Here is a 288,358-nt window from a genome sequence, read left to right as displayed (position 1 = left end):
GGTACCCATAGCAGCAAGATGGCAGACAATAATGTCAGTTTCCTCTGGATGAGGATCATATGTTATGTCAAATAAATGCACATTTCTTGTCCCTCAAACATTAAAAAAAGGCAATTTTTATCATTTTATTTCGGCCTATTTTGTAAATTAAAATTAATATTTTTCCCAATTAATGAAGTTCATTTTACCACAAGAAGGCGCTAAATATTACACACTGTCCTTGTAAATTATAGCAATTTAGAACACTCTTAAACTGCTGGGTCAAAAATGATTTGGGATGATGTATTGATTAAAAACTGAAAATTCAAGGGGCTTATTTGTTTTAAAATAAAACAATTTACAAAAGAATAAGATAAGCCTTATTATTAATAGTTTAAAAAAAAAAAAGAAAAATAAAAAAGTAAAAATGTGTAAATAATTACACACATTTTTTTCTCTTTTGTGGGTTATTACTTTCAAGTGTGTCAGGATTAATAAATGAATCACCCAAAATGTGTTGGCGCATTTTATTGTGTAGTCTTTATGTTGTCAAGGTTTTTTTTGTACTTGACTATATATAAAATGTGTAAAATTGTCAGGTTGATTTTTTTCCTATAGAATAGAAATTGCAGAGCACAGCAGAGTGTTAATTGCTATTTATTTGCTGACATGTGCTGAAATATTCTACTGTTAGCTTTCAAGAACAAAACACAGAGCTGTTGTTTGCAAATCCTCCAGGGCTATATGAAGAGCCAGGCATAGTCAAGGAAATGTGCTCATAATTAGCTTCTTGTTGAGCTTTTTTATTGATCTTCTGCAAAGAGAGCGAAGGCTATTTGTTTGCGACGCCTCATCAAATAGGTCACGAGCAAATGGGAATATATGAAGAATAAGCCAGCTCCAGTTTTCAATCATTTGTTGGAAATGTGGATAACTGAGCAATACTAAAACAGTAAGGATTTAAAGTCGATTTTTTTTTTTTTTATAAAAGCATATTTTTTCCAGACATTCACCCAAGCTTTGGCACAAATCCCCCATCCTAATTTTGATCCTCCACATCGCTATAATCATAATCCAGCATCTATGAGTGCTCCACTATTTATGTTTTACTGGAGAGATTGCGTCATTATTCATGTTCTTCAGGGACATCACTGCGGGGAAGTGTTTTTATGCTTACCTCTGTAGGTATTCTCAGCCAATAAAAATGACTGCTGTTTTATTGGAGGACATTTATATTACAGGAGCCTTGCATGAAATAGCGTTAAATTTACATCAAAGTCGTAGGTGAAAGCATTGACGGATATCTGATGTATGAGGCATTAGTGTAGTCAGTGTCAAGCCTCAGTTATATGAAAGATGTGTCGTGAATTGCTGCGGACCTTTATTTTTACTTAAAGGGACAGTGAGTAATAATTATTCATTCAGTAAATGAAATATTAAATTTGAGTATCAGGCAAAATATATAAACTATCATACTAATGTCATTTTTTATGAAAAAAATCATAGGTCGAGAAATGTGTTTCTTTTAGTGGAATCCCTACCTAGAAGTCACTGCCATGTTTGTCTGTCATCTTACTGCTACGCTGTTCTTTGTGGCACCGGTTTTCATTCACACTACAAAATAAGGTGCACTATAGTGGTCAAATATTACACACTGGGGCTTTGAGAATCAATGTTTTCCATGGTGCTATCAATAGTCCTTGGGCACATTTGGGCCACCAGAATATTGAGCCTAACCCAGTTTACTTTACTGGGATTGGTTGCTTATCAATCATAGAAAATAAAAATACATTCTTTCACTCACAATGGGCGACTATTTTCTATTTGACGAGGGACATGGACAAATTAATTCTGAGGGATCTTATTTTTTCATTTAATAAAAACATTTCATTTAATTTTGGCATAAATGGGTGTAGAGTAGGTGTAGTATTAGGACTATAAATGTCCTTATGTCATTGATAACAAAATATCAGGTACAAAATTCCTAAATAAGTCAAGAAATACAGTATGAATTCCCATTTTTCTTTACAGAGACAGGATCAATATTTTTTTACAGTCTTGTGCGATTATTTAGGGTGGTGATGACCCTGGGTAAGAAAGTGTCTCTTAGCCAGTTAGTCCTTGGTTAAAGGCACCTGTAGCACCTGCAAGGGGGCAGCAGGTATGGAAGTGGTGGCCTTGGTGTGAGGAGTCCTTTATTATATTGTTAGCTCTAAAGCAGAGAGCATTGCAAGTCTGCATTGTCCTCCAGACTAGACACTTGACAGCAAATGATTTTCTGGGGTGTGTTGATGAGTTTCCTTATGTTTTTTTTTTGTCTCCTGGGATGTCACCAGATTATGTTTAGTTATTTGAGCCAAGTTATAATGAAAAAAAAAAGGAATTCAGATTAAAAGAGAATGCAGTCACTACATGTATCACACTCCCTCTCACACAGGCGAATGATTGTCAAATGCAGTTCAAAATTACTTGATTACGTTGTCCCAGGTTATTTGATCATGTACACAAAAGCAATAGCAAGATCAAAGGTAAGGTAACGCGATCAATTAGCTAGAACAGTTTAGCTTTGCGAACAACTACTAAAAAGAAAAAAAAATAGACTCAGATTAAACTTTTATAATATTTTCTCCCAAAACGCAAACAAACAATTTCTACCAGCCGAGGAAAAATAATCAAAAGTGACTGTGAGTCCCATTTATCGGGAAGCATGAAACTAAAAACATGGCTAGCAGTCGGAAAACAATGCTTTAAACATGAGTTGAAAAAAAACAAAATGGCATCATGTTTTCTTCAGAACACAAGCACACAATGCGCTTACCGATGCGGCGACTCAAAGCTTTGAGTGAGGACCCAAAATACTTCTTCGTGGTAGTATCTCCATCTTGCAGACGAAACAGGAGCTTCGCCAAACTAATCGCTTTGAGTGCTCGTAGCAGTGAGACTCGAGACAAACATGGCAGCGACTTTTAGACAGGGATATCACAAACTAAAAGAAATTGTTTTTGATTCTTCTAAAATCGTGTTCACCTAGAAATACTCATGGTCACAAGTTTGGATGGAAAATAAGGCAATTTGATGAAGTGTGGGCGGCAAATTTGACCACAAGAGAGAGTATGTCGCCCGTGCATGGTAATGAAGTTAGGCCACAGCACCATGAGTACAACTGTAATGGAAAATAAACTTGAAAAGTACTTAGTACCCGTGGCAAGGTGAGGCAAGGCGAGGAGAGCTGGAACCATGTAGTGGGAAAGAGGCTTTAGTGAGCTCCCAAAGCCGGAACATGTGTCTAATCAGTTTATAAAGGAGAGGTGCCATGGTCTTGACTGACTATGAAGCCGTAACATCTTAGATCTACGGTCTGTAGCAAAAATACTCGTTTTCGGGCCCACTTTCCTAGCCATTGTTGAGGGAAATGGGATGCCAACTTATTTTTTTCACCGGGGCTTCCTTCATTCTGTAGTCTGATTGGCAGTTGGGTCTGAAACCACACGCAACCTTTGAGCTGGGGGTGAGGCTCGGGTAGGGCTTGCACTTAAGGCACTCGCATAAGTCCTGAAAGACAACGACAGCAACAACTATAGACTCTAACGATCTTTCGAGTCTCTTCTAAAGAAAGGCAACCCCGGAGCATGAAGATGCCACCACCATGTTTGACGCTGGGAGTGGTGTTCTCAGGGTAATGTGCAGAGTTACTCTTACACCAAAGGTCAAGCTTTGCCTTCAGTCCAAAAATATCAATTTTGGTCTCCTTTGAACAGAATGTTATTTATGTCTCCCACTTGGCTTCTTGCAAATGCTAACCAAACCTTTTATGGTATTCATTCAGAAAGGTCTTTCTTCTTGCCACTCTTCTAGGGTACGATTTTTAGTTGTCTTAGGCACAGATGGTCCCACCCAGCTGTGTTAGCCTGCTGATCAGCCGATGTGATTATGGGTCTCTTGGTTGCTTCTATGATTAGTGTACTTCTTGTTTGGGCCAAAAGTTTAGAGGGACAAGCAGGTGTTGCAAGTTTCACAGTGTGTCCTTTTTAGCTCTTTCCATTTTGATATTATTGCTTGCACAGTTCTCTGGGAATGTGTGAATGTTGCGAAATCTTCTTGCATCCCATTCCTGCTTTAAACTTTTCAATAACTTCATCCCGGTCCTGCCTGGTGTGTTCTTTGGTCTTCACAATGCTCTCTGTTCTCTAATGTCACACTTAATTGTCATTTTCTGGGGGTTAATTTGTGTTCTGTGCTTCTCTTTTTTTCCTGCAGTGCGTGTTACTTTTTGGGCAGAATGGCAAAAAAGAGCTGTTAGGCCTGACAAGAATGTTCTTTGCTGTCCCCCGCCTACAGCAATATGCCAGTCGGAATAATGAGAAGGTTTCCTATCCACGATGCAGAGCCTGCAAAATGCAAACTACAGAGTGGCAAACGGATTGGAGAAACTGCACCAGCTACTGTGTCAAGTATTGCAACACCTGTTAGTTGCTGTCAAAGTTCAAAAATGTAACCCCTGTGCTGGAAATTATTTCAATATTGTCAAAATAAATGCAATGCACAATCTGGTGGTCGATTCTCCAGTATGAAACACTGATTGCAAAGAGAGGCCTTTTAAATACATAGAGCAATAACAGAGGATAACGAGTCCCCTGTGTTTAATACTCATCTTGTTGCAGTAGTGAAAAATGGCCGCTCCAACAAATAACCTACCGACCAATGGCAGGTATAGTAAGGAGAGGATTGCTTAGTTAAAAAGCCGCATGGTTTTCTCCCTCACGGCAAAAAGGATAAGTGGCACAGAAAATTGCTTTTCTCCTGTCTGCTATTAAGGTCAGGGTTGTTAACTCATCGATTTGACAAAATGCTAATGTTTGATATTAGGCAGGTTTGTGTTCTCGCTGAAGGTTTGCCAGATTTATGCACCGCTGAGTAGGTGAAGGTAGTGATGATTGCAGGCCAACCACAAAGCCGTTGACATTTACGGAAAATATGTTTTGTCAAATTACCCTCCTGGCTGTTTGGGAATAAGACAAGGTTGCTGAAGTTAGTGTAAACATCAGCGGGGGTTTTAATTGGTTGCCTTAATTGCTTTCTTTTTCTTATGCATTAGGGTTGCATGCGTGCCATTATACCGTTTGAATACTGTAAAAAACCTGCTGAAAATCAGTTTCTTTTTTATAGCTTATGAACCATGTAGTTTATACAATGATGCAGTAATGTATGGCTCAAGTAAGGCATTCACTTTTTTATATTAAATTTAAAGAACCTCAATAAAAAAATAAATTAAATATGTATATAATCTATCAATCCATTCTCTGCACTGCTTATCCTCAGTACGGTCGCGGGGGTGCTGGAGCCCATCCCAGTCAACAGGCAGTGAACACCTTGAAGTGGCTGGCAGCCAGTTGCAGAGCACACAGAGATGGATAACTTACTCATTCATTCACACCTCGGGACAATTTGGATCAGCCAATTAACCTGACATGCATGTTTTTGGGAATATGGGAGGAAACCGGAGTGCCCAGAGGGGCTGGGGTTTGGGGGTTGCGCTCTTTAAAAGAAAAGCCAAAACAGGACATAAAGAATTGAAAACTTAAGTGAGTGGCATACATTTATTTATATAAAGATATTGAATCAAGAAGAAAAACATAAAAGATTAAACAAGACAGTCATATATGTATTCGAAATTATGTTTTTAAGCATTAACTTTTAAATAAAGAAATACTTTCCTGCTTTGAATTATATAGTGAAAGAAGGACAAGTCAATTTATGTTACAGTGCCTTGCAAAAGTATTAACCTGCAGATCATCCAATGTGATCATGTTTTTTTTTGGTTGCTTCTCTGATTAGTTTGCTCCCTGTTTTGGGCAAAAATTTTAGAGGGACAACCAAGTCTTGGTAGGTTTTCAGTAGTTTTGTTCTCTCTCCTATTTGCGCGCACAGTGTGTCAGGAAATATGTAAATGTTGTGAAATATTTTTTTAGCCAATTCCTGCTTTGAAGTCAAGTGACATTTAGTTGTATAGCCCTTAATCACAAAACGTCCCAAAGGACTGCACAGGTAACAGTTACACCATCCACTGATCTTAAACCAAGATGCGGCCAAGGAAAAACTCAAAAACGTCAGCAGGAGGAAAATAAGAAACCTTGAGAAGGGGCATCACAAGTGGTAATCCCTCTTCCATGATGACAGGATGCAATAGATGAAGCGTTGGGTAACATTCAAAATACATGGCTAAGATCAATAAAAAACATAGGTAACAGGTAGAACTTTGTTCAGAAAGTGCATGACAGCAACAACGCCTCAAGTATGTAAAATTGTCCAAACATTTTACATACCTTCATCTTGGACCTGCCTGGTGTGTAATTTGGTCTTCATAATGCTGTCTGTTCTCCAGTGTCCACTTTCTCAGACCTCTGAGACCATCAAAGAGCAGGTTTCATTTAAACTGAGACGTAATGCAATGTCGTTGTAAGTCATTTAGGTCAGCATTGGAGCCTATTGGCTGAGCTGAGATAACAGGGGCCACTATCTTTGCAACACTTTTCAATTTCTTCATTGTAAGTATCAGATAAAATGTTGAAATAATTTGGTTTCTACTTCAAGATTATGACTCACATGTTGTTGTCAGTTTTTCTGGCTTTTAGTTTGAAGCCTCAAACGTGTCAAAATGACAAAACGTCCTTGGGGAGACAATTTTTTTGCTAAGCACTGTATTGAAATCTTGAATACTTCTTGTGTATATTGTCTTTCCTTGTAACTATCTAATGCTACATCATGGGCACCTATATCATATGGTCAGGCATTGTTGATGTATGTACATTTCGGTTTTCCTTGACACAATGAACTTATGATAAGGTGTGCCTTGTAGTTTGAATTTTGAGGTACGTGTCAGGACTTTGCCCGAGAGAAATGATGGATGATGTGGGATTGCTCCGTTAATAAAAGCCAACCAAGCAAAGTTAAGTGTAGACTTAGGAAAAGGCTAAGTCCAGACCCAAGGGACAAGGGTGCTCAGACTAAAACTTGCCCCCAATCCCGAGAACAGCGTGCAGTCACTGTCACGCTGCACAGTCGTCTGTGATTTACGGCGTAATTGCTGAATAATTTGCCAGCTGCTCCGTGGTTGACTTGATGAATGATGTTTCCCAACTCGGGAAATGAGATTTGAATGAATTTCACGCAATTGTCGGGACACGCACGCTTCCGCTCATAAAATGTACGGTCTCCAGAAGCTTCCAACCGAAACTTTATATTAGCAAAAGTGCAACTGGGAGCAAGTCCAGCATCCCTGATAAGACCAAAGTCATGAATTAGTGACGTGGCAAGAAAGAATGCTATAAATGCGGCATGGATGTGCACTGTGACTGTATCTACATCGGCACAGGCCTTGTAAACACGAAAGACGAATTCGATTGATGATGAGGCGATAAAAGTCAGAAACAAAGTTCTCAGCAACGAGCAGGAAAGCAGTCAAGAAAATGTGACAGGTTTTTGGAGGGAAGCAGACAGGAGGGACACTCAAGCGGATTTGTGTGTGTGTTTGCCTTGGAGCAGGAATGATTGCAGCCAAGACGATAACGGCGCAATCCAAAGCCCAAAAGCTGCCATTTAACATGCTCTTTGCAGAATCAATCAGTGTGTCTCATGTCACCACACTCCACACCCCACGTATCTTTTCCCAAACACCTTGCCTCCCCTGATGTCACACTTGGCATCACTTCTGTAGCCCTCCGTGTTATGGAAAATCTCCTTTGCAAGCTACCATTCTTGAGTCCCTCTTAGGCCCATCTGTTGCCTTTATGCAACATCTGCGAGAAGAAGAGATGAGGGTGGTTTGCTCTCAGCCACAAACTGATACCATGACATTGATAATGTATTTGACTCTGCAAGATTTTGCTCCACATAACTTTGCATGGATACTAAACTTAGTTTCCACAATCTCTAAATTGTCTGTTGGAGGAACGGATGAACGGATGGATGCTTGATGATGGTGAGAATAGGGAAGATGACATCATGCCCTTGGACCATCAGCACCTATTTATTCAGGAAAGTGCTGCTATTCAGTTGTGAAATTCACGAACTACATGACAGGGGAGGGTCTCAACTCAGGAAACAATAAGATCCAATGCAAGAATGAGATACACCAGCTCTCAATCTGGTTTGCTACAAAAAAACCTAGTTGTCATGGACTTCAAGCTATCCAGAAAGCCTGACCAAGCCATCCTCCCTCTGGATAAAGGAGTGCTGGAGCAAGTGATCAACATCAAAGTCCTGGGCCTCCACATTACAGCATACTTCCCCTGGTGTACCAACACTTGCCGCCTGGTGAAGGATCTCCGGCAAAGAATCTTCTCCCTTGGGACACTTAAACGAGCTGATTTCCCCTCTTGACTGCTAGTTAACGTTTACAGAAAAAAAAAAAAAATCAAGAGCAGCCTCTGCCTCAACGTGACCGTGTGATATGGCAGCTGCATGGCTGCGGAGAGGGAATAACTAGCATTGGTGGTTAGAACTGTATGGGGCATCATGTTTCGCCCCTCCCCTTACTTGGATGAAAAGATGATATGGGTAGATGGATGTGCAAATAATTGTTTGAATAATTTGGAGTGATGGAATGGATGGGAGGATGGAAGAATCGATGGAGAGATGGACGAATAGAGTGAAAAATGGATGGATGGAGGATAGATTGATGGATATATAAATGGATTTATGGATTTATGGTTGGGCAGCACGGCGGTTAGCGCTTGTGCGGCACAGTTCATGTCATGGGAACCTGTCGTGGGTTCAAATCCAGCTCCAGACTTCCTGTGCAGAGTTTGTATGTTCTCCCCGTGCCTGCGTGGGTTTCCTCCGGGCACTCCGGTTTCCTCCCACGTTCCAAAAACATGCATTTCAGGTGAATTGGCCGGTCCAAATTGTCCCTAGGTGTGAATGAGCGAATGAGTTGTCTGTCCCTGTGTGCCCTGCGATTGGCTGGCAACCAGTTCAGGGTGTCCCCTGCCTACTGCCCGGAGATGGCTGGGATGGGCTCCAGCCCCCCCGCGACCCTAATGAGGATAAGCGGTACGGCTAATGAGATGAGATGGATTTATGGTTGGCATATTGATGGAAGGTCAAGTCAAGTCAAGTCATTTTTGTTTGTATAGCCCTTAATCACAAAGAATCTCAAGGGACTGCACAGGTTATTGCACAGACTATTATTTCAGACTAATATTACACCATCCCCTGATCTGAAACCAACATGAGGGCAAGGAAAAACTCAAAAACCTCAACATAAGGAAAATGAAGAAACCTTGAGAAGGGACTGCACATGTGGTAATCCCCCTTTCAGGATGACAAGGCTGAAACAAAGGGAAGAGCATTCCACAGCACCAGTGCCCGGATGGAGAACGCTCTTGAACCTGTGGAACTCTTCTTGGCTCCTGGGATCACCAGTAGACCAGCGCTTTCAAAACAAACAACCCCGGACCGGAACATAGGGGGAGCAAGTCCATGTATGATTTTTTTTATAATACCAAGAGAACCTTGAAATCACATCTTAAGCTAACAGGGAGCCGATGCAGGTTGACTAAAATCGTAATCGTAAAGCGTAATGTGATCAGACTTTTTTGTCTTGGTTAAAAGCCTTGCTGCAGCATTTTGTACTAGCTGAAGACTCTTAATTTTGGACTTCGGGAGACCGGAGAGTAGTGCATTACAGTAGTCGAGACGGGAAGGTGAACACATGAATATAGAAATGCCAATATTTAAACATAATAAAAATACGGATGTACTATATAATGTGCCACTTTTTCAGATAAATATTGATCCCAGCACTGAACTGTGTTCATGCCATTTTTTTTAAAGGGACAGTGTGTAATATCTAGTTTCCCTAGTGGTACAAAAAAGTGTCATACCGTGAAACAAAAAACATTAATCTAAATATTAGGAAAAAACACATGAACTATCATACCATTTTAATTTTTATATAAAGAATCATGCTTAAAAAAAATATCCGACATCTTGCTGCAATACTGTGCTCTGTGACGCAGTTTTTTTTTGTATGCATTGGACAACAGCGCCATTTAATGGTCCAATATTACACACTGGGTCTTTAATGCATGACCATTTCTCCAAAATAAGAACCTACATGGATGTTCCATCATGGTTGATGTCCAAACCAGATCCTGAGGGTCATTTAAAGCCTCCTTAACATTGCCCACGTGTCTCGCATTTTCTGATTAATTTTTGTGGATTCAGTTTTCATTGCTTTCCCAACAGTCGATGTTATTGCAATCTCTATGTCATAGAACCTGAACCTGGTTTCCTTCGTTTGTTTATATGTTTCCCTCAGAGGATGATGTAGCAAACGTTCTCATTATTTTATGAAATGTGGATGCATTTTCTCATCATCCACCCTTTTTTTTTAAATCAAAAAAACATACTGCATGTTGTACTGAGACAATTGAATGGATTAAAAAAAATCTTGATGGGCATCTGTCAGCCATACATTCCCTCAGTATGATTGTTAATACCAGTATGAAGAGCGTTGAGAGAACCAGTTATTCAGACACTTACACCTTCTACTGGAACTCAATGTTTCGGTGTTCTGAACGACTACATATGACAAAATGTAGCACTAAACGGAATTTTCTTAGATGCCTTCGATTTTCAAAGCAGTTGCTATCAAGTGATATCACATTTGGTTCAACGACTCCGGACAAAACGTAGTATTAGTATGTTAGACAAAGATGCAGCAATGACCAAGATCTGTATTGAAAGGCAAGATGGATAGAACGAGTCATGCTGCAATGATCCAGCATTAAAAGTCATGCCGTTGCTCCTCTGGGTAATGAATAGTGAAATTCATTTCCGAGATAGAGCAATAAATGTCCTTTGCTTTTGCAGCTTCGGAGCCGCCTACCTATATTTCATAGTTCATCATTCGGTATAAAATGTGCTCCTTGTACCACAATTTTCAATATGCATGAGATGTACAGTTAAGAATGATCTGAAATTGACATTTATCTTTTCGAACTGGTCTTTGCAAATGGTGGACAAACTTTAAGGAACAGGGTGTATGTTTTGGCCACTAGATGTCACTGTATTATGTTGTGCAATCGAAAACATAAAATGCACGAAATAGAATAGATACTGCATAATGCAAAATGGAGGAAAATTATGTCAGCTCCCTTTCAATGAGGCTGATGACAAGTGATTCTGATTGTCAATTTTATTGTCAAAGAACAATAAAGGCAAGTTTCTCGACCACCTAGTACTTTTAAAAACGCATGTTTATAGGATCTGTCATGATTCCTGATTCGGGGCACCTGCGGCTGCTCCAGTGGCGCCAACAGCGCTGGTCGCTGATTGGCTCCTTGCCACTTTTTAAACCCCCCGGCTCTCCTTCTTCGACACCGCTATCGCTCGCCAGCGATCCCGAGCGACCTGCTCCCCACAATTAATGATCACTGGATCGTGGGTGCCAGCTTACGTCTCTTTTCAAATAAAACCAAGAAACTAACGCAATTGGGTTCCCGTCTCCGTTCCTGGTTCCTGACAGGATCATGTATCTTTGCTGATTGGTTAAATCAATTTTGTCTTTTTAATCATTAATTAACCTATTTTACCACTATGAAGCACTCAATAATATACACTGTCCATTTATGGTTATGTAACATGTAAAAATAAAAATAGTCACAATAAAATTAAAAAACAAACAAACATTAAAATGTCATTAAAATTAATGACAAAATTCAATATATTAAAAAATATTCAAAAAATGTACATTGTAAAAACTAATTTATACAATATATATATATATATATATATATATATATATATATATATATATATATACATATATATATATATATATATATATATATATATATATATATATATATATATATATATATATATATATATATATATATATATATATATATATATATATATATATATATATATATATATATATATATATATATATATACATATATATATATATATAAAGGCTTTGGCCGTTTTTGAAGACTGGCACAAAATTATGTTCCATCTGCAAATCAGGTTATTCATCAAATTGTATGCCTTATTTTTTATCCTTTACAAGAAAATACGTTTTTTAATAAAAATGATAATTTATATATGTTCATTTGAATTATTATTATAATTATTATTATTATTTGTAACACAATAAGAAGATTTTTCTGCCATAATTGCTTTTAGCTGGTTACAACTTAAAATTGTTTTTATTGTAAATTATAACAGCATAGTAAACATTGTTTATTAGATTAGACTTGGTACTCCAGGATAATAATGTGAAAAAACAAACAAACAAACAAACAAAAAACAACCCAAAAACATGATAACTGTTTAAAAAATGAAAAAAAGGGAAAAAGCATGTAAGGATGAATAGGCAACAAAACAGAATTTACAAAGTAGTTCTTGGACACAGGCCTGATAGCCGAGTACAGAACAACAGTGCAATAAAGATTGCAATGACATTTAACAGCAACATAATTCCAAAATACAGACGCTCCCCTACTTACGACCATTCGACTTACATAAAACGGTAGATTTGATAATAATTCACTGTTTTTCACCAACTTTACTCAGCTAGCTGTATTTTGTTTCGATTATTTGACTTAATCTATAACAAGAAATACAGCAAACAGTATTTCTTCGAATAAAGGCACAGTAAACATGTTTATCTCTGCCCTGCAGTTATACGGTTGTGCAGTACGGATGATTTACCCCCACTTACTTGTTTTTTCTCCAGTTTTTTTCACAGCATTCATCAGTTTATGTTATCTGAGAATGTATGAATCTTTTCCAGCTTTCTGTATAGAAGCTAAACTCATTCAATGTCATAACATATTGACATGTTTTCAGAAACATTGCCCCTGAGTTCCAAAAGATTAAAAATATGTTTTTAATGTTTTATTTTAACTCTCTATCGTTCATGTGAAATTCACCTCAAATCCCAAACCAAAATGTACAAAACAAGTCAAGTCACATTTATTTGTAAAGCCCTAAATCACAAGATGTCTCAAAGCACTGCACAGGACTTCAATTACACCATCGCCTGAACTAAAACCAACATGTGGGCAAGGAAAAACTCAAAACCTCAACATGAGGAAAAAAACAGCATTGAGAAGGGGCCTAACAAGTGGTAATCCCCCTTCCATGATTATAAGGGTGCAATCGATTTAGGATTGGGTAACAGTACACTAAACATTGTATTTGACACATTTTTCTAATGGTAGGTCTACCCGTTTCCAAAAGTGGCCATTCGGAGAAGACCAGTTCACAGTCCTTAAAACTTGCGTATTTGCTTATTTTACTCCGGTCAAAATACAGTCATTGTGAAATAGTTGTAAACGTTTGACTTTTTTTCTATATTTGAATCCATGATTGTACACACGTAATAATGGTGCATAAAAATGAACCACTACTGGTTTTGCTTGCAATTGGCCAATAGTTGTGTCAATCAAAAGGTCAGAGGCTAGCAGAAGTATTGAAAATCATCTGACGAGTCTTTTTATTTTTAAAGGGGAGTAATGAAGCCTAACAGACATGTACAACAAAGATCATGAAACGATGCAGGAATGCTTTCAAGCTGATTTATTTTTTCTATCCGTCTGCATTATTGTCTCTTTTGGAGTCAATATTTTACACGGCTGGATTCACTGGACTGTAGTGAATTTAACTGCATATTTGCCACATATTTGCAGGGAATCGTATCATGAGCTGACTCCCATTAGATGTTATAGGTGAGCTGATGTTTCCGTGATCAGTTCATTATCAAATGGTCAGCAAATCTTGAATCCCAACAGTTTAAGCTTTCCAGTGATACGTGCCATGACATATTTCAGTGACTGGTGACATTGTGATGACACAACTTTGTTTATGAAACGTTAAGGGGTTAAAAAACTACTTTAAAACGATTGTCACCATTATATAAAAGAAGTGGTTTTGGTCAGATTCTTTTTCCACACATCGAGGAAGCCACGACTTTCCAGTGTTGGACCGGCCAATTAACCTGACATGCATAAATGTGGGAGTGCTAGGAGGAACCCCACAAAAGCATGGGGAGAACATGCAAACTCTGCACAGGAAGGCTGGTAGCGAGATTTGATTCTGTGACCTCAAAACTGTTCCGCGGATGCGCTAACCACTCAGCCGTGCCGCAGGCGCGGACTCATTGGCAAAATAATTTAAAAAAAAGAATAAAAACAGCGGGTCAATTACACTGCTTATCAGTAGATAGAGATAATGCCCTGCTTGGTCCCTTCTTCCTGTTAAGTGAATTAAAACCATTTCGATTGTGTTTGAGAGGGACCGCATCTTGTTTTAGTTAGATTATGTTAGTTTTATTTCCTTTTTCTACCCATAAAAATGGGACCTAAGAAAGTTAATGATAATGGTAAATAAATGGTTTGAAAATGTAATATTTTCAGATTTTTACCATGATATGAATCTTTATTTATTTAGGTACACATATTATTGATTTTTTTTTAATTTATTTGAGTAAGTGGCTGTTTTAAAGCAGTTTCATTGGGTTGCTCATAACAACGTCGGCTTGTATGCCAGTATATAACGTACTTGACATTGTTTTAGTTTTACTGGTCATTTTGTTTTTTGAAACAGAGGTAAATATATTCTACTATATCTGATTTAGAGGGCAGACTCTTTTCATTTGATTAATTGGAGAAGTGTAATTTATTTCTTGATTTGGCACACAATTTGTCAGACCAGTTGAGAAACAATGGTTTAGATCTTAAAGGTCTCACAAATTTAAAAAAAACACCCAAGTAAAGGTTCTGCTTTGAATGCATCCTTTCACAAAATGCTTTTAGTTTTCTTGGAAAAAAGTATTTTCAATAAACAATGCTCAACTGGGGGTAACAAGGTGCTGGGTGGTTAGCACGCAGCCCCAGCCCCAGCGAATGTTTTTACGCAGCCCCACGGTGCAGAAGTTCACGGTTAAAGTCCAGCCACCGCAGCCTCCCCGTGTGGAGTTTGCATGTTCTCCCCAGGGTTAACATCCTCGTGTCTGCGTGGGTTTCCTTCGGGCACTCCGGTTTCCTCCTTCAATAGAAAAAAAACCCGGCACGTCAATGTAATTAGCCGGTTAATTGGTCGGTCCAAATTGTCCCTAGATGTAACTGAGCGAGTGAGTTGTCTGTCCTTGTACTGCGACTGGCTGGTAACCAGTTCAGGGTGTCCCCTGCCCACTGCCTGAGGACAGCTGGAATGGGCTCCAGCACCCCCGTGACCCTACTGAGGATAAGCGGTGCGGAAAATGGATCGATGTTCAGCTGTTGTTTATTAAGCATTGGTAAAAACTAAAAACCTTTTTTTAAATAAAAGAAGAAAGTACAACATTTCTTTGCATATTTCATGTTCCTATATAGATACAGAACTCAAAATTGGCAGCACTACCAATTTGAGAAAAATGCCTGGAATTGAATGAGTTAAACTTTACAAATACATTCAGATTCAGTAATCTGCTCCTCATCAAAATAGTTGGTGTTTTAAAAGCAAAACAGCCGTGATTTGAATATTTCAAAATCTCCTAAAGTGCAACCCAAAACGGCAATAATGCTTCAATGACGTCATGCAGGAATAAACGTTAGCTACTAACATTGGCCCAGATGGAGCTTTTTATCTACATGAAGCTTTTATTGTGAAGAATAGCCTGAAGGCTTTTAGCAGCATTAATAAACACAGCATTATACTTGCATATGAAACCAAGGACACACTGTAGTGCACAGCAACGTAGTGAATTTTAATATCCTCAGGAAATGTACATTATACCCGTAACGCTAGTTGCTTTTCCTGGGGAACTTTGGAGAGAGTGATGTGAGACCAAAAACCAACCGCACTGCAGATATCCTTCATCTGTTTACGATATTTAACAAGTTGGAAGCAGACGATGGCTTTGATTTAAAGCAGGGGTGGGCAAACTATGGCCCGTTGGAAACATGCGCCCCAGAAAAGGCTTTTTTCCTTTGGCCCGCGGGAATGGTCATTATATGATGACGATATATATTACAGTGAATAAAGTATTATTGATAAGATATGTGTTGTTTTCTTTTGTGCCAGTTTTGTCCCCATCGTCCCTGTGTCTACAACAAAATACCACTTCATAAATACTACAAAAATAGAACGAAATTGATACAAAACTAAATAACAGATATCGTGCTTAAAAAAGGGACTTAATCTACTATTTTGCATTCATTCAGAAAATAAAAGAAATGCCTCAGTAATACGATGAAAATACTACTAACATAATCCTTCAATAGAAAACTACTGCTGCAAAAACATTAAAACAAGAATGCTACAGAATGCCCTCAGAGCGCGGAAAGAATCACTATCTTACTGTCCTGTACTCGGAAAAAGGGGCACACAATACAAAATCTAAATTACAGCAATGTCCGGATATTTCTTGTCATCCTGAAATTTGTTTTAGTACCTACCGTTTTTCGTAAGTCAAATGGTTGTAAGTAGGGGAGCGTCTGTAATCTTCAATGATATTTTTGGGAGACAGATACTATCATGGGTTTCATTCAAGTACCATATTTGCCTCACGATAAGGCGCACCAGGTTATAAGGCGCACCCCAAAAAAATAGTCTTTTGTCATCTATTTTTTACACTAAAGGTGCATTGGACTGTAAGGGGCTATTGTGGGAATGTCATCAAAACAGTCAAATAAGTCAGTCAAACTTTCTCAACGGTGCTGTTGGACTGTTGAGAAGCAAATATGTCTCTCAGACACATACAGACACGTTGTCTGTACAATGTCACCAGTCACTGAAATAATTCATGTCATTGGATAGTTTGAACTCTTGGGATTCAAGAAATGATGCCCATTCCAAAATATACTCGTCACAGAAACATCAGAATCAGTCTGAAACAACATACCGGAAAACTATAAAGCTGGGGTAGCTCACCAAATACGTCGTCTGGTAGCCATCACATTCGATGATAATACACAACCATGGTCACCTTAGATCCGCGAGTGTAGCGAATCCAACCGTGTGAAATATTTATGTGAACCAAAACACGCGGTACTGCCGACGAATTTTTAAAAAATCCCTCAAGAGACATTTCTGTATCGATGGCCGCTGCCTGTTACTAGCTGTCTGTTTAGCCCCATAATTACCGTTTACAAATAAACGTACTAGTCAAATGATTATTTTAACTAACCTAACCCGTGATTCACATCTTTCTAGGCCTTCTGAAGGCTTTGTTTTACCCCGCTGTAGCCTATAGGAGCTTGTAAATGCTAAAGAGGACCCGGCTCCTTAACCTCCAGATAAATTTTGCCAATAGTGACCAATTCAAATGACTATTGACACATTGGTTAGGAAATGAAACGCTGGTTTATATTTCACAGCGTGCACCACACTCTACTTCTACGGGGGATAATTGAGTTGGTGGCTGCTTACCGTAGCTGCGAGACCTTTTGATATCGATACATAAGTAAGGCAATTCATTTATATACAGAATAGAAAGTCTTCAATATGATACCTCGGCAAGAAAATTGGTAACATAATCCAATCAATTTTTTTCTCATTTGCATTTACCTTCACAAATTATATTCTATTGTCACACTTCCACCCATTGGTTTGAAACACACATAATTATTTTCATTTACAAATAATAAAATGTAATCAAGAGTAATAACAAAATAATATCTCCCTTTTAAAGCACTAAATTTGGTTACTTGCAGTGAAAAACACAATGCAATAGGGTTACTTATGTTTCTCTCAGCATCGTCTCGCCGGCCGGATTCAATCTGTTGATGGGCCTGATGCAGCCCGCGACCAGAGTGTGGTGACCCTTAATTTAACTGCACAAAAAAAAACAGACTTCTTACTCTGACCCCTAAGGGGCCGGTCACACAGCCGTTTGCGGCTGAATCACGGCTAAAATTTTGCGTTGTTTTTTTTTGCCCGTGGTTGCCCGCGATGGAAAATGCGCAAAATTGGCCAACCCGCTGTTCATCGGTGGTATGCCCGCAAAACAGACGCCGGCGACTGTTCCGCTTCCTCATCGCGTCATTTACACGTCATTTTCTCGTGTGGACCACGGGTATAAAAGCTCCCGAGCCGGTGTTGTGCCCAAAACCGACTCCTACGCAAACTTCCCCAAGACGAAGTGGTTTTGGTTATATGTTTGCCATTACATTTCCTAAAAGTGATATAAAAGTGAGATAAAACGAGGTAAAAGTGGTTGTAGTAGCGAGGGGATGCAAATCTCGGCAGGGATGTTTTTCTCGGCATAACACCGGGCTGTAGAAATCATAACCGCTCAAGACACAGTCTCGTAAAGATCAAGATTTCAAGCTATGGCACCGAAGAAGCCAATATGTTATTATTGTAATAGTTTTTCATTTTGATTTTATTATCTGAAAAGAAATGTCAAGAAATAAAAATGGATTAAGACGAGGTCACTACGGTGACGGGGATCCATGTTCACCCCTTGACGTCTCGAGCACAACTGACGTGTGCTCGGCAAATCGCGCTGTATATACGCGGAGAAAGGCGTTTGACCGTCACACGCGTAACACGCTGATTTCATGTAATAACACCGCGATACAGGCGCAGAACATGCTATTACCATGCTCCACCCACGATTACCCGCTGAAATTTCCCGTCCTACCCATGTGTAACCACGCCCTGGCCGCGGCCAGAGCACGTCGTTCCGGGTCATTTCCGCTTCATTACCTCGTGTGCCTCCCGCGGGTAACACGTGCTCAAAGTTTTGAGCAGCTCAAAACTTTTTCGCGCGGCCAACCGCGTGTGAATTTCCGACCGCGAGTAAAGCACTGCTGTATCTCGTCTATATGGCGGTCTCAAAGCGTCCAACAGCGCCCGGCAGCGTCTGCTTCACGGTCAGAATTTTCTAGCCGTGGTTCAGCCTCGATACGCCCGTGAAAGGCTGTGTACCCGCGCTCTAAAGAATTAAGCAGTGCAAAGCTTTTTCGCGCTGCCACCCGCGCGCGAAATTCTGACCGCGTGTTAAGCACTGCTGTATCTCGTCTGTATGGCGTTCTCAAAGCGTCCAACAGCGTCCGCCTCACAGGCAGAAATTTCTGGCCGTGATTCAGCCGCAAACGGCTGTGTGACCGGGCCCTAAGATTCACCATCTCATGCAAATGCACTATACTGCCACCTTCTGCCAACACTTAAAAATCCAATGACGGATTGTTTTGCCCTAAAATTCAACCTCCAGAAAAACACAATGCACTTTAGTTTGAAAGTTGTGAAGTAAATATTTGTTTAATTTTGTCACTTTTGGCTGAACAAGCAAAAATGGAATTTAAAACTTTAAGGCAATTATTTCTCCAATTTATTTAATTATCAGCAATAATGTATCCAATTATTCTTACCCGCGGGCAAAGCGAGGGTGGTGATAATGTTTTCGTTTGGGATCTAAGAATGTATATCTGTTTGTGTGTTTCTTTGTGTTTCTGTCCACCCAAGAAGGAGTTCAGATGTGACCACCATTTTTCACAGGCAGTCAGGTAGGTTACTCAATATGTGAAAAATCCCCCAAAATATGACTTAACACTTGGTTTCGATAAATCAACATGTTTCAAAGAAAAACATTCCACTCTCACAGGGCAGAAAGACATTGACTATCAACACCATCTTTTACAAGCAGCCAGATAGCTTACCCCAGATGTGAAAACTACCCAAAAAGCTGACTTGGCATTTAGGTTTTGCTGACTCAGGAGCTTTCCCCGAAATACATTTAAGTCAAGTTAGGAATTTTTTATTTGTATAGCCCTTAATCACAGGGAGTCTATAAGGGCTGCGCAGACCATAGACTACTGCAAACTACATACTTTTATTACACCATCCAGTTTTGCCAGGATCATGATCTTTCACAAGCAATTAGGTAGGTCATGCTTGATGTGAAAGGGCCCCCCAAAAAAGAAATTGACTCGCCCTTTTGTTTTTGCACTCAGCAGTTTTTCCAGAAATACATTCACTTCTTCAAAGCGAGAACAACATTCAATTTCAACACAATCGCTTGCAGAAAGTTAGAAGGGTTGACTTGTATATCAAAAACATGCCCCCAAAAGATGAGCACTGCTGGTTTTGCTGACTTTCATTTTTTCCAGAAAGACATCCCACTCTCCTAGGCCAGAACAACATTAGATATTAACACAATCTTTTACAGGCAGTATGGGAGGTTACCCCGAATGTGAAAACTGCCCAAAAATCTGATATGGCATTTATTGTTTTGCCGACCCAGCAGCTTTCTCAGAATGACATCCTTCTCTCCCAGGCCAGAAAATGCAATTGCCACCCAAAAATTGTTTAGCGTCTCCACGTGGGCGATGGTCTAATGGCACTGAGCCATTCTAGTTTGATTCTATGATCACTTTTCGCAGGTGACTTTCATCATTTATTACCGACATGTGACTGAAGAATCACTGTCTAAAATTATCCTCGCGATGAGGATTTTCTCATAATAGGAGCCAAATATCAAATACATTTTTTTTCTTCACCCTCATTAATATAAATTGCCACAGCGTGAATACAGAATGGTCACGTGACGTCTGGCCAGCCGCTGTTCAAATGCCCGAACCATATGTGCCTTATGACCGGGGCACGGATAAAACGGCAGGATTTTGCAGTATTAAACTCTTTTTTATCTCAGCTTGGCTGAGAGATTATGCCTCACAGAAGAAAGCCGCCATCTGTCCACCGGGCCAGAAAATAGAGGACACTTCGCTACCTTTTTATGGAGCTGGGGATCTATGTTGCAGAACAACTGCAGATCAAACAGCAAAACACTCTGCATGGGTCAGTAGGTGCTGCACGCTTCCAAATAGCTACTCTGGGCTTTTATGTGCCTGGGAAATTCACACTTACTCCGGGGATTCAAACAGTTCTGAGAAGCTGGATCCTGGTAAAATCAAAGCTTCTTCACAACAAAATTGAAGAAATGAATTATAAATAAATAGTAATAGTATAATAATGATAACAGAAGAATGCCTTTTCCTTACGCCTCGTGTTGGTTTACATCCAGGTTGTGCATACATGCCGAGTGGTAGATTGTTTACGTGCTAAACCCAATCAATCTTCAGAATTGAAAAAAGAAAAAACATGCACTTCTTTAACCCCTTAATGTTTCACCGTCAGACTGTTAAGAAGCAAATACGTGTCTTCACAAAGTCACCAGTCACTGAAATACGTCATGCCACATATCATTGGAAAGCTTGAAATTAGGTTCAATAAATGATGACAATATCAAAATTTACTAATCACAGAAACATCACGATCAGTCTGAAACACGACACCAAAAAACTATAAAGCCAGTAAAACTCACCAAAAACGTGCCCTAGTATTCCACTCATAAAACGATTCTTCACAAGTATAATCATGTTACATTCATGAGAGTCCAGTTAATCCAAATATGTAAAATTTTTACTCCACGATAACGCTGACAGATGAAAAAAAAACAGCCTTAAGGCATGTTTTTGTAATGTATGACGAACCTTATTGGATTCGTTTGTTTCGGCCCATAATTCCATTTAAAAAATACAAGTCAAGAGATAGCCTATGAGGGACAGTATTGAAAAAAATTGACAGGCATAACTTTAGCTTTAATTATATGCCGTCATTGGTGACTAATTCAAATGATGATTGAGACATTGGTTGGTCAATAAAATTCCTAAAATAAGTGTATGCATATTTACGATGTGTATTCAAGTCAGAGCCAGAAATAAATGTGCGTAATGCTATTCGGGATCCATTTTTACGTGCAATTATCACACGCAAGTGTGTACTATCAGTGACTTATTTCTGAAAAGAGAAGTTAATCATTTAAAAGTCTTTCTCAATGTCTTAAAATTGGGCAAAGTAAATTACACCGTTGCAGAGGTTTTAGAGCTGTAAACTGCTTGTCTACAGTTTTGGAAACGCCTTGACATACCTTTAGAAAAATGTGTAAAATTCGATATTTTGTTTTTTCAGATTGTGATAAATTTAGACTTGGGACGAACTTAGATTACTCAAGGTTATTAGCACTTGAAGTGATTATTTCAGTTTGTACCAAAACTTCAGAGTGTTTCCTTTCAAAAGAGACACAAAACTGTCCATACTCTTTGGTACGTCTTTGATGGGGATTTTAGGTGAATTTACAGGATTGTTAAGAGGTTAAAACCATAATTGGAAAAAAACTACCAAAATCTAATGGGATCGTTGGAGTGGTTTATTCATGCACAAATACTTAGTCTTACTTCAAAATAAAGCAGACATAGAGCAGAATACTAGTCTCGAGTAAGGCTGAAACTCAAGATTGATTCAATAATGAATGTGTTGATTATTTTTTTCAATTAATCAATGAAGCATATTTAAGAAAAAACACATTTTTATATCCTTCTCTTTCTTCAAATATTGAAGTTGAAGAATATTGAACAGATATAAAAAAAACACAAAACAATAAAATATTATATCATATAAAACAATAAAAAAATCTAAGCTTTCGTCAAATAGCTTAACAATAAAAGAAATACATACAAATTCATACTATACACCTGCAAATATGTATTGCAAAAAAGCAGAGGCACCATCGGAGGACAATGCGACCACTTAGTCGGATCAAGTGAAACTTGCACATCTCTGCCAGACCACAGTGGTACTACAAGCATGCCCCCTCAACGGCACAATGAAATTCAATGCACTCCTATTTACATTGAGGTAATGTCTGAAGTGGCACATCACACAACAAAGCCAAGCTGACACTTTTAATAATTGATGATAATCAATTATATCGATTTGTTGTTGCAGCCCTGGTTCAAGTCAACATTTTTAGTTGTTGAAAAAGGGGTAAAATTGGCATGAGAAAAAAGGGGAATTGTAATGCTTAAAGTGGTAGTGTAGGTTAGTATGGTTGTGAGAGAGAAATAGGTTGTTTCACAAAATGCCCAGATAAAATGTCTGACAATCACATTCCTACAAGGAAGACAGGCTTTGACAAGACACAACTTTAAAGGTAGTAGAATAATGCATAACTTCCCTATATCTAGATGGGGTCTGGCAAGTACTGATAAAACCGAAGGACAAATTCTTGATAATTCATCCGTCAAAAATACAATGGAAATTTTACATTAAAATGTATCTGTCTTAATGTTTTATAAGAAGGTAAGCTGTATTTTTTATATTGCAGTCTGGTTTAACTATATGCACTTCATTGTGTGTAATAGTGACATGCGGTGAGGCTCATGATTGGTAAGGCACAGTCAGTTTTAAAATTAATTGATCTATTCTATATTTCTATGAGAGGTGAGGCACAGCCGACCCTGCCTCCCCTAAGTACACGTCACTTGTGGATATGAAAGTTTGTTTTCAATGATCTGTATCTATATTATGAAGCAAGGAGTATGAATAGGTTTGATTGTTTTCACTCAGAACTTTAATCAATCAATCGATTTTAATGATGGTGCCCTTGAAAATCAATTAAGTCATTTTAATTTTTATGAAGAAATACTTCATATACTTTTCCACATTGTATCAACAAAACTATTTTAAGAAGACTGTTTTGAATTTCAGCGCTGCAAGTGCATCTGTTTGCTACAGTGTAGCTTTGACTCAACCTTGGATGCCCTTTTTTCACACTAACAGGTTACTTCAGAAATGAGCTTTATTGAGACACATCTGAAGCCATTCGTGGTTGAATTACACAAATTGCTAGATGTTAATTTTGGTTGTTATTGTATTTTATTTTGTACAAATAAGGGCAGCTAATGCAGCTCAAACTACGCTAAATGCATTTACAGTATATGGGTTTTTGCATTCATGTATTTTGAAATTTGTAATGTACTATGTTTTCTTTTTTTGATGTTTAATTTTTATATATATCAAATTTATTCAGTTTATAAAACAACTACCTAAAAACAAGAAAAGCAAACCTTGTGTCAATAGTTTTAATTTATGTTGGCTGGCTAACTTAATATGAACAAATGTTATCACAATGCAAATTTATTTTCCCAAGGAGTAAGTCAACTTGTTTGAGTTGTTATTCATACTTGGCTGGATTTCCCGCATTCATTTAAATACAGGGTACTCGAATATATATATATATATATATATATATCCAAAAGCTTTCCAGCACCCATTTTTTCTGACTGCCTATTTTGTTGAGGATCATGCATAGCTTTGGGCTGTCCCAGCTGACTTTGGCGAAACGACAGACTGTGACCTGAACTTGTCATGAGTCAGTCCTAGGGGTCCAAATAGGGGCACATGCACACCAGCACTGTGTGGTAGTCACACCACCCAATCTGTACATTTTGGACACTTTACAGGAAAAGCAAGAAGAGGTGTGGCAGTTTGACCATTTAATTTTGAAAATTGGTTGTACGTGATAAATAAAATTGGACCTTAATAGAAATAAAGTAGTTTCCTTCCTAACGCACTTATGTTTCTGTGTTATAGAAAGGCCATAATGCATCTAACCCCAACCCTAACATGTAACCCTAACACCTAACCCTCACCCTAACCCTAACCCCCTAATGCCTAACCCTAACCCTAATCTTAACCCGAACCCGTAACCCCTAACCCCAACACTAACCCTAATTCTTAACCATAATCAAATGTTTGATTCACCACGTTGTTATCAATGACAATTAAGACAATTCCATTTATTTTTCATAAATGGTGGAATTTTTTTGTCAACAGCTGTTGACCTAAAAGGTGTTCAATTTAAAAACCCTGCCTGTAGAAAATGTTGTATAGGATTTTATATGTACCATATGCTGGATATACAATCATACATATCCTCAGTGTGATTTTCTTATTTCATGAGAAAAACAAGTTTAACTAAATAGGGTTTAAAATGAGCAGTTTCTGGCAACGAACCAACAAAGGCTTGATTATCGGCAAACATGGGACTATATATTGAAACCCACCTCCTCTTACTACTGTACCTAAGCATTGTTCAACACATCCTTCTGTACTGCTCTACATGCTTTTTACCATGTTCTTTGTCATGAACCGGACCAGTCATTCTTTTTATTTTGTATCTTATTTTATATTCTAATTATTTTATATTTTATTTTGTATTTGTATGGTTTTTTAATGCAACATCCATTGCAGCCTGGTCATCCTGGAAGGGGGATTACCTCATGTGCAGTCCTTTTTCAAGGTTTCTTCATTGTCCTCATGCTGAGCTTTTTAAGTTGTTTTTTTTAGTTTATCCTTGCCCTCTTGTAGGTTTTAGATCAGGGGATGGTGTAATAATAGTCTGTAGTTTGCAACAGTCTGTCGTCCGCGCAGCCCTTTGACACTCCATGTGATTAAGGGCTATACAAATAAACATGACTGACTTGACTTGACCAAAATCACACGTATCACACACAAAGCAGCTAGAAATCACCATCCTACCCACACCAAACCTCACAGAACTAAATGACAGATCCATCATCCGACTGGCAAACACAAGAGTCCCGGATGTCACTCACCCACTACACAAGGGGTGTCAAACTCAATTGCGCAGAGGGCCAAAACTCAAACCAAAGCTTTGGTCGTGGGCTGAACAGGATAAATATATATTGAACAGACTAAAACTGCATTTTAAAAAAAACAACAACAAGATTATGAAATAAAATTTTATTATGAAATTTGTGCTTTACACAAAAAGATGTGCTTTCCAACATTAATACAATTTTAAAACAATCAAGAATGTTATTCCAGAATAAACAAACTTAAACATTAAATACCGTATTTTCCGCACTATAAGGCGCACCGGGTTATAGGTCGCACCCCCAAAAAATAGTTTTTGGTCCTGTATTTTCCATACATAAGGCGCACCGGATTATAAGGCGCTACAATGGGAACGTCGAAAAAACAGTCAGATAGCTCAGTCAAACTTATTACCCCCTTAACATTCCGAAAGCTTGCAAAGAAGCAAATACGTGTCTCAGACATGTACGGAAACAGTGTCTGTACGATGTCACCAATCACTCAAATGCATCGTTCCAAATATCATTCGTAAGGTTAAAGTCTTGCGATTCAAGAAATGCCAAACATTTCTTAGTTTCCATTTTATTTTTTGCTGGCAACTGTGTGGACAGCAAAGTAAGAATTTTATAACAATAAACACCTTGAATTGAATTTAGTTTAAAAATAGACTCATCACAGAAACATCAAAATTGTTCTAAAATAAGATACCGGGAAAATATAAAGCCGCATAGCTCACCTAAGTTCTCTTGCAGCCATCACGTTCAATAATGATACGTAACCGTGGTCTTCTTACAACCGTGAGTGTAGTAAATCCAGGAGAGTAAAATATTTACAAATACAGAATAGTAAAAAATGTTTTCTCTATGCCCTATTGCAACCCAACGTGTGATTCACATTCATCTTTTTTGGCCAATTGCAGGCTTTATTTCGCCTTTTTAGCCTATACGAGCCTTTAAATGATAAAAATGATCCGCCCCCTTTACCTCCGAATAACTTTAGCCAATAGTGACTGATTCAAATGATGATTGACACATTGGTTAGGAAATGAAACGCCGGTATAAATCCAAGCATACACCGCAGACTACTTCGCCTTCAGGGGAAAATCTAGTCGGCGGCTGCTTGCCTTATTTGCAAGACTTTGCGACTTAATATTGATCCATATATAAGGCGCACCGTATTATAAGGCGCATGGTCAGCTTTTGAAAAAAATAAAGGCTTTTAGGTGCGCCTTAAAGTGCGCAAAATACGGTAACTTAAACTTTGTCTCCATTAAAACATCTCCTGTCAAAACTATACCAATTCAAAATGTGGAAAAAAAGGAAACATAAATAAAATTGGTGCTTTTCCTTGGGATCTTGTGTATCCTTGTATTCTTCTTTAAGTCAAGTCATTTTTATTTGTATAGGCCTTAATCACAAAGAGTCTCAAAGGGCTGCACAGGTTATTACACAGACTATTTTTCAGACTATTATTACATCATCCCCTGATCTGGAACCAACACAAGAGCAAAGGAAAAACTCAAAAACCTCAACAGGAGGAAAATGAAAAAACCTTGAGAAGGGACCGCACATGTGGCATCCCCCTTACAGGATTACCAGACAGCAAAGGATGTTGCAATCACAAATAATAAAGAGATATTGTCCACGAAAAGTATAGGTTATTCATATGCTATAGAGTAGAAGTGTGTTTTAAGCTCAGATTTAAACATTTCCACTGAGGTTGCAGATCGGATCTCAGGAAGGAGAGCATTCCACAGCACCGGTGCCCGGATTGAGAACGCTTTCAACTTTCTGTATCTTCTGCTCTGCATTCAGGTTTGTCAGCTAAATTTGATGTTTTGTCTTGTCGTGCCATTTTACATTGTATTCCTTGATTATGTCCATTCTAGCTCCACAAAGAAGACACACAGGTTTACTGGCAATATGTTAACAAATATTGAGCTTATCTTCAGTTTTGAACGGTTCCCTTTTCCGAATCAACTTTTTGCTTGGCCATTGTGAGGGTTTAACATCCGCGTACTCCACAATAACAGAAACGTCACCCTGTTTTTCTCCGTTTAGCCTTCAGCTACATTGTAATAGGTAGAAGTTCGTCCCCGGACGTCACATCTCCACTTCCCGACACTAAAGACCCACTTTTGCACCTGTCAGTCTTGTTTTTCAACTGGCCGACATGTTGTTTGTCTGTAGATAGTTTTAAAAGCGGCTGGACTCGTCAAGCTACAGGTAACCCGATTAATGCGGGAACACTTTCGGGAAGTCTTGCGGCGGCAGCAAAAGTGCTGCATTGTGGGATCTGTAGTTTGAGATCGTTTCATTGAGCCATTATAGTAGATAGATATAAAAGGATTTCAGGGGGCGGATATAATTGCACGCCAGGCCGAATGTGGCCCGCGGGCTGTGAGGTTTACACCTATGTACCAACACCAACACTCCATCCCAATACCATAAGGACGGAGATACAAGTCAAGTCATTTTTATTTGTATAGCCCTTAATCACAAAGAGTCTCAAAGGGCTTCACAGGTTATTACACAGACTATATTACACAGACTATATTACACGGACTATTTTTCAGACTGTTATTACACCATCCCCTGCTCTGGAACCAACATGAGGGCAAGGAAAAACTCAAAAAACCTCAACATGAGGAAAATGAAGAAACCTTGAGAAGGGACCCCACATGTTGTATCCCCCTTCCAGGATTACCAGACAGCAAAGGATGTTGCAATTCCAAATAATACAGAGATATTTTCCACGAAAAGTATAGGTTATTCATGTGCTATAGAGTTGAAGTGTGTTTTAAGCTCAGATTTAAACATTTCCACTGAGGTTGCAGATCGGATCTCAGGGGGAAGAGCATTCCACAGCACCGGTGTCCGGATGGAGAACGCTCTCGAACCAGCGGAACACTTCTTGGCTCTTGGGATCTCCAGAAGACCGGCGCTCTCAGAACGAAGGCTTCGGACCGGAACATAGGGGGAAATTAGATCTGAAAGATATGAGGGAGCAAGTCCATGTATGATTATGTATAATACTAAGTGAACCTTGAAATCACATCTTAGGCTAATAGGGAGCCAATGCAGGTTAGCCAAAATCGGGGTGATGTGATCGGACTTTTTTGTCCTAGTTAAAAGCCTGGCTGCGGCATTTTGTACCAAGACAATGAGGTTCATGACGGCCACCTGATGGAAGCCTGATCCCGGCTGCCATCACCCTTCCAAACGACAAGCCCCACTGACCCTTTTCAATCAGTCTATCCTGATTGTCTCACGCTGCCATATAGGTTTGTCTTTTTGCTGCCATTTGGTACAGTAGGTTGGAATTAATTTCCCTAAGGGGACCAATGAAGAAAATATAAATGTAAATGTATTTTCTGGGAATGTTTAGATGACACGGGACAAGGGATGCGGCACACATACCTGTCAATAAATACGATTTTTTTGTTTGTATATGATGTTTTACTAAAATAATCCATATGATCATATTCTGAAATGAACACGATTTTTATTTAACCTTAGATTTGTGCCTAACTTTAGTGAATTGTACTTAGATTAAAGCTCAATCAGTTAGTCATTGTTTCGCAAATTTCACTTGTGCAAGCAGATTGGTCACTTTCCATGATTACTGGCGCTGGATTTTGACATTGTGTAGAATTTGCAGCTAAAATAAAAGGAAAATGGTAGAACTACATTTTGCAAAACTGAAGCGATAAGTAGTGTGAAAAGTGTCTTACAGTCCTAAAAAATGGTCAATGTGAATACAGTGGGACCTCGGTTATCGCGGTTAGTGGGGACCAAAACCACCCGCGAAAAGTGCAAATCTGCGAAGTAGCGACGCCCCTTCAAAAATGCTTAAAAAAAAAAAAATATATATATATATATATATTTTTTTTTTTATTATTTTATCCTATTATTATTATTTTTGGGACCTGCGAAGCTCTGAACGCGTGAACGTGGAACCACGAAGTAGCGACGCCCCTTTAAAAAATGCTTTACATTTTTTTTTTTAAATGTTTTATATATATATATATATATATATATATATATATATATATATATATATATATATATATATATATATATACTGTATATATTATTTTATTTCATTATTATTTTTTTTTAGGCCGCGAAGCTATGAATCCGTGAACGTCGAGGCGCGAAGTAGCGAGCTTCCACTGTAATGGAATTGGATTTGAGAAGTGGATTTTATTTTCTTGATATGAGTCGCAGCTTGTTATTAGAATGGGATAGTTTGTTCCCGAGTCAGACCAGTTGAGAACCAGTGGTATGTATCACAGATGGATAGTCAGAAGTGTTATAAGTTTAACTATGCATGTTTCTCTTTCATTCCCTCTTTCTATGGAACTCTCTAGTTAAGAAGCCTGGTCCTTTGAAACATGCAAATGAGCTTTCCCTCCCCGGCGCAATCTGATAAACATCCTCACTGAATACCAAAGGCCTCGATGCAATTTCTGCAGGAAATGATTGCGCTGATGAGCAGGAGATACCATACGTCACAGGCGTAGTGGATGAATGCCGCTCTGGCATCGCCTGTCTCCTTCTAATTCTTTCTGAAAGACATCCACGTTGCGCCTCTGTTGTGGAATGGTGGACGACCGTTTCTCGCATCTAATTATGAAAATTTTGTGACCCAGATATGATCGACCGGATCTGAGCACAAGAGACGTGAACTCGCAGGCGGCTTGTCTCCGATGGGGAAATTTAGGACGGTGTGGGTTGGGGGGGTGCTATGTTATCTTGGAGAGAAGCAAGTCCCTGCAGAGGCGACCTACAAATCAGCTTTCTCTCTCCCCTTATGGATCATAAAACCAAAGTGCGCTCAAATCCAAGCGTCGACGTCCTCTGAAGCACACGAGCAGGAATTAAAAATCTAAAATTAGATTTGAGCTAAACACTTGACAAAGGGGAGGCGGATGGAGGAAGTCACATCATATTTATCTGTAGGCTGGATCTTTGGGTGACGGTTGACAGATAACCGTACATCCGGATTATAAGAGGTATCGAAAAAAAATAATCAACCAAAAACTTAAATGTGCGCTTCATAATACGGAACGCCTTCTATGCAGACAACATTGGAAATATGTTAAAATAATTGTGCAATTGATCGGTCGATAAATTCTATCGCTGACTAAGAAATTCATAACAATTGCGGTTACTGACATGTACCAAATCCTGACTACCAGGTCACTGGGGACATGAACGGTTATTCCCAGTTGCATAACACTGGATGCAACAGGAATTAAACCCTTGATCAAGCACTAGATTATATCCATAAAACTGCTAACAATACAGACAACTCATGAAAAGACATTAGGTCTTATAACATTATCATCTTTTTTTTTTGTCACGGTACCCGATATGTTAGAGCAATTAGAAAACGTTTTTCTCAGCTCAAACTAAGCATTGTAAGTGACAAACGTTTTTCATATGTCCGATCATACTTTTATCTATATCTTTCATGACAACTGAATTACCTTCCATCACGCCTATCTCTTCATTAAGTTCAGAATTGTTAAGACTTTGTGAGTTGGTGATACAATACGTTATTTAAATAGTGCCCAACCTTTTTTGTACCACGGACCCGTCAAATGTATTAGAATATTCTCGTTGCCAAATTATAGCATCTTCAATTTGGCACTATGACTAACAATAGTGCGATGAAGTGATAAAACCTAATGCCTTTTTATGTGTCTATTTGATTAGTGGATAGGAACTGGCATCCTTCCCATCATGATTGGGTTTCGATTCCTGTTGCATTCAGTGTTATACAATTGTGATCAGTGATAAAACAATGCACAATTATAGTACTTTTTGTATTAGTTGTGCAACCCTGATTATAGTTTTAATTCCATGCTCCTTAGAGTCCGCTGTTTTTTAGATATATAAAAGAAAAGAAAATACCCCAAAACCATTTTTTAGGGGGCTGCGCCTTATAATCTGTTGCGCCTTATGGTGTGGAAAATACGATACTCTGATCATGTTGATTCCGCCTGAATACAAACTGTTTTGGTTGATTCGGACCACTACCGGTGTGACTATGAGCTTTTACTGTTCTCAGGACAATCTGGCCTTGGTGAGGATTTGGACAAAGTGGGAAAATATGAGAGAGACAGAGCTGGAGTTAGGGGCCTGCAGCGGTAAATGATTCAGCTGTCTGAACACTTTCAAATGCTGCTGTCATTAATCATTCGACATGGTCTCTGAGTTTTCCCCTTATTTGAACTTTGTTATTAATTGATGAAGCAAGCGCACGGAGGAGTAGAGAAGTTCATGTTTACTGCAATGCAGAAAATAAATTAAACTGAATCCTCCCTAGCAGGATTTGAAAAGTATCTCCGGTATTCATTCAGAGGAGTGGTGACTACCAATTTACATAACTGAAACATGAAATCAGCTTTTTTTAGTCCTTTCCAGAATATGTCTTCTCGGTAATTGGAAAATATTATCACAGTTACAGAGATTTTTGAAATGGGAGTAACGAATCCTCAGAACCAACCTTTTAAGCCTTGAAAGATTAAATAAATGAGTAGGCAGGAAATGGCATAATTTAACTGTGCTAAACTGTAGTTTTCCACCTTACTTGGAAATTATTTGAGTCAGTCGGCATAGTATATGATGTTCTCCACCTAATTTTCAGAGGATAGTCCAGTGGCACTGCTGCCAATGCTCTCACACAAGCCGCCATCTTTCATCTTCACCACATAGATCATTTTCAATTAAAAAGAATATATTAATATAAAGATTAATTAGGATTAGCATAGCAAATCAAGATAGAATTTTGTGTAGATCCAATATTTATACTATAAGCATTTCATTGACAAGTTCAACTCATAATATAATACTGTAATCATATCAGGCAATAGAATAGTCTCTTTGTATTTTTCCAAGATTAATTAGGAAACAGTATTACCAGCATTAACAGCAGCATGTCAGGATCAGAACGGAAACAGGATCCAATTGCGTTACGTTTCTCACAAGTTTTATTAAAGAAAAGAGGAAGGGCTGCGCCCACGATCCGTGGTTCGCTAGGCGCGGGAAGCAAGTCGCTTTCGTACTCTGATTGTGATCCGAACACGGAAGTGGATCTTCCATAACGACCGATGGTGGTGTCAAGGACAGTAAACAGGTCGATAGCCGGGACAGGAGAGCAAAAACTTGGTCGGGTTCGGAAACGAGTCGTAAGCCAGAACGAGGGAGTAAACGTAGCCGGGAACAAAAAGGGGTCGTAAGTCGGGACGGGAGAGCAGATGTGGTCAGGATCAAAACGGGTCGTAGCCGGAGACAAATGGGAGCAAAAACGGCACGGGCGGGAGTCAGGGGTTGAAAAACAGGGGATTAAAAGTTCAAATAGTGACAGGGAGCCAATCAGAACCCGCGGCGGTTGGCATCAAATGAGCGCGCACAGGTGCTTCGCATCAGTAATCATGACACAGCATGTTGTTTGTATGGTTGGAATGTCAAATACTACATTCTTCTTTAGGCAGTAATCCCAGTGTTGAGTGGAGTTCCCAATATTGTATTTTGCGTTGTTAATGCATGGAAATGACCGAAATTGGCTAATCACTCAATGTCCGCCACAGTGGAGCCACAGTCACAAATGTCAATTTTAGGAAGGGCCTGATCTGACATACTGGATAGGTATTGATAGAATATTGAAATGTGCCACTGTATATGGAGTCATGAGTGTATGAGTTTCCCTCTCATTTTTAAAACCTTTTCATTTATTTTATCATCACATCATTATTTCAAACACTATTTACTTATATACTTCCTTTTGTGTTCACTCGTTGTCTCAATGAAATTATTCATTCTGTTGTTATCCAGTCTCAAATGATATCTGGTTAGCTGTCCCTTGAGTGGATCTTGTCAGGCCATCTGCAAAATCAAACAAGATCCAGTCCGACTGCTGTGAAGACAAGGTTTCGGGGGATTTTCAACACACTCCCTCAAGGTTTCGTAGTTTTCAAACCATGCTCATTTCCTGTGAAAACAATCATAACCTATTTGGACGACACACACACAGCTCGGTTCTGTATTCACAAGCCAATAATGTATTTTGTATTATTGTAATAAAAGCCTCTATGTAACTGGTTCACTCCAGCAATTGTTTTACCCATCTAGTCGTGCGACCCTTATGTTGATTTGGACATGCAGAGGTTAAAAATGTCATCCTCCTTCAGTATCAAGTCAGATCTAGGCCAATCTTACTTTTTTCAATATAAAAATGAAATACGATCCAGTATGTTAAAGAAAACTACTCCATATATTTGAAGTTCACTATGTTTTCACAACCCGAAAAAAGCCATTGTACCACTTGACAAGGTATTAGTTGCCTGATAATTAGATAATGAATTTCAATTGAACAAAAATTACATGATGAGGATTTTAACACTATTTGTCTGCACATACAAGGATTAAAATGAGAACTGTCTATTTTCATTCCAAAATTAGATTAGACGTGACACTCTTGTAAAACAGTGAAAATACAAATGGGCGAATATTTACAACGTAGTTCTCTTAGACCTGGAGTAAGTTGTATATCTCTTAAAGTGACAAAACAAAAACATTTGAAATATCAAATATCATGGAGCTACATTAGCTGGAGTACAACATTCCTTTCTAATTGGTAGAAAAAAATAATGAAAATGTTTTCCATCAAATAACCTTGTGCTGGGTAAACAGACATTTTTGGGAATTTGAATAAACAAACAGACTCCAACATTTAGGGTTCTGCCATTTCCATTCTGACAAGATTTTTTTTTCAGTTAAAAAACAATGAAGCCTTAAAGAATTGTGTGAGAATAAATTTCTGTCAATTATAACGCCTTCTTAAGAGAGACCCTTAATACATTTGTTCTTACGGATTGAGAAGCCGCACAGGGCAGAAAAGACAATGCTGCATGTAGGGATAAATGTATTTAATCTATTCAACAGGAATATGAATGGTATTGGGTAAAAAACTCATTAATTAGGAAGTCCATCTCTATTATTCAAAGATTATGTGCCGCTAACATTGAACTCTGAGCTTTCCATATATCCAACTATTATCCTGAGTTTGATGACAGACAATTTCTGAGGCAGGCGACCTTATGATTATTTAATTGAGTGATGTCGTCTCTGAAGCACGAGCACTTCAATTTTACAAACCATTCACTTAGGCTAATTGGTCTTACATTATTAGTTTAATGTGAGTTTCTTCATGACTTCCATTAAATGTTTTTTTCCAGGGTATCCTCATGTGGGTGTGTCATTTTGTGAATGATAATGGGTGCACTAAAAGGCAATTATATAAATACATTTAAATGACAAATGCCAGGCAGAAAAAACAGGCTCAAATATACACTGAAAAAAGTGTCACTCCATTGGCAGAAATATTTGTGTATGCTAGTGTAATTGTTCTAATATACGGTAAATATATTTTAAATGTTTTTCTTGTAAAAAGACACAATGGCTATATAAAATAGGCATATTTGTCCATTATGGAAGCTGGTAAATTGATTTTTTTTCTAATCAAGTAGAACTTTTTTTAATTAGGTAAATAGTCTGCCATCTTCTAGTTAAGCTGATTTTTCTAACTTACTTGGGAAGACCCCATAGCATATCTCGAAATAACAAATATATCCTTAAATTGAGCAAAATATTCTGTCAATAAGGCAATTTGTATTGTTTTTATTTTTGCGATGTAATAAAAAGAATAAAAGACCCGTAAGGCAAAAATATTAGGGACACCAGCCTCATGATCTAAAAGTAATGAAAAAGCTTTCCGGCAAAAAACTTTACTGATTCTAAAAATTATTTTTACAATAATTTTAAGTATTTTCACTTAAATAAAAAAGTGCACTAAGTATGAGTACAATTGTCTACCTCTGCTTTATCAGATTTTTTAAATTTATTTTTTCCTATCTATCTATCTATCTATCTATCTATCTATCTATCTATCTATCTATCTATCTATCTATCTATCTATCTATCTATCTATCTATCTATCTATCTATCTATCTATCTATCTATCTATCTATCTATCTATCTATCTATCTATCTATCTATCTATCTATCTATCTATCTATCTATCTATCTATCTATCTATCTATCTATCTATCTATCTATCTATCTATCTACCCTGGTGATATCCCTCAAGAGGGGTGACCGACAGCAAGACAAACACATACACAAAAACAAATAAAAGAAAAAAGGTAGGAAAAAAAAAAAAAGAAAAATGTGACAATGGTCAACCCAAATGCCCAAACACCTATTTATATGATAGTTTTTTTATTTTATAGAATTGTTCAAGCATCCATTGTCTTCCGCTTATCCGGGGTCGGATCGAGGGGGCAGCAGCCTTAAAAGGGAAAGCTAGATGTCCCTATCCCCAGCCACCTCCTCCAGCTCATCTGACAGATCCCGAGGCGTCCCAGGCCAGCCTAGAGACATAGTCTCTCCAGCGTGTCCTGGATCGCCCCCGGGGCCTCCTGCCGGTGGGACGTGCCCGGAACACCTCCCGAGGGAGGCGTCCAGGAGGCATCCTTATCAAATGCCCGAGCCACCTCAACTGGCTCCTCTCAATGCGGAGGAGCAGTGGCTCTACATAGAGTCCCTCCCGGATGACTGAGCTTCTCACCTTATCTCCAAGGGAGAACCCAGACACCCTGTGGAGGAAACTCAAACATATTTTTACTAAGTAAAAGGAAAACATCACTTCAACTATCTACCTTCACTTTACCGGATACATTACTCATTTTAACTATTATTTTTTTATGAGGAAAACAATATGTTAAAATGTACCTATATTCGAAAAAGCAATCTAAATAAATGAGCAAAATAAGCAAGGAGGGGTGGCTTTGTGTACTGCTGTTATTTAATTGTGAATTGAATGTTTTATACAGCACTTAAAGTTGCATGTTGGTGTCTGAAAAGTGCCATATAAATAAATTTGGGTTTGGGTAAATAATATATCACCTGTTTTTTGCAGTGTAGTGGTATTTCATGGGTTATTCATAATCAAAACAGCAGCAAACTACAACAATTCCAGTAAACTGCTCAAATTTACAAATACAATTTTGCTAGAATAAATCCAAGGCAATAATATCTTACTCTTTAGTCATACGCATGCTCTCCACCCTCAGTTATGGCAGCCACACAGAATTAGTTTACTTAACTGCTCCATATTGGCAAAATAATCTCAAATCTTCAATGCAAAGATGGAATGCGGAAGGTAAAACGGGTGCTCTATTTTACAGGCTAGTTTCAGTTTGGTACTTTGGTTGTAGGATAATGCCCATTTGGACATTTTTTTCTGAAATGAGATAAAGAAAGCATAGCGAATAATCTTTGACAAACATTTCAAAGGAGAAAAAATATACATATGTGGTTTTAAGCACAGCTACTCTGAATTCACACTCATGCAGTGGAAAATGATTGCAATATTCCAAAAGGAGCATAACCAACAGTCATTTTGCATCCCATCTGGATGTTCGACTTCAGCATGATCCCCCCAGAAGCACATCAGGACTGCTTGCCTCGCCTGGTAGAATCACGGCCTGAAGGAGTCGTTGCTTGCTTCTGGTTTAAGAAAACCAATGCGTGCTGCATGTCCCAAAAAATCTCAGTGAGACATTTGAAATATTTCACTTTTTAAAGCAGTATCATGGGGATCTTCCCATTTCCTTTCCAGAGTCTAAAATATCTGCCCACGGAGGACTTTTTTTTGGCATTGAGGGTGTAGACACAGTTTGTAACTAGAGATATAGTGACCCCTCTATATGAGATTAATTTGTGCCCAGATAAAGCTTGTATCTAAACGTTTCTTGTATCTCAAACAAATGTCCCCGTAAAAAAAATAACTGAAAATTAATAAATCCATTCCCAGGCTTTCAAAATAATCAATCAAGTTAACCCTAAATACCTATAATCACTTACACACATTCAAATTTTTATTGAACATAAACATTTACTAAATAAGATGATATTATCAAAATAAAATGGAAGTTCATTGTTTGCACTTACCATGGAAGAAGTCGGAGGTTGTTCACGGAGGTGTATGCGTGAAGGTGGAGAAGTGAGTAGGAGGGACTGTTGATGATTCATAAGCAATGTGATTAAGAAAACACAATACAAGAGCTTGAGATCAAGTCTGTATGGCGGTAAACTGGGACAAGCTGATGCAGGTGATGAGCAGTCTTGGATTTCCTCTTGTATTTACGCTTGAAAAACATCTCAGATCACAAATTTCTCGTAACTGCAGTACTTCGTATGTTCAGGGGCCACTGTTCTATCCTTACAAGTTCGATAGCTGGGACTGAAAACACCATAGGCTGGCAATGTTGCTTTAACTTTCTATGACCCCAACTTCTTCTGCACATGTAAGTCTTCATGAATTAAAAACTGATATTTCCTGATTTATCCTTGAAAAAAATGATTGGAATTGCCACAATTATTATTTATTTATTAGTAGTGGTGACATTTGTGCAAATTTAGCTTTTTCATGATGTTTTTCATTTCTTGAATAAAACTCTGTGTTAATATAAGAATTCCGGTTTCAAAATAATGTGTTTACTTGACTAGTGTGACAAGTTACTCCCGTTTGATGACATTTGTTAACAACCTGGATGACATCATTATGCTAAGAGACATATCCACATATAATTGGTTTACGTTAAATATAAACACTGACCCCAACAAATGAATTAATGTGGTTGTTTCCTCCTCACCCCAAAACTACCATTGTTGGCGGTGTCGTGTATTTTTCCAAAATGTGCTAGTAGGTTGCATGTCAGGAGCATGGACATACACAATAAATATAGAAAATATGTTGCATTTTTAACCCATAGAAAGAAAATAACGTGAAAAAATAGTTTGTTTATAGAGTTACCCGGAGTTAATCTTTATAATTAGCTTCTGTACTACAAGTCCAAAGTTCGATGCGGCACCAACGAAGAAGAAAAGACATCAGAAGAAGGAGTCGAGTATGCCCATAAGGCATTGGACAACTTAACTGGGTTTGCATGAAAATAACTCAGTTTATGAATGCAGTAACTCAACCGTCCTAACCGGATTATGAGAAGCTGGACTATGATCATAATCGGTTTAAGCAAGTGTTTACATAGCCTTTAAAGAATATTGGCATGCATTTCAATATTAGGTGGATAGTGGACTATTGGTCTACCAAGAACTTGTTGTTATATTGCCACATTTCAGGCTTCAAACATAGAGCTAAAAAAATGAAGCTTTTTAAATCAAATCAAATCAAAAACATGTTGGACACAATCGTGAAGTTGAACCAAATTACTGTCTTTAAACAATTTATATGATATTTACTACCAAAAAAAAAGAAAAGTAGGTTTTGTTCTCTCAGCTTAGCCAACTGACTCCAAAAGTTCCCTAATGACTTCTGAATGATCAAACATCTTAAATGACTTACGATTGCAAACAGCGTGCACCAGTGTGTCATTAAGTGACAGTTTAAATAGATCTGTTCTGTGATGGGCTCAGAGGTCTGTTAGAGGAGAACAGAAAGCGTTATTGAAGACCAGAAGAAAAGTATAAGGCAGAAATGGGACACAAAAAGATTTTGCAACATTTACACATCTCCTGGAACATTGTGCTAGCAACAATATCAAAATGTCGAGAGCATAAAACCACTGCAAACCTATTGAAATCTGTCGGACCCTCTAAACTCTAGGCCCAAACATGGAGAAAACTAATCAGAGAAGCAACCAAGAGAAACCCAGAATCACATTGGATTACATGAAGGCATAAACAGTTAAGATGTCATGATTACCGATGTGAATCACCTGTTCCCACTCATTTGGCGCCAACCGCTGCGGCCTCTGATTGGCTCCCTGTCTCTATTTGAACCCAGTCCTGTCAATCCCCTGTTGTCAGTCCGTCTGCGAACCTCTGTTTATACAAGGAAAGCCTTTTTCGACCCTGACTCCAGCCTGTCTCGTTTTTGCTCCAGTTTGTTTCCGGCTACGACCTGTTTTGATCCACGTCATCTCTCACGTCCAGGCTTACGACCCGTTTCTGACCACGTTTTTGCTCTCCTGTCACGGCTGTCAATCTGTTTTTCCGTCCCTGACATTGCCATCGCCTGCCACAGAAGATCCACATCTGTATTTGAATCGCAATCCGGTTGCGAGAGCGACTTGCTTCCCGTGCCCAGCGAGCACCGGATCGTGGGCGCAGCCCTTCCTCTTTCTATTCAATAAAACCTGTGAGAAAGGTTACGCAATTGGGTCCTGTTTCCGTTCTGGTCCTGACATAAGATGCTACAATATGTGCATAAGACAACTATTAGTCATACTTTATGGAAGATAGCAGGAAGAAAGCCCTTTCTGGAATACTACCAGAAAAAGGCCCATTTGGCGTTTGCAAGAAGTCACATGGGAGACACAAATATCATGTGGAACAAAGTCAGATGAGAACAAAATTGAATTTATTGGGCTGAACAGAAAGCATTTTACCATTTTAATTTATAGGGAAATTATATGAAGATGAAAAACCATATACCTATTAACAGTATCGGTCATCAATCAAAATTGCATTTGCCTTTATGCTAAACTTTTAGAACTCTTATGAATTAGGTTCACTTCACACATTCTGAGTAGGTTACTTAAAACATCCAAATCAACCTAAACAAAGCACTGTCTATAGACAGGAGAAGTTCCCTTTTAGTGTACATTAGGATCAAGACAGTTGGCTTCTTAGCCTGGTTTTCAACACATTGTAAAGCAGAGAAGCTCCACTCACGTGCAACCTGAGTATAGGAAAGGGTCAACAGGAACTTATATGCCAGCCCGATGACGTGGTGGGCAGCTGTGAGGAAGTGATATTGTGAGAGGAGCTGCTTTTTTATTTATTTTTCTCTTTTTATCCCCAAATCTTTCTATTTTTTTTCTAATAGTTTTCCTCTCTGTCTTTTTTTTTATGCTTTTCTGTCCCTTTTCTCCCTTTTCTTGAGTTTTTTTTTTAGTCTAGCCTTTTCCTTTCTTTTTCTTCCTTTATTATTGTTTCTTCAGTCTATTCTCTCTATTGTTTGTTTTTACTTTATTTTTTTTCCTTTTGTAGATGTATTTGTCCCCCCAAAGTAATTTGGTGCATACTGTTACCTGTTTTAATATATGGATAGAAGCAACAAAAACAATCTGAAGAAGCTTTTGGGAGCTGAAAGAGTCGGCTCTTTTTAGTTAGCCAAACCTAAAGCCGCTTCTCGAAAAAGACATGGAATTCTCATCACTACGAGCTTATTTGAGTCCGAGGAGCTTCCCCGTCGGAGGTATTTAACTGCTAAATTCTGCAAAGACCTAGCACAGCTCAAAACTGGAAATACAGTTGACAAAAAACTGCAAGTGAAATAGATGATAACAGTATTTCTTTTAACGTGTTTCCTCTTCTTTTCCTGTCTTTTTCATCTCCACCTATCACCTTTCTGCCCTCCATCGTACGGGTGGCCATTTTACTGTTAAAGAAGAGTGGTGGTGGGCCCAACTAACTTCAAATTTGGGAGGGGAGAATTCCCTCAGACAGTAAAACTAACCTCATCTGTTGCGCCGAATCTGGCCAAACAGCTGATTAGTGAATGAATGCACGAGTAAGTTGGTGCAAGCGACAGATACATGTTTTATATATATATTTTTAACCTGCCCAGCCCAAACTCCACCTTGACATGAACCTGCCCTTTGGGAAATCTCCAGTTCTTTTAGATTAGCCACTCCGGCATTGGAGACCCACCAAAAAGACTTGGCTATGATTGCAGGAAAATGAGGTTGTTTAAAGTATTGACTCAAAGGGGGGGGCAATATTTTTGCAATGCCTATTTTTCAGTTTTTGTATCTGTTGGCACAATTTAAAATGTTAAATAAATTTGGTTTATCATCAAGACTTTTTCTCTCATGTTGTTGATACTCATAAAACATATTTTGAAACGTTTATAAGTTTTAAACGTGATATAGGTTTATATGTCAAACAATTCTTGTAAAAAATGACCATAGGAAACATTATTATCTTATTTGGTCTTCTAATTAGGGCAGCATGGCAGAGCAGTGGTCAGCGCGTCTGCGGCACAGTTTTGAGGTCATGAGATCGAACCTTCCTGTGAGGAGTTTGCATGTTCTCCCCGTGCTTGCGTAGGTTTCCTCCCACATTCCAAAAACATGCATTTCAGGTTAATTGGTCAGTCCAAATTGTCCGTAGGTGTGAATGAGCGAGTGAGTTGTCTGTCTCTGTGTGCCCTGTGACTGGCTGGCATCCAGTTCAGGGTGTCCCCTGCCCACTGCCTGAAGACAGCTGGGATGGGCTCCAGCACCCCAGCGACCCTACTGAGGATAACGATGGATGGATGGATGGATGGGATATCTAATTGATTTTTCAGTTGCTCCCCTCACAAAAGGAATTGTGGTCTACATCATGTTTATCTGATGCCTTTTGCAGATGCTCAATTTCTTCTTTGGCTTTTTTATCTTTGTCACGTTTTCTCCAGTGGAGAACCCTAAATGCGGAAACAATATCCATATGCAGAATGACGTCCGTCGGGCTTCACTTATTCCAATCAGGTTATTCCCAAAGACCACAAATTCTTAAAATAAACTGAATATTCCTCTGATGTAAACACTGTCAATTTCTTACCATTAGCTGGTTTATTTTAATGGTGAGCATTGTGATGAGTGACAACCCTCCCAGCTCTCACACAGGAGCAATATTTATTCATTTTAACAATCCCGCTGCCGGTATGCCAGTTTGAACATGTCATCTTTATTTTTCCGAGCAGTGGGATAATGACTACGTTACACAGCAGGGACACTGTGTTGTTTGTTGCATACTGTTTGTTCAATTCCGTTTACGGCGTTCCCTGCCTCGAGTGTGTTATGGTAAAGGCACAAAGCAACGCTACTGTACGTACATCGCCGCTTTATGAATAAATAAAAGGTTGTGCTGGACCGCATACTGATTTGCTTTAACAGGCTGCACGCAGTGTTGACTTGGCGCCACTGAGGTTTGAATTCAATCACTCACATTTATGCTCAGCCTTCTCTATTATGCTATCTTAACACTAAGCACTAGGGGTGGGAGGATTGATCCAAATATTGATACTATCCATACTGATCAATACATCGATACCATTTTCCTGGGATCGAAAGATCTTTTCTATTATCTTTTTAGAGGACTACGGACCCATGTGGGTGGAGGCAGGAACTGAATGCAGGGGTGCTCGAAAAAGTATTGGTATTTATTGACAAGAGAAGGTACCAAGTAGGGCCCTCTGGTGGAAGGAAGCTTACTGGACCCCCAAAAAAGGTTTGTAAATTCTTGGGTTGATGTAATCGATCCCTAAACAGAAAACTTCTTAAGTTGGCGTGGGTGGACCCAAATGTGCTCAACAAAGGATGGTATTTGACAGAGACCTCTCGCTACTTCGCACTTTGGTAATCGCTGGTTCACTCTTTCGTGGATTTTTGATTAAATTGTCTTTATTGTCATTGATATCAGTGTATCATGAATTGTGTTTCTAGTGAACAGCAGACAGCACGGAACAGATTAGGGAGGGCACTCTGTGTTGGGAGGCTGTGACTGTCTGTGTGGGCGACTGTGATAGGCAGCTGTATGTTGTCAGTGAAACAGATGAGGCATGTGCAGTCAACCTCTCCGAATCAAAACACCTGCTTTTATACCAATCTCTCCACATTTTTGTCCACCTCCGCAAAAAGAAATACCCGACCATCAAAGGACCCATGGGGAAGCTTCTGGTTCCTGTCGAAGCGGTGAGGGGAAAGCCCCTTGCTTTGGCTGCTTTTGGTCCTTGTCTCGGCAGCGAGAAAAGAGCCCCTTGGTTGCTTTTGGTTCCTTTTTTTCGAATCGGCGAAAAACTCCCCATTGCAGCCACTGTTCTGACTTCCCTGCTTTTGGGTCCACCCTCAAAACGTGATAAAACGTGCATAACCCTGAATTTAAAATTGTATATTTTCTAATTGGCTAATTTGCGTAAAATTGACATGCCCTCTTTAATTTGTAGTCTGATTCATCATTTATTTAAGCTCTGGAACCAGAGCGGCACAAAATTATTGATCTTCCCATCAATAATATAGATTGAATTACCTATTTGACCTTGCCATCATAGTCATCTGTTATCCTTCAAAAGATGCTGAGCCGCAAAACCCATTTTTCAACTGACACAGTCGTTTTTTTCATCCTCGTATTTATTCCTCTAGCTATGATGCGCTCAACCTCGCCGCCCACATGCTCTCAAAATCTCACTGCTGGGTGACTGCATCGCCAGTTTCGGAGGATTTTAGTTCAACTGGGCCTGTTTCCAGAGACGCTTGTGCATCATAACTCAGCAAACCATTCTGACTCTTGGGGGATTAGTGGTGAGATTGTGGCTATATTGAATCAACTTTTAATTCATACATGCATAATTCTTCATCTGTTGTCATCTACTCTGGGAGCATTGGGCAGCTCATTCAGTTGAGCTTTAGTGGCTTTTGTTGGAGTTGTTCAGGGGTTGTTTTGAATAAAAATAAACAGTGCTTTTATCCATTTTGTTCTAGTTTTTGGGACATTTAGTGCAGTATAATCTGCCAGTCCAGTATTATTTAGTGCAACTGTTCACAGTTGGTCATTCAATGCAAGATGTTTCTCTCAAATGGGAAGTGCTGGTGCTAGCCAATTTTTGCCATTTGAATGGAAAAGAATAGAATAGAATAGAATAGAATAGAATAGAATAGAATAGAATAGAATAGAATAGAACAGAATAGAGGATGGCACGGAAGCTGAGTGGTTAGCGTGTCTGCAGCACATTTTTGAGGTCATGAATCCAGCAACCAGCCTTGCTGTGCAGAGTTTGTATGTTCTCCTTGTGCTTGCAAGGGTTTCCTCCGGGCACTTCCGGTTTCCTCCGACATTCCAAAAACATGCTTGTCATGTTAATTGGCCGGTCCAAATTGTCCTTAGGTGTGAATGAGCGAGTGAGTTTTCTGTCTCTGTGTGTTAAGGTGTCCCCTGCCACTGCCTGTAGATAGCTGTGATGGGCTCAAGCACCCTTTGTGGCACTAGTGAGGATAAGCGTTGCAGATAATGGATGGATGGATACAGAATAGAATAGAATAGAATATATAGGCATCGGAGATATTAAAAGAAAGCATGGACCCTCATCTGTCATTAGAAAAAAAATGCATGTTTCTTGCTTTTACCAAAAGTCGAACACTGCTAAGTTTCTTGAAAATACTTGTTTCCAAGAAAACTTCTGAGAAAACAGCTTTTTGTGATGCATTTCAAGCAGAACTTTCACGTTGGTGGGTTTGTTTTTGCATTTATGAAACCTCCAATATCTAAACAAACACAAGAGCACTTTCCTCACAGAATAACATGTTTTTCCAAGAATCCAGAATTTGTGCATGAACAATGCATGAACTTTGCGAAAACTTTCAGCGTCCGATATTTCTGGTCATGTGACCATACCATTTCAGTGACTCCAGGGCCACTTATACACAATCAATCACTGGATGTAGGAAGCAAAGCAACACCAAGAAGTGTGGGCTCCTCGATGTGTCAACAAAGATTTGATCAACCCCATTCCTGCCATTTAGTGGTGATCAATACTCATCATTCCCTGAGGCTTGATAATTACCTTTTCAAATTTTTTTAAATTAACGAAACATACACATTTTTACATTTTGTCACTCAGGGAAAATTCTTCTAAAAAACATATTTATTAGTTATGGTACTGAATGAATTAACCGCCAGGGTTGTCGGAATACCTGTGGTGTTGCTTAGGTAAGTACAGCCGAGCAGCCTAGTGGCGCCCATCCTTCTCCAGGCGTTGTATTTAATGGTGTGGGTTTTATTTTATTTTTTACCCCAAAAAAAATGCGCTAAACAATGCGAAATTGCGTTTTAAGCATTTTTTTAAAATAATAAATAGGTGTGAAGACTTAATTGGGTTTCCATTAAAAAGCATGGTATAATAATGTTCCTAAAATCCTATTCATTCCCTCGCTAAATTATGCAATACAACTTGTAACTGTCACTATTTGTTATGCTGGATCAAGTAAATGATTCCAGCCCATCTGCTGTGCACATCAATAAACCTCAAAGCTGTCAAATGAGGACATATTTGTGACTAATCCTGCGGATGTCGTTTTGGACTTACTGTGATGGAAAAGTTGTGAATTTTCTCAATAAATTATTTCATCAGAGAAGATGATGGGTAAGCGCATCCAAGGTCAATACGGATCATGATTTTCAAAACTTTGGGTCCAAGCATAATTCTTTTTTATATTACTTTAATCAAGGGTCAGGAACCTATGGCTTGTGAGCCATATATGGCTCTTTTCATGAGTTTATATGGGTCAGAGATAAAATGAGGGAATATATATTTTTTTCGGAAACAATCCTATTTTACTAGTTGCTAAGACGTAACACCACTGATGGTCCGGAATATATATGGCATTGAGAGCCGGTTTCACAGTTTATTTGAATGTTGTCCTAAATATATGATGTGGCTCTCTCTCTGTAAAAAAATAAAAATATTTAGCTTTTAGGGCTCTTTGGGTCAAAAAGGTTCTCGACACCGGCTTTAACCTTTTGTGGGAACCAGAACACCCTGCAAGAGTCGACTGGTGATAATGGATCTCAGCCGCATGGGTGCTGTTTGTTTTAGGCAGAAAGGACAGAAAAAGGAGCCATCAGGCATGACAATAATTTGTTCTCTTATCCCCCTGTTTTTGGCAATAGTTGGCTGATGATAATAGATTGCTGCAGAGCAGTGCAGTTCATTTTAGGTGGACCACAATGGCGTGCTTCAGCGGCCCGAACCCCTCTTAAAAAATCTAAATGCTCTGCCAGCGCCTACTCTCAGAAATAGTCAACTGAAAATAATGGATCGCGGCCACACGCAGGTGTTCTTCATTTTAGGCGGAAGACCTGATCAAAAAATAACTGTCCGCCGGGCATGACGCAAATTTGTTCCCTCGGCCCCCTGCTGTCAACAATAGTCGACTGATGATAATGGATTGCAGCCAAAAAAGCTGCAGTTAATTTTAGGTGGACCACAGTGGCAGTCTTCACCAGCCTGAACCGGAAAAAATGCCCTCTGCGATCAGCAATTGCTCACCGGTAATAACGGATTGCAGCTTCACCTGTACTCTTCATTTTAGGCAGAAAAATTGGGAAATAAATGTCGCCACACATGACAGAAATTTGCTCTCTCAGCCCCTACTGTCAGCAATAGTCGACTAGGGATAATATGCGCTCTGCCCTTGCTATCATTACCTCATTCAGGGCAAAAATGAAAGAACACGTTTGTTTTGTTTAATTGAAAAAAAGATTATAAGGACTTTGGTGCTGTTAATCAGTAAGTCCGTCACGGTTGCCATGGCGCCCAGTTGGTCCCAACCGGGTGGCGCCGGATTCTGTCGCGGTTGCCACGGCGCCGAATTGGCCCCGCCCACGGACACCGGCTGAGACGCATTGACTGATTGCTCCTTCCCAGTACTTAAACGCGCTCTTTTGAGCCGTTAGTTGTCTGAGCGTTTGTTAAACTTCTGTGATACTTCTGTGAAACTTCTGCAAAACTCCTATTTAACTCTGGGAAATGTCAATAAATTTGCATGCGTTTGATCCTGTTTTGTTTTTTTGGCCTGATCTGTTTGATTTTTACCACGTTTTTGTTTGGATTTCAATCCACTTCTGCCACCATCGATCCCCGGATCGAGCGCGCCCTCCTCCTCTCCCCAATAAATTGTGAGTACGTTACGCTATTGGGTTTTTTTCCTGTCTCCTGCCCTGGTCCGTGACAAAGTCAAGTCATGTTTATTTGTATAGCCCTTAATCACAAGTGTCTCAAAGGGCTGCACAGACCACCGATTATTGCAAACCACAGAATATTATGAAACCATCCCCTGATCTAAAACCTACATGAGTATCAAGCCTCTTGGAATGGTTTTAGTAAATAAATCACCACTAGATGGTTTTTGTCTGATCTTTGTCCACAAATTGAGAGCCCCCAATCCAGCGATTAAAATTGTGTGGGCAGCCCCCGAGTGACCAAAATCATCTGATCATGTCACCGAAAACTTTGGACGTTGAAAAGTTCTTGCAAAATCCATCTATAAGTACAGTGCTCTTGTAATAAAATGTTATTTAACAAGCAAAGTGTCGTTGTGATTATGGAAGTGACAAATCCAAAAAAACAGAGGGAAAAGTTCTGCCTTAAATGCATCCTTTCACATTTTCCTCAGATGTTTTCTTGTAAACAAGTATTTTCAAGAAACTTGTTGTTCTACTGTTATTTACTAAGCAATGATGAAAGCTCTAATGCAGGGGTCCCCAACGTGGTGCCTTTAAGGATAACGGTGGTGTCCGTTGACATGTTCTGAAAATAACTGACCAGTGCTGGTTCATTGTTATTTTATCATAAAGTGTATTGTTAATTTTTTGACTGTCCAATTATTAACCTTGCATGCTGGCATCTCTTTCAAAAGCTTTTGTATGTGAATGTTTGTTATTTGGAGTTTAACACAAAATACCTGCCAAATTAAATGCCATGTGCCTTTTTGAATCGGAATTACAGCTTCCCTAGTAATGTTTTAAAAACCAACACCTTATATTAAGTATGATGCCTATTGTTTCGTGAAAAAAAATGAGCGAGATGACGCTTTACACAGAGAAAAAAAAACAACGACCATATAACGAAGGTTCTGTATCTGAGTCCGATCAGGAGACTTCTCCAAAAAATCCCCTACCCAAAAAACGAACGGGAGAGGGATGTGCACCCCCAGGCTCTACCTGCCTCAGACACACCATAGGAAGGGGTACCCAACGACCCTATTGATTAAGGGATTCGTGAACCATGAAGAACGTAGTAACAAGATCAGCTTTATTTTAGAAATTAAAGTAGGTGCCCTTTGCGCTGATGAGTAACAAAAAGTAGCTCTCACCTTTGAAAAGAGATAAGGGTTTAATTTTTCTTTTGATCTGTCCTATGTCTATATAGCTACAGAACAAAAGTTTCAGTAGGCCTTCAAAAATTAGTCAAATTGGCAAAAATTGGCTGGCACCGGCCCTTGGGCATTTAATGAGTTAATATCTGACTGTGGATAATGGTTTTGGTGTATAATTTTTGGCAGGCCTTTTGTCCTTGCTGGCAGCAATATTTATTGGATTTCAGTGGAGGTAATGGATCATATCCACACGAGTATAGTTAATTTTAGGCCGGAATACTGGCAAAAAAAATGAGCCGAAAGGCCTGACAAAAGCTTGGTCTGGCAGTCAAAGGTCGAAGCAATAGGCAACCAGAGATAACAGATTGCGGACGCCTCAGTGCAGCTCACTTTTTGGTGGGCAGAATAACAGAAAAAACTGCCAGGCATGACATATCTGTTATTTTGGCCTCCAACTGTAAACAACAGTTTACTGTAGATAATGAATCACGGGCAAAATAGTGTAGTCAATTTTTGGCGCACCAAAATGGCACGCTTAAGTGGCCTGTATCCGAAAAATGGGACATTCTGGCTGCTGTTCTCATTAACCGCCGACCAGGGGTAATGGGTCTTGGCCATACTTTTACATTTGATTGTACGGAACATGAGGTTGGGTGAAATCGATCACACCTGCCCGATTGCAGTTCATTTAAAAAAAAAAAAAAATAGACTAACAGGAAAAAATGAGCCGGCCCTAACAAAAATGTCCCCCTAGGGTCAGTGCTTCGGCAATATGCGATCAGATCCCAGCTGCCATATTGCAGCGCACTTTTTGGTGGGCAAAAAAGAGACACAAGGCCCGACACCTATGCTTTCTGCCAGCCCCACGCTCCTGGAAAGTCTGGGGATAATGGATCAGAGAATGTTTCTCAACCCGCAGTGCACTGAGGCTTTGAAAACTCTAACCACTTTGTTTCAGTCCAATAGCAAATATCTGCATGCCCTGAAGGCATACATTATAGAGAGTACACAGAATCGCACCTAAACGTTGTTTTCATCACAAAAAAACATAAACACACATCAGCGGTAGACCGTAAATTGCACATAATCCCACACAGCTTCACGTGTTACTGGCAAATGAAACGTGCATACTTCAACCCCCATTAATAATGCAGTGCAAGAAAACAGTGTGAACGTCACGCTGTGTGATTAACCGCATTGTCTGGGGACAAAAGGGGTAGATTATGCAAATTTGCATAATTGGTAGAGTAATGTTCTTGTCTTGATTTGGGTCGATACCCATATCCAATACATTTATACATACATGAGAATTACTGTTATTACAACAGGTGAATCAGGCCACGCCATGCATGCCCAAATGATGCATTGTTTGCTAAAAAATTGTTTACGTACGTATATATATCCGTCCTGAATCCAAAACAAAGACCCATATGGTTTGGGCTTGCCAGAATCATTAGAAGGGGCTTAGAAGTGCAGCGCTTGTTTGAATGTGTAAAGAGGAGTAAGAATAAGAATGTCAAATATACTGGACTGTCTCAGAAAATTAGAATATTGTGATAAAGTTCTTTATTTTCTGTAATGCAATTAAAAAAACAAAAATGTCATACATTCTGGATTCATTACACATCAACTGAACTATTTCAGGCCTTTTATTATTTGAATATTGCTGAATTTGGCTTACAGCTTAAGAAAACTCAAAAATCCTATCTCAAAATATTAGAATATCATGAAAAAGTATACAAGTAGGCTATTCAACTAATCACCTGAATCATCTAATTAACTCAAAACACCTTGCGAGGGTTTCCTGAGCCTTAAAAACACTCAGCTTGGTTCAGTAAACTAAATCACTGCTGATCTGACTGCTGTCCAGAGGACCATCATTGACACCCTCCATCAGGAGGGTAAGACACAAAAAGAAATTTCTCAAAGAGCAGGCTGTTCACAGAGTGCAGTTTCAAAGCATATCCACAAAAAGTCTGTTGGAAGGGAAAAATGTGGCCGGAAACGCTGCACAACCAAGAGAGATGACCGCAGCCTTAACAAAATTGTGAAGAAGAGCCGCTTCCAGAATTTGAGGGAGCTTCAAAGACAGTGGGCTGAAGCTGGAGTCCAGGTATCAAAAGCCACAGTTCACAGACGTGTCCGGGAAATGGGCTACAATAGCCGTATTCCCATGGTCAAGCCACTTCTGAACTCAAGACAACGGAAGAAGCGTCTGACTTGGGCAATGGAGAAGAAGCACTGGACAGTTGCAGAGTGGTCCAAAGTCCTCTTTTCAGACGAAAGCAAGTTTTGCATTTCATTTGGAAGTCAAGGCGCCAGAGTCTGGAGAAAGGCTGGAGAAGAGCAAAATCCAAGTTGCTTGAAATCCAGTGTGAAGTTCCCACAGTCAGCAATGGTTTGGGGAGCCATGTCAGCTGCTGGTGTTGGTCCACTGTGTTTCATCAAGTCCAGAGTAAATGCAACTGTGTACCAAGAGATTTTAGAGCACTACATGCTTCCATCTGCTGAAAAGCTCTATGGAGATGAGTATTTCATTTTCCAGCATGATCTGGCACCTGCCCACAGTGCCAAAACCACCAGTAACTGGTGCACTGACCATGGCATCACTGTCCTCGATTGGCCTGCTAATTCCCCTGACCTGAACCCCATAGAGAATTTGTGGGGTATAGTTAAGAAGAAGATGAAAGACACCAGACCTACAAATGCAAATGAGCTGAAGGCCGCTATCGAAGCATCCTGGGCATCAATAACACCTCAGCAATGCCACAGGCTGATTGCCTCCATGCCACGCCGGATTGATGCAGTAATCCGTGCAAAAGGATTCCCAACCAAGTACTGAGTGCATCAATGGACATTTTCAAATGTTTGATTTAGTTTTGCTGTTATAAAATTATTTTTTTTACTTGGTCTGAGGAAGTATTCTAATATTTTGAGATAGGATTTTTGAGTTTTTTTCAGCTGTAAGCCAAAATCAGCAATATTCAAATAATAAAAGGCTTGAAATAGTTCAGTTGATGTGTAATGAATCCAGAATGTATGACATTTTTGTTTTTTTAATTGCATTACAGAAAATAAAGAACTTTATCACAATATTCTAATTTTCTGAGACAGTCCAGTATATATATTTTCTGTTATATACTTAGATAGATAGATAGATAGATAGATAGATAGATAGATAGATAGATAGATAGATAGATAGATAGATAGATAGATAGATAGATAGATAGATAGATAGATAGATAGATAGATAGATAGATAGATAGATAGATAGATAGATAGATAGATAGATAGATAGATAGATAGATAGATAGATAGATAGATAGATAGATAGATAGATAGATGGATATATGGATAGATGGGTAGGTAGATATGAATTATCATAATAATAATAATAATAGATATACAAAATAAAACACAATTTCGCATGACTATCTATTAGCAAAAATCACCCTAAAATAACTTTATACTAAAAACAAAAAAGCACTAATGGCAAGAATTAACCATTCAATTATGATGTGGAGATTTATTTAAAAGTGAAACTGTTTTGTAATTTCCTTTTTTCTTTTGGAATGATCCAAAAATAATTCTGAATACTGAATAATAATAACCGCAATAATAATCATGGGAAAAGCATTAGGAAATAATTGTGGGTGTTTTATGTTCTTTTACTTTTAACATGTGTCCCGACGGATCACCACCTTATCGTGGTGGGGCACTTTGCGCGTCTCCATGACCCCTAGAGCTATGTCGGCGGGAGTCTCGTACTCCTGGTAAGGTTACCCAAGCCGAACAGGTCGAAGGGTAGAGTCCAGACTAAGAGTGATCCCAAAAGCTGGTGGCGGCACGCTTTGAGGCGGTTTCCTACAGACCTGGATCCCGTTAGCCGCCTGCAGTTGTGGAAAGATGCCGGTCGTCTAGGGTCTCCCTTGCCACTGGAACCATCTTCTTTACAATCAAGATAGTGGCGTTGGTGAAAGCGCACCCCTTACGCCACTTTAAAAACCCTCATTGCACAGGTATCCTCTTTTACCTGAGTCTCCGACCACAATCCAGGATCAGACTGTTCAAACATCAGCAGACTCACAAATAAAAGAAGATGGTCATCATCTAATCGATGGACAACCCCAACGAACGAACGAACTTTTAACATTTTAAAAAATGGCTCAATAAAAAGAAAATATGAAATCAATGGTAAAATGAAAGTAAATGATTTTGGGAGTAATAGTTTTTTTCTTAGTTGAAATATTCAAATGCAAATTTATGTCACGGTTGCCCATAGCGCCCAATTGGCCCCGCCCATGTGGCACCAGCTGAGGCTCGTTGACAGATTGGCTTCCCTTCTATTTAAGCTCAGTGCTCTCACTCACCCTTTGTCAGTCCGTCAACGAACCCCTGCACCCGCAAGACGTGGGTTTTGACTCTGTCCGGTTTCCTGCTTGTGTTTCCTGTCCAGTATTGTTCCCGTCTATTTTGTCCTGTTTAATTTCAATCTCCAGTGTCTGGTATTGTTTCCGTCTATCTCGTCCTGCTTGTTTTTGGACTCCAGTCTCCAGTGCCTGATATCTATCCATCCGTCCTGTCCTGTTCGGTATCGACCCCATCTGTCCGATATCTGCTTGTGCAATTGGTATCGATCTCGTCGGCCTCTGGCTTCCTGTCATTCCACGCCAGACTTCTGACTTACGTCTTCCGCCCAACGATCGGCGAATCACTGGAGTTTGGGTTAACATGCACGACTGCAGAAGACGGCAACTGCCCAATTTCCCGTAAAATAAAGCTTGTGAGAGAGACGTCGGGCATCTGGGTCCTTATCCTGTTCCGGTTCTTGACAATTTATCTGAAATCTATATTGGATAATTTTGGTCATTTAATGGGATCTTTTATAGTACCAAAAAGCAAGGCAAATGTATAGTAAAAAATAAATGCTTTAAAGATGAAAACAATATTTACAAGTCAAACAACATTGTTTGGGGACTTGTACAAATCAAGGGGAGAAAACTTCAAAAAAGTGAATGTTAGCTGGTTGGCTGGAATCAGGAAACCAGTCTGACAGGAACCGAATCTGAGGAGATGAGGAGCAACGAGTAAGTATTCACTTACCGAGCGAAACGCTTGTGTTCAGCTTTGGTCAAAGGCAGAGATAAAAGGTACCAGGCAGAGATCTGCTGCGGGAACCAAGCCTATACTGACCCTTTGCTCGTGACTTCACGTTGCCTTCTTTGGCAGAATAGGATCCATGACGGAAGGCAAGAGGCACTTGAGTGCACAGCAGTTGAATAGATAGTTGAGTTAAAACAAATACCAATTACCAGAACAGAATAACACAACCACCAATTTTTACCATGGTGATTAAATCCCGCGTGGTGGGCAAGTTTCTAAGCCCAATTAGGAATTGTATTTCTTTGGATTAAGATTGAAGACGGCAATGTGTATCTGCAGTCAAACGGAGGGACTAATATTGTGCCAAGTCACAAAACTTGCAGCACTCGAGTATCCCAGGATTTGCAGCAAACATTTTTTACAGGCAATTTAATGTTAAGTAGGTACGAGTCATGGGCAGCACGGCGGCGCAGTGGCTAGCGCGTGTGTGGCACAGTTCTAAGGTCTCGGGAACCTCCTGTGTGGGTTCAAATCCAGCTACCGGACTTACTGTGCGGAGTTTGTATGTTCTCCCCATGCTTGCGTGGGTTTCCTCCGGGCACTCCGGTTTCCTCCCACATTCCAAAGACATGCATTTCAGGTGGATTGGCCGGTCCAAATTGTCCCTAGGTGTGCATGAGCGAGCGAGTTGTCTGTCCCTGTGTGCCCTGCAATTGGCTGGCAACCAGTTCAGGGTGTCCCCTGCCCACTGCCCGATGATTGCTGGGATGGGCTCCAGCACCCCCGCGACCCTACTGAGGATAAGCGGTGCAGCTAATGAGATAAGATAATGAGGTACGAGTCATGTCAAAGACACTCAAAACAATAAATTAGCTAGTGCTAACTAGCTACTTTAGTGGCTTATCGTTGCCATTTCTTACTTCATAAATGAGTTGCTTTTATTGTGATAAACCAGGGATTCAAACAGTAATCTTCCAAGTTTCACATTTAATGAAAATTGTTATGTGCCCTACCCATAAGTACATTACGCCAAAATGTACTGCCAAATTACCAATGGATAAAATGAGAGACGGACGATAAGAAAAAAAGCCTTTATTTCGTCAAAAGATATATTCTCAAGATGCTCTACAGTGATTTCTATACGAGGTGCAAATGCCCTGAGCTTTAGATACAAAGTCGTTTTAGTAAGGTTTCTGCAAGAGGAACATTTCACGCCCTGCATTTGTTGGCAAATCAAAGCACAGTAACACATACCACCTACGGAGAACTGGTTAGCATCCAGACTTTTAGAAGCTTTTATATCAGCACCGGTGTATGGGGATACTTCATTAACAATATAGTCGTTCAGATCGTGTTGACTGAAGTCAGGCAGACAAATCAATTTGGTTAGATTTGTGAATACGTCATGAGGAAAAAGGTATGGGTCGGTAGCTAGCCCTGCTATCCTCAGTTTCTATAAATACCGCTCTTGCTACTTTCCAACGAGATGAGCCACCTCATCCGACCGCTGCACAATATTCTATTGACTAATAAGTGCCAATAATGTCGAATAGTATATCTGTTTTTGTTGTCTACAGTTTACTGGTCTTATCCACTGTTTACTTCAGGTTACTACCTTCCGTCATTGTGTCTTCATGCGATTCGGTCCTGTGTGTGCAACACTCTGTTGATGAGCTGATTATAGGTAGTTGTGTTTTTTCATAACAGCAGCCAGCCACTCCCCCTGCCACAAATTACCTGCAGGAGGCCAGAGAGAGAAGCACAGAACATGAACTAAACCCAAGAACATATGTGTTCGTAGAATCGAATTGCTAAAATTTACTATGTCTGTGTTGATATTGAAGTAAAAAAAAAAATCCGTAACAGTACGTTTAAAAACATGTTAATTAGGAAAAACTGTGTAGAATATTGCTAAATGGAGGAATGCCAAGACAACAAACTGCAGTTGAGAGTAATTAGGATTCGTTGCTGAATCACAGCCCTTTCTATATGGCCTGGAGTAGGAAATTTCCGTGTAGGAGTCGCGTGTCTGAGTTGCTTATTAGTCTGTCTCGTGCAGCAACGACTTCATCATAGGATGCAGTTATTGGGAGTAAATGCTTTCTAGCCCGCTGCATTTTGTTGCTGCTGTCACCGACAGCTGTTCTTTGGACAGCTAGGCCCGATGTTGGATCCCTTCCGAGCTGTTCAGATACGTCAGTCACATTTAGAAACAATAACTAGACTTAAAACAGGTTTTTAACGGGGGGACACAATGGTAGTATGGCATTTTTTTTCTTTTACATTTTTTATAGCAACTTCAGTCCACCATATGAAGTCAACACCAAAATAGATCCCTGTATATTCTGTCCACGTTAGTCTTTATTCTCATTCTGTTTAGGATTATTTTTGTAGTATATGAATTAGCAAACGTGTTTTTCTTCAATGCAATTTTCAAAATAGCCGCATCATTAGGTAAAGTTTTTGTTTTTTTCTTTTTCTTTTTTCCCCGAATGTAACCCAAAATTTTGATTTAATCCACTTGTTTTAATGCCAGAAAACGTATATTTCTTATTTTATTTTCTACACTCTTATAGATATCCATATACAGTATATCCAACTCTACTGTATATCTTCTGCGACATTTGTAGCTTAACTCCATTTGGACATATTTCTGAAACTATTATTGAGTTTTTATTCAACTCGAAACTTGCTAAAATGTAATCAGTTGGCTATAATGTCCTTCTGTTAGCTTCTTTTGACAATAAAATCATACGCTCGCTTAAAGAGGGAGGCAAGATGCTCACGGGATTGGAGCGTGTTCGTGACGCGGAAGTGGATCTCCCGGAGCGGGAGGTCGTAGCGTGGTTAAACGGGAAAAATGTGTCGATAGCCGGTGCGGGGGATCAGACCGTGGTCGGTGGTCAAAAATGGGTCGTTAGCCGGGACGGGAGATCAGAATGTGGTCGGCAGTCAATAAGGAGTCGTAGCGGGAGACATACGGGGAATCAGGAAAATACGACTGGTATACGGATGAAAAAACGGGACCGACTGGAGTCAAAGTGCTTGCCTTGCGTAAGCAGAGGTTCGCTGACGGACTGACCAGGAGTGACTGAAGTACTGGGAATAAATAGAAGGGGAATCAATCAGGCAACTAGGAGTAGCTGGCGCCAAAAGAGCAGGTTCAGGTGAGTGCAATGAGTAATCATGACAATTATATGTTATGTGTGTATTTATATAGAACTATTTATTCTAAGTATTTATTTGGGAATTTATTTATTAATTTATTTATGTAAATATAAATCAGTATTTTTCATTTTTACGAACCACAAAGTCCTTTACCACAAAAGTAAAGGACATAATGTCAATGCCACATATAATAGCCGCATGTGATGCACTGCGTATTGTTCAATATGGTACTCCAATTTTCAGAATAAAATAGTTTTCCTAAGTAATTTAGGATCTAGTTACAGTCTTGTCAACCAGTGCTGCTTGTCAATGCAGAGGTCCGGCTCATCTCTAAGGACCGGGATGACGCTTTACATCGAAAAATTTGATGAAGGTGCTGTATCTGCGTCAGATCACGAGGCTTCTTCTGCTACTGGTCACTACGGAAACCTGTACTATTTGTTTAATGTGTGGAAGCAAACCCCTACCTGGAGAGTGAAGGGTGCCGGCAGGCGGTACTTGCCCAAGACACACCACAGAAGGTAGTGCCTCATTGACCCTGGCAGTTTAGGGATCCGTGAACCATGAACATCATTTGTAACTGCCTTTCTGTTTATCTATCAACAGTTAATGGAATTTACACTCAGTCATTATATAGACAAAAGTGGCATGTTTTCTGACGGTATCCATTGATACGAATATGTGTGAAAGAAAACTTTTTAAAAAAATTAAATAATTGTACAAAACAATATTTCTGATTTTGACCATCAAAACTACGCTTAGATTAGTAGTATTTTAAAAATACTTATTTAACAGCTTATGTAAAAGCTTGCCGAGAGTAAACCAGGCCCGAGATGAGAAATTTGAATTATGTGCTGCAGAGAGCATATTAAGAGAATTTCTCTGTTGGTCACCATGGTGACGGGACCAGTGAAGTTAACAGGTTTTTAATGTCAAACCTGGACTTTGTACTCTTCCTCCCTCCTGACACCAAAAGCGTTTTGATGTTACTGTGGGCTCTTATCCTCCATATCAAAGTAAGCAATAATTTAAAAAGTATGTGTGTGCATCACACAGTATGTCACAAAAGTGAGTACACCCCTGACATTTCTGCAGAGATTTCATTATAATGTTTAATGGAACATCACTGAAGAAAGATCACTTTGACACAATGAAGGCCAGGGCTTACGGGAAGGATATCCCCTGGTCTGATGAGACATATATTTTTTCATAAGCATGTCGTGGCAGCAACCAGGTACAAACATGTTTTGTGTCGTGCCTAAAGTCAAGCATGGTGTTTGGAATGTCATGGTTTGGGGCTGCATGAGTGTGACTGGTGTTGGGGAGTTGTATTTCATTGAGTAAAACATGAACTCTCGCATGAACTGTAAAATACTGGGTCGCAGGCCAATCTTTCAGCCTGACAATGACCCCAAATACACCAAGATGACGAAGGTTTTTATAGGTGCTAAATGCAAAGGGGATGGACTTGCAAAGCATGTCTCCAGATCTAAACCCAGTAGAACAACATTGGGGCATCTTTAAGGCGAAAGTTGAGATGCACAAGATCTCCAATATCCCCCAGCTCCGTCATGTTGTCATGGAGGAGTGAGGCTCTGGTGAAATCCATAACCAGTAGGATTAAAGCTGTTCTGCAAAATCATGGTGGCCACATCAAATATTGAACTTTAGGAACTTTTACTTAAGAGTGTACTCCCTTTTGTTACGAGGGGTTTAGCTACTGAGGCTGATTTAGATTTTTTTTAGGGGAAAAAAAAATTGCACTGCTATAGAAGCTTTACACATTTTGGGGATGCAAGTTACTGTTATTGAAAAATTAAATCTGAAATTTACTACTACTCTGCTGCTCAGGAGAAGAAAAAAATCTAATTCTGTTTGATTATAAATTTACATTATAATGACATAATTGACTTTATATTTGTTGCATTCATTCAACCATTCCGGCCGAAATGGCTTCATGAATTTCAATTAGTTTTATCCATCCATCTATCCGTTATCTGCACCGCGGGGTGTGCTGGAGCCCATCCCAGCTATCTTCGGGCAGTGGGCAGGGGACACCCTGAACTGGTTGCCAGCCAGTCGCAGGGCACACAGAGACAGACAACTCTCTCGCTCTTCCTCACCTAGGGACAAATCGAACCGGCCAATTAACCTGACATGCATGTTTTTGGAATGTGGGAGGAAACCGGAGTGCCCGGAGGAAACCCACCCAAGAACGGGGAGAACATGCAAACTCCACACAGGAGACTCGATCTCATGACCTCAGAACTGTGCCGCACGCGCGCTAACCACTGCATCGCCGTGCCGCCCAATTAGTTTTATATGTAATCAATTTTCTTATAAATATTTAGCTGCTTAGTTACCTATGAATTAAAGGAAATACATACATTTTGTTGGTTAGTTGGTTGGTTGGTTGGTTGGTTGGTTGGATCCTTTAACCACACAGGTCGTAGGGGCACCATTTCCTGTGGTGTGTCTTGGGCAAATACAGCGTGGTGGCGCCCATCCTTCTCAGGACAAAATATGTTTTGTGCTTTTACAAAATAAGAAAAAATAAGAAATAACTAATTTTGGATTATTTTTATTATGTAAAGCCCCAGTGTGTAATATTTGACCACTAGATGGCACTGTATTGGAGAATCTTAAGAGAATGCAAAGAGCATAATATAGCAGCAAGATGCCAGACAAATATGGAAGTGACTTCTAAGTAGGGATTCCTATACATAAAAGAAATACAAATGTTTTTAGAAAAATTAACATTCGTTTGATAGTTCATGTATTTTTGTCTATTTAAATCAATGGTTGTTTTTACTAAATGAATGTTTTTGTATCACTAGGAGGCACTAAATATTACACACCTTCCCTTTAAAATATTGATAACTGATTTGTTACAATAAAACAGGATTGCAAACTTAAAATTCAAAATGTTTTTTTCTTTCCTATAAACGATCCTGCCTTCATTGGTCCATTTAACTGCAGTAATTTAATATTTCACCTGTATCTGCCATTTAATAGAAGCACATTTCATTTTTTTGCTTGTCAAAATACGGTACATATGAATGAATAAAAAATAGAATTGAGTAATCACCATCCGTATATTTCCCGGAAAATGTGCACGTTTTCGTCCTACCTATCATATGTGCTTTTGAAAGCGGTAATACATTCAGTTGAAAGTTGTGAATTTTACAATTTTCGTTTTTATTTAGTCTTGTTTGACTCCGATTTTGGAATGTCATGGTTTGGGGCAGCATGAGTGTGACTGGTGTTGGGGAGTTGTATTTCATTGAGTAAAACATGAACTCTCGCATGAACTGCACATACTGGGACCCCAAATACACCAAGATGACGAAGGTTTTTATAGGTGCTAAAGGCAAAGGGGATGGACTTGCAAAGCAAAAGCATGTCTCCAGATCTAAACCCAGTAAAACAACGTTGGGGCATCTTTAAGGCGAAAGTTGAGATGCACAAGATCTCCAATATCCCCCAGCTCCGTCATGTTGTCATGGAGGAGTGAGGCTCTGGTGAAATCTATAACCAGTAGGATAAAAGCTGTTCTGCAAAATCATGGTGGCCACATAAAATATTGAACTTTAGGAACTTTTACTTAAGAGTGTACTCCCTTTTGTTACGAGGGGTTTAGCTACTGAGGCTGATTTAGGAGCCAAAGCTAACCTGCAAAGCTAACTAGCAGCCAAAGCTAACCTGCATTGGCTCCTAGTTAGCTTAAGATGTGATTTTAAGGTTCTGTTGGTATTATACAAAATCATGCATGGACTTGCTCCCTCATATCTTTCAGATTTAATTTCCCCCTATGTTCCAGTCCGGAGCCTTCACTCCGAAAACGCTGGTCTACTAGTGATCCCAAGAGCCAAGAAGAGATCCGCAGGTTCGAGAGCCTTCTTCATCCGGGCCCCGGTGCTGTGAAATACTCTTCCCCCTGAGATTCGGTCTGCAACCTCAGTGGAAATGTTTAATCTAAGCTTAAAACACACTTCTACTCTATAGCATATGAATAACCTATATTTTATGTGGATATTATGTCTCTTATTTGCCCTCATGTAGGTTTTAAATGTGATTAAGGGCTTTACAAATAAACATGAATTGCCTTGACTTGAAAATACGTTTTGGCAAATACGGCTGTCTGATCAGCCAATGGTAGGATGTCTCGAGAGGGTAGGACATTTCAGCAGAACAGTAGATCTGGCAAGTACTGATAAAACTTAATTCCTTCTCCTAAATGCAAAATAACATCACCTCTTGAAACAATGTAGTCTGAATAACAACTGAATGGATGGATACATCAAACAGTCAAGTCTACTAAGACCTAAATAACTACGCTAAAATAAACAAAATATCATGAGGTCCTAAATTACAACTAAGTGAATTAGTTACAAATCAATAAAATGATGAAAATTTTATGAAAGAAGAACTCGTACTATTAGGACTATACATAAAGTTCCACATTTAAATATTCCAACAGGAATATCCTGGAGCAAGAGCAATTGCATTTAATATGATGTTGTTTCCGCATTTAACTTAAATTAAATGAACTATGATTTTGTTTGTATCACTCACCATGGTCATAAGAGTACCATTATTTTGTTGTTTTATTCGCTTTGTTGCTCCACCTCGTGTCTTTACAATCGGTGCTGGTACATTAATAACGCAAGTATTAAAGCCTGACCTGGCCCAAGCCGACCAATTAACTTGATTTCGGGGACTGAGTATGATGAAACATGAATTTTCATATTTTATTTGAGAGGACTTGAGAGAAGGAAGAGGATGAGTGTGCCGTCAAGCGTATCCTTGCACATGTCCACCACAAAGAAAAAGAAACAAACACGAATGATGGGAGGATGATTTAATAAAATAAGATAAAATAGTCAGCGAGAGAGAAGCCCTGTCCAAACCCGAACCTAATCATCAACAATATAGACCCTGAATTTTGGGTCAGTTTGGGCTCGGGCTTAATAATTTAGCTACAGTATAAATACAACCGAGGTTTTGTCACCATAGTGAGGGCTAATTAACTAATTAGTTAGAAAAATAGTTATATATTCATCCACTCATATCCGTACGACAAGCCCAAAGTTTTTTTCAGCACCAATAAAGCAAAAAATATCCTAAGAAATCGAGCATGTGCATGAGGCTTCAGATGAGCCGAAAAGGTTAATATCAATGAATAATCTGACTAGGATTGGATTTACCGAATTCCTGACTATTCTGACTATTAGCAGTCTGAATAAGAACATATATGGATTACTGTGTGTGCTAGATTTACCAAAAAATTGTGAATACTTTTTTGATCCCAATCTGACTATTCTATGCCTGTAACGGTACTGATTGATTGGTGTTCTCTGCATGATCTGTTGACATGAAATCTTCAAAATTTGAGAAGAGGAGGTCACTTTCCATTCTGGTTTTCCACCCACAGCAAGATTTAATCTCATTTTCTCAGGTGTGGCTGTAGATCAGCCATTCCCCTGTCAGGAGGAAAACGGAGGCTAGTGAATCCACACTATCCATCAATCCCAGCCACTGTCTATACAGGAAGGTCACCAGGCAACTGACTTACCTCCAAGTAATGATACAGCCCAAGGCTGTGGACATGGTAATGGAACGTCCAGCTGCCAGTGTATCAGTTTAATGCTCTTTATAGCCACCTCCAACAAGCTTGTGTTATCCATCGGTGGCAGCCGGTGTTTTAGTGGAGGTGCATGCGTCATGCGTCACCATAAAGAAGTCAAACGGGAAATTGCGTCACGAAACAAAATATATTCTTTCCTAAAAATAAAAACATTCTTATTTATTGGTATGTGTGTCACGAGTTGGTGGGTGGATCCAAATGCAGGAAATAAGGACAGGACGCAGGGGTGCTGATAAGATTGTTTTTAGTCAAAATATCAAAAAAGTACAAAAAAAGTAACAAATGAACATGTGGTCAAAAAACAATTGACGAACTATTCAAACTTAAAAAAATAAAGACCAAAACTGACGTGGAAGCGGAAGAGAAAATGGGAATTACAATTGAAGTAAAAGACAATAAAGGGAAAGACAATGACCTGACCCCCAAAGGGCCCGGCAGGAACCTTCCACATTCCTTTTCTGCCAAGGAGAAGAGGGTCCTGGTCCCGGCAATTAGAAGGCCCCTTTGCTGCTTCTGTCCCCCGTTCCAGCAGGGAGGGTCAATATTCCCTGGCCGCACCTATTCCCTATTCCAACAGCGAAACTCTGTCACACGCGCTCTTCATCCATATGGCAAGTAAAATGTCCCTTGGCTTTTTCTGGTCCATTTTCCGGCGGCAAGAAGCTTCCTGTTCTGGCGACAAGGAGAAGTTCCCCAGGCCGCTTCAGGTCCCCTTCTTGGCAGCGAGGAGAAGGTGCCACAGTTGCCTCTGGTCCCTGTTCCAGCAGGGAAGGACAAGGACCCTCAGCCACCTCGATTCCAATGAAGAACAACAGCTTCAGTGATTGTTTTTTTTTTATTGTCTTTTGGGCTATCTGGCAAGAGACCCTGGAATTGTGGGGGGTTCAGGATCTGGTGTGCCACCATCTTCCAGGGGGCACCAACTGGAGGGTGTGGAACTGGGCACATTTGCAACAAACCTCCCAACACCACCTGTCTCGTTATCCCTGATCTTCATAAAGACTCTTAGAACAGCACACTGGGTCAGGTCGTTTAGATGTGTGTTACTTTTTTACTTTGTGCCGGGATATTGTACTTGAACTGGGTGGAATTGAACTTAAAACTGTAACAGTCAACATGACAACAGAAAAATCTTCCATTGCAAAAAGTTACGGAAATGAAGTGAAGTGTAAATAAGTAAACATTTTTTTTAAAACCTCGAACAGTACAAGAATAAATGAGGTAAAGAACTTTTCTGCAATAAGATCATTTTCCAGGAAATAAAATATTTCTTTTTTATAAGTGTTTTGGAATTATGACAGGAGCATCTGAAGTAAGACTGTGTATAACAGGGATATTGCGCTTAAAAACTGTAAACAATAAATTTGATAACTAAAAAATCTTTCTTTGCACAAAGTTACAGGAATAAAGTTAAGTGTAAATAAGCAAAACATGTAAAACATTTAATAATTCAGAAATAAATGAGGTAAAGAACTTGTTTGCAATAAGATACTTCTTCTGTAATAAAACCAGGTGCAGTATCGCTTTTGAGATTCCCATTTTTGTTTCTCACAACTCCTTGTCAGGAAACACAAATGCAGTGACATCTCGCCAAACTGTTCTTCAAATGTTCATAGTGATTTACAGTATATCATCAAGTCAAGTCAAGTCATGTTTATTTGTCTAGCCCTTAATCACAAAGAGTCTCAAAGGGCTGCACAGACAACAGATTATTGCAAACTACAGACTATTATTACACCATCCCCTGATCTAAAACCTACATGAGGGCAAGAAAAAAACTAAAAAACTTCAACATGAGGAAAATGAAAAAACCTTGAGAAGGGACCGCACATGAGGTAATCCCCTTCCGGGATAACCAGGCTGCAATAGATGTTGCAATAACAAATAATACACAGATATTGTCAACTTGAAATATAGGTCATTCATAAACCATAGAATAGAAGTGTGTTTTAAGCTTATATTTAAACAGTTCCACCGAGGTTGCAGATCGAATCTCAGGGGGAAGTGCATTCCACAGCACCGGGGCCCGAATGGAGAACACTGCGGATCTCTTCTTGGCTCTTGGGAACACTAGTAGACCAGCATTTTCAGAGTAAAGGCTCGGGGGAAATTGAATCTGAAAGATATGAGGGAGCAAGTCCATGCATGATTTTGTATAATACCAACATAATATCAACCATATAAGCGAACATGATTAAAATGAGCAAAAAAGAAAAACTAATATATATATATATATATATATATATATATATATATATATATATATATATATATATATATATATATATATATATATATATATATATATATATATATATATATATATATATATATATATATATATATATATAAAAACAAAGCAAGTTAATAGTGTTTGATTAAACACCAACTACGAGCACCACTTGTAAAGACACGAGACGGCGCAACAAAGCAAATAAAAATACGAAGTAACAACTATTTTTTTAAGATGATTGATCTTGTTAAATGTTTTAAATAAGAAAATACATTTTGGGTACCAGATGCTAGAGTTGTTTTAAGGGAACTAATCATACATGGATTATAAATTGTTTAATGGTAAATGTATTAAATGTTTAAAATGAGAAAATTGATTTACCATCTTCTGGATGAGATCATTTTATTCATTTTTCGGATGATTTATTTTATTTTTTTCCACGAACAATATATTTGAAACATTAAAAAAAAATTGTAAATGTTTAAAAAAAACATAATTTCCTGCCAACTGAGTAAAAAAAAAATATGTTGCTGTGTATAGGCAACCGTATTCTTATTCCTTTGATTATGTTATTTTATGCGTGATTTTTTAAAGGTTTTTCAAGAAGCTGAGAAAATGATATACAGTCCATCCGGAAAGTATTCACAGCGCTTCACTTTTTCCACATTTTGTTATGTTACAGCCTCATTCCAAATTGTATTAATTTAATCTCTTATATCAAAATTCTGCACAAAATACTCCATTATGACAATGTGAAAACGTTTTTTTTTACTTTTTTTTTAATTTATTAAAAATAGAAAACTAAGAAATTACATTTAAATAAGTATTCACAGCCTTTGCCATAAAGCTCAAAATTGGGCTCAGGTGCATCTTTTTTCCACTGATCATCCTTGAGATCTTTCTACAGCTTAATTGGATTCCACCTGCAGTAAATTCAGTTGATTGGACATGATTTGGAAAGGCACACACCTGTCTATATAAGGTCCCACAGTTGAGTGTGTATGTCAGAGCACAAACACCAAGCATGAAGTCAAAAGAACTGTCTGTAGACCTGCGAGATAGGAGTGTCTTGAGGCACAAATCTGGGGAAGGATACAGAAAAATTTCTGCTGCTCTGAAGGTCCCAATGAGCACAGTGGCCTCTATTATTCGTAAATGGAAGACATTTGGAACCACCAGGACTCTTCCTAGAGCTGGCCGGCCTTCTAAACTGAGCGATCGGGGAAGAAGGGCCTTAGTCAGGGAGGTGACCAAGAACCCAATGGTCACTCTGTCAGAGCTCCAGCGTTCCTCTGTGGAGAGAGGAGAGCCTTCCAGAAGGACAACCATCTCTGCAGCAATCCACCAAACAGGCCTGTATGGTAGAGTGGCCAAACAAAAGCCACTCCTTAGTAAAAGGAACATGGAAGCCCGTCTACAATTTACCAAAAAGCACCTGAATGACTCTCAGACCATGAGAAACAAAATTCTCTGGTCTGATGAGACAAAGATTGAACTCTTTGGTGTGAATGCCAGGCACCATGTTTGGAGGAAACCAGGCACCGCTCATCACCAGGCCAATACCATCCCTACAGTGAAGCATGGTGGTGGCAGCATCATGCTGTGGGGATGTTTTTCAGCAGCAGGAACTGGCAGACTAGTCAGGATAGAAGGAAAAATGAATGCAGCAATATATAGAGATATCCTGGATGAAAACCTGCTCCAGAGCGCTCTTGACCTCAGGCTGGGGCGAAGGTTCATTTTTCAGCAGGACAACGACCCAAAGCACACATCCAAGATCTCAAAAGATTGGCTTCAGAACCACTCCGTGAATGTCCTGGAGTGGCCCAGCCAGAGTCCAGACTTGAATCCGATCGAACATCTCTGGAGAGATCTGAAAATGGCTGTGCACCATCCAACCTGATTGAGCTTGAGACTTATTGCAAAGAAGAATAGGCAAAACTGCCTAAAGATAGGTGTGCTAAACTTGTGGGATCATATTCAAAAAGACTCGAGGCTGTATTTGCTGCCAAAGGTGGATCAACAAAGTATTAAGCAAAGGCTGTGAATACTTATGTAAATGTGATTTCTTAGTTTTCTATTTTTAATAAATTCAAAAAAAGTTAAAAAAAACCTTTTTCGCATTGTCATAATGGAGTATTTTGTGTAGAATTTTGAGATAAGAGATTAAATTAAAACAATTTGGAATGAGGCTGTAACATAACAAAATGTGGAAAAAGTGAAGTGCTGTGAATACTTTCCGGATGCACTGTATAAGGTCTAAATGGAGGGAATTGGCATGTCTGGCAGGAGGCAAACATATTACTGCTAAGGGCACCACGAAGCCCATGCCAAAATCCTAAACATCTTTTTCCCTCAGCAATGAAGCCCTCATGTTACATACGCAAATGATCATAGATTTTAATATCAAACATCCGCATGACACTTTTTTTGACCAAAGCCCAAAATACTGTTGACACTTTGCAGGGAAATATTACAGGTAGGTGCTGGTTCATCTGAGAGCTTTTCTTGTTGCCTCAAATTTCATCATCACACAGCCTCATGACTTTATTTTGTGTGATGGTTATTTCCATGAATAATTTGCCTTATATGGAAACACTGTCCGTTAGTAAGAAAATAACTTGCTGCCCCTTAACTGTAATCCCAAACATGTGTATATACTTTTTTAAATTAAGAACAGAATGTGTAATGTTCCTCCCCACAATTATGCAAATCACGGTTCGCGGATCCCTTAACCACATGGGTCGTAGGGGAACCACTACTTGTGGCATTTCTTGGGTAAGTGCAGCCTCTCCAGGGTGTTTTTTAGGTAGGGGTTTGCTCCCCCTCATAAAACAAATAGTACTGGTGTCCATGTTTACAATTACTGAACTTAAAACTTATCATTTTGGTCCTTTGAAGAAAGGCTGCAATATGCCTGAAGAGTTTGGTCAAGGTCCAGATAACATAGACCTAAAAATAAACATACTCCAACAAATTCTAGGACAATTCCTATTTTATTTCTCAGCTTTGCGTTAAATGCAAACCACTTACGATTGTATGCATCATGGAAGTTCACTGATTTGGAACCAGGGCACACGTTTTTTAATTTAAATTTCCAGCCACACGTAAGAGATTCTAGTTTAGTTGACACTCAACATAAGGAGAGAAGACATCAATGGATTCTAAACTTACAGGTAAAATAGGGGGATATGTTGCAAAATATCCCAAGCGCCGGGGGACTTGAGAACCTTATACTCGAAGTTAACCTGAGTGACTTATTTCCTTTAGAGCAGTGACGACATTGAAGGAACACAACACTTTGAAAATGGCGAATCCCGTTAAGACAACATGTGAGGCAGCTTCGAAAAAGTCAGAAATTGTACTGAACAGTGATTGCATACGGCAATTTCTGCTTGGAGGAATTGGAACTTTGCTTACCATGTTGCTGGGGGCCTTGTTTTGTTGGAGTTGCGTGCTTCGAACTCTAAAATCTGTGTGGAGTCAGTTTACCTTCTACCGTTACAGCGTGTGTTCTTTGTTTGCCGTCCTTTAGGTAGGCAGTTGTGGCTTTTCGTTTGTGTTCGTTGCCGCTGTTTCGCAGTTGGTTTAATTATCAGGCATGAAAATAAGTCGGTGGTTAAAAAGGTAAGAAGGGTGTGGAGGAGATATGTTTTATTACACTGTATAACCCGACAAAATATTGAGCTTTGTCAACCCATACAGTGTTTCATTGATCTTCAGTGAGGTTTTTGACAATGGTATATAGAATATTTAGGTACAATTCCCATTCATCTGTTCCCCAAAGACAGAGAAGTGTATTCTTTATGAAGGGTCAATGAAATAAAACGAAAGATTTAAAAAAAAAAATGGCAAATGTACTGCTTTAGCCAACATTCGGTGGCAAGACTACTTTATTTTTGCGAGCATATAGTGCACATACAAGTCTCAGATTTCTTTCAAATTGTATATTGCGCCATACCGTGCTCTGCCATTGATGTAAAGTAGCGGATGTAAACCAGCTTCGTGGCCTTAGGGTTGGGTGCCCGCCGCAAGACTGAAATCCGATGTTTCTGTGAGATTATTTACGTTTTCAACTAAATGAGATTTCTATGCAATCCCCTGTGACTTCTGTACATCTCCTGTGTCCCACTTGTGCAGAAGAGGACACGTGACGTCACACTCAATTTTCGAAAGTACTCATGCATGCTAACGCCATAGCGTATCTAACATTTTGGTATTATTGTCTTGGGGCTTTCGTTTTATAAAACGGTGTCAAGACTACTTTGGCGCAGAAACCTCCAGCGGATTATAATGAAAATAATGGATTGTCGACGCTTGGGCTAACATGTCTGGTAGGACTTTTGTTCGCCGGCATCATTTTAAAGGAGCTGCACAGGACGGAAACAAAGATTTCGGAATGTTTGTCTGATATGATTACTGGTGAAATATATGAGTTGTGCAGCAGTTCTTTTCTTAAAATGTTGTTTCATTCATGTGTTTAACTTTGTAATTGATACTTAAATAAAACAAAAAAACTTAGTTCGCTCCCATTGTATTTTGAAATACACACACTTGTTTGCTTGTCTGTTGTTGTAACGCTGTCGTAGCAGAGTGCTCCCGCCTCCTATCGTGTGTTGTACCCTGTGTAGTGTTAGATACACAAATAGAACCAGCTACGAAGACTGCCGCTTTTAAAACGGTGCGCCCTACGGTTGAGAAAAAAATAGTAGTTCAAGTTGCACTTATTTAGTCTGGATTTCTTTATTCCACTTCTGTGCAACACCTCCCTTGGCAATTCAGCGCCAATTCCCAACAATACAAAATAGTTGCTAGCGTAATGTTGTCACGAAGGTACATGCGCAGAGAAATTAAAAACACAAACTCACCAAATTATTCAACAAACTGGTTTGGCATGTTTCCATGTAAGAATTCCATGAACTGCAATGATCAATCTTAGCATTTTGCATCCTACTAGGTTGTTTATAATCTAATCTATGTATCATGTGCCATTCTCCAGCCTGATTGGCTGGAAACAAAATAATTGGGTTTGATACATCCTTTGCTGTATCTTCCGTTGGAGGTGATTCTTGATTGTAGCATAAAAGTTGCATGGGCCAACAGGCAACTACCCCTTCCCACGTGAACTACACTGATTTTAATTCAAAACCTCAATCTTCTGGTTCACTCTCTGCAATATCTCATGAACCCCTCGAAACATTTTCTCCTTTGATCTACACAATTCACATAGGTCACCCTTTTCGACTCTAAAACGGTAAATTTATCTAAAACATGAGAGATTTTTATGCCTGGATTTTGTCTGGCAAGCTCCCCGCGTCGGGACTGCCAAGGTTTTTCCTGTTTTCTTTGCTCCGGGTTGGCGCTCGTTGGCTGCCCACCATGCGTTCTTCGGCCGGCTAGCATGGTGTTTGCCTTGTCCCTTGTACCATTACTGCATCCACCTGCAACACAACACCTAGGCATGCTTCACAAAAACTACCAAAACTTTGCACAAATAACAAAATGGCAACTGGCTTGCTAGGGTGCTGGTGTTCCTGATATGACGTCACAGCTCAGGAAGTCAAAGACAAGACAGGCCGTCTTCAAAAACCATTATTTGAATATATTGATAAAATATATCCATCGATTTTATGCAAAAAAACATATCCTTTTTATTTACATTTTTTATATTTGGGAATACCTTTAACACTCTGCAGCGGAATGTTGCAGGTAGGCATTGAATCGAGTTTTCTTGTTGCCTCCAATTTCATCATCACACAGCTTAGTAACTTTTTTTTGTGTCGGTTATTTCCGTGAATAATTTCCTTTTATAGAGAAAATGTCCATTTGTAAAAATGAATTATCTGTACCTTAAATCTTGAGATACTCTGTGCGAGTCTTTCCTTTTTGACAAATGCTGCACTCTGTGCTCGCCTCAGCCTTATTTTCCCCTGTGCAGCTTCCAAAGCTGGTAATGTGCCGCCACCTTTATGTTCCAATCCCCGAGCCGGCAGCGAAGCCAAGTCTGCCATGTGAGCTCAGAGGATACGTGTCGGCCAAGATGATGCCTTTGACCCTCCTACCAGACGCTGTCTCACCTTCGCCACTGACGGGTTCTTTATTCAGTGACGCCTGAAATGAGATGTTTTATGGGATGGAATTGTCCTGGGTTTGCCATTCTCGTCCCTCCATCTCTGTGAATCAATGAAGACTGAGAAATAAAAAAGACACTTTGGGAAATGTAATTTATTTGTGCTTTTCCTCAAATCGATTAGGTTACTTTGAATATTAAAAAAAACCTTTGAACCACGGTTTGGGAAACGGTATGACTCAAATATCCATGAAAGCGAGGGATGGATGGATGGATGGATATATGGATGCATGGATGGATGGATGCTTGATGTCATTGACATTTTGAAGATATTGAAATGAAAGCTATAAATTAGGATTGCATCAAGACAAAAATTTACAATATTTAAAAAAAAAAAAATTCCTTACAGTTCAGTAATACCAAACATTTACAAAATCCATGTTGTATACTACTTGTTTTTAGCCTGATACCAATATGAGCGCTCAAATCCTGAGTTATTTCCAACACCAATACCAAGCTGATGTAATTGTTTCCATTACATTTTTTTCTTTACTTTTTTGATTGAATCATACGTGTAGTGCTACCCCCAGAAAATAAATAAAAGAAAAACATGCTGGGCACAGTCAGATCAGTATTGGAATATTTCTGCTAATATGTTCAGTACTATTTAAATGTGCACAGAAATAGGAATACACCCTTATTTAGACTGCAATTAGTTAGACTAAGAGAGTTGAGTTTCTGTTTCCTACGTGAAAAAGTGTGTTTGCTTCATTGGAAAAATGTAGAAAGTCATACTTTACTTCAATAAATAACTGAATAACATTTTTGAATACAGTTTTTAAATGACATATTTTGCAGGAGGGCAGATGGGCTCTAGTACCACACAGTGTCAACTGTCATGATTACCTCCCATGCCTGCCTGTTCGACTTCCTTGCCTGCCTGTCCGACTCCCCTGCCTGCCAGTCCGACTTCGACTCTCCGGCCAGCCTGTTCGACTCTCCGGCCTGCCTGTTCGACTCTCCGGCCTGCCTGTTCGACTCTCCGCGGCCTGCCTGTTCGACTCTCCGCGGCCTGCCAGTTCGACTCTCCGCGGCCTGCCAGTCCGACTCCGACTCCGCTGCCTGCCAGTCCGACTTCGACTCTCCGGTCTGCCACTCCGACTCCCCTGCCTGCCAGACCGACTCCGCTGCCTGCCAGTCCTGATTCCGACTCTCCTGATTCTGCCTGTCCTGTTTGCCGGTTCTGAGTCGACTCTCCTGTCTTGCCGGTTCTGATTCTGCCTTTCCTGTTTGCCGGTTCTGAGTCGACTCTCCTGTTTGCCGGTTCTGAGTCGACTCTCCTGTCTTGCCGGTTCTGATTCTGCCTGTCCTGTTTTTGCCGGTTCTGATTCTGCCTGTCCTGTCTGATTCTGCCTGTCCTGAGTTGACTCTCCTGATTTACCTGTGTTTCCTTGTGACGTGTCTTGGGTTTATTTTTTTTTCCTGGGGGACTTCTGGAGCCGTCCCTTGAGGGGGGGGGTTCTGTCATGATTACCCAAGTGGAGCCACCTGGGGTAATCATCTGGCGCGCTGGAATGCGCTACCTGATTGGTTGATGTTCCCTTTGTAAGCACGCTACGCCGAGACCCCTTCGTGTGAGGATTACTTCTGTACCCCGTATGACTCTCCCGATTACCTGTGCCTTCTTGTTTACCTGATTCTGCCTGCCTGCCTCCGATCCGACCTGCTTCCATCCCACGCTACGATCTTCTCTCCAGTCCCGGTAAACTCGACCTGCTTCCGTCCCACGCTACGATTGGCTACGTGTTCCGAAGTTGTCTTCACGGCGTGCTGCTGACGTTCGACGGTCATCGCACCTCCCGCTAACCCTGTACGCTTCCCCAAATAAAAGACTTGTAACGAACGCTCTGGGGTCTCCTGCTCTGTTCTGGTCCTCCTGACAGTCAACCATTGTATGTGACTTATTTTGTAGAAAAAAATAGATTAGAAAAATGCAAAAAATGGTTGAATTGTCATCATTTTCATTCCAAATGAAATTCAATATAAAAATATATCAGTTAGAACAACAATACAACTTACAAAATTAAAGGTACCAACATTTTGATGCATGCAAAAATAATATAAAGTAACTAATTTTGATCTTAAGTCGTATTGTTAATATTGAGAATTTGGTGATTTTTTAAAGGGTCAGTGTGTAATATTTCGTGCCTCCTAGTGGTACAAAAACATTCATTCAGTAAAACAAACATTGATTTGAATATGAAGCAAAAATACATGAACGATCATACCATTGTTCATTTTTATTTAAAAAAATAATTATAGGTCGAGAAATTTGTATTTCTTTTACAAAGTGGAATCACTACTTAAGCTGCCGCCATGTTTTTCTGCTATCTTGTTGCTTGTTGTGGAATGCAATGGTTTGTGTTCGCATTGGACAACAGTGCCACCTGGTGTTCAAATATTACACACTGGGACTTTAAGCCTAAAAATGATAAACTGATTCAGAAAGCGAGTAGCAAATTCCAGAAATTGCTCAAAATGAAAATTGGACCCAAGCTCTAGCCAATGTTTTTAAGTCTCATTTATTTTTTATGGTTCTACCCAGGTTGTAGTTTTGGCATGAACGGAGGGTGTGTCTCTCCCAACCAATTTGAGCTGCCATAGTTGTGTCCCCGCCAAAATTATGTGATCACTTAAAAATGTCCTACATGCCATCCAATGCCAAGAGCAAATCTATCCCTTGGTTATACTATTATACACGACCGTTTAACAAAATAAAGAGAATCAACTACGGGATTGCAAAATGTTTTGGAGAGTGCTTGAAATTCTGCAGGTGCAGTGCATGCATTGGCCCTTTGCATCCCGCCCAATCCCGAAGGCGCGCCCGTGCACGTGCAGATGTGCAACCACTCGAGCATGACACGATGCTTTATGTATTACACAACGTCCCCTTTGTCCAGAATAAACGCAACCTATTGCCAAAATACTTATATTATTTTATTGCAAGCAAGAAACTCTCTTTAATACAACTCGGATCTGAAAGGAAGACATTGAGGGGGTGCTCCAACAGGAAGTCACCACTGACAGAAGATATGTTTTTCATGTCAACGTGTTTTAATCCGACTGCTTTTTGGACGTTGCATCAGCCCTCAAAGCGACAAGCCACCCTATCCTGAAGGTTTAATGGTACACGCCGTTAGGAAGCCCATCTCTAGAAGGGGAGGAGGAGAGAGGGGTGGTCTCAGTCGCAGCTAAGAGGCTACTTTAGTCGCCCCCTCTTCCCCTCCTTTAGCATAAGCACATTCACATATGCCTTTGCACGCGCAGAGCCGCCTCATCCGTCTCGACAGAGCGCTCCAGCCAGCCAGCAGAGAGGCGCAAGGGGACAAAAGCAGAAGGGAGGGAGGAATAGAACAGAAAGCCATTGAATAAAAAACACCACACGTTTTGAGTTTAAAGATAGAAACACATCTCCGTCACGAGGATGAGAGGAGAACAGAAAAGGATGCTTTGACTGCCGGAAGGAGAGGAAGAAGAAGAGGGGACCCAAAACCCAGCGGGGACAAAACCTGGAATCCTGGAATGAATGGGAGTCCTGCTCGCCTTCTGCACGCACGCGCTGGGAATAGCAGGCGCGCACTGAAGTCGTTCAAAAGGTAAAGACACAAAAAAAGCTTTAATTTGTCTTCCTGTTTTCTCCCCTCCTATCCGGTCCCGCTTGAAAGGATGCAAAGCAGCTTTGACAGACATGAGGCAATTTCCATGCTGATCAGGCGCAAAGAGGGGGGGGGGGGGGGTGCCATCTTTGTCCCCTCGGTTGCCGTTGTGCAGGATGTGAAGGGGGGCTGCTTTCACCTAGAGGGTTGCATGATGTGAGGGTGCTTGCTTCTGGAAGTGCGAGAAGGGTCTTGATGAAAAAGGGATGCGGCGATAATCCTCAGGATGTGCATGCAGAAGTTTTTGTGCTCCTTGTGCTCATCGACGGGAGTTTTGTCAAGACCCAAACCTTGACAGACCCACTTTCGCTTGTGACCCAAGGGAGCAGCTGCGCTCCCGTTTACTCGCCTAACAACTCCTCTGGAGAAGAAAACAAAAAGAGGAGCGGAAAAGGGGAAGCCTCCACAATTGTTTTTTTTTTTCCGACCTTGACCGTTTGTGATAAAATTCACATTGAGACGTCTAAGACGTCCAGACAAATTTAAAATGCAATCTTATGAGTGCAAACATAATATAGGGCATATTTTCCATGCCAAAACTGTCAACAACTTTTTCCATAATAAAAAAATAACTGCTAGGCAACACTAAAGCTTTACCTGTCAGACTACTGCTGCCCCCCCACCTGTACATTTTCAATCTACCACTTTTTCAATGTAAACAAAAAACTATTCTGACTTTGTTTGAAGAGATTCTACAGTCTTAGTGCTTGAATAAACCACACCAGTGATCACATTAGATTTGCATTTTAGTAAAGGTTTGCGACTACTGGTTTTAAACAAACACATATTTGTTTGTTTTTAATATTCTGCAGACGGTAAAAGGAGAGTGTGTGATAAAAGCTACTGCTTTTTTTTATCAAAAGGTTGGCATGTAGGCTAGAGGAACATAAACGCATTTTGCGCGACATTTTGATTTACCAACAGTCTCCACAAAACATCATCCGAAATAAAAAAGTGAAAGTGTCAGGAATTAGTGCATATTGGCAGCAAGATTATTTTTGAAATTATAATTTGATAGTACAGAAGTTATTTAAACAGAAACATATTTAATGTACAGTACCTTTATTTGTTAAACAACGCTTGAGACTGTTCTTTGGTTTCAATGTATAATACAGTCTTTAAAAAATAAATAACTGACTATCGTGGGTCCTTTTCGGAACGCAATCCTTGCGAAAAACGAGGGATTACTGTACTATCCATTGAAATCCGAAAAGAGTATTTTAAATAATCAAAGGATTTTTAGTATTTTCTTTTAGTGATCAACAACACTGAGCTCTTGATTGGTCACTCATACCAATACCAATCACTTATACTACTGCTACTAATAATACTTACAAAATATCCAACATAACAATGACATAATTTTACAGAAATACCATTTTATCACAATATGAGGTTTTTCAATGACCAGTACCTTGAACTCGGGCCCAGAATCAACCCCATACCATTGCCTTCTCAAAAGCATCCTGAGAAGTGCATATGCCAGTACACCTATGACCCTGTAATGGTCAAGCTATTGATTGCATGGATAGGTGGATTCCTATTGTAATATAAATTACTAAAGATTTATTTTCAAAGAATACTATTTTTTTGTCTCTCCAAACCCATCATACATCCTCGTGTAATTCTGACTCTATTCTATCGCTGCCAGCCCAAGAAAAACTTTGACGTCTATGCCTGACATTGGCAGCGAGTGAGTATAGGTAGTAAAGCCCAATATTTATTTACCTGCGTCATAATGTGTATTTTTGCAGTGAGCTCAGGCGCTTAACGCCGTAGGAAAAGCTTGCACGGTGAGACTGCGCTGCCAAAGGTCTGAACTCCACTTTGAAATCCTTAGTCATATGTCAGCATGCATCAGTCCAACCGCCCGGAAGTTCTGACTGGTCTGGTTGCGGGCTGCTGACACCCTGCATGACATCAGGGTAAAATATCTTGTGATCCACCCCTTTTTTTCACCACAGAGACCGTACTCCTTATTAATACAACTCAAAACACCCATACTACTTAATAGAAGTGGGTTAATCTCATTTTGGAAATAATTATACATATCTGTGGGCTGTAACTTATAGGGTGGATTTACCGTATTTTCCGTCTATAAGACGCACCAAAAGACCCTATTTTGGCCGGAAATTTGAAAGTGCGCCTTCCAATCCAGCGCCCTTTACATGCCGTCAAAACTGGAAATGCCTAACCATAATTGTTAATAATTATTTATCAGGCAATACATTTACCCATGACCAAAAATGCATAACAACAGTGGCAACGGGGTTTGAACTGGATAGCAACGGTAAGAGCACCGTATCCTTAACCACTGAGCTGCTAGGGACATGGATGATTGTTTACGATGGCACAACAGTGGCTGCAATGAATATCAAACTGGGATAGCGACAGGGTGCAAGTCAGATTCTAACTACGAGACCAGTGTTTCTAAATGAGTGTGCCAGGACCCAAAAGTGGGACTATTTTCAGTGGGTCACAGGCCTTTGCCTTGGCGAAATAGTGCTAACAAGAAAAAAAAAACAGGGGGTCAATTACACTCCTCATCAGTAGGTGGTGATAATGCTCTTCTATCCGTTCAGTCAATCGGTGCGTTAGTGAGGAAGAATACCCCATTTTATTGTGATTTTCTTCTTCTGCCCATAGTACACTGCACAATTCTACTATTGGATACATTTGAGAAGTGGACTTTTTGATTTACTTCAACCCAAGCAGCTTGTCATTGTCGATTGTTGGGTCCTGAAGTCAGACCAGTTGAGAACCAGTGCACTAGACCACTAAGGATACAGACAATACATGAAAATGCATACGGCTCATCTTATTAGCACACAATTTTTAGTTACAGTACCAGATATCTAAAAGAAAAGAGAAAACACAAAGTGATTAAAATTGGTATAAAATTTTGTTTCAATTTTTTTCAACTCAAACTAAGTACATTTTAAATACATGCAGCCATGTGTTTATTTCTACGGTTCAGGACAAACAAATTACTTCACCCAGTGTCTTTTTCTTTATTCAGTTCAGCACAACCGACCTACTTTTATAAAATGCCTTTACTTTCAGTTCTGAATCTTGTGTGCTTTTTAAATTTCTTACGACTTGGTGATACAATACTGTACCATTGATCGTTTTAATGTCCGACAACATTCCTGTGTCTCTGCCCAAAATTAACAGGAAAAATGTGGTTCTGTTACGAAAAATAATGTGATGATGAGATCAAAACGAATGCCTTTTCATGTGTCGTATGTTTCCCTAGTAGTCTACTGGATAGGATCCGGTACGCCCCCCGCCGTGATACGGGTTTGATTCCCATTGCATTCAATGTTATTTGTGACCAGTGATATATTCTGACTGTTCAATCATTGCACAAGTATGCTACTTTTTATTTTTATGCAACCCAAGCCATTTCCTGTTGCTTGAATTCCCTGCGCCTTTTAATCTTGTGCGCTTTATATATAAAGGAAATATTACCCAAAACTATTTTTGCGGCTTATCATCCGGTGCACCTTATATTCCAGGAAATAAGGTAATTCATCACGATTTAAGACATGTCAATGAAAAACTATTTTTACATAAGCGGCTAATCTGACTGTCACTGTTTTAATCTGGTTCCCGTTTGTCTGCTGCAGGGGAGCGCAAAAATATCTTGGCCAGTCTCTGAATTCTATAGCTTACGTGCTGTGAAAGAGTGTGCATACTGAATATGCTGTACAGTATGCGCGTGTGCATTGCCCCCAGCTGTTTGCAACACTGGTGTCGACGTGCTCCCGTGCAACAGCACTCTTTGACCGCGCATATATTTAGTTTCTATGCGGCTTGCCAATGTCAGCAAACAGCAGTCACGTTCGATTTATGGGAGCAGACACCTTGTCCTGTCGTCTGCATTTGTGCTTGAAGGGGATAAAGAACATGAGGCTGCAGTTATTGTACAGTATATATTAAATTAGAACTGACCTGTTGATAAATTAAAGGGTTCATACTTATTTTTATGGCCACATTTAAGCACTTTCTAAGGACCTTCAAAGCCAATTTCCAATTTCTCTAGTACCATTAAGATAAGGAATCTGGTGTGAATAATGAATTTTGCAGAGTCACAAACGTTTCTCTCCCCATGAAGGAAGTGCTTCCCATTACAATTCACCATTGGGAAGCGCTGCCCATAATTAATGTACATAATTGATAGGTAATCCTCACACTAATACGGATTTTATAGTGCCCTGTTTAGGTTTGGCATGCACCTATCCACATGGGCGCAACCCATAGGGAGAGATAATGCTCCATAGGACAATGCCATAAAAACAAATGAGGGAAGAAGAAATTCAATGGCAAAGCAAAGCAGCCAGAAAGCATTGTTTGTGTCATTTTTAAGCAGGCTTGTTTGGAAACAGCAAAAATTTCAAGAACTTACAATTACTTCACCAAGAACTTAATCACTTTTCCAACATTGTAAACATGACAAAGAAATTTCCTCCCACTTTCCAAAAACATGCATGTCAGGTTAATTGGCCAGTTCAAAATGTCCATAGGTGTAAGTGAGTGAAAGGTAGTCTGTCTCTGTATGCCCTGCGAATGGCTGGCAACCAGTTCAGGGTGTCCCCTGCCCACTGACCAAAGGTAGCTGGGATAGGCTCCAGTACCCCCGTGACCCTACTGAGGATAAGTGGTGCAGATAATGGATGGATGGATGGATAAAGTAGTCACGACTAGGGATGGGACATCCTTACAATTATCAGTACCCCCGAAGTAATAGCAGTGCTGTTTTACACCATTTTTCAGTATTTTAATTATATTAGATCTTAATGCATTTAAAAAGGAAAAACAAACACCCAAGATATTAGTCGAAAATATGTTTTGTTTAGTTGTCAATTTAGTTTAAAAAGAGGGCTCACAGGTAGAAGCCAAGACTTATGACAAAATAAGAACCACACAATAAATGGAAAATAAATTAGTCAGAGAAGGTGGCATAAAAATGATTAACCAAATACTTATCATTATTGTTTTAACACAGTATCTTATATTTAACCTGACGTGATTATTTAATTCATTAGTTAGTCAATTGATGAACTACTTTAACATTTTGATTACTTGGAGTATTTTTTAAGATTTCAGTATTCACTTCAAAAGGGCTGCATATGCGAGATTGACTATCAGTAATTCTGACAAAGACAAATCAAAATTTTCTGAGATTTTAAAAGTTTCAGTAAAATGTAGGGAGCTATTGTACTTTGATTAAACATTTTAGGATTAGAACAAATACAAAATACACAATGATATTTAGGACTTCAAGAAAACTCAATGTAGCTATTTTATTCTTAATCAACTTTAAGAGAGGCCAATCATACAGCAAAGTCCCTTATTTTTAAATCTGAATTATTTTTAATTATTTATTGAAATCCGATCTATGCCTAAAAATGGTCGATAATCATGTTCATATTTTGAAGATAATGTGCTGTTTAAATATATATTTTAACAATATATATATTTTAGTGAAAATGAAATCTTCAAAATTGATTAATAATCTTTCCTGGTATCTTCCTAAAAAAAAAATCCAGTATTTCTCATTATTTTCAAATACAGAACACATTGAAAAACAAAGGACAGGATATATTGTACATCATTGTACCTAATTAATATTAATTTAAGATATCAAAAGTCATAATTGTAGCCAGTGCTAAATGCAGCTTACTAGTAGCCCAACGTGCCACAGAGAGCTTTTGGGGGTACATTTTTGCTTTTTTGGGTGTGTCACACCGCTGCAAGTGATATAGAGAGGAAAGAACAAGTAGTTTCTTGGGTCCTTTGTGAACATGAAACAAGATTAACATTTATACTACATTCATATTCTTCAGAACCTGATTCTGAATATAATATTACTAGCTTAACTTTGTGTCAGATGTTGTTTGGTTTCTTCTTCTAACCTGAAGCAAATACTGATAAGGTAAAATCTGAGAAAATTGCTCCCCCCTATTAATGATTGCAATTCCTCTTAATAAGCGACAATAAACCTTACAAACCACACACGGCATCCACTCACAGCAAGGCAGACCATGTAGAATAAAAACATACAACATACAACAAAGATAATTTCTGAAGGTTAATTTATTTACCAAATAAACACACAATCATTACAGCATTTTTCTTAGTTCTTTACCAACTTGCAGTAAATTCAGTGTTGCTTATTAAATGTAGCGGTATAATAAAAATAAATAAAGTCTGGTACAAAAATTACAAAAATACGGTGTACACAATTTGAAACAATTAAAATACAGGGAAACTGTATAGGTTGACATTTATACATAACTAAAAAGCACATATTCTCTTGAGAATTACATTCACCCTTCTTAACTTGTTCAAAGCCATTACTTCTTGAAATTGAGCTGGCGAATAATAGCCGTGAAATATAGACGAGAAATATTGATGGAATCTAAATCAATAGGGTTCATGTTTAGCGCTTAACATTAAATCGTTTGACTTTATAAATTGCTTTTTCACTCTTGTTCCGCGCAATGCTTTTGAAAACGTCACACAAATGACAAAAAGTGGAAAACAATTAATACCAAAGACAAACGTTTTAGATGAGTGGCCTTGACAAATAAAGGTAAAGTTTAAACCTTGAATCCTAGATTAGCAAAACGTTCAAATCTATCTGAAAGAAAAGCATCGACATTGAAGATAATTCTCAGAAACATTGTTTAGACAGTTTCTACCCATCACCGTCTTCCATCTCACATGTTTTTACAAGTTCTGCCCTTGACTTCCCTCAAAGTTCTAAAACAGTTAAATGTTATGACTGTAAAATGTGGTGGGAGTAAAAATCTGTCAATCTTCATGTCTCTGCACTGACCATCATCTGTTGGCTATCATTCAAAATCCATTGCGGGTTGTATGACTTGACAGAATAATTTCAGCATGTTACAAACAAGACACAATCTGACATATAGAGTAAATCCTGCATCTTGTTTTCAAATGCCATCGTTATCATTTTGCTCAAGTCTGTTTGTACAAGAAAATGACATCAATTATAGACTGAATCAAGCAGCGCAGGTGTTCTGCAGTAATTCCTCAGTACACACGAATACACAACTCATCAATGATAACTTGGCTGCATTTCACACGCCGTTGCACATTGTAATGACATGTATGAAGCCTGACAAGAAGGTAGGATTAAGCCCAATGCAAATGTTTGGGAAGGTAATGATAATTCTGCGCGATTTTGGAACACAAGGTGACATCGGGCTGTAATCTCGTCCCAACTGTACTGAAAGAAGAAAGAAAATGAGGCAGAAGGTGTTGCAGAGCTATATAATGCAAGCGGTGGGTGCTGGGAATCTCTAAATATAAAATAGATCCTCCTCTGCACAGAGGTGGTAGTTACTTTTGGGGAGAACAATTGCTTGTTTTATGTCGATGCTGCAAATGTGCATTGTATTGTGTGAACTGTCAACAATTGTAAATATAAACCTAAACTAAAATATCACCTAGCTCAATAAAATAATAAAATAACTAAAGAAAAACAGCGACAGTACATGTCTCTAATACTGACAATTAGCAAAGGTGGTAAAAGAAGGAAAGAAAGAACGAAAGAAAGAAACAAAGAAATAAAGAAATTAAGAAAAATAAAACTTTGATGTTTTTTTTCATATATTTGTAAAATCCCAATTTTGTTTTACCCTTTTTAAAATCTTAATACTCTTAAAATGTAGAACTGACGAAAATTATATCGTAAAACAAGCAAACTATAGATAATATTAGCATATATTTAATCCCAATGGAACAAGAACGTTTTTATCGAAACGATTCGTTCTTTCTTCTTTTTTTGTATATTTTTCTTAATTTATAATATCTTTTTTTATTATTTGCAGCATGACATTTTGAAAAAAATGTATACATACTATGTACAAAGTCATCAGCTGTCAGGGCGGACCAGAACAGAGCAGGAGACCCCAGAGCGTTCGTTACAAGTCTTTTATTTGGGGAAGCGTACAGGGTTAGCGGGAGACGCGATGACTGTCGAACGTCAGCAGCAACGCCGTGAAGACAACTTCGGGACACGTAGCCAATCGTAGCGTGGGACGGAAGCAGGTCGAGTTTACCGGGACTGGAGAGAAGATCGTAGCGTGGAACGGAAGCACGTCGGATCGGAGGCAGGCAGAATCAGGTAAACAAGTCAAAAATACACAGCAAAATCAGGCGAGTCAAACGGGGTAAAAAGTAATCCTCCGACCAAGAGTTCTCCGCGTAACGCGTTTAAAAAGGGAGCATTAACCAATCAGGAAGCACATTCCAGCGCGCCACATGATTACCCCAGGTGGCTCCACTTGGGTAATCATGACATCAGCAGAAAGAAGAATAGAATTTTTACTATTTTTATTATGTTTCTATGATTTAAAAAAAAAAAAAAAAAACAAAACAATTCATGACTTAGGTTTTTTTGAAGCTTAACAATATCATAGCCTGCACACTTGGACCCAATATATAGTTATGGTAAAGGTCAATGCAAATATGGAATCAAGGGTGTCTCTTTCACAATTTTTTGTACTATATTTTCATGACAATAAGGCACACATAAAGGTTTTGAATTTTCTTCAAATTGTGCGGCTCACTATCACTGCAGAGCTTAAGGCTCAATTCTGATTTTTGATTGAAATCTGATGTTTTTGTGATTAAACCCAACCAAAACGTTATGATGGACATTTTAGGCCCGTCCTGGGCTTAATTTTGTGTCAGGCTTGGGTTTAAGATCTTACTATCTTACGATCTTTCTATTTTATTCTATTCTACTCTATTCTATGTTATTCTATTCTATTCACAAAACCTCACCATAAACAGATGATTACAATCACTTTGGAAGCCCATGACCAAGTATTGTTACCATACCGTTAGAGTTTGGATTTTCAATGTATTATCGAGGTTTACTACTGATATCAAAACAACTTTTGGATGAGATTGGCACTGACCTCCCTCTGTCAGCTTAGCTTCCTTTGGGCTTGATTGCCTTGAGTGCATACCACAACTCTGAGTATTTTCTCAAAATATTGCAGCCGATGAATTCACCAGGCATTGTTTCGGCTATTTGACAAAGGTTTCCATCAAAGGTGGTAGACATGACAGGAAGGGCGAAGAGCTTGAGACGAGGAAGACGAGTCACTCTCGACAAGAGCACAATCACAGAGTTGAGGTGACACTGGTCGGATGGAAGTGAGATACTCTTCCTCGCTCTGCTGTTTCCAGCAAGATGATAAATAATGCAAGGCAAAGTGGGAATTCATTTTCACCTCTGACAAGTGTGAATAGAAAGTGGCTACAATGCCACGCTTTCATTTACTGCTAGTTGGATACTAGTAATTTTTGGGGAGTAACTTTAACTTTTGAACTCTTAAGTAGTCATCTATAACAGATACTAATTCTACTAGTACATAACCATAATCACATTAGTTTTTTCTTAAACTGCATATTAGGAATTGCTGGTTAAAACTTTATCCCCTAATGATAAACAATTTATATAAGCCTCCCTCACTTTAATGATTGTTTTAAGCATAATCTCATTATCGGTATTTGTACTAGGCTATGGACCCTCAGGCAAGTGCTGCTTTCTGGGAAATATGAGGTTGTATTAGGGACAGCTGGCGGTGCAGTGTCACTTGTGTTCACATTCATCAGGCCTGCCAGAGATTAGTAGGACAGTGGCTGGATGCTACTCCAGGCGCAGTCACATGGCGTATTCATATAAAGGCGCCTACCCCCTCAAACACCCCCACAATGACACATATTCTACCATGCTTTGGGGCTGAACAGAAAAAAAAAACAATGAACAAAGCTCCTGGAGCGCTCTTTTGCTCATGCAAACACACACACAGTGAATGAAAAACAGGAGAGATGACAACCCGCCCTTCAACACCACCATCACCTCTCCCTAGATTGATTCAATTATATACAATAAGAAGGAAAAGGAGCTTAGCCTACAGTCAGTGCGGCCTGGTGATGGTGCCGCATGCACACAGTACTGTAGGCACAATATACTATATATAAGCTACTGTATGTACACCAGACGGAGACAAAGCAGGACTTCATGACAGAGGTCAACTAACACTAATATTGTTTTTTTGTGTTTTGTAGAGACGGACCCGAGCACAGACACATTAACCAAATGACAAGAGAGTTTTGGGGGGCAAAGGGATTTAACAAAAGGTACTCAGCACATAGGAGAAGGGAGAACACCAGTGACAACAAAAGAGAAAATACACACTGCTGGCAAAGTTAAGACAAGTCAAGTTATGTTTATGTGTATAGCCCTTAATCAAAAAAAGTTTTGAAGGGCTACTCAGATCGACATTACAACATCACCTGATCTGAAACCTATATAAAAGCAAGGGAACACTCAAAAACCTCAGCATGAGGAAAGTTAAGAAACCTTAAGAAGGGACAGCACATGAGGCAATACCCCTTCTTCAAGTTAATGAAGTCCAGAAAAGATGGAGAACTTTTATACGCAGGCTAGGTATTCGGAACATTAAGGGAAAACCCAAATCCAGCAGCAATTGATCTCTACACAGTTCTCTGATCAGAGTCAAGTGCGGGTTGCATGCAACAGGTCTGGTGTCGTAGAGTTCATCTGCCATCTGACCGTGGCGTGTCGCATCCTAACAATCGTGCTCTCATCTGACCTCTTTGTTAACGACTGATAAGTCTAAATAATAATAATTTCACATGTGATGTTGCCTCAGAAACTAGTCTTGGCGTGTACGCTAAAAACAAGGTCTTCTTCTAAGCTGGAAACCAGAGTCTCTGTCTTTGCTGAAAAGTAGTTTCATCATTTTCTAAAGCTGGGGTCTCCAATGTGGTGGCCGCGAGCTACCAGGGTGCCCCCTAAGGACAGCTGAGGTGCCGCGGTCATGTTCTGAAAATAGCTTACCAATGCAGGGTAATGTGGTTTTCGATTTAAATTACTTTGAGTTGGTTGATCCCATAATTAATCAGGTAATAACATAGTAGCAACATAGTAATACCATGATTTTAAAGTTTTTATTTTCTAAATGCGTATGAACCTGGGTGCCTCTTGCACAAATAAGTAAAAGATAAAAACATAAATAACTAAAAAAAAAAAAAAATAAGTACCTCTGCTTGAAAAAAGTTGGAGACTCCTGATCCATAACTTCTTCTTTTATGCCAAAAACTAGCATCATGTTCTACGCCAGAAATTTGCGCTGTAAATCAGCATTGTGTTTTCCTGTTCCAAACTGAAGCCTAGTCATGGAATATTTACACTCACCTTTTTAGATCCTTCTTTGTTACTGATTGCTGCCAAGACCTGGGACCCCACCTTGTATAAGCAGAATATAATGCATTGAAATGAAATGAAATGTTTATTGAAGGTATTGTTGGATACATTAATCAAAACATGACACAAAGAAAAAAACTAATGCTGAGAGTGAACATGGCCAAATATGGTCACCTTACGCCCCTAAGGAAATTTGACAGATCTGTTTCTGCCAACCTTTGCTTAAAGGTTTGCACCGTATTTGCACTAATAACCCGGTCAGGCAAAAAATTCCAAATTTTTGGCATCCTGAAAGAAATAAAGTTTCCATGCAAGTTGCTGGTAGGTCTAGGCACCCGTAACTTATATCTGTGACCACGTAAACCATCAACACGACAGAACTCAAAATATTGATCAAAAGGCACATCGATCATTCCATGCAGTACTTTGAACACAAAAATTAAATCAAATCGAATTCTACGGAGCTCCAAAAAGTCCAAGTTCAGTCTTTGTAGTCTTTCCGGATATGACAAGTTGTGCATCCCAGGTATCCGCTTCGTATACCGTCGTTGAACTCCTTCCAGTAGGTTAATGTCCTTGAGTAAGTAAGGGTTCCACACAACGCTGTTATATTCTAACGGGTCTAACATAAACGCAAAACATTCGAACTAAGAATGCTGGGTTCTTGTTGTAAAAGTGTCTGTAAATGTTTGATGCTATGTTATTGGCTTTGTTGGTAATTTTGGCGATATGCGTGATAAACTTTAGGTTTGAAGTAAGAGTTATATATTGTATAGAGAGTATTGAAAAACAACAGTTATAACATTAATACTATACTATACTATACTATACTATACTATACTATACTATACTATACTATACTATACTATGTTATTATTCGGTTGCAAATATTTGGTTTTAGTTAAGTATTTTTGTTTTACTTTGGTTGAAAAAATTACTTTAAAATGAGCAGAATCATCGACCATCTGCTTAATAAGATAATTTAACTTTTTTTAAACTTCTGTATCATGTTTTGATACAACCATATGGGTCTGACTGATCCTATCACCTGCCAGGATAATCAAATGTGATAAATAATGAATGTGGTTCTACTGCAATGCATTTAATTGTTGCAATTAACTTTGGATCCCTTGTGTTATTTCATCGTTCGCATAATGATAACAATGATGCAGATCAGATTCATTGGCAGGAAACAGATTAATTGTTATTCATAAAACTTTCTAGATGAGAAACCGTATTATTTTTGTCATAAGCGTCATAGGATGGCCTGCAGCCAATGATCCGATCGGTACATATCATGTGTAAGCCACAAATTTCAAGTGATACTTTGCAAATCTTCATTGGAGCAAGAACTCGATTGATTTCAAATCGTCAGCTTCAGACCTACTGCAATAGTTGTTACGTCTAATCAGTCAGTGTTTTTTTTTTTTTAAAGAGAAGCAGTTTCTGTGTAATCGACCAAAAGAAAAACTCCTTAATTTTCAAACTAGTTTGCACTGAATATATAAAGATTTATAACCAGGACAGACTACAAAAGATTGTCTATAAATTATTTTAACATATGGCTCAGATGAATCAGAAGAAAATAAAACAAACTAAAACAAGAATAATGACATGAGTTTTTTTTTTTTGTTGTAGCTTACTCAATTTGTATTGTTTTTTTACAGAGTGAACTTTGTTTTTGTCTTCTTTTTTAAATAATCAGGATGACATTTTAAAGGGGAAGAGAGTGTTATTTAGCGCCTCCAATTGGTTGATTAAAAAATAAGCAAAAATACACGATCTATTACATAAACATGAAGGAAAAAAAAGAAAAAAAGCATGCATTGTGGTCGCCTTCAGACTCTGTAGTTTGAATTCTTCCTTGAGTTTTTTTAGCACTCGTTTTTAGTTGCACTACACTGTACAGCAGACATCTAGTGGTAAAGTAATGGATGTTGTCCATTGAAGTTATCATTCTCATTTTAACGCTATTCAACTTAAATCTTCAGGAAAACAAGAAAAGAATAACGAAAAAAAGTATCTGGTATAGTAGATGGAATGAGAATTATTTGTAATCTATTTTAAGATTGCTTTAAGATTGCTTAAAGGGAGGTCTTAATATATATCTTTTTAATGCGTTCGATTTTTCATTTCACAATTTTTTTCACATTTATTTTCAAATTTGTTTTTCCTTTTTTGTTTCTTATGTAAAATAGAAAATAAAATATCAGTTAAAATGGGCCAATTTTAAGAATCATTTTTTATTTATTTGTAAAATAATTTGTTATAAACTCTCTTTTTGTCACTATGCCTTAGTTTCGTACTACATGCACAGACGCTACCCTACTTACGACCATTTGACTTACGAAAAACGCTAGATACGAACATTTTTTTCGGGATGTCGAAAAATATCCAGACATTGCTGTAAGTCACATTTTGTATTGTGTGGGCCTTTTTCAGAGTACAGGACAATACTGTAGTGCTTCTTTCCGGCGCTACCGGCCTGTGGTGGCGCTGTGAGAGGTCACCCAGCATCCTACCCGAAGAAGATATCCGGCTTCTACTTCCTAGTAGTAAGCATTCAGTACTACGCGTATTGTATCTCGAGCGCGCTAGGAACTTTGACGTTTTTATTGTTTAATATCTCGTGAATCCATAATATGGTTGGTGTAAAGTGTAAAGAGGAAGCGAGACGTTTTTTTTAAATGAAAGTAGAATAAGAAAGCTTGATGCGGTTGAGAAAATTTTCAGAAGGCTTTTTTTCGGCCACTTTTTACCACGGAGGAGGAAGTTGCCTAATTCATGAAGCGCATCTTCCAAAAGCAAGTTAAATTCAACTTCATTCATCTTTAAAGAGCATATTATTTTATGAAATGTTTATTTTTTTAGTACGAAACAATACAGGTTACTTATACAAGCCTTTAAACATACTTATATATCACATTAAACATCCAAAATATAGCACTGAAGCAACTCACAAACAAATTCAACTTACGATCACCCAGAACCTTTCTCGTTCATAAGTAGGGCAGCGTCTGTACATTCAGAAAGTGAGTTAGGTAAAAAAAACTGTCCCAGTTTTTGCAACAGGAAAAAAAAATATCAATGCTTCAAATCAAATTAAACACGCAGAGAAAAATCATCTACTGTTTTCTTCCTCCACCAACATGCAAACCCTCCCCACATTCAGAATGGGATAATCACACATTACAAGCGAGTTTTAATGTGGCCTAATCTTTTTTACCGATTTACAAGATGCTAGATCAGTCGACGTTCCTAATCTACGGCGTGAAAACACTATTAAAAGCATGACAGGCTTTTTATTCATCGATGCTGAATGAGCAGTACTTGTATTTTGCTGCGGCGCAATCATCTCTGCTAAACACTGTGAAATAGGATTGGGCATAAAAGCTTCGTCTGATGCTGCTCCGAGAGTAAAATTAATAAAGGTAATGTCGGCTTACGGAATTTTCTGAGCCGGACACGCAGAAAAACAGGTTCACTGTAGGAAAAGTGATTGAACTCCGGAAAAAAATGTAGCAGAACAAATCTTCAAGTGTATGTTAGTTTGCACAATTGACCTATGGCTAAGCGCAACCCCCTTTACTCACTCGGACAAACATTTAACATTCTGTGAAGAGTGCTATGGCAAGTAGGAGACATTTTGCAGGAGACAATTGATGCTTTTCGGGGCCAGAAAGATCATGTATCTTCTCAAAGTCACCAAAAGGGTCTGAACCATGCATTAATGATTTCATTGTTGAGAAGGTCGATGAAAAGCTTCACCTAGTCTGAGACAAAGCTGCATATTCACCCAGGACAAGCCGTTATACCATCTGTAGGCTACTAGGAGTTCCTCTCAGTTAGTTTAGTGCTACAGTATTTATCTCAGTTGATTACAAGTAAGTTAAAGAAGCTAACCTCGAAAAGTTGATTTCTATGACTAGATCTACAGCTAACAAAAATATATGATTACAATGTACAAAAACTATACCATAACAGGCCAATGAACACAACTGTGCAAAGCAGCCAAGAGTTAAGGTTAGGTAGCATCAGCCAGACGTTGGTCACGTTAACATTATAAATAAATGTATGTTTCTCTCCAGCAAAATGACAAAATGTTGCCTCGAATATCATTACGACTTACCTGGAGCCCATCCCAGCCATCTCCGGGCAGTGGGCAGGGGACACCCTGAACTGGTTGCCAGCCAATCGCAGGGCACACGGGGACAGACAACTCATTCGCTCATTCACACCTACGGACAATTTGAACAGGCCAATTCACCTGAAATGCATGTTTTTGGAATGTGGGAGGAAACCGGAGTGCCTGGAGGAAACCCACGCAAGCACGGGGAGAACATACAAACTCCGCACAGGAAGTCCGGAGCTGGATTTGAACCCACGACAGGTTCCCATGACATGAACTGTGCCGCACAAGCGCTAACCACTGCGCCGCCGTGCTGCCTTTATATATATATATATATATATATATATATATATATATATATATATATATATATATATATATATATATATATATATATATATATATATATATATATATATATATATATATATATATATATATATATATATATATATATATATATATATATATATATATATATATATATATATATATATATATATATATATATATATATATATATATATATATATATATATATATATATATATATATATATATATATATATGGCCAGTCCAAATTCCGCCGTGCTGCCTTTATATATATATATATATATATATATATATATATATATATATATATATATATATATATATATATATATATATATATATATATATATATATATATATATATATATATATATATATATATATATATATATGGCCAGTCCAAATTCTCCCTGGGTGTGAGTGAGCGAGCGAATTGTTTGTCCCTGTGTGCCCTGCAACTGGCTGGCAACCAGTTCAGGGTGTCCCCTGCCCACTGCCCGAAGACAGCTGGGATGGGCTCCAGCACCCCCGCAACCCTACTGAGGATAAGTGGTGCAGATAATGAATGATTGAATGAATGAATATGTTCAGGGATGGTTGACATGGTAGCCTACCAAGCATGTTTGTTAAAATTGAATGATACTGTTAACTGTTCTGAAATAGTTTGTATATATTAAAAAAACAAACGGCAGTGTAGACATTCTTTAAAAACAGATTGAGGTTGGTTCTGAATATGAATAATAGATTGTGAACAGTAATATCAGGAAGTGTAACTGTAAATTGTTCTCGTTTGAGATTGGAGCAAGAATTGATTGTGAAAAAAAAATGTTAAATTAATTTTAATTGAAGTTTCGCAAAGAATGACAATTCTTGCAAAGTGGCACAAATGGTTGAACCTTTTTTCTATTGGTTGTTTGGGACAAAGACATTTGATAGCATTCTTTGTATAATAACAATTTTCTGAAATATGTCTATCTTTTACTATTATTTTTAAAGTATTTTCTTTTTAAATACAATCCCCTCTGGAGTCCCTTTACCTACTCCCCCCTGAAAGTGTTCCATATTTTGATAAGACTTGAATGAATCATTAGTTGGATGCATGGAATGGGTAGGGACTTTAAAACCTCAGCTCCATCTTACTCCCTTTGAGCACATGGTTATGTATAATATTGTTGTTTAAGTCAGCTTCTTATTTTTTGTTTTGTGTTTTGTGCAAATATTTAGTTGTTCCCTTCTGTTAATAAGTAGTCGATGCTGTTCTTTTGTGCTGTGCTTAAGTAAACTTCATATATTCATTATAAACATACTCTAATTCATGGAATTTGTAATTAATTTTAGATTAAGGTGTTATCCTACAAAAGAGTAGTCCCGTCCAACTTCGTCATTTTTATCGTAAGCTAATATAGCTATGTATATCATGTGTTGCGTTCATTATAAGGCAGGGTATAAGGCTTTTAATTTTATGCAGCTCCAGACAAACATTTTTGGTCCGATATGGCCTTTTTCCGCATTTTGGGTTGCCGACCCAGGATCCAGAGGAAGCTGACAATATTGTCAGCTAGCTTGTTACCCCAAAAAACAAAAACCTTGTGAAAGTCTGGGTGAAAAATGAGAATAAATAAACTTGCGTTTTTGTTCACTTTAAGTCATCATAGCTTGTATTCTTCCCTGTGCTTTTAAGCACCTGTTTTCGGTTGCTCTACACGATACAGTGACATCTAGTGGTCAAATACTACAAACTGTACCTTTAAAGGTAGCAAAACATACTTTTTGAAAATAAAATATGTCTGTATGCATGAGATCTGAAAATAAAATGATCTTTGTCTTGTTTACACGACAACATATTTATGCCTGCTGAACTGAAAAATGTCGGTATTCCTGAGCAGCCAGTGTCAGCATGATTGTTTTTGATATCACTTGCATGTCTTTTTCCTACGGGCGAGTCACCAATTACTTCACACGCTCCCGTGTCGGATCCGTGAGTCACACAAAAACGTACGTGTCACCCGTTCTCTCCGAGAACACCAACAGCTCTGCCAAATACATCATTAAAACGTGGACAGAAAATGGCCTCGCTTGTTCCCCCTGTTGATGTGGAAAATCTCATTTGACAAACTCCCGCTGAAAAATACTTGTTTGGTAGTTGTTCATTCTGGAGCAGGTCACGTATACGTTCTTTCTCGGAGTTCAGAAAGAGGACAAGGTGACACGGTTGACGCGGGGCTTCACAAACACGGTTTGTCTCAGTCGGTTTCAGACATCGCTGGGTAAAAAGTCATAGCAAAGCGAAACAAACCAATCCGTCAGACTCGTTTTTTGGCACGAAAAAAATGTCATGAAACGGCAATATCTCATTAAAAAGGGCTGAAGCATTCTCTGATTTGTTTCCAATGAAAAAGGAATGACAAAGAAGCTTTGACTATCTCATTTTCAGTTCTGTTATCACATCATGCAGAGGTGGACCAACTAGGAGGGGAATATCAAATCACCCAATATCTCGGTAATACATGAGGAAATAATTTTTCTCGAGTATATGACTGAAGTATCATTTACACAGTGGGGGAAATGTGTAATTAGTCAAACACCAATTGTGAAAGTTGTACTTGAAAAGATTAAAGAGGCTTGTATTTGTCAACATAGGTAAACATCAACCATGAGAAACAGAATGTGGAAAAAGCACAAAATCTCATAGTTTGGTTTTAAAGAGTATATGTCCAAATTATGGTAGTAAAGGCATCCAGAGTTAGCTTTTGGATAATTTAGTGACAATAGGAGAATAATCAGGGGAGTGGATCATCTTAAAAGACAAACTATTCAATGTGAGACATGTTCTATTGGGATTCAACGTCACCAATAAACTAAAATCCATGTCACAGTTTGTAAACAAGTCAAATGATGGCCTTTCCGTAGTCACAATAGTGGGTAGGCTTTTGCAATCAAGTAGGTTGACACATAATATACAAGGTTTGAATTTGAATCTGTGTGTTCATTATGGCAGTATTTGTAAGTTGGCCACACTGCCTCAGCGCAGCCCATAGATGAAGCTCGACTTGGGGCAATGGCAATGTGGGTATTTTTAGGACTTGTGATCATCATTTGGGTGTTCTGGTGACGCATGTTTGTCATTTGGTGGTGTATGAAGTGCTGCACAGAGATCAAAGTGGCTCAGAATTTGGCAACGACAATATTTGCTGCTCAGCCTTAGGGGCATTAGTTTGTGTGTGTGTGTTTTCCATCTATAATCTGCAGTCCTGATGTGACACGCCGGAGCGGTTATCGTGGTGCAATCAAGCACGATTGTGATCATATGTATTGTTTATTCCATTACACAGGCTCGGGCAATGAATATTAGTTAGAGGAGACAGTAGGAAGAGGCACTTAGAAACATTGAATATCTCATTACTTGCTCCTGCTTGAGCAGCAGAGTATTGATTAAAGTTAGTTATTTGTCTCTATGAAGGGAGCAGAAAACACATTTATCATCAGACGTGTTTTACTTCCCAAGGTAATCAAGTAAAATAATTTGTTACTCTATTTTAGTCATTGTATTCCATAAATGGTTATAAAAAATAAAGGGGCATCCTAGCTAGGCTATCGTAAAATACTTATTTCATAATTTGCTATTAATGGCAGGACCTGAACGGAAACAGGACCCAATTGTTTAACGCTTAAAGTTTTATCGAAGGAAAGCGGAAGGGCTGCGCCCACAATTCGCTGTTCGCGCTACGCGGGAAGCAAGTCGCTCTCGTACTCGGATTGTGATCCGAACACGGAAATGGATCTTCCGTAGAGAGCGATGGCCGTGTCAGGGACGGGAGAACTGGTCGATAGCCGGGAATGGGAGAGCAAGGCGTGGTCGGGGTCGGAAACGAATCGTAAGCCAGAACGGGACAGTAGACGTGGTCGGGAACAAAAATGGGTCGTACGCCGGGACGGGAGAGCAGACGTGGTCAGGATCAAAACAGGTCGTAGCCGGAGACAAACGGGAGCTAAAACGGGACAGGTGAAAAAGGCTTGCCTTGTATACACAGAGGTTCGCAGACAGACTGACAACAGGGGATTGACAGGACTAGCTTTAACTAGGGACAGGTAACCAATCAGAACCCACAGCGGTTGGCGCCAAATGAGCGGGCACAGGCGATTCACATCGGTAATCATGACAATAAACAGGCGTAATAAACTACAGATGATTTGTAGCATTAGTACACTGTACTAGAACACAACTAAATCCAATTCATAAATGAATACTATGAGATTAATCTTCAAGCTCAAGTTCATTCTCCTCGATTTTTATTCTGATGTGATTGCAGTCATTTTTTATTTCAAATTGGTAATATTATCGACATTCTTAGAGCCATTTTCTGTGGCAAGAAGAAATTAGCGCAATTTTTAAATGGCCAACTTAAAAGACCAGAAGTTCAACATAGTTCAACATGAACTCATATGTCCATAAGAAGCACTTTACATCTACATTTAATAATATTTTTGCGGTTGACAATAACGAATAAAACTGGATCAGTATTGTTAGATTTAATCCCCCTCAGTGTTAGTATCCGTATTATATGGCTGTTGTGGTGTTGAGCCATTGTTAACATTGAGTATTATTTTGTTCATATTAACTATATGTTTCACTATATTTAATAGCCAAATATAACTGATAGTGCTGAGAAAATATTTTTAAATTAAATTTAAACATAAGATATATTTAAAATTCTCCAAAAAATCTGCTTGTGGAAAAAATAAATATAGACTTTTTAGTGGAAAAAAGAAACTTCATTCATTAAAAACAACTGTATTGATTTAAATAATAAAGAGACACACTATGCAATGTTTAACCTTGCATTTTTTAAATACAAATGAAGAAATGTATGTTTATTTTACATAAAATGAGGCAACCCAAAGGAAGCTCACATGATTGTCTGCCATCTTACTGCTTCGGGTATCCCATGGGCAGAAATCAAAGTAAAATGGTCCGGTATGGTCATATTAAGTGTGCATCGTTCTCTTTCTTGTGATGTGTACCACTTGTTTTCTGTTGCACCTCACAATACAGCAACATCTAGTGGTCAAATATCACACAGTGTATTTTGAAGTAAAAAAGTGAGTACGATAAACGGCAGTGGAAGTTATCTTTCAAAAACACTTTTCTTTCTTCATTTACGCCATTGTCAGGCCGCAGAGGTTTCCAACCACCAATGACAACAACACAAAAAGACAAGGCTGTGTTGCTATCTGGCGTCTAGAAATAAAGGGCTTACATTTTACGCGTCGCAGCCCAAATTTGCGTTGTCCTTTGCAGAAGCAGTTTATATTTGCTCTTATTTGTAGTCGCCATCTTGATCACATGATCCAAAAACAGGTGAAGTAAACAACTCGGAAGAGAACAGAAAAGTAAACTGCATCTGGTGTGCGGGGTCACGGCGCTGTTGGCGATCTGCAGCCAAAAGCGTCAAATTCGGTTGACGCCAGGAGGTGTGTCCCAGGCTTGAAATGCGATAAAATTACATGAACTACTTAATATTTCTGGCTGGTGCGGCTTGAAGACAAAATTGAGCATGCAGATTTCAATGAGGTGCACTCTATAGTCTGAAATTGTTGGTACTTTTTCCAGTATTCAAACTTCGACACCCTAAACGTCTCACAGAAGCTGTGCTAGCATAGTCGGAACTGACGCCAATATTTTCAGTCCATTGACGTTCAACGGAGCATGCGGCCTCGCAAGATAACAGTGGAGGTTGCACGCTAACGCGAAGCGAGTTGCGGACTCGGAACAAATGCCCTTGTGTCATTGATTACACACTACAAGCTAATGAGATAAACAGAGGCTGAATTGATTCAGCAGGGGAGGAATCACACTAGAGGGCCGAGCATTTACGTGCACCCAATTCCATGACGGGATGAGAATCAACAAGATGCACTTTTGGCCAGAATATAACTGTTTAGCAATTACAGCGAGAGCCGCATCTTCAATCAAATCGGGCTGAAGACGTCTTGGAGGTAGGCGCTCCAACAAGTGATCTCGATGAAAGCACTCGCGTTGATGACGCTGATCAATGATGGGCCCCTGAGATTTGGGATCACTGCCAACATAGCTTTTTGTCTTTATCGTTCCAACTAAATGTTGATTTCTATTACTAATCTGTAAGAAGTATTAATCAATGACTTGTTTTTATATGATGTACAATTAGAATTAGAATCATTTTATTGTCATTGAGAACAATGATGTGGACATTGTTACAGGTAATGGCTGGTTGTTTGGTTGGTTGTTTGGTTGGTTGTTTGGTTGGTTGGTTGGTTGGTTGGTTGGTTGGTTGGTTGGTCGGTCGGTCGGTCGGTCGGTCGGTCGGTTGGTTGGTTGGTTGGTCGGTTGGTTGGTCGGTTGGTTGAATCCCTTAACCACTAGGGTCATAGAGGCACCATTTCCTGTGGTGTGTCTTAGGCAATAACTTCCTGGTGGTGCCCATCCCTTATGATAAAAGACTTAAAAGAGAAAAAGGAACAATCTTAACATAAATAGGCATACATTTTCAGCATGTAGTGCTTCGAGATTGTTCTAGGATGTAGCTGCTTCAGATAAATAGTTCAAAGACCTAATTCCAAAATCCATCCGTCCATTATCTGCACCGCTTATCCTCAGTAGGGTCGTGGGGGTGCTGGAGCCAATCCCAGCCATCTTCGGGCAGTGTGATGGGGACTCCCTGAACTGTTTGCCAGCAAGTACAAAATAAGTTAACAAAATAACATATAAATACCAATTTTTTTGTACACGGGCAATATATATTTTTCCATTATCTTGTGTGCTTGTTAAAGGTGTTGACGGCCCTGGGAAGAAATTGTCTCTGAGCCTGTTTGTCCTTGTTTTAGCGGACATGTAGTGTCTACCAGAGGTGACAGGTTTATAAATAGTAGACACTCAAACTAATCTCCTACGTTAAAAACAGATCCACTTCAAATGATGTGGTGATCAAAGAACAGCAACATGATTGGTCAATAGTGACATTGATGTAAACAGTGCATAAGAGTCAAAACAACAAAAAACAGTGAGGTCTAAACAACGAATGTGCAGGTGTCCAATATTAAAGCGGTATCGCAAGCCAGCAATGTCCTTTAAAAGGGGCAGAAAGAAGCCAATGCTTTTCTGGGCTCTGTTGATAACTCTGCAAAGTTTTTCCATCTAAAAGCCCATGCAACTAAGCAAGTTGTACTTATCCAGCACGCACTAATGCAGGGGTTTTTCCCAACTATGCCCCAGGGGCTATTTGTGGCCTGCTGGTATGTTTCTAGTGGCCTTAAATAACCTTTGTCCTGAAAAACTTGGGATTCACATCTGTGAAAGTAACATCAATTTTTCAAAAATTATATTAAAAAAAAAAACTGAATTTGTTTTGATTGGTAATTTACAAGAAAATGTCCCATTGTTTTGTTCTGCATTTGGCCCTCGTCGTAAAAAGGTTGGACACGTTCGCTAAAAAAAGACAACTGTGTTTTACGCTCCATTTTTTTTGTATTACTACCAAACATAACTTTTAAAATACATGTGTTAATTGATCTGGTGGATCAAAAGAATACAATAGTTGACATTGTCATGTTATTGCAGTGCTGCAACATTGACAATGACAAAGTAACTAACTTACCGTATTTTCCGCACTATAAGGCGCACCTAAAAGTCTTTTTTTTTTTCAAAAGCTGACCATGCGCCTTATACTACAGTGCGTCTTATTTATGGATCAACATTAAATCACAAGGTCTCGCAACTTACGCAACAGCCGCCGACTCGATTTTCCCCCGAACGTGGAGTAGTCCACGGTGTATGCTGGGATTTATATACCGGCGTTTCATTGGCTAACCAATGTGTCAATCATCATTTGAATCGATCACTATTGGCTAAAGTTATTTGGAGCCTCGGATAGGCTAGAGGGCCAAAACAAACCCTGCAATTGGCCGAAAAAGATGTGTCAATCATCCGTTAAATCGATCACTATTGGCTGAAGTTATTCGGAGCCTCAGGTTGGCTAGAGCGCCAAAACAAACCCTGCAATTGGCCGAAAAAGATGTATCAATCATCCGTTGAATCGATCGCTATTGGCTGAAGTTATTCAGAGCCTCGGATTGGCTAGAGGGCCAAAATAAACCCTGTAATTGGCCGAAAAAGATGTGTCAATCATCCGTTAAATCGATCGCTATTGGCTGAAGTTATTCGGAGCCTCGGATTGGCTAGATGGCCAAAACAAACCCTGCAATTGGCCGAGTTTAGCAATGGCGTAGCAAGCTTAGCAAGCTTGCTAAAGTACACCATAAAGAAACATGTTTTATTAGTCTGTATTTGCAAATAATTTACTCTCCTGGATTTACTTCACTCACGGTTGTAAGAAGACCATGATTGCGTATCATTATTGAACGTGAGAACTTAGGTGAGCTATGCGGCTTTATATTTTCCCGGTATCTTGTTTTAGAACGATCTTGATGTTGCTGTGATGAGTTGAGTGAATTAAACTCAATTCCAAGTGTTTATTGTCATATGCACAGTAAAGTTGCGAGCGAAAAAGAAAATAGAAACTAAGAAATGTTTGTCATTTCTTGAATCCCAAGACTTTAACCTTCCGAATGATATTTGAAATGATGCATTTGAGTGACATCGTACGGACACCGCATCCACACGTGTCTACGACACGTATTTGCTTCTTTGCAATCTTTGGGAATGTTAAGGGGGTAATCAGTTGGACTGAATCATCTGACTGTTTTGTCGACGTTCCCATTGTAGCGCCTTATAATCCGGTGCGCCTTATCTATGGAAGATATAGGACCAAAAACTATTTTTTGGGGGTGCGCCCTATAACCCGGTGCGCCCTATAGTGCGGAAAATACGGTACTTAATTTTATATTTGAGTTTTCAAGTAACTAAGGCTCCTCATTACCGATACTTTATTCCTGTGTTAACTCAATAGTTAGAACCTCAAAGCTACTTTAAGGCTTGAGTTAAATCTTTAATGGTGCCCCATTTGAGGTTTGCTCAAAAAGTTGAAAGCAGAATATTTTCTCTATTAAGTACATGTCTTAGAATGCACAACTGAGTTGACTTATTGTTGTTGCGAGAAGCGCAACACAATAAGTAGGAGGAAAGCAGAGAGGAGAGTCATAGTGACTTAATGCTTGTCATCGCAGTTTCTTGTCAGTGTAACTTGAAGACAGTAGAAGTAAGAAAGAGGCCTTTTCCAAATATAGTCCAAACACTAACTCAAATTTAGCGTTTATTCGAGTGCTTCAAATAAATGCACACTCTTAATGAATGCATTGACTGAGGCTCCTTTCATTAATTTAGGCCAGGAGATGGCGACAGAGAGTAACAGAGTTTTGAATTCTGGAAAGAACCTTTAAGGGTTTAACTCTTGAGTTAAAGCTTTAAGATTTATACAAATGTAAAATATAAAGGAGGTGGAAAGTACTAACATGAGGGGCTTGATCGTAGTTATTAAATAGGCCAGATGTGGCAGTCACGAGTAAAATGTTTCACTTGGTTGTGCTCTATTGCATTTGAAATAGAATTATTGTAAATTACCGCTGGTCACGTTTAATTTTAGATCATTTATGTTCTAATAGCATATAAAATACACAACACACAATCGTCATTCAATTTGTCAGGTGCAAAATAAAAGTAAAAAAGCAAAAAAAAAAAAAAAAATTTCATATTTTCCATTATAGATGATTACGTCAGTCAGGAAGAAAAAATCAAACAAAATTAAAAATGGATACTTAGTGGGGCAGCATGGCGGCGCAGTGGTTAGCGCGTGTGCGGCACAGTTCTAAGGTCTTGGGAACCTCCTGTGTGGGTTCAAATCCAGCTACTAGACTTCCTGTGCGGAGTTTGTATGTTCTCCCCGTCCTTGCGTGGGTTTCCTCCAGGTACTCTGGTTTCCTCCCACATTCCAAAGACATGCATTTCAGGTGGATCGGCCGGTCCAAATTGTCCCTAGGTGTGAATGAGCGAGCGAGTTGTCTGTCCTTGTGTGCCCTGCGATTGGCTGGCAACAAGTTCAGGGTGTCCCCTGCTCACTGCCCGATGATTGCTGGGATGGGCTCTAGCACCCCTGCGACCCTACTGAGGATAAGCGGTTCAGCTAATGAGATGAGATGAGTAATGGGATACTAAGTGAGAATTTTAAAACAGTTTTTTTTTATATTGTGTGTATTGTTTATTCCTCTTTATCTGTTATTTTAGTTAACTTCTACAATGTATCAATTTTGATTTAAAAAATGATCCAAGTAAAGTAAATCCAACAGTTTAATCATGGCAGACATCGATTTCCGTTCAATCAACTCTTTTGCGGCAGTGATTGGGCAATGTTCATCTTGAGTCCCGGAAAATTGATTAAACTGTATCTCTGCCTTTTTTTTTTGTGCTTTTTTTATGTGCAAATTTAACTAATGCGATTTAAACATTATCAATTTAAATTCATAATTAAAACAGTCTCTCCAGTACAGCTTGGAAAATGCGTTCAAAGACGGTTGTTTTGTAATGCGTTTAACATGATCCCCTCGTAATCCTGTGGTTCTGGGTTTGAATCTCAAATTTAACGCTGAGTGTCTCAGAAATAATAATGGGAAGAGTTCCATATTATATGGATGATCCAGTGAGGTGCATTTAGTGGAGCCAGGGCAGCCACAGAGGAAAAATATGATTAAAAATGTATAAAATGGTTTTATTTTTCCATTGTTAAACTTCTTTCTCCGTAAACTTCACAATTTTTGCATTTTCTTTTTCAAAATAGACCGATGTTCACATTGTAAATATGAATAATTCTGATGGATTATATAAAATGTATGTGTGAATGGATCAGTTACTGTCATGATTACCTAACTGGAGCCACCTGAGGTAATCAGCTGGTGTGCTGGAACGCGATTTCCTGATTGGTGGAAGCTTTCTACATAAGCTGCCAGCGTCCAGAGATGGACGTTCGAGTGTACTCCTCGTTTCCCTGAGTGAGCCTCCAACATTCAAGGTACCACGATCCCTTTGTGTATTCCAAGTCTGATTCTCGTTGCCTGACCCTTGTCTGTTAAAAGTTTACGATCCACTCTTCCGTCCCGGCCACCGACTTACCTGCTACGTTACTCGTCACGCGTTTTCACCACGGAGTTGCCATATCGTCCAAAGAGGCTATCTGCTACCAAGAGACGACGTCCCAAGCCTGCTCCACCGAACCTTGTCCAAATAAATCCTTTAACTGACGCTATTGGATCCGAGTGCTTGTTCTGGTCCCTGACAGAACACTCGAACCAAAAAATGGATCCAGCGTCATTTTTTCCCACCTCCGAGAAATGCGGAAATGCCGAGCAGGAATCCGCGCTACAGCGCCTACTACATACCGAAGGCGCGGTACAACAGATCGCCCATGACGTATCCACACTGGTCCGGCAAGTACAACGTCACCAACAATTTTTTGAGCAACAGTGCGAAGCTTCCCCGGCAACACGACCACAAGATCCGGTTCCGCCTCTTTCTGATCAGGTCGGCAGTGTTGAACCACGAGTAGGTTCGCCAGAGAGATTCAGTGGAGAGCCCGCCCAGATCCGCCCCTTTCTCATAAATTGCCGATTAATTTTTGATCTACAACCGCGAGCCTTTGTGAACGAAAAGACGAAGGTGGCCTATGTAATAAATCATTTGACTGGCAGAGCCCGCCTTTGGGGAACGGCAGAATACGAACGAGGGGCGACAGCATGCACCTCTTTTAATTTGCTAAGCCAGGAAATGATTAAAGTATTTGATTCTGGTTCCTCATCAGTCGATGCTGCTCGTTCCATCTTGAACATCCGCCAGGGGAGACGCTCCATTGCCGACTATGCCATTGACTTCCGCACTCTAGCAGCCCAGAGTCACTGGAACGAAGAGGCGCTGGTCGACGCCTACCTCCATAGCTTGTCCGGTTATCTCAAAGACGAATTGGTATCCCACGCTCCTCCGGTAACTCTTGACAACGCTATCGAACTGACCGCCCGGATCGACCGTAGGGTCCAGGCAAGACGCCGAGAGAGAGAAGATCCCAGCCAATCCATCACCAGGCAAAGTCAAGACATGAGTAGGATACCGAACCCCCCAACCACTTCTACCGCACCTCATGAGATGATGGAGGTGGACCGCACCTTTCTCTCCGTCGAAGAGCGCCAGCGAAGGCGTTCCGAACGGTTATGTTTTTACTGCGGCGGCCAGGGACATAGGGTGGTCAATTGCCCGTTAAAAGCCAACGCTCGTCGGATATAGGGGACGTCCGATTGAGCTCGGCTTTAGTATCGTCCCCCAAGACTGATAGACCTGTTCTCCGGGCAAATCTCATTATTTCCGGTTCATCTCAGCCCTTCCATGCCCTGATCGATTCTGGCGCCGAAACAAATATCCTGGATTTGTCACTTGCACACAAGATGGGGATACCTGTTAAAACCCTTCCTAACCCGGTATCAGCTCGGGCTTTGGATGGTCACCTATTAGGCACCGTATCCCAAATAACTGAACCCATAGAACTACAGTTGTCTGGAAATCACAGAGAGAAGATCCGATTTCATTTACTTCACTCCCCTAACCAACCCCTTGTTCTGGGTCATCCTTGGTTGGTGCAACACAACCCCCATTTCGACTGGCGCACTGGGTCGATACTTGAATGGGGCATGGACTGTCACCAAACCTGTCTGCGAGCCGCTCCTTACCCAAATCATCCTGTTTCCACGAGGGCCCCACCCAATCTGTCCAAGGTCCCAGCCTGTTACCACCACCTACGGGAGGTCTTCAGTAAAGCTAAGGCCTCTTCCTTGCCCCCTCATAGACCTTATGACTGCGCGATTGATCTCCTGCCTGGTTCCGCTCCTCCTCGGGGCCGCCTCTACTCCCTGTCCATTCCCGAGAGGAAGGCCATGGAGGAGTACATTTCCGATGCCTTGGCGGCTGGTATCATTCGACCCTCCTCTTCTCCTGCAGGGGCGGGGTTCTTTTTTGTGGGAAAGAAGGACGGGTCACTCCGGCCCTGTATAGATTATCGGGGCCTTAATGAAATCACGGTTAAAAATCGCTATCCCTTGCCTCTGCTTGCCTCTGCATTTGAGCTTCTACAGGGGGCCACGATCTTCACTAAACTTGATCTGCGCAACGCCTACCACTTAGTCCGTATCCGGGAGGGTGATGAGTGGAAGACAGCATTCAACACACCCACCGGTCACTACGAGTACCTGGTAATGCCGTTCGGATTAACCAATGCTCCAGCCGTTTTCCAATCCTTGATAAATGACATTTTACGAGATGTGCTTAATCGTTTTGTTTTTGTGTATCTGGACGATATCTTAATTTTCTCAAAGTCCCTCGATGAACACCGAAAACATGTCCAGCTGGTTCTCCGTCGTCTCCTAGAGAACTCTTTATTTGTCAAAGCAGAGAAGTGCGAGTTTCACGCCAAGACAGTCTCGTTCCTGGGCTACATCGTGGCGGAGGGGACCCTTCAGATGGATCCTGCGAAGGTATCAGCAGTCACCTCTTGGCCTGTCCCTGAGTCTCGGAAAAAACTCCAACAATTCCTTGGTTTTGCCAATTTCTACCGGAGGTTCATCAGGAACTACAGTTCGGTGGCAGCTCCTCTAACGCTTCTTACCAGCCCTAAAGAGCCATTTCGGTGGTCTTCCGAGGCTAATGCAGCTTTCAACCGTCTAAAAACTCATTTCTCTACGGCCCCCATACTCCAGGTGCCTGACCCTGCGCGCCAACTGGTGGTGGAGGTGGACGCCTCAGATGTGGGAGTGGGTGCTGTCCTGTCCCAGCGGTCTGACAAGGACCAGAAGATGCACCCGTGCGCCTTCTTTTCCCGGCGGTTGTCCCCGGCCGAACGCAACTACGACGTGGGGGATCGTGAGTTGTTGGCCGTCAAGCTAGCCCTGGAGGAATGGCGACATTGGTTGGAGGGGGTAATGGTGCCGTTCATAGTTTGGACTGACCACAAGAACTTAGAATATATTAGATCGGCCAAGCGGCTCAACCCTCGCCAGTCACGTTGGGCCCTGTTTTTCACTCGCTTTAACTTTACTCTGTCCTACAGACCCGGATCTCGTAATGTGAAGCCCGACGCGCTCTCCCGGCAATTCCAGAATTCCAATGAAACACCTCAGGATCCCGCAACGGTCCTTCCAGCTTCCCGTATGGTGGCAGCAGTTTCCTGGGATATCGAGTCCCGAGTCAGAGAGGCGTTACCCGATCAGGCGGGTCCCAGCTCCTGTCCCGAGGGTCGACTATTCGTCTCCGAACCCTTACGGTCCGAGGTCCTCCAATGGGGGCACAATTCTCACTTTTCTTGCCATCCGGGGTCGGCTCGGACTCACAGTTTCTTGTCCCGACGCTTCTGGTGGCCTACCATGGCCAAGGACGTTAGGGAATATGTCTCCGCCTGTCAAGTGTGCGCCCAGAACAAAGCATCCCACCAACGTCCGGCCGGTCTGTTACATCCACTTCCGGTTCCCCGCCGCCCATGGTCCCACATCTCCTTGGACTTTGTGACGGGGTTGCCAGTATCCGAGGGGATGACGACTGTACTAACTATCGTGGACCGGTTCAGTAAGATGGTCCATTTCGTGGCACTACCAAAGCTCCCCTCCGCCAAGGAAACTGCATTGATAGTCCAGCAACATGTGTTCCGCCTCCATGGCATCCCTCTGGACATTGTTTCTGACCGGGGTCCCCAATTCTCATCCGTGTTTTGGAAGGAGTTCTGTCGTCTGTTGGGTGCCTCAGTCAGCCTCTCATCGGGGTTCCACCCTCAATCCAATGGTCAGTCTGAGCGAGTGAACCAAGATTTGGAAACGGCACTTCGCTGTATGGTCTCTAGTGAACCGTTGTCTTGGGCTCGGCAATTGGCATGGGTGGAGTATGCTCACAATTCCTTGGTTAGCTCCTCCACTGGAATGTCCCCCTTCCAGTGCGTATATGGGTACCAACCCCCTATGTTCCCTAGTCAAGAAGAGGAAGTAAACTGCCCGTCAGCTACGGCGAACGCACGCCGTTGTCGGCGAACTTGGGCTCGTGCTCGGGCCACACTCCTTCGGGCAAGCAAAGCTCATTCCGTCGGGGCTAATCGACGGAGGAGTCCTGCTCCGAATTACCAGGTGGGCCAGAAGGTGTGGCTTGCATCAGCTGATCTTCCACTGAAGGCTGAGTCGAGGAAACTGGCTCCTCGGTATCTTGGTCCGTTTCCTATAGTAAGAATTATCAACTCCTCAGCAGTCCGTCTCCGTCTACCAAGATCTATGAGAGTGCACCCCACGTTTCATGTCTCCCGAATCAAACCCGTCAGCCAGAGCCCGTTGGCACCCATTCCACCTCCTCCCCCGGCTCCACGCTCCTTGGACGGGGAGCCTATCTATACAGTGCGCCGCCTGCTCCGCTCCCGACGCAGGGGTCGGGGCTTCCAGTACTTGGTCGATTGGGAGGGATATGGTCCAGAGGAGAGATCATGGATTCCCAGCAGGCAGATCCTGGACCGATCTCTTGTGGCAGAATTCCATCGACTGCATCCTGACCAACCAGCGCCACGCCGTGGTCGTCGTCGTAGGTCCGGCGCTGCTACCCTTCCACCGGCGGACCCACCCGCTACCGCCCCTTCAGATGCGGACGAAGGGGTGTCTATTCACTCGGAAGAATTCTGAGGTACTGTGCTGTTTGTTCTCAGTTTACCTGTGGATATTTTTTTTTGTTGTTTGTTTTGTGCGCTGCAAACGGATTTATTATCCGTCCCCGGGGATCGCTGGTGTGATGGTGACCTTCTGGGGTTCGTCGGACGACTTCTGGGCCCCCCATTTTGGATTATTGGTGATGTATTTTGGATTATTCGTAACTGGCCTGTGACTTTTGTTCCTTGGATTACCGGTGTTTCCATGTGACGTGTTTGGATTATTATTTTTTTTTTCCCTGGGGGACTTCTGGAGCCGTCCCTTGAGGGGGGGGTTCTGTCATGATTACCTAACTGGAGCCACCTGAGGTAATCAGCTGGTGTGCTGGAACGCGATTTCCTGATTGGTGGAAGCTTTCTACATAAGCTGTCAGCGTCCAGAGATGGACGTTCGAGTGTACTCCTCGTTTCCCTGAGTGAGCCTCCAACATTCAAGGTACCACGATCCCTTTGTGTATTCCAAGTCTGATTCTCGTTGCCTGACCCTTGTCTGTTAAAAGTTTACGATCCACTCTTCCGTCCCGGCCACCGACTTACCTGCTACGTTACTCGTCACGCGTTTTCACCACGGAGTTGCCATATCGTCCAAAGAGGCTATCTGCTACCAAGAGACGACGTCCCAAGCCTGCTCCACCGAACCTTGTCCAAATAAATCCTTTAACTGACGCTATTGGATCCGAGTGCTTGTTCTGGTCCCTGACAGTTACTGTATGACGTAAACTTGAAAATGTAAACAATGTTTGCACTTTGGCCTTTACAAATGATTATTTGTTTTTTTCATACATCTTGTGTTTTCTTTTATTAATATATTATATATATTTTTACTGTCATGTGAAAAAAAGTATCTCCATTTTTTTGAGGTTTTTGGAGTGAGCTGTAGTCAGGGCAGGCAGGCTGAGAAACAACTACAGCTGTCATCATAGAAGTATAAAAACAAAAGTGTATTTAAAGCATAGTTTATTCAGTGTTAGTTTTTTTATTAATCTTAACAATTATATAATGAATATTATTGATGCAATCGTGATGCAGAGTGAGGCACACAATTCTCTTGCTTCATGGCAAAGGGCGATAGTGAGACCAAGGATACTGATTTAGCGCAGACCTAAGCCCCAAACAACATAATTTGTTATAATATTAGCAAGCTAACAGTAAATCAAGCCATCCAGTTTTATTTTTCTGGTTGCATTTTTTTTTTTTTTTCATATTGGAGGATTACATATCCAGTGATGCTTTTATTATGAAAAATCAGTGCATAGACAGTGCATACTATGGTAAGACAATTTTCTTATGCTACTGTTTGCTTTCCTACTCCGCCAATCAAATGATGAATAAGATGTAGGTTAATCTATTTATAAATCAGAATTTTTCCTTACCAGACACAAACCTCACCGCATATTACTAAACTAATCTCATATGGAAATTAAAAAAATGAAATCAACCAGCGGTTGACAATTGACACAGATTGTCTTCACGTTTGAGGTTTTGTTCTTTCAAACCACAATAAATCTTAACAAGACAGATATTGACAGCTTGTGTCATTTTTATGTGATGAGGTTGGCCCACAGCCGCAGATAATGGCTTTTTTGAACATGCAGGAGTCAAATGCAAAATGGTGAAAAGGTTTATTGCAGGATGTCAAAAAGAGAAGGGGGTGGCGGTGGGTCGGGTTAGTAATGGGATAAAAATCAATCCAGGTCTAACCATGGCACAGTTCAAATGAAAAGCATGCATGCCACGATAATGGCTATGGATTGGAGGCTGCGTGGCTTGACATGAATTGCCTCAAACAACCTCAGCTTTTCGGTTTTGAGCTGAAAAAAATGGTTTTGTGACTTCGTTAGCACGATTGGAGCATTCCCATGATTCACATAATCAAATTAATTGTTCAAAGCCACTGAAATACTGCATCTCACACCCAAATTAGATCTTCCTCGCTGCAGCAATCACTAATTTCAGGGCTCGTACGGGTGCTTGTGATCCTTCAAAATGCTTAAATTTCAATGTGTTTTCAAGGCTTGGGAAGTCCTTGAATTGTGGGTGAAATGCTTGTAAACTCTTAAATTGGTTTCTATGTTTCACAACAAGTCTGCTTAAAAATGTCGCTGACACAGTTCTCTGGTGGTTTCACTTTGCCATCGCATTTCTTCTTCCCTGTGATTAACTGCGGCTAGCATTACATTGTATGGCATTGTAATGGCCCCCAACGGGTCCCGACCAAGTGGACAGGTGCATGCTCCACCCAAACAGAGCAAGATTACGTATAAATTATTGACATTTAATCCAAGCCATGCAAAAAAATAAATGAGCCTCTCCCAGTGGTAAATTGAACTTCCTGCAACTGAAAATGTAAGCTACCAATTACCGTCATTTTACCTACCACCTATATGGGGAGAGATATGGCTGAAAAATATTTACACAGGTATTATTTGGATCCACAAATACATTCACGATTTACCCAAGATCAAAAAAAATATATGATTTCACATATGAAAATCGCAGATATATTTGTTGAACTGCAAAATACATAATTCACATTGGATTTCTTCTTTTAGTGGTACTGGAGAAATTAATAAACTGGTTTTGAAAGTCCATAGAAAGTGCTTGAATTTGGCTGTGACAAAGGTGGATGAACCCTGTGTTTTAAATCCTCACTTAAAAATAAATATATTTTTTCTCATTTTGCAGCAGTCCTTGCACTGCTTCCGTTATTGAATACTTCCCCGGGTTATTTGCTCTTTTTTCCCTGCCTACAATAGGAAAAGATTGGCTGTAACACTGAGTGGAAATAAAGGATGGACTCAAAGCCCTGCAGACAATTCAATTTTTTTCTTCTTTTTCATGCCTCCCTCATTTACAATACAATAAACAGCAGGGCTTGCCTGTGCCTCCCTGTCAACTATTTATCTTCGTATCTTCAATGCTCAGTTAAAAAAAACACAAACAAAATCGATCCTCATAGGGGCTAAGTACAAAACAGTTTATTCAACTTCCATGAGAATTACCCTGAGAAAGACATAGCACATTGTACTAGATGGCCAAAGAAAAATAACAAGTTAATTGGCATCAGTCAAAACCTCATTAGAATTCCAATATTTGAATTGTCTTTACTGACATTGATAACAGGGCAGTGAACATTGTTTACAGCAAGATTAGAGACTCCGAGATGCACATGTACTAAAGACAAATGAGAAAAGCATGATAAAAAAGAATGTTTGGATAAAAAGGCAAAAACATTAACATGGTATTTTTTGGCAACTGGCCTAAGTTTAAAGTTTATCAGAACAATCGTGCAATCAACTCAAGCCCAAAAATGATGTAGTTGTATAGCTCAATGCAGTCTTAAATTGTCTCTTTTATGAAAAATCTATTGACTCAATATTTGCCTACAGTCATTTTCAGCTGCACCAAACCCTTTGTAAAAAAAATTAACTAAACAGAAAATAAATATCATTAAAAACTACTAAACCAAAATGTTCAGAGCAATAATTATTTGAAACCTCCCCCTAGGATAAGCAAATACAAAAATAGAAATAAAAACTTGTGTAATAGTAAAACAAAACTAGTCATTTTGTCTGCAAACTCCTTGAGGGGAAAACAAAACAAAACATCCTTTCAGAAAATATTGGAAATACATACATAGTATTATTCCCAGCAATGTCCCAACCCCCAAAAAATAAGGTCGGATTCAAAGTGAAAAGGATACTTTTTGTCATGAACCGGAACAGGATCAGGACCCAAACGCTTGACGTTTCTCATACAAGCCTTTTATTTTACGGGAAATGTGGAGTAATGCACGTTAGGCAGCAGTCTGGCGTGAAATGATAGGAAGCCAGAGCCCGACGAGATTGATACCAATTGCCCGAGTAGATATCGGACAGATGGGGTCGATACGGACAGGACTTGACAGACAGGATTAATAATGAAACAGGATATCGAAATAAAACAGGACAAACTACACGGGAATAAAAACTGGAGAGAATAACAAACATGACCAAAATAGACGGGAACAATACTGGACAGGAAATGCCAACAGGAAACAGGATCGAGTCTAAACCCACGTTTTGCGGGACAGAGGTTTGTTGACGGACTGACAAAGGAAAGTGAGAGTACTGAGCTTAAATAGCAGGGAAGCCAATCTGTCGACGAGACGCAGCTGGCGCCACATGGGCGGGCCAATTGGGCGCCATGGCAACCGTGACACTTTTGCAAATTCGACGACTATGAAACAATCTTTAAAGAAATGTTTAAATATCTTCCTGGCTCATCAAACAATCGTATAAACAAGTTGAAAATCATTTTAAAACTGTTTGTAATGTTTTCCGTTAGTGAATAAATTCAAACAAAGATGAGCAATTATGAACTAACAACAACAAAACTCTCGGTTAGCGTTTGGTTCTGCAATCATTGCCTAAGGAGAGACTGTGCAATATCTGACCACTAGATGTCGCTGTATTTTGTAATGCAACAGAAAAAGAATGCTACGATGCACAACCAAGAATACATACTACAAAGACAAGTGACCAAACCACACCTATTTTTCTTCTCATTTTTTTTTCGCAGCTTTTCATGAGGTTTTGGGAGTTTTGGGGGACAATCATGTCAGCTGTAGGTGAGCCTCATGTCATGTAAAATAAATAAACATGGCTCAACATTTATGTTCTAGTTCATGTATGTTTGTTTAATATTCAAATGAATTTTGTTGTTTTAATTATTGAATTTGTTAGGAAATTGTAAATTATACAAAATGTCCCTGTCATTAACCGGAATTGGAGGAGAACCCAAATGCATGACGTTTCTCACACAAGCTTTTATTTTACGGGAAATGGGGCAGTCATGCACGTTAACCCAAACGCCAGTGATTCGGCGATCGTTGGGCGGAAGACGTAAGGCAGCAGTCTGTCGTGGAATGACAGGAAGCCAGAGGCCGACGCTATCGATACCAATAGTTCAAGCAGATATCGGACAGATGGAGCGATACCGGACAGTACGGGACGGACAGGATTGATATCAAAACTGGATATCGAAATTAAACAGGACAAACTAGAAAAGAACGAAACTGGAGATCGATATTAAACAGGACAAAATAGACGGGAAACAATACAGGACAGGAAACACAGGCAGGGAACCGGACAGAGTCAAAACCCACGTCTTGAGGGGCAGAGGTTCGTTGACGGACTGACAAAGGGTGAATGAGAGCACTGAGCCTAAACAGAAGGGAAGCCAATCTGTCAACGAGCCAATTGGGCACCATGGCAACCGTGACAGTCCTTTTAAAAAATAACAAAGTGATAGGTTTATTTTGTTTTGGATATTGGACGGATATAAAATAAATTTGAAAGAATGTCAGTTCCTTATTTTGACTATTGTTCATTTCCTGCAATATGTGTTTTTCAGAGAACTGCTATTGGTTATCCGATAAAACCACATTAATTTCAATTCTCGAATATTGCACGTATATGTTGTTCAATACTGTTCTGAAACTGTTCAAGAAACGGCAAACAGTCCTAGACGGTAAGGTCTGCCAACGACGTAATTGTTTGCTCGCGGCATTTTTTCTATGTGGGAAAAAAAGATTGAAAATCAATGCACTCTTTATCAAGCAAATGCAGACATGTAATTGCAAACCTTAAGACGCTTTATATTCTGCCTCCATCTGCACTCATGTCATTTCCGCCTGAAGGTGTTGCACTTGGATGGGGGACGCAGCTGTTACCTTTCCTGCACCACCGCACCACCAGTTCCAAGTGGTGTGTTAACATGCAGGTGCTTTTTCACCTTGTCACAGGGAGGATGTTGCATGATTGTTGTTAATTGAAGTGTTGTCGGAGGGGTTTTGCAGAAGACAGCAATAGCCAGGGTGAAGAAAATCCTTGAAAATGCTACAATTTCAATGCTGTGGAAACCCACTGAGGCACGAGGAGAACATGCAAACCCCGCACAGGAAGGCCGGTAGCTGGATTTGATCCCACGACCTAGGAATTATATGATTTGATAAATCCACACGCAAGATTAAAAATATACCTCAAATTGTAAGTTACATCTTACTTTACTCAGGAACTACATGGGGAGAGTTTTGTCCCAAAAATATTTATACGAGTGTTCAGACCCACAAATATATTTATGTTTTACTTAAAATTTTAAAATCATATGTATTGATAAATGCACATCCAAGATTAAAAATCTCATATGTAAATTTCAGATATACTTTATCTGTGGACCTGAAAAACACATGCCAATATTGCAGATACATTGAGAACTTTAAAAGCAAATAAATAGTGGATATATTTGTGGATCAGCAAAATACATAATTCACACGGGATTTCCTCTTGTAATGGTACAGGAGAAATTGGTAAATTAGCTTTGAAAGTCTTTAAAAGGTGCTTGCATTTGTCCATTAAAAAGGTGTTCGAGCCCTCAATAGCATCCAGAACCTCCCCTGATAGTATGGCTTATCTGGAGAATAATCCTTGCCTCTAGGTGAATTCAATGTCACACAACTTCGATGGTTAGCGTCGATTTCCCTGCCTTGTCAGGGAGAGTACAAGATGTTATCTAATGTCACTGCAGGTGAAATTCACATTTAATAAGATGCATGAAGTTTAAAATTGAGTTTCATCCGGGCAAATCCTCTCCGACGAAAGTTTAGGAATAACTCGCTAAGAGGGAGGAAATATATTGTCACCTTCGATCTGCCAAGTAAATATTTTGATTCAAATTCAAAATAGTTGACATGCCTAACTGTTACTTAATTCCCGAAATATTTTTTTTTGCTTCTGATTCTAAATAGTGCTAATAAGTAAACATTTCAAAGTTTTATTTCTGCTTTAACACAATAGTTAAAGCATCAATACTACTTTAAAGTTTGAGTTAAATCGTAAAATGTTTTAATCTTTAATTAAAGCTTAAACAGGACTGAACTTGCTTTGACTTTTACACCATTTTTAAATGAAAATGAGATGGAAAGTACTGCCATTATGCGATTGATTTTAGTTACAAGTTAGGCCAGATGTGGCAATCACCGGTCAAAAAGTCGACTTGAAGGTGTTCTATTGTATTTGAAAAATAATTATGATAAATATCACAGCTGAAATCTGTGAACTTTAATTAACTTATGAAGAACTAAATACACAAGGTAGCACGGCGGCGCAGTGGTTAGCGCGTGTGCGGCACAGTTCTGAAGTCATGAGATTGAACCTTTGCATGTTCTCCCCGTGTTTGTGTGGGTTTCCTCCAGGCACTTCGGTTTCCTCCCACATTCCAAAAACATGGATGTCAGGTTAATTGGCCGGTTCAAATTGTCCCTCAGTGTGAATGAGCAAGCGAATTGTCTGTCCCTGTGTGCCCTGCGACTGGCTGGCAACCTGTTCAGGGTGTCCCCTGCCCACTGCCTGAAGACAGCCGGGATGGGCTCCAGCACCCCCGGGACCCTACTGAGGATAAGCGGTAAAGATAATGGATGGATAGATACACCAGACGCAATTTTTGTTACATTGTTTTGATGAATAGACAAATTAGATAGGTTGAAACAAATTGTGCTTTTTTTCATATGTCTATCTATCTATCTACCCTGGTAATATCCCTCGAAATGGGTGAACGACAGCAAGACAAACACATACACAAAAACAAAGAAAAGAAAAAAAAGAAAAGGTAGCAAGAAACACCAAAAATTTTGGACCATGGCCAACCCAAATGCCCAAACACCCAAACAAGTTCGGCACCTAAGTTGGTCATGCTTTCGTCCCTCCAGATGAAACGGGACACAAGAAAGCGGCCATGTCACTCGGATAAGCGGTGACACGACACACTCTTCTGTTCAACAGCAGGGCCCGACAGATTCCACTGGTTTACCCCTGCCGCATCATACAGGTGCCCTGCCCATCCCTTCGATTGCGTCCAAACATCCTACTATCCTTTCACAGCACCTCTCCACTCATTCCTATCACCAACAAAACTCGAGCTTCCACAATATTTAGACCTCTTTCCTCCAGTGCACTCATAACACCAACCATTTTTCATATGTAAATATAAATTAACACGTTAGTCAGGAATGCAGATCTAAACTAAATTGAAAAAGAAAAGTTTTGCTTAGGTAATGAATGGGTGTACTACTAACTTTTGTTTTATTGAAATTCCTGCTGAAATATGCTGTATAGTTTCTTATACATTTCTTTAGACTTAAAACTGTGTCTTTAGTATTAGTATTCAAACGTTTGTTATACAGTGTTTTTTTTTAATCATCTTTATCGATTAATTTCAGTTAACTTCTACAATGTATCGATTTTACTAAAAGTAACCGAGAAAATTAAATCCAACATTTTAAACATGGCAGACATCCATTTCAATTCAATCAACTGCAGGGACTGTACACTGTTCAGCTTGAGACCCCAAAATTACATTAAACTAAATTTAAACTGAACTTTTTTTTAAAATTATGAATTCAATTATGACATTCTAACTTCATCAATTCAAAGTCTTAATTAAAACAGTCTCTCAATTCAGCTTGTAAGATGTATTCAAATATTGTTGTTTTTCAATGCCTGGCGGCTCGGTGCCAAATGATTAACATAATCGCCTTGTAATCCTGTGGTTCTGGGTTTGTATCTCTAGTTTTAAGCTAACATCCAAAGAAATGAGTTGCTTGTGAGTAAGAAATAATAAAGGAATGCATTCCAAAGTATATGACTGAACCTTTACATTCAGTCCGGGGAGGCAGGTGAGGCTGTGCCTCACCAGTTATCATTGAAATACTGTATTTTAAAATGAAATTGTTTCTCATTTAACTACACAATTTCTGGATTTTCTTTTCCAAATTTTTCACATTATGTTATGAATATTACTAATATGATTAGTATTTCATGCTGATCCTGTGATCTTGCCTTGAGAAAAAATTGTAAAGTCATGCCAATTTTAGAGGAACACATATTCAAAGTTGAGGACAGAACCCTCAGGAGGAATTTTAAAAAATAAAACGTTCTGAAAGGCGTAATCATCACATGGCTTCTAGTTCAAAATGGTCTAAAAGCACATCTGGAGCATACTCTGCTAATTTATTTTTCTGAAGGTACAAATCAGTCCGAATGATAATTTCAACATTTGATTTTTGGTTAAAAAAACTGAACATGCTACAATGTATAGCATGCACCTCTATTTTTCAATCAAATAATATGTTGAAAATTGTCTTTCGTTTTATCCTTTTTTACTTAGCGTTGTTAATGACAAACATAGTGGGATATATGCGACCTTAATACAAACATTTAATGACAACATAAACTATTCACACAATACTGAAATAAAATAACAATATTTACAGTAAGTGGGCAGCACGGCGGCGCAGTGGTTAGCGCTTGTGCGGCACAGTTCATGTCATGGGAACCTGTCGTGGGTTCAAATCCAGCTCCAGACTTCCAGTGCGGAGTTTGTATGTTCTCCCCGTGCTTGCGTGGGTTTCCTCCGGGCACTCCGGTTTCCTTCCACGTTCTAAAAACATGCATTTCAGGTGAATTGGCCGGTCCAAATTGTCCCTAGGTGTGAATGAGCGAATGAGTTGTCTGTCCCTGTGTGCCCTGCGATTGGCTGGCAACCAGTTCAGGGTGTCCCCTGCCCACTGCCCGGAGATGGCTGGGATGGGCTCCAGCCCCCCCGCGACCCTAATGAGGATAAGCGGTACGGCTAATGAGATGAGATGAGATGAGAATATTTACAGTAAGTCACGTTTCAAATGAATAAGCAAGACTCATCTAAGGAAACGATTATTAATAATAAAATACAATTTGCCAAAGCATATGATGAGAATTCTCGGCACCATCTGTCAAAGTCTACTGACGATGCAGTTGATTTGGGCTACCGTTTCTGTTAGAGGGAGTTTGAAACCCTTTGTCCAATGGTATGCCCCAGCGGCAGTATTGTAGTGTATGACGTCATGTCTGTATTTCAATACAGTTGACTTGAGCATACGCTCTGGTTCTCACCTGCATTAATATTATTCCAGCTCATACACACACAAACTATTCCCTTTGTCACGCCTCGCCTCTGCGCATGAGCCCTTAGAATTATTCAATTTTGACACAAGTAATCTAAATATTTTTACTAAAAGTCGACAGTAGATGTCTTCTGGGTCATGAAGTGTAATTACGTTCGAATGTAATTAGTGATATCTTCGACTGATAAATGATTGAGCAAATAATATATGCATAGAAGTGTATCATACCGGCTCTTGTTAATAACACACACCCAAACTTTGAGTTTATTTTAGGTAAAAAAGTTTATGCTGAAAAAAATACGGTATGTAAAGTTTTTAGTATTGATTTTGTTTTAAACATGTCCAAAGTCTGGCCTGTACTCTGATGGTATTTTTCTTGATATTTTCTGTATCCCCTGAAAAAAACTTTCTGCAGATCAATAACTGTCATCATTGTATGTTCCACATGGCTAACAATGCTCTCATTAACATGAGCTGCTTGGTCTGGTGACCAACGTGATTTTTGGCGAAACGTAATAAATAACCCTCTGGAGAATATTAAAAATGTTGAAAGTCAAAGGCAATTTTACTCCAAAATTATAACACATTAAGTGCTACTGAAAGCTACAGATACGGATTAAAATCACGACAAGAAACAATGTTAATCCTGAATGGCTTCTGATTGACTGTACGTAAATTTCCACCGGCTACTGCTCATTTACCATGTTGAATACCCTGACTAATGATCCAGGCATCCTATTACTTAGTAATCCCTTGCTGTATAGCGGTTTACTTATCTCAGTTTCAGTACTTTTCAGATTTTCATTGTGCACTGCATTCAGATTGGCTAAACAGAGGAAGATGCTTTCTATCGCTAACAAAGTTGGACTTCTCGAGCTGCTAAATTTGGTCAGGAGCCACATGCGGGTCTTTGGCACTCCTTAGTGGGTCCCTGGTGCTTTTTCAAAAAGGTTTGATACAAATATATATGGTTTCTGTAGGACAAATCCAGAAGGTAAATGCAATTTTCTATTACGTCCACATGATTTCAGCAATGCATCATATAAAGAAAAGTGGATCATGTCCTTAATCCATACAATTGAGCAATAAAATGGCAAGATTATTTCTAAAATTGTAACTTGACAGTACAGAAGTTATTTGTAAAAATAAACAGTATGTGCGGTAAATTGTATTTGTTAAGAGCCTGTAAAATGGGGTTTGTTCTTGAGTAATAAGAAGTATTTAAACAAATAGATAAATAACGTTTTGTATTTCATGGTTTTTGATGATCACGGGACATTTTGGGAACGTAACCCCCGGAAAAAACGAGCGATTACTGTAATGTCCTTATCAGCGGCCAACTTTGGCCTAAGCCCAACACAATTTAGGAAAATCATGATGATTATCTTCGGTCAGTGCAGCCAAGGGTGCACAATCCTAGGAAATTACTTTTAAAATGTGAAAGTTGCACCAGGAGCAAAACTTTAAATCTAACACATATTTATCATTTACATCGTTTATCCTTCATAATAAAGCATAAATACATGGTGTTTTATATTTACTGTTGAACTGATTTTTTTTTCAGACGTCCTACTCTTTATAAAAAGATACATTTTATAAACATCCGGGGATTCATTTTATTAATATTGTATTAATATTGATTAGTTGTTGCACCTATGATTTCAAAGATATTGTGCCAGTTATAGGATTGTCAAGCGCATTGCACCCCTTGCCAGCAACAATGTTAATATTGCAATACAGTACCTTTTTCTAAAGTGACCACAGTTCCTATGGCAACAACACCAACACTCCTCACTTTTGCACAATGTGGCACGAAAGGAAGCTCTTACCTTTAGTTCTTGATAAGTTTATTATGTTTGTTTCTGTTTTTGATATTGGACATCTGCAAAGAAGAATGCATGGGATGCCAGCGTAGTTCTTTATTTTGACTAGTATTTCCTACTAATCTATGTTTTTTTTGACTAAAACGCACTGTTGGCAAAAAGTGTTGCTGTTCTCTGATTACCACTCCTTTGGGCTCTGTCTTTTTAATCTAGGACTCATGTGTCTAACTCATGCCTCGCGGGCCAAATGTGGCTCACCATATCATTGTATGTGGCCCGCAAGAAAATGTTGAGAGAAGCACAAGAGAGACACTTCTAAACATGTCCACTGGATGCCGCAAAAGCCAGGCGCCATTCTCAAAACACCCAATGAGGTTATATTTGCTGACTACTGTTAATCAACCAGAGAGCACTGAGGAAACCCATCCTGTTGTTATAATACTTAAAGAAAAGTCACAGAAGTGCTGTTTGAGGCAATAGGAATAATACATAATTAAAAAAGAGCACCTGGGTGTCTTTCCAGAAGTTTAAAGAAGCTCCTTTCTGTAATAGATAATATATTTAACAGCAAAGTTCCCTATTCAGGAAACATGTTCATTAAATAAAACGCAGAAGACTTTTAAATTAGTGTTTTTATGCTATTTTTGTTAAGTTTTTTGGAGGATGATGGACCCATTTGGGGAAGGCAGGAACTCGATGCAGGGGTGCTCAAAATAAATTTGGTATTTAATAAAAGCAGGATCAAAATAGTAACAAAAAGTCGGGACAAAACAACTAACAAAATGTCAGAAACAAAAACCAAACCTGACAAAGTTCAAACTAGAAACAACAAAACCGTTAATGCCATAACACAGGGAACGAAGAAACCAGAAACAAACAATCTAACGGGACATAAAGGTGGATATGAAAACCAAAATGACAATGGCACACTAAATGAAAAATGGGAATGACCCAACGATTGTGTGGAGATCAAAATGTCCTTTTTAAAGGGCACAGGATAGTGGGCACAGGTTTGTGGTGATTGGACACACCAGTGCTCGGTTCAAACATCAGTTGGGGCCCTCTAGTCATAGGAGGTGTGTCGGATCCTCAAAATTTTTGTCAGTTTCCAGTCTGCATGAGTTTCCCCGAGTTAAATTAACTGTTGTGGAAGTTGTTTAAATTGTTGTTTTCCTTCTTTTTTTTAAAAAAAATATACAGTTGATGAACACTACAATACAATAAATCTTCAATAATTTTTTTATAATAAAATCTCACTTCCCTAAAACATAATTCATTGTGAGCCCCCCAAAAAATATACAGCCTTCCAGCTAAGGCACACTTTTTATGCCATAATTTACTAGTAAGACCCCTTGAGAATGGTTTTACTACCATACGCTAACCCTAACCCAAGCTAAATCAGTTTGACACCCCTGACCAAGGACATTTAATTAAAAGAAAGGGCTAAGGGGAAAACATTTAGAACAAACTGAAAATGTATCACCAGAGAGTTGTTTCTACCGTCTTCTCCTGTTCAAAACGCTTTGATTGCGTACTAAACTTTAAACTTTATTAATTTTATATAACATTACCAATTCTAAAAAGGAACAGACGTGTCAAGCCATGTAGGAACCCCGCTCTAGATGTTGTGCCCCATCCAGCAACAGTCACTGGACTTTAGCTGCTAAACATGTACAGTAACTGATGGATAGCCGTGTAAGAACCGTAGCAGCATTCTCCATTCATCAAGACCAGACAAGCTCTTCAGGCCTGGTGGCCTCCCTGACAAATGAACGTCGCAAGCGCCTCTTGGGCTGAAAAAAAAAGTCAGCAACAGGTTCCAGCTCGCCCATAAAAAGGACAGAGACCTCTCGAAAGTGACCGTAGTTGCCCGACCGGACACTTATTACTCCCAAAGTCCATAAAATACCCCTGAACTTTTTTGTCTCCGGCGACGGATTGCATGACAAACGGCTTCAAAGCGGGTACAATAACCACCTCAAATTGGCACTCAAAGGTGTGCACTGGAACTGGAATGGATGTGGCACAGAGAGCTACATAAATCACTTCTTTTAATGCATTTGGAACGAAGGAGGCAGCAGACCTGAAAGAAAAGGGCTTTGTTAGAAGTGGGATGAAACGGGGGGACGAGGAGGGTAAGAAAAAAATCGGGACACGCTACAGAATGGAACGATAAAGCAAAGAAATAATACCGATGCCTTACAAAACCCTGGGCTAGCACCGTGAATAACGATTACTTTTTCAAATGTGCCAATCGTGTGGGAGCAATGCCACCAAGCTTATTTTTAAAGCCTTGCTCCAAAACCGTCTTTTTATATAGTCCAAAATTATGTGGTCTCAAATGAATGAGCCCTAAAACGCTCTATTTGAGCATTTTTCAAGCTTAAACATCTTTGCTTTTTTTTTTTACTGCTGGTCACTAATGCTCAAGTCTTTGACAGACATTTCGCTCTAGCAGTATTGCCCCGGCTTGGCATGCCCGACCACCGGCTCTGCAAGCAATATATCTACAGAAATGTTGGTGTGCTAAGTACACTATCAAATAAATATAAATGGCTGTTTTTGCACATTCACTTATAAAAGTGTATATTTAGATATAGAAATAGATTTTTTTTATGGTACTTTGAGTTTGAATGAAGTTTTTCAACATTTTACACACCAGGTTTACAACAGGTCAAAAAAACATTAATTACTAAGTGATAAGCATATAGTTTAGTGTCACGACCAGAACAGAATCAGGATCCAAATGCGTAGCGTTAACCACAAGTTGATTAATAGAAAGGGATGGGTGAAAACAAAAGAAAGCTTCGCTGAAAGCTGTTCAGAAAAGACAGCATGGTGGCTTGTGAATTTTTTGGGTCACACAATCTTAAATTATATCCAATCTTTTCCCCCCTCTTTACATATATGTTTTTTTAATTGTTTACCTTTGATTCAAACCAATGAAATGCACAAAAAGGAGAGACATTCTGCATATCGGCTGGTGGTCCAGCTTAATCAATAAAAATAATGATGATGATACTGATAATGGTAATAAGAATAATTGAGGATGGGTGAGTGCTAATCAATCGTATGAGTGCTGATACTAGCCTTTTTTAAGGTGTTGGTACTCACTTGGCTGATTACAGTTTCAGTATTACAGTATTCATATATAAATCAGGAAATTTGATTTACTGTATTAAACTAATATTAAATTGTCTTTAACTAAAGAAAATATTATGTTCAAATGATGAAGTATTTATTTGAAGATAAGAGTAAATTTTTGCAACAGGAATGGAAATGTATGTACTAGCGGTACCGGTTTTGATGAGTTGATCACTGGTATCAGAATCAATCTGAAAATTGAACATGACTAATAACAATAACACTTTCCAAAAGCAAACTGGTAATATTACAGTTTTTTAGACACTCCAAAAAAAATGAGAGATTATATTGAATTTTGAACTTACAAGGAGAACAGGAGAGGACACTAAAAAAACCTCACAATGCCCAATTCCAATCTTTTGGGAAAGCCTTGTCCTGAGCCTTTTTTCATTTTATTAAATCTCCTAGGTTACAAAAGCAGATCTGCTAAAATGGGTTTGAAAACAAAGAACAGCAACCTTTTGCATTATAGTCAAAATAATGAACTGGCATCCTTTGCAATCTCCTTCCACAGGTGTCTTATTGAAAAAAAACAGAATAAACTTGTCATGGACCATTTTTGAAAGAGTGCAAAATGGCAGGTGCTTTTGACCCAACACCCCCCCCCCCCCCCATTGTCTTTGTGTGCACAACACTGCTTACAACTTTGACAAAGGACAGCGACTGTTTTTAAAAAGAAGCAAAAGCAGTGACTAGTATTATTATGTTGTTTTGGTGAGTCAGTAGATGAATGATGCACAGAGGAACAGTATTTCATAGTGTGAGGAAAACACTTAATCATGTTGGACTTTGTGTTCCATATTTTATTTAAGGGCACCTTGTCTGTGATTGATGAGCAGGGCGACGCGTTTATTCGTCACTATTACTGCTCCAGCCGCCGTGATGACGATCATCAGTCATTCTTTGGATCCACTCGCCTTTTGCTTTGTGAAAAGATGCATATTCAAAGTCTCTATTGAAATGAGGCGTTGTTGTGATGTGTGACCTAATTCTATTCCCTAGTTCCTTTTCCATTTGTTAATAAATCTTACGTTTAAAGCAGTTCTTCTCGAATAGTCTGACTCTAGGACCCACCATTTCACTCGCCGCGACCCACATCAACAACATTTTTTTTTTTAGAGAGAAATAATTACAGTGGTATCAGCAATTTGAAATTTTGCTACTCTCTAGCGCCATCTCCTGGCTTGGAGTCATGATCGCAGCCTCATTCAGCTCATTCCTCAAATACTAATAAACTCCTCTTTTTAGGGGTTTGGATTGGTGTTCGGACTATATTTGAAACAGGCCTTTTCTTACTTTTACCATTTTTGAACTACAATAACGAAAAACCCAGAGACTTGCATGAAATCACTCATCACCCCTCCATCCTCTCTTTACTGCTTCCTAATGAGTGGAGAGCCCTAGAACAGCAGTGCTTAAAGTAGTTAGAAACAGATAGGTGTAGTGAAAAGAAAATTACGAAGGCTCTTTGAACTCAGATGGGCATTCATAGCAGATACTTGATAGAGAAAATAGTTAACTTTTAGATTTATTTGCACACACCTGACGACGCTACAGCAGACAACAGTAAACAGTACTGTACTCCATGTGGGTGAGGCCCGTAAACAGTTGACAACAACAACAACCACAACAAAAAGCTATACTTCTGCCAGCCAATTTTTTCCATTTTGACTCATATTTGAAGGCCCTCTGAAAATTTTGTTCTGTACATTTACAGGCATAGGACAAGTCAAAAGAAAGCCTTAACCTCCATCTTTCATTAGGCAAAACAGTATGTTTCTAGCTTTTACTATCGTCTAGTAAACAACAGGTTAACATTTCTAAGTTTCTTGAAAATACTTCCATTAAAACTTCTGAGAAAAGGACATTTTTTGGTGATGCATTTCAAGCAGAACTTTGACTTCTGTACTCAAATTTTATGTTCGTAATACTTCCACAATAAACAAGGGCATGCAAAACAATATCTCATTGCAAGAACACTAAACTGATGCATGAACGTTGCATTAACTTTCCGTCACCACGCTGATACCATTCCCTTGGGGCACCTTGGTCCCGGGGATGTGCAAGAAACATCATCCCTCTCAGACCAGACGATGACGATGGGACGTTGCCATCTTTTTTTCAAAGGAATAAGCTCTGTTGAAGAGTAAACTGCCAATTACCTCCTGTCCATATCCCGCGACTCTCACCACACAGCTTCACTACGCCTACTCGCCATATTGGGCCGCCTATACATACTCATTCGCCAGATGCATGACGCATCACTAAGAAGTTGAAATTTCTTGAGGTGTGGACAAAGATCTAATTAAAGCCACCCCTGCCATCGAATGGTGATTTGTTATACTGAAATAATTCCCAAAAGCGTGATACTTACTGATGAGAAGCGACAAACCCTGTACATATAATATTATTTTAAAAGTAAAACAAGAAAAACAACATTTTACGTTTGGGCACTTAGGGACGATGCTTCTGAAAATTTATTTAAACGTTATGTCATCAAATGAGTTAAGGACACCTAAAACGACGCACCCCACCTCTAAGTCCTTGTTTTCGTCTGCCTTCCCACGCTGTCTGTTATTCACTGTCAAAGACCCATCTCTCTTGGCTCATAAAGGACACACATTCAAGGACACGCATGTATACACATTCTACGCGCACACACTTAATTACGAACTGACTTTGACTGTGACTTTCATTTGCAGCTTAAACCAAGTGTGGCCCGATCGGAGAAGAATCCATAAAAGTCGTCCTGGGATCATTTCGCTGGCATGTCTCATATCTTGTTTGGATTTAATGTTTGCTCATGTTATGGATTTTTACTGTCTGCTCCCGGTGGCAAATAATCACAGAGATCCCCTAGCTTTGAAGCAACTTTGGCTTTATTTACTGAGCCGGATGCTTTAATTGCGAGTGCAGCCTTCTATAGAAAAGAAGCTACCAGCTTTGATTTAATTGGCTTCTTGGCTCTGAGTTCTCTGTAATATATTGTATTTTGCAGTATTTGTGGTACAGTGTTTTTCATTCAATCCAAAACAGCGTACAAGTGCAGTGGTTTATTGTATTGTTAATGTAGTGATCTCTAATGAGAATTTTCCAGTTACACACACACAAACACACACACACACACTCACAAGCACACACACTGATGCATGCACACCTACACACGAGCCCATGGTCTACAGTTGTCAGATTCACGTAACAATGATTCCCAATTATCGTGCCTATTGGCCCGCAAGGTTGTCTTAGTTTCATTTGTGTTGTCATGCATCTTCACACTAATTGTGTGTCATCCCATGTTGTGTCTGTTTCATCGGACTCGAGACATTTTTTGTGAGAGTTTGTTACTAGAGTGGACCAATGCAATTTGGAAGGGAATAACCATCTCAGATCAGTATATATACGGGTAATTTCCAAAAATTGTCACTAATTTGGTAGTACATTGAAAGTGTATCGTTTGATGAAGGTGCTGTATATTTGATTTTTTATTTTAACACGATGGTTATTTTAATTTCATTTACACCTCCATTTGTTTTTTTGGTTCTTGTTTTTTTTTCTTGTTTCATGTTTTATAAAACCAACGTTTGTCACTTTGTATCTCCTTATTATTGAATGTGATCCCTCATTTTGAGCACGTCTGCCTCAAGTCCTGCCCCACCGCCCCCCACCCAACCCCCCACATGGGTCCATCCCACATAATAGATTTCCGATCTTTTGAATACCAGATGTCGGCCTTTACACAGCAGATAGGTGAGAAAACGGAGGAAGACTTCAGATGACGGATTTCCTTTTCATTTGGTCCTCTTCTGATCCGACCTGGCGGTTGACGCCATCCCGGGGGTTGGAAATCAGTTGAGTCGCAGGTGCCCTCCCTCAAATCAAGAGCTGAAAGGTGTTTATCCGTTCACGCACCTGCGTGTTGTTGCAACAACCAAACATGCTATTTGAATTTGAAAAAGAGATACAAATCGACGCTCTGGTTACACAGCTGTGTGTCACAAAACGCCAGCGGGGAACGCTTAACGATGACTTTATCCAAAACGCAGGTTACACCGATTCCGACAAGAACATCCATGTTCTTCTTAATGCCTGCCTTCACTCTATAAGATTACTTAAGCCCCCCTGCTTCATGGGCAGCAGAGCCCGTCAATTCCCCCAAGCCAAGATAATTACGTAGTTTCCGAGTGTGGCTTATATGATCTTGGGCAGAGGTGTATCACCCTGTTCCAAGGAAGACACCTCAGGGAGCATTGTTTAATTGCACACGATTCATTTGGAGTTTGTGGATGGCATATTTTTTCTCATGTATGTTAGTTGTTACGTGTATTGCATTTCTCAACATTACGTCACATGTATTTGGCTGTTCTCGCTACAGCGCAACTATCAATTTTTTTAATAACAGATTAATCGGTCAATTATTTTTTTTCGTCTATTCGAGTAAACACGTTTTTAAAAAAGCACATTACAAATTATAAACTATAAATTACAAACCGCACCCAGTACATTTGAATAGGAAAAAAAATGTGTACATACATAGGCCGCACCTTACTATAAGTCGCATGTGCCCAAATTGAAACATAAGACATTTACATCGAAAGGCGATACACAGAAAAAAAATTAACAGTATACGGTACCTTGACCCCATAATGTTAGTGTAAGGGTTATGCCCGCCTGTGGCCTGCAGGACTTTTGATAAACAGATACGTGTGTGTGCGATGTCAGCAGTCACCAAAATATGGCATGCCACATATCATTGGAAAGCTTAAACGGTTTGGCATTTAAGAAATGATGACCATACCTATCAAAGAAACATCATGATTAGCCTAAAACAAGATACCCGAAAACTATAAAGCCGGCATAACTCACCAGTATGTCCCATTGCCCGTCCTTAACGGTTTTGAATGTCCGCGGAAATAGCTTTGTCATGATTACTGATGTGACTCAGCCCGCTCATTTGGCGCCACCCGCCCCGGGTTCTGATTGGCTCCCTGTCACTATTTGACTCAGTCCTGTCAATCCCCTGGTGTCAGTCCGTCTGCGAACCTCAGTGAATACTAGTCAAGCCTTTTCGACCCTGACTCCCACCTGTCTCGTTTTTGCTCCCGCCTGTCTCCGGCTACGACCTGTTTTGCTCCTGACCACGTCTGTTCTCTCGTCCCGGCTTACGACCTCTTCTTGTCTCCCGACTACGGCCACTCTCCTGTTCTGGCCTACGACTCGCTTCTGACCCCGACAACACCTTTTTCTCCCAGTCCCGGCTACTACCCGTTTTTCCGCCCCTGACACCGCCCCTGACACCGCCATTGCTTGCCGTTCGGCGCACAATAAAAGTATGAAACCAACCTTCTTCCCGCGTCCAGCGAACACCGGATCGTGGGCGCAGCCCTTTCTCTTTCCCCCAATAAAACTTGTGAGAAATGTAATGCAATTGGGTCCAGTTTCCGTCCTAGTCCTGACAAGCTTTGTTACATCAAGGATAATCCATAAAATCTAACCATGTAAAAAATGTACTCAAAAACTCATGATAATGCCGACAGATAAATAGGAATCAGCCTTAAACAATTCTGCTTTGTTGGGCGTTGCTTCTAGTAATACGTTCGTTTCACCACATTATTTTTGTTCACAAAGAAACAGACTCGTAACATTATACCCAATATGGTAGTTAGCCCTCCCCTCTTTCGATTGACACCTTTTCCATGATGAGGTTCTGTTCATGCTGTTTTTAATCATGCACAAAGCACAAAGTTGCATTAAACATTTTTCTCTCCAAATATATTCCACGTCTCTCACTCTTACCATTACTGCTCAGGCCATACAATTTGGAGTTAAGTCTGAAACTTTTATGTGTGAAAATCTGTAGCTTAATTGTTAAAATCTTCTGACATGTTGATAACAATTAATTGTTTTATCCTGTTAGTTATTTCTTATGCCATTTAGAAAAAAGATAAGACAAAGACACACCACTCTTTTTATTTATTTTCAGTTGGTTTCATTGTCAGGGCGGCACAGCTGGCTGGTTAGCATGGTGCAGAGGTCCACGATTGAAGTCCAGCTCCCGCAGCCTCCCCGTGTGGAGTTTGTATGTTCTTTCTGTTCCTGCGAGGGTTTTCTCCCACATTCAAAAGCATGCATGTCAGGTGAATTGGCTGGTTGAATTGTCCCTAGGTGTGAATGAATTGTCTGTCTATGTGTGCCCTACGACTGGTTATCAACCAGTTCAGGGTGTCCCCTCCCCACTGCCCGAAATTGGCTGGAATGGGCTGCAGCAGCCACGCAACCCCAGTGAGGATATGCGGAAATGGAAGGATCAATGGCTCCGTTGTGGACTTTCCTAGAAAATCACAATAACTCTTTACTGATGAGCTGTTTTCATAACTGGTCTGCAGGCTACCACAGTGTTCTTTGGGGAGTTACTGGTGCCTGCTGGCACAACATTAATGACAGCTGAGGTATCCTGAATTCTTAAAACTGGTTTGCATTGGGGCTATTCTTGGACTTGGTGAATTTTGGCAGTAACCATGACTAAATAAATCATTGCAGTGTCACTATAGTGCTCACAAAAGCAGCACGGCTGACAAAAAGTCCTACAATGATTCAGCACTAACAGCCTGCCGAAATAATTTGTCAATGAAATTACCATTTATGTGTACTCAACTGTTGTAATGGACTTTTGAAAAATGTCTGTTGAAGGAAAATTGTTTTGCTTTGGGGACTGGTAAAATACAGTTTATTATACTTATTTTCTGCTGATTAAAATGATTGAGTCAAAGCACAAGAATGACTTTTGAAATTTGACCACTTTCTTATTAAATACCGTAATTTTTGAACTACTAGTCACAGTTTTTTGGGGGTTTGGGGATGCGACGTACACTCCGGGGAGACTTGTGAAATTGTGAAATTATCAAAGATATTATCATATGATTGAGTTTTAAACTTGTATTACCGGTACTGTATACCACATGACATGTTATTTTCCGCAAGAAGACCTCTAAGCTTGTGTTGATAATTTCAACCTTGTTCTGTTGTGGGAGGTGACATTTTTCAAGGTGGAAAATGGAAGCAAGGCGGCATATCGTCTCCCTCCTGATTTGTAAGAGTTGTGTATTGGTAAAGTGACACAGAGGTTGAAAACTTCATTTGATTTTGCGCTTTGCACATACGTGTAATGTTAGTATACTGTGTTCTCTATTATAATGTTATTTTAAATTGCCTTTCAAGATGGTGTGTATGTTTTTGGTGTTGGCTTTTATCAAATACATTTCCAGCAAAAATGTGACTTATACTAAGAGTTTGACGTACACATGTGGTGGTGCCACTTATACTACGGAGAGACATATATTAAGGGCAATACAGTACACCAAAATTCAACCTTGGATAAGCTTTGCTGGAAATGCCCTTGGATTTGAATTTTGCCAGTATGGTTCAGAAAAATCTTAGCAGGTTGGCACACCTTAAGGCGTGTCCCAGGCCCATTGACAATTTAGAGGCGGTAAATAAGTGTAAACCTCAGACCTGCTCAAATCATGTCGCAGGGTAGACAGTCGGATCTGATGTATTTAAACCATGAACATGCCGAAACGTATTTATTTATTTATATATATATATATATATATATATATATATATATATATATATATATATATATATATATATATATATATATATATATATATATATATATATATATATATATATATATATATATATATATATATATATATATATATTGTACCCTAGCTAAGTATTCTCATGATTTTCGTCCACTAAATCTGACCATAAACAAGTTCTGCAAGACACCTTTTACTCAGCCGGTGAAAAAGACACCAGGGCAGAGTAAATAAAAACAGCTCGTGATTTAACCTGGTCCAAGATGTTCTTGCGAAACGCCAGGCACAGTTGCTCCGCGTCGCCATAGAAACGGAAACCTAAAACACCCCGAGGATGAAAAATAGGGAAAAAGAAGACCTTTTTTTTCAACGAGCAAACGCAGCTGAATGCATATCAAGAAAATTATCATCAATCTCATGCTATTTCATTGTTTCTGTGAACAGCGCGAGCAATTACACTCGTGTGTCGTCGCAAGGAAGGATAACAGTAAGATTATTGCCGGGTAAATGTTTCCAATCAATCACTTTGGTGATAATGACCCCTTTGGCATTTCCTTTATTGTTTAATGTGGGCGTAATGAAAGGTTAATGCTAAAACCAACGTGCCTCCATACAGCCTGATGATCAACAAAACAGCTAATTAGGATTCTCTAGGTTGAAGGGTAATGCTGCAAGGTTTTAGTCGACGTTGTCAACAAAAATCGATAATAGAGGTAGTCCACAATGAAATTTATTGTCGACTTTTGTTGCCAGACACACTTATCCAACAAAGTGAGGCATCTCTACAAGAATATAATTGCTGCTAAGAGTTCCTCAAGCGCAATAGCACATTTTTCTCTTGTAGTAACATAAACAAACGGAAATCGTAGTGTCAACAAGTCAATGCATGTCACTTTTATTTGTATAGCCCTCAAATACAAAAAGTCTCAAAGGACTGCAGGGCCACTATTACAGCAGACCCTGATCTAAAAAATGACATGCGGGCAAGGAAAACGCCAAAAATAAGAAAACAAGACACCTATACAGTGGAACCTCGCTAGTTCGCGGTTCCACTTTTGCAGATACTGTATATCTGTATACGTTTTTTTAAGCATTTTTGAAGGGGCGCCGCTACTTTGCGGATTTTCAGTTTTCGCGGGTGGTCTCATTCCCATTAACCGCGATAACCGAGGGATTATTGTAGTATAGTTCATTGAGCACAAATAAAACTTTCATTTTTACATTGCAGACAAGCTATGCTCTGTTTCAGTTCAAATTGAGAGCACATTTAGAACTCTTTAAACTCTTTAAACACACCAAGTGTTCACTTTTAAAATAGAAAACAAACTCCGGGATGTCTTGTGTCCAAGTTCAAGTTTTACTTGTTTGAGTGACAATATTCACATTTACTAGGCTTAGTAAGACATTCTCACAACATCACACTATAGTGATTGTACAGTGATTGTACCATATAACTGAAAAATACAAATAGAAGTCAATTAATTATATTTACTAAATGTCCCTGAACGCATCGCTAACACAAAGGCTCTGCCCTCACAAAACGGCAGCCTCACTCTAATTCAACAAAATGATTCCCACATTGAAGGACAAATAAAATGCACCAAACATTCATTTTACTTCGCTCTTCCCAACCCGACACCGGACATTAAGACCCACAGCACAACAAGGGGTGAGTTTGTGTCCCGTGCAACCCTTCATCATATGTAAAAATAGTTTTAAACAAAAATATTATCTTGCAAATTAAACCTTATTTTAACTTAATTTAAATATAACAGAACACAATTCGTTTTTTTTCTATTCTAATTATGTAACGTCGTTGCATATATTTCGTCACTCACTAACCGTGAAGAGAGCTGATCTGCTTTTGTAACCTTGAAGTTTTAATAAAAATAGGGACCTCAGACGAGGGCTTTTGGACAGGATGGAATTCTCTTACCTGAATGTTTCTCCTTTGGCCCTCTTTGTAAGTTCTAAATCAATTGATGTATTCTCTCCTTATTTTGTGTGTAAACTAAAGATTAAACTTAAAACTAGTCGACTATAAATCAGGCGTGTCCACAGTCCGGCGCGGGGGGCAGTTGCAGCCTGTGATAAAATTTCTACTGGTGCGCGGCCTCGGTCATAAAATTAATATGTGGCCCACCAGTAATGTTGACTGCTGTATAAGATACATTTGTACCCCACCAAAATAATCACCGTTTCACCAGATGATGGCATGTGTCCTTTGGCCAACTTGCCTTTGATTTTCTGTGAGAATTTTAGCCCACCCCATTTCAGACACGGCGACTGTATACAAAGCAAGGAAAAGTAAACATTGGAGTATTTTTTCACTGAAGTCCTAAACAACTATGTGTGCCTTACCAAATCCGGCCCACGTTCTGAAAAGTTTGAACACCTTTGATGTAAGTAGTCATTAGTTGCAGCTCTATTGGACGGCGATTGTTCTTATAAACAAAAGCAAAAATCACACAAATGGACATTCTTTGCTGTGCTTTCATGAAGTCATCTGCGCGCTTCGGGGGGCGCCTACCCACACAACACCGTCCCACGGATCGATTCCGTGGCAAGCGCCATCCCTCCCTCCTGGAGAGCAAACCGCCACGGCTCCTCCAATTACAGCTGATGGGCCACATCTTTCGATCTTGATGTGTCAGAGCCATATGGCGCTTTTTAGAGAGATGGAGAGTCAGGCTAGGAACAGGGAGGGTGTCTCTTGGACTTTTCCAAGACAGATGCTGAACTAAGACCCACTGGTGAATAATACATAGGAACACTTACACAAGAAGAAAGCGTTTATTCACCCGCTGAAAATCTTGCATTAATCATAGAGTCATACTTAAAGACATGAGGTTCCCTCTCTTTCAGATGATAGCAACAATACATGTCAAATAATCAAGAGGCTATGAATGCTTTTATGCACACATACACACTGCAAAAAGTTTGTGTCTTATATTTGGGCACAGTACCAAAAAAAACAACAAGAACCACTAATGAAGAAAAGAGACAACAGAAATTATGCACAAAAGCATATGCACATATATTTTCATTATTAGTTATTTGTTGTGGTTGAAAACTTGAAAAATTATTTGATTCACTATATTATGCATGTGATCATTTTAAGTCTCATTTTTTATTTAGCTATTTTCTCTAATTATCTTTTTAATTATTTTTTGCCCTGTTTTATGTTTTTATTTTTTAACAATGTTTATTTGCTTTATTGTGATTGAAAACCTAAAAATCGTCTATACATATCTGAAAGAAGCCAGTAAAAGATATATTGTATTGCAAATCATTGAGGATTTTGTTAATTTTAAGTATGTTTTAAATAAAAATAAAAAGAATATAATTATTTTAAATCATGAAAATGTTGAATGTATTCATTTTTAAGTGCTATTGGTTTAAAGCCTGTTGTAGTTGATCATTATTGTTCATTTTTTTTAAATTGAGGGGGTCAAATATTGAGGGGTCCCTAATGTTGTGTCCCATGGTGTACAGTATGTGCATTTATATTTTCCCTCAGGCCAATAAGCATAATGTATATACTGTGTATGTATGTACCGCATACTGTTTTTGCCCATTATAGAAACAGGTTGAGCCTTTGGGCTCTCCATACACATACGTGTTTGTTTTATTTATCATTCTTTTCTCTGGATGATGGATGCATTGATGTGTGCAGCACATTGGAAAGCACGCTTCCATTTTGTTCATGTTCGCCTTCGCAGCCGATGAATACATCATTCTCCACCCGTCGTTCCACGCTTTGCGATTCGGTCGGCTGGCCCATATCGGTCACTGTCAGGTACCAACATCCATGCGGGCAGACCATATCAAAGCCATTGTGGACCGTTGGATCAAAGACCCTATGCTCCGTGTGTGCCACAGTGGCAAATGTCTGGTCGACAGTGTCGGGACGAACAAAGGGACACTTTCTTGGAACACATTTTTTAGCTGATATTCTGATGAGTTATTAATGAAATTCGGTAACTCTACTGTCGTTGCTACTTGGTGCGTCTGATTGTTGAGTACTCCTTCCCTCACTAACGTCACATACCAGCTCAGTAGCCTAGATGGTAAGGCGCCCGCTTTGAGACTGGGAGGTCGGTGGTTCGCGCCCCGGCCGAGTCATTCCTAAGACTTAAAAAGTGGTCGGCGGCGCCCTCTGTTGGCTGCGGCTGCATCGGCTCGCTACAACGGGTCAGGTGCAATCGACATTTCGTTCTGTGTACATTGTTACACAGAATGACAATACAAGGAAATTATTATTATTATTAATAATAATATAATATTATTATTATATTATTATTATACTACCCTCGATCCGGTAGGGGTGATCCCTGAAGGGTGATTACATTTAATACCTACAAAAGGCAACTGAATAAAGTTATGGTGGCGCTGTCTCAAGCCAAAGTTAAGAGCGGGCCTAAAAAATCCAGCCTGACCTGACCCAGACCGAGCCTGTTTAATTGCCTTGATTTGCAGAACCGTGCCCGAAGCAATCCCTAAAATGTACCATTTTATTTCTGAGGACTCGGGAGGAGGAGAGGTGATTTATCATAGCACATTAAGTCTTTTGTAACGGAATCCAAGCTAAACAAGACCGTATAAACATTTATGTACATCTCTTAAATTTCACTGTAAGAGAGCGATACAGGCAAAGAGACAAAGAAGAAAAGTGACAGGTGGGTTATAAAAGAGAAAGTCAGCAAGAGAGAAGCCCAGCCCGAACCAAACCTAATGATTAATGTTTTAGGCACGACCCGGGCTAAAATTTGGGTCGGGCTTGGGCTCAAGACTGAATTTCTCCTCATGCGAATATTTTCCCTACCGTTAACAGTGGAACCTCTTTACACAACCTAAATTTGTTACAGGATCATGCTCATAGCTAGAATTGGTCGTGTAAGGAGCAAATTGTGCCGTTATAAAAGAATTAAATACTATTGCCCCATTCCTGACCTACCGAAAGCATAAGTTAAGTCTACATGGCTATAAAGAATATTAATTTAAACACAAACCCCGTACCAAATGGTAGGCAACATGCAGACTGGAACATTAAACGAACAGTAATTTATTGGCGAAACATAAACACATAATTAAAGATGGAAATGTGCTGAATGATGGTCTTTTCATTTGTAAAATTATTTTTGCAATACACTATGCCTGGAGAAAAAAGGAAACTTCTTGGTCAGTACCAAGTAATAGAGAATGGAATCTTTGAGCTGTTGCCCACAGACAAAATGGACATGGAGTGTCTCGGCTAGGTGTTCTTTTGGAAGCCAAGAAATACTGTGTTACAGGTTGGTGAACACGTTTCTTCTATTTTTTTTTTATTATGTGGCAAATGATATGTGTGCAATAACCTGTGCAGCCCTTTGAGTTTATTTGTGATTAAGGGCTATACAAATAAAAATTACTTGACTTGACTTAATTTCAAAACGAACATATGTGTAATGTGTAACCTGACGTTTTTGTCAGTAATCTGGGCGTAACTGAATTACTCTTCAAATCAATATCAAGTAATTGTAACCAATTCCTTTTTTTCTGTAATGCACCCAACACTCCTAGTCAGCTTTCACAAAATGACACAAATGTGCTGTTTTTTGAGGGGATAGAATTTGACATTAATAAAAAGTTTGAAATCTGCATTTTTTTTCTAATGTGCTCCATGAATAATCCTACTCAAGAAACCATTAACATTTTCACTATACAGTATTGTTGGCAGACGGAGTGCTCTCAAAAATAAATTAAATATGAATGTGTCGTTAGAGCACATAACAGTCATGACTTTTACTGGCTACCCTCATTTAAAAGCAGTCCCTCCTGAAAACAAGCAATGGCCTTTGCTCTTATTGCATCACACGTCCAATCAGAGGGTCATTTCAATTCTGATTGGTAACCATAGCAATGTTTGGCACAAAAGAACACATTTTCGATGAGTGCCGAGGTTTATCTCTGAGCTTTTAACCCCCAATAAGCATGGGTACAGTTTGAGATCTCAAGCATCCTTCAGTCCTATATTTATTTAAACGTAGCTACAATCTGATGAGTTAATCTGACCCTCTGCAACGGGAGTGGGCAAACTTTTTGAGTTGGGGAAGCATTGGGTTGCAAAACTTGGCAAAAGGGCCGGTAGTTAAAAAATTGGACACTGTTGCGCTAAATAATACGCACTATTCCTTTAATGTAGATGAGTAAGAATAATGAGATGGTGAGATTAATAAGCGACATTTGACGGAATACTAATCGGGTATAATGACATTATTTAATGTAGTATTATCAAAAGTGATGTTCACATTTGATTTACAGTGACAGAAAAGTAAGTGGATGATAAATGTGGATGTAATGATTTGTCATGTCTTGTCCTTGTTAATGCTGAGTTTAAGAAAAGTAGTGAATCAGCATTTCCGATTTCCGAACCTACTGTTTTAATTTTATGTTAAACAATGTAAGGATTAAGGTGGACTAAATTATTGAGAACGGTAAAGGGTTTATTATAATGTGCTTATAGTTGCCCTAAACGCTTTTAAATCAGAATAATCTAGTCCTCCTTCCGATTCCAAATACCAAAGATGTATTCGCTTCTTATATTGAGTGTCTTCTAAAGTTTAAACGTATTCAATAACATGTAATTTATCTTTCATTCCAGTAGGGGGCACTGATGTATTGATTCAAATTGTTAGATTTAAGTAAAAACGGACTGTAATGTCAAGTTTCAATGTGGCTGTGGGTTATCCATCCATCCATCCATTATCTGCACCGCTTATCCTCAGTAGGGTCGCGGGGGTGCTGGAGCCCATCCCAGCTATCCTCGGGCAGTGGGCAGGGGACACCCTGAACTGGTTTCCAGCCAGTTACAGGGAACAGAGAGACAGACAACTCACTCGCTCATCCACAATTAAGGACAATTTGGACCGGCCAATTGACCTGAAATGTATGTTTTTGGAATGTGGGAGGAAACGGAGTGCCCGGAGGAAACCCACGCAACCACGTAGAGAACATGCAAACTCCACACAAAAAGGTTCGATCTAATGACCTCAGAACTGTGCCGCACAAGAGCTAACCACTGCCTCGCCTTGCAGCCCGGTGTGAAGTATTTATACAATAAAATATTTCTTACGGGTAGGTGAAAGGGGCTAAATGTAAAAGAATGAAACATTCCGAAGGCTACCTGCAATCAGAATCCCAAAAGCGTCACAGCTCTGCATATTTTAGCGATTTCCCTTTGGATTCACACCTGATTCATGAACAATCTGTTCAGGACTGAACACAAATATCAAAATTAAGGGATATGTCAAAGCACTATATGTCGCACTGCACCTCCTGTTATAGCTGTACCTAAGCTTTGTCCAGCCCATCCTCCTGCGCTGCTCCACATTTTTTCACTATAATCGGACCAAACAGGTATAACATACAGAGATGCTAAAATCATCGTCTTACCCACACCCAACCTCTCAGACTTAAAAAACAGGTCCATCATCTGACTGGCAAACACAATAGTCCTGGATATCACTCACCCACGACAGCAATACTTTTTCCCGCTACAGTCAGGGTGCAGATACAGAACAATAAGATTTAGGTGGGCCGGACTCGGGAAAAGCCTGATACCTTCTACCATTACCTTTCTAAGAACATCCGATCAGTCTGCCTTCATCGTATGTTTGTCATCCTGCTGTTTTTGTTTGTTTGTTTGTTTTGTGTAGGGTAATCTATGTGGTTTTCCCCCGGCAGAGTCGGTGGAAGTCAACTTCCCTAAAGAGACTAATAAATTAACTGAAAAACAAATCTCGAGTGTGGGTATCAATTATTCTCTTTGTAACGTTTGCTATACAGTTGGAATTTTTTTTTTTTTTTCCGGGTGAAAAGTGGACTGTGTTTGTGTTATTTTATTTATTTTAATAAATGTTCCGGCTATCTTTCCTCTGATGCAATTCTCGCGGCAGGAGCGATTTGAAATGTTCAATTCCAGTTGGATCGCAAGGATCAAACACAAAAGACATCCCGCATGGTTCCTATGGTAATGGTTGTGGATTCGATTTTGGACAATAATAACAAGCTGCCCGCCTGTAAGCCTTCTGCAGTGCGTGGCATTGGCTCGTTTTTTTGGGCAAATCTTGCAGCTAACCCAATGATGAGCACAACCGACATTGTGGCGGATCAGGCTAAAGCGAGAAGCCTCATCAATAATAGAGAAACAATGGTGGCAATGCGTGGGAAGAAGCAGGCGTGCGGCGCAATTTCTGAAATGACGCTCCCAGGAGGTTAGCGCATTCGCTTAAGACGCGAAAGGACCCCGGTACGAGACAGGGTGGAAATTATTGTTGGCCTGGAGAGGAATGGGCTTTACTTGCCCAAGACACAATACTGGAAGTGGTGCCCCTAGGACCCTTGTGGTTTAAGGATCCAACCAACCACCTAGCTAGGGCACACAATCTTTTGGAAAAATCCACGATACCAAACTAGAAAAATGAATGCAAGGTATAGATAGAAACTTTTTTTTATAGAAAAGTATCTAATCCATCTAATGTAATCCAATCAAATCGAATACCAATCATTCAAAATCTTGTTTTCTAAACTATTTTGTAGATCCTGATTTTTTTTGTGTGCTTGTGTGTGCGAGTTTTTGTATGTGACTTATAGTCTCCGAAATGGCTGAACCCATTTTTGTAATCAATTACACAGTTTTACTTCTGTGACTCTTTTGAGCCAGGTTTTGTGTAAAGGCACCCCCAATAAATACCAACAAAATGTACTTTTGTGTGATCTCCACCGCCCTACCGTACTGGAGCTTCAGACGACAAAACATTGGCCTGGCAACACTGGGCCATTTTACTTGTGAAAATACAAAAGAAAATGTATATTTGGAGTAAAAGAAATGAGAAACCAAACCTTGCCTTGCTAGGATGCATATTTAATCGTTAGCTAATGTAATAACTATTTAACTTTTACAAGTGTTTCTTAAGTCTAGATTGAGGAGGGGGGGGTTTTTTAGGGATTTTTAAGGGTTATTGATCTATCTTCGTTATTCATTATCCATTATCCGTTATCGGTCAGTTCATAATACGCTACAAAGCCTAGGAGCCGGGACACTTACTCTCAGCCAAAAGGCCAAGCTAAGGTCCTAGCCCTAAAGCCTTGCTGCGATCATTGCGAATGCACCGTTCCCGGAGGTACTGCAATACCGGGCCGATGCGTGGAGTGGACAGAGCAAGCTCTTAGCTTCACAACAATACATAGATAGACCAAAAACTGGTCCGTGAGGTTGCTAGCGGCTAAAAAGTTATGAATCGCTAATAGCTTCTTTATTAGCAGTGGTGCAACTGGAGTTACTTTGGGGGGATGTGTTTGTGTTTTTAGCATTTATCTTCTGACTCACCACAATGTATATCTTACTCATGGATCCTGTATCTGGTATCGATCCCGTCTGTCCTGTCCGGTTTCGATCTCGTCTGCCCCTGGCATCCTGGTTTCCCACGCCTGACTTCTGTCTCACTTCTCCTGTCCAGCGATTGCCGAATCGCTGGCGTTTGTGCTCCCATGCATGACTGCCCTGGTCCCGTAAAATAAAGCTTGGTGTGAAAATGTTACGCGTTGGGGTCCACCGTATGTATGGGTTCTGACATTTAATTATTTATTTTTTACTTTTTTTAACCAATGTGTGTGTTTATTTTGGCATTCCAGGTGGTTGGTTGGAAAAAAATCATGTTTTCATACGGAACTTTGAGTTTAAATTTATCGCCTGGAAATTGCTTTACAAATAATTTTTTATTTGATTTGATATGCCAATGTTACATAAGCTAGATGGTTGCGTCTGTAACGTTACAGTACATTATGATCAGCATTTGTAGATAAAAAACATAATATTGGTCAAGACAATCACTGTCAGTCACATAAATAATCTCATCGTTCATTGCTGTTGTAAGTATACCCAGAAGCTTAAATCACGTATCATGTTTTATTATTGTTGTTGTTTGACAATGTTCCAGAGGACCACTCACATAAAGAGGTCGGTTTTTGCTGCTGACACAAATTCCAATTCCGAGTGTTCTGAAAATGACCCGGTGGCTTCATTCCCATCAGTCAATGCTCCTCATTGTGTCAGGAAGAGCAGGCCAATTCTTACCCACGTCTCTCCTTTCTCCAGCTTGCCGGGCTCCCTTGGGATTTCGGACGTCGCCTCCGGCGCGGCTTCCACACCATTTGAGCATCCTTGAACCCGGTTCTCCGGTGGTCACCAATTAAGAAGGGATTGAGCCGGGTGAATTGTGACAGAATCGGACGACATTCTGAGTTGACGAGGAAAAAGACGACGACGGCAAAAGGAGGGAGGAGGTGCCAGAGTCTGCGTCAGAGTGAGACCTGTGAGTATCTTATTGTTGACAGTGTGCTGGGGGATGTGCACAGATTGCCACGCTAAAAACATTTGTCCTCCAATAACGTATTTGCTTGTTGCTTAGAACATTGGTCGACAAACACAGACAAAAAAAATTGCCTTATTTTTACTTGTACAGTGGTACCTCTACTTACAAATTTGATCTGTTCTGGGAGTAGCTTCGTAACCTGAAAACTTGGTAAGTGAAGACCTGTTTTGAATGTAAATGTAGCCCCGTTAAAGTATGATATTTTTTTGATAAATCATAAAAGAGCTTCAGAACATGAAACATAAGCAGGTTAGAATCAGATTACCACACAATGAACATAAAACGGAAGGCACATGATGTAAAAAAACGACAACAAAATAACAACAGGAAATAATAAAAATGTTCATTTACCTTTTTGCTTCGCGTTCTTGAAAAACTGATCCAGTGACGTCTGCTTTTGCCAGCCTACAACAAGCTGTCGGAAATGCGTGAGGCAGACATCATAATGAATGGTAGCCCAACTTGTCACCATTTTTTCTGGGTGATTCCTTTCCATGAATTCCAAGACTTGATGAAATTTTGCCAAAATGTCTTAAATTTAGGATGAATGAATGATAGCTGCATCCTCCTCCCCGCCATCGTGCCGAAACCTCGTCTCTGAACTCCGAACTGTGACAGTGACACGAAGAGCATGCTGGGATGTATGCAGCCCGTTTGTTTAGCAGCGCGTACTGTACTGTATTGTATTTTTGACTTCGTATCCTGAAACACCTTTGTAACTAGAGGCATTAGTTTCCCATTTAGGTTATTTGTAACCTGAAAAGTTTGTATGTAGAAACATTTGTAAGTAGAAGTACTACTGTACAGTATATATCCGCATACATCATTGTCAAACATTTGGTTCGTGCTCTTCATTACAATATAATATCAAAGTAATTAAACAATAATTGATCATTCAGTCAACAATTATCACTGACTTCGTTCGCTCAGCATTGGATGACACGGGAATTGAACCTAGATCACAGCTGGAGAGTGCCAAATCTTACTTACTAGCCACTAGCATAGTAGATGACAATTGTTGTTATTGTTGTGATTATTACTTAATGCTACTATTGGGCCAGGCCGCGTAAATATAGTCAGAGATTAAACCAGTCTGTGGTACAGCAAAGGTTGTCGACCACTGGCCTGGAATATGCATGGGTAGTCTTTGATGTCATTTAGAAACTGGATTTTATAGAAAAGAGATTTAACAAAAGATTATTATTATTATTATTTTTTAATACTGATTGTCAAAATTAGGGAGGATACAATACGTCAAAGGCGGATGTTGTAAACATTTTTAATTGAATTTACTTAAGGAGTGTTACCATCAAATGAGTATATTTAGTGTCATTGAGCGAAGATTGCAAAATTGACATTTTATTTCAAGGTCACTAATAATTTTGTAATTGCTGTGAATCTTTCAGGTAGGTTTTGTCTGAGTTTCAATGGAAGAGCCCATTTCAATTATTTTTTAGTTTGTTTGTTTTGTTTGGAAATCCGTTGGTAACCAAACAGCAGCACCTACCAAGAAGTTAAGTACCGTAAATTCCGGACTATAGAGCGCACCTGATTATAAGCCGCACCCACCACATTTTAAGAGGATAACCGCTTTTGTACTTACACAAGCCGCACCTGTACATAAGCCGCTTGCGCCCTCACAAAAACATGTAACACAATCACAAAATTAACCCAAACCCGATTTTGAGTCCCGCAATTGTAACTCAATATAAAGTACACAGTCCAAAAACTACAGCCGGCAATATGAATGGAAAATGATACCGGTACTTAATGTTTGATGCAGACCTGCAGAGTCCGGGTCCCGTTAAAAATAATCCAAGAAAAAAAAAATGTAGATTTCCAAAGGTAAGGGTGGGAAAAATATATATCCACTATTGTCCGCTGCGTCCACAAACACGTCTCACCTTTACTCCACTTCCCATCAGCCCCTGTTGTTTTCACCCGTGGAATAAGTCTCTAAAATAAATACATTACAAAAATCTACAGTTGCAAATACATATTATACATGGTTACACATATTTACAAAGAAAGACGGTACACCGAGAGAGTTTTCAAAGCTTTAATAATAATATTATAACTTTCATCCCAAACCATGCCAGTGAAGGGTAGCAAAACGCTACTAGGAACACCCCCGCAATGCAATATATGGCTCTGTTAAAAATATATATATATATACGGTTCGTGCAGAAACCACGGTAAACCGTCCTCATCTTTCACCTTATAACTGACGTCATCAAAGTCTTCTTCCCCAGTATGGGAAAGAGACTTTGTCATATGGACGTTGTCCCACGCTTCCCTATTCAAAAACACGCTAGGGACACACACACAAGGTAAAGTTTACGTGCAGTAGCTCTGTTTCCTTCTTTATCGGACTGCTCGATTGGTTTTAGCTTGAAAGCTGCGTCATGTGCCTTTCTTATTGCAATTTACATGGTAAGGATATGTCTACGCTAATTTAAATTGTGCACAAGCTAAGAAGTTACAGTCTTCCTCGGCGCATATATTCCACCGGTCGAAATCTTACCTTTTGTACTCGAGCGCCGCTGGCGGCTGTTACAAAAATTACATAAATTGGCTACATCACTGAATAAGCCGCAGGGCTGAACGTTTGGGAAAAAAGTAGCGGCTTATAGTACGGAATTTACGGTAGTCTCAATGACATAAATAGATATCTGAGTCCATACTTTTCAGACTGTAGTAGGCAATGATCACAGTTCATAGTTCACAGATCCTGTGGCTTTTTTATATTTGTTAAATTACAAACTTTGTGGCGATGAGGTTACGTCACTTGCATTTGTGACATGCGAAAGGTGCTTTGTCAGGTAAAGAACGTTGCGTTTGGTGTATTTTCGTATCTATATTCAAATTATGTATGTATTTAAGTAAATAAATGATGCCAATCTGTATCCGTACTCTTCGACCCAGAGAATCAATATTTTGTTTTTAACTGATTGCTGTCAAACAACTTGATTACCAGTAATCACTAAATCACATCAAATGATATATCAGTGTTAAAAAACAGAACATTAGTTCAAAGTAAGGCAATCAAAAAGGTGTTATAATTACCGGTTTGGTTTATAAAAAATTAAAAACTGGGCTAAAATATTCACCCACCCCTCAAAAACATAATTTAAATAGACCCGAGTGAATGAGCGAGCAAATGGTCTGTCCCTGTGTGCCCTGCGACTGGCTGGCAACCAGTTCAGGGTCTCCCCTGCCCACTGCCCAAAGATGGCTGGGATGGGCTCCAGAAACCCCGCGACCCTACTGAGGATAAGCGGTGCAGATGATGGATGAATGGATAGATGATCATACAAAAATTTCACTCATAAAGCTTCTATCCATCATTAAAAAAAACAAATCATTTTTATTAAAATCATTCAATCAACAGTGGAGGACAATGTAAATCTATATATTTTTGCTGTTAGGAACCGGAAACTATGAGGACCTGATGAATTTCTAATCAAAAATAAAAGAAAAAAAGCAGTGATTCAATCTGTATTTAATCACATGAATTATCAATTAGTTGTTGCGTCACTTGTTCTGATACTGTCTACAAAATATTGGTTTAATTTAAATGTTTTGTTACACGATATTTCCGCAAATGCACAAATGTCCAATGATGCCTATTGTTCTCCATCAAAATTATATTATTGTGATAAAATATCAACTTCTCATTTATTCTCAATCGTTTTCAAAATGGTTCAATAGTCCAAGAAAGCAAATATATACCAGGTGATATCACAGACCTATTGTTCTCGATGGAGTCATATATCATTTAAAACATGCCCCTCCGTTGCTTTTAGAAAAAGAAAATGCAGGAGTAGGGCTGTCTTCTTTCCTCTTATGGCTATCACTTGTTTCTCTCTCGGCACATCTAATAAAGGTTCCATTTGCACTCAGACACCCAGGCGATGAATTAAGAGGACAGGGTTCAAAGTGAGCTGACAGATCCACTTAACTCTCCAATTTCGGATACCTCTGATTTCATTCCATGCTGAGAATAGTGACGTTAGAACACGTTCTATAATAGCGCAGGTATCTTAGAGAAGTAGAGGAATAAAACTGAGGTGAGAAGGCAGCAATTTATGAGAGTGGGTGGCTCTTCAACCACTAATGACTAGTATATCAGACAGTACCCAATTTTGGTTGCAGAGGGCGTTAGAGACCCCATAAAAGCAGACCCACGAAAGCAGATGTTTATCGATTTTGGTGTATTTATTGGTGATGTCTTGGCACGAAACTAAGCTAAAGACACTTGCGAAATTACAGCTCTGTACATTTTCACAAAAATCAGTTTGAAGCCTATAAGTGACAAACAAAGAGTTTAGATTTATTTGGCAAAGAGAGCAAGCAATATATAAACTGTAGCATACAAAAAAGTCTGATAGAATTAGCTTTACCAATTAAATTAAGTCAATGAGCTGCTCCTTTTGACAAAAAAGAAAAAAGTATCAATACATAAGCAAAACCATGCAAAGAAAGAAAATATTGGGTGGTTTCACGTACTAATACTAATAAGAATAGGAATACAGTCCTAACACTAACACTAACACTAATACTAATACGAATACTAATGGTTTGTTGTTTGGATCCCCTAACCACTTGGGTCATAGGGGCACCATATCCCGGGGTGTGTCTTGGGAAAATACAGCCTGGTGGCACCCATACCTCTCCAGACCTGGAGGGGAGGGGTGAACCAAATAAGAATCCTTGGTCTCATTATCACCATCTGTCATTGCTTACTTAATGTATTAATAATAATTTAAATATACAGTAACCTCTCGTTTTTCACGGGGGACACATTTCAAAAATATCCAGCGATAGTCAAAAGCCATAGTTTAAACTTTGTATAAAACGTATTTACCTTCCGGTTCTGTCCTACAAAAATCATTTTTTATCAACTTTTTTTTTACCAAAAAGACACACATGTAGCTTATGAGCAAGTTTAGTGGGAGTAGAAGTCCAACTTTGTTGGCGATAGAAAGGAGTTGCCTCTGTGCTTTTGTTGCGTCTTGTTGACATGATGGCTTTTAGCAAAATTTGCTAAAGAAAAATATTTGCACATAAATGATACAAGCTTTTATCGGTATGTGTACAACTCAGAAAGGGGCTTGGCAACTGTTTAGCCAATCAGAACGCAGACCACAACGCAAAATAAAAATCTGCAAAGTAGCGAAACCACGCTAAGTAAATCGCGACACAGCAAGGTATTATTCATTCATTCATTCATTCATTCATTATCTGCACTGCTTATCCTCAGTAGGGTCGCAGGGGTGCTGGAGCCCATCCCAGCTATCTTCGGGCAGTGGGCAGGGGACACCCTGAACTGGTTGCCAGCCAGTCGCTGGGCACACAGAGACAGACAATTCATTCACTCATTCACACCTAGGGACAATTTGGACCAGCCAATTAACCTGACATGCATGTTTTTGGAATGTGGGAGGAAACCCGAGTGCCCGGAGGAAACCCACACAAGCACGGGGAGAACATGCAAACTCCACACAGGAGGTTTGATATCATAACCTCAGAACTGTGCTGCACACGTGCTAACCCAGCAAGGTATTACTGTAGTGAGAAAATTCAATCTCTTAGAAAAACCAAATCCCCAAATTGTGAATTTGTATGAGAAATACATTTAACACTAATTAAATATATCCATGTCATATATTTTTGATGTTATATTTCCATGATGACAGTGTTAAGCTCTGCCTCACCTGCCTTCCCCTGACAGCAACTCACTGTATTTGAGAGTAACCGTGACCCTAGTGAGGATAAGCCACCAGAAAATGAATGAAAGAATAATATACATTAACTACTCCAATTCCCATTTGTTGCTTCAATTAATTATGAAGCTAAATTGTCATAATGTTTACAAAGGTTAACAAATTAATTACAATAGGATTTAAAACTGCATTTTTTAATCAGTTATTTTTGACAGGAGCGCATTTGATGTCAGCTTGTAACACACACACACACGCCCAAGAATTACGTAAGCCACAGTGGCCCGCAGGGATGACACTAGTGCGAGATAACAGAGCTCAGCACTGCACCAAAACTTTAATTTCCATGCCTGGTATGTAAATTTAGAGATACCTACCTATTGGCGTAGGGAGAAAGTAGAAATGGTGCGGTTTGGTCACTTTGAATGTCTGTTGTCTGTGTTCTTCCTCGTGCTTTGTAGCACTCCTTTTCCGGTTGCACTGCACATTACAAAGTCCTCCAGTGGTTAAATATTAGAAAGTGTCCCTTCAAAATGTTAACTATATTTAAAGCCCAAAACAAGTTAAAGCTAATTTGACTAAAGAGTTAAAGCAGCTATTAAGATTTAACTCAATCTATAAAGTATACTTATTGATTTAAATTTTCAGGTCTAAGTCTAAGCTCCATCCCTTCTTTAACTCAATAGTTATAGTAACTCCATTCATCCATCCATTATCTGCACCACTTATCCTCTGTAGGATCGCATGGGTTTGTCAGGTAAAGAACATTGCGCAGCTATCTTCGGGCAGTGGGCAGGGGACACTCATTCACTCATTCACACCTAGGGACAATTTGGACCGGCCAATTAACCTGGCATGCATGTTTTTGGAATGTGGGAGGAAACCCTAGTGCCCGGAGGAAACCCACGCAAGCACGAAGAGAACATGCAAACTCCACAAAGGAGGTTTGATCTTATGACCTCAGAACTGTGCCGCACACGCGCTAACCACTGCCCCACAGTGCTGCCGGTTGGAGTAACTTTAATTTTCAAAAACAGATTTAAATGATCAAACACACTAAGTTAACAAGTCAAAGTATTTCTCATAAGTAAACTCAAATGTTAAAAAAGCTTTACTTTTCAAGTGAACGCGTCGAAAGCAATTATTATGACAGCAGTTAAGGTTGCACAATTTTGTTTGCAGTATAATATCATAGGAATTGACCTAATACATTTAAATGTAACGATAGTTGACATTTTTGTGCTTCCAAACAAAACTGTGAAAGTTTTGTGTTTCATATTACTATTTGGATTTCTCTTTTTCTCAATGTGATTTTCTAAAATAACTGGAGGGATTTTCGATATCAATTGCATCACATTAAGTGTCTCTGTTGCCTGGGTTGCGAAGCTTTGTGTTTAATTTTCCAATGTGCATTATGCCTGCCGGGCATAATTCAGCTTCACGGAATGATGCCAGCTAACTATTGCCATCGCCGGTTTTATTTCCAGTGTCTCTAACCATGGCAAACAGCATATGTTATATAATCATTCTAATCCGCCTGCCTGCCCCTTCATTCGGTACAAGCTGAATTAGCACTCACTCACTCACTAATCGGCAAGGCTGCTTCACATCATGGATTTATAGACAGCAATCATCATAGGAAGTATTAACTCTTCCAGTTGGCTCCGACAGGCAAACTGTGCTTCCTTTACATATGAACTAAGACTGTGTATGCATGACCTTTCTGGTTGTCTCTATGATGCTGTCACTCAAGTTGACTTGGATGAAACGACGATGTTCTTCGGAGGTCTGTATAAAGGACACACCGAGGACAAGATTGGAGAGATTAGTAACAAGGAAGAGACGCATGATAAAGCAAAAGTTATCAACGTGATTGGGTGATGACAACTTCATATGCAGAGATCACACATACCTCATTCCATTTAGAAAGTATCTGACTCGGGTTCACATGGAAGATGCAGGGAGTTGATTTGAGACACTAAGTGTTGACATTGTGGATTTAACTCCTGTCCTGTTGATTAGTATAGTTTAGAGCAAGGGTGTCAAACTCATTTTAACTCGGGGGCCACACGATAGAACAAACATTCTGTCGGGGGCCGGGCTAGTAGATTAAAGAGAAAGAAAAAGAGAGATAAAGAAATAAGAGAAAGAGGGAGGGAAAAGAAGATAGAGGGCGGGACAAAGAAAGAGAGAGAGGGAGAGAGCGTGAGAAACAAAAGAGATAAAAAGAGAAGTCGTGATAGAGGGGGAAATAAAGGGAGTGGAAGAAAGAAATCCAAAGAGAAATAGAAAGACAGAAGGAAGAGAAAAGAGAAAAGAAAGCGCGACGGGTAGGAAGAGAGAAAGAGAAAAGAGAGAAAAGGAAAACATGAAGTTAGCGCAAAAGAAGTTAAAAAGACACAGAGAGAGAAAGAGACAAAGAGCAACAAAGGAAGAGAAAAAGAGAGACACAGAGAGTGAAAGAGACAGAGACATAGAGTGGGAGAAAAGGTGTGGAAGAGAGAGATTGAGACAGAGAAAGAGAGAGGCACCTGGCTTTGGCAACATCAAGTTGACATATTTCAACCTGCAGATTGACTTTCTCTTGCGCTTCTCTGAGTGTTGTCTCGGGGGCCGGATTCAATCCCTTAGCGGGCCTGATCTGGCCCGTGGGCCGCCTGTGGTTTAGAGCCTAAACTTTAGACTTTTGTAGTTTTATAAATGTGATCACTGGTTGTTACACTACAAAAAAAATCGCTCTTTTTAAAAGTGGTGTATGGAACCTCAAATATTCTATTTGCTGATGCTATCTTTCGGTTGAAATAATCATTGAAGCTCCTTTTGTTGTACGTTAAGTATGTGAAACTCTTAGATGTGCTCAAATAAACTCTTCCTTTTCAACTTTTTGGGGGTTTGGGTTGGCATTTTGACTGTATTTGAAACATTCCTTTTCCTCCTTTCACCATTTTCATCCAGGAACAACCATGACCTCACCTGTAATATCACTATGTACCACCCCCACCTCCGTCCCTTCAACGTAATCCGCTCTATGGCCGGAAAACTGACGATTAAAAATAAGGTGGAAAAAAGTGTATAACGGTTCTTTTAATTCCGTTGGTTAACACATACTTTATAGAGAAAATTTAGTTTTAATAGGTGTAATGACACCTCCAACTATGCACCCCATGCACCCCACCTTCAAGTCGAATACCCAAAAAATAATGTTACTCTATTTAAAAAACAAAGCTAACTCTACGCATTTCTGTAAATGGATTTTAATGTATTCCACTTGGGGAATCATATAAACAATTGTTAAAAAAGATAAATCATCAAATGAAATATTCAAAATCATCAGATACATTTTACATTTGGCAGATTTTCTTTTTTTTTAATTTTACGATAAGAAATATTAGCAAAATTGTCTGCTCATATGACAATTGTTTCCCTATTTTTCTTCATGATAAATGTAAATTGCAAATATTCGCATGCCAATGGGTCAAATATTTTGGATGTACAGTATATAAAAATAAATTTAGAGTCCCTCACCTCGGTCGATTTTTTTTTTTCTTCTGCAATATCCTGTGTGTCCTTTCAAGACCCTTTAACAGGAATGAGATGAGCCACTTTGATTTGCCAGGAGTCGGCTGCATTCCATTCGAGAACGGGGGCATATGGTGCAAACATTCTCTTAGATTCAATTCTCCAAAAGCGAAATTAACAAAACTAAGAAGAAAAAAAAGTTTAAAAAAAACTCAACCCCTGGGAACAGTCAACTTGGTGCTAGACTCTTACTGGTCACAAACCTACAAGTTTTTTTTTGGTTTTTTTTCTACCTGATTCCTTACCAGGCTATGTGAAATGGATCTTTGATATCCATAGAAGATAATGGTGGTGAACTTTTTGAGAAAGAAGGGCAATAACATCCTAGCATTGATTTTTAAAAATCCTTATGACTATCTAAAACAGGCTTACTGTGTAAATATACTTGCGTCTGGCATTTCATTTTTTTGTTTTTCATTCCATTTCTAAAAAACACTTTGTATGTACTTGTGCAAACTATTGTTGACTTCCTTTTGCTAATTGAATAAATGGTACTAAATACAGTAATCCCTTGGTTATTGCGGTTAACGGGAACCAGAACCCCCGCAAAAAAAAAAAATCTGTGAAGGGGCACCGCACCTTTGTAAATGCCAACTGACCTCTAAATGACATCCTCACGACTGAGAGCATTCGACTGTAACAAAATAACAATTATAGATCTAGAAATAAAAACACAGAACACCAAATTGTGTTATTGCCATTACACAAAAGTACGCGGAAATTGGAGGGCATGTAGCAATTTATAGAGGGGGTGGCTAGCTGCATGCTGCATCGGGTAACTTCGAATTAATCCGGGCCAAAATACAACAGTCCCGAATCAAGTGGTTTACCGTGAGTTTTAGCTCCAGGTCATCCATTACCGGTTCCGCATGGGTGGCTTGTCAGGTTTTTTTATGTATATTAGCCGTAGCAGAAGGCAGGACCTGCACCCTCGCTCTGTCTCTTTTCAATGTAACAAGCCTCTAAAAGATAGCTGGAATCATGCTTCCTAGTTTGTTTTTGATGGAAACATTGACTTGTGCGCCCGTCCACCCCAGCTGTTTGACAGCACAGTCGTGCACACGGACAATCACTCTCACCGCACACACAAAGTTCTCCCTAACTTGCCACGTGATAGCATCTTTTGTGCACTGTCTGCTGAATTTTCTGTGCGCTGTCTGCTCAGACCAAAGTGTACGATACGTTGATATCAATGATAATAAAGACAAATCAATTCAAAATCGCAAAATCAGTGAACCCACGATAACCAAACCACAAAGTAGCAAGGGGTCTCTGTATCATTGTTCAATGGAGGTTAAATCCACAATCGTTCCGATGAAAATTAATTTACAAACAAAAAAAACACAAAGAGACAGAAGCTATAGCCTTCATCTCCGTATCACTGTTAGAGCAATAATCTCCTAAATTATAGAGCGATGCAGATTCAGGCATTGTGTGTCTGAAATAGATTGCATTTGTATAGCCTGACCCGAGGCTCCACATCATATAAAGAATAGACCGTCATTTTCTACATCCCACCTCTGGGCATTATTATTCGCAGTAAGTGCCTTTTTCCCTTCTGTTCCAGCGCCTCTCGCTTGCTCACTCTGCCCGGCTGATAAACATGCACGAACCGAGGTTTTTGTACAAGAAGAATACATTATTTGGTGGGATTGCACCTTTAATAGAAAGAAAGAGCGCAACCATTGTATTTTCTCCTTACGCCTGCAAAGTAGAACAATCATGCATTGATGCAGGCGTTTAATGTATAAAGTACATTGCTTTCTTCTTCAATCAACTCCAGTTTTTCTAAAAGCTTTGTTCAGTAATAGCACAAATCTACGATGCCGCTGCTTGCGTTAATTGAATTTCATAAAATAAATAACTGAATAATTGAATCTCATTTAAAACACTCTCATGCATTTCATACTGGCATAATTAAGCAAACGTGTACTGTACAATAGCTGCATGGAAGCCAGTAGAATATCAAAAGTCAAACTTTATATGCCCAAATTAAAATATTATAATAGTATTGGATAAATTGCCATATTAAAAATGATATAAAAAACTCATCGATCGTTAAGGCCTAGAAAGACCACTGCTACGATGTGGTTCAGTTATCGCTGGTTCACTGCTTCGCGGACTTTGAATTTAATTGTCTTTATTGTCATTGATACTATTGGGCACTGAGTTCTGAGCAGACACCAGACAGCAAACGCTATTATGGGGGCAGGTTCGGGAGGGCTTTCTGTGTTGGGTGGACGTAACTGTCTGTGTGCACGTCTGTGATAGACTGGTGCACAAGTAGCCACTAAAAAAACTCAGGAGCATGGCCCCACATAACTTTTAGCGGCTCGTTATATTGAAAAGAAATTCATCAATTAAATCGTACTCCAAGGAAAGTCAGAGGAGCGAAAAGAAGTCGTGATCACCAGAACCCTCTGGCTTTGTACATGGTTATTGGGTTCGGGAAGTGACTGAGGCGGCGTCGGGATAAAGTAACAAGGCTACAAGTCTGGCCTACTGCTGCAGCTAACAACTCTCTTTAGCCCCCCCTAATGAGCATGTATCTCACCAACGCCAGATTCTATACCCAAGAAATGGATGACCTGGAGCTACAACTCGTGGGAAACTGCTACATTTTGGGCGGTTGTATTTTAATCATCGCGATGACTTTGCTGACTCGAGGATACTCGATGCTAGCGTGCAGCTAGCCAGCCGAGATATATATCGCTTTCTTACCCTGAGAGGAGAATCCCTCCAATTCCTTTGTACTGTGGGTTTTTTTTTGTAGATCTATAGTTATTTTGTTAAAGTCTTATGCTTTTAGTTGTTAAGGACGTTATCGCAAGTTAAGTTTGACCCCTTTGGACTATTATGAAGGTACAATGCTACTTTGCCAATATAACAAAGGAAGTGCTTTATGTTGTTTAGTTTCCAGCAAAATTTTGCCTGGATTAAGCACATAGTAACGCAGTTTATAACGGCCATTAGTTGCTAATAATAGGATTGTGAGTAATATCTGCTAAGGGTAGCTTCTCGAACACTAGCCAACAATGCTAGCTTTACACAGCACATTTGAATCATGTATACTAGTTGACTTGTAGTTGACTACAAATGGTCATACCTTTCTAAATTATTTTAAATAAGGATAAGATTATGACAATGTTAACTATTACCTTTGTTTGTTTTTTGTTTTTATTGATGTTCATTATGTCTTTTTTATTATTCCCCAATGCAATAAAGAAACATTTATTGTAGCCTGGTCATCCTGGGAGAGGGGTGGCCACTTAGGGGGCTCCTTCTCAAGGTTTCGTACTATCCCTTTTTTGTTTTAGTTTTTCTTTGCCTGCACGTCGGCCCGGATCAAGGGATGGTCTATTGTGGCCTGTGCAGTCCTTTCAAGTCCTTTTGTGATTAAGGACTATAAAAGTAAATATTTACAAATATTCATATATGTATAAATGTGATTTGGCTTGACAAAGCTTGTGAATTTAAACACAGTATTACATAATTGTGATATTATATTCTTGCTCTATTACTCACTCATTCTGAAAACCAGTACCTGGAATGATTGCAAATATTGCGCAATCTAGTTGTAATGCATTGGCCCCTCACTGGCGTTTCAAAAAAAATAATTTCATTATTTACATGTCTCACAATTGTTTAAATTTGTCTACAACTTAAGATTATTCGGACTTTTTAAGTGACAAACTTTTCATTTGCATTATCAATTTGCAAAACGGTAACGTGAAAATGTTATTACACATATTGAATTATTTTGGATTATTATCATAAAATATTAGCGACAAATTCCGTACTAGGATGTACTGTATAAGACTTCAAAATATTATAATTGTATGTATCAAAACTTTTTCTGAAACTAATTTGTACCAATGGCTACTCAAATGTGCCATACTTGGACTGAAAAATAGAGCATTTGAAAATTCCTGTTCTTAGGCATCAGTTAAATTTCAAAAAAAGCTTTATTTATTTTTTTTATTTTTTTGTTTCATTAGCTTAGACAACTTATATAACTAAAATATGTATTCACCATTATGTCAAAGGTTGTAGGTAGGACCGTGATATCATAATCTTAAATGTTAACCATACTGACAAAAAGATGTCTCTTACTGTAACTCGGATTTTCCAGTATTTGCTCAGGAAAAGACTTTAGTCAAAAAAAGGTTGTGCTGTGAAACTGTCGTGATTACCTAACCGGAGTCACCTGAGGTAATCAGCTGGTGTGCTGGAACGCGATCTCTTGATTGGTGGAAGTCTACTACATAAGCTGTCAGCGTCCAGAGATGGACGTTCGAGTGTCTTCCTCATTTCCTGAGTGAACCTCCAACATTCAAGGTACCACAAGCCCATGTATATTCCAAGTCTGATTCTCGTTGCCTGACCCTTGTCTGTTAAAAGTTTACGATTACTCTTCCGCCCCGGCCACCGACTTACCTGCTACGTTTCGCCACGCGTTTTCACCACGGAGTTGCCATATCGTCCCAAGAGGCTTTCCACTGCCAAGGCTCGACGTCCCAAGCCTGCTCCACCGAATCTTGTCACAATAAAGCCTTTAACTGACGCTATTGGATCCGAGTCCTTGTTCTGTTCCTTGACAGAACACTCGAACCAAAGCATGGATCCAGCGACAGTTCGTCCCACCTCTGAGAGATGCGGAAATGCCGAACAGGAATCCGCGCTACAGCGCCTACAACACACCGAAGGCGCAATACAACAGATCGTCCACGACGTATCCACACTAGTCCGGCAAGTACAACGTCACCAAGATTTTTTTGAACAGTACGAAGCTTCCCCGGCAACACGAGCACGAGATCCAGTTCCGCCCCTTTCTGATCAGGTCGGCAGTGTTGAACCACGAGTAGGTTCGCCAGAGAGATTCAGTGGAGAGCCCGCCCAGATCCGCCCCTTTCTTATAAATTGCCGACTAATTTTTGATCTACAACCGCGAGCCTTTGTGAACGAAAAGGCGAAGGTGGCTTTTGTGATAAATCATCTGACTGGCAGAGCCCGCCTTTGGGGAACGGCAGAATACGAACGAGGGGCGACAGCATGCACCTCTTTTAATTTGCTTAGCCAGGAAATGATTAAAGTTTTTGATTCTGGAGCCTCATCAGTCGATGCTGCTCGTTCAATCTTGAACATTCGCCAGGGGAGACGCTCCATTGCCGACTATGCCATTGACTTTCGCACACTAGCAGCCCAGAGTCACTGGAACGAAGAGGCGCTGGTCGACGCCTACCTCCATAGCTTGTCCGGTTATATCAAAGACGAATTGGTTTCCCACGCTCCTCCGGTAACTCTTGACAATGCTATCGAACTGACCGCCCGGATCGACCGTAGGGTTCAGGCAAGACGCAGAGAGAGAGAAGATCCCAGCCAACCCATCACCCGGCTAAGTCAAGACATTAGTAAGATACCGAACCCCCCAACCAATTCTACCGCACCTCATGAGATGATGGAGGTGGACCGCACCTTTCTCTCCGTCGAAGAACGCCAGCGAAGGCGTACTGAACGGCTATGTTATTACTGCGGCGGCCAGGGACATAGGGTGGTCAATTGCCCGTTAAAAGCCAACGCTCGTCGGATATAGGGGACATCCGATTGAGCTCAGCTTTAGTATCGTCCCCCAAGACTGATAGACCTGTTCTCCGGGCAAATCTCATTATTTCCGGTACATCTCAACCCTTCCATGCCCTCATCGATTCTGGTGCTGAAACAAATATCCTGGATTTGTCACTCGCACACAAGATGGGGATACCTGTTGAAACCCTTCCTAACCCGGTATCAGCTCGGGCTTTGGATGGCCGCCTATTAGGCACCGTATCTCAAATAACGGAACCCATTGAACTACAGTTGTCTGGAAATCACAGAGAGAAGATCCGATTTCACTTACTCCACTCCCCTAACCAACCCCTTGTCCTGGGTCATCCTTGGTTGGTGCAACACAACCCCCATTTCGACTGGCGCACTGGGTCGATACTTGAATGGGGCATGGACAGTCACCAAACCTGTCTGCAAGCCGCTCCTTACCCAAATCATCCTGTTTCCACGAGGGCTCCACCCAATCTGTCCAAGGTCCCAGCCTGTTACCACCACCTACAGGAGGTCTTCAGTAAAGCTAAGGCCTCTTCCTTGCCCCCTCATAGGCCTTATGACTGCGCAATTGATCTCCTGCCGGGGTCTGCTCCTCCTCGGGGCCGCCTCTACTCCTTGTCCGTTCCCGAGAGGAAGGCCATGGAGGAATACATTTCCGATGCCTTGGCGGCTGGTATCATTCGACCCTCCTCTTCTCCTGCTGGGGCGGGGTTCTTTTTTGTGGGAAAAAAGGACGGGTCACTCCGGCCCTGTATAGATTATCGGGGCCTTAATGAAATCACGGTTAAAAATCGCTATCCCTTGCCGCTGCTTGCCTCTGCTTTTGAGCTTCTACAGGGGGCCACGGTCTTCACTAAACTTGATCTGCGCAACGCCTACCACTTAGTCCGAATCCGGGAGGGTGATGAGTGGAAGACGGCATTCAACACACCCAACGGTCACTACGAGTATCTGGTAATGCCGTTCGGATTAACCAATGCTCCAGCTGTTTTCCAATCTTTGGTAAATGACATTTTACGAGATGTGCTTAATCGTTTTGTTTTTGTGTATCTGGACGATATCTTGATTTTCTCAAAGTCCCTCGATGAACACCGAAAACATGTCCAGCTGGTTCTCCGTCGTCTCCTAGAGAACTCTTTATTTGTTAAGGCAGAGAAGTGCGAGTTTCACGCCAAGACAGTCTCGTTCCTGGGCTACATCGTGGCGGAGGGGACCCTTCAGATGGATCCTGCCAAGGTATCAGCAGTCACCTCTTGGCCTGTCCCTGAGTCTCGGAAAAAGCTCCAACAATTCCTTGGTTTTGCCAATTTCTACCGGAGGTTCATCAGGAACTACAGTTCGGTGGCAGCTCCCCTCACGCTTCTTACCAGTCCTAGAGAGCCATTTCGGTGGTCTTCCGAGGCTAATGCAGCTTTCAACCGTCTAAAAACCCATTTCTCTACGGCCCCCATACTCCAGGTACCGGACCCTGCACGCCAACTGGTAGTGGAGGTGGACGCCTCAGATGTGGGAGTGGGTGCTGTCCTGTCCCAGCGGTCGGACAAGGACCAGAAGATGCACCCGTGCGCCTTCTTTTCCCGGCGGTTGTCCCCGGCCGAACGCAACTACGACGTGGGGGATCGTGAGTTGTTGGCCGTCAAGCTAGCCCTGGAGGAATGGCGGCATTGGTTGGAGGGGGTAACGGTGCCGTTCATAGTTTGGACTGACCACAAGAACTTAGAATATATTAGATCGGCCAAGCGGCTCAATCCTCGCCAGTCACGTTGGGCCCTGTTTTTCACCCGCTTTAACTTCACTCTGTCCTACAGACCCGGATCTCGAAATGTGAAACCCGACGCGCTCTCCCGACAATTCCAGAATTCCAATGACACACCTCAGGGTCCCGCAACGGTCCTTCCAGCTTCCTGTATGGTGGCAGCAGTCTCCTGGGATATCGAGTCCCGAGTCAGAGAGGCGATACCCGATCAGGCGGGCCCCAGCTCCTGTCCCGAGGGTCGACTATTCGTCTCCGAACCCTTACGGTCCGAGGTCCTCCAATGGGGGCACAATTCTCACTTTTCTTGCCATCCGGGGTCGGCTCGGACTCACAGTTTCTTGTCCCGACGCTTCTGGTGGCCTACCATGGCCAAGGACGTTAGGGAATATGTCTCCGCCTGTCAAGTGTGCGCCCAGAACAAAACATCCCACCAACGTCCGGCCGGTCTGTTACATCCACTTCCGGTTCCCCGCCGCCCATGGTCCCACATCTCCTTGGACTTTGTGACGGGGTTGCCAGTATCCGAGGGGATGACGACTGTACTAACTATCGTGGACCGATTCAGTAAGATGGTCCATTTCGTGGCACTACCGAAGCTCCCCTCCGCCAAGGAAACTGCAATGATAGTCCAGCAGCATGTGTTCCGCCTCCATGGCATCCCTCTGGACATTGTTTCTGACCGTGGTCCCCAGTTCTCATCCGCGTTTTGGAAGGAGTTTTGTCGTCTGTTGGGTGCCTCTGTCAGCCTCTCATCAGGGTTCCACCCTCAATCCAATGGGCAGTCTGAACGAGTGAACCAAGATTTGGAAACGGCACTTCGCTGCATGGTCTCTAGCGAACCGTTGTCCTGGGCTCGGCAATTGGCATGGGTGGAATATGCTCACAATTCCTTGGTTAGCTCATCCACTGGAATGTCCCCCTTCCAGTGTGTGTATGGGTACCAACCCCCTATGTTCCCTAGTCAAGAAGAGGAAGTAAACTGCCCGTCAGCTACGGCGAATGCACGTCGCTGTCGGCGAACTTGGGCTCGTGCTCGGGCCACACTCCTTCGGGCTAGCAAGACTCATGCCGTTGGAGCTAATCGACGGAGGAGTCCTGCTCCGAAGTACCAGGTGGGCCAGAAGGTGTGGCTAGCATCAGCTGATCTTCCACTGAAGGTTGAGTCGAGGAAACTGGCTCCTCGGTATCTTGGCCCATTTCCTATAGTAAAAATTATCAACTCCTCAGCAGTCCGTCTCCGTCTACCAAGATCTATGAGAGTGCACCCCACGTTTCATGTTTCCCGAATCAAGCCCGTCAGCCAGAGTCCGTTGGCACCCATTCCACCTCCTCCCCCAGCTCCACGCTCCTTGGACGGGGAGCCTATCTATACAGTGCGCCGCCTGCTCCGCTCCCGACGCAGGGGTCGGGGCTTCCAGTACTTGGTCGATTGGGAGGGATATGGTCCGGAGGAGAGATCATGGATTCCCAGCAGGCAGATCCTGGACCGATCTCTTGTGGCAGAATTCCATCAACTGCATCCTGACCAACCAGCACCACGCCGTGGTCGTCGTCGTAGGTCTGACGCTGCTGCTCTTCCACCGGCAGACCCACCCGCTACCACCCCTTCAGATGCGGACGAAGGGGCCTCTATCCACTCGGAAGAATTCTGAGGGTTCATCGGACGACCTCTGGGCCCTCCAATTTTGGATTATTGGTGATGTATTTTGGGTTTTGGGGAATTATTTGTAACTGGCCTGTGATTTTTTTTCCCTTGGATTACCGGTGTTGCCATGTGACGTGTTTGGATTTATTTTTATTTTTCCCTGGGGGACTTCTGGAGCTGTCCCTTGAGGGGGGGGTTCTGTCGTGATTACCTAACCGGAGTCACCTGAGGTAATCAGCTGGTGTGCTGGAACGCGATCTCTTGATTGGTGGAAGTCTACTACATAAGCTGTCAGCGTCCAGAGATGGACGTTCGAGTGTCTTCCTCATTTCCTGAGTGAACCTCCAACATTCAAGGTACCACAAGCCCATGTATATTCCAAGTCTGATTCTCGTTGCCTGACCCTTGTCTGTTAAAAGTTTACGATTACTCTTCCGCCCCGGCCACCGACTTACCTGCTACGTTTCGCCACGCGTTTTCACCACGGAGTTGCCATATCGTCCCAAGAGGCTTTCCACTGCCAAGGCTCGACGTCCCAAGCCTGCTCCACCGAATCTTGTCACAATAAAGCCTTTAACTGACGCTATTGGATCCGAGTCCTTGTTCTGTTCCTTGACAGAAACAACTGTTTGCACTTGTATTTTTAGGGATTAAGAAAAATAATTCCTCTCTACTTATCCCTCTCTTCGATATTCAGGGTAAAACATCTTCAGTAACTCTTTGTAAAACAATATTAGTGACATATTGCATGGCATAGTTATTACAGTAAGCATAGATCATGAAAGACATGCAAGTGGAGCCCAGCTCGCATTCGTAGCAAAATGAGCACAGTGTGAAACTTTGCCGTTTGAATTATTTTTATCCCTCCAAAAACAACATGACCTACATAAATTGTAAAGGGAATTGGATGCACATTAATATTAAAGAGCGCTTTTGTGAGGCGCAGGCACAAAGGCCTGCAAATTCTATATGAGACTATTCAGAAATAACTACAAAACTCTAGAATACAGTAAAAGTTTTGTCATGGATGCTTGTGACCTTTTCCAAATGTATGTTGTGTGCTGTCGTCCATCCATCTAGAAATTATGGTGCTGCGTTTAAAGGTTAAAAGGCTAGAGGGCCGAGCACAACTTTGGTTATGAATTTGAAAGCTCAATGACACACGGTATGTCGACTTAGAAATGTAGTGCAGGCCACACTAGTTGGAACGATTTGACAATGCATTTCTACTTCCCTCTTGATTGAAGGCAGCTGGCATTAGTTTGGAGATTGTAAATGTTTTCAACGTTGTGTTTTCAAGGATTGAAAAGTGCTTGAATTGCTGGACATTGTTGCCATGTTTCTCATCGATTGTGCTTAAAAATGACTCAGACACTGCTCTTAGGTGGCTTTGCAATTGCATTTCTTGTTCCATGTTGATTAACGGCAGCTAATATTAGTTTGTACAGCATTTTCCCATAAAGCATCATCGCCCCTATGGGTCGCACCCAGGATAACGGGTGCATGCTACACCTAAACAGGGCACTATAAAATGTATATTAATGCAAAGATTACTTATCAATTATAAACATCTACAAATGACCATGCAAAAAATTTGGGTGACATTTCCCAATTCGAACTTCCTGCACCTAAAATTGAAAGCTACATATTATTGTCCTGTTTAACCAACACCTACAGTATATGGAGAAAGAATTGTCTCAAGAGTATTTACACACGTTTGGTTTAGATACACAAATATGTTTACGATTTACACAACATCTAAAAATCATATGTCTTGATAAATGCACACGCATAAAAATTGCATATGTAAATTGCAAATGTGTTTTTGGCTCTGCATAATACATGATTCATGCCTGATTTCTTTTTTTAACAGTATTGGCAAAATTGAAGAATCGGCTTTAAAAGGTCTTAAAAAGTACGTATAAAAACATTGCAAAAATTAAAAAAAATCAAACGATTTAAAAAAACTAACCTATCTGAGACACAATAGTGAAGTGGAACCAAATTATTTCTAGATTTTATATCATATGTACAACAAAAAAAACTGAAAAGTAAGTGTTGCAAGAATATTGGCGTTATGTTCACTCAGATCAGACAACTGACTTTAGAAGTTCCCTGATGACTTCTGAATGATCCAAAGTCGATGTAAATGACTAACAATGCATGGTTTCAGTTTAAATCTACTTGCTCTATGATGTGCTCAAAGGTCTGTGTGAAAGCAGATACTGGAAAACAGACAGGACCAAAGAACACACCAGGCAGGACCGGGATAAAGTTATGGAGAAGTTCAAAGAAGGAATGGAATACAAAAATATTTCACGACATTTACACATCCCCCAGAGCAGTGCGTGATCAATAATATCAAAATGGAGAGAGCATAAAACAACTGCAAACCTACCAAGCGTTCTCTCTGAACTTTCAGCCCAAACAAGGAGAAAACTAATCAGAGAAGCAATGATCACACTGGATAGCCTGCAGGCACACACAGCTTAGGTCAAACAATCTGTGCATTAGACAACTATCAGTTATACCCTGCATACATTTGCCCTTTATGGAAGAGTGGCAACAAGAAAGCCTTCTCTGATAGAATACCATAAAAAGGCCCGTTTGGCATATTCAAGAAGCCACATGGGGGACACAGATAACTTGTGGAACAAGGTGCCCTGGTCAGATAAGACAAACATTGATTTTTTTGGGCTGAATTCAAAGTGTTACATTTGGCGTAACCGTAACACTGAAATCACCATGAAAACACCATCCCCACTGTCAAGCATGGTCCTGGCAGCATCATGCTCTGGTTGTTTTTCCTCAGCAGGGACTGTGAATATTGTTAGAGTTGATGCGAACATGCATGGAGCCAAACATAGGGTGATTCTGGCAAAAAATATGTGGCAAATGGGGCGCAGGTTCACCTTTCAATGGTACAACGATCCTAAACATAAAGCAAAATCTACAACGGAATAGTCTAGAACAAACAATATAAAGGTGTTGAAATGGCCAAACCAATTCCAGACCTCAATCCTATAGTGCACATGTGGAAAAATCTGAAAACTACTAAGCACAAACGATCGCCATTGAACCTTAAGGAACATAAGCAGTTTTGCAAGGAAAAATGGGGAAATATTTGTGTTTCAAGATGTGCAAAACTTAAAGAAACATACCCAAAAACACGTGTGGCTGTGATTGCAGCAAAATGAGGTTGTTAACTCAAAGGGGGCCAATGTTTTTGCAACGTCCACTTTTAAATTTTTTGTTTCATAGAACAATATACAGTCTTGGATACATTTGGTTTCGAATCACAATTGCTTCTCACATGCCGATGATTCATAGAAAATATTTTTAGCTTTTTTATCTATAATTTTGAAGCCTGAAATATAGCAATATGTCAAAAGGTATTGGGGTTGGGGGGTAAAACTCTAATAAGACACTATATGTCACAATTCAAGTCTACTTCCCCTTTTTGGCAAGCTAATGTAACTGCAAAATTTCCACAAGTAATGCAGCAGACCCAAGGGGCCTTGTTACAGATACTGGTTAGACTTCTCGTCCCCCTTTTGCAAGGGTCCTGCCGTGCAGAGGAGGGATGGATATGGGAGGTTTCCTTTAGCCTGCGGGCTATTGATCACACTTACAGTAAAGAAGAGAAGGAAATCACCCGTTGGTGTGTCCATATTCCGCTTAGGGGGACGACCTGCAGATATTACACACTGTTCGATAGTGAAAAATGGGAAAACGTGAGCCGGCTGCAAAGTTGGCACAACAAGTAAGAGATTGCTCCACTTTGATACAAACATGATGAAGAACCTAAGCTTCATTATTATTTTTAGCTGTCATTTTTTTGGTCTTGCTTGTTGCCAGGCAACACAACCCAAAAAAATGTCTCTCTCCCTGGATGAGGATTTTGTTTTTGGTTTTATCAATGAGGATTAATGTCCCTCCTAGACACAGTGATCTAATTGATTCAAGTTTGATAGAAAAGTAAAGTGGCATTTTTTTTGTTTTCCCTGGAAGCAAAATACTGACATTTGTTTCCATTTTTTCAAATTTTGTCAACCTCAAATCCTTAAAAATTGGTTACTATTCCCTGAATAAAGATACATTCCCCTTACTGACCGTTGTATATGAATGAATGCCATCCTAACAAAAGAGCTGGAAAAGCAAAGGAATTGTCGATAAATTAGTACAGATTTGTAGGTTTATTTGAATATGTTTAGAATGCATGCACTTGATAATGTTAACAACATTAGCTGTTAATGCTTGGGGCTGTTTCCATGCCACTAGCGGCCACAACAAAACACTAATTCATTCAAACCATAACGTATAAGTGTGTTTTTAGAAGCATTGCCCCTTAAAATGTAGAAATGTTATATATTCCTTTTAAAAACTATTATAAAGGGTTTCATAACGCCCATCGGTATGGCTCAAGCTTCTGGAAATGATTTCAGTGTGATAATTCACTATAAGATGGTGGGAATGGCTTTAGTCAGATCTCTGTCCACACAATGAGGAAGCACAACTTCCTAGTGTTACTTACTGCATCTGGCAAATGAGTGTGTGTAGGTGGCCCCATAGGCGAGTATGTGCGTTGAAGCAGTGTGGTGAGAGTGGCAAGAGATGAAAATAATAATAGGTAGTTAACTCGTTAACAGTAAATTTAGTCCCATCGTCATCGTGTAGTCAGAGAGGAATGACGTTTCAGACACATCCGGGGGAACGCAGTGGCCCGAGGGAACGCGATCGACAGGGTGACCAAAAACGTGTGTAAGTTCTTGCAAAGTTTATGCATCGTTCATGCATAGTTCATGCATCAGTTTAGTGTTGTTGCAATAAAATATGAGTGTTTATGGAAAGGATTGTTTAGACACTGTAGGTATCACGGGCTGTTTTTCTCAGTTTTCTTGGAAACAAGTATTTTTTTGAGAAACTCAGCAATGTTCTGTTGTTTACGAAACAATGGTAAAAACATAGTTTTTTCTGATATTTGATATGTTCTTTGCCTATGTAGCTACAAAACAAAATCTTCTCTAGACCATCAAAGGTTTATCAAAATTGGAAAAATTGGCTGGCGCCAGATCTCCCAATCTGAGAAAAACGTCTGGCAGTGAATGAATTAAGCACTACGCACACTTTGCACCACACAAGTTTGACGCAACTGCCGATTGTCATTTTGCTTTTAGCATCAAGTGCAGAGAAAAATATGCAAGAAAACGTCTATTAGCAATTTTTTTTTGTTTTTTGTTTCTAAAGTGTACGGGCCAAATGGGAAACCGCAAGCTTCTCTTTTTAACAATGCATGTGCTCTAAAAACACAAGACGTCAGTAATGTCTGAAAACATTTCAGATGCCCTTCTGGGTGAATAAGTTAATTTTACAGTTACCTGTCGGTAGTCATTGTCTAGTGACTGGAGTTCCCTTTAATCGTTTAGGAACGATAACAAGTGAATGCAATCACCGACGACCATATCAGAAAAAGATGACTTTCACCTCTATGTTGCAATCTGGCCATATTCTCAACAGGATGGTTCATTATGGGCATGTCGAATGTGAGCTGTCGCCTAGAAATATAGGGCTAACAACACATTTTATGTGACACAGCCCTCATTTGTCTTTTCCTTCTGTGCAATTGTCAATACGTGCCCGTATTCGTAATCGCTGCCTAACTCTGTGTCTCCATCTTGAATGGTCACATGATCCCAAAAGACATTACCTTGACAACCGGGATTAGAGGTGTTGTTGCTGCGAAAAACGATTCAAGTTCCAAAAAACCCCTTCAAGTCAGATGACAGCTGTGACAGAATGCCTCAGCATGACACACCGAGAACTCTTGTTTGATAAGCGTGTGTCAGGATAAGGATGCGATGTTCACAACTTTGTAAACAGTCTACCCAGATGCATCCCATACCCCGCTGCCAGTCAAGCTCTGTGCTTGTTATCTTCTGCAAAGTCACCTCCAGAATATAGACGCTTGCTTGTGTCAACACCGCTGGTGCGCTTGGTCACTTGCACACAGTGCAGGGGGACAAACAGAAGCAGTCAGTGATAAGCAATTATTTCACAGCCCGGCAAAGAGCAAATTACCAAGGGCTCACTTTGAAATGTCAAAATTGTCTTTGTCAGTGCGCCGGCCTGGCACCTTTGCTGACTTCCTGTTTCTCTTTCATCACTGTCGCTACTTTGACATCTTTGGCAGGCTTCTCTAAATGTCACTGCTTTTATGCTGGTTAAAAATAAAGAAGGAAAAAATATCCTGGTTTGTGTGTACTCTATGTGAATGAAGATTCTATTTCCGGGGTGCCTTTTTAGAATTTAGGAGTATGTTGAAAAGGAAACATTTTGTATTTTGTACAGTTTGTCTCATCTCATCTCATTAGCTACACCGCTTATCCTCAGTAGGGTCGCGGGGGTGCTGGAGCCCATCCCAGCAATCATCGGGCAGTGGGCAGGGGACACCCTGAACTAGTTGCCAGCCAATCGCAGGGCATGTACAGTTTGTATTTATTCTAAATCTCCCATACACCCACTAAGAGGGCATGTATGCGTCCTAATTTGAGAATGTCAAATATACAATGGAGAGTGTATACATTTGTATTTAGAATAGTAATGACAAAAACTTGCAGCAGGACAGCTTTCTTGCGGTAAAAGTCAAAGTTGTCACTTGTATTAATGGGGTACAGCTCAAAACCTATATTTAGATTGCTGCACAAACAGAAACATGGCCTACATAGTGCCATGAGCACAACAACCTATGCTAGTACAGTTTGTCTTTTCATGCGTACACTATTTGTGGCAATCGTTACACACAGAGGAAAAGTAATTAAATGTAGCCCTTCAACTACTGCTAAAGACTTAAGACACCCAGTAAAAAAGGACAGGTAGCTACCTAGAACTCGCTGTTTGTCATGGCAGGTCAGTGCGTGGTGTGGCTCTTTGACTCTCAGAGTTAAAAATTTCGGCTCTTTGTGTCAAACCTGTTGGCCACCCCTGATCTAGTGGTTCTGTCCTGAATACTTATTTGGCATAGTGAAGAATAGTATAATACGCTCCTATCCAAAATTTACAAAAGTTCCATGGGATACCAAACCAACTGTGTTTGTAGTCCATGCCCTGGGACATTTAATAACAGTGCCAGAGTGGCTAACCGGGAACAGCGGGGAATTTCAGGAAAAGCCGGCTCATGCCAATGTAGACGTTGGGCTGGCTGGATGTGTCACGAACCAGGACAGGAAACAGGAATGAGAACCCAATCGCCTAACGTTACTCACAATTTATTGGGGAGAGGATGAATGCGCGCACACTCGATCCGGGGATCGATAGTCGCGGAAGTAGATTGAAATCAGAACTAAGGAGTGGTCAAAATCAAACAGATTGGGCCGAAAATAAAACAGGATCAAAATAAGGCAAAAACGGAGATTCACAGGACTTGGCATATCACACAGAGTCTAGCAGGAGTTTCGCAGACGCTCTGACACCAGGCAACACGCAAGACCGCGTTTAAGTATTCCAGCAGCAATCTGTCAACGCGTTTCAGCTGGTGTCAGTGGGCGGGGCCAATTGGGCGCCGTGGGGACCGTGACAGAACCTGGCGCCACACGGCAGGGACCAATTGGGCGCCATGGCAACCATGACAGGATGAGAAAAATAACATGTATCTGTCACTTGCACTGAACGTGTGCATTCATTCTCTATTCAGTTATTTGGTCATATTCAGCGCAACCGATGAGATGAGTTTTATCATCTGTGGCAATTCTCCCCTCCAAAATTTGAAGTCGGTTTGGCCCACAACCTCTCTTCTTTTCTCCTGCGGTAAATTGAATACACAACAGAAATTATAGTCAGGTACGACGGAGGGCAGAAAGGTGGTAGTTTGACCCGAAAAAGCCAGGAAAATAAAAATAAATGTGTTAAAAGAAGGACTGTTATCATTCATTTACCTCATCCTCCACTTTTTGCCTGTTATCTGTATGTCCCTGGTTGTGCTCTGCGCTACGTGTTTGCAGAATGTAGCAGTTAAATGCCATCACAGGGTAGCCCCTCACACTAAAATAAGCTTGTAGTAATGGCAATTCCATGTATTTTTCAAGAAGCTGCTCTATCGGCTCGACTCACAAAAAAGAGCTGACACTTTCAGCCCCTAAAAGCCTCATCAGATTGTTTTTGTTGCTACTATCCATACAATGGAAAATATTTTGAAACTCGCATTATGTTCAAAACACTTAGGGCAGACAAATAAAGATAAATAAGGAAAAATAAACAACAGAAGAAGGAAAAAAGGAAAAAAGAAAGAGAAAAAAAAGAAGAATTAATCATAAACCTCTAAATAATACAGGGAAAATTAGGAAAAGGGAAGGAAAAGCAGATAAAAAATTTAAAAAGACCAAAATGCTAGAAAAAAGAAAGAAACAAGCTTGGGAAAAATGAAAAAAAATAAATTAAAAAGAAAAAAAGGCAGTTCCTGTCGCAATATAACCTACTCACAGATGCCTACCATGTAATTGGGCACCCTTATACGTTTCTGTTGACCCTTTCCTGTACTCAGGTTGCATGTCAGCAGGGCTTAACTGCTTTAAAATGTGTGAAAAGTAGGCTATGAAACTCACTGTCTCCGGATCCTTAGGAGGCCTTCATGCTGATGTACACTGTAAAGGAAATTCTCATGTCTACAGACAATGACATTGTCATCAACAAAGTTGCAGGGACCAGTGCTTTGCTTAGGAGGATTTGGATGTTCTAAGTAGCCGACTTAAAATGTGTGTAGTGAAGCTCCCTTATAAGAGTTATGAGTGTAAAGCCTAACAATCTGTTGGGAAGGCAAATACAATTTTGATTTCAAATTGCCGATACTGTACATGCGTAAATAGGTTTTCATCTATATCATAATCTTTGTATAATTTGCCTCTGAATTAAAATGATAAATGGTTTTCTGTCAACTTATCAACTTATAACATATACCTGATTTCCCAATAATAATGCATCATAAAAGCTAACTGCTGTTCCATTCATTCAAATTGTTCCTCCATAGCTAAGTGGGCCGGCTTTGGGTATAAAAGTGTACGGTTGACCACAACTGACACCCGGGCGTAATTTGGACACCAGCGTTTCATTCAATCTCTTCGAATAGAAGTGTTACTAGCACCAGAAATAAGGGAATATAATGACGTATCCTCTAATTAGCCAAGCCAATGAGTGTGTCAGAGGCACACACGAGCTGACAGCTTCCAAGCTAATGACAACGCATCAAAGAGGGAAAAATCACACGCTCGCAGTAATTATGTCATTAAGTAAACAGCAGAGAAGGGCACAATCTCACTGCCAGATGCGTTAGCTCCTTAATTGTCATGTGAAAAGTTCACATAAATGTGACTTGGGAAATTGCAGTTATCCAGTAGAAAATAGTGCTGAAATGACACACACGGCTACATCTTCTTCTAGTGTGTGTTTCAGTGGGTTTATAGTTTTGCTATTTTTTGTGGATAACGTTTTTTTGCGACACCTAAAATGAAGTGTGCTCTTCTTTCTTTGTTTTTGTTTTTTAAAAAAAGTCAAAATCTGATATAATCTTTGTATAAGGTGGTAGGAAAACAGTGTTAAGCATAGATTTGTATCTATTTTTGTTTGTTGTTAAGTTATCTAAAAAACACTTGGACGTTTTTAAACTGCTTTATATTATAGAATATTTGTTTTTATGTGCACCATTTTTCCTATCTGTCTAGAAATTCAATATTTTAATCAAGAGGAGGAAATGAGAAATGTTCTCTTAAAAAAGACAGATTTATTGAGTAATAGAAATAAAGTAACAGCTTCGTCGATTTTTTTTTTAAATAATCGTTAGTTGCAGCCTTAACTAACAGTATTAAATACATTACATTTCCGGGTTTTCTGAATTATTGTAGCATTATACGTGACATTGATTATGTTTACATGAGGCAATAATCTATTTAGAAACAGGATATTGGATTGCTGGAGCAACCTAAATGAATCGTTCATGTGCTTAAAGACAAACAGATGACTCGGACTTTGTAAGTATTCCGATAACAAGAGCAAGGTGGGATCAATATTGTTTCGCAGATAGACCATGGTCCCCCATTTGACTTTTGACATTTTCTCACTTTCCAAATTCGGCGAAGTACTGTGCTTGTTTCCTCTCCACTCTAAAAGTAATCTGAAGTAATGCGGATTACTGTGTTTAAACCCTGTGGATTCTTGACCTCTTTAACCCCTAAAACAATTATAAGGAATTGATCAATTGATGAAAGACTCTTGTGAGAGTGGTAACTGATGCCCCAGTGTATTATGGTTCTATAGTACCATCTATTGAAACAGGCTGTGCCCGAGGGTTTTCAGAAATATTTGTTTTCTAATTCTGAGTCTCGTACATGGTTTGCCAAAAGCATAGACCTACATAAAATATGGATGTAAACAACTGTTGCATCGACTATGGATATACATATAGATGTACAAATATAAATGGAAATGTCCCAGAGAAATCAACCCATACACATTTGGTCTTTTTAGTGAGTAAGGCAAGTTTGCGTGTATCTTTGTCACTGTACTACAAGTCCCACCCTCTAAAAACAATTATTAGATCCGAAAAGGTTTGTTTCGGTGGCTGTCAATTTAGGTCGTCCATCTTAGTATCACTTGTGATCCACACGCTTGTACAGTGGTATCACTACTTACGAATTTATTTTGTTTTGGGATTAGCTTTGTAACCTGAAATATTTGTCAGTGTTATGTATCAAAAAGGGCTGCACGGCGGCGCAGTGGTTAGCGCTTGTGCGGCACAGTTCATGTCATGGGAACCTGTCGTGGGTTCAAAGCCCAGCTCCAGACTTTCTGTGCGGAGTTTGTATGTTCTCCCCGTGCTTGCGTGGGTTTCCTCCGGGCACTCCGGCCTCCCACATTCCAAAGACATGCATTTCAGGTGAATTGGCTGGTCCAAATTGTCCCTAGGTGTGAATGAGCGAATGAGTTGTCTGTCCCTGTGTGCCCTGCGATTGGCTGGCAACCAGTTCAGGGTGTCCCCTGCCCACTGCCCGATGATTGCTGGGATGGGCTCCAGCCCCCCCGCGACCCTACTGAGGATAAGCGGTACGGCTAATGAGATGAGAGATGAGATGTATCAAAAACTGTTTGACGGTGTGTCTGGGGCATTTGTAAGGTTGATCAGAGGTATCCGGATTGATTGCTAGGGGTGAGCTTTGTCCCTTTTCCTTTCCCAAATCTAATTTGGAGAAGTGTTTGATGCGGATAAAGGCGTGCGAGCGCCCTCACATTCAACTCAACGGGTAGATGATAAAGTTATTTGTTGTACAGTCAGTGTTTTATCTTATTAAATTGAAGTTTATGCTGCTGTTGGGTCGATATAACAGCACCCTATCAGCCTCACAGCATGACTTGTAGCTCCTCCCTGCCACATTAATTGGTTATATTACCATGAAATCAAAACCTGGACACGCCTTAAAAAAGGTCCAGAATGGGTTTGCTCTGTCATAGGTTATGAACTTAAGACAGCCTAAAGAAAACTTTGCTTATTTAATAGCATTAGATACACCAAGAAATAAGAGTGAGGTGATATATCTAAAACTCATTAAGGTCTGTTAGGAGGGAAAACAATAACGTTTACATTTTGCAGTAGGAGTCCGTCAGAGCTGACAAATCTGAATTAATTTCTATGTGAAGTTGGTGCGGGCTGACGACGTCCTCATAGATCGCCAACATTACCAGGTTATTGGCACGTTTGGACACCTTGATACCATGAATATATAATACCTGAGACCCTTTTTTACTGTCTTTTGAGATAAGTAAGGTAAAAATGACACGTATATGCCAGGGGTGGCCAACCCGGTCCTCAAGAGCCGCTGTCCTGCATGTTTTTGGAGTTTCTTTGTTCAAATACAGGTGTGTCCAATCACCTGGGTCATTATCAAGCTCCCACACAACTTGCAAACAATCTTAAAATTTGCATCACCTTAGTTGGAGAAGAGAAAGCTCCAAAACATGCAGGACATGCGGCTCTTGAGGACCGGGTTGGCAACCCCTGGTCTATGCTATCAGGAATAGCAACTAAGGACTCATCTCATCTCATTAGCTGCTCCGCCCTGTAGGGTCGCGGGGGTGCTGGAGCCCATCCCAGCAATCATCGGGCAGTGGGCATGGGACACCCTGAACTGGTTGCCAGCCAATTGCAGGGCACACAGGGACAGACAACTCGCTCATTCATCCGGCCAATCCACCTGAAATGCATGTCTTTGGAATGTGGGAGGAAAATTGAAGTACCCGGAGGAAACCCACACAGGCACGGGGAGAACATACAAACTCCGCACAGGAAGTCCGGTAGCTGGATTTGAACCCACAGACCTTAGAACTGCGCCGCCATGCTGCCACAACTAAGGACTCGCTTGCTGTCATTTCGACCGCCCTATTTTCTCTGCGTGTGATACATGGATACCGTACCTATAGTGGGCGTGGCTAAGCGCTCTTTGTCGGATCTACTAGTTGGGTCAAAAATGGGAACATAAATTTGACCCGTTTTTTTTCTGGATCGGTTTACATAAAACAACCACTTATTTGGGTTGTTCTTAACTAAATGACCCAGACTGTAGTCAAATATGGGGTGTGCTGCTTCAAACAAAAATACTATATTATGGAGAATTGTCTTGGACAAATAAACAAAACATAACAGATTTAATGTCGGGTTGTTTCCCACAAACTTGGGTGATATTTAACCAAACTGTTTTCAGAGTGCCCCGTGCTTTCTAGGACAAATATTTCCCCAGATGAGGGAAACTGCATGTGCACAGAAGCAGATTGTTCGAATGTGTATACATGTACAATTCATCAGAAAATGAAGGCAATAGCTTATCCCTTGTAATGGGAAAACTCGTAGTCGAAAATAACCCTAATCATATTATTTTACATGGCTTTACATTATTGGATTACTGGCAATATTCCATTTTCAATCCCGTGACTGTATTACCTGTGTAGAAATCCCAATGGTCTGCTTGTTAAGGTTTTGTTTGGATGCAATACAACACTACATTTGAAATTAATGAATCGAGGGTGTTATTGAAGGGCCACTTTGAACATTTGAAAATGTGTTTAGATAGCAGGGTCACTTGGTATGATTTGAATATATACTTTTGGCATGCTTTGCTCTATCTATAAACAGTACTTATGATAACAATGCTCGATATATTAATGTAAAATAATCACCTTTCTGGGGCAGCACGGCGGCGCAGGGGTTAGCGCATGTGCGGCACAGTTCATGTCTTGGGAACCTCCTGCGTGGGTTCAAATCCAGGTCCAGACTTCCTGTGCGGGGTTTGTATGTTCTCCCCGTGCTTGCGTGGGTTTCCTCCGGGCACTCCGGTTTCCTCCCACATTCCAAAAACATGCATTTCAGGTGAATTGGCTTGTCCAAATTGTCCCTAGGTGTGACTGAGCAAGTGAGTTGTCTGTCCCCGTGTGCCCTGCGATTGGCTGGCAACCAGTTCAGGGTGTCCCCTGCCCACTGCCCGATGATTGCTGGGATGGGCTCCAGCACCCCCGCGACCCTACTGAGGATAAGCGGTGTAGCTAATGAGATGAGATGAGGAACACCTTTCTGAATAAATTGTTCTCGTTCCACTGTTAAAATGAGAGCTCTCTCCTATTTCATGGTTTAGTGTAAGAAATGTTTGAGAAAAATTATACTTGGTCTTATATATCAGTTACCTTTTTGTTGATTTTAAGTGTTTTCTTGTTCCACTTTTAAAACTGTTTTAAAAATGTGGTTTGCAGATACGTTTTGCGCAAGTTGATAAAAAATAACACTTGAAAAGTGCATAAATTAGAATAATTTAAAATAAAATGAAACACCATGTGAAAAGTTATAGTCAATTGTAAAAAGGGTAATATTATAGAAAATAGTATTATAAAAAGAGGTTAAAAAAGAGAACATAGTTAAAAAAGAAGAAAATAAATACTCAGAATGCAAAATTATCTGTCAGTGGACAGTTTTTTTTTCTTAGAAGATAACTAAACTATAAAGGACATAAAATCTTTCACTTCAAGTGAAAACCAATTACAATTTATTTTATGATATCCAATTAAGAAAAGTCAAGGCAATTTAAAAAAAAAAAGAACATAACCATTATCTTGTAATTTACTGTGCCAAAGGTAATTTGGTGTTCCGTTAAAAGTGATGATAAGTCAAAATTCATGCTTATCTCTTGCCAGCCTCATTTCACCTTCGTTAACACTAATGCAATTTTGATTGTTGTTCGAATTAGATACTGTTTGCGTGTAATGGTATTTTTAACAAGTTAAAGGGACGGTGTGTTTTATTTAGCTCCTGCAAGTGGTAAATAAAATCTCTATCCATAAAAAAAACAGTATTGATTTAACTAATAAGCAAAAATACATAATCTAAATAGATTAACGTGCATTTCTATGAATACACTTAAGTTAAGAATTTAGCATTTATTTTACATAACATGAGCCTTTCTTTCTTTCTTTCTTCCTTTCTTTCTTTCTTTCTTTCTTTCTTCCTTTCTTCCTTTCTTCCTTTCTTTCTTTCTTTCTTTCTTTCTTTCTTTCTGTCTTTATGTATTTATGTATTCATGTATCTATTTATTTGTTTGTTTATTTAGTTATTTTTATGTATTTATCTATTTATTTATTTATTTATTCATTTATTTATTTTGTTCTTTCTATTTGTCTTACTTTATCTTTTTCTTCCTTTATTTGTATCTTTATTTTCCCTTATTTCTCACTATGTTTCTTTCCCTCTCTCTCTTTCTTTCTCTCTTAACTTATTCCTTACTCTTTGCATTTGTCTTTTTCTGTCTCTCTTTCTTCATTTGTTTTGAATCACCTATGTTGACCCCCGTGAATTGTTGTTTTTTTTTTAATCTATTTGTTGATGTATTTATTTATTTTTCTCATATTGCCCATCGAGCATAAGCGATTTTAGGTTAGGAGTTTTAGGAGTGCGTAGGCCCCAGAAAGTCTTATCCACCCAAGTTTTTTAAATAACATTGATACGATAGTTTATGTACTTTTGCCTGTTTAAATCCATTTTTTATTTTTTTTATTTTACTGACTTAGTTTTTTTGTACAACTAGGAAGCACTAAATATTACACATCGTCCCTTCAAGGAAAAGAGAGTTTTAAAAATGCTATGATTTTGGGGGGGCTTAGGTTAAATTTGGGCTAAAATGAGTTTGATCCCCCCTGCTTTTGAGAAACAATAGCAGTTATGGGGTGGCTGGGTGTTTGGGTGATCCCTTAGCCACTAGGGTCATAGGGGCACCATTTCCTGTGGTGTGTCTTGGGCAAAAACTGCACTACGGAAACACATGAGCAGTTATACAGATTACCAATTCCTTCAAATAATCCCTTGACAATTTTATGTTATTTTTTGATGACATTTGCCGAAAAACTTTGACTTTTTAAACAGAGCACAATATTGAAATCCCTGTGGGTTAATTAACAACCATCCAATTCATAATTCCATATTTTTATCCTTTTGCAAGGGCATATATTTGGTAGTATTTGACGCCAAAGATTCTCTATGTAAAGAGGCTCGAGCCTTGACCCTCGTTAGATCGCTCCTGACTTTTCGGAGATAAAAAAGGCGTAATGGAGAGAAGCTTCATACCTTGAAACTTGCACTCCAAAGGCGACCTTTAATTAGCCAATAAATCCGGAAGCCGTCTCGGCTGAACTCTGACCTCGCTCCGCAGCCTAATAAGGCAGCGAAACATGTCATAAGTGCTCAAGATCAATCCCCGTGCATCGGATTCTGTCGTTTAATGAGATCAACTCTGTCCTTTATCGAAAGCGGTTGCGTCGGCGTTCATGAATCACTCGCAGACTCGCAAGGGCTTTTAATGTATCGATTTGTTTTCAACGGAAGTGAATGCTCCTTGATTGATGTCGTTTATTACAAGCACCAAAGAAGGTTTTTGGGGGGGAATTCATAAAAACAAAAACAAGAAATGCCTTGGGAAGAGGATCGCGATGTAACAGTATTGTTAACTGATTCAAATGTATAATGGTGACCAAATCCATTTTTTCATAGTAAACCATGATACAAATTTTATTTTTTCTATGCTTTATCTTTTTTTTTCCTCAAGTTAATAAATGTTGGTAGATTACAACAGTTATAGATTAGAATGGCAGGTTTCTTCTTTCTTTTAAATCTACATTGACAAACCAAAATGAAAAATAACCTCATTGACAGAAAATGCTGCTTTTCTTTAAAGCAACAGTATAAAATGAGTATTTTAACACACCGTTGCCTGTCAATGCGCGTCTTAGACCCAAGAGGTTGCAGGTTCAAGTTTCGGGCTCCTCCAAGTTAAATGTTGAAGTGTCCTTGGGCAAGACACAGAAACCTTAATGCCCTCGATAATCAGGTAATGTCACAAGCCAGGAACAGAGACAGGACCAGTAGCGTTCGTTTACTCAGTTTTATTGATAAGAGGGAGAGAAGGGCTTGCTTACACGATCCGCGGATCGACGGACACGGGTAGAAGGTGGCTGGAAACGCGGAAGTGGCACTTCTGTGTCGAGCAAGGGTGATCGTTGACTTGCAGGAATACTAGTCGTTAACCGGCACGGGAGATCAGGGGCAGTATCGAGTTCGGAAACGAGGTCGGCAACAGGTGTCAGGCAGGTAGCAGGGCAAAACAGGTCGGATGTCGGGATGGCAGAACAGGGCAGAATCGAGTCCAGAAACAGGTCGGCAACGGGTGTCTGGCTGAAGAAAACAGGGCAGGAAAAATGTCGGACGGAATGAGCTTGTCTAGCTGGGAGCATAGGCTCGCAACGATCAGATGGCGTCCTCTTGAAAGCCGGGGGTTTAAAAGGAGTCTCTTACCCAATCAGCTCTCAGGGCTGTTGGCGCCAATTGGGCAGTCACAGGTGCCTTGAATTGGCAATCATGACAGGTAAGGCTCTAGCATGGCTCACTCCACTATCAGTGTGTGAGTGTGTGTGTGAATGGGTAAGTGTGAAGTACATTGTAAAGCACTTTAGGTGGCTTTCAGTGAGTTGTCAAAAGCGCTAGTTATTTACAATTTACACCAAAAAACAAAAGCGATTAGATGGTGAAAGTGCTGTAAATGAGTCAGATCAGGAGGATTCCTCTGCTACTGGTAACCATGGAAAGCAGTACTATCTGTGTCTTGGAGGGAAGAAAACCCCTACTGCCAGGCTGTACTTGCTGAAGACACACCACGGGAAGTTGTGCCACAACAACCCTCGCGGTCAAGAGATCCGTAAACCGCGATTTATTAGTTGACCACTAGATGTTGCTGTATTGTGTCAGGCAACTGAAAAACCACAAAGAAGAGTACTAGGAGAGTACCACTCGGTAGCCTAGATGGTAGGGCGCCCGTTCCGAGACTGGGAGGTCGCTGGTTTAAGCCTCGGCCGAGTCATACTTAAGACTTACAACATTGGTACTCATTGGCATTAAGGGTTGGAATTGGGGGAATCTGTGTTCCCAACTCAGCAGTTGGGTCTAAAATGGCGGTAGTACTGCATTTCGCACCTCAAAATTGACGACTACTATTTTTTTTAAATAAACACTTTTTCAACTTTAAACAACAGAAAACATTTTTCCTCAAGACAGGTATTTTAATCTAAGTCTGCTTTATTTTGAAGTGAGACGAAGACTTTGTGTTTGAATAACTTTGGCCATTTGGCAACATGACCCAGACCTTGATTATGTGAGCTGAAATATGGAAGGGATGAGAGATTCTGGATGTCTGTGCTGCCACTGCAAAAATGGATAAATGATGCTTCTTTTTGTCACCATGAGGAGCATTTATAAACCATATAACTGGCATTATATTTCCATTTGGGTAAAAGTTTACCATTTTCAATTTTTACCAAGCTCATGTTGTGTTTTTTTTGTTTTGTTTTTTTGTTTTTTTTAATATTCTGGAGACAGATTGTGTTTTGCGTGCAAAAATAGTGAGTGATAAAATCTGCTTTGTTTTCTCATGTTGAGGTTTTTGAGTTTTTCCTTGCCCTCATGTAAGTATTAGATCAGGGGATGGTGTAATAATAGTCTGTAGTTTGCAATAATCTGTGGTCTGTGCAGCCCTCTGAAACTCTTTGTGGTTAAGGAATCAATATTGTATTTTTATGATTTTATGAATGACCTTTTTTGCCAATGGGAGGTGCTAAATATAACAAATTGTCCGTTTAAGACAGGGATCTCAAACACACGGCCCACAGTCACTTGCAACGATATATTTTGTGCCTCCCCTTATTATGAAATAAATGATGGAGCATCTTGTGCAAGTTTGATATGGATTTTAACTTTTTCCTAATTAGTTTTGATGCCTCAAAATTCACATGCTAATGTTTTGAGAAATAGATACATTCGAACTGCAATATATGTGGCTACTTACTTCCTGGTTTAATTCATGTTGCAAAAACTATTTTTACCTAGATCAAAAACGAAGACTTACTACGAGCAAAATATTGAACCATCTCTCTTGCAAGACCATGTTTTTTATTTCACAATGCAATATATATATCTCATCAGCTGCACCGCTTATCCTCAGTAGGGTCGCGGGGGTGCCGGAGCCCATCCCAGCAATCATCGGGCAGTAGGCAGGGGACACCCTGAACTGGTTGCCAGCCAATCGCAGGGCACACAGGGGACAGACAACTCACTCGCTCATTCACACCTAGAGACAATTTGGACCGGCCAATTCACCTGAAATGCATGTTTTTGGAATGTGGGAGGAAACCGGAGTGCCCGGAGGAAACCCACGCAAGTACGGGGAGAACATACAAACCCCGCACAGGAAGTCTGGAGCTGGATTTGAACCCACCTATATATATATATATATATATATATATATATATATATATATATATATATATATATATATATATATATATATATATATATATATATATATATATACGTTTATGGATAGATAGATAGATAGATAGATAGATAGATAGATTCATTCATTCTTATTTTTTGCATTGTATGATGTATGAATGAATGAAATTTAATGGAGGGTTTACATCAGATATTTTCAATTATTGAATTTTAATACAGTGATGGACTTCATTTTGATGGATTAGTTGTTTCTTCATAGTGTTTACCGATTCAATAGTGATTTTTAAAAGGATTTTGCAGACAAATAAGAACTTAAATAAGAGTCCGGTTTAAAAGGCGTATCGGATGACACTCACACCACACAGCATCAAGCCGATAAAGTTGCTGCAGTCCCTTTGGAGCTCCAAGATTGGCTGAGAAGCCACATCAGGTCCCCGCCCGTTCTCACATCCAAAAGGAGGCCCGGCTCGCTTGAGCGGCCCAATAAATTAGTCAGAATAAGTTGAGGGCAGACTGCGCTCTCCCTTGCGGTTGGTTACCAGCAGAAAAAAAGCTGCCTTAGGCTTGGTGGTCCTAAATCTTTTATCGTTGCTGAGGCAGGCTGATCCTGGCATGGACTTGGGCCATCAATCACAGCCAATCCTCACAGCTAATGGCCTCTTTGAAATTTCTTGGTTGGCCTAAATCAAGCTTGAAAAGTAGCATTTGCAGTAATTGGGCCAAGTAGTGCAGGAAAAGTTTTGGTTCAAAACCAGGGTTCTTGATAGTTTTGCACAATCCCTTGCATAGAGTACTGTATATTCGCGGCAGATTAAAGGTGCAAAAAAAAAATTGTTCCTTGTAATATAGTTTTTATGTTTAAACTCGTTAGACCCGAGTGTCTCGTTTGATGTGCATTTATGTCCACGCATTTGGACCAGGTCTTAGGAGGATAAGGCACATGGAATTAAAGTATTGGAATGGCTAGGATTGGACAAAGAATGATCAGTCAGAATATGTAAATGATCGTAATTACATACCTTTGGATACAACAGGAATCAAACCCAGATCGTGGTGTAGAGTGGGTCGGATTTAATCCACTACATCACTAGGGATAGAGATGAAAAGACAATTGGTCTTGTGTCTTCTTCACACTTTTTTAGTCACAGCACCAAATTGCTGATGTTATTATTGGGCCATGCTGGAGAATATATTGAGACATTAAACAAGTCTGTAGTATGGCAGACTCAAAAGGTCTTTATGTAGCATATGAGATTCTGAACTGAATGACAAGAAAGCCAATGTGGGAAGTAATTTGGTTGTTCTGAACTGAATGAAGGGAAATGCTTTGTGGAAAGTAATTTGGTCACCCTGAAAGATATTTAGCAAATGCATGGGTGCATGTATTGAAAACATTCTCTCTAGTATTTCTGACAGCGTGACTAGAAATAGTGTGAAAATGAGATAAGACCTAATGCCTTTTTTTGTTTTTGTTTTTCTGGATTCCTATTGGGTCTAGTCGATGCGATCCGGCCCTAAAGAATAGTGTGAAAATAAGATAAGACTTAATGTCCTTTTTTGTTTTGTTTTTTGTATACCTTGTAGGGATTTTTCTAGGTTTAATTTTGAAATTGTTAGGATTAAAATTAATTATTCTTTACTGCAATCAGTAAACGAATTTGCCTCTTGCTGTTGCTTGTGCTCCACCATAAACCTTTTTTGCTCTGAAGGATGCTAGAATTTCCTCCACTGATAAAAAAAATGAATTATGTCATTACTTCTTAGTTCTTTGAGTTCCGATATGAATAACTAATCCCAAGAAATTAGATTCAATGAACCAGGCCGATGGAAATAGAACACAATTTATTAACACATAGAATTAATGATAGGGAAAAAAGGGGAGGGGACTGTGCTGGAGATTATGGGAATTTTCGACCGCTGAAAGTCTGGAAGTTATTAGCACAAAAAGAAAGTTTCCACTCTAATGCTAGTCGATTTGGGGAGATTCCCTTGTACTGAAAAAACGTGAATTCTCAAGAACTAGCAAACATGGTATTAAATCTTAAACCGTCCTCTTACTTTATGTTGCGGAGAGATTTGGGTTTCTGCTTCGGATGGTCACCAGTATGGTCCACATGATGAAATCCAGACCACTGTGCAACGCCATGCGGCCAATGTGCAATGAATCGTTGGAGAAAAAGAGACTGGCTATCGCTTAGCCAAATCTTTTTATATGGATGGATGACGCTCTACCAGATCATGCCTCTATGGGCGTGGTCTTAGATATATCAGTATCAGGTGAAGGTGTTTGAAATTGCAAAATTGTTAGAAAGCCAAAGAAGTGAGAAAATTGCATATTCTGTGTTTGAGAATGTCCCTCCAATCGACATAATTACGTATGGTGAGAACATTATTTTATCAATACATAGACTTCAGATTCAGATTCAGATTCAGATTCAGATTCAGATTCAGATCTACTTTATTGTCATTCTAGTACACGTGTATACAGAACGAAATGTCGATGGATCTGACTCCCACAGTTTCCCTCAGTGTCCTTCAGTGTACAGATATAAATAAAGCTGTATTGTGTTATTTACCATAGTGCCGATAGTGCAAGAAGAGACGCTAACCAGATGTGCAAGATGGGCAGTCAGGTTAACAAGTCAGGTACACAGTACCATTATATTGTAAACAATAACACTGTAAGTAATAACACTGTAAGTAACAATAGTGCAGAGATCAAATGTGCAAGGAGTGGCAAGCTATAAAAAAACTGCCACTAGTGCAAAAGTCAAATTAGCAGCCGTTTAGATTTAAGTTAACTATATGTTAGATTGACCATTTAACAGTCTAATGGCCAGGGGGACTAGACTATTGCGGAGCCTGGTGGTCCTGCACCGCACACTGCAGTACCTCTTCCCAGAGGCTAGCAGAGTGAATAGTCCATGATGGGGGTGAGAGGGGTCCCCGGTAATGTTCTTAGCATGGGATAAGCAGCGCTTCTGGCCAATGTCCTGAATGGAGGGAAGTGTAGTCCCGATTATTTGGATTTTTATTACTTGGATGTCTTAATACATTCAAAACTTCATGTTATCAGATTTCATTATGGTATATGGTGAATTAGTACGACCGGGAACTGTCCAAAAGGGGTCGCTGTCGTTCCATCCATTCCAAAGTTTTGAGTTACTTGAAACAAAGATATGAGAGTCATTTTTGTGCTAGGCTTATTTGCACTACACACTAGTATGTCTAGTGGATAGGATCAGGCACTCTCCCCTGCAAGATCCGGGGTTCAATCCCCGTTGCATTCAATGTCATGCAATTGTGAACACCTATCCATGTCCATGCAGTTAGGAATCAATGCTCTCAACAGTTTGATCCCCATTGCCAACAATATTATGCACTTGTGGTCAGCAATATAATGTATCTCTTCATTAGTAATTGTCTAAATATGGTAACTCATAAAAGAACCACCGTATTACAAGGCGCTCATTCAAATTTTCGGCCAATTTGGGTTTTCTGGATGCGCCTTATAGTCCGGAAAAAAAACCGTTTTTGGTTTTTGCTTCTCAGCTTATGTAGTACGGAAATATTCTAGATTTTAGAATTAGCTGGTGCACATCACAGTTCACACAGATCTGCTTTGCTATTTTTAACAATAAAGCCCACTTCACGACTATCACTTCAGAGAGCCTCCAGATATAAATTGGATTGATGGGGCAAATAACTCAATCTAGCATGAGAGCGACCTTTCAGTGAACTCGAGTTGAAAATATGAATGCAGTTTTATTGTCATCCTCAAGACACTAGTATTATTGATGAATAAATGTCAGAAACACAGATAAAATACAGATATCATCTCAGGTTTGTGTGTCTTTGCCAAAAATGTTTTTACATAAATACTATTAAATCCCATGATTTTTATTTATTTTTTGTGATTAATTAATAGCAACGTACAATCATGTTCGATCCACCCATCTACTATCTGCAGCGCTTATCCTCAGTAGGGTCGCGGAGCCCATCACAGCTATCCTCGGGCAGTGGGACTGGTTGCCAGCCAGTCGCAGGGCACACAGAGACAGACAATTCACAATTCACTTTCAATTTGGACCGACCAATTAACCTGAGATGCATGTTTTTGGAACGTGGGAGGAAATCGGAGTTCCCGGAGGAAACCCACGCAAACCCGGGGAGAACATGCAAACACCACACAGGAAGGTTTGATCTGATGACCTCAGAACTGTGCCGCACACGCGCTAACCACTGGGCCGCCGTGCTGCCCACAATTATTTTAATTCTTTAAATTTGATAATGAATTGATCACCAGGAGGTGGCTGATATTGATTACCGTCACGAGTATTGATACCTAAAACAGGCTTTTTTCTGAACTGATAATTATGATTGTGATCATTTTATTTTATTGTTATTATTGGACACTTAAAATTGCATGAGATGCCAGTTCATTGATTTGACTATTATTGTGCACTCTTGTTCGTTATTCTTACTGTGACAAACTGTTTACATCAGCCAAACACATTGCTGTTTTTTAAAATTCCACACCTTTCTTGGTAGATCTATTTTTGTAACCCAGATGATTTGATAACAAGAAATGGCACAGGGGAAGGCTTTTAAAACATGTTGGTATTTATTTTCTGAAGTTTGGGCTCTTCCCTATTCTTCTTGCAAGATTAAAATCCATTGATGGCTTTTCTACTTATTTTGAGTGTCTACTAAACTATACATTTAACATATTAGTATTAATACTCGCCCAACCCTGATTAATTGTATTTAACGATATACATATTATGGCTATTATTATTTATATTAATAAAAGCAACACCAATAGAAATGAACAAGAGTTATTATCAGAGTTATTTTCACAGATATCAGTGTTAGTTTTCCCCTTAGGGGTCCTTTTACAATCAGGAAGTAAAAAAAATAGACAGTATGATTAGTTTTGAATGCGGTTGTCACGTTTTTCGGGGGGACCCAAGCACAGGCAAGCATGAATAGAAGCCAAGGTGGCGATATTCTCTGCACATTTCTATTAATTCATTTACTTCTCTATATGGTTAAAAACCAAAGAGTATTCACAGTAATGTTGCAGTGCATTGTCTAAGGGGCCGGTCACACAGCCGTTTGCGACTGAATCACGGCTAAAATTTTGCGTTTTTTTTTTTGCCCGTGGTTGCCCGGGATGGAAAATGCGCAAAATTGGCCAACCCGCTGTTCATCGGTGGTATGCCCGCAAAACAGACGCCGGCGACTGTTCCGCTTCCTCATCGCGTCATTTCTGCGTCATTTTCTCGTGTGGCCCATGGGTAAAAAAGCTCCCGAGCCGGTGTTGTGCCCAAATCCGACTCCTACGCAACACCCACACCGCCCCACCCCCTCGCGTGACTTTTTCATCCACGTTAACAAACGCATTTTGTAGAATACGATCGCACTTTATTGTTTAAATAAACGCGTTATTTAGACTAGGATCACCCAATTGTTATAATTAGCTCGCTTTATAGTTTTAATAAGCGTTTTATATAGAATACGATCGCTTTCGTTGGAAGCGCAGCAGAATGCGCGTTCACGCGAGGGAGGGAGGATTTACCGTTCGATTACGTTCACAACAAAAACAAAGACGGAATGGTTTAAGTTGTATTATATTTCCAACAAATGCAAGACGAAGTGGTTTAGGTTATATGTTCGCCATTACATTCCTTATAAGTGAGATAAAACGAGGTAAAAGTGGATGTATTAGCGAGGGGATGCATATCTCGGCACCGGGCTGTAGAAATCATAACCGCAAAAGACACAGTCCCGTGAAGATCAAGATTTCAAGCTATGGCATCATTTTTATTTTATTATCTTGAAAAGAAATGTCAAGAAATAAAAATGGATTAGGATGAGGTCACTACGCTGGCGGGGGGGTTGTTATCGGTTATTGTTCTATCTTCTTTATTCATTATCCATTATCGATCAGTTCATAATACGCTACAAAGCTTAGGAGCCGGGACTCTTACTCTCAGCCAAAAGGCCAAGTTAAGGTCCTAGCATTAAAGCCTTGCTGCGACCATTGAGAATGCACCGAAAGATTTATTCGAAATGAAGAGAAACTACGCTGACGGTGATCCATGTTCACCCCCTTGACGTCTCGAGCACAACTGACGTGTGCTCGGCATTCGCGCTGTTTATACGCGGAGAAAGGCGTTTGACCGTCACACGCGTAACACGCTAATTTCACGTAATAGCACCGCGATACAGGCGCAGAACATGTTATTACCATGCTCCACCCACGATTACCCGCTGAAATTTCCCGTCCTACCTCTGTGAGGTATCTGTTAACCGGTGTACCTTACGGCGTGGGTCACTTGCACCCAAATCATTTCAAGAAGAGTGGTCCAGAGAGCCTCATCCCAACACACAAATTCTTTATTTTACCGGTTAGTTTGTTAGTTTGACACTAACAATTCACACTATAAGTATTGGCATGTGTTTAGCAATATTTCTGACTGTTTAAATGTCAAGAATGAGTGGTTTTTTTTGAGTTGAAGAGTTTTAAACGACCTTGCTAGGTTTATTTTTTTTTTATTTTTTTTTTTTTTTAGAGAGAAAATCTCTATATAGCCTTATCAATTTCACCACATTCATGCAGAGATTGCCTTTCATCCATATGTGTTACTTTGAAGTTGAGAGTTGAAAGAGTAATTATGGACTAGTGTGCACTAGTTATTTTATTGAATACCTGTAATAGGATAAAATGTCACGGCTGCCCATTGCCCTCACTTGGCCCCGCCCATTTGGCGCCAGCTGCGGCTCGTTGCCTGATTGGCTTCCCTCCTTTTTAAGCTCAGTGCTCTCACTCACCTCTTGTCAGTCCGTCAACGAACTTCTGCGTCCACAAGACGTGTGTTTTGACTCTGTCCGGTATCCTGCTTGTGAATCCTGTCCAGTATCGATCCAGTGTTTGATATCTGACTCCAGTCTCCAGTATTGGGTATCGATCCCGTCAATCTCGTCCTGTCTGATATAGTGCTACAGTCTCCTGTACCCGTTATCGATTACGCCTGTCTCATCCTGTCCGATATCTTGCACCATTCTCCAGTATCCGGTATCGATCCCGTCTGTCTTGTCCTGTTTGATATCCAACTCTAGTCTCCCGTATCCGGTATCGATTCCGCCTGTCTCATCCTGTCAGATATCTTGCGCCAGTCTCCAGTATCCGGTACCGATCCCGTCGGTCTCTTCCTGCCTTGTATCTGACTCCAGTCTCCAGTATCTAGTATCGATCTTGTCTGTCTCGTCCTGTCCGGTATCGACCCCGTCTGTCTGGTATCTCCTCGTGTATTTGGTATCGTTCCTGGCTATCCGTCCTGTCCGTTATCGACCCCATCTGTCCGGTATCTGCTTGTGTATCTGGTATCGGTCCTGTCTGTCCCGTCAGGTCCGGTATCACCTCGTCCCTCCTTTATCTGCTTGTCTAAATGGTATCGATCTCGTCGGCCTTTGGCTTCCTGTTCTTCCACTCCAGACTTGTCTTATTTCTTCCGCCCAGCGATTGCAGAATCACTGGCGTTTGTGTTAACGTGCATTCCCGTAAAATAAAGCTTGTGTGAGAAACGTTACGCATCTGGATCCTCCTCCGGTTCTGGTTCTGACATAAAATTGCAATATACAAACATATGTTGAACTTTACAAAGGGAAATATTTTTGGTTTGTGACTACTTTGTGAGACTTGTCTTTAGAGAATTTTCTTAATTGATAAAATAAATAATAAAATCATACAGTATCAGTGAATGAATTCAGCCTCATTCCAACACACAATTTCCTTGTTTTACAGAAACCTTGTTGGTGAGGCCTAGGCCACTTTAAATCAATATTGTTGTGTGGTACCCGAGGTTATCAGGGACCCGAAACATATACTTTAATTGATGTCTACGTTTATTGGATCTATTTCTCCAGTCTTCCTGGATCTTGACAGTGACAGCTATCAAATATTACTACGGGATCTGTAGCCATACAATCAGGAACTAAAGTCATTTATGACTGACAGCTGGCCATCGTGTATGTGGAAATATTTTGTCTTTTGTTTTTCTCTGTTTTAAGGAAATTGGAAAAATAATACCCCAAAAATCAGTTTTATACATTTTGATTCCATTCAACTTGGCTCTATAGGTATTTTGTATCAATCATTCCACATGGCAAAAACAATAACAACAAGGAAAGCTTCCTTTACTCTGCTCCCCAGGGCGTCAAGTTCCCTGGCCTTTTAGGATTTTACAGTCCTCCGCGTAACAATTTCATCTCTGAGGTAATCGTCCCTGCAGTTTGGAGCTCTTCAGTGGCAAGTGGAAATAAGGAGGCGAACCTCGTAAGAGGCTTTCAAGTGCCAGTGGAGTAGAGGAGAAACAAGTTATTCATGCCCAGGGATTTGAGGACGGAGCTGTGGGAAAACACATCCAAGGTGGCTTGTCATTCTAGAGTTAAACATATGCAACCCGTCTATGGCCAAAACTCCTCGCGGCTAGTCTTGACAAGGACTTCAGGGAATTCAATTAACAAAAAACTCAGTTGTTGATTGTTGTGTACGTTCAAAATCTTCTGTTTGAGGAAAGAAGGAGAAGCATTTTTTGCCTATGCAGGTTCTAATCAACATGCGGGTCATGAGAGTAGACTAAAAAGAAAGTGCTACAGCGAAGAATTTCCGTATAGGTTTTGATTACAATAAAACAAATCAAACAAGATATTCAGGGTTTGTGACTCCAGAACGAGCATCAACAAAATAGATGACCGCTGTTTTTATAGGAAATGGCTGTGACTTAAAAAAACAAAGCATTGGTGGTTTCGTGGAAAATCACCAAAACTCCATTCTCACCCAAAACCTGTTCGGATTGGATCTTGCTGGATTCCACTGGTGGCCTGGCAGGACGCGATGCTCCCTCCCAACCATACAATAGGACACCACTTAGAACAGTGTTGAGAGTCTCAACTGTCTCAACTTGAGACAGTATAACAACTTGGATACATCAATACATCAAAAAGTATATTAGTGAATAGTTATTAAAGTAACGATGTGATGAAGAAACAAAATTAAAAGGCTATAAGCAAGAAAGAGAAGCTGATACACTCATGAATTTATATGCAGTGACACATTTCAATATTCTAACAATGCTAACCTTAACCATATCCCGTAAAAACGAGGTTTTGTGCAATAAAAAAAAAAGTTTTGGATTGATCCATTTCGGGCCGAATTTTAAAATGGGAAAATATTGCATCGTAATTAAGCAAAATGTCTTCCTCTTTGTCCTACAGACACGGTCCAGCAGTTGCCTGCCTGACTGACCAAAGTGAAGGACAAAGATACACAATGGTGCCGCCACGTGGCTCAGACAGCAAGCTTTGTAGGCTTCACATCAGTGCGTCGCCTGCGCTGCCATGATCAAGTTCTGACTGTGGGTGAGTATTAAAGTTTCTAGATAGTTTCACGCAACTTAAAACAATAATACAGTAGTGAGCATTTCCTGCAATGATTGTTAAGCAATTTACCTAATCTCGCATGAGGAGCTTTTCAAAGTCGGTCCCTGACTGCCCAAAGTGAATAAATGAAGGTTATCTCAGCTTTCAATTAGAGAAAGACAACATGCCTGAAAAAAAATTGGCTGGCCTTCACTCCTCAAAAACTCTCAGACAGGACACAGATTAGAGGAGAAGATACTTTGTCCTCTAGATAATTTTGCCTGGCTCACAATGTTGCTCGGTCACTTAGTTGTCAAAGCTACCTTGCTCGATCATAGTGCTGTTGAGGTGAAAGAGAAGTATTCCCATAGTTTCTGCTTTATCTTTTTCCAAAAAAGCTTTGATTTTGATGTGGTCATTTGTAGAAATAAAATTGGAATGGTCCGAGAGTTATTGTTATGGCGACGAAAATATTATAAAATATTATAAAAACCATAAGTAAGATCTCCACCAAGAACTTGTTCCATCTTCAAAGCCTCATCCACCTCTATCTCCTCAAGGTCCATCTTGTACTTTGTCCTCTAGATAATTTTGCCTGGCTCACAATCTTGCTTGGTCACTTAGTTGTCAAAGCCACCTTGCTCGATCATTGTGCTGTTGAGGTGAAAGAGAAGTATTCCCCTAGTTTCTGCTTTATCTTTTTCCAAAAAAGCTTTGATTTCAACATGGTCATTTGTAGAAGTAAAATTGGAATGGTCCGAGAGTTAATGTTATGGCGACGAAAATAGTATAAAATATTATAAAAACCATAAGTAAGATCTCCACCAAGAACTTGTTCAATCTTTAAAGCCTCATCCACCTTTATCTCCTCAAGGTCCATCTTGTTCACCTGTCTTTTTGTCTTCTTCCCCTGTGTCGGCCAATCAAACCCCTGAGCCTTTAAGGAAGATAAACTTTACTTTTTCCTCATGTTCTTTTAACACCCGGATTGTGAGATGTGATAGGTATAACAAACGCTGTAGCAGTTCCGTTGAGGTTTTGAATACAATAAAAACAAAACTAGATATTCCGAGCAAGCGAGGACAGTACAAAGCTTCTATCGGTTTCAGAAGTGCACTTTCAAAACGGATGACAATCATTGACATACCAGAGGGGCGGATCACGGTGAGCTATGACAAAAAGGAACTATTAGTCAGTGGTAAGGTCCACGTATTATAGCTTCACACCATTCCTTTGTCCAGACTGAATTGCAGAGAGAAGACTCCAGGTAAAATTCCGTCCCTCCCCTCAGCAGTAAATCGGAAAGCCAGTTAGAACAATTTAGGGACTGTACAACGATAAATAAATCAGAAGTAAATAACTAACATTTGGGGCGGCATTGGCTCAGGAGGTAAAGCGCACGTCTTGGGATCAAGAGGTTTGATTCCTGGCTCATTCCTGTTATATGTCGAAGTGTCCTTGGGCAAGACACTGAATCCCTTATGCCCCTGATAGCAGGTAGTTGCCTTGCATGGCTGATGCTGCTATCGGTTAGTTAGGGTGTGTAAAAGGGAAAGTGTGAAGCACATTGTAAAGCACTTTGGGAGGTCTTCCCAAAGCACTCTACAATGTCTTGAAAAACACTATATAAATGCAGACCCTTCACATTTGGTTGTTGGTTGGGTAATTTTTGAGCAAAACACAGACAAGCAAGCAAGTGTGCATATTTAAAAATACAGCTATTACAAAACTGAGTTTGGTTGTGGTTTACTTAATTATTGATTACAAAGTAAAACACACAGATAAAAACTTGTCAAAGTTCGTTGCGCCTCTCTGGTAGCACAATAACTTTCAAATTGCTAAATACCTAACATCGTTAGCATCCATTAGCAATTCTTCTAACAAAGCATTGCATGTGAAGTCAGGCGTCCTCTTCCATGCAAGCAGAATATAATGGCAATCAAACAAGAGAGACTTATAAGATACAAGAGACACATAGTCTAATTTAGTTGGAAATGTGAACAATCTCACAAAAACATCGGATTTCACGTAAAAATATTGTAAATCTTAAATTGGCCGATACTTGAGAGCGGGCCCCCAACCCTAAGGCCACCGAGCTCAACTTCATCCGCCGCTTTGCACGAGAGACAGGGCGCACTGCCCGATAGGGCGCCCTTTACAATTTGAAGAAAATCTGAGACTTTTGTGTGTGTCTTTTGGGTGTGAAGATATGGTACATATAAGGCCTAAAAAAATCCAGCCCAACACGACCCTGCCCGCAGGTATTAAAACCCGAGCCCGACCAATTATCTTGATTTGACGGACCAAGCCTAAGGCAAACACTAAATTTCCTACGTCGCTCATATTATTTGAGAGGACTCGGCAGTAGGAGGGGTGATTTTGCCGACTCGCCGCAAACCCCATTGTATAAGCCCTGCATAAGTGTTTTAATGTAACCTATAGTCAGGGGCCATAGTTTCTGGCTAGGACTTTGGCTGCATTCTGGTCTGTAGAATATCTTAAGCGAGGTGGATTGATCCTCCTTTACTGATGCTGCTTGGCACCCGTTCCTCCCCTAGGGCTTCTTCTTGCGGTGGTGCCCTTCTTTCTGTTGGCAGATTTGAGACGCTCTCTTTATTTTTTATCAACTTCTGCTGCTCCACAACCTCATTCCCTGGTGTATCGTAGTCTCTGCCATGCCAACAGAATTCTATTTATCACTTGTTTCCTTTCTGTTGTTCTATTCTCTTCAAACTTTGTCCCGTATGAACGTGGGCAAACTCAAGTTTTTGTTATAGTGCTCCTGTGTCCCTAAATGCAAATTTAAACACATAAATCTTTAATTACTGCAGTGTGAAGTTTATTTTGTGTGTGTTGGAGTTACCGTATTTTTCGGACTAAAACCCCAAAATGTGTGCCTTGTAATGCAGTGCGTCTTATATGCAGACAAAATTGGAAATGTGTGACCATATTTGTGCAATTATTGATCATTCGATCAATTTTATCGCAGACCACAATTGCATAAGAATGGTGGAAACTTTTTATCTCCTCAAACTTAGAATTTTTAAGTGACAAAAGTTTCGAATAGGTGTGATCATGTGTTTATTTCTATCTTACAGGACAACCGAATTACTTCCAACAATGCCTTTTTCTCCCTTCAGTTCAGAATAAGCGGATTACTTCCCACTATACTTTTGTTTTCATTAAGTTTAGGATCTTCAAAAAGTCTGTGAAACAAAATTTAATCTGAGTAAAAGTGAAACAAAACACTATAACGGTTTTTAAACACTTTCTGTGTCCTCAATTCTCTAACATATCTGGTACTGTGACTACAAATTGTGTGATAATGACCTAATGCTTTTTCAGTTGACTTTGATTCCCATTGCATCGAACGTCATCCAATTGTGAACAACCACTTCTGTTCTTAGCTGCCTGATGGTTAAAGTTTGCTGGTCTTACCGTTGCTATATGGAACGATTCCGGTCGCATCCAATGTTATGCAATTGTGATTAATCAATGCACGAATACGTTACTTTTCTATTTTTTGTGCAACCTGACCCTCTTACTGTAGGTTTAATTCCATGGGCCTTATAGTCCAATGTAGTCCGTGTTATAGTCTGGTGTGCCTTATGTATGAAAAAATATCACAAACTACATATTTTCAGGGGCACAACTTATAAAGCGCTGCACCTTATTGTGTAGAAAATACGTTTTGTTTTTCATCACCAGCTTAGATGTAGCCGATAACACATGTGTTGGTTCTATTCAGGTAATGCGGAGCCAAATAACCAATCCTGGAGATGCCGAAGAGAAGAGATATTCTTGCCATTGTGTTGATTGTGTTACCCTGGACTCTACTCATAACAGTTTGGCACCAAAGCGCGATCGCTCCGCTACTCGCCATCCACAAGGGTACGTATCTCGGACGCACTCCACGGCCTGTATTGCATATTGAAGTGGGTCCTCGAACCTCACTCCGCACTTTGAGTTTAGATACGGGCCTCCTCACTTCGATCCTCTCTCTTGCTATGACCATCGGCTTCATTGCGGCTTTTCAACACTTATCTGGTCATTGTGGGTTTGAAGTGTATCGTGATGCTCCATGCCTTACATCAGACATGTTAAAAGTCCGGCCCGGGGGCCAGTTATGGACCGCGATACAATTTATTTAGTGGCCCGTGCCTTCTGTCATCAAAAATTACTATGCGGCCCACCTATAATGGACCTCGGTATAAATTAAATTTGTACATAAAAAAGCACACAATTTTACCAGATGATGGCAGTAGCCCTTTGGCAACCTTGCACTTGGCTATGCGTGAGAATTTTAGGCACAAAAGGAAAATTGACTGTGAGGGCCGCCACTTCCAGGACAAGTGTAAATTTGAGTACTTTTTCACCGAAATCCAAAACAACCCTGTCCGTCTGATTTGCCAAGAGACAGTGGCTGTTATCAAGTACTATTATATCAAGTGCCAGACAAATTATGCAGACTACAAACATTAACTGGAAAAAAACTGATTTTTTTAAGTTTTACCAAAATAACGAGGTTTTGGAAGGGTTATTTCACACAAAATGACCATACTATAATACTGGGGTCATTATGGGCGTTCGAAATGCATTAATTTTTTTTTAATGCTCATTTTATTTAAAAATCAGGTTCTTTTTTGTGTGTGTATTTTAAACAAAAAAAAAGGTGCAGTTGAGTCAGTTTGATTCTACGTAGCTTGTGTTATTCCTTATGATTTGCAACGTTCGAATTTGGTTGTACTACACAATACAATGACATCTACTGGTCAAATAATACAGTGTCTCTTTAAAGCAGAGGTCCATTGACCAATTGTGGACTTCAGGATGATACTTTGAGGCCAACGCCTTAATTTGAGGGTTAAAGGGGAAGTGTGTATTATTTGGCCACAAGATGTCACTGTATCATGTGGGCAACTGAAAACAAGTGCTCCTTTTGGTACAAAGAGGATAACAACTACAGAGACTATAGGTGGCAAAAACGCTCTTTATTAATTTCAAAAAGAGAAATCAGTAAGAAAATGACTAGAAAAAAAAGAAAGAAAAATATGAAAAAAATAAGAAAAAAATAATAGAAGTAAGACAAAAAGAAAAAAATGGGAGAAGAAAAACATAGAAAAATAAAAAAATGAAAAATTCTAAGAGAAGAAAGTACTTTCGCTGCTCAACTTGTGAACGATTGTTCGTAAGTTTAATTTGTTCGTAAGTTGCTTCAGTCCTATATTTTGTATAGAATGCATGTTTAAAGTGTATATAAGTGTGTTTAGGGCTTGTGTAAGTAACCTGTATTGTTTTGTACTAAAAAATAAACATTTCATAAAATAATATGCTCCTTAAAGATAAATAAAGTGAAGTTTAAATTACTTGTGGAAGATGGGCTTCAAGAGTTAGCAGACTTACTCCTCCGTGGTAGAAAATTGATGAAAAATAAGTGATCCGACCATTTTCTTAACCGTATCAATCTTTCTTATTCCACTTTCATTTCAAAAGAAACGGCTCGCCTCTTCTTTACACATTCCACCAACCATATAAAATGGATGTTCGATATATTGAACAATAAAAAATATAAAAGTTCTTAGCGCGCTGGAGGTACAGTATAGTAGGTTTACACGTGAACTGGGAAGAGGAAGCCAGATTTCTTCTTCGGGGTGGATGCTGGGTGACCTCTTACAGCGCCACCACCCGCCGGTAGCTACTTCGCGGATTTTCACTTATTGCGGGTGGTTTTGGTCCCCATTAACTGTGATAACCGAGGTCTTACTGTACAAACGCTAACTTACAGCAAGGTCCGGACATTTTTCGACATCCCCAAAAAAATGTTCGTATCTACCGTTTTTAGTAAGTCAAATGGTCGTAAGTCGGCGAGTGTCTGTAAATATAGAAAAATGTAAAGGAAAAAGAGCAAATAGGCAAGAAAAAAAGAATAAACATTTTTGCTTTGAAAAAGTTTTTGAACTAGGTTTTGGGTTTTTTGGGGGGGTACCCTTAGCAGCAACATGGCTGACAATCATTTTGCCACCCTCTTAGTGAGCCTCATGTTATATCAAATAAATACACATTCCTTGACCTACAAGTCAATTTAAAATTACACATTTTTATAATAGTTGGTGTATTTTAGCATATTTTTTAAATCAATAGTGTTGTTTTTTTAACGTGCAGAGTGACCAATTTTAGGCGCTAAATAATATACACTGTCTGTTTAAATGCAGCTCACGCAGATTATGGATTTATTACTGATTGATTGGTTGATTGGTTGATTGGTTGATTGATTGATTGATTGATTATTCAAGATCAATGGATTTTTTTTCAGCGCTTTTCTTTTGTGGAAAACTCCACTCGGCCCATCTCACCCACGCCCTAGTTCCAGCGGCTGCCGACTCAATAGAGGTTGAGAACCTTACTTTGAACACAGTACATTCAGTAGTAAACAAAACGATTGATCAACTGCAAACCATTCATGTATTTTATCTATTTGGTTTAGAGTAGACCATTATCTAGTTTTACTCAACGGCGTTAACCGCTAATCAATCACAGGGGTCATTGAAGCTGCATTTGACGTCATGAATGTTTCCTCCAATCAGTTTAATGGGGCCACTTCATTAGTCCGTTCTACTCACGAGTCTGATAATCTTTCTAAACCTCCTCTTCTGACCCCCACCCCTTACCCAAGACCACAAACCAACACTGTAAAATGTCAAGTGACCTCCTGAGTAAACAAATGCAAAACAGACAGACAGTAAATCAATACGTCCATTTGTCCTTGATTTATGATGGCAACAAAACACGCACAAAAGGACTTCGTACAATGGAGTGCCTTGCAACAGTATTGGCATATTACCATATTTCATGTTTCAAACTTAAAGACAAAACAAATCAAAATATTTTCCAAGAATCAACATTATGTGAGACAAATTCGTGAAAAACCAAATGTATTCAACATTTTAAACTTTGTTAACAAATACAAATTGCATGATTTTGTATACTACCAACAGAACCTTAAAATCACATCTTAAGCCAACAGGGAGCCAATGCAGGTTAGCTAAAATCGGGGTAATGTGGTCAAACCTTCTTGTCTTAGTTAAAAGCCTTGCTGCAGTATATTGTACCAGCTAAAGGCTCTTGATTTTGGACTTTGGGAGACCGGAGCGTAGTGCATTACAGTAATCGAGACGGGAGGTAACAAACGCATGAATTATAATCTCCGCATGACTAAGACAGCATAGGGCGAATTTTAGCAATGTTGCGAAGATGGAAAAAAGCTGTTCTAGTAATATTCATAACATGTGTTTGAAAGGACCGATCGAGGTCAAATGACTTCTAAATTTTTGAGTATACCATGACTACATAGGAACCATTTTGAAATTTTGTTGGTAAAATAATAAAAGCCTCATATTTAATTTTATCCTTTGGACACAAAACATAGCACAATGTTGCCATCAAGCAGCACTGAGGGACGTCTGTTTTAGGTTTTCCTGGTGATGGACCAATGTGGGGGTAAGAGAAAGGGGTGCTCAATTATGGATGGTATTTATCCAAGTAAAAACAGGACCCAAGTAACAAAAAAAACAACAATTGGGCACAAAGCAACCCACAAGACGCACAACTAAGAAACCAGAAACAAAATGAAACAGACCAGGCATGGCGATGGAACGAAAAAACCCGGCGATGCGTGCTGTTCAAAATGTCCTTATTAAGGGATGAGGATAATTTGAAACTGGTCTGTGGGTATTGGTCACAGGGTGCCCAGTTCCAAACGTGCTTGGCGCTCCCCGGTGGAATCAGGTGCACCAGACCTTAACAGTTTGCCTTTTGATTGACTGGAATAAAAAAAAGGATCACAACTATAGCAGATGCAAAGACATCCTAAGAACTGAACAACAGTTTGGTGAAGTGAGCATAACATGCACAAGAATATCTATTCAGGGGGGGAAATAATATTTTAGTTTGATGTACGTCTGCCCATTCGATATGATTTGCAAGCTACTTCCTGTAGTGCATACCTGTCACACATTAATTTTCACAACCATTTTATAAGATAAATATAAAATGTGTTTTTCTTGGACTTTTTAATTTTACATTTAATTGATTTATACTTAATTTTGGACTTTGGGAGACCGGAGAGTAGTGCATTACATATTGTTTGTGTCTCCCATGTGGCTTCTTGAAAATACGAAACGGGCCTTTTTATGGTATTCTTCGAGAAAGGGCTTTTTTCCTGCCACTTTACCATGACGGGTAGATTCATGCAGAGTATGACTAATAGTTGTCTAATGTAAAGATCGTCCCATCTCAGCTGTGTATGCCTGCTGGTCGTCCAATGTGATAATGGACCTCTTGGTTGCTTCTCAAATTAGTTTTCTTCTGGTTGGGCCGAAAGAGGGACGACCAGGTCTTAATAGGTTGCGGTGGTTTTATGATTCCTCCATTTTGATATTATTGCTTGCCCAGTGCTCCAGGACATGTGTAAATGTTGCAAAATCTTCTGCTAGCTTCTTCCTTTAAAGACATCTGAGCCCACCACAGAGCACATACTCTTAATCTTAGTCTTAATTACACACAGTTTCCCTCGGCCATTGTTAGTCATTTAGGTCGACATTAGGTGGTCATCAGGGAATTTCTGGTGTCAGTTGGGTAAGCTGAGAGAACAGGAGGCCTTTTCAGTTTTTTCATTGTAAAGATAGATAGATAGATAGATAGATAGATAGATAGATAGATAGATAGATAGATAGATAGATAGATAGATAGATAGATAGATAGATAGATAGATAGATAGATAGATAGATAGATAGATAGATAGATAGATAGATAGATAGATAGATAGATAGATAGATAGATAGATAGATAGATAGATAGATAGATAGATAGAGAGATAGATAGATAGATAGATAGATAGATAGATAGATAGATAGATAGATAGATAGATAGATAGATAGATAGATAGATAGATAGATAGATAGATAGATAGATAGATAGATGGATGGATAGATGGATAGATGGATGGATAGATGGATAGATGGATAGATGGATAGATAGATAGATAGATACTTTATTCATCCCCGAAGGGAAATTCACATTTCCAGCAGCATCCCTGAGCTGAGAACAATACAATAATGAAGCAAAAAGAATACTATATACAAATACCCAGTGTGACGTGCAAATGCCCACTGTAGCGTGTTATATAGAATAACTAATTAGTGCTACACAGAATACATATTGCAATAAGATTCGGTAATATGCAATGTAGGTGGTATGGTTTACTGTGGGCTTTTACTCTGCCGGGTAGAGTTAAAGAGCCTCATGGCATGAGGAAGAAAAGATCTCTTCAGTCTGTCCGTAGTACAAGACAGTGACAGCAGTCTGTCGCTGAAACTGCTCTTCTGTCTGGAGATAATGCTGTGTAGTGGATGCGATGGATTGTCCATGATTGACCGCAGCTTTTCCAGTGCCCGTCTCTCAGCTACTGTTGTTAGGCTGTCCAGCTCTTTGCCCACAACAGAGCTCGCTTTCCTAGCCAGTTTATTGAGACGAGAGGCATCCTTTTTCTTGACGCTGCCTCCCCAACACGCTGTCGCATAGAAGAGGGCCCTTGCCACAACTGTCTCATAGAATATTTTCAGGAGCTTTTTGCAGATTTTGAAGGAGGCCAGCCTTCTGAGGAAGTAAAGTCGGCATTGCCCTTTCCTACATAGAGCTTCTGTGTTGGCAGTCCAGTCCAGTTTGTTGTCCAGCTGCACACCCAGGTATTTGTAGGTCTGGACAAATTCTACTCATTCTCCTTTGATGGTTACAGGAACCGGGTGAGTTCTGGTTCTCCTGAAGTCCACCACCATCTCCCTGGTCTTGGTGGTGTTCAGGTGCAGGTGGTTTGCGTCGCTCCATCGGACAAAGTCCTGTATCAATTTCCTGTACTCCTCCTCCTGCCCATTTCTGATACATCCCACGATCGCAGTGTCGTCGGCAAACTTTTGCACATGGCAGGACTCAGAGTTGTACTTAAAGTCCGATGTATATAGAGTGAATAGGAACGGAGAGAGCACGGTCCCCTGCGGAGATCCTGTGCTGCTAACCACAGTGTCCGATGTACAGCCCCCTGTTTCACATACTGGGGTCTGCCTGTCAGGTAGTCAGTAATCCATTCTACAAGGTGTGAGCTAACTCCCATCTCTGTCAGTTTCCTACTGAGTAGCGGAGGCTGTATGGTATTGAAGGCACTGGAGAAGTCCAAAAATGTAATCCTCACAGCCCCCTTAGCCCTATCCAGGTGAGAGAGGGATCGGTGTAACATGTATACTATAGCATCCTCCACTCCCACCTTCTCCTGGTAAGCAAATTGCAGTGGGTCGATGGCGTGACGGACCTGTAGCCTCAGGTGGTGCAGCAGCAACCGCTCCATGGTTTTCATCACATGTGATATTATGATAATATATTATAATTATTATTATTTTTATAATATATTATATTATAATCATATTATCATTATATTATCATATTATAATAAAATGTTAAAATAATTTGGTTCAACTTTAGGACTGTGTCTCACATGTCAAGTCAAGTCATTTTTATTTGTATAGCCCTTAATCACAAATAGTCTCAAAGGGCTTCACAAGTTATTACATATAAGAAGTTTAGGTTATTCTTATGCTATAGAGTAGAAGTGAGTTTTAGGCTTGGATTTAAACATTTCCACTGAGGTTGCAGATCGGATCATTTCACAACACCGGTGCCCGGATGGAGAACGCTCTCGAACCAGCGGAACACTTCTTGACAAAGGCTTCGGGCCAGGACATAGGGGGAAATCAGATCTGAAAGATATGAGGGGGAAAGTCCATGTATGATTTTGTATAGTAATAGGAGAACCTTAAAATCGCATCTTAGGCTAACAGGGAGCCAATGCAGGTTAGCCAAAATTGGGGTGATGTGATCGTACTTTTTTGTCCTAGTTAAAAGCCTCTCTGCAGCATTTTGTACCAGCTGAAGACTCTTGAGTCTGGTCATCGGAAGACCGGAAAGTAGTGCATTACAGTAATCGAGACGGGAGGTAACAAACGCGTGAATTATGATTTCCGCATCCGACTGAGAAAGTATAGGACGAATTTTAGCAATGTTACGGAGATAGCAGAAAGCGGTTCTAGTAATTTTCTTCATATGTGTTTGAAAGGACAGATCGGGGTCAAAAATGACACCTACATTTTTAAGTGAGTCGCTCTGTGTGATGTGGCAATTGTCGATGTTCACAGCGGTTTTAGAGTATAAGTCACGGGACTTAGATGGACCAATAACTAACATTTCAGTCTTTTCAGAGTTAAGACGCAGGAAATTGAGTGACATCCACTCTTTTATCTCAGTGAGGCAGGCCTCCAAATTTCCACAGTTTAGTGTGGCAGATTCCTCCATCGGGAGATAGAGTTGAGTGTCATCTGCGTAGCAATGGAAACTGATATTATACTTGTGAATAATATCACCTAGTGGAAGCATATAAATGCTGAAGAGAAGGGGGCCAAGCACTGAACCCTGCGGATCACCACAGGTAACACTAAAGGGCTCAGATGTCAATTCGCCATATTTAACGCAGTGTGTCCTATCTGAGAGGTAGGATCTGAACCATAAGAGGACGTTTCCTGAGAGACCAATCCATTTTTCCAACCGTTCTAGCAAGATCTAATGGTCCACTGTGTCAAATGCAGCACTAAGGTCCAGCAGCATCAAAAGTGATGATGCGCCAGAGTCCATTGCCCGTAGGAGATCATTGGTTACCTTAATCAGAGCTGTCTCAGTAGAGTGGTTAGCCCTGAATCCTGATTGCATTGATTCAAAGAGATTGTTCTCGGACATGAAATCATTCAGCTGCTGTGCCACTACTTTTTCAAGTATTTTATTATTCACATGTTGTTGATTCCTAGAAAATATTTTGAAGGTTTTATCTATAAGTTTGAAAGCTAAAATTTGGCAATATGTCCAAAAGTTCTGGGGGGGCAAATTCATAAAAAAAGCAATGCATATACAGCAATACAAAATCTCCCTGGATGATGAGCGGTAGCAATGAAACCGCTAAGTGTGAAACAAAACGGGAAAAAAAACAAAAATACTCACTGTTATTTAACCCGACTGCTCACGGGCTTGTTTTTGTGAGCGATTCTAAAGAGGAGTTGGAGGTTTTGGCAGCATTATTGCTGGCAGGCTGTTGTGAACATCTGGCCATCAGCAGATTGTGTTAATCTACAGGCTGCACACTCCCCCCAAAAAATCCTCTTTTATGTCTCAAGTGCAAATGGCTCTGGGGATGAACTCTTGACGAAGATTGTTTTCAGCCACGGGAAAATGAAAAAGCATAAATATCCTCAACGATTCTAGTTCTGTAATCTTATTATCTATGAGGTCGACAGCTCATTTTGTTTTGTCTTTCTACATATTGTTAACATTCATGTTCACGGTGACTGGGACTGCTTTTATAATATGGAGCAAGGCAACCTTTTCATTAACTTATTCTGTACATGATTGTGTATGATATGATAATTACAAAATCATGTGTTAATTATAAAAAGCTATTTCAATCAAACAACAACTCTCAGATAAAACCAGTTCATCTTAAAGACAAAAACCATAGAAATTACCTTAGCTCAAATGTTAATAAGAAATAGTTTCCTGTTACAAAAACAAATTAATATTTTGCTATTTGAACAAAAGAATCGGAATACAATAATCCCTCGCTATGGTTTATTTCACGGTTGTCCTACTTCACAGATTTCCATTGTACATTGTGTTCTACATTCTGATTGGCTAAGACAGTGTTTCTCAACTGGTGGGTCAGTACAAAAATATGGGTTGCGGACCTGTTTTCTGTGGGTCGCAGGCCTTTGTCTTGGCAAAATGATGCTGAAAAGAAGAAAAAACAGAGGGTGAATTACACTCCTAATGCTCAATCTCTTCCTACTGTTTAATCCATCATGGCATCCCAATCGTGTTTGAGAGGTAACACACCTCATTTCATATGGATTTTGTTGATTTATCTCCTCTATCTGTCCATAATAATGGGTCACCAGAAAGTTGGTGAGAAGGGGAAGAAAAAGTGGAAAACAGTGACAACTATGATTCAGTGGAAGAAGGAAGTGATTGCGAAATACCAAAATGGTGAACAAATGTCTGCTATCGATGCACTGATGGAAAAGTCAGTAAATGGTTTTAAAATTGTATATTTGTAGCTTTTTACCGGTATAATAATCTTTGATAACTACATATTTAAATAAGTATTGTTTTTAGATACGTGTTTTATTAATATTGAAGGTACAAATTATTTTAGCGCGTTGCTATTTTAAAGCAGTTTTAGGTCGTCACTTACATGCCATGTAGGCTTATTTTCCCAATCTATACAATACTTGAAGTCCTTTTGGTTTTGCTGGTTATTTAGTTTTGTTTTCTACAAATTTTGAAAAAATGCTCTGTCTCTGCTTTAAACTGCACAATCCTTTCATTCCATCATCCCATCCATTATCTGCACCGCTTATCCTCAGTAGGGTCGCGGGGGTGCTGTAGCCCATCCCAGCTATCTTCGGGCAGTGGGCAAGGAACACCCTGAACTGGTTGCCAGCCAGTCGCAGGGCACACAGAGATGGACAACTCACTAGCTCATTCACACCTAGGGACAATTTGGACCGGCCAATTAACGTGACATGCATGTTTGTGGGATGTGGGAGGAAACCGTCGTGTCCAGAGTAAATCCATGCAGGCACAAGGAGAACATGCAAACTCCACACGGGGAGGTTGCGGTAGCTGGACTTGTAACCTGAACCTCGGCACTATGGGGCTACACGCTAACCTCCCAGACGCCATGCCGCCCCCTTTCATTCCATAAATTTAAAAAAAGTGGAAACTTTGATTTGGTTCGCTTCTAATTACGGTGTAATGGTGGGTACTGAAGTCAGACAATTCGATAAACATTGGGCTAAAAGGTCTCCCTATCATTTGAGGGTACAGTAGTCATTTGTAAAAAAAAAAAAAAAAGAAAGAAGAATAAATAAAAATATGAATATAAATATAAATAATAACAAAAATAAAAATGATTATAATAATAATATTAATGATAATGATAATGATAAAGATGATGATAATGATGATTTATACAGTACTTTTATATGTTAAACAAATGTTTGAGCCTGTAAACAGTCTTTGTTCTTTTGTTTCAGTGTATATTCGAGTATTTAATTGTTTAATAATTGTCAAAAAGTCAAGGTTTCTACTTCACATATTTTGCTGATCATGAGCTCATTTTAGAACTTAGCTCCAGTGATTACCAAGGGATCCATTTATTATTTTTAATAAAATCGTTATTGTTATGTGAATTTTGTTTATTTTCTTTTTTATTATTTGCAGTTATATAACGTTTAAAACAGGGGTAGGCAAACAACGGCCCACTGACTTTTTCATCAAGCCCGTCAAACAAAAATGTTGTTAAAGAAAAAACTACTTCTAACTATAATGTGGTGAATTAGTAGCACTGTAGGTCCAAGTGCCCCTAACATTTCACTTTACATTTTTTGGATTTTATTTATTAGGATAATTATCAAATGTAATGTTAAAAAAAAACTCTTTGCGGGCTAGCTGTATTGCATTGTGATTTTCAATGTATTTACTTATTTCGCATTTCAAAAGCAATTTTATTGAATATTTATTTACAGGCAAAGAGAAATATGTGCAAAAAATGCAAAAAAAAAAATCAAATGACAAAAAAAGAAATACATGTTTCTTAAATTGCTGAGACAATTGGAGAAAAATTGGATCCTTTTTTTCACCCCTATGGATTGCTAAGGTGTCTAATTCAAGGATAAATTGTAAGATCCAAAAAATAAAATCAATAACTTTTTACCCCTGGCCAATTTTTTTTAACCCAATGCTCCCCGCAACTTAAATGCCCCCCGACCCCTTGTTTACAATGTAAACATATAAAAATAAACATGAACTATTAACAATGTAAATATGGCAAAAAATAAACATGCCTTGTTACAAAAAAATATAGTTGCCATTTTTTCACATGACAGCAACAATATCCATGCATCATCTGCACCGCTTATCCTCAGTAGGGTCGCGGGGGTGCTGGAGCCCGTCCCAGCTGTCTTTGGGCTGTGGGCAAGGAACACTCTGAACTTGTTGCCAGCCAGTCGCAGGGCACACAGTGACAGACAACTCTCTCGCTCATTCACACCTAAGGACAATTTGGAGTTACAATTAACCTGCCACACAATTTTGATCGGCCAATTCACCTGACAAACATGTTTTTGGAATGTGGGAGGAAACCGGAGAGCCCGGAGGAAACCCCCGCAAACACGGGTAGAACATGCAAACTCCGCAAAGGAATGTTCGATCTCATTACCTCAGAACTGTGCCGCACACGCGCTAACCACTGTGCCGTTGTGCTGCCCACAGCAACAATATATCATAGGAAAAATGAGAACACAGAATATGAAATGAGATTTTGAGCAAGCTGGCAAAACAAGCACATGGAGGTCAAAGTAGCTGGAGGGTCCTTCGGCATTGCAGAATAAGAACGTCTTTCAGAAGCACAAAGCGTGACGATTCCGGCAACGGTCAACACTTACAAGTGTAGCATGCGGTTGTCCACCACTTGCCTCAGGGAAAAAAAATATTAAAATCAATTCAAACATGGCCCTGCAAAGACAGATTCCAAAATTGACTGGGGAATTAACTCATTTGATGCCAGATGTTTCTCTCAAATGTTCTGTAGCTACATAGATTCAGGACATATCAAATAAAAAAAAGTCTGGTTCTTGCCTTTACCATGATTTGTAAGTCAAGTCAAGTCACGTTTATTTGTATAGCCCTTAATCACAAAGAGTCTCAAAGGGCTGCACAGGTTATTGCAAACCACAGACTATTATTACAGACTATATTACACCATCCCCTGGTCTAAAACCTACATGAGGGCAAGGAAAAACTCAAAAACCTCAACATGAGGAAAATGAAGAAACCTTGAGAAGGGGAACCATAGCATTCAGTCAATCATAAATCACGAATCGTTTATTTTGTGGGGGGGGGTTTTTGCATCTGTGACACCTTCAATATCTTAAAAATGCTTTCCATAAACACAAAATAACATTTGCATGAACGATTCTTGAACTTTGCAACTTTTCAATGCCTGATGTTTGGTCATGTGTTTACACAATTTTGGCCACTGAAGGCCACCCTCACACTCTCAATCACTGGATAGAAGAAGCAAAGGAACACGATTAGGTGGGGGCTCCTTGAAGTGTGCACAAAGATCTGATCAACACCATTCCTGCCCTCTATTGGTGATTTATCATACTGAAATCCTTCACATAGGCTTGATACATACTGTTCAGCAGCACCAAAGACTTTAGAATAGTTTTTTTAAATAAAAACAATTAACAAAAACATTTTTATGTTTTGGCACTCAGGGACAAAACTTCTGAGAATTTTTTTTTACGTGATGGCACTGAATATGTTAATGTACTTTTAAATATTCAGATCATTTGAAAGTAAAAAGGGAGCTCAAAATTTGACCCATTACGGTTAATCCCTACAATATCTGATGGAAAACATTTCCATTTCCAAGTCTAGTCCAATGCTTCTCAGAATGTTTTTTCTAAGCCCCTCATAAAGAACAAAAAGTATTTAGAACACTGAGTCATGACTGTTAAACTTATATGATGTGTATGAACGTGAACGTTTTTTTAAATAGAGATTAGTACAGTAAACGGTGGTCTTTGTTCAATAATAGAAAATCAGGTAGCAGGGCAACAGTTTCCAGAAAACCAGAGGCAGGTGAGGGTTCGTGTTCCAGTAAACCCAACCAACAAAGGCGACGGTTCAAGAGGTCCTTTATTAAAGGTTAAATTATACTCTTATTTTAAAAGAAGTCCATTTTGAAAATTGTAATGTTGATACAAATGTTGACTAAGTTTTTTGCATGTTTGTATATTTAAGAAACCGTTTAGTGGACAAGGAGCATTTTTCAGAGCAATTCACATATATTATTTGTGCTGCTAAAAAAATGATTGATTGAACGAATGTATGAATGAATGAATGAATGACTGAATCAATCAATCAATCAATCAGTCAGTGCTATTTTTTTTCAAGTACGTATAAAAAGAAACAAAAGAAAATCAATCGAGAAAATAAATCATCATCACATTTTAAAAATAAAATTTGAAGTAGTACATTTTGGTTTAAAACATGTAGTCTAAAAGAGAAAATATTTTAAAATAACCCAATATTTTAAAAAATCAAAACAATGAATTGCTTGTGCTGTCGCTGACTCAACAACTACACCAAAACAACAGATTTTGTGATTTAAGGTTGTACTTTTATATTTATTATATATTCTATTGTTGTATCTTTTTAAACTAATAGAAATACACACAGCTTATAGAGCAGAGCAAGAATGGGATTTCTGGTGATTTGATTTTTTTCTCGACTGATTTGATTTTTTTCTCATGGATTCCCTTACCCCATTCCAGACAGTCCATCTCTGAGATTTACTTTTGTTTATTTCTCCCTTTTTCAAACACGTTTTCGAATCTGCTATTTTTCCATGTGTTATTTTTTTTTCTTTACATCAACTTCCCCGAGGGCTCAAAATACGTCTCTCTCTCAATTCCTAAGTTGTAAAGGTGAGGCAATCGGTCCGCGCCAAATATTTGCGGTTTAGAAACGATATAAAGCTAATGTCAAAGGTTTCCTACGTGTCAATAAAGCTCTGTGTTTTGCAGTGTGAACATTTTTAGTGAAGCACGATGACCTTTCACCAAACTCACTTTTCACCAAATAAAACACAGGAAGTGATTTTTTCTCCTGATGTCTTATTTTCTTCTTTATAGAATGCGTTTATTTATTCAGCCCTTTATGGGTGATAGTATCACCAAGATAAAGAGAACTCTTTGGTTTTTTTAGCTGTCACCTGACAGTTTTTTGGGAAACACAAAGAGGACATAATTTTCATTTATTTAAGATCATGTTGAAGAGATTTTAGAACAGATTTGAACTGGGGGAGTTTTAGCATGATAAATGAACATAAAATGAGCAATTTCCTGTTCATGACTGGAGGAAGATTGCGAACTCTACTGCACCATTCGTCAAAGAAGGTTGTTGTTTATTAAAAAAGGAAGTGCATGCACAGATATGGCAGCACGGCAGCGTAGTGGTTAGCGCATATGCGGCACAGTTCTGAGGTCATGGAATCAAACCTTCCTATGTGTAGTTTGCAATGATCTCCCGGTGCTTGCGTGGGTTTCCTACGGGTACTCTGGTTTCATCCCACATTCCAAAAACATGCATGTCAGGTTAATTGGCCGGTCCAAATTGACCCTAGTGTGTATGAACGAGTGAGTTGTCTGTCTCTGTGTGCCATGGCAAGCAGTTCAGGGTGTCCCTTCAACTGCCCAAAGATAGCTTGGATGGGCTCCAGCACCCCCGCGACCTCACTGAGGATAAGTGGTGCAGATAATGGATGGATGGACGCACAGATATGTTTTTCATTTTGTCAGGAGAGCCTCTATTTCCCAGTCACCCAAGATACATATTTGTGGTTATATATTTATTATTGGGTTTTAAGTGGTATATTCATTATTTAGGTTTTACAGTTTCAGGCAAGGGTCTTTTATTCGTATCAAAAATTGGTTCATTGTCTGAATTTCTCAAGACAAACAACATGTAACAATGATACCCAGGGGTCAGGAACCTTTTTGACCAGTTTGATCAGCAAAATGTTTTATTTTTTCATTATGAGAGAGAGAGTTAGACCATATATTTTAAGACAAATGTTCATTGAAAACGGGATCCTGGAGGGGGCGTGACAGGGGTCGTTCAATTTAAATTCAAATTAAATTGAATTCAAAAATTGTGGAACTCATTTTGCAACTAAACTTAAGTATAAAAAACAGTTCTTTTATTTATTGTATTTGGCTTCCTGTCCACTTGTTGCCTGGACAAAAGCAGTCCAAATTATTAAAATTAGATGAATTAGTAAAGTTCTTCACTGCACAACTGCTATTTAAGGTCAACAAAAACATAGTGCCAGAAAACATCCATAAATTATTCATTCGGAAAGAGGGAAATTATAACTTAAGGAGCTGTAGTAAATTCACAATCCCAAAGGTGAGAACCACCAGGAAAAGTATGCGTGTGTCTGTGTGTGGAGTCAAAATTTGGAACAATTTACAAGACGAGATCAAACAATGTCCAACTATTCACTTGTTCAAATTTAAATACAAAAGAACATTCCTGGTGGAATACACAGATAAAGAAAATGGGCCATGAGTGATACGAGAGATTGGGAATAGTGCGTCTAGAACTATGGTTAACTTTGTGTTATTTATTGTTGCTATTGTTATATCATAACTGTTATTATTAATATTACAATTGTTGTTATATAATTGGTGTATTTAATAGGGAAGATGAAGGGGTAGGGAATATAAGCATTTGCTTCTTACAACCCCTTTTCGAACATATTATGTAACATTATTTTGTTGTTGAGTTATTGTTTGTGTTGTTTTCATTCATTCATTCATTCATTCATTTAAAAGCATACCAGTCTGTCGGGCTTACATACAACCTCTGGAAACAATGCATCACATATCAGAAGGTGTTCACAAAGCTTTTTCAACAATGGTATAAACACAAACAGCACCGCAGCCCAATCCAAAGATAAGCGTGCAGGTGTCGAAGCGAAACCGGCGTATTTTCCATCTCAATATGAAAACACGCCAAAGTCGGTTGTTGAGGATTAGCAGTTTCTCTTTTACTCTCACCCCGTCGGCTGTGTTGTCCTCTCACAGTCGCCTGCTTTCACTTTTTGCAGCATGTCACCACCTAGTAAAAGAGATCTTTATCATTCCAGAGAGGCTTGCGGTCCGCCACCGACTCTCAGGTACACTTTACCCGCTTTGGGTTTAAGTTGCCTGAGGCAAACCTCCCCAGCCGGGTGCGCTAAAGCCCACATTGTCTTCTCCATCCTCGCAGATGACAACAGCGAAGGGAAAAGGGAGGCAGGTGGCCAGGCGGGGGACTCCAAGGAATACTGCGCCTCGGACAAGGACATCGTGGAGGTGGTGAGGACCGAGTACGTGTACACGAGGCCTCCGCCCTGGTCCGACGTGCTGCCTACCATCCACGTGATAACGCCGACGTACAGCCGACCTGTGCAGAAGGCCGAGCTGACCCGGCTGGCCAATACTTTCCTCCACATTCCCAACCTGCACTGGATCCTGGTGGAAGATTCTCAGAGGAGGACGCCGCTGGTCACGCGCCTTCTCCGAGAAACGGGCCTCAACTACACACACCTCAATGTGGAGACACCCCGGAACTATAAGATGAGGGGGGACACCAGAGACCCCAAGATTCCCAGAGGCACCATGCAGAGGAATCTGGCGCTCCGCTGGCTGCGGGAGACCTTCAACGCAAATAGTACTCAAGCTGGAATAGTCTACTTTGCTGACGATGACAACACATATAGCCTGGAGCTCTTTGAGGAGGTTAGTGTCCATTTCCTACATTGACAGCATTTTTTGTTTTTCTCCTTATTGTTTCTTCTCTCTAAAACAGGGGTCAGGAACCTTTTTGACCCAAAGAGCCATAATAATAAAATATTTTGATTTTGTTTTTTGTTTTGTTTTTTGAGAGGGAGCCACACACCATATATTTTAAGACAAAATTACAAAGCTAATCTTTCAACGCATTTTATTTCACTGAGTGATGTTATAGGATTTGATAACATTCATGAAATAAGAATAATGCCAGATCCTGTGTTCTTTATCAACAAAGATACCACTCGGACTCGTCTCCCTACCACAGTTGGCTCATTTCCCACTTTGGGTTTGTTTTTTGTTTTGAATAATGATTTCAGAACAAGGCCCAAGCAGTTTTTTTTGTAAAATGTCTCAAAATACTGCAAATGAAAAGTTTCTTGGCTGTACCATATTTCCCGCCATAGCAGTGGGAGAGAAAGAAGCGTGCTGTGTGAGCAGAGATCCGTCCACCCCTACCGCTCACCCAATCAAAGTGTCTCAACGGTGAACATACATTATTTATTGAGCTTTCATATAAATATTTCCTTAGCGACGTACAGCCAAACAAGATTTGTTGACACCTTGACTGTAAACTGTAGTGGAAACTGGTATGTCCAGAATGTAAAGGACCAAACCAAATTTGATATCAGTGGCACATTGGCTTTGCACGTGCCTTTATCCAATAAAAGCAAATCAGAATTGGAACAACACAAACAAAACATGCATAAGCAAATTTTCATCTCTGAGCCGTATATACTCAGAAAAAGTGCCATGTATCGCTCGCGATCTATTGGTTCCCAGCCCCTGCTCTAAAGGGACACTGTGCAAAATGTGACCACTTGATGTTGCTGTTTTGCGTAGGGCAGGAGTCAGCAACACAATCTTTTTTAAAAGCCTTAACGGACTTGAACACAAGAAGCAAATATGCCTGGAGCTGCAAAAAAATGCATCACGCATCAAAGTGAATCATTTTATCTGTCGTATCTGTTTTGAAAATGTTCTGCTTGCTGATGCTGATCTTCTAGCTTAAATTATCATTGCAGCCTCTGTCAAGCTGCTTGTGTACGTGCTTTTCTTCGATAAACTCGAGTAAACTCTTTTTTTTCCATCTGTTTGGGGGTTGTGTTTGGACTGTATTTAAAACAATCATTTTTTATACTTTTACTATTTTTATGCGACACTAACAAACAAAAAAAGAATACCGCGAAAACAAGCATAAAATCATTCTCCACCCCTCCCGCTTTCCTGCTTAGTAATGTCTTACAAGTCTCAAACAGCTCTGATAAAAAAGGAGATTAGTGCAATTGAAAAAAATATATTGAGGCTTTTTAAACTTATTTGTGCATAATTAACACATACTTAATATTCTACTTTAGACGTTTTAAGGACACCTCAAACGAAGCACCGCACCTTTCATTTAATCTTTTTTTAAGCAATGGAAAACATTGGGTTTTCTCCTCTAGATGGCGACAACCGGACAACTCACCTGTTCCTCATCACCTGCACCTGACTTTACTCGTTACCTTAATATGAAAGGACTTTGCCAACAGCAAAATATGTCAGAGTGTTAAAATAGAATAAAATAAGAATACATTTACAATAAGCTAAGGTGATTGATTGTTTTTTTTCATATAAATAGTCATTTTTGTTGTTTGTTGCTTTCATATAATTTCTTCCTGCGTTTCTTGTCTTTGAAAATCTTGAATAAAATATATATAAAAATTAAGACGATAGACCAGACAGACTGTGGGGTAAAATTGGTGATCGAAAAGCATAATTAAAGAGTAAAGTCAAGTCAAGTCAAGTCAACTTTATTAGTGCAGCCCTTAATCACAAGGAGTTTCAAAGGGCTGCAAACTACGGATTATTGTTACTCCAACCCTTGACCTAAAACCCACACGAGGGCAAGAAAAAACTCAAACACCTCAGCATGAGGTAAATGAAGAAACAAGAGGAAAATCCCGAATGAAAATGAACAAAAAAATTGCAAAAAAATGAGTTTTGTATTGAACTGTAGCAAACTAACACAAATCGCATCAACCAAATTAAATATAATGTTTTGTGCTGCTTCCCTACCATATCATCCGGAAATACTGCTTATCGTTCAATGATCCAAGTCCATTTTTATAGAACAATAAGACTTTCGCTGTGCTTGTTTTTAAATTATTTGTCTTTGTGTTAATCTTAAAAATGTATACAAATAATTGTCACATTATTTGTGCTTGTTAGCACTTACCTGTCAACCTGTACGGTTTTGCCGTACAAAGTACGTTTTTTATGCATTTTAAGACGAGTACGACGTACAAGAAAATCTGTACGGAAAAACGCAAATTTGTCAATGATGGGTACCGTCCGGTATACACCGACTATCACGAAACGGCAACTCAATCAAGTCAAACGAGTTCGCCGCAGTAGCCTCTATCTTGGTATCTTTTTTTCGTTGCAAACGAAGCGAGCGGTTTGATGCTAATGTGCGCACGTGTCTGCCGCCTGGGGATTTACCATCATTCATCATTCCGAAAAAAATATATATGGTGTACGATTATTTTGTTCTTTGTACGGGAGAATACGACAGTTTGTACGGGCATGGAGCCGTGGAGGTTGACAGGTATGTTAGCATTTCACTAATCCGCCTGCTCTCGTGCGTCATAATAAGATACTTTGACATTTTTAAAGGGCAATTGTCTTTGTTTCGATTTCCAGTTTGATTAGAAGTTGCAATCGAAAGCTCAAAAGCTCTTTTTTCTAAAGAACTGTTAACTGAGAGTGATAGAACAAAACACGGTACAAAGTTGACATCTTTGCTGTTTTTCCACGAAAGCCTCACAAAGGGGCCACTTTGTCACAAAGCTCAGGAGCTCTGCACATTGATTAGGAAGCCAAAAATCAGCATCTCCAAAGTGTCCTTATTGACCCTATTGTGTCGCTAGATGGTCATTGTTACACTTGTGCTTTATGGGAAACCGATGGCAGTTTAGAACACCGCCCAGTCAACCTGCTTTGTAGGAAGCTACGATTGATTATGAACACATGCGTTAACAAGCATGAAGAACTTTGCTTACATAATCAAAACGTCTAAAAGTCGTCCATTCGGACATCGGCTAATCATTTGAGCTGACGTACGCCCCGTCCTTCCACTATCTGTCCCTTGTCAAGTATTGGCGCGTCCGGTGGTGACCTTTTCCTGGAAACAGGCCAATGTGCTCAGTCTCCTTTCGTGTCGCTCAATCACCTCTCGCGAGCTCATTTATGTGGCGGCGTAACAGCCCTGAAAGGACAGAGACGACAGAATGGAAGAAAAGGACTATAAAGACAAAGGCGGACACAAATGCGAGGGCGGTGACTTTTGCTGACCAAGGAGAACATACGACAGCTTGACAACTACGCAAACAAGGTTGAAGAGAAGTCGACGTGCTTTATGTCCTTTGACTGGTTCAGAGCCATTGATAGTTATTGACGTCCTAAAATGTATTTTAGCTTGACTGTCAGTAAAATAATTTGAATTAGGTAATATTTTTAAAATATTGCATTCCCAAAACCTAAATGTTTTGCTTTATATTTTTAATGCATGAGAAATACTGTAATAGAAACCCACAGTAAATGCTTTGAAAGTAAAAATGTTCATTTTTGCGTCTGTGTGTGTTTTTTTTTTTAAAAAAATAAAAATAAAAAATACTGTGTAGAGTTAACAAACTTCTGTTTTTAACAGTTCATGGTTCATGGATCCCTTAAATACCAGGGTCCTCAGGACACCAGTCGCAGCTCATTACAGCTTTCTACACTCTTCTACACTGTTGACAATTCTTGGCTTGTGTTTCAGTCGTGCCCAAGTTGGCGCTAGTCCATTCCATGATGTTGTCAGCCAAGATATTTTTCTTATTCCTCCTGTCTTGGACTGTGGCGTGGAGAATGATCCTGGCCAGTCTTGATGATATTGTGATGTGACCATACCGCTGCAGTTTTCGTCTGCGCACAGTTGACAACAGTTCTTCGTACAGTCCAATGTACCTTCTGATGGTGCCCCATGTTTTGTTTGTGGACTATGTAGATGATCCCAAGATGTTTCTTGTAGCAACACATCTCCATGACCAGGATCTTCCTTTATAGCTTTGCTATGAGAGTCCCTGGCTCGCAAACATAGGGCAAGATGGAAGTGACCAACGATTGCGTGTTTTTTTATTTCACTGCAATGTTCTTGTCTCTCCTGATGGGTTTATGACTTGCAAGTGTGGCTGTGGTTTGAGCTAGTCCAGCCATGGTTTCTGGTGGTTCTGACCCCTTTAGTGATATGACAGCTCCAAGATATTGAATTTAGCGACAGGTTCAAGCTGTTAGTGTTTGATGATCATGTTTGAGGTGATACCTTGGGGGTTGTTGGTTATTACTTTTGCTTTTTCGTTGCTGATTTCTGTCTTATACATGGTTGATACTTTGTTCTTGTGATTGCCCAGAAGTCTGAGTTCCTGTTCTTCAACTGCCAGTCCAGCAATATTAACAGCAAATGAAGGTTAATAATATTATGTCCTCCAATGCTGACTGTACCTTTAGGTTGGTCCAGGACTGCAGCAATGATGCTATCCAGGAAGATGTTGAATAAAGTTGGGGAGAGAATGCAGCGTTGTCTCACACCGACTGTGGTTTGAAACCACGCTCAAATGGTACAAAATGATCAGCACTGTTCACATTTGCATTCAGCTGTTCAATGCGGCTGTACTAAAGGTGGACGACAAGGGGGCTTGCCATACTGTGTCAAACATCATTTCAAAATCCACCATGACTAAATAGAGGTTTCTCTGGTGTTGTTGAAACTTCTTGCATAGGATGCGCTGATGAATACAACTTAGGTGGTGCTCATTCCTTCTCTGAAACACGCCTGTTCTACGGTTGGGATGTTTTTTGAGTCAGTTCTGTAGTGCCTTTATCATAACTTTACAAGCTTGTATTTAAATGTAAAAAGATAAACAAGGTGAATGTACTCAAAAAATAACATTTGTTCATGAATATTATTCATTTAGAATAAAAGATACTTTATAATCCTTACCTGAGAAGGGCTTTTCATGAAAGTAGGACTTATATCCCTACACATCCTTTTGCATGAAGCAGTAACAAAATAGAAAACCTACTTTCACTTCCCACCCAAACCCTGGGGTGAGACAAAAGTAATTTGTACCTGTTCCATGCATTTTCGTCTCGCTCTTATCACTTCAATGACAAGCTATATTATACTTGAATGTAGCATGTATCCAAACCACATTTTACCATCAGTAGTCTTACTTACATAATGATTCATATTGTGATGGTATAGCAAAAAAATGTACAAGTGATGCACAGCCGGTTATTATATAAAAAAAACACTGGCAGGCAAAACTTTGTCGAAATTATATCAATATCCATCACATGTAGTGCAAATAATAAAGCAACATCCCTTTTCTTTGCGCCCTTAAAGCTCAAAGCTCATTAAGTTGGTGTGTCCTGACAGTTTGCACAAACGTGGCTGAAACGGTAAGCCGCCATTTCTCCGGTCTGGGTCTGCTCGCTGTTCAAACTCTTTGATCTCACCAGCCTGACTGCAGAGCGCCCTGTCGTCCAATCACACGGCCGTGTGATATTAAAAAAAAAGGTGCATTTGCTTTGGGATTTCCAAAGCGTGAATTATTATCTGTAAAATGTTTGCCGAGCAGATTATATTCTATCTCCCTGCCGTTTCTACTCCCTGCACCCAAAAATTTTCTACACAAAGGAGGCGCTGGCATCATTATTTCAGCCGCAGAGATTTTGATTAAACGACAGCCTCTGTGTAAACTTCTTTCTATAAAAGTGAGACTGCACCTGCTTTTGCCTTTGTGTTCAGATTTGATGTGAGACAAATTGAATCCTAATGTGTGATCTGTATTATCCTGTATCATCATGTATTGGTCATTGGAATATTGGACATACCTCATGAGGCAAATGATTAACAAAATAAAGATTTTCACTACTCCTAATCACGAACTCAAAGATGGTGTTCGTAACTTTAAAATATTGTACTTTCTGAATATCTTCTGGCTGAAATCCTCATTGCAGCTTCTGTAAAGCTGCCTTTGTACCGCATACACGTCATGTCTCAGATGTACTCGAATAAACTCTTACTTTTACATTTTTGGGGGGGTTTAAGGTTGGCATTTGGACTGTATTTGAAACAGTCATTTTCTTTATTTCACCATTTTCATTCTTGAATAATTGAAAACAACCAGCACGCACGTCTAACCTCTCTCCACGAGCCCCTACCCCCAGTCCTATTTTGTGGCTGGAAAACAGATTTTTTTTTTTTGGTAACCAGTAGTGGCCTTGAGCGTTATCAAATCAATACTTGCTAGAACCGGTTCAGACAAAGACAAATTTCCTCTGCTATGCCTTAAAGCCCCAGTGCGTAATATTTAACCACTACGATGGCACTGTATCGTCTCATGTGAACAAAAACCAGTGCCAAGAGCTCAGCGTAGCAGCAACATGCCAGACAAACATGGCGGCAACTTTTAGGTAAGGATTCCATTAGGTAAACAAATTACACATTTTAGACTTATGATTATTTTTTGGCTCAACATGGTATGGTTTATTAATTTTGGTCTTGTATTCAAATCTGTTTAATCCACATGTTTTTTTGGCTTAGGTTTCGTTTCAGCTTTTAGACCGTTCTGTAAGTATAAGAACAGTATAAGGTGCCAATTTGACCTTGCACTTTTGATTTGCTACAGACATTACATGTAACTCATATATCCCCAGAATATTATCCAAATAAAACCTTTGAAGAAACTGCTCACCTTATCCAGCCTTTATTTTTGTTGCCTAGCATCTTGGCACAGAATTAAAAAAACATACAGAGAAGGAAAAAGTTAATTTCCAACACTTTTCAGTTCCCAGAATTCACACGAGCTTAAGTATTTAATTGAAATTTCTAAGCATGTTAGTTATTTTCATCTGTTTGTTCTACGGATATGTACTAATTTACCTGGTCTATCTACATTAGTTTTTAATTAAATATTTTATTTTTATTTTCAATCAAACAAATTGGGGCTTTAAATCATTGTTTAATAATTTGAATAATTTTCTTCCTTCACAAAACATCTTTTCTATGATTTCAACAATTTCTAAGCAACTCCTTTATCCCCAAATTCTTAAAAAATTGGGTTTTTCAAGTCCAACCATTCAGTCTGAGTTTGGTATATACAATTCTATTCATTGTAGTTATTCTAGTGTAATGTAATTAGTGTATTAGAGATAAAATTCACAACAATCACCCAATTTTGGGCCATTTAGTTGATTATATTGGTCTCTTAAGTGTTGTAAATGTCTAGTTGGGGGTAAGCAACAAGTGACTCTGGAGCTGCATGTTAATCTTTGGTGCTTCTCAGTGGCTTCTTGTCGATTTCTGAAAAATGTTTAATAATGGAAAATGAGCTTGTTTCTGTAGGAGAACACATTTGACACAAATGTTTTTGACATTTTCCAATAAATATCGGTTGAGCTCTTGTTATCTATTCAATTCTCCTCTGGATTTATTTTTTCTGGCTTAATCTAGTGACATGTATCTTAGGGAGACAGTTGACCTACATATGAGTCGCTAAAGATACAAGTGGGGAGGAACACTCAGGAAGTAGGGCATTTGTCTACTCTTATTAACCAAACCTGACTGTCTCGAAGATGGATTGACAAGGCGTATTTACGAGTTTCCCTTTTAAACTCACCACAGTGCAATTCACAAATGTTTTTGGAGGTGCTATAAAGCACAAAACAACATTGTATATTGTGAATGTTGTGCCCTGGAAAAATGCCCTTGGCACCCCCTGCTGGCAGAAATTGAATTTCCTTGCAAATCTGTATAAAATTCTCATACTTTTAGCCACCACAGACATAGGAAAGCACAGTAAAAGCCACTAGCCGCTTATATTAGCAGTGTAGGCTGCATTAGCATTGTCGACACTTGAGCTGATACCATTTATTGCGTCTATTAAAGCTTTTTAGCCGTCATTGCTGGCTGCCATAGCCAAGCTAGACGTAGTAACATGAGTGGCACTTATAGAGTGACCATATCCTTCCCTTTCCCCTGCTACATATGGTTTAGAATTAGCCTCATGAGCATTCTTCACTAGTGGTTGTTGATTATATTTTGTCACAAAAAATGTCATTAAAAGGCTGCACATTAAAGAGATAATGTGTATTATTTAGAGCGCCACTTAATGGTAAAAAAAACGTCTCTTATTAAAAAAAAACAGCCTCACTTATAGGGTGCTGACTTAATTGTCCACCATCTTGCTGCTACAGGTAACCAAAAACCTTAAAAAGTCAGGGCAAAAAAAATGAATAAATGGTTCTATTTTGGTGAGTTCATGTCTCTGTAGTTTGTATTCTTACTTCTCTTTTGTAGAACTTATTCTCTGTTGCCCGACTCAGAACGGCAATATCTAGTGGTCAAATATTACAGTGTCCATTTAGTGGAATTCGTGAAATGAAATGGCTGCTTTTTTATAGACATTAGAAGACTGCTTAAAGAAAATGTTTCAGTTTAAATTGCTTGGAAAAGATATCGTGGCTCGACCTTTTAATTTGAAATACAGGAAGTCCTTATTTGCAAACTTCCGCCTCTATGCTTATAAGCACAAATTTGCGTCAAAATACCTTGTATAAAACATTGAACTCCAAATGTCACTGTTATTTAAGAGAAACGATCATCAATTTTTTTTTCAGGAGCAAAAAAAAATGTTTGAGATTTTTTTCACGCAAGAGTGATAATAAAAGAAAAACTCACTTACACAAACAAAATCAAAACCCAAATCTTCTTTGTGCTTTTTTAGCACTTTTTTCAGTTGTACATCATACATCAACATTAAGTGGTCAGATAATACAGACTGTTTCCCTAAAGCTGTTCGTAATGCTTTTAACTGATACTTCTAACTTTAGAATGCAGTGATCAGGGTTGGGGAGGAACGGCATATATGTAACGGCGTTAAAAAATCAGGATACAAAAGATGTAAATATATTCCGTTACTGTTACAGAAAAAAATACGTAATCAGATTACACGTAAATTAAGTACAAACAAGGATTACTTTGCATCATAACAATTTTATTGAAAACCATATTGCATATACCTAGCTCGCCGATAGTTGAATTGTGTCATAATTTCCATTGATGACACAGGAGAAACAGAGAGAGATTAAGTTTACACACACACAGGAGCTATGTGCGCAGGCTGAATCTGTCGCGCAGATTGAACAGACTATTACTTTACCCAATAATGCATGCTTGTCAGAGTTTGTTGCAGGTAAAAGCACTTTTCTTTCTTTCTTTTTTTCTTCTTCAATGTTGAACTCATTTGTTGAATTTGCGTGAGCATTTGAGGCTGCTAATTAGAAAGTGAAGTTGCTCTCTAGTTATGCGTTCGGGGACATTTAGTAAATTTTGTTATTTTCTTTCTGTATTTTGCAGTAATAAATGTTCAAAATACACTATTTCAAGTCAAGTCAAGTCAAGTCACATTTATTTATATAGTCCTTAATCACAAAAATGTCTCAAATGACCGCACAGGATTACAATTACACAATTACCTGAGCTTATTTTTCACTGTATTGTTACGTTGTGAGAAGATTAACTTAGCCTAGTAAATCTGAATACTGTACTTACAAGACGTTTCAAACAACTGAAAAAGTTTGTTGAAAATTAGAAAGTTAACAATTGGTGTGTTCAAAAAAATATTAGGTTCTTAATGTCCTCTTAATGTAAACTCAAACAGAGCATATCTTGTCTGCCATGTGAAATAACATTTTACTTTTGCTTACTAAACTCCACTACCTGCTTAAAATTTAAACACTTTTTCCTAGGACTACAAGCAACTACCCAATGTTGGTTTCCTCCAATTCCTATTTAGGGTTATAATGTGCCCTGCAACTGGTTGGCAACCAGTTCAGGGTGTCCCCTGCCAACTGCTCGGAGATACCCGGGCTCCAGCACCCCCGCAACCCTACTGAGGATAAGCGGTGCAGATAATGTATGGATGGCTGGTTACAATGTTTATGTTAAACACAATTTATTTGTTTTATTTAGATTGATTTTGTCCTTTATTACCATATTTGGTATTAGAGTAATCCAAAGTAATCCAAGGTAATCAGTTATGCTATTTTAATTTGATAGTATTCGTATTATGTTTTTGATTACATGTTTCAACAGGTAACTAGTAACTGTATCGAAAGACATTTTTAAAGTAACACTCCAAACCCTAGCAGTGATTTTTTTGTATAAAATCAACTGACAACAAAACTGTTACAACAATCAAATATTAAAATATCATATTTTTGGGTGTAATGCACTCTTGTGTATAACACACGCCCCTATTTTTTTCCATCAAAATGAAAAACAAATTGTTTTAGCTCAAACTAAGCATGTAAGGGACAAATGTTGTTCAATATGTGCGACCCAGATTAAAATCATTTCTTGCCAATTTTTTCACTATGTTAGTCAGTGCCTTGCCATAATCATATTTTATTTCTATTACCATTTATATTTACTTTTATTGTATTTTGCCCATCGTGTGTGTCTGTGAATTAGGTGTTTTGGATTAATAGGTCGGGATAAAGGAAGCGGATTTTATTGTCTTATTGTACACTGAATGTTTTTGTATTGCACTTCAAGTGGCAATGTATTCCCTGAAAAGTACTTTACAAATTAATTTGATTTGATTTGATTTGATTTGACAATGTAAACTATGAAAACAATTCTAACATATATTTCACAATGTACTTATTTAATGTCCTTCAAAGTCCTATTCATCATCAGATACTACAAAGTTTCATTTACCTCGTCATGCTTTTTCCGTTGAATTATATCTTTGAAGACGACTTTCGATTTTCTCCGTTCTCTAATATTTGTTTCTGGTACTGATAGTGTGATATGTGATAAAACCGAATGCCTTTTCATATGTCATCTATATGTCTATACATCTATACGCAATGGTTAGGATTTGGTTCTCTCACCGCCACAACCAGGGTTTAAGTCCCATTGTATCCAATGTTTTGCGATTGTGGTCAGCGATATTTTCGACTGATCAATCAATGCACAAATACAGTAATATACTACTATACAACTGTGTGTACAGTATAATGGCTCAAAAAAAAAACCTCAATCCAAATGTGTCTATTTGTCCAGGGAGCCAGAAATAAGCTTGCTTTTCAAATGACATTGATCTTTTCATCAGAGAGCAAAAGTACGTCAGCTGAAAGTGTTTACAGCCCCCTCCGTCTCTTTCCATATAAAACGCCACTGCACTTGATTAAATGACAAAGTGAGATAAATAACTCAGGATCCCTTCAGCCGTAACCCTAGATCTGATGGACCGGTCCTATTATTATGTTTAAGCATTGCTCAAATACGAAAGTATACCATAAAAGCTCGTACAGTCACGCAAACCTATAATTATTGTATGCATTTTTAATCTTATTCTGCAGTATATAAGGCACAACAGGTTATAAGGCGCTCTTTCAAATTTCTGGCCAATATCGGATAATAAGGTACTCAATAACCAGAGGTCACTTTAATTACTGCACTACATTCAAAAAGTAGCAGGGTAACTTACTAAGTAATAAAGATAATAATAAAGTTACAAAAGATTATTAATAGCGCGTTACAGTTCTTGTTACAGAGAAGGAAAAAGACGCCTTCCAAGAACACGTTCCTTTGTAATGTCTTAGTCCAGGGATGTCAAACTGAGTTTGGCTGTGGGGCCAGATCCAGACTTTCTGTTCTCAGGGTTAAAGTTTACCTTTGTTTTTCAGTATTATGCTTTACCATTCCGGATACTTACGTATGTTATATGAACATGACATGGGATCTATTTTAAGTGTAACACATTTATTCATAAACAATAGGTAAATAATGATTTTCATGTTAAGCACTGAATGCTTTAACTGGTTTATTTTAACATTCGAGTGAATTCACTTTTACACCTCAACTCACTCACCACGCTATACAAACTCAAGCGGGAGCTATGAAAAAAATATTACACTTACATTAATTGCCTTTATCGTTTGCAATAGATGAAAAAAGAAAAACAAAAGTTTTAGCATTGCATGAGAAATAAGATCACACTACATCAGATCTGGACCTACTAAATCTGAGAGTATGTCCTTTACTGCCATCTTGTGGCCAGAGGGAGCATTTGGTTTACATTTACTTGGAAAAATCCATGCCTTTTGATAGAAATGACTTGGAGAAGCGCTTCTTTTTTGACGTACTCAGAAATGTTAGTACCAAAACTGCACATGACTTATTCCTTCCTGGTATTCTCTACCCCTTTCTGCCAGATGAGATCAACTCAGAAGGTTTCAGTGTGGCCGGTGGCCTTCGTGGGCGGCCTGCGCTACGAGTCCCCGAAAGTGAATGCGAACGGGAAGGTTTACGGCTGGAAGACAGTTTTCGACCCTCACCGGCCCTTCGCCATCGACATGGCCGGCTTCGCCATCAACATGCGGCTCATCCTCTTCAAGCCGCAGGCGTACTTCAAGCTACGCGGGGTAAAGGGAGGCTACCAGGAGAGTAGTTTGCTGCGGGAACTCGTCACGCTCAACGACCTGGAACCCAAAGCGGCCAATTGCACTAAGGTAATTCCATGCTTTTTTATGGTTCGTAGGATACTTTTAGTGGCCCAGAGCTGCTCATGGTTAGGAAAGATCCACAACTTTGAATCAGGATTGTAAAATAGAGATGAGGCTTGAAAATGAACATGGACTGCTAAATGTGATACATTTATGATCACTTTGTAATCTCAGTAATCTCATATCATAATTCTGACCAACTAAATAACTGTAAGGCGGATGACGCTTCGTGTCCCGCTGCGTGCTTAGTTCAACGTCTACAGTTCCGCTGAGAATTTTGGACAAAGAAAGAGCTGAAGACAGCATCTCTGATGTGGACTTTAGTTTCGATGGAACAAATTCTGAAATAAAAAGCAATAAAAGACAAAGAAAAAAAGGAAATAAACTGAATATTCTGGGCAAAGACAAAGTCCTCCTCAGACAAGCATAAAAAAAGGCTGCCGAATGTTTTTATTGAAAAGGGACGTTGTTTAACAAGTCAAAAAAAATAAAAAAAAATAAAAAAAAAAAATATATATATATATATATATATATATATATATATATATATATATATAATGGGCTCCAGCACCCCCGCGACCCTACTGAGGATAAGCGGTGCAGCTGATGAGATGAAATGGGATCTGTACGCCAAATTAATTGAAATCTTTTTGATGATGTATTTATTTAATAATTAATTTTAAATCAAACAAATTTGAGTAACATATGACTATATTCCTAAATAATATTGCACTTTTATGATGACACTTTTCTCATATGTGTTGTAGCTGTAATTGCTACACGTTTTCAATATCTGCAACAAGATTGATTCCGACATATCACTAGAAGGCCTAGTTGGGAAATGCATGGCCTGCCACTGGTATGGCACATATACCAAGAAAGATTTTTATATTTGTAATGAAAAAGATTACTTTTTTTAAAATGGTCCCATCACTGAAATGCAGTAGGCATGAATTACGACCCTCTGATGTGATTGTATGAAATTAATAAGAATGTATAATTACGTTCCCATGCACCATAATAGCCGTCGGTAGTTCCCGCTTGAAAAAAGCTCTCTCCAGTCAGCCTCAGGGCTACAACTCACCAGCATCAAGACGCCAAGTATTCAAAACCAGAAAAATATTCCCTTTCTGTCAGCCAGCCTGTTCTTGACCTCCCTAGCCATTCATGAGGGTGAATGAAAGGCAGGAAAATCAGGAACTGCTGAGAGAGCGGAACAGGAGCTCAGGGAAGGGCGGCAGCCGAGGGTGGTGGGCAGCGAGGTCGCAACATTGTGCTGATTACAGATGAGGAAGACTGAGAGAAGGGGCTGATTTAGACACGAGCAAAAAAAAAAATATGGCTTCTTTACTCGTGTGACGGTTAACCTCATTTATACCTGTGCAGTCGGAACCCAAAGTCCATAAAACACCACATAAATAATTCAGTGGAGTGGCAGCCAGTTGACAGGAAGGGACTCTTATCTATAAAAAGTGACCTTGGGTTTCTTCAAAGGAGTTTTATGAGTTGAATGTTTATATCGGAAGAGCCAAATATAAACAAGATCCTATACTTGTACCAATATAAGGCCCATTTTTTTCTTCGAGACAGCCATTAACAGGCATGAACAAGAAAGAAATGTATTTTTAGAATATAGTAATTTAATGCAAAATTGAGGAAAATGTTATAATGCAGTAAACTGGGTAGCGGTCGTATTCAGTTACCCACTGTAGCTTGTCTCAAATGAATTGCTTTCAAATGATGCAGAGGGCATCTTTGGACGCAATACAATGGAAATTCCTACTGAAAGTAATGCCTTGGATGCAATAAATTTTATTTTACACATTTTTATATGACACAAATGTGTCATATAATTATTTAATAATAAACGTAATCATTCCTTCTGTCATGCAAAAAAAAAACTATCTGTGTTTGTTCGTTATCTTAATTTTCCCTTACTGGTTATTTAAAGTACAAATCATTGTTATATCCATCAATATAAAATGAATTAGTGCTTAAATGTAAGAAGCTGTAGAACATTGATTTTGTAGATGGAACTGTTTTTCACATGACTGGAGTAATATAATTAAACAAAGTATACTCATGATGTGCAATTAATTCTATTTAAGTCAATAAATAACATTTTTACTACATTGTCTTTGTTTATTAAAAGCTCCATTTTGGTTGTTTCTCTTCCTTTTCTCTCCTTTTTGTACTTAGTTTTTTTCTTTTTTTAATGTCTCATCTCATCTCATTTGCTACACCGCTTATCCTCATTAGGGTCGCCCAGCAATCATCGGGCAGTGGGCAGGGGACACCCTGAACTGGTTGCCAGCCAATCGCAGGGCACACGGGGACAGACAACTCACTCGCTCATTCACACCTAGGGACAATTTGGACCATCCAATTCACATGAAATGCATGTTTTTGGAATGTGGGAGGAAACCGGAGTGCCCGGAGGAAACCCACGCAAGCACGGGGAGAACATACAAACTCCGCACAGGAAGTCTGGAGTTGGATTTAAACCCACGCAGGAGGTTCCCAAGACATGAATTGTGCCGCACATGCGCTAACCACTGCGCCGCCGTGCTGCCCTTTTTTAATGTATTTTTCTTTATTTTCTTTTTTGTTTTTCCCCCTTTGTTTTTGTTTTACAGATTTTTGCATATGGCTTTGACATAATTACAACATGAAGACATTTTTTTCCATCATTGTTGGATAAAAACGTGTCATTATAAGCGGTTTGTTGGGAAAGTATTTGGTCTTCATTTATTGATTGGCCCAAACTATCAAACCACTGCTGGTAGCAGTACCTCATATCGTCCTGGTGACTTATACTTAATGGTCTAGTATTTCAAGTTAAGTCATTTTTATTTGTATAGCCCTTAATGACAAAAAGTCTCAAAGGGCTGCAGTATGAATTAAAATGGTATTAAAGATCACTACATATTAACTCAATATGCCAAAACGTACAAATACGTTTTCAGAAGCATTGTCCCTGAGTGCCAAAACGTAAAATTAGTTTTTTTCATATTTTATATATATGTGTATATATATATATATATATATATATATATATATATATATATATATATATATATATATATATATATATATATATATATATATATATATATATTGAATGGGTTGACATTGCTCATCTGTAAGTATCAAGCTTTTGGGAATGATTTTAGTATGACAAATCAACATTTGATGGAAGGGGTTAAATTTGATCGGATCTTTGTCCACTCATCGAGGAGCCCAGCTTCATAGTGTTTCTTCCTATATCTGCCAAATGAGTGAGCGTAGGCGGCCCTACATGGCGAGAAGGCGTAGTGAAGTAGTTTGGTGAGAGTAGCGAGATATAGACAAATAGTAACTCTTAACAACAGCTACCTCTTCAACAGAGCTTATTTGTTTTAAAACATAGATGACGAAGTAGGACCTCAGGAACGCGGTCGCTCCAGCATCATGATCGCCATGGTGAACAAAATTGCGTGATAGAACATCAGGTTCTGAAACGTTCTTCCTGATGTTATGCATTGTTCATGCATAGTTCTTGCAATAAATTGTTATTTCACCAGCAAAGTGCCCTTGTGTTTAAGGAAAGCATTGTTTCACAAAAAGCCCCAGTGAAAGTTCTGCTTGAAATGCTTCAGTTCACACAGAGCTATTTTTTCAGAGATTTTCTTGGAAACCAGATTTTTCTAGAAACTTAGCAATGTTCAGCTGTTATTTCATCAACAATGGTAAAAGCTGGAAACAAAATGAGGGCTCTTTCTTTTGATATGTCCTATGCCTATATAGCTTCCGAACTCAATTTTCCCAATTCGAGAAAAACATCTGGCATTGAATGAGTTATAAGGACGATTAATATTATAAATAATGATATCATTTGTATTGTGGATTCAGAACTTAGTTTTGCTTTTTAACAAGCTTATACTGGGGCAAAAATTGTAGGGAAATGGATTCTAATTATTCTTCTGTATCCATCCATTAGTCCGTCCGCCTATTGAAAGGACACTTATATGATGTCTCCTTTCTCCTTCCATCTGCATTCGAACCTTTTCCCATCAAGTAGCTTTTAACGCAGCAGCAACAACACAACACAGAGTGCAGTTGAAAGACGCCGCCGAGTGAAGTCACGCATGTTGTTTTCTTTTTATTCCTAGATACTTGTTTGGCACACTAGAACAGAGAAGCCCTTCCTGGTAAATGAAGGGAAAAAAGGATTTACAGACCCAAATGTGGAGATCTAACGACTCTTTATGGTGAGTAGAACTTTACAAAGTTATACTAGAGAAAATACATTTCCCTGGAAATCTTGCTCAGTTCAAGTATCACATTTTATATTCGATATACATATTTAACTGTTTTTCTCATTAAAATAGAATTATACCATGCCTAAAGAAACAGTGTGTAATATTTAGTTCCTCCTCATGGTACTAAAAACTTTCATTCTGTAAAAAAAACACACTGATTTAAAAACCAGGAAAAACCATACTACTAATGTTGATTTTTATTTTTTTTGAAAAAGAGAGATAGGTCAAGAAATTCGTATTTAAATTTGCACTAGGAGACTCCCCTTAACAACATAGTGCCATCTAGTGGTCAAATTTTACACACTGTGGCTTTAAAATTGTCAGAGGTATGTCAGGATTATTTTGCCTTTTTTAGATATATATTTTTTAATTTTTGGAGGAATAGTTTTGTGAGATAAACACAATATATCTCGAAAGACATAGTGTATTACTTAGCATATCCTAGTGGTAAAAAAGACTTAAAAGCAATACTGGTTTAATAACAATAAGCAAAATTACTTTAACTATCATATGAAGGTGAATTTAATTAAATACTAGTTGGTTGATATATTTGTGTTTATTTTACATTAACATGAGGCTCACTTAAGGGGAGCTGGCATGATTGTTTGTCATCTTGCTGCTACAGGTACTCCCAAAAACTGAAAAAAGCTTGGTTGGGCAAAAAAAGTTTTAACAAAATTGAAGCGGTTTCGTCACTTTGAGACGTAGTTTGCATTCTTGTTTGTGCTTTCTAGCACTCATTTTCATTTGCACTACACGATACAGTGACATCTAGTGGACTAATATCACGCGATGTCCCTTTGAAATGAGAAAAATATGAACTGCTGTCCTGCCATATATCTCATCATTTCAAAAAGATTTTGTCCACACTAATGGATCAAGTTACTATAACTTGAAACTCGATTATTATACTTGTTCTACTGTTTTTTTTTAAAGATGACTTTTTACCGTGTTCTAGGATTTAATATGATGCTATTACAAATACCTCTCAAACTTTGAATTAATCCTCATTCAAAAAACCCCAAAATTATAAAATGTATTAGATCAACTCTGCCTGACGCTGCTGTGGATTTTCATACATTTGTATTGTGTATTATCTAGCTCCTGGTTCAAAAAATAAAACTAAAAAAATAAAAACTCTATTCCTCAAAAAAATAATATTGTTTTGAATATTAAAAAAAGAGTGCATGTTTTTTAAAAAATGTGTAGGTTAAAAAAAAATTACATTACAGGAGCCTCACCTAAAGGGAGCTGACTCAAATGTTTGTCATCTTGCTGCTACGAAAAAAAAAATTGTCAAGAGCCTGAGCAAAAAAAGTCTAGAAAAATGGTGCAGTTTCTTCACTTTGAGTTTAGTTTGTATTCTTCCTTTTACTTTGTAACACTCGTTTTCTGTGCCACTAAACAACACGGCGACATCTAGTGGTCAAATATTACGGAGTGTCCCTTTAGAATGAGAAAAATCATCTGCCGTCCTGCGGTATTCCTTATCATTTTAAAATAAACTTTGTTACACTGGTGCATCAAAAAATTATAACTTCAAACGTGACTATTATAATTGTACTACTTTGTTTCTCAAAAAATGACTTTTTACAATGCACTACTATTTGCTATTATAGTGTTGAGGATTATCTCATGTACTTGGAAATTGTCATCATTGAAAGTACCCCCAAAAATGTAATATAGATTCTTCATGGCTATACCATGGATAATTTATTTAATGAATACATCAAAATCCAAATTGAATTCAAATTTAAAAAAGCTCAAATGACAGAAACGGTTAGAAGGTGTTACAGTTTGCCTTGCTAACATCAACCACATGGGAACATAGGAAATGAGAACATATTGCTCTCCAGAATGGAAATGACACTTTATTAAAGACTTGACACATTTCTTGTCTTTTCATTAGCCTGTTAGAGAAAGTGTAACCCTAAGTGTAAGACTCTGCCGCCTTCACAACACCTCCCACTCCCAAAAACAAATAGAAACGTGCTGCATGAGCTAGTGTGATTTTGGTTGCCATGACTACCTGGGATGGAGCTTTTTGATTGGACTGGCGAAAGCAGAAAGAACAATTTACCTGAATCGCTGTTCTGTTGTTCTTCCCGATTCAAGCTTAGATGCCTTGTTCAGTAAAAGTATCTACAGTGCCTGGTGAAACTATTGGCTCACAAAAACGGTATCATATTTTCGCATTTCAGGCTTCAAACTTAAAGCTAGAACTGAACATTTGAGACACATTCATGAAGTGTTTCCAAATTATTGCAACATTTTATATTATATTTACTGCCCAAAAAACTGAGTAGATGTTGCAAACGGTTGGCCCCCTGTTCTGTCAGCTACCTTGCTCCAGAGGTACCCTGATGACTTCTGAATGATCCAATGTCGACCTAAATGACTTACAATGACAAACAGAGTGCATTATGTCTCTGTGATGGGCCACGACGTCTGTGAAAGCAGACACTGGGGAACACTCAGCATTATGAAAACCAAAGATAACACACCTGGCAGGTCAGGGATAGGGTTATGTAAAAGTTCAGTGCAGGAATGTGGTCCCAAAAAAATTTACAACATTTGCATATCACCCAGAGCACTGCGCAAGCAATAATATCAAAATGGAGACATCATAAAACCACTGCAAATCAACCAAGACCTGGCCATCATCTCTCCACACTTTCAGGTCAAACATGGAGAAAACTAATCAGAGAACCAACCAAGAGGTAGATTATCATGTTGGTTGTCCTGCAGGCACACATAGCAGAGGTGGGATATTACAGATTAATCCAGTTTCTATTGATTTTAATTGGAAAACGTGTTTCGATTTACGATTTTATTATACAACGTCACTGCTGAAAGTGTGTAGAGCTACCACTGTATATATAATATGAGCTGTTTTGAAATGTAGTTACTTTGGTTCATTTGCCTGATAAACACACAGAAATAGTTAGATAATAGCAGTTTTACTAATGAAATTCAAACACAGCAGTGCTGTTATTTTTGTGTGTGTGTGTGTGTGTGTGTGTGTGTGTGTGTGTGTGTGTGTGTGTGTGTGTGTGTGTGTGTGTGAAGATAGATACATGCATCCAAATATTTACAGGCACGGTCAATTTTCCTGAATTTGTCTTACATCAGGCAATCTCAAACCTGTTTCTCTCCTTTCAGGTCAATCTCTCATCCTGCTGTTGCCTTTTTCTGTTGCAGACGTTTTGTCCCGGCAGTGCAGAACCCGCGTTGACGAAGATGGCCTTTCAGGTCCTACATATGCGTCATTTTCCGAGAAACGGATAAAGGCGTCCCATTGTATTCTATCAAAGCACAGATTGACGAAAGGAGTCTTTCATTTATGAGCTCCTCAAAAGAGACATCGTCAAGGACGCCTCATTCTGCGGTGCTCGCGTCCAACGGCGGAAACCTGATGAAAAAGTCAGGTTCCCCCCCAATAAAAATCACTCGAACAAACTTGAAATGGCAAGGAATTCACCCGGGAAGGAAGAACAATGACAATATGTGAACTGTCCATCTTTGAGATTTTACTCCGAACAAAACACTGGAAGGGAAGGAATGTTTTTTTTAAACAATGTGAGGTTTGCTTTAATTTAATCAAATGTGTTTAGGTGTTGACAAAAACTACTGACCCATACATTTACATTTACCGTGTTTTCCACACTATAACTTGCTCTGGAGTAGAATTCGCACTAGCCAACAAATGCATAATTAAGAAGGAAACATATATAAGTCGTACTTGGATGGAAAGGCAATTTAAAATAAACATAAAATAGAGAACAACAGGCTTAATAAGTGTACCATATACAATCTTAGCATGTATGTTATTATCTTAGACACGCTCAAATACATCAGCAATGACGTAACGTATCAAGAGCTCACTCCAAATCGCTAAATCGGATAAAAAATTTGTTTTTGTGTCGCTTTTACCAGTAAAAAACTCAACTTAAGACGATAAGCTGCTTCCTCCTTTCGCTTTCCCCTCAACAACAGGGCAAGGTTGAAATTATTAACACAGTCCTAGAGCGCCCTCTTGCGGTGAAGTTAAATTAGCATGCGAAATTTATACCGTAATGAACATTTAAAATTCAATGATATAATGATATGTTAATTATTTCACATATAAGTCTCACCGGAGTATAAGTCGCACCCCCAGCCAAACTATGAAAAAAACTGCGATTTATAGTCTGGAAAATACACTACCATATTTCGTGCATTTTATTCACCATAAACACATGCCGCAGTTGGAAATATAAATTTAAAAAAAATAATTTAAAAAAAATTGCACCTTTTACTTAGCACTAAAAACTATACTGATGGTATTTCTTTGTTATGTTGTCTGTAAATAGAAATTCTTCATGGGAGCAATCAGGAAAAATGTATTGTAAAACACTGTATTTTTGTGGGTCCATTTCGACAAATACAGTAACAGCACAGTCAGGTGTTTGGTCAAACGTGCAGTTTGTATTTGAAAAATATCATGCTGAATATCCCGGTTATTATTTTTCATTACGCTTTCGGTTTCTGGATGCACAGCCACAAGATTTGAACGAGTCTTTCACTTCCATTGACGGATAAACCCGTCCAAAATGTATTTAGGCATACAAAGCACTGAAAAACTTAACTCATCATTAAGGTTGTCTGTAAATTTGTATTATCTCATTTTGAAGTCTCTGAGCCAAAAAAGAAATCTTACACACCCTTAAAGGGACAGAGTGTGAATAAACAACTACATAAAAGTGCATTTAAAATACTCATTGATCGAGAAATTTGCATGTAATTTACATTACATGAGCCTCGCCGTGAGGAGGCTGACATAATACTCCGCCATCTTGCTGTTACAGGTACCTAAAAACAGACCTTGAAAAACGCTTAGCAAAAAGTATAAGAAAAAATGATGTGGTATGGTCATTTTGAGTCTCCATCGATGGTTTTCTTCCTTGTGCTTTTTAGCACTCGTTTTTGGTTGCACTACACAATACAGCAATATCTAATGGTCAAATAATACACACTTTCCCTTTAGATAAATAAATGGGTATCCCTTGGATATACCTTAAAACAATTAGTCATATCCTTGGCAAATGTACGCAAAAATATAAAAAACGTTCGAATTTGAGTCCAGCAAGTCCTAGATTTACACAACTTCCTGAATTTAATGCCGTAGTGCATTCTCCTATGATTGTATTTATTGGGGGATTGTTCGTGGTTCCTCCAGTGACTTTCTGTGAAAAATGTTTTATATGAAGTATTTTCAAGTAAATTTTGACTTACGTGAAAAAATGGCAGAAGCTTGTTAACTGAGGACTTCCTGTATTTCAAAGTAAAAGGTCGAACCTCAATACTTTTCTAACAATGTAAACTGAACAATTCTCTTTTTGATGTGTTTTAATGGCCATGACAAAAGCAATTTGGTTTTCATGAATTCCTCTCAAAGGGACACTTTGTAATATTTAGCCACTAGAAGTCGCTGTATTGTGTCATTCATCCTAAAAGAAGTGCTGCAAAGCACAAGGATTAATACAAACTACGGAGACTCCGAGTGACCCATTTTTTTGCCCAGCCTTTCGCATGTTATTTGTTTTTTGGGGGCGAGATAACGGACAATCATCTTAGCTCAATCTGGGTAAAGCTTATGTTATGTCAAATACATAAAAAAAATCTTAACTTATGAGTATTTATTTAAAAAAAAACTATATATGATGGTTGAATTTTGTTTATTATTCAAACCAATATTGTTTTTTCAATGAACAAGCATCATGGCCGTCTGTTCCCGGTCTTGGCATTTTCGGGCTTAGTTTCCGGGCTTGGCATTGCGAGGTTGTCGGGGCTGTGGTTTGTTTAAAAAGCCACTGGGGAGTGCCCATGAGCAGTATGACCGCATGCAGCTCCAGGGTCGCTTGTACACGAAAGCAGATGTGTATCACATGTGTTGATATTTATTGGGCTACCTTGACACAAAACCTAGCTTAAGACACTCCCAGAGGCCTGAAGTACCACTGTGTTAATTGTAACAAAAATTGGTTCTGCATGCAAATCAGAATTAATATAATAGTCTAGATGAACTTGTTTTACAGCTAGGAGGCGCAAAATATGACACAATGTTCCTTTAGAACTGATTTTTTTTTTTTTACTTATCACTGGAAAATATTACGTAAAACAGTGGTCGTCAACCTTTTCTGTACCACATCGATATTCACGCCGCCCAAACTGATAATAAATTTTTTTATTATAACAATAACAATAATAAACCCCTAGAGATCGGAATGACATAGGTAAAGGCATTAGATTTGATCTCATCATTACACTATTTTTACTCATGGTATCACGTTGAATACTCTTTGGCTGTTCCCATTATATTCCATCACACCATTGTACAACGTGGCACCGTAAACATCGTGGGATGCTAAGACAAAATGCCTTTTCCTTTTGTCATCCACAATCCAAGTGGCCAAGTGATTAGGATTCTGCGTTGGCATTGGGGGTTCAATTACCGCTCTATCCAATAATAATAATAATAATAATAATAATTTCCTTTGTATTGTCATTCTTTGTAACAATGTACACAGAACGAAATGTCGATACACCTGACCCGTTGTAGCGAGCCGATGCAGCCGCAGCCAACAGAGGGCGCCGCCATTTTTACCAATGTTATAAGTCTTAGGTATGACTCGGCCGAGGCGCGAACCTGCTGAGCAAATGAGGTCAGCAATACTAGTCTGGTGATTTATCATTGCTCATCTGCGCTGATAAATTACCGTAAAATCAATATGTAACGCTGACCATTCATAGTACTCTTACATTTTATGGAGAATTATACTCAATTTTAAACTTGAGTAACTTTTGGAAATCTGAAACATGAAGTATACAGTGGTACCTCTACTTACAAATATAATACGTTCTGGGAGTATCTTCGTAATCTGAAAAATTCTGAGACTTCATAGAATTGCAAAATGTCTTTAATTTGGGCTGATTGAATGATGGCTATGTCTTTCTCTTGCCGGAAACCGACCTCTTCCTCATCTCTTAACTGTGGCGGTGACACAAAGAGCATGCTGGGAACATGCATGCGCACTGGTTGCCAGGCAGATTTGAAGCGATAGCCAGTATGTTTACGTCCGGGAAACTCTGGGAGCAACGTATAGCAGCGCGTACTGCACCGTATTTTTTTTTACTTTGTAACTAGTGGCAATATTTTACCGTCCAGGTACTTCGTAACCTGAAACTTAGAGACGTTCTTAAGTAAAGGTACCACGGTAACAGTAAAGTTTACCGGATTTTGAAATTTCGCAGCACTATTACACATTTTAGATGAACACATCCGTCAAAGTATTGCCACATTCCTAATGATCTTATTTATGAGTATACAGACTTCATGCACAAACTCAGCTGTAGACAAGAGCGGTCGTATAAAGCTCCTGTGCTCGATGACAGTAATAACCGCGTACATTTTCAACCCCATAAGTCAGAGCTTATCTTAACGGCGCCGGGCAGAGGCAGTTGGAGACAATCCAAACGCTGAGTTGGGTTTCAAACACACTGGCATCAGTGCATAAAGATTGTTCTAGTTAAAGATCACGTTGGAGTACACCAAGATGCCGTCTCGAAAGAGGACAAAAACTCAAATCCTGGCTGCTTTTATTTACTGTCTGGTTGTGTGCTTTTATCACATCATGCAATGTTATCTCTATTTTTTGTATTTATGTATTTATTTGAGGTACGGGTGTGCAATAAATTCCTGGCACTGTCTGCCCACTATCAAACAGCATGCCCACAAACTGTTAAAGTTACCATGTGGAGAAAAAAATCTGAATCAGCAATAGTGTATTTAAAGGATTCCAAAAGTTGTGAATTGTCCGTGAATTCCATCCAGCATTAGGCAGCTTCGAGGAGCCATCGGCGGCGCGGCTTTTTCCCTATTTAACGTCGCTCGATGAGCATTACTGGCCCTCACAGGGGCTTTGAAGGCACAATTCCCTCCGCGTGAGCTCTTTCTCATTCCTTCATCTTCACACTCATGCTCATGTGAATCACACTTTATGCATGGGACTCTTTCAAAGTTGTCCGATTGCCTCTGCGAGTTTGTCTCAGAGGATGACGCTAGTTCAAGAATCGAGAAAAAATAAACAAGGACATCTACTAAAAAACGGCTATGTGTTCAGTTATTTCTGCATCTATTTACACAATTGGGTTAGTAAATAAAGCCACGAGAATAGAAATTGTTGGGTCCTCTCATTATTACTGATTGGAAATGTTGGGCACGTAACTGAAAATCAACAGTTACTCGTTACCTAATTCAAAAAGTAATTTATTTACCTCCTAAATGACAAACACAGTCCGAAGGCAAAATCCGATTCATCATTAGATACATAAAACTGTTGTTTCCCTCGTCTAGGTTTTTCCCCCCTTTTTTCATCTTTCCCAACAACTTTGTTTAGTTTTCATTCTCTAACATTTGTTTCCAACACTATGAGTAAAAATTGTGTGATAATGACATTATATCTAATGCCTTTTCACTGTCATCTGTATCACTAATGGTCTAATTAAAATAATGATAACAATATTTGGTTTTACGCCTCTCAGGTCACCCAAGGTCGCTGAACATAGAATATAAAACAACAATCAAACAAGAATAAAACAAGCAAGAAATAGATACCGAATAATAACAAAGTAAAAAGTAAAAAAAGGGGGGAGGGTTATGTGAAGCAGCTGATTCTGAATAGACAAGTCTGAAGAGGGGGCAGCACAATGGCTAGGTGGTTAGCATGCAGCCCCACAGTGCGGAGGTTCAGGTTTCAAGTCCAGCTATGGCAGCCTCCTCGTGTGGAGTTTGCAGGTTCTCCCCGTGCCTGCGTGGGTTTCAATTGTCTGAATGAGTGAGTAAGTTGTCTGTCTCTGTGTGCCTGCTGGCAACCAGTTCAGGGTGTCCCCTGCCCACTGCCCAGAAGATATCTGGGATGGGCTCTAGCACCCCTGTGACCCGAGTGAGGATAATGGATGGATGGATATTTTAATCAAAGTGATTAAAAAGCACTCACATTAAAAGAAAAAATAATATAGGACCAATATAGATTTTTCTACCCCTATACTGTATATGGTTTCTAATGTTTTCTATTAATAATATTTACTCATTTACATTCATATGTTTTCTTGGTAATCCTTAATACAGTTATTTTCTTATCTGTAGATTTCATTTTGGGTTAAAAAACAAATATATTTAAGAATGGAATGTTTTATGCAATAGGGGCCCACTTCACCAGAGGCCTTGGAGTAAATAGATTTGGAGACCACAGCTCCAACGTCTTTCCCAAACATTCCGACCACAAGCGATGTCTGCAGGCGTGTCTTTGAAAATATAGAACATGTCAAACACTGGAAAATTCTCATCTGCCTTTAAACCTGCTTCCTGCCCCCCGGGTCCTCAGAGGTCAAAGCCTCAAACGCCGCTAGGTCGCTTGTAAATCCAGATTTTGAAATCTGCCCGCTGCTCCTTCAACACTGACACGATTTGTCGTGTAGTGAAAGATACCAGCTCTACCGGGGTTGAGTCGGGGCCGGATGAAATGGGCTGTCGTGAAATAAATGGCGAAGACACGGAGATGATGAAGACAGAATTCCGGTCGTTAAATCTTTTTTTTTTTTTCATTCTCAGCACTTATATACTCCGAAATCTAGTAGGTTGCTTTAATTATTTGTATTTATTATACAGAATATGTAGGAGACAATAACATTATAACTCCATCCTATTAAAGGGACAGATTGTGACCACTAGATGTCCCTGTGGAGTGTAGTGCAACTGAAAAATGAGTGCTAAAACACAAAAAGAAGAACACAAAATGACCAGGCATTGTTACATTATTCAACTTTTCTTTACCAAGCCTTGTACGGATAAAGAAAAGAAAATGAAAGAGGCCAAAAAAACAAGAACAAAAAGGAAAAAGGACAAAGGTAAAAAGAAACTTTCTTTCATTCTTTCTTTCTTTCTTCCTTTCTTTCTTTCTTTCTTTCTTTCTATCTATCTTTCTTTCTTTCTTTCTTTCTATTATAATATTACAGTAACTTCAAAGCTAAATATTCTGTCCCAAATGTATTACAAAAACAATAATAATTGGCAAACTAACAGGTAACTGACACATATGTTTTGAGGGGGGCAATACTTTTGCAAGGCACTGTATCATTTTCTGGATTATATAATTTTGCACAAGTATAAGTCTTACCAGAAAAATTGTATTCTTTTAAAATCCTACACATTTCACTTAAAATAACCAAAACTTTCTTCCGATTGTTTAAGATTTGTTTCCTTTGTAGTGCAGGGTCATAACCATAGAAAACAAAATACAAATGAGCAGATGATTAATCTCCATATTTTTGTTTGAAATCGCATTATGTTCTAAATTTTCATATTGTTTTATTATTGGATTCAACTGAAAAGTGCAGCTAGCTGCTCCAGAACACTGAATCAATATGTAGATAAAGACAGTTATCATAAAAGCAGCACGCCGTTTATCAAATCTGTGATTTTCATTCCACTCTCCCTGCATGGTACAAAAGGAGAACGAAACAATGACATCCATTTATGAGGCAGTGTTATTAACAAGTCGGGCGAATTACAAATGTGTATTTAGCAATCATGTACCGCATATTTGTGCAAAAAAAATGATACCAATCTTTTCATGAAAAAGTAAACAAAACATTGGACTTCTCAATTTATCAACGATAACATCATTTAGGACGATACCCACTACACTTGTTTTATTTGCCTACGCTAAATAAAACTATTCACTTTTAAATGCACTGCGCAATAAAGGTCAGAAGAAAGCTGGGCTCGGTTGACAGGCAATATATTGCAAATCCTTTGTCTGCTAGATGTATCTTACTCTTCAACTATGAATTCTAATTACCCACAGTGCGACACCTCACTGGAGCTGACTGTTGTTGCATAGCTGAAGGTGTTGCTTTATGCAAGTTTATGTGTTCCAAGGAGTCCTCAACATCGTAGAAGGAAGAATAATTTAAACTGCATCATTCTTAACATCACAGCTTGATACTCAAGGGCAGTGTTGAGAGTAACGTGAAGTAACATTCCAGTTCCAGGTACGCTATTACTTTTCTCGGTAATAAATACTGTAAAGCGTTATTGATTTAAGAAATTGTAACACAAACGTCGTTACATCATGGTGCGCTACTCCTCTATTTATTAAAAACAGTTCACTAATATCAACGCCATCTAATCAATATATGTTCCATCCTCATAAATGACTGATTAATGAACCCTTAGGCTACCAGCTGGCACAGCAGCGCAGTGGTTAGCGCATGCTTGAGACAGTTCTGAGGTCAAGGGTTCAAATCCAGCAACCAGCCTTCCTGTGCGGAGTTCTTATGGTCTGCCCTGTGCTCCTCTATTTATTAAAAACAGCTCACGAATATCAATGTAATCTAATCAATACATGTTCTACCCTTGTAGATGACAAATTAATGAACCCTTGGTCCGTCAGCCAGCACAGCAGCGCAGTTGTTAGCGCATCCGTTGCACATTTCTGAAGTCATGGGTTCAAATCCAACTATTAGCCTTCCTGTGCAGAGTTTGTATGGTCTCCCCCGTGCTCCTCTATTTATTAAAAACAGCTCACGAATATCATCGTCATCTAATCAGATTCAGATTCAGATCTACTTTATTGTCATTCTAGTACACGTGTATACAGAACGAAATGTGGATGCATCTGACCCCCACAGTTTCCTTGAATGTACAGATATAAATAAAGTTGTATTGTATTTTGGCTACGTATAGTATTTTACCATAGTGCCGATAGTGCAAGAAGAGTAGCTAACCAGATGTGCAAAATGGGCAGTCAGGTTAACAAGTCAGGTACACAGTAACATTAACACTGTAACAATAACGCTGTAATTACAATAGTGCAGAGAGCAATGTGCAAGGAGTGGCAAGCTATAAAAAACTGCCAGTAGTGCAAAAAGTCAGATTAGCAGCCGTTTAGATTTAAGTTAACTATATGTTAGATTGACCATTTAACAGTCTAATGGCCAGGGGGACTAGACTATTGCGGAGCCTGGTGGTCCTGCACCGCACACTGCAGTACCTCTTCCCAGAGGCTAGCAGAGTAAACAGTCCATGATGGGGGTGAGAGGGGTCCCCGGTAATGTTCTTAGCATGGGATAGGCAGCGCTTCTGGCCAATGTCCTGAATGGAGGGAAGTGTAGTCCCGATTATTTTCTCTGCTGTCCTCGTTACCCTCCTCACACTACCCCAGTCGGTAGCGCTGCAGCCTCCACACCACACAGAGATACAGCTGGTCACGATACTCTCTATGGTGCCCCTGTAGAATGTGATGAGGGAGGGTGGGGGCAGGTGGGCTCTCCTCATCCTCCGCAGGAAGTACAGGCGCTGCTGTGCCCTCTTAACCAGTGATGCAGTGTTCACGGACCAGGTGAGTTTGTTTGTAATGTGCACCCCTAGGAACTTGATACTGCTGACAACCTCCACAGCCTTGTTGTTGATGCAAAGTGGGGCATGGTTGGGCTGGTTTTTCCTAAAGTCGACAATGATCTCTTTAGTTTTGTCAACATTCAGGACCAGGCTGTTGTCCCTGCACCAGCCCACCAACTGCTCCACCTCCTCTCTGTAGGCCAGGTCGTTGTCATCCCTGATGAGGCCCACCACTGTTGTGTCGTCAGCATACTTCACGATGTGGTTTGTGGCGGACCTAGGGCTCCTTGACTCCTTAGCTCTGAGGGACCGTCCCGCCCCAACAGCATTTATTTAGATAGAACAAAGACAGAGAAAGAAAAAAACGCCCCTTTGGGCGGTACCAATATTTGAAAAGGAAACACGATACCATCTGGTTCAGAGATACACATTTTTCTGGGGAATTCTACCTTACATCTACCCTCGTAGATGACAGATTAATGAACCCTTAGTCCTCCAGCTGGCACAGCAGCGCAGTAGTTAGTGCATCCATGGCACATTTCTGAGGTCATGGGTTCAAATCCAGCTACTAGCCTTCCTGTGCGGAGTTTGTATGGTCTCCCCGTGCTTGCGTGGGTTTTCTATGGTAACTCCGGTTTCATCCCACATTCCAAAATTGGCCGGTCCAAATTGTGCTTAGGTATGAGTGTGCATATGAATTGTTGTGGGTCACTGTGTGGCTGGGGACCTGTTCAGGGTATCCCCTGCCCACTACCCGAAGATAGCTGGGATGGGCTGAAGCACCCCCGTGACCCTGCAGTGCAAATAATAGATGAATAGTCTGCCAGGGTCGTCAAAATGGAATCGTTATGTTTATATAGTCCTACAAAGTACAACTCAATACAGTTATGCTGCACCGTCTCAGGAACAGAGTACTAATATTTCTCCCTACTTATATTCTCCCAACCGTACAGTTCCGTGAAAAAGTATTTTCCGCCTTCCTGAATTCTGTATTTTTTTGCATTCTCATCACTCACAAAGGTATCAGCTCATCAAACCAATTATATTGTCACACAGCGCCAACCCGAGGAAATACAAAATGAAGTTTTAAAATGTTTATAGGTACAAACACTTCAAAACCTATCTGGCCTTATGTGTAAGTGTAACTGTTGGTGTCTGTCATCAGCGGATAACAGAATTACTTTTTAAATCAAGTATCTACCAACAGTACCTCATCACTTCATTTCAGCAACACACCCGACACTGCTCAGGAGCATAGCAAATCTCCAGAGTCTTTCACTGAAAACGTTATCTGCGAAAACAACAAAAATATCATTTACATCCAAAAGATTCCTGCCTCTTTGAAATTTCAGTTTCTAGGTCACGCTCTGTGTTTCTTTACGTACCTGCCTTTGTGCCGCCCACTGTTGTGTTCACCTGTGCCTTGTCGTCCCTCTCTGTCAAGCAGCCCCTTCAGCTTCATTTGTGTTTTCCAGCTGTGTCTAATCTCATCAGCAAGTGTTCTTTGGGTACCCCGTTTTCTTTTCTTTTTTGGGTCAAATCGTTAAGTCAAGTCAAGTTATTTATATAGCCCTTAATCACTGTATCAGTATCAAGGGCCAGGACTGTCCACGATTGCAACATGCCCTGATCCCAAAGCTACATGTAGGCAGGGAAAAACTAAAAATGGCCAGCGTTAGGATAATTAAAAAACCTTGGAGGAGGTCTCAAGTGAGGTAATCCCCATTCCAAAATGACCTGGCTGCAATAGATATGTGGCATAGGCTCCAATAGACAAGAAGTCTGAGACAGCAACGACAACGCTTCCTATCTTATGATGGCATAGATTTCGTCCAGATTTAAGTCAGTTTATTAATCCAGACTCGTCTTTGCTCCTCCCTTAGCCACCAGCAAGTCAACAGGAAAGGACAAGAAAACAGTCGCATGAGGTAGGCTTTATGATATAGAATAAAAGTGAGTCTTAAGTTTAAACACATTCATTGAGTTTGCAAATCTTATCTCAAAAGGCAGAGACTTCCACAGCAAATGGAGAACGCCCTGCGGATTTCTTCTTGACTCTTGGAATTACAAGTAGACTAGCATCTTCTGAGCCTAGTATCCAATGGGGATGATTAAATCAGAAAGACAAACGGGTGCACATTTAATGTGTTTTTAACAGAACTGTAAAGTCACATCTTAAAAAGACAGGTATTATTTTGGTGAATACATTTATTTGATGATTATATTTCATCTTGTGTTGCAATATAAACAAATAAATAAATACCTTTATCAAAAAAATGTAAATACTTTCTTTTTTTACAAATAAAAGTAAAAATGTAGTGTTTTTAATGGCCTTGGTAAGCTAACCCTTACCCACGGGGGCCGGCCGGACACAGCCCGAAGGGACGACGTGGGACCCTTTTCCCATGGGCTCGCCACCTGTAGGAGGGGCCAAAGGGGTCGGGTGCGCAGAGAGCTGGGTAGCGGCCAAGGGAGGGGTCCTTGGCGCGACGATCCCCGGCTACAGAAACTGGCTTTTGGGACATAGAACGTTACCTCTCTGGCAGGGAAGGAGCCCGAGTTGGTGCGTGAGGTTGAGAAATTCCGACTAGATATAGTCGGACTCACCTCTACGCACGGATTGGGCTTTGTTACCAGTCCTTTCGAGAGGTGTTGGACTCTCTTCCACTCTGGAGTTGCCCGTGGTGAGAGGCGCAGAGCCGGTGTGGGCATATTAACTGCTCCACGGCTCGGCGCCTGTACATTGGGGTTCACCCCAGTAGACGAGAGGGTAGCCTCCCTCCGCCTTCGAGTGTTGTTTGTGCTTATGCACCAAATAGCAGTTCGGAGTACCCACCCTTCTTGGAGTCCTTAGAGGGTGTGCTTGAGAACGCGCCCCCTAGGGACTCCCTCGTACTGCTGGGAGACTTAAACGCTCACGTGGGCAATGCCAGTGAGACCTGGAGGGGCGTGATTGGGAAGAACGGCCCCCCTGACCTGAACCCGAGTGGTGTTTCGTTATTGGACTTCTGTGCCCGTCATGGTTTGTCCATAATGAACACCATGTTCAGACATAAGGGTGTCCATATGTGTACTTGGCACCAGGACACCCTAGGCCGTAGTTCGATGATCGACTTTGTCGTCGTTTCGTCGGACCTGCGGCCGCATGTTCTGGACAAGGTAGTCGGTGCCTGCCGCAGCGGCAACCCTCAGACCCGTTGGTGGTCACCGGCGGTGAGGGATGCCGTCAAGCTGAAGAAGGAGTCTTATCGGGCCTTCCTGGCCTGTGGGACTCTGGAAGCAGCTGGCAGGTATCGGCTGGCCAAGCGGAATGCGGCTTCGGCGGTTGCCGAGGCAAAAACTCGGGCATGGGAGGAGTTTGGCGAGGCCATGGAAGCCGACTTCCGAACTGCTTCGAGGAAATTCTGGTCCACCATCCGGCGTCTTAAGGGGGGAAGCGGTGTGCCATCGACACTGTGTATAGTGCCGATGGGGCGCTGCTGACCTCGACCCGGGACGTTGTGAATCGGTGGGCGGAGTACTTCGAAGACCTCCTCAATCCCACCGATACGTCTTCCTCTGGGGAAGCAGAGCCTGAGGACTCTGGGTTGGGCTCTCATATCACAGGGGTTGAAGTCACCGATGTGGTCAAAAAACTCCTCGGTGGCAGGGCCCTGGGTGTCGATGAGATCCGCCCGGATTTCATTAAGGCTCTGCATGTTGCAGGCGTGTCATGGTTGACACGCCTCTGCAACATCGCGTGGACATCAGGGACAGTGCCTCTGGACTGGCAGACTGGGGTGGTGGTTCCCGTCTTTAAGAAGGGGGACCGGAGGGTGTGTTCCAACTACAGGGGAATCACACTTCTCAGCCTCCCTGGTAAGGTCTATTCAGGGGTACTGGAGAGGAGGGTCCGCCAGGAAGTCGTATCTCGGATTCAGGAGGAACAGTGTGGTTTTCGTCCTGGCCGTGGAAGACTGGACCAGCTCTATACACTCTGCAGGATCTTTGAGGGTGCATGGGAGTTTGCCTGTCCGGTCTACATGTGTTTTGTGGACTTGGAGAAGGCATTCAACCGTGTTCCTCGGGAGGCCCTGTGGGAGTATGGGGTACCGCACAGTCTTATCCGGGCTGTGCGCTCCCTGTATGCCCGGTGCCAGAGTCTGGTCCACATTGCCGGCAGTAAGTCGGATTCGTTCCCGGTGAGGGTTGGGCTACGCCAGGGCTGCCCTTTGTCACCTATTCTGTTCATTACTTCTATGGACAGAATTTCTAGGCGCAGCCTTGGCGGGGATGGAGTCCGGTTTGGGGGCCTCAGCATTGCGTCACTGCTTTTTGCAGATGACGTGGTGCTGTTGGCTTCCTCAGGCCGTGATCTTCAGCTCTCGCTGGAGCGATTCGCAGCCGAGTGTGAAGCGGCCGGGATGAGGATCAGCACCTCCAGGTCCGAGGCCATGGGATGCCTCCTGGACGCCTCCCTCGGGAGGTGTTCCGGGCATGTCCCACCGGCAGGAGGCTCCGGGGGCGGTCCAGGACACGTTGGAGAGACTATGTCTCTCGGCTGGCTTGGGAACGCCTCGGGGTCCCGTCGGATGAGCTGGAGGAGGTGGCTGGGTATAGGGACGTCTGGGCTTCCCTTTTAACGCTGCTGCCCCCGCGACCCGACCTCGGATAAGCGGATTACAATGGATGGATGGATGATCAAACTTTCTCGTCGTAGTCAAAAGCCTCACTGCTTCATTTTGCACCAGATGCATACTTTTAAAGCTAGACATCGGGAGACCAGAGAGCGACTCATTATAGTAATATGGAAGAGAAGTAACAAGCGCATGATTATAATCGGGCAAATCTTTGCAATGTTGCAAAATGGAAAAAAGCTATTCTTGTCATTATCTGCCAATTGCCCTAACCTGCGCTTACTCGTTCAGCCCCAGCTGCCACTTGTTCCCGAATTAGTCCTCCTATTTGAGCACGTCATTCTCGTTCACTCCTTGTCAGTCCGTCAGCGAACCTCAGCACATGCGAGGCAACCACCTTTTGACTCTGGCTCCCGTCTGTCCCGTCCTGTTCTGTATCCTGCTCGTCTGTCCCTGGCTTTCCGATCATCTCCAGTTACCTGACTTGTTCCGATCCCCAACCACGCACCGTCTCCCGTCCCGGCTGTCCGAATTGCATCCGATCACCGACCACCTTCGTTCGCGAGGGCTTCCTGCTCCTCCTGCCCAGCGAGCTCCGGATCACTGTTGTTTTTCCTCTCACCCCGACTTCCCCGATCCCTCAATAAAGTATTGTGTGAAACTTTACGCACTGCTTGTTCTGGTCGTGACAATTCTACCGAAAGATTGTCAAGTCCTGACTGCTGGTTTTTTGTTTGTTTGGTTACAATTTGTCTTTCACCAAAAACACCTAACCACCGTGAGAAATTGTATCACTTTGGCAGGTGCTAAAACAATAAAAAACTGAGTGAAAGTGCGCACCAGATGTCAACACAAGTTTTAAACGTTCAAAATAATAGTGACGCACGTAATCTGAACATGTACTTTTAGAAACACATGGTAATCTTAAAAATATAATCACAACAGTATTTCAAGCAGTGTTACTGCAAACAACAATAATAATTATGATGAAAACGAAATCAGGTCTTTTACAAACAGAGAGTCTTCACTGCCTCGTCAACATGTTCGAATCCTATCCGGAAGTGGTTGCCTCCTGCCGAGAAAACTTTTAATTGTGATTGACTTTAAAAAATATGGCGATAAAAGCTTATAGTTGGCTGTTGATAAATATTTCGGGCTCAGTTAAGACAATAAATGTTGACTGGGTTAGGGTTGAAATCATTCGATCTCTGGGACTTACCAACAATGCACTATCATCGGCAATGCGTTTTAGCGTGCCCCGGCCCGGGTCGCTTTGCGTTTATTTGGAGGCTATGTCTGGTTTCATGGACCATCAGGGATTTCTTTGGAACTTATTTTAACTATCACCGAAGGGCGTATTGCAAGCGAGGTTCTCGCTATGGCTTACACTCACCAGGTAACAGTAGGAATGAATGAATGAATAAACTAATTAGATTTTTTGTCATTATACAATAGTACAATTAAAGTAGAGGGCTTCTCCTTTCAGTGCAAGAAGCAATGTAGCAAGCGCCCGGCTAGCTGCACGCTAGCATCGGGTTGAGCCAGGTCTCCATGATGTTTAAAATATGACAGTCGGTTTTTCACGAGGTGTAGCTCCAGGTCATCCGTTTCGTGGGTAATCAATCCAGTTTTGGTCAGATACAGGCTCAACATTGCTTGTAGTTTATGAGGGTATTTACACAGCCGCAGCTGTAGGTTTTGTGTTCCCTCCCGATGATGCCTCTGTGGCTTCCCAGACTCAATAACAATCCACGGAGCACATCGTTGTCTCAAAATGTATGCATGGATAGAGTCAATTGACAAACTTTCAGTGCTTTTTGCGTACGCAAAATAGCATCAAAAGGGAGAGCCAAGAGCCGCTGCGTCCGTGCGCCCTGCCATATTATATACATTTTTATACAGACTTACAAATAAACCGTAAAGTCACAAAAACAATGCCTTCGTCATTCCCCTTTCACTTGAACATCCAACAAAATTAGTGTATAACGAGTATGGCCGAGTGTCTACTTCAGTGTATGCACGTGACTTCACACGAAGACGGTCAATAAGATGCTGTGTGAACCTTAAAAACACATATTTAAAACCACTCATTTACAACCATTAATATCACAATTTTTAAAAAGTACTATTTCTTTTAGTGAATCATATAAAAAAAGGTTTTTAGTATGTTGCCATTTCTCTTTTCTCTAGTTTATCGCAGGCCTTCGTTATCTAGCACAAAGGTGTACTTTAAGTAATCGATCAGGGCTTTATTTCAGGGTTATTACTGTAGATGAACACAGGGATCTTGCCGCCACATCTCCTTTTGTGCCGTTTCCACAAATTGCTTATCTCTTGCAAGGAGATAAGAGGCTGTGAGCCATTGTCTCTGTGCATACAAGCAACGCTGTGTGCACTCTCCCATCAGGAACGGCAGGTTTGTGCATCTTATTCTCTAAAACAGCAGCAGTATGTCTATTCAACAAATAAAAACAAGAGGTGAAAAACAGAAGAATGTTTAACAAAATACACAATATGTCTTAATTTACTGTAGAGCAATGAAACCAGAGCTCGGGGTGAGACTGTTGTGCTCCACTCGTCCACATCAGAGGTGGGATTCATAAGGAATAGCGATAACCAATGTTCCCTGGTCCAAGAAATCACGAAAAGTCTGAGAGTGTCCCTTGGAATAACGGTGAACAACATCAATCCCAAGTGTGGCAACCTTACCATTCTCAAACATGTCCAAAACCTGAGATACAGTTACGTTTTGATGAGTTTCCGGCAATGCTAAATTATTTCTCACATTTAAATGAATTGACTATTGTACTATTGGAAAGATAGTATGGCCCATTAACTGCAGATGATTTTACAAGAACTATTTCGTGAGATGTTTTTTTTTGTTTGTTTGTTTTTGTTTTGTGATGTAATATTAACATTCTATTGGTTTCTTTACTTGGTTACACAATACAGAACTGTATTCAATCACACTTTTCAGTGGAAGTTGTTGGAATGTTGGCAAAAAAGACTATTACATTGGAATTATTTAAATGTAACACAAGAGCGATCAAAGAGACCCCAAAAAATGTCCTGCTTTTTTGTCCCTTTTCCATTTTTTTTGGTTATTTTTTTTTTTACTTGCTTTTTGTTCATTTTTCCCACCTCTTTGCTTCTTTTTTTCTTGCATTTCCATTCTTTTGTTGTCTTGTTTGCTTTTTTCTTTTCTTTGTTACTTCGTTTTCTCTTACTGCCTTGCTTTTTACTTTTTTCTTCCTTTTTTACCTTTTTTACCTTCTTTTTTCTTTCTTTTTTCCATTTTTTCATTATTACTATTACTTTCTTGTTTCTTTCATTTTTTCTAAATAATGATAATATTAAACTCCTAAAAAAAATGAAAACCGGTTATTCTCACATCCTAGCCCCACACTCATCAAGGATTTCGTCTGTGCACAGTCCGTTTCTTTTCTGTGGGATCACAAATGCCAGAAAAAAAACACAGAAATGAAAGTCCTGCTTGAAAAGCATCCTTTGAAAATCCTTTGAAATTTCGGTTCGTTTAGCAATTTGCATACTCGCCAGCCGATCAAGAAACCTAAATCGAATAACTTTGTGCTTCCGGACGTATGCGTTATAACGTCGTGCATTTCCATATCATTTTCCAAAGTAGACGCACAGAGAACAGAAGAAAATAAGGAAGTGGTTAGGAATCAAGCCAAAACCTCAGCCCCAGAAGAAAGATTCGAAAGAAGCTAACAAAATTTATGACACTACAAAACGTAAAAGTACATTAAAAGCATTGTGGAGTTCATGTGGCATGTAGCAGACGACGCAACGCAAACATTGCATGAATGAAGATGAGTAAATACAGGTACATACTGATGGCATACGGAAAACAGCGATGTCATATACTGGACTGTCTCAGAAAATTAGAATATTGTGATAAAGTTCTTTATTTTCTGTAATGCAATTAAAAAAACAAAAATGTCATACATTCTGGATTCATTACACATCAACTGAACTATTTCAAGCCTTATATTATTTGAATATTGCTGAATTTGGCTTACAGCTTAAGAAAACTCAAAAATCCCATCTCAAAATATTAGAATATCATGAAAAAGTATACAAGTAGGCTATTCAACTAATCACCTGAATCATCTAATTAACTCGAAACACCTTGCGAGGGTTTCCTGAGCCTTAAAAACACTCAGCTTGGTTCAGTAAACTAAATCACAAGTATGGGGAAGACTGCTGATCTGTCTGCTGTCCAGAGGATTATCATTGATACCCTCCATCAGGAGGGTAAGACACAAAAAGAAATTTCTCAAAGAGCAGGCTGTTCACAGAGTGCAGTTTCAAAGCATATCCACAAAAAGTCTGTTGGAAGGGAAAAATGTGGCCGGAAACGCTGCACAACCAAGAGAGATGACCGCAGCCTTAACAAAATTGTGAAGAAGAGCCGCTTCCAGAATTTTGGGGAGCTTCAAAGACAGTGGGCTGAAGCTGGAGTCCAAGAATCAAAAGCCACAGTTCACAGACGTGTCCGGGAAATGGGCTACAATAGCCGTATTCCCATGGTCAAGCCACTTCTGAACTCAAGACAACGGAAGAAGCGTCTGACTTGGGCTATGGAGAAGAAGCACTGGACAGTTGCAGAGTGGTCCAAAGTCCTCTTTTCAGACGAAAGCAAGTTTTGCATTTCATTTGGAAGTCAAGGCGCCAGAGTCTGGAGAAAGGCTGGAGAGGAGCAAAATCCAAGTTGCTTGAAATCCAGTGTGAAGTTCCCACAATCAGCAATGGTTTGGGGAGCCATGTCAGCTGCTGGTGTTCGTCCACTGTGTTTCATCAAGTCCAGAGTAAATGCAACTGTGTACCAAGAGATTTTAGAGCACTACATGCTTCCATCTGCTGAAAAGCTCTATGGAGAAGAGGATTTCATTTTCCAGCATGATCTGGCACCTGCCCACAGTGCCAAAACCACCAGTAACTGGTGCACTGACCATGGCATCACTGTCCTTGATTGGCCTGCTAATTCCCCTGACCTGAACCCCATTGAGAATTTGTGGGGTATAGTTAAGAAGAAGATGAAAGACACCAGACCTACAAATGCAAATGAGCTGAAGGCCGCTATCGAAGCATCCTGGGCATCAATAACACCTCAGCAATGCCACAGGCTGATTGCCTCCATGCCACGCCGGATTGATGCAGTAATCCGTGCAAAAGGATTCCCAACCAAGTACTGAGTGCATCAATGGACATTTTCAAATGTTTGATTTAGTTTTGCTGTTATAAAATTATTTTTTTACTTGGTCTGAGGAAGTATTCTAATATTTTGAGATAGGATTTTTGAGTTTTTTTCAGCTGTAAGCCAAAATCAGCAATATTCAAATAATAAAAGGCTTGAAATAGTTCAGTTGATGTGTAATGAATCCAGAATGTATGACATTTTTGTTTTTTTAATTGCATTACAGAAAATAAAGAACTTTATCACAATATTCTAATTTTCTGAGACAGTCCAGTATATCCAATGAATGTTATAAGTAGATTTACGATAAACTTAATTTTAAAGTGTTGTTCTGTTATATATTCTGATTATCAATCCTTAATACTTTGCAATAATGTTTTTTTTTACGATGAGTCCTCTTATTGTGTTTCAAGTTGTGAAAAACAGGGCAGGCAACTTTATGGCCAGGCAGGCAACTTTGGCTCAAGCTGCTGTTCGTTTCCTGATTGGTTCCCCTCCTATTTAAACTCAACGCTTCCATTTACTCCTTGTCAGTCTGTCAGCGAACCTCTGCACTCGCAAAGCAAGCACTTTTTGACTCTGGCTCCTGTCTGTCCTGTCCTTTTCTATATCCTGCTCGTCTGCTCCTGGCTTCTCGATCGTCTCCGGCTCCCTGACCTTTTCCTTCCTCCGACCACGCTTTGATCTCCCGCCCCGGCTGCCGGACTCATTTCTGCCCACCGACCACGCCCCTGATCTCCTGTCCCGGCTGCCCGACTCGTTTCTGCACACCGAGCACGCTCCTATTTCCTGTCCCGGCTGCCCAACTTGTTTCTGCCCTCCAACCACGCTTCGATCTCTCGCCCCGGCTGCCGGAATTGTTTCTGCCCACCGACCACACTCCGATCTCCCGTCCCGGCTGCCTGACTCGTTTCTGCCTATCGACCACGTTCCGATTTCCCGTCCCGGCTGCCCGACTTGTTTCCGCCTTCCAACCACACTCCGATCCTGTGAGGTCCCTGCTCCTCCTGCCCAGCGATCGCCGAATTGCTGGCGTTTGTTTTCCTGCGCCTGACTTATCCACTTCCGCAATAAAGTTTGTTGTGAAATGTTACGCATTTGGGTGTACCGTCTTTTCTGGTTCTGACAGAAATACAGACACCCGCTTGTATACTTATTCAAAAAAAATTAGATAGGTTCCTTGGATCAGCCCTTGGCCCAATTTTTTTAACCCAATGCCCCTTCAAGTAGCAGTAAATTAAAGCTGGTGTCTTTCTCTCTCTGTAAACACATGCAGTCCCAAGCTTTTCATATATTATAAGGGTATGTCTCTTTTCCAGCTAGCTGAGGCGTTACCTCGCCTGATGAGCTTTGCGAGGTTGATTGTCTTGGTTATGCATTATTTATTTTTTTTATCGATTCCTACGAGAAAAGAAAAAACATTTCATTATGCAAAAATTAGCCTTCCTCCCGAGTGTTCTGAAGGCTTCCTTTATTCTTTCGTTATTGGGCACTATTGTTTTACACCCCCCTTCGGAAATGTTTTGTGCATCCCTGCAAAACAATAAACTGTTATGACATAGCTAACAACCTACCTACGAACACAGAGACACGGGCTCAGACTTCGGCTTCCTACCCGTTTGCAAAGAAGCCGTCAAACATTGAAGGTTCGGGAAAGAAGCAATTGTGTGCAATTTATTCGGTCCCTAGTGTTAACTCATTCGATGCCAGACATTTTCTCTCAATTACGGATGCCAGCTTACTTTTTCCACTCATTTTTGAAGGCCTACAGAAAATTTAGTTATGCAGCTATATGGGAATAGGACAAGGCAAAAGAAAAGGAAAGAAAGGCTAATTTCATTCTTAAAAAAAGCATTTTTCTAGCTTTTGCCATTGTTTTGTAAACAACAGTTGAACATTGCTAGGTTTCTTCAAAATACTTGTTTGCTAGAAAACTAAGAAAATGGCTTTTTGTGAAATCATGCCTTTCAAGCAGAATTCTCACGTCAGTGCTTTTTTTTTTTTTTTTTTTTGCATTTGTGATACCTCTAATTATTTATAAGCAATGCTTTCTAAAAACACAAGGGCACTTTGCTTGCAAAGTAACATTTTATTTCAAGAACACTGAACTTATGCATGAACAATGCAGGAACTTTGTAAGAACTTTTTAGGAGCCGATGTTTCCAGTTGACGTGAACCCACGATTTCGATCACCATGGCAATTACATACCTTTGGATGTGCACAAAACATCATCCCTCTCTGCCCGAACGATGACCAAAGGAATTTTTCATCTTTCTTTAGAAAGAAAAAGCTCTGTTAAAGTGCCTGTCTGTCCTTATACATATATCCGCTTTTCTCACCAGACTGCTACACAATCTGCATCGCTGGATACAGGAGGCGAGGCTAAAAAATGTGGGCTTCCTTGATGTGTGGACAAAGATCTGATCAAAGCATTTTTTGCCTTCTAGTGGTGATTTATCACACTAAAATCATTCACAGAGGCTTGATACTCACTGATCAGCCTTCATAATACTCTTTTTAAATGAAAACAAAGGATATTTACGTTTTGGCACTCAGGAGAGATGCTTCTAAAAATGTACTTATACTTTATGGCACAGAAGAAGTTAAGATGACGAGACGTTTCTATAAATGTGCTTCTGCTCTTCTCAATGTTTTCAGTTATTTTTTAAAGTTGCTTATTTGTTGCTTTACCTCCCGAAAAATAAAAGGTTTACAATTGTAAAGCTACAAAGTATATTAATAATGTTCCTCAGGCAGGCCAGTGGGGAAGGTAGAAAAGGCCAACTGTGCTTGGGGCTATTTGACTAGCTGTGATTCACTCTTTATGGCAACAAACCAAGGACAATTTATGCATTGAAATTGGAAATTGAAAGACAATGTCGTGATATTCCTAATGACATGTTTCGCGACGTTTGCGCGTTATCAGCGTTGTCCGGACAATAATGGTCATCACTTTGAACATTTGCGAACATGATTCTTCAATTACATTTGATGCTATTTCACTTAAACTTGTACGGTTCCATATGCTTCAAATTTGTCTCTGATGCGCGCAATGGTCCGGCGCGTGGGTGCCGGTTTTGCGAATTCACTTGTGAACCGGCGTTGCACTTCAGTGGCGTTTTCGGTCTTCCAATAGCATTTCAGGACAAACTTTCTCTCTTCGAAACTAAGTTGATTTCCTGCCATGGCTTCAGTAAGTCAGGATATCTGCAACACATAAAAAAAGTGAGTACATTTTTTTTGAGACACCCTGTATTTGTAAATTCCTTTATTATAACATAAAACTTATTTTCAATGCAGAACCTAAGAAACATAAAATGGGTGTGAAAATTAATGTGTGACAAGTATGCACTGCAGGAAGTAGCTTGCAAATCATATTGAAGGGCAGACGTGCATCAAACTAAAATATTATTTCTCCCCCGGAATAGATTTTCTTGTGCATGTTATGCTCCTCCTTGATCTGCTACCTTATCGTGGTGGAGGAGTTTGTGTGTCCCAATGATCCTAGGAGCTATGTTGTCGGGGGCTTTAAGTAAGCCCCTGGTAGGGTCACCCATGGCAAACAGGTCCTAGGTGAGTGGCCAGACAAAACGCAGATCAGAAGACCCCTAATGATGAGACAAAACTTTGGTCCTCGATTTCGCTCGCCCGGACGCGGGTTACCGGGGCCCCCTTCTGGAGCCAGGCCTGGAGGTGGGGTCCGCTGGCGAGCGCCTGGTGGCCGGACCCTTACCCACGGGGGCCGGCCGGGCACAGCCCGAAGGGACGACGTGGGACCCTCTTCCCATGGGCTCACCACCTGTAGGAGGGGCCAAAGGGGTCGGGTGCGCAGAGAGCTGGGTAGCAGCCAAGGGAGGGGTCCTTGGTGCGACGATCCCCGGCTACAGAAACTGGCCTTTGGGACATGGAACGTTACCTCTCTGGCAGGGAAGGAGCCCGAGTTGGTGCGTGAGGTTGAGAAATTCCGACTAGATATAGTCGGACTCACCTCTACGCACGGCTTGGGCTCTGGTACCAGTCCTCTCGAGAGGGGTTGGACTCTCTTCCACTCTGGAGTTGCCCGTGGTGAGAGGCGCAGAGCCGGTGTGGGCATATTAATTGCCCCACGGCTCGGTGCCTGTACGTTGGGGTTCACCCCGGTAGACGAGAGGGTAGCCTCCCTCCGCCTTCGGGTGGGGGGACGGGTCCTGACTGTTGTTTGTGCTTATGCACCAAATAGCAGTTCGGAGTACCCACCCTTCTTGGGGTCCTTAGAGGGTGTGCTTGAGAGCGCGCCCCCTGGGGACTCCCTCGTACTGCTGGGAGACTTCAACGCTCACGTGGGCAATGACAGTGAGACCTGGAGGGGCGTGATTGGGAAGAACGGCCCCCCTGACCTGAACCCGAGTGGTGTTTCGTCACGGTCCATCCATAATGAACACCATGTTCAGACATAAGGGTGTCCATATGTGCACTTGGCACCAGGACACCCTAGGCCGTAGTTCGATGATCGACTTTGTCATCGTTTCGTCGGACCTGCGGCCGCATGTTCTGGACACTCGGGTGAAGAGAGGGGCAGAGCTGTCAACTGATCACCACTTGGTGGTGAGTTGGCTTCGATGGTGGGGGAAGATGCCGGCCCGACCCGGCAGACCCAAGCGTGTTGTGAGGGTCTGTTGGAAACGGCTGGCAGAATCTCCCGTCAGAAGAAGTTTCAATTCACACCTCCGGCAGAACTTCGCCCATGTCCCGAGGGAGGCGGGGGACATTGAGTCCGAGTGGACCATGTTCCGCGCCTCCATTGTCGAGGCGGCTGATCGGAGCTGTGGCCGCAAGGTAGTCGGTGCCTGCCGCGGCGGCAACCCTCAGACCCGTTGGTGGTCACCGGCGGTGAGGGATGCCGTTAAGCTGAAGAAGGAGTCTTATCGGGCCTTCCTGGCCTGTGGGACTCTGGAAGCAGCTGGCAGGTATCGGCTGGCCAAGCGGAATGCGGCTTTGGCGGTTGCCGAGGCAAAAACTCGGGCATGGGAGGAGTTTGGCGAGGCCATGGAAGCCGACTTCCGAACGGCTTCGAGGAAATTCTGGTCCACCATCTGGCGTCTTAGGGGGGGGGAGCGGTGTGCCATCGACACTGTGTATAGTGCCGATGGGGCGCTGCTGACCTCGACCCGGGACGTTGTGAATCGGTGGGCGGAGTACTTCGAAGACCTCCTCAATGCCACCGGCACGTCTTCCTCTGGGGAAGCAGAGCCTGAGGACTCTGGGTTGGGCTCTCGTATCACTGGGGTTGAAGTCACCGAGGTTGTCAAAAAACTCCTCGGTGGCAGGGCCCCGGGGGTCGATGAGATCCGCCCGGACTTCATTAAGGCTCTGGATGATGTGGGCGTGTCATGGTTGACGCGCCTCTGCAACATCGCGTGGACATCGGGGACAGTGCCTCTGGACTGGCAGACTGGGGTGGTGGTTCCCGTCTTTAAGAAGGGGGACCGGAGAGTGTGTTCCAACTACAGGGGAATCACACTTCTCAGCCTCCCTGGTAAGGTCTATTCAGCGGTACTGGAGAGGAGGGTCCGCCAGGAAGTCGAATCTCGGATTCAGGAGGAACAGTGTGGTTTTCGTCCTGGCCGTGGAACACTGGACCAGCTCTATACACTCTTCAGGGTCTTTGAGGGTGCATAGGAGTTTGCCTGTCCGGTCTACATGTGTTTTGTGGACTTGGAGAAGGCATTCGACCGTGTTCCTCGGGAGGCCCTGTGGGGGGTGCTTCGGGAGTATGGGGTACCGCACAGTCTTATCCGGGCTGTGCGGTCCCTGTATGCCCGGTGCCAGAGTCTGGTCCGCATTGCCGGCACTAAGTCGGATTCGTTCCCGGTGAGGGTTGGGCTCCGCCAGGGCTGCCCTTTGTCACCGATTCTGTTCATAACTTTTATGGACAGAATTTCTAGGCGCAGCCTTGGCGGGGATGGAGTCCGGTTTGGGGGCCTCAGCATTGTGTCACTGCTTTTTGCAGATGACGTGGTGCTGTTGGCTTCCTCAGGCCGTGATCTTCAGCTCTCGCTGGAGCGATTCGCAGCCGAGTGTGAAGCGGCCGGGATGGGGATCAGCACCTCCAAGTCCGAGGCCATGGTTCTCAGTCGGAAAAGGGTGGTATGCTCCCTCTGGGTCGGGGAGGAGGTCTTGCCCCAAGTGGAGGAGTTCAAGTATCTTGGGGTCTTGTTCACGAGTGAGGGTAGGATGGAACGGGAGATCGACAGACGGGTCGGTGCAGCGTCTGCCGTCATTCGGACCCTGTACCGGTCTGTCGTGGTGAAGAGGGAGCTGAGCCGAAAGGCAAAGCTCTCGATCTACCAGTCGATCTACGTTCCTACCCTCACCTATGGTCATGAACTTTGGGTCATGACCGAAAGAACTCGATCCCGGATACAAGTGGCTGAAATGAGTTTCCTCCGCAGGGTGGCTGGGTTCTCCCTTAGAGATAGGGTGAGAAGCTCAGTCATCCGGGAGGAACTCGGTGTAGAGCCACTGCTCCTCCGCGTTGAGAGGAGCCAGTTGAGATGGCTCGGGCATCTAATAAGGATGACTCCTGGACGCCTCCCTCGGGAGGTGTTCCGGGCATGTCCCACCGGCAGGAGGCCCCGGGGGCGGCCCAGGACACGTTGGAGAGACTATGTCTCTCGGCTGGCTTGGGAACGCCTCGGTGTCCCGTCGGATGAGCTGGAGGAGGTGGCTGGGGATAGGGACGTCTGGGCTTCCCTTTTAACGCTGCTGCCCCCGCGACCCGACCTCGGATAAGCGGAAGACAATGGATGGATGGATGGATGGATGTTATGCTCACTTCACCAAACTATTGTTCAGTTCTTATGATGTATTTGCATCTGTTATAGTTGTGATCCTTTTTTTATTCCAGTCAATCAAAAGGCAAACTGTAAAGGTCTGGTGCACCTGATTCCACCGGGGAGCGCCGAACGCATTTGGAACTAGGCACCCCTCTGACCAATACCCACAGACCTGTTTCAAATTATCCTCATCCCTTAACAAGGACATTTTGAACAGCACGCATCGCCGGTTCATTTTCGTTCCATCACCATGCCTGGTCTGTTTCATTTTGTTGTTGGTTTCTTAGTTGGGCGTCTTGTGGGTTGCTATGTGCCCAATTGTTGTTGGTTTTTTTTTGTTACTTTGGTCCTGTTTTCATTTGGATAAATACCATCCATCTTTGACCACCCCTGCCTCAGTTTCTCCTCCCCCCACATGGGTCCATCACCAGGGAAACCTAAAACAGACGTCCCTCAGTGTTGCTTGATGGCAACATTGTGCTATGTTTGGTGTCCAAAGGATACTATTAGATATGAGGCTTTTATTATTTCACCAACAAAATTTCAAAATGGTTCCTATGTAGTCATGGTGTACTCAAAAATGTAGGTGTCATATTTGACCCCGATCTGTCCTTTCAAACACATATTAAGAATATTACTAGAACAGCTTTTTTCCATCTTCGCAACATTGCTGTCTCAGTCGGATGCAGAGATTATGATTCATGCGTTTGTTACCTCCCGTCTCGATTACTGTAATGCACTACTCTCCGGTCTCCCAAAGTCCAAAATCAAGAGCCTTCAGCTGGTACAAAATGCTGCAGCGAGGCTTTTAACTAAGACAAAAAAGTTTGATCACATTACCCCGATTTTAGCTAAACTGCATTGGCTCCCTGTTTGCTTAGGATGTGATTTTATGGTTCTGTTGGTAGTTGTTGGGATTATATACGTATATTTATCCTACAGTTGACACAAATATGTTATAAGTGTTCTCAGCCCTTTTTGTATAGTTTTCAGCCCAAGCTGTTTCTCAAGGCCATGAGTTGTTTTTTGTTTCTGTCTCTTTCACATTCCAGTGGGTGCACCCTGACCTGTGCATGCCATAACTCAAGTTGTTTTTTCCAAGAACCTGAATATTGGAAGGGAGGGTTCGGAGACGTCTTCAGAGCGAGCGAGCGAGCGAGGAGGAGATTCTAACAGCTTGGTCTCCGCAGCTCTCATAATGATGATTAATAAAATAACCAATTCTAAAGAACCGATTCTCTTTGTCTTTTATTTCAGAGCGTTTTATTATAAATGTTGGAGACTTGAACCTAACAGTAGTATAGAAAATCATGCATGGACTTGCTCCCTCATATCTTTCAGATATAATTCCCCCCTGTGTTCCGGTCTGGAGCCTTCGCTCTGAAAATGCTGGTCTACTAGTGATCCCAAGAGCCAAGAAGAGATACGCAGGTTCGAGAGCGTTCTCCGTTCGGGCCCAGGTGCTGTGGAATGCTCTTCCCCCTGAGATTCGATCTGCAACCTCAGTGGAAACGTTCAAATCTAAGCTTAAAACACACTACTATTCTATAGCATATGAATAACCTATATTTTATGTTGACAATATCCGTGTAATATTTGCCCTCATGTAGGTTTTAGACCAGGGGATGATGTCATAATAGTCTGTTGTTTGCAATAGTCTGTGGTCTGTGCAGCCCTTTGAGACCATTTGTGATTAAGGGCTATAAAAATAAACATGACTTGACTTCTCTATCACGAAGTGACTTCCATCTTGTACCTTTTAAAGCTTTATCTTGAGAGGACATCATTCGAATTAAAATTTTACTTTTACGCTGTGTGGGAGAATTTTGATGCTTCTGTTCATGTTACACATTACATGCATAAACCAATTTGGTGATGAAAACAAAAATCATTTTACTCAATGACCTCTCTATAGCAAAATCCGGTGGGACGCAACATACTGTCAGCACTCTCTCTTTCAAGAATAAACAGAGGATGTTTGTACCTTTCTTCTGCTTTTAAAGGTGTGGAACTAGAAGCACGCAGAGACGGCAGTTTGTCTCCGTGGGAAAAGTTGTGACAGCACTTGTGTCTTGCTAGCTGCTAAAAGCTGCTTGACTTGAAGAAAGCTTGTAGGATAATGACAGAGAGTTTTCTCTAAAAGGTTCTTGCAGTGTGTAAAGCGTGTCAAGGTGAAGACATTTTCAAGAAATACTTTGGGAGCTCCATTACATCTAATCTGTCGATGTACACATATGAGAGTGAGATTGAAATAAAAAGAAAGCGTAGTGGGCATTTTCATGGCGTTTGCTTTTAACTACAAAACTACGAGCTATATTACACTTAAAAATATTGATTGGAGTCTGCACTTAATAGCATCATGTTGCAATATCAAACCCCGGTTTCAATGTGGTTTTGCATGATTTTAAAGTTTTTCTAGCTCCTCCCTTATAAGACAAAAACACGTTAATTAGTCTAATTCCAAGTATTCAATATAAAGAGTTAGGCTGTTGATTACAAAGTAAAATTGATAAGTTTAAAGTTTATTAGACACTCAATTTTGGGAAAGAAGACATCAATGAAGATTGATCTTGAGGAGAACAGGAGAAGTCCGTACTAAAACCTTCAATATGAAAAAAACCTAGCCCTTTCTTTTTACTAAATCTTCTAGGTTACAAAAAGCAGATCAGCAACACGATTGGCCCATAGTAACAATGATGTAAACAATGCATAATAGTCAAAAAACAAACAACACTGAGACAAAATAATGGTCAACAGTGCGCAAAAGTAGTCAAAATAGCTAACAACCGTGGCATCCTAAGCAATCTCCTTTGTAGGTACCCAATACTAAAAAAACACTACCACATCTTTTATTATAAGCGAAGACCAAAAAATCAAATCTGTACAACCAATGATTGTCACGAAACGGACCGGGAAGCAGGAAGTCGGAACTTATATTCGTAGACGATCTGTCACTTTAATTAGGAAAGAAAAGTTGTCCAACACACAAACGGACCTAAAACAAAACAAAACAGGTTCAAAGGCAAGGACTGGCGGTCGGCGGAGTCGGGCTGGCGGTCGGCGGAGTCGGGCTGGCAGTCGGCGGAATCGGGCTGGCGATCGGCGGAGTCGGGCTGGCGATCGGCAGAGTCGGACTGGCGGTCGGCAGAGTCGGACAGGCGATCAGCGGAGTCGGACTGGCGATCATCTGAGTCGAACTGGCGATCGGCAGAGTCGGACTGGCGGTCGGCAGAGTCGGACTGGCAAGCAGGGGAGTCGGACTGGCAAGCAGGGGAGTCGGACTGGCAAGCAGGGGAGTCAGACAGGCAAGCAAGGGAGTCAGACAGGCAAGCAGGACAGTCAGACAGGCAAGCGGAGGAGTCAGACAGGCAGGCAGGGGAGTCAAACAGGCAAGCAGGGGAGTCAGACAGGCAAGCAGGGCAGTCAGACAGGCAAGCAGGGGAGTCAGACAGGCAAGCAGGGGAGTCAGACAGGCAAGCAGGGGAGTCAAACAGGCAAGCAGGGGAGTCAGACCGACAGATGGGTACGGAAGGTTGGCCGACAGGCGCGGCGTTGAGGCCGACAGGAACCACGGACAGCTCGGCGCCAAATCCTCCCTGGAACCACATTCGAGGCACAGCAATGGCCACGACGGGCGGGGCCGTGGTTCGAGTGGGAAGAGAAGGAGACATTGCGGCCAGAGAAGGAAGGCGGGGCCGTTGCCAATAGGAGCTCATTCAGCAGACGAGACAGGGACTCAGTCCGCTGAGCTAATTGCTCCATCTGGCCTTGCATGCGTTGAGCTTGCTCGGCCTGCAGCTGAAGGGCGGCGACCTCACTGGGCGATCGCCAAACGGTGTCCTCCAGCTTTCCCCAAATTGTGTTGGGATCGTTCGCTGAGTTCACATCGTATGGCCAGATCATTCTGTCACGAAACCAACCGGGAAGCAGGAAGTCGGAACTCATATGCGTAGACGATCTGTCACTTTAATTCGGAAAGAAAAGTTGTCCAACGCACATACGGACCAAAAACAAAACAAAACAGGTCCAAAGGCAATCAAAATTACAAACTAGGCATTACTCAGATCAAACAGGCATGAACAGGTCTTCAACAAGGTAAAGCAATGGTCTGGCAACGGGCAGTCCCAAAAGGATCGTTTAAGTACTCCAAAAGCAATCAGGCCAATGCGTCTCAGCCGGTGTCAAGGGGCGGGGCCAGCTGGGCGCCATGACAACCGTGCAGGACAAGACAATGATTTGGTTATCACAAGTCCAAGTCGTGAGCTACCAAGTCCATATAAAGTATTAGGCCTTTGACGTCCTAATTCTAAGTAGACTTCAAGATGCATTCCAAAACAAGGAAAGACTCAAATCTTTAACCCAAAAGTCCAATTTAAGTCCTATTCTGTAGGTTCCAGGTCCATGTCAAATGTCATTTTTCAACCCATAAACTCAAGTCTGAGCGGCACGGCAGCTAGGTGTTAGCACGCAGCACCATATGCAAAGGTCCGTGATTCAATTTACGATACTGAAGCCTCACCGTCCAAAGTTTGCATATTCTCCCCGTACCTGCGTGGGGTTTCTCCGGACACTATGGTTTCCTCCCACATTCCAAAAACATGCATGGCAGGTTGATTGGAGCATCTGAATTGTCCCTAGGTATGAGTGAGTTTCTGAATGGTTGTCTGTCTCTGCGTAGCCTGCAACCGTGTCCCCTTCTCACTGCCCGTGATCTTTGTGAGGATAAGCGGCGCAGAAAATGGATAGAAATTCAAGTCTAAGGACAGACCTGAGTCTTTGGGCCACAAGTCCATTTCAATTCTAAGTCTCTACCCAGATTCTCAAGTCTTTGAACCATAAAGGGAAGGTAAGACTGAAAACTTTGACGCCCAAGTCTTTGTGTCCCAATTTCATTTTCTCAAGGCTTTGCTCCATAAGTCCAAGTCAATACCGAGCTTTAATTTTTCAACCCATCTTAATATCTTTGACGTAAAAGTTAAAATCAAATGCAAAGCTTTAGGTTCCATATCTTGGTCTTGTTTTAAGACTTTGACCCTCAGTTCTATTTTCATATCCTGTCAAGTGCTTGACTCATAAAGTTAATTATAGTGGTTAGGTTCCAAGTCCAGGTCAAAACTTACAACTTTGGCCACCAGTCCAAGTCAAGTTTAAGTCTTTACAAGTCTAAGTCAAGTCTTATGCCTTCAGCTTGAATGGTATACAAGTCTCAAAAAAGGGACAGTATTTCCACGGGTTCACTTTGTGAATACTATTTCTTCTATTTGTGTCCTAGCAAGTAGCCTGCCTTTAAATTTGGCTCTTTCTGAACTTAAAGCCACATTTGGACAACAGTTGTACATGTAATGTTTGTATAGTTGTATAAAAATGTCAGCAGAATCAGAATCGGTTGCCAAGTGCTTTCAATTTCCGCAGAGTCCGCTCCACCACACAAATGACCATCCTAACCAAAGTGTGACTAAAAACAGTGCCAATACTATTAATAAACAAATAGGCCATATGTTTGTGGATGCCAAATTAGGACTCTCTGATCCAGGCCATTGCTCATTGTGCAATAGACAACAAAGCGTGAGGATGAATCATGCAAACGCAAGATGCCATCCAACGCTTCTTCAATCGCTGTTATCCTGCGCTAATTATGACTTTGTTGCGCTTGAATTGCACTTGGGTCGCCCAGAGCTACATTTGTGCGCCTGGCCAGAAAAACATTTGAGCCTCAGAGTTGTTTACCAACACTCAATGGATGGTGCCTCGCCCTGGATATTCAGTTTTAGCGATCAGTAGTAATGAAGCCTCTCCAACTTGAGGAGAAGCCACTCGATGCACACGCACTCACAACAGTACCCTCGTTGAGTCAATGCAAAGGTATCCTGTTGAAAACAGCTTATACAAGGACAATTAACTTTAAGTGGTGTGATGGAAGGAGAAGTGAGTTAGGTTGAGACAGAAGATGAGAAGAGAATAAGAGAGCATCCCCGCCACCAACACTCAACGCTCACAGCAAGGTAGCGGCAGAATGCAATCCTTACAAGATGCTCCTCCCGGTTGTAATCCCCAACCCCAGATAATGGAGCGTCGTAATCTGGAAGATAAAGCGCTATCAGGAGAGCGGGCCGCGGGGGAGAACGGAGGCGGGGTGATGCCTTTCAGCATGCCGCACGTTCCAACATCCAACATCTCAAAGGATCATTTTGCGTTATCTTGACAGAAAATTTTGCGTTTTTGTAGCCCCTAAAAAATGCCAAAGAACACAAATGCAAAGATGGCTGAAGGTTAAAGATGGTTGTCCAGAATTCACGTAGCTGTCTGTTGTTAAGAGATGTTTGTACCAGAAACAATAAAACACCAGCAGCTTTCTGTCATTTAAATTCCTGCAGGAAGATAAAATGTTGCACTGAGTGCAGCGTGCAAGGTCTTCCCATGTCGACCGTCATGACGACCAACATCAGATTGTTGACATGTCATTTAAATAGAGTACCAAAATGACCTTGGGGAAATGAAACATAAAAACTGTCACGTAAAGTCAGACAGACCCAAACGCACGACACAGAGAGTTGAAAAACGGGTATGCAGTCAACCCCCAGCAGGGGGCGTTTATTTATTAACAATATGAAAATCACTACTGACAGGGAAGAGCAGTACGGAGGAGAATCTTGGAAGACAAACGTGGGGAGGTTCTGTTATGTTGCGTGAAGAGGATCCAAATGCAGAAACACCTGACTAATAGGCGTCTGGAATTGAAAATACTCTCTAGGGTTGAATGAAAAAAAAAGCTGAAAATAAAAACATACTTCAAAACTGATTTTGCCGCTTAAATGAAGTTTTCAATTATTCATTAATGGTTACCATAAGTAGTAGCATTCCATTGTAACGGTGCATTTTCTATTTGATTTACAATACTTTCCGATAAATACAGTTCCTAGCAAAATTATTGGCCCACCAAGAATCTTTTGTCATATTGCCACATTTTTGGCTTCAAACTTAAACCTGAAAACTAAAATATTGTCTAAGAATCACCAATATATGCAACACAATCGTGAAGTGAAACCAAATTATTTCAACAGTTTGTATATATTTACAACAACAAAAAACTGAAAAGGAGAAGTTGCAAAGATATTGCCCCCCTGTTCTCTCAGCTCAGCCAACTGACCCTAGAAGTTCATTATAAAACACAAAATAAAATCTTGTGTCTCACATTTTGTTAATTCTGGAAAAAAAAATGTTTTTTTTCTGTACATTTGAAGCCTGAATTATGGCAATATGTAAAAATGTTTTTGGAGGACCAATATTTTCATAAGACACACTGGAATATAAGGCACACTTTGAAAGTCTTGCAAAAATGTGCACTTTATGTGCACCTTAGAATACAGAAAATATGTTCCTGAACTCTGGGATAAAATGTCTGGAAACCGAAAAACGGCACACATCACATGGTCCAGTGATGGAAAACGATGCAAATCAACATTGGTATGAAATGTGAAATTTAAAATATTAGTGTGTACCAAGTTTAGCCTTGGTTTCACGATGAGACTGCCCTCAATTCCATCCAATTCAAGCGCCGCAACGCACTATTTTATGGCCTATTATAATTTACTCGACCCTATGGGTCCATGGCAGCAATAAAATGCACCTACATTCCTGCATAAATTATATACCTGCATTCTTTAGTATGAACCAATTAAGAATTCAATTTAGAAGTTAGCGGCCAAATTAGACTGACTTTAATGGTTTTAATCAAGGGCACGAGCCGGGCTGCATAATAACCACAAGAGGCGTTGAGTGACAATAGCTCAGCTGCTCCCACAACGGCACCACCGGCCTTGAACGACGGCTGGAAATGTTTGCGCTTACCGAGCAGTCGAGCGGCAAGGACGCACGATTTCTGATTTGGTCGACGTCCAAACATAAAGGACGGCCGCATCCGTCATCGTTATTGGTGACGGGAATGAATTAGCCGCTTTATTGATTAGTCTATAAAGAGGAAATGAATGAACAGTGCTGAATTGAGTTTATGAGGATAATGGTTGTTAAAACTGTCAGAAATGTTCGTCTCTTGGACGGATAATCTGTGCGCTGCGTGACAGACATGTGAAAAGGATTTCAAAGGCGTTGACTGCATTTTTCAGGAAGCTAACTCAAATCATTTTGAGTAATATTTCCCCCCCTTACAAAGATATTGTCTAGATTCAATGCAAACTAGGCGTGGGAAATACTGGAAATGTTAGTATCGATCTGATCCAATCAAATATATGGTCGTATCGATCAAAAATGATCAGATTTTTGCCTGAAATTTCATGATCATTAAATGATTGAACCCCCCTCCTTGAGTTAGTTTAAATTTAAAATAAACAAACCACAAATAAAAAAAACACACAATTCAAACTTTAACAGTACAGAAAAATAGAAATATTCATATTACAACATTTCCAGAACATAAGCCAAGAGAAATAAGAAAGCAGCAATGTAAAAGAAATAAAATACAATTTATAACTGTCAACAGGTCAACTATACCTTCCTGTCACGGTTGCCCACTGCCCTCACTGGCCCCGCCCATTTTGCGCCAGCTGCGGCTCGTTGACAGGCTTCCCTCCTATTTATGCTCAGTGCTCTCACTTACGCTTTGTCAGTCCGTCAACGAACCTCTGCACCCGCAAGACGTGTGTTTTGACTCTTTCCCTGTTTGATATCGGTCTCCAATCTCCAGTGTCTGGTATCGTTCCCGTCCATCTCGTCCTGTTTGATATCGGACTCCAGTCTCCAGTGTCTGGTATCGATCCCGTCTGTCTTGCGCTGTCTGAGACCTTGCTACGATCTCTAGTATCGGGTATCGTCCCTGTCAATCTCCTTCTGTTCTGGTTCTGACACTTCCATTGCACGATATTTAGAAAATAAAGTCAGAAAGTGCAAATATTGTAAAAAAATACAATCTTTAAAAGTATAATAAAAAAAACTTCTATTACAACAACTGTTACAGTGCAATGTAACAAACAAGCCTTTATGGCTCTGTTGCCATAGTGAGAAATAATTTACATTTTTTTTGTTCAGGAACATTACCTTACATTTTTGGTTGACTCGATGCTCTCTGTGGGATGAACTTTGTTCATGTGTTTATTTAAGCAGACCACTTTACCACACAAATGACACCTGGAATTCTTTCTTTTCATAAGTTGAAAAAAAGGCCACACCGCGCTGTGCTTCCCGGTTGAACTTGTCATATTCAGCTTCTGATAGGGGTGCATGTGGGTTTGTCTGTCTCTTCTGCCTGGCAGGCAAGATGCATCAGCAGACTGGGTAGGGAAATGGTTGAGGGCGCTGGGTGAGAGAGAGAAGGTCCGCGCTGTCTACATATAAAAGCAGCGCTTTGAGGAAATTGGCTGGAAGGGTAAAATATCGATCCCAGAACAACAGTTTTGATCCAATTAAAATATTCTGAATTATAACAATATTTGGATTGATCCGCTGAACCCTAGAGCAAACTACTGACAGATTCCAAAGAAATACTGGCATATCCGTTCAAACCACTCACACTTGAAGACGTGCCTGAAAAACAATTCAGTGGACCTTGATTCAAAGTTTATAGGATGTTGTTCAATTATGGGTAATTCAGTCAGGGCCTCCTAATTTGACATTCATTTCAAATGTCCATGGTCATTAGTGACAATGAATGAGCTAATACCGTACGTCACAAAATTGAGTACACCCCTCACATTTCTGAAGAGATTTCTCATTAACGTTTAATAGAACATCACTGAAGAATCGCTTTGACACAATGAAAATAAATATGTAAACGAATGCCATGGCTTACTTAGTTGCATTTCATTAAGGGAAACAGAAACTCAAGCATGTGCTGTGAAATACTGGAGCAGAGAATGATACCCTCCCTCCAAAAACTGGGTCATAGGGCAATGTTCCAGGCCTATAATTAACCCAAATACACAAGATGACCAAGGCGTTTTTAAAGGGGCTAAGGGTAAAGGGGATGTGTTATTTTTTGCTCCAACCTCTCACCTGTGAGAGTCAAGCCCAATTAAACCAACACATCATCCCATCTAAAAAAAAAAAAAACCTGTGTTGGAGAAGCAAAACCTCCAAAACATGCAGCTCTCAACGACCAGGTTTTCACACCCAAATCTATAGCCTTGAATTTCTTCTTGCCTTGTTTTCTGTCTTCCGCAAACTGGATCCTTCAATTTAAAAAGTAATAAAAAGTCAACAATATTTGTTGAACTGCATCTTAAGTACTTTTGCCTGAGGCACAAAATGATTCTCCAGAGTGTCTTTTTTTTTTTTTACTTTCAGAGGCTTTCAGACCGAATTATCAACCTCCACAAAATAGAATGTATTCAGACTCAATGTTAGTAGAATTAGTACAGACTCATTCTCAATGCAAGTTATTCAATACTATTTGATGGGCAATTCAGCCATTTTCTCAAATGCACTGAAAACAAAAGTGATTGTTGCCTTAAATTGTCTGACCCTCCACCAAAACATTTGACAATTTTTCACATTTAAATTTAAAGATTTATGTTCATCTATCACTGATTTTTTTCTTCTAATAAGGAAGAATAAGTTTATCATAATGCACAAATGACTTTGTGCTACAAGTTTACATGGCCTGGTTTTATTGTCTACTGGTCTAATGTAGTCTAATTTTAATCCCCTCCTTTTTAGGTTCGAGCCAGAGGCGGGACTACCACGCAGGCACGAGGAGAACATGCAAACTCCGTACGGGGAGGCTGCAGTAGATGGAATTAAACCCTGGACCTCCCCACCATTGGGGGTGCGCACTAACCACCCAGTTGCCATGTCGCAGACCCACTATTATTACAAGAAAAGGGAAATAAAACAAAAAATATCTGTGATCCCGTTTTGGTTCCTTACCCACCATTTGAGAAACACTCTGTTCGATGTGTTGTTATTACATGGGTGTACCAAATATTTTTATGTTGTGCCTGTTTATAAATGATGGATGAATAATGTGGAAAAAAAACAAATTAAGATGCTTATCTATCTATCTATCTATCTACCCAGGTCCTATCCCTCGAGAGGGGTGACCGACAGCAAGACAAACACATACACAAAAACAAAGAAAATTAAAAAAGGGAAAAAGTAGCAAAAAACACACACACAATTTTTTGGGGAACATGGCCAACCCAAATGCCCAAACACCCAAACAAGTTAAGCACCTCAGAACCCAAGTTGGTCATGCTTTCGTCCCTCCAGATGAAACGGGACACAAGAAAGCGGCCAAGTCACTCGGGTCAGGGTGACACAACACACTCTTCTGTTCAACAGCAGGACCCGACAGCTTTCACTGGTTTACCCCTGCCACATCATGCAGGTGCCCTGCCCATCCCTTAGAACGCGTCTAAACATCCCACTATCCTTTCACAACACCTCTCCATTCATTCCTATCACCAACAAGAGCTCTAACTTCCACTATATCTAGACCTCTTTCCTGCAGTGCACTCATAACACCATCCATCCACGTTCAATCGCAGCCTTCATTTGCTTTTATTTAAGATGCTTATATGAGATATAAATAAACTAAGGGATTCCGCTCAATGGGGATGGATATTTGGGCTTGGATAGTGAAATACATGAGTCTAAAGAAGTAAACATGTAATTTATACTAATGAAGTGGTATTGAGTATCAGCATAAGACCTCAAAATTAAAAGGTCTACGGTGGTTAATAATCCTCAATTGTTGGTTAAAAAATATCCCTTTTCTTTTAATAAAAGTCTGATGATTGTCTTGGAGCCTGAAACAGGTTAATTCAATTTATGTTATTTCCTATGGGAAAAGTTAGTTCAGTAATAACTCCTTTTTGCTTTACTTTGGTGTGTCGGCCTATAGTAAAGATATTATTGCTTGGAGAGATGCCTCACACCCACGCATTCTTCTTTACTTGTCTTGGAGGGACTATAAACATCTCTCCTTAGCACCTGGAACTTCCAACTCAAGCAAAAACTGAATAATCTTCTGCACTCTGGGATCAGGCTGAAAGTGTCGACTCTACACAGAATATGCAAATTTGCTCCCATTTACTCCTGTGAATAAAGATGATAATATGGCACACAGACATTTATGTAAATCTTCGCTGTTTTTTTTTTGCTCGACGAGTCTGCGAATCATTATTCAGAAATGAGTAAAACTCCCTATCAATTTTAGTGAAAATAGTTATTAGATGTCAGTTACTAATCATTTTATTAAAGAAGTTATTCAGTTCCTATAAGGGAAATATAAAAACCCTTCAAAAAATTTTGGAGCGGATATGCTGTAAATGACAAGGAGGACACTACTTCATGATCTGATTTTAATAAATGGCGGAATAACGAAGTAATTCACCATGTAGTAACAATAGAGTGTTCCTTTGTAACCCGTTTGTCACAACACTAAATGACAGTGAAGCAGTTGTTTTTCTTGTTCTGCCTCTCAAGACCCCACAGGGACATTCGTCCCTTGGACCACTGGACGGCAGACACCGGGTCGGTCACGTCGCCGGGTGAAAAGACATTTCATCAGTCTGCCAACATGCTGTTTGCCCGAAGTTGTGCATGCAGGCCGCATTGTCGATTGCACAATGCTTCATTTTGAAACCAAGCTTTCTCTTCTTGAGGGAGGGCAGCTGCTGATGCCCCTAAACATTTATGCCTGAAAGGATAACATCAGGCATTGTGACTCAAACAGCCCTTGCTGCCTTCTCTGACCTCCTTCGCCTCAGCCACACTTCCTGTCAGCTCTGAGTCAGACACAAAATGCAGCAGAACCCATCCTTCCACTCTTTTTTATTTTGATATTTTGATATTAATTGTATTGATTCTTTTGGAATTTGTTTAATATCAACTTAAGCAAACATTGACTTATATAGATTGTAGGGTGATACCCTTTGCCACAAATAAATCCCCCATTTCCAGCTACAGACTCAGTCAAAAAAAATAACCTTGAAAGACTCCCTTATTGTCCGCCAAGACACCACTTTTCTCAATTGATTGGACTACCAAAGCCCATTGTAGATGGAACCACATCCGCCTACCGACGCCGTCTCGCTACACCCAATGATAGCCAGAACCACACCCGTGATGAACAGCTTTAAAAAGGCCTCTAAAATGTACAAAAAGGTTGGCTTGTAATAAAAAGATTTTTGATTTGTCTTTGTTCGCTAATTCATGATTTATACCTGAGCATTTTATGGTGTGTTTAATGAAATCGACCCTATTTAGAGGTCTAAAAAACTTGTTTATAATAAAGCTCCCATTACCTTGGGAGGAACTCTTGTAGCAGGTTTAGATGACACGCTTCTGTTAGTTGATGACGTCAAAGGTGGCAGCAAGGTCCGCCTCATTCTTTTTCCGGGGCTCCAAAACCATGAGCACTATGCATGTCCATGTCACGTGTGCCCACACTCGGCTAAAATAATTACAAAAGGGCACCACCCTTAAAATAAAAATAAAAATGATGTGCCGGGTTGTTTTCACTTCAAAAGGAAATTGTTAAGACTGATCTCCTGTATTTAGAATTTGAAACTGAAAAACTTGTTTTTGTGGTGGACCTCTGAGGTCCTGTGTTGGTTAATCTGATTGACTGCAAAGTAGACCCTATAATCCACAAACAAAATATTTTAAAAGGTCATGTCTGTAACTTGAATATGTCTTACTTGCATTCTGCATCTTCTGGCTGAAATAATCATCGCAGCCTCTATCTAGCCCCTTTTGTAGCACGTGCAAGTACAGTGGAACCTCGGTTCTCGAACATAATCCGTTCCAGAACCCTGTTCGAAAACCGATTTGTGTCACGGTCGCCATGGCTACCAGTCTGCCGCGCCCCCGAACTCAGCTGCAGCAGATCAGCTGATTGCTGGTCTGCTATTTAAGGCTGGATTTTGGGTTTGGCGGGCGCTGGCTCATTACACAATCCCAGGTCTGTTATGCCTTGTCCTGTTTTAGGTTTAAACAATTTCCGTCTGTTATGCCTTGTCCTGTTGAGTTCGTGCCGGAGGAACTCTGTATTGTTCTGTTTTGGTCCCGGAGTATTGGGCGACTTTTATTTTGTTAAATAAAACTTATGATCGTCAACGCATATGAGTTCTCCCTTCCTGCCTCCTGCCTCCGTTCTGGTCCGGTCACTCCTTCCAGTTCCACCACGCCTCGTGACAGATTTGGTCGATCACCGAAAATCGTTTTTGGGATTAAAAGTAATGTAAAATCATTTTAATCCGTTCCAAATCCTTGAAGGCTTACCATGAACGTAAACATGAAGCTAACCAAGGCTAATCGTATGTTCGCGTTAGCGTAATCTTCCGTACAAAAGATTACGCTAACATGAACGTGTAAAAATAAAAAAATCAGGTCGTTTACACGCCATTTAGCACCGGGGTCTCCACAACAAGTGGTGAGCGGTTAAAGGATAAAGAAAATATTTATGAATAGGATTTCTTACCTTTGTGGTGGTCAAGTCAAGTCAAGTCATTTTTATCTGTGTAGCCCTAAATCACGAAGAGTCTCAAAGGGCTCTGCAGAAGCCATGCTCTATTCCCTCGAAAGAAGGGAAACTCGCACATCTTCTTCATATTTTGCTATTATTTCTTTCTTAAATGCAATAATTGTATGCACTACTCTTCTTTTTTCACCTATAGCAACTTTGTTGCTTGCACCGCCCTTCTTCCGAGGCATAATTAGGGGTTAAAACACTCCGTTCACCAATATTCAAAACGAAAGCAAAAAGAAGTGCGCGGTCACGTGACAACAGTTCTTCACGAGGGGTGGGGGCAATCTACACCCCTACGCCGCTCAGCATCGCCCCTAGCGTACCGGCGTTCGAACTCCGATTTTTTGAACGAAAAGCGAAGCAAGAGTTTCTCGAAATTTTTGGTTGAGAACCGATTTGTTCGAACTGAGAGGCGTTCGAAAACCGAGGTTCCACTGTATGTGAAATGTCATTGACGCACTCGAAGAAACTCTTCTTTTTTTATATTTTGGGAGTTTGCATTTGGATTCTATTTGATACAGTCATTTTCTACTTTCACCCTTTTCATTCTGGAATAAAACAAATTTGCGACCACGCATGTGAAATCATTCTCCTCTCCTCATCGTCCCCACCTCCATTCCCCCAGCGTAATACCCTCCGTGGCTGGGACCCCAAAGGTAGAAGTAAGATATAAGCAGATAGGCACGGTGGAAAAAATATATAAAGGCTATTTGAACTAAATTGCACATTGTTAACACATACTCAATAGAGACATTTTTTAATATTAACTTTTTGAGGACACCTTAATTTACGCACCCCATCTGCAGTGCTAAACTCAAACCCTTATAAAATATATTTATGTGAAATCTCATCTCATCTCATCTCATCTCATCAGCCGTACCGCTTATCCTCATTAGGGTCGCGGGGGGGCTGGAGCCCATCCCAGCCATCTCCGGGCAGTGGGCAGGGGACACCCTGAACTGGTTGCCAGCCAATCGCAGGGCACACAGGGACAGACAACTCATTCGCTCATTCACACCTAGGGACGATTCGGACCGGCCAATTCACCTGAAATGCATGTTTTTGGAATGTGGGAGGAAACCGGAGTGCCCGGAGGAAACCCACGCAAGCACGGGGAGAACATACAAACTCCGCACAGGAAGTCTGGAGCTGGATTTGAACCCACGACAGGTTCCCATGACATGAACTGTGCCGCACAAGCGCTAACCACTGCGCCGCCGTGCTGCCCACTATGTGAAATCTATTATTGTTTAATATTAAGGATACGAAAACTCAAAAAAATTCTCAAATAAATTCCTGGTATGTGGAGGGAGTAATTTAGTCTTTTTTTTGTTAAATACTACATTGATATATCTATTTCAATAATTATAATAAATTATGGGAAAATTATTATTTTTTTGTGCAATAATGACTTAAAAACGCGTTTGAAGACTAAATTTCAAGAAGATAGTGTGAAACAAAAAAAGGGAATTTAAAATCACACTTTTGCAAACATTTGCTGTAAAAAAAGAATTAAAGGAAAAGAGTGTAATATTTAACCCCAAGATGTCGCTGAAACGACTGAAAACGAGTGTGACAAAGTACAAGGAGAGACTCATAAATGCTAAAATTGTGTGCTCTAAAAAGAGTTTAGTCAAAAGGAACACAATTCAGGTGAAGAATGTAAATTACTTGGGAAATTCTGACCCATTTGTTTTGCACAAAAGATCTCCCCAAACCCTTTTTGGTTTGTTTTTGACAGTCAAGCATTTGGTGGAAATAGTTAAAAATCCTACAAAAAACTTCATTATGTCATTATGTGTTACTTTTCTATAAAAATTTGGTCAATTTTTTCAAGCCTGACAAAAAAAAGGCTATTGCTGCTTGTTACTAACCCAGAAATCAAGTAATTTATCCAGGCCAACCCAAAACATTAGATGATTTAAGTGGTGGATCTTTCAGTCTTCAACCAATTTGGGTTATGTTTAACTGTAGTTTTTTTGGGATGGTGTATAGCCGCAGAAAAATATGGAAAACCTTCATGAGAAATAATTAAATGATACTATTGGGACTTTACCATCATATCACGGAAGGGATTTTTTACAGACCTAAGGTTGTAATAATCAGGTGTGTGTGTGTGTGTGTTTTAACCCTTAAATAAACGTCATGTACATATTTGCCATCTTCCTATGCAGCACTTGAACTGCGGCAATTAGGTGACCCTTGGAGTAGCAGGGCCACGCAAACCGTTGAATAGAGGACACATATTAAAGCTTGGCATTTGTTTTTGTCTGCGGCTGTAGCCTGGACGCAGCTGCCTTCCAAAACGCTTTGAAATGGAAATCAGAGTTTGTTCAATGGCGCACAGCGCTGATGGAGTGAAAATGTCTGCTGGGTGGATGCAAATTGACTGATTTAAGTGCGAGCGGTGCATTTGATTGCTCGCCATGGTCATGCCGTTGCTGCATTTTTATGTAAAAGAGACATATTTGACAAGGCATGGACTTGGATTCTAAGTATGAGGGTTGTGCAAACTGTTTCGAACAAGGACCAGACAAAGATTGAAATAAGATTAAATAAATGTATACCGTAAATTCCGAACTACTGAGCGCACCTGAATAAAAGCCACATGCTCAAATTTGACAACAAAACAAAGTTTTGTTATTGTAATAGCCATAGAAATGAACTATTTCACGCCCGTTTCTTAACATTTTAAGCTCGACGCACACCTGGTGCCGTTTTCAGCTGCATAGATTTAAGTTTTGCTCTGAGTTGTTTACGTCACTTGTTTTTAGATCATGTAACTGTTCAAAAAGGCAATCAATAAGACGAGCACATATTTATTAATGTACCCAAAGAAAACGCAAATGGGGCTGCGTCCAGAAAAAGATTGTCCTCTATTCCTAAACAACAGCACCAAGGCAACCAACCAACAGATAACTTAAAGTAAAGTTTAATCAATGTAATGAATGTTTCATGAAGGCAGCACGGCGGCGCAGTGGTTAGCGCATGTGCGGCACAGTTCATGTCTTGGGAACCTCCTGCGTGGGTTCAAATCCAGCTCCAGACTTCCTGTGTGGAGTTTGTATGTTCTCCCCGTGCTTGCGTGGGTTTCCTTTGGGCACTCCGGTTTCCTCCCACATTCCAAAAACATGCGTTTCAGGTGATTTGGCCGGTCCAAATTGTCCCTAGGTGTGAATGAGCGAGTGAGTTGTCTGTCCCCGTGTGCCCTGCGATTAGCTGGCAACCAGTTCAGGGTGTCCCCTGCCCACTGCCCGATGATTGCTGGGATGGGCTCCAGCACCCCCGTGACCCTACTGAGGATAAGCGGTGTAGCTAATGAGATGAGATGAGATAAGATGTTTCATGAAAGATTTTAGACTGATCTTTATTTATTTTTGTGGTAGAACTTCAGCACGCCATTAAATAACTGCAAAAGGCCAGAAAATGTTATTCCAAACTAAATGAATTGAAATTAAGCAATCACGCTTACACAAATATATTTTTGCCCGTTTTACATCCAAACCTTCAAAAACATATACATAATATTAGCATCCTGAGCATAAAAGTCACGAAATAAAAGCCTAATGCCTCACTGCATATCCGATGAGGTTTTTATTTTTTCCATCTGATAAACATGACCTGGAACTGTCTTATCCTCAAGGTAAGCTCCTCAAAAAAAACATAGCTCCTACATTTGCCCCATTATCTCTGGATCTATTCCGATTATATATTTCATGAATGCATCCTTTCAGGGAGATACGCCTGTCAGATGCAATTATCTTCAGGCGAAATATTTCACGTAAACTCTAACAAATCATCAATGGCTTTCATGAAGGTGTCAGTAAAAGGGTGATGTGTTATGTCCTCCATGCATGTATTTCGGAAACATGTTGTCTTTTGTAAAATAGGTCAAACTGTATGCTAGACCACACTGAAGGTTATTATTTTTTCAGAGTTTTGTTTTGACACAGAGTTTAAAACTTCTAGACACTGGCTTATGATCCGTTCGATCATGTGTTTAATACGGTGCACAATATTTAACAGTTGACAGTTGAAGTTCATGAGAATTTGAAGTGTTTGATGATTCAAAAAAGGGAGGATGTTTAGAAATCCTTTTTTTTTTTCATTAAATAATGAGCACTCTGAGCATTCGGGGTTACGGTGTGGCCGTGGACTATTGATAAACAAATGCGTGTCTGTACGCTGTCACTAGTCACAGAAATATGGCATGCCACTTATCATTGGAAAGCTTAAACTCTGGGTATTTAAGATATGCTGACCATTTCAGCATAAAAACATCACGATCAATCTGAAACAGGATACTCGAAAACTATAAAGCCGGTGTAGCTTACCAATTACTTTCCCCTCACAGTCATCAAATGAGTAGAATGTACGCAAACATGGAGTCGTTACTCCCAGGACCGTCCAGTGAATCCAACCCTGTAAACACAAGATTTTGACCACAGAGGAATTTTTTTTTAAAAAGTCTTTCTGCTTCGTTGGATGTTCCTTGTTGTTATCCATTTGTTACGCTCCGAAATTCCCGTTAAAACTCAACATACTTGTAAAATCATTTCCAATATCGTTGTTAGCCTCTGACCTTTTGATTGACGCCACTGACGGCCAATAAGAGGCTTTTTTTTCCACAGTCCACAGCCCGGATTAGCCAATACGGGCCTGTTTGACAAAACGGAGATCGCCTCCTGTAGCTCTGAATATCTTCAGCCAGCAGTAACCAAATGAAATAATGATTGACCCATTGGTTAGCTAATGACATTTCCAACATAAATGTATATATATTTTTCTATGTGTATTTAAATCAGAGCCGAAATAAACGTGTGCAATGCAACTCCGGATCTATTTATGTGCGCCAGTGTGCACAACCATTGATTGACTTCTGGAAAGAGAAGTCAAACATTTACAAGTCTTTCACAATGACTAAAAAAATGGCCAAAGTAAAATACACATTTGCAAAGGTTTTAGTGTTGTAAACTGGTCGTCTCCAAACGGCCACTCTCAGAAGCACCCACACATACCCTTGGAAAAATGTGTAAAATACAATGTATAGTTTTTCAGATTGTGATCAAATTTGACAAGGTACCATGTAAGGCTTCAAGCTATTGTCTCACCTGTTTCCAGCTAAGATGCTCATTCTATACTCATCTGCAGGCATTTGATTGAAAAAAAAAATCAGGCGGGAATAAAGACCTTCTATTTTTGTGTGTTAATACTAAGATTACTCAATGTTAGTAGCACTTGCAGTAATTATTTCAGTTTTGGAGAAAACATCAGTGTTACCTTTTAAAAAGGCACCGAAACAGTCCACAGTCTTAAAACGGTTCAAGAACAGCATTCAATTTACTTTGGGTATGTCCTGGATTGGGATTTTTGGCGAATTTTACAGGAACGTTTAGAGGTTAAAACAAGGAGGAAAAGGGCTCTGAGACAGTCTCTTCCCCAGGGCCATTACAACCCTAAACAAGCACGCAAAACAGTGAAAATATATATCTTGCGACTTATTTGGGAATTTTTGTTGCCGCTAAATGTTACTGCACCACTTTTCATTGCACTACTGTTACGATGCCCTATTCTTTCATTGTACTTTTATCAAAACTTATCTTATCTGGACTTCCGGTGGCGCAATGAGGTAGACGGCAGCAAGGAAAGTAGCTCTGACAAAAATCACTAAAGAGTAATGTAATACCTTACTTGGAGAAAGACAGAAAGGGTACAAATTGTGACTCATATTAAAGAGAAATTCTTCAACAAAACATGGTCAAGAAGGGGAAACTTGTTGAGGAAAAGGGCGCTAAGGAGAAAAAGATCGAGGGAGCAGAAGGAATGTCATCGGTCGACGAGGGACGTGACTCGGCCATCCTCCATGAAATCCGTAAATTACGGCAAGAACACACTGAAGCAGCCAGTGAGAACAAGATTGCTATAGCAAGACTGGAAAAAAGCCTCGAAGAGCTTCTGGAGCGCACTGTGTTGCTGGAGCGGAGGGTGGAAAGCATGGAGGAGCTACATGCTAACACGGAAGAGCGAACGTCAAGACTAGAACAATTAACAGTCTCCTTGCCAAACTAGCATCAAAGTGTGAGGACTTGGAGTCGAGATCACGACGGAACAACATTAGAATACATGGCATTCCGGAGGGTGCCGAGAGGAACGACACAATCGGCTTCATAACAAACTTTATTAAATCGAACATTCCGACAACAGGACATATGGATTTGCGCATTGAGAGGGCACACCGCTCACTGGTGAACAAGTCTCAAGGTAAAGCACTGCCACGGGCAATTATCGTACGTTTCACCGACTACATAGTGAAAGAATCCGTAATGAAAGAAGCATGGAAGCGGAAGACAACGTACGAAGGCAAGACCGTTTACTTCAACCAAGATTACACCACAGAAATCCAAAAAAAGAGGAAACAAGTAAGGGACGTTATCAAAAAGTTAAAGGAAAAGAACGTAAAGGCACAATCCCCATATCCCGCCCAGCTGAAGATGTTTTTGGACTCAGGAATAAGAACATTCTCTACACTGATGGAGGCAGCAACATTGCTAAAAGAAATGGGGATCGAAGTGGAAGAGGACAACACCGAGACACTGCAAAAGATGTTGTCAAAGAACATTTGGACCACAGTGACCGGAATTGAGAGGAAGACAAAGGAACACCCCCATCATAGAAGGTGACTTACAAGCTCTCATGGAGCAAAACGAAGCCAAATTCGGATTTGGGGTGAAAGAGTAAGGACCATATCTGCCCTTTCTATTATAAATTCAATAAGTTAGAAGTAAGTAAAATACCAAGTAAAATTGTTATCTTTAAATTAAAACAATATATGTGTATATATATATATATATATATATATATATATATATATATATATATTGGCATAGAGCTACGCTAAAACATTTAGTTAGTTATAACTATGGACGACGGTACAAAAGTTGTTCACGCACTGAGTGCATATTTCCAGGAGGGTAGCCACAACTCTCCGATTGGACTCTTGGAAGACATGGGTTTTTGTTTTTTGGGTGTGTTTTTTTTCTTTTTGGTGGGAAATTATGTGTGCTTGTCAATACGTTTGTTAGTAATTTGGTTTGTTTTTTCAATGGAGGTGTTAGTAATTAATGTAGTGTTTTTGTATGCTTCAAAAATCAGTGAGACTCAATACAAATCATGAGCAATCTAAATATTGTTTCATATAATGTACATGGGCTAAACCACCCCATCAAGAGAAAGAAGATATTGAATCAACTCAAAACATTGCAGAGCTCAATAGCCTTATTACAAGAGACACATTTGACAGAGATTGAACATAAGAAGCTAAAAAGAGAATGGGTGAACCAGGTGTTCTACGCATCCTATGGTAAAAGGAGGGGAGTAGCAATTTTACTTGGAAAAGGGGTGGCGTTTAAAGTCGAAAAAGAAGTGAAGGACAATCTGGGACGATATATAATGATTATAGGGTCAATGGCCGGTTGGGAAATATCAATAATGAATGTTTATGCACCAATTGAGGAAAAGGGGACATTTTTTCAAGTATTAGCTAAAGTAATAACCAACTGTGCGAAGGGAATGTTACTTATAGGAGGTGACTTTAACACTGTACAGAATTGAAAAGTGGACAAGTATCCTTCAGTACATGGAACAAATACAAAGAGGTCGAGGATGTTGAATAACATAACTAAAGAATTGGGATTGATAGATCCATGGAGAGAGAAGAATCCCCAAACTAAAGATTATACTTTCTATTCAAACCCGCATGGCAGCTATTCGAGAATTGATTACTTTTACATTTCAAGACAACATATGCATACAGTAGTAGAGTGTGGTATAGAGAATATTACTATAAGTGACCATTCTCCAATTACTTTGAAACTAAGTTTAGACAATGAACCCCATTTTAGGTATTGGAGGATGAATGTATCTCTCCTCTCAGATAAAAGCGTAGTACAGGAAATAAAACGGTGTATAAAAGAATATTTCCAAATCAATGACAACAATGAGGTTTCTCCATCAATATTATGGGAAGGAGGGAAAGCTGTAATAAGGGGGAAATTAATTGAAATATCGTCCCGACTGAAACGAATACGCTTAAAGAATCAGAAGGAATTGGAGGATAAGATTAAGGAACTAGAAGAAGAACATAAAAAAAAACCAAATGAATCCAGATTACAGGTATTAAAACAACCAGAAGCAAATTAGATGAACTTTTGACAAATAAAGCAGAAGGGGCTCTGCGCTTTGTGAACCAGAGATACTATGAAATGGGCAATAGAGCCAGTCGACTGCTAGCCTTCCAACTTAAAAAGGCCCAAATAGATAGAATTATATCACAAATAAAACATCCTATCTCTAAACAATGTTTAGTAAAACCCAAAGGTATAGCAGAAGCATTTGCAGATTATTATAAAGAATTATACAAGGACTCAGAAAATGACTTAGATAACTACACGGCACAAAACTTTTTAGGAAAACTACATTTACCAACACTAACAGGGGGGGATACATTAGAAATTATTCGCCTCATTACAAAACAGGAAATACAAGATACAATAAATAACTTAAAAATAAATAAATCACCAGGAACGGATGGATTCCCGGGGATGTTCTACAAAAGCTTTAAGGAAGAACTAACACCAGTGCTGCATAAAGTATTTAACTATGCTCTAACAAAAGGATATCAAAAGAGGAGTGCGGCAAGGGGATTGTTTAAGCCCACTCTTGTTTGCAATAAGCATAGAACCACTCGCAGAATCAATTAGACAAAATGAGCAAATAAGGGGGATATTTGATGAAGGAGGAACAGAACATAAAATATCATTGTTTGCAGACGACCTGTTGGTAATGCTGAAGGAACCTTCGTTATCAATACCACCACTGTTGGAGAGCCTTAAAATATATGGAGAAGTAGCTGGGTATTCAAATAATGAGAGCAAATCAATAGCAATGATGATATCAGGAAAATGTCCAACAGAGGTGATTGAAAGATTTGATTTTAAATGGACAAATAAAGGGTTTAAATATTTGGGGGTGACAATTACACCACATTCCACACAGCTGTTTGATGCAAATTATGGAATGTTGATAAAAGAAATAAGGAAAGATTTGGAAAAATGGGAAATTTTGCCCTTAAGTCTTATCGGAAGGATAGAAACAATTAGAATGAACATATTACCAAGACTATTATTTCTGTTTCAATCCCTTCCAATTCTGATCCCGGCATCCACATTTAAAATGTTAAATAAATTGATAACAAAATTCCTTTGGCAAAACAAGAAACCTAGAATAAAATACAAAACCCTGTTAGCTCCTAAAGAAAAAGGGGGCCTAGACCTACCCAATATTAAATATTACTATTGGGCAGCTCAAATTAAAGCACTCATCTTGTGGATTACTACAGACAAAGATACGATATGGGTGAACATGGAGCAGCGATCTTGTCCAAATATGCCTGTGGAATCGTTACCATACATATCAGTCACGAGGTGGAAGAAATTAAAAATCCAGAATGAATGGATTAAGGGAACTATTAAAACTTGGTCAACAATACAAAAAAAATTAAAAATATCAAGATCTGTGAATAGGGCTACCAAAATAGCGAAAAACCCAGACTTTAAACCTGGGGTTATGGAGGTAGGGTTTCAAAAATGGGCCCAAAAAGGACTGATGTTGATTACCCAAGTATTGGAAGCACAGGCAATGAAATCATTCGAACAACTCCAACAAGAATTTGACTTACCCAGAAATGATTTTTACAAATATTTGCAACTAAGGCATTACCTCCAGAAACACGAGGAATGGAGGAAAATATGTAAGGAGCCAACTAAGGTAGAGGAATTATTAATATCATATACAAAAGGACAATCAATAAAGGGGGTTATATCAAAACTATATAAAGCCCTGAGAATGGATCTCAGTAATGAGGACATGGCAGTTAAGGAAAAATGGGAACAAGAAACTAATGTAGCGATAAAAGACAACGAATGGGAAAAAAACATTGAAAGAGGGACACAAAAACAGCCCGACATGGAGGGAGTTTGAATGGAAAGTAAAAATGCGATTCTTCTATACACCCTCTATCACTTCAAAATATAAAAATACCTCAAATCTATGTTGGCGTAACTGTGGGGGGGTCGGAGAACTTACGCATATTTTCTGGAATTGCCCTGTAATATTAAATTTTTGGAGAAGTATCCAGAGAGAAATAAAATTAATTACTGGCTGGAAGTTGCGGTTGGACCCAAAGGCTTACGTAATAGGAATTTTGCCAGAAGAATTACTATCTGGTCAACAGAAATATATACTAAGGGTAATACTTCTGGTAGCAAAGAAAATGATCACAGTGTCCTGGCCGAAACCACAACCTCCTGACATAAAACAATGGAGAGACAAATTAAAGCAAATGTACATTATGGAAAAAAATCACTGCAAGACTTCAACTGAAACTTGACCAATTCGAGAAAAGATGGAAGCCTATCACACAAATTTTACTTGATGTCTACTGTAAACACCTCCCCCTATTATGTTTTTTTTTTGTTTTTTTTTGGGGGGTGTATATTTTTATTTATTATTTTTTTATATATTTCTTTTTGTATGGATGTATTGTATGAACATTTATTCTTCTTTTCTATTAATAGTATTTTTTCTTCTTTGTTGTTCCTTCTGTTATTTATGAGTGTGTCAAGCGTATATATTTTGGGTTGATGTAAGATGGTGGAATCAAACCTCTGTCAAAATTGGTGTGAGAAATAAAAAGTTAAAAAAAAAAAATTGTAAATATGCCTATATATTCTTACAGTATTTTGTCTAATTTTTCTCTTTAAACCCTTTATTACATAGTTACCCTGGAGTGCCAGGTCTAATATTGATGCATTTTATGTGTCACCGCCTCGATATCAATTACAATAAAAACTATTCTATTGATAGTAAATGGTCTTTATTAATATAGCGCTTTTCAAGTCAATGAAGACCTCCCAAAGTGCTTCACAGTGGGATTCATGCTTACCCATTCACACACACACTCACACACTGATAGCGGCAAAAGCCATGCAAGGTGCTTACCTGCTTTTCAGCGGCATTAGAGGTTCAGTGTCTTGGCCATTTAAGTCGGAGAAGCCGGGAATCGAACCTGAGACCTCACGGTCCAAATCTATTGCATTACATTACATTAACCAACCAAGGGCTATTTTCTAACAATTACTTTAATCCAAAATGTTTTTTACTCACTCAAGTTGCTCATCCCAGATAATCTATGAGCATAAATAAAAGCACTCAAAATATAAATGATTTTTAAAGTTAATGTGCTTCTAAATCCTGTCTAACCATCACCAACATTGAAATACAGAGCAACACTGCCACCACCAGGACAAAATCGCCTCACCTTCTCTCCTACAGTAGTCTTTCCTTGCATTAGTAAACAAAAAATGAATTACAACATAGATAGATAGATAGATAGATAGATAGATAGATAGATAGATAGATAGATAGATAGATAGATAGATAGATAGATAGATAGATAGATAGATAGATAGATAGATAGATAGATAGATAGATAGATAGATAGATAGATAGATAGATAGATAGATAGATACTTTATTCATCCCCGAAGGGAAATTCACTTTTCCAGCAGCATCCCTAAGCTGAGAACAATCGAAAATAACTGAGAACAATCGAAAATAACACGGGAGCTGCTGGAGTGGCTGCCATTCGTGACGGCGCCGGAGAAACGATTCAATTTGAATCATGTACAAACAAACAAACAATTGAATCATGTACAAGAAACGATTCAATCTGAATCATGTACAAACAAACAAACAATTGAATCATGTACAACAAACAAACAAAATATTTATGTTTCAATAAGTGGAGTGTTAATAAAATGGGGGGAAAATAATTTCTGATACTGATATAACCAGGTAAAACTAATTGCATACCTGTGAACCTCCACGGCTCCATGCCGTACAAACTGTCGTATTTTCCCGTACAAAATACAAAATAATCGTACACCATGATTATTTTTTTCGGAATGATGCATGATGGGAAATCCCCAGGCAGCAGACGTATGCGCACAGTAGCATCAAACTGCTCGCTTCATTTGCAACGAAAAAAACGATACCAAGATAGAGACTTCCGCGGTGAACTTCTTTGACTTGATTGATTTACCTGTCAAACGTACATGTTGACAGGTATGAACATGTAATATTTCTAGATTCTAGTTAAGTTTTTTTTCTGTACCTGCACGTGTGCACAATAATTGGCGAATTTAAATGATACATTTTACTTTGGTGCATACCTGTCAACCTGTACGTTTATTGTGCATTTTAAGGCGTGTATGACGTACAAGAAAATCTGTAAAGAAAAACGCAAATTTGTCAATTATGGGTACACCGACTATCACGAAACAGCAAATCAATTAAGTCAAACGAGTTCGCAGCGTAAGCCTCTATCTCTGTATCGTTTTTTTTTTTTTCTGTTGCAAATGAAGCGAGCGGTTTGATTCTACTGTGCGCATGCATCTGCCGCCTCGGATTTCATGTGGTAGTTTGTGTAGTGAAAGGAAGTCCGTCTATTTTTAGAGAACCAGCTTTTTCGGCTCAACTCATTCAAGAGAGCCGGCTCTCACATGGCTCACTTGCTTTAATGCATTATATTACGAATTATTATGTTGTATAAAGAAGTTAAGAAAAAAGGAAGTATACAAGGAGAACATGAAAAAAGACAGGTTTGTGCTTATTCCTTTAATCAGTATATTACCAACAATAAAGTGATGCAGAAAATGAATTAATAATTTGAATAAGAAAATGTATTATTCTACTTAATTATATTTGCATGTATTTTTTCCTTCTACAGTAAACGTCCAAGCTACTTAATTTTTGAACTTTTTTATGATAAACCTCATTCATGTCAAGCAACTCAGTATCTCACAACAAAATGTTAATTGACAATATATATGATATAACGAAACACATGTACAATATAACATGTTAAACTACATAAATAAACACGTTTGAAAAAAATATATATGGTGTAAGATTTTTTTGTATTTTGTAAGGGAAAATACGACAGTTTGTAAGGGCATGGAGCCCTGGAGCTTGACAGGTATGTTGGCGTCTGTGCTCATACCAATTCTGTTAGGTAGGGAGTGCATCGAGAATGTCACGGATGAAAAGAAAAGTAATACATCCATGCTGACTGCTTTACGTGTTAGACTACCGCTTTTTAAACAACAACAACAACAATATCTTTACTCGAAGACATGTATTTGTTTTAGCCTTAGTTTGAAGCGAGGCTTGGTCTTTGTGCGTGAATAAACTGCTCCAACAATCGCATTACATTTTCGTGTGAGTAAAAGTATGCCATCTTTGTTTCACTCAAGGCTAACACATCAACCTTACTTTTAGTCATCATCCTCCCGATCTCCTCTTTCTTCCATTCAGTTGCTTTACTTCCACATCCTCTCACATTTAGTGACTCATTAATTAGGGTTTGCGAGACCTTTCGGTCACCCCTCTCGAGGGACATGACCAGGGTAGATAGATGGATAGAAAAGTATGCCACTTCCGGTTTCAAACAAGCTCATGAGAAAACTTTGCTTATTTTAAGCACATTTTATTTGTTTTTAACTGTAATTCATCTAGAATCTTCCAGATTTTTTTCTCATTTTTAGAAAATAATTCAACAAAGATTAGAAAAAGAAGATAAGAAAAACGATCTGCCATATGCTACACAAATTTGCCTCTTTTGTATATATGTTTTAGATCAGGGGAGTGTGCAATAATCGTATTTTTTCTTCACGCTTAGGTTTTGAGGTTTTCCTTACCTGCATGTTGGTTTAAGATCAGGTGATTGTGTAATCCTGTGCAGTCCTTTGAGACATTTTTGTGATTAAGGGCTATACAAATAAATGTGACTTGACTTGACTTAATAGTCTGCAATGGTCTGTGCAGCCCTTTGAGTCTCCTTGTGATTAAGGGCTATACAAATAAACATGACTTGACATGACTTGAAACCAATATAAGACAAAGGGAAACTTGCTGCCATTTATTCTTAAATGCCGCTGCTATTTGTTCTTAATGCTATTGTTTATTTGTATCGTTAGTTATTTTTTGCATGTTTGCTCAAGAAGAGGAAGCAATTTCAACTGTGCTGTATGTTGAGCATAGCGCATATTTGACAATGCAGTCAGTACATAAAAGTTTAAGTTGTTTAGCGAATCACCAACATTGAAATACAGTGCAGCGCTGCCGCCTGCAGGACATAATCGACTATGCTTCACTTTCTCTCTTCTAAGACGGTCTTTCTATCCATAAATTAACCCGAAATGCATTCCATTCCATTACGTTTTTTTTCCTGTATCAGCTCGCAATACCTTTACCTTTGCCATTTCATACCTGTCAACCACAGCATATTGATCCCCTTATTAATGATTGTAATTCCCTTAATTAAAGCCTTAGTGTGTAATATTTGGCACTGTATTGTCTAATCCGAAGTAAAACAGTGCCAAGAGCACAGTTTAGCAGCAAGATGACAGACAAACACGGCAGAAACATTATTCATGGATTCCACTATGTAAAAGGAAATTTCAAACCTATTATTTTTGGTATGTTAGTACATGTATTTTGGCCTAGTATTCAAATCAAAGTCTTTTTTTACTGAATTAGTTTTTGGTAACACTACGAGTGAAAATGGAGTATCCCCAAACACCGGCGCCCATCTAAATGTATGGATGCTTACCAGTTCTTCGTAGCTGGTACGTGTTTTTGCGCTTTGTTTTGCCGAAAAATTCACGGCGTCCCCCCTCGTGCAAACGTTACTTAAACGACTTTGCATCTAAATTTTGGGAGACTTCAATAGAACAGTAAGGCATGGGGCATTTGCATCTTGCATAGAAATCCCTTTTGGGCATGATGAAAATATTTACCTTGACCAAATGATGTTTAATCTTCTGAAAATTTGTTTTCATCTAGATAATGTGACAGTTCATTTCGGCGTAAATAACTTTATGGTAGAGCACATAACAGTTTTCAAAACATGATATTTAGAAGATTACTGTTTTGAATCCCTGGTTAATCACAATAAAAGCAGCTCATCTACCTAGGAAGAAATGGCAACTGTAAGACACTAGCATAGCTAGTTAGCACTATCGAACTAATTATTTTAAATGTCTTTGACGTGACTCTTACCTACCTAACAAAAATTGCTTGTGTAACCGCGTTGTACGTGTCCCACCAAAGATCCACATTCACACTGGACTGGATGATGAGGTTTTTATTATTACAGTTCTGCAAATGGATGAGTCACAACATTAGCTTTTTCTGCTGGGTCTGATCTCTTTGATCTCTTTGTAGTACTCTGGTTAAACTAACAACAAAGCATATCAAAGAGCTTTCTTTTCACTTTACAGAAAATACATTTTAGAATATCACAATACATTTTTAAATCTTTACATTTTAGCAAGACACTTTTAACAAGAGATCGTATAGTGGATTTTTAACGTTTACAATGAATTCAACATGTTTTTCTTTGCTCTGAATTTTAACCAACATCATCCTTTTTTTTATGTACATGAGAAAATAGGAATAAAAACAATAATGAGTATAAAAATTGGTACAATTTACCTGCAAATGGATGAGTCACAACATTAGCTTTTTCTGCTGGGTCTGATCTCTTTGATCTCTACAAGGGGAATTAATATTTAGTAAAACAGAAACAACACGAGAATAAACCTAAACAGCTTGACAATATCAATCACATTACTATGCATGGTGAGAGATTTGTCAGCTGGGGTTATAATGTTTAAAATTAACTTATTTTGTGGAGCACCAAAAGATATGTCTTACCTTTGTAGTACTCTGGTTAAACTAACAACGAACCCGCCTCCTGGTCACATGTTAGAAGCCAAAACCAAACCCCACCCCATACCAGCAGATGGCACTGTTGGACTCAGCATTGCAGGACATTTACCAAAAACTATACACATATTTTAGCAGGAATTTCAATAAAATAAAAGTTATTATTACACCCGTTACATACACCCCCCTGAAATTCTGCTAAATATGGGAGTGCTACACTAAACAGAAAAAAAATCACAGCCAAAACGGCAAATACTGATGAAAAAGACACGAAAACTGGTACAGTATCACAAGGAACAAACTGAAGTGCATGTCAGTTCTAAAACTCTCCCAAAAAAGGAGTGTGAAAAGAAAGGAGGCGATCAAACTCCTAACTAAGCACAGACTCAAAGATGCCTGTTACATCTCTGAAATATCAAACATTGTTCCTGTAGTTGTAAGTGCTCACATAGGCACAATTCTTGTTTCTTACTCAAGCTTTGTTACTTAAACTGAAAGTGTATCTCTACTGAACTTAAATTAGGAACTAGCAGATATCGCAGACAGAGGAGTGTCACCTACCAACTGGTCATTCATCTGACAAATTAGACGACTAGGAGGCCTGATGGACTGGCGGACCCTAAGACCATAACGGTCAGGTTGAGCACAATTAACCTGAGCTTGAAGGTCTGGGACAGTCAAGTCTAAACAGTCAGTATTAGGGGAGTCTGCGTCCGGATAGTCAGTGTTAAATGGGGTCTCGTCTGGGAGGCCCATACCCAAAGGGATCATGTTTTCAGAGCACTGTGATGGGCTTTCCGTATTGTCACTTGAAGTATGGTCAACATCTTGTTCGGGGATGTGCTGACTTCCTCGACTGGATGTATCAACACTGCGAGAGTCGGACTGGGCATCAGATCTGCTGTCTAGTGAGTTATCCTCTACCTCTGGATGAACTTGCTCTTCACCTGCCTGTATCACCCAGTTTACTGTACGGACATCACTGTCTTCAACTGCGTCAGGTAAATCAGGGCATACATCACTTCCATGCATAGCAGCGTCAGACTCTGAGTGTTCAGATTCGCTGGCCAGATCATCCTCACAGGGCAAGAAGCTAACAGAGAGCAGCAAATTCCTGTGAACTACCTTCTCTTTGCCCGTCAGACAATCCTTGACTCTGTAGACATTGAGATCAGGCTTGACTGATATGACTTCATACGGGGTTGACTCCCACTTATCTGCAACTTTGCGTTTCCCCGGGACACCTCTGTTGGCGATCAACACCCGGTCTCCCACGACGAGAGGTGATCCTTTGGCCCTACGGTTGTACAGCTTGGCATGACGAGTCTGTTCTCTGAGAGTATTCCTCTGTACAATTTGAGCAGCTTCATGTAGATCTTTCTTCAGATGGCGTACAAAGTCAGAGTAGCTGACAACAGCATCATTGGTATTAGCATGTTGAAACATGACATCGACAGGGAAACGAGGGATCCTACCAAACACTAGGTAAAACGGTGCAAACCCTGTTGTCTCATGCTCTGTGCAGTTATAGCAGAATGTGAGCTGCTGCAGCATTTGTGGCCACTTTGCTTTGGGCTGAGAGGGGAAGGGTTCTGATCATATCTCCCAATGTTCGGTTGAATCGTTCTGCGATACCATTTCCCATGGGGTGGTACGGAGTGGTATGGGATTTCTGCACCCCTGCCATCTCTAGAAGCTCTTTGATCAGTTTGCTCTCAAAATTAGCTCCCTGATCAGAGTGGATACGCCGTGGGAAACCATAGACAAGGAAGAAATCCTGCCACAGACGGCGAGCAACTTGTTTGGCGGTTTGATTTCTGCAAGGGAAGGCGTGCGCCATCTTGGAGAAATGATCAGTTACGACCAGGACATCTACAGACTTGTTCTCTTGCTCAGCAGTCCAAAAGTCTATACAGACCAACTCCATAGGCTCAGAGGTGACTATGTTCTTGAGTGGTGCACGGTTGTGTGGTTCCGGTGTTTTCCCTACTACACAGCGCTGACAGGATTTGACATAATTCACAACATCACGTTCCATGCCATTCCAGAAGAATTGTTGCCTCACCAGAGACAAAGTACGGTTCTGGCCTTGGTGACCTGCTGAGTCATGTAAACCTTGAAGGACTTTCTGTTTCAATGAATCAGGCACCACAAACTGGAAGATTTTCTTGGCCATGTGAGGATCTTTCCTTATTTTGTATAGCATGCCATTCTGTATGGTGAGTCTGCTCCAATGCTTCAGTAGTTTCATCACACTAGGCGACTCGACAGCTCTCTCACGCCTGGTAGGTCTCTTGTGTCTATGCACAAAGTACATGGTTCTGCTTATTGTGTTGTCCTGTTCTTGTAAACCAACAAGCTGACTCTGTGGAAGTGCCGTTGACTGATCTCCCTTCTGCAGAAGATTGAAGTTGGCATCTGTTCCCATCACTTGACCCACGCCACCAGTGGACTGAGCACTGAAGACAGCAGCAACCTCTTCTGATGTCACAGAACCATTGGAGCCTGATGGAATTGCCCTTTTTACTGACTCGTCTGATGTCCCAGCACTCTCGTCTACAACAGCGTGACAATTGTTGGATACTCTGAACACCTCTTGCACAGTACTGTTGTTCACCCTGTTGACTTGGTCCAAGAGCGAAGTATAGGGCTCGGTAACAAGGCGATGACCCACACATGACCGTACAAATGGCTCACGGCTCAGAGCGTCGGCTACGATGTTCTTTGGGCCGGGAATGTACTTCAGGTCAAAATTGTATGCAGCTAGCTTCGCTACCCACCGCTGTTCACACGCATCAAGTCTTGGTTTGGTCAAAATGTATGTAAGTGGGTTATTGTCGGTCCACGTGGTAAAGTGTCTTCCTTTCAACCAATGGCTGAATTTATCACATACCGCCCATTTCAAGGCAAGAAATTCGAGCCTGTGTGCCGGGTAGTTGAGCTGGGAGCGAGAGAGCGTCTTACTTGCAAAGGCGACTGGTCTGGCTACTTTTCCACCAGGTGGCAGCTGTGACAGGACTGCTCCAATCCCATCAAAGGATGCGTCGACAGCCAGAATAAACGGCGCATCAAAATCTGGGTGGGCCAGAGTGACACCTGTCACGAGGTCGTGCTTCAGTGTTTCAAAGGCGTTCTGGCATGCATCGGACCAATCTGCAGGCGTCAGCTTCACTTGACCTTTCTTGCGGGCTCTCTTGCGCTTATGCTTGTCACCAGATTCAGATGTGAGCCTGAACAGAGGTTTTGCCTTCGCAGAACATGCTTCAATGAAGCTTTGGAAATACATCACCATGCCTAGAAAAGATCTGATTTTACTAGGGCATGGCGTCTTGCCATCCGACTCCATTAGATCAGCGACTTGTACGTCATTTATCGCTCTCACTTTCTCGGGGTCAGTCCGAATTCCATCCTCACTGATGACATGCCCAAGAAATTTCACAGTCCGTCTGAGGAAAAAACACTTTTTGGGTGCGAGCTTGAGGTTGTGTTCCTTAAGGCGAGTAAACACCATCTGCAGGCGTTGGAGTGCAACTTCCTCTGTGGGGGCAAACACCATCAGATCGTCGAGGTAACATAATAGGCTCATGAAATTCTGATCACCAAATATTGACATCATCATCCTCATAAATGTTGCTGGGCTGTTGCAAAGTCCCTGAGGGAGCCGGTTGTACTCGTGAAGGCCGAATGGTGAGGAGAATGCCGTGTACTTTTTGTCGTCAGGGTGCAAGGGGACATTGTAGTAGCCTGACGTCAGATCCATTGTGGAGAAAAAGGCATTTCCCCCAAGTGCGGCCAAAGCATCAGCTTGATGCGGTAGTGGGTAGGCATCCTTTATGGTTCTTGCATTAAGCCTTCTGAAATCAGTACATACCCTTAGTTCTCCATTCCGCTTCCATATGAGAACAAGCGCAGATGCATAGTCGCTAGTCGACTTCTGAATAATTCCTTTCTCTTCCATCTCGTTCAGAGTCGTCCTCAGTTTTTCATACTGACTTGGTGGTATACGTCTGTAGGGTAGACGGAACGGCTTATCATCAACAAGGTGGATACGATGTACAAACTCTTTGGCCTCTCCACAGTCCATCTTATGGCGAGAAAAGATTGACTCGAATTGTTCGATGATATGAAGGAGCTTGTCTTTACACTGCAGCGAAACCTCACATGACTTCAGGTCAATGTCTTGCAGTCCCAGAGCTTCCAATGCCCGCATAATGTCCTCTTCTGACCTGGGTCAGACCTCTTTGCTCTGTACACTCTGCACGTTGCACTTGACCTCCTCTGCATTGGGCAGGTCTTCTGCTGCGATACAAGGAGACACATCTGCAATTTTCCTGTTTCTTCTCAGCACCACAACTCTGTCCGTGGGATTAAAGACTTTAACAGGCACCCATCCATCTCCCCAGAGTGGAGTAACAACTCGTCCGACAAGGACTTGTCTGGGCGCAGCCTTAGATTGGGTTGGCTCAACGACCACTGTGCTGCCCGCTGATGCCCCGGCCAACTCAGGTAACTTGCCCCAAATAACGTACTCGGTCCGTGGATTCAGCGTCACGCAACTCTTGATCTTTACTGTCCCTACCTTGTCTGGAATGCAATCACCTCTCCATCTCTCTGTGTTGGAAAGCATTGACAGGAATTGACTGTGGTTATCGGACAGACCGTTGTCAGGAGTGGAAACTAATCTCCAATAGCCATCAGTACTTTTCAATTGAGTCAAAATATATTTGATGGCATTGCTGCCAAGGATCATCTGTTCTGTCTGGCCTGGCACCACCATTACTGGTATTATCATTTGGCACCCGTAAACTGTGACGTGAATGTCGTACATATCTCTGGGAGAAACTTGGTGTCCACCGCAGCCTACAATGACATAATCATCGGCCGTGTAACTCATCATATCAGGGAATTGCTGCAGGAGGTACTTAGCTGTGTCCTCACTTACTGTACAAGCCATCGACCCGCTGTCCAACAGCGCTCTGAAAGTGGGGCCTTCTTGCACAAGTACAGGTGTGTAAAACAGTTCGTCAGTCTCCGCTATTCTCTGAAACCCCTGAAAGATCAGCTTCTTCGATGGAGGTATCTTGTTGCTATACAACTCATAAATTGATTTATTGTCTTGCATGTCAGGCTTCACATTAGTGGTGGGAGGTATACTCAGTTGATCTGCACTGTTCTCCCCTAAGCGCAGATCAGTTAGTTTCCCTGAGGCAGCGGGACAACTTTCGTCACTGTACAATCACGTCGAGAATGCCCTGGGGCATGGCAGTGAAAGCAAAGGTTTTTGTCTCGGCAATGAGAGAGAGCACTGTGTTCGACTTCTTTGCAAATGATACATGGCTTGGCAGTGAAACCATTTATTCTGGCTCCAGGTCGCCTTGTTGGAGCTCCCCCTCTCTCTTGAAACTGGTTCGAGGTAACACGTATCAGAACTTTCTCCAACATACTAATAACGTCCGTTAGAGAGACATACTGTGGGCTCGAAGTCTGAGGTGGCTCGTGCACGAGGGTTGGACCATGGTTCACCTCAGCTTTGTGTACGGCAATTTCCGCTCTATTCGCAGGTTGTTGTAGGGAATCTGCTTTGTAGCTCTTCTCAGCGTGGTATTCATTCAGCACCTCTAGTACCTCACATGCTGACCACTTTTCGATGGTTTTTGATCTGTAAGTGAGTGCCAGTTCCTTGCATGGGCAGGTCCTAATAAACATGCGAGTAACCTCTATTTCAGGGTTGTCAAATGTTTTGCCCTGCTCTCTCAAGCACTCAGAGGCAAGGTCAGCTGCTCTGTTTAGTCTCAGCCAGTAGTCATAGGGGTCTTCCTGGTCTTTGGGCAAAGTTGAATAAAAGTCAATTAAAGGGACAGCAGAGTACTCGGTACAGCTAAAGTATTTCCTGAGAAGACTATAAATCATGTCAGGGCGGGTATAGACGTCTATATTACTGTTTCTAATGCTAAACCTAACTACATCTTTAGCTTTTCCTCTCAAATGTATAAGGATTTCCTCTGCTTGCTCTTCAAGTCTCACATCACTCCTTTTTATAAATGTCCTCATTAGATCTTCCCACTCATGTATTGTTATTGAGTCTGAGCCATCCCCAATAAATGACGGCGGTTCCTTAACCTTTCTCTGCGTAACCACCTGACTCAATCTGTTTGCTACATCT

General features: G+C 40.2%; 1 protein-coding gene and 1 long non-coding RNA gene across 3 annotated transcripts; one reads left to right on the top strand and one right to left on the bottom strand.

The window, feature by feature from the left end:
• The first annotated feature begins 73,646 nt into the window (after positions 1 to 73,646).
• Positions 73,647 to 227,652, top strand: b3gat1a (beta-1,3-glucuronyltransferase 1 (glucuronosyltransferase P) a). 2 transcript variants are annotated; one of them, XM_088345199.1, is made up of 9 exons: positions 73,647 to 74,268; positions 138,452 to 138,668; positions 185,165 to 185,308; positions 189,057 to 189,199; positions 205,140 to 205,208; positions 205,301 to 205,812; positions 218,176 to 218,472; positions 222,618 to 222,716; positions 225,969 to 227,652. In XM_088345199.1, exons 4-8 carry the CDS (start codon positions 189,088 to 189,090, stop codon positions 222,702 to 222,704), a joined length of 1,077 nt encoding a protein of 358 aa, XP_088201325.1. In that variant the 5' UTR covers positions 73,647 to 74,268; positions 138,452 to 138,668; positions 185,165 to 185,308; positions 189,057 to 189,087; the 3' UTR covers positions 222,705 to 222,716; positions 225,969 to 227,652. The 2 variants fall into 2 exon arrangements, with proteins under 2 accessions (XP_088201325.1, XP_088201326.1); XM_088345200.1 differs by lacking the exon at positions 205,140 to 205,208 and having other exon boundaries at positions 73,649 to 74,268.
• Positions 227,653 to 247,115: 19,463 nt separating this feature from the next.
• LOC148357697 (uncharacterized) lies at positions 247,116 to 279,877 on the bottom strand. Its single transcript, XR_015851500.1, has 3 exons — positions 279,739 to 279,877; positions 270,682 to 270,769; positions 247,116 to 248,254 (listed from the first exon to the last, which is right to left on the bottom strand). It is a non-coding gene; the product is annotated as an uncharacterized LOC148357697 (long non-coding RNA).
• Between the last annotated feature and the right edge of the window lie 8,481 nt (positions 279,878 to 288,358).

The sequence above is a fragment of the Urocampus carinirostris genome, chromosome 10 (genome assembly GCF_059441175.1).
Source record: "Urocampus carinirostris isolate Australia breed hairy pipefish chromosome 10, RoL_Ucar_1.0, whole genome shotgun sequence".
Classification (NCBI taxonomy): domain Eukaryota; kingdom Metazoa; phylum Chordata; class Actinopteri; order Syngnathiformes; family Syngnathidae; genus Urocampus; species Urocampus carinirostris.
The sequence above is the reverse complement of the archived record's forward strand: the minus strand, read 5'-3'. Positions and strand labels throughout refer to the sequence as shown.

Coding starts and splice junctions, on each gene's coding strand:
- b3gat1a (XM_088345199.1), top strand. CDS start 189,088: ATGCCGAAGAGAAGAGATATTCTTGCCATTGTGTTGATTGTGTTACCC. Junction 189,200..205,139: donor GCTACTCGCCATCCACAAGG/GTACGTATCTCG, acceptor CACTTTTTGCAG/CATGTCACCACCTAGTAAAA. Junction 205,813..218,175: donor GCCTGGAGCTCTTTGAGGAG/GTTAGTGTCCAT, acceptor CCTTTCTGCCAG/ATGAGATCAACTCAGAAGGT.